This window comes from Melopsittacus undulatus, chromosome 3 (assembly GCF_012275295.1).
Source record: "Melopsittacus undulatus isolate bMelUnd1 chromosome 3, bMelUnd1.mat.Z, whole genome shotgun sequence".
Classification (NCBI taxonomy): Eukaryota; Metazoa; Chordata; class Aves; order Psittaciformes; family Psittaculidae; genus Melopsittacus; species Melopsittacus undulatus.
The window spans coordinates 81439677-81669081 of record NC_047529.1 but is presented as its reverse complement, the minus strand read 5'-3'; the positions used below and the strand labels follow the sequence as shown (position 1 = coordinate 81669081).

Here is a 229405-nt window from a genome sequence, read left to right as displayed (position 1 = left end):
GTCTTTTCCTTTTTTTCTCAACAAAGTATTATTTTATAAAAAGGTATATTTTCATTAGCTTCAGTTTATTTCTCTGGGCAATAAGAACAGAATACAAAAACATTGCAAAAATATTCTCCTAGGATGCTTATGGACCTGTAGAAGTTCCTAATAGATACAATAGTCCTGGGTCTGCAGCGCAGATGGAAAGTGATATATGATTAAGATGTCATAAGATATAAATAATAATACTACAATGTTTTGTGTAGAGATATCAGCAAACCAAGCCATGCTTATCTTCTGGCTTGATAAGCATCTTGCTTATGGCTTATCAGAAATTGCAACAGCTCTGGCTCCTGCCCAGAGCATAAGTGGATGTATTTCTGTCAAGGCCCCAGGAACACCACCAGTCCTGCCTGTCCCTGCCTGTCCACCCCTGAGGTTCTACCTTCTCAGCTCCCAGCTGGGGTGGTGGGATGCACTCTGTTTGCCAGGCCCTGCCCCGACCGACCCCCCCATTTGGGATTCACTGCTGCCACTGGCCCCAGGGAGCCCTCCAATGTGTGTTCTACAAGGAGAGAAATGCAGATGCTCCTACCACAAGCCAGGGATGTTTTTTCCTTTCTCCTGTACTTGGAAACATCATTTATCAGGAAGCTTTCCAGAAAAGATTAACCTGGTGGGAAATACTCGTGATACCCAGTTTTAACCCAACTGAAGAGAAGTGTGGCAGTGCTGTGTTCAACTGATGGTGAGGTCCCACAAAGAGAGAAGGGTCAGGTGAGCTTTCTGCACTTGCTGCTGCTTCTGAGGCACGTCCAGCTCCTGGAGCAAGTCAGTGTGCTGCTAATGAGTGTGGTGTCAGGAGACCTCAAGGCAGACATTGCTGGTAACACAAGAAAGGCTAGGTTATTTTCAGAGAACTGTCCACTTAATGTTATTTATAAGTTACCCACTGAAAGTGATATAACCCTGAATGCCAAATTTTGTTTTGCTTTGCTGCCCTGGTAACTCCAGAAGAATCATTTGTAGCTTCCAGTATTGTTGCAAAATTTTGTTCCTTGTTCTTAAGCCAAAAAAACCACCATCATTTGAGAAGGGAGGAAAAAGAAAAAAGGTAGCATCCACACCATTCAAACCCTCACAGTCTTTTTGTCCCAGCTTCTTGAGACCTGAGAGCTTTCTGAGGAGGGTCCTGCACAGGCAGTTGCATTTTCCAGTTCTGCCTGACTTGGCACAGCCAAAATTGCTCAGGGTAGGACCTGGTTAGCATAATGAGAACTTGGTGTGGTTTGACTTTTTGAAGCAATATGTGCTTTCCACATCTGCTTCTGCACAAGCTGATTCTTCAGCCAAGCTGATTCTTCCCTGTTTATGCCTTGTATTTCCAAGGGGTTTTGGTGAAGTTAGTGTTGTCTGGAGCAACATAACTTCAATTTGAGCAATCATTAAGGTATGTGTAATGTAACATACAGTACAATCTGCTCTAAAGTGGCCTTTGTTTATTTTTAAATGCAGACACTTACCTATCTCAGATAGGCCTAAAGTATTATATGCTAAACAAATGGCAGTCTCCTGAATAGCCATCTTCTGAAACACAATCACCATAATTACTGTAGGCGTTACATGCTTCTGTCCCCAGAGTAAGAACTGCATCTGATCGAAATTATGCCATAAACTATATAAAGATGTGATACTCTCTAGCAGCACAGAATGCAGATTGCCTTCAAAGAAAAGGTTTCTGAATATATTATCTACACTATAAGATTAAAAATAGCATCAAACTGAATAACATCTTCCTCTCACCCACATTTCAAATATGCAACCAAGACAGTTAAAATGGGCAAAGAGATCGAACAATTTAATCTCAGCCTTCTAAAAAGTACAGTTTACAACTGTGAAATGTTAAGAGACTCTTTTCTAACACCCCTTAGAACTCTTCCACGCTCTCATATATACCCTGCAACCTCAAGGAATCAATGTGAACTCTGGTCTTGCAGTATTATCAATCAGTTCTTCCTTGCAACAGCAGATAGCCTAGGATGTCTCTCTCTTCATCTGTGGGGGTCTTGAACTATAAAGTGTGTACATGGATGGAAAACATAGCAATTATTCATGGAAAACACGTATGTGGTACTCCCTTCGTAGAATAGTAGTTCCTCTGAATGTTTACTGGGCAGAACTTTTTATTTATTTATTTATTTATTTATTCATGAGGCCTTTACTATATTAGAAATTAATAAACAAAAAGAACTAGACAACTGAAGCTGAGTTCAGTTTTCTCACCACATATCCCTGAATTCCTCTCCCTACCCTCCTCCATTTCTAAAAAGAAAACTGAGGGCACAAACTTAAAAGCTGTGCTGAATTGGAGTCAAGTTGAGCATATGTCCAAATACGCTTTTGGATTAGGTTCTACAAGTGTGTCATCAGTCTATTTACATGTAGCCACAAAAAATGAAAGCAAATGGGGAAGACTTAATGCAGATTTAGGCTGAAAATTCAAATTCTAGGATGATTTAGAAAACAGGTTGAAAATATTATATAAATTATTTGAGTGGCACATACTGTATTGCCTAGTAAAGGAGAGTAAGAAGAAAGAAAGATCTGCAGATTTACTGCCTCTGCTGATAGTGGCTGGAATTTAGAGAAAAATAAAAGCCAGCTACAACATAAGGTGTTCAATTCGGCTGAGAGATCTAACAATAGGTTTGAAAAAGCAAGTTTCCTGAAATTTGAACATGAGGCAAAGAAGATAAATTAAGTGCAGGTACTATTTAGAAATAAACACAACAGGAATTAAGATGTTTATATGCAACACTAGCAACTGTCTGTTGAATTTAAATGAAGACATGGAAAACAATAGCTGCCTATTACTATAATGACAGCAGCTGTCAAATTAGTTGAGATGTTTTGGGGTAATTTATTGGGGACTTATGCTTTGCAGCTAAAGAAGAAGTGCAATGATGATGAAAAAGCCTTCTTAGAAGCTCTTGCCAAGAAAAAGGAAAACAAAACCACAACAAGCATATGCTATAAAATCAAGCACGTGATACAGTCATCAAGAAACTGTACTCTGGAATAAAAATAAAAGGCTATGCCATGAAATTAATATGTGCTTACACAACATAACTTGAAAACCATGAGGACACTTTGTTTTAGACTTCTCATTGTGAATATGCTGATATTCTCTAAACAGTATAATTAACTGCCATTTAGAAATTTTCCTTGAAGTGAGCTCTTTCAATTTAGTGCAGTGTTGTTTGCCTATGTGCTTTATATTCACTATAACAGCGCAGCACTTCAGCCAAGTATTCTTCCATTCCTTCATCTATTTGTTATTAATCAAGTTGCAGGAATCACCTTGTGAGTTACAATTCATCATCTATACACACGATTCACATATATGAGGATATTAGTGGTTCCATGAGGAACCAGAGACACCCTGTTCTGCAGCTGGCTCAGGGCTGAGCTAGCTGGGCACCTGGTTTTCTGCTGCTGGTTATGTCACCTGCATGTCCGCCAGTGTGGGTATTTAGGTAGGTCTACTACTCAACTACTGACCTTCAAAAACTTTAACAAATGTATTTAATTTGAGACTTTTTCAGATTTCTTGCTTTTTTTCACCAGTTGGACACTGGTGTTCCTTTCATTGTTTCTGGTATTTTGTTGGCGGGGGAGGGGAGAGGAGGGCTATGGAGGCAGTAGGCTCAGTAAACACACCGGCTTTATTTCCTTAAACAACAAAGATGAAAGTGTTCTTTAATTAAGACTGTGTGAGATTCTTCTCTTTGGGTTTTGTCCTGCTTCTGGCCTTCCTTTTGGATAATTTTCAGTTCAGCATCATGGCTACAGACAGTAAGTAATATTTTTAAAAGAAACTAATGGGTTTAGGTGCATCCTTTGTCTTAATATCCCATTCAAAGCAATGAGAGGGTCTGCTATTTCAGAACGTTTTTACTCCAATGTTTATAGAAAATCAGGATCTGTTAGTGTCTTATAACTATGTTTTGCTCAGCAAGAGACAAAAATATTACAAGAACATATGAGGAAGATATGCAGGACTGCAAGCATCTAAGTATGATATTTGAAGCTCTGTGATCTAATGCATGAACCAAACATGAGCAGTTAATGATAAGTGGACTGTAGATGTAAATGAAGTACTGCCTCGTTAGATAATGGGTGGCAAAAGAAAAAGAGCTGGTGGAAGTGTAAGATAGAAAGCATTTAAACATACTGACTGAGGACCAGCATTCACAGGCAATGAATTCAACCTTCTGGATCAGCTGGATCTCAACCATTTCATCACCAGTGGTGGTGTTATGATTGGTGTTTGTTTTCCTGCCTCAATAAAGGCATCTGTCTGTGTGTGTTATACTCAGTGTCAAGTCAAGTAGAACTGCATAGCTGGACAAGAGTAAGAAAGCCTGATTCTGGATTATTTGAAACACCCAAAAGACCAGCCAGGTATAGATAGTGGCTGAGGAGCTAGACACCCCAGGTGAGAATGAAGGTCTTGGCACCCCTGAAATGGCAGTGGGCCAGTGAGAGAGTGCAGCCATGTCACCAGAAGGAAATCAGAGAGAAAAAGCAATTAATGTATCACCAAAACCGCAGCAGGATAAGATCATGGAATTGAGAAGAAAGAGAAGTATAGCAATGATTCTGATAGATCCTGAAGTAATGAAATGCTTCCATAGATGCTTTGCCTGGACAGAAAGTCAAAATGACAAAGTCTGTGTGCAAATTCAGTTATCAAGGCAATTCCTCATGATGACTATAAATAAAAAAAGTGCTTAAAAGTAACATATATACTCCAATACTCAATTTTATTATAATACAGATGTCAGAATATGTGTAAACACCTAGTGAGAACTAATTCAAACACTTTGAACTAGCCTCTCATTTCGTAGGTATGGTGGTTTTGTGGTGGTAAGTTTTTGAACAAATACAGTAAGCCATTTGTAAATAGAGGAGTTAAGTTTGCACTCCATATCTTCATGTCATTTTTGAGTATCAGATTCTTGTTCTGTATACTTTGCTTTAAGAAGTAGCTATGTATTAAAAATAAATACAGTATTACCTAGTATTTTATGTCATGTTTCCTTGACTGAACCATTAGGTTCAGGCCAAAGTTTGAAAAGTGTGAGCACAGATATAAATATGTAAGCAGTGTTACAAAAATACTTATCTGCTCCCTTTCCCTTTTCAGTATAGAATGGGTTTCTGTGTCTATTAAAGTAGGCAGAACATTGCCAATACCTCTTTATCTCCCATTCAGCATAATATGAATCTAGACAAGGTTTTCTTTTGTCTGTGTTAACTCACTTTGCTAACTCTGTAGTGCTTGTACACTATGTAACCCAAGCAAGGCCAATGCAATCCAAAAGAGGTCAAAGCCATGGCACCTCAACCCCTTTGAAATCACTTATACACATCTTTAGAGCTCAATGTATTTCAAACCACAGATCCTCTTTGAGATGTATCTTTTCTTCTAAACCCTTTTAAAACATGTGACTGTCATGGTTTAGCCCCAGCCAGGACCTAAGTCCCATACATCTCCTCACTCACTCCCCATGCAGTGGGATGGGAGAGAGAATTGGGAAAAAAGTAGGAAAACTCATAAGTTGAGAGAAAGATAGTTTAATAGGTAAAGAAAAAGCAGTACACGTAAGCAAAGCAAAACAAGGAATTCATTCCCCACTTCCCAATGGGCAGGTAGGTGTTCAGCCATCTCCAGGACAGCAGACTCCATCACACATAACAACTAATTGGGAAGATGAATACCATCACTCTGAACATTCCACCTTTCTTCCTTCCTTTCTTCTTCCCCGGCTTTATATGCTGCACGTGATGGCCTATGGTGTGGGATATCCCTTGGTCAGTTGGGGTCAGCTGTTCTGGCTGTGCCCCCTCCAACTTCTTGTCCAACCCCAGCCTGCTTGCTGGTGGCATGTATGAGAGGTAGAAAAGGCATTGGCTCTGTGTAAGTGGTGCTGTAGCCATCAGTTCCCTGTATTATGAACAGTTTCCAGCACAAATCCAAAACATCAGCCTATGCTAGCTACTATGAAGAAGATTAGTTGTATCCTAGCCAAAACCAGCAGACTTCTATTATTTTATTAACTGTGCAATGTTGTGCTGTTTTGTCAATTATGTACATTTAAAAAAATAATAAAAATAATGATTGTGCAACTAGAACAACAGACCTGAAGCTCCCCTAGTTGACACCTCTGAGTTCATTTACACCCAGCTGTAGTGAGAGCAAAGTGAATAAAAGCCAACCAGTTTGATGGCAGTGATTTTATAGGCCTCCTTTCCATCCATCCCGAACAAATGTAAATGCATAAAGAAGGTGCAGGGTAGAAAATTAGACCATTTCAGTTAAAGGTCAGCACAAAATCCTAGTAATCTTTAAGGTATTCCATTCTCCCATTCTTTATTTGCTATTGCAGACTTTAAAAAGAGATATTTATGGAAGCTGATAAAGCATCTTGTGTACAGTGTTACACATAAACAGCAATAGACTGTAAATGGGGAAAATAATGTTCTGGAGCATTCAGCATAAGTTACACTTTTGATACACAAATTTTATCATTGGAAAGATTCTTAAAAATGTGTCAGATATTTGATACACATGTTTTGATTGTTAAACTGATACTTGCAAAACCTCCTTTGATTCGTTAGTAATGCTTAAAATATTCACATTTTAAAAAGACTGCTAGCCTTTTCCAACCCTGACATTCAGTTTTCAATGTGACTTTTTCCTTTTCTCCTTTTATAGCAGGCAGTAAATACAGAGCTGTTTTCTTCAGTGCTACCTGTAGTTGTTGGGGAAATTTCAGAAATTACTGGGTACTTGCAGGTTTCCCTCTGAGCTGAGTAAAGATGTGCAGTGCTGTTTCATAGTGCAGCCTGGGAGTAAACTTTCCATCTTCCCAATTTACTTGTCCCTTTTGTTACTAAAATTTGCAGTGTAAGGGCTTACTGACCCGCAGCCCCAGCCTGAAAGCTGAGATGGTGGGAGGGAGCAAGAACATCTTTCCCTCATCTACACAGCAAGGACTTTCTCTCCAATGTAGGTGTTAGCAGTTTTCTGTGATACCAGACTGGATTCCTGCAGATGGCTTTACACAGAGCTGTCCTTGAAAATCAGTAGAAAATTCCGGCTAGCCATATTTCCCACAAACAGAGTGGGAAGCAAATCTTTCTTTATACAGCAGACTAATAGTTAAATTCCTTGTCCTGTTTGTTAGATGCAATCTAATGAAGTAGACCTATTCAGCTAATCCATATGAAGACGCATATATCCAAGATATAGTCTCTCTTCACACTTACCTAAAGTCCCTGTCTGGCAAGTTCAGCCAGAGTGATTCAGACCAACATTCCCAAATTAAATTAGAAGTCTGTGGATTTTAAATGGATAGTCTGAAGCTCAGGAACTGTGGGCCTTTGACTTTAAAATGTACTTTTCTCTTTGGCCTGATGTAGCATAAGCTTGTTGGTATGCAAGTCCCGGCACAGATTTATCTATTTACTCAAGTTGTTTCTTAGGGGATGATTTCAGGGAAATCAGAGGATTTCATAGCAAGAGAATTTTATCGATATTAATTGAGCTGGATACAATTGGTGTGTGTAAGGACACAGATATTTTGTAGCATTTTGTCCTAGAGGGCACCCTAAGTACATTTTTTTGCAGTTAAGAAATGAGTAATGGTTATTTATCCAGGACCACATAGTCATGTTGTTTATCAAAGGAGATACTCAGTTGACTTTTTGTTCATTCTTTGGGAGCATCTCTATAGCCATCAGAGCCTCAAAATTCATTATTAGTTTCACAAGAGTTAGTACCCAGGAACTCTTCACTCTGAGGTATGTGCCTTTTCTTTAATGAAGGGAAAACTGCTGCTTTTGGCTACTGTGTCATTGCATGGACAGCATGGGTCTATGGCAAAGAAATCATTTGTGAGATGAGCTCCCCTGAGGAGAGCCTAGACACTTTCTCTTCTGGAGCATGCTTTTCCAGTCTCTCTCCTTAACAAATGGCACAAAGCACTTCAGCTGAAAGTTTTATAAAAGCAATCAGTTACTTACTTAAAAATGTAGAAAGAATTAATCTTAGCTTATTAACAGCTCTGCTAGCCAGAGATGAAAAGTGCTGAATGTCTGAAGAAATTGAGTCTATTCATCACTTCATGGAGTCTATAATCCTTAGAGTGTAAAAAACTTACAAGACATCCCTGAATGCTGAATTTTTCATTGATTTGGATCTCACACTTATTTGAGAGACATTCGAAATCATAACCAGGCAGACACTTCTCTCCTGACTAAATGTCTGAAGAGAAATTATGGTTATTTGAAAAGGATGTGAAATCTCCTAAGCCTGTAAAATATGTTCAAGATAACTGTGACTTGAGAAAAGGAATAAGATAGTGTTTGAGGACTAGTAGTGGAAGCTTTCAAATTTCTAGGGCTCCTTGGGGTCAAGGGGTATCTATGCTGGTCAGAAAGGAGCAGGGGAGAGTAACCCCATTATAATCATAGGTTTGTGTAGAAGGTATTGCTAGTTTCTAACTATCATAGAATCCTAAATTTCATGGGTTAGTCCTGTTTAATTTTGATGGATTTACTAGTGCAAGGAACAGCTGATCAATCAGACCTTTATGAAGCGCCATATATACTGACATTGATCCATTAATGTTCATTTCCTAGCAGTTGCAGTAAGGGTAAGTAATCAAAAATGTTAAAATGCTGTTGCTTTGCTTCTGAACAGATAGAGTGACTTAAGAACTTAAATATAAGAAAGAGGGTGAAAATTATGTTGTAGATGGCACATGTTTTAAATTAAAACCTAGGAGAAATGTTTGCTTTGCTAAGAGAAAAGGAGAAAGTGTATTGAATATATTAGGAAGATTAAAATCCCTGTTTTGACTGAACAAGCCTGCTAGATGATGACTCCAAATCCTTGTTTGTGAGCAAACAATTCAATATCTACTACAGAGGGCTACCTATGCATGTTTGGCATGCACACTGTTTATATATAGTAGGTGGCTTCTGTAAATCTTCAAAAGAAAGCATCTGCGTGAGCAGAATAGAAAAGACTATAGGCAATTTGTCAAATAGGTGGTTCATATTTTAGCTGACTTCAGACAGAAACACATGAGCTTTCTGCTTGTTTCCAAGGCAGAATAAAATTGTATAATTTTAGTGGCATTGATCCTTGCAGAACAGCTTTAAATCTCCCCAATAACTTAACTGGAGAGTCTGCACAACTAGACAGTAATTTGATTTTTCTCTCTTGGTAGGAAAAAGAAGAGAGAGGAGCCGTGTTTGAGAAAACAAAACTGGGGTCTTAGCAAATCAGGTCTCCAAGCTTCACTCTTTGCTACCCCAAACAACCCTCATTTCAAACCATTTTCTACAATACATTGGCCTTTCTCATTACAGCTGACCAGAACTTTTCTGGTAGAAATTTTTCTGCTGAAAGAGGTCATTTTGATGAAATAGATATATTTCACGGGAGTATGTCTGTTGTGGAGAAAAAACCACAACAAACCATGAGTTCTAAAGAAATACTGGAACAGAACTTCCATTTTAAGCTGATTGATTTAATCTGAAGTAAAAATAATGATACACTGTCCTACACTGTATAAAATGTTTAAAAGGAAAACAGAACAAAACACTTTTGATGCCATCAAAATATTTCAATCAACTGCCAAGTGATTTTTAGGTTGTTGCATGGGAGACTGAAAATTGTTCACTTTTCCTCCATTTCAGGAAGGAAAAATATTCAACATCAGGTAATTTCCCATGGAAAGTAAACATTGTGTACAAGCCAGCACCAGCTCCTGTGCTGTTCTTGCCCTGATCCTCTTCCTATCATATGGCAATTCATATCTCTACAAAAAAATGCAGTCCTGTGTAGTGCCCCAAGGATGGGGCTACCAGGTGATAAAGGAACTGTATGTTAAGAAACTTGGGAAGGCAGCAGGGCTGAGGGCATGAGCTGTTCCTGAAGGCAGAAGTATTGAATCTGTGGGCTGGGGCAGGATTGGGATATATATAGGAGAGAGACCAGAGCCATGCTGCTGCCTTCTTCCCCCTGATCTGGGGAATATCAAAAGCCCTGAAGTCCCAGTGCCCTCTTTTCCTAATATAAAGCCTCATGACACCCCAGGTGTCTTCTCATGAACCCCAGACCTCTACCAGTTCCTACCTACTTGTACCTCATGCTGCAGGGATTGGAGAGGCAGCAGTTAAGGCTGTGGCTGGGCATCAGGACCTGGTGACCCACTCTTCAGTCTCAGCAAAGCTTAGACTGTCACAGGAGGGAGAACAACTCTGTATGACAGACATGCATGAGCCTCAGCAGAAAGACCTGCTGTCCTAGTGAGTGCCAGGTTGGAGGGGAAGAAGGCTACAGGGTGTTAAATGTTGGGAAGGACCAATACGAGCATTTGCAAATGCATCCCCTGTGACAGCCAGTGGAGAAAACCTTTCACTTAACCACTGGAACCACTTGCTGGCATGCTTCAGATTCATTGTGTCGAAGGCAGAGACTAGAGTTTAATTATTAAAGTGTGGATGATGAAGAATTTGTTCCCCCTCTACATGCACATCTGGAAGCCCCTCTAGGCCCAGTCTTGGGTGAGCCTCATACCCAGAGGCAGAGGACAGGCAGCCCCTCTGGCCCTGGCTCCCTCACTGGGAAACATGACCTGCAGGGAAAGTGGGCACCAGCAAATCTCTGGCCAGGGTCTTCCTTAACGAACATGCCTCATGAATAAACCCACAGCACAGGCAAATAGCTAGCTGTGTGACAGTAAAACAAGCTCAAATATTGACAGAGGGAGAAGACACCCCTGAGGCAGTGCTCACTGCAAACTCTTCTCTGAATGAGCAATAGTTAAATGTTTGTCCTTGCCTCTTCTTTCAAAAGTAGGGCAAATATCTATAGAGTTCCCAGTGGGAAGGTAATCTAACTTTAACTTTTCTACAGTCAAGTAAAACACCCGAGACCTGTGTTAGGGATGCAAGCAGGTCGTCTGAATTATGATTTTCAATCTGGTATTATTTTAATCTGACATGCCTCTCACGTGCTTCATTTAGATTCATCTTGACCTGAAAACTGTAATCTTAATGCCTTTATCCTTACAGGTGATTTATCTTCTTGCAGTATTTTCTTCTCCTTCAGTATAAACATTTATTTTAATAGCGAAACCCTACCCATGTAGCAGACCGGCACATTTCACTGTCTCGGATCTCCCGAGCCTGGGTCTGGGTCCCCTTTGAGCAGCAGCAATCTCTTGCTTTTGCTCTCCTTATTGTTAATTGTGGTGAGAAGATACCGAATTAAGAGCCGCGGGAGGTGAGAGGAAACACCTCTCCTGCAGCCGCAGCCTGCTCCGGAGGCTTCCTTACTCGCTTATCAGACAATAGCCGAAGAAATTAAGGAGAGGGGGGAAAAATGACTGATCCTACCGTATGAGATAATGGACGAGCCCGGGATGACCTGTTTTTTTCCTTGCGGTGGAGCGGTGCTGAAGACAGAGGGCACCAGCGCCCAGCCCACAGCTCTCGCCCCGCCGCCAGCGCGCCAGCTCGGGGCGGCCGGAGAGCCGCCGGTGCCCGCTGCTCCGGGCGGGCACGGAGCCACAGCCTTGCCCGGCCAGGTACGGCCCCAGGGGGACCTTCCAAATAGGCCACGGGGCTCAGCGGTGGGGCTGCCTCTGGGGCGGGCGAGCAGGCTGAAGGCGCTCGGGAGAGGGGCTTCGGGGCTGCCCGGGGAGCAGACTTCAGGCGGCTGTGCCTGCATGCCTATGTGCACAAGCAGCCAGGACGGCGGCTCTCTTCGGAGCATCGCCTTCCCCGTGACCGTCTCCAGCCCTCCGCGCCGCTCGCTGGGCAACACCCCCGCGGCCCCGGCTCCAGCCAGCCTGCCCGCCACAGGGTCGGGGAGCGTCGGCTAGCCCGGGATTTTGCGTGCCGTGGACGGGGTCCGTGTGTCAGGGTGCGTGTGTGTGCGAGTGTGTGTGTGCATGCGGTGGGACCACGGCCGCAGCGCCGAGAGGAGGGCAGAAGTTTGGGGGAAGCGCCCAGCGGTGCTGGCGGGCTGCCGAGCCGGCGGTGGCGGGGCCGGGGCAGGGACACGGGGGCACCGAGACAGCGGGGTGCCGGGACAGCAGGACAGGGGCTAGAGGGACAGGAGGCATCAGGGTAAAAACCGGCGGGGCTGAGGCGGGCTTCAGGGCGCTGTCCCGGGTGCTGACGGCCCCGTGGTGCAACAGGGACCCGGCGCAGCCACGCTACCGGCTCCCCGGGCGGCGGCACCGGCGGTGGTAGAGGCAGCGGCGGCCGCACCGCCCACCCAGCTTCCACCGCGGCATTTCAAGCCTCCAAGCCCAGCCACCGGGGTGGCCGCCGGTGACCGCCCGGAGCCTGCCTGCGAAAGGCAGGCGTGCCGGTGAGGCACATCAGGACTCTGCCCGCCGTTGCCTTAGTAACTAGTATGTATTTAAGCCCGCTTGCATGTGTGTGTGCCTGGCGGAATTACAGTTTTGCCCCCTACACGCGGAAAAGTTAATCTAAACTGTAAAGTAATTCCTTTCTTCCTCCCTGCGCTGACCTTTAAATGACATTTCCCGTCGCCGGCTGGGCAGATTGCTCGCTCTGTCTTTTCACCCCTTTCTTTACCGGGCAAGGAAATCCCTGAGCTGAGAAAGATGCCTTCAGGTAGTCGGAACGTGAGAAGAGAAGCACTTGTCACCCCATTTCCCGGGCAGGGGCCGCCGGGGCCGGGTTAGGACGCTTGTCCGATGAGCGAAGTCCCTCGGGAAACTTTCACACATTCCCGGGAGGGAGGGGGTACGTGTGTGCCGGCGGAAGGTGCGGGGAACACCCGCCTCGGCTTGAAAGGCGTGATCAGATAATCTTAACATATGCGAGTATGTCAAGGCAAATACAGACATATGTTAAACCTTCTTGAAACTTCATTTCGAGAGGCTTACCCCTCAAATTGTCCTGGGTGTTTGCGAAAGCAGTCATACCGAACTGTATGGGGTTGCTTTATCGAGCTCTGGTTTTACATGGCTTTCCCAATAGCCTGCTTTAAACCCCCGTTTCTATGCCAGCAGGTTAGAAGTCAGTAGGATGACGGCTGCCTTGGCACCTTCGAGAGCGATGCTGTAAGACTTCGCTGTGATGTTATTTGGAGCAACTTGGGCGCTGGTGGGGGGAAGCGCATGCCATTTCCTACATGTCCTTAAAGCATGTGCAGGCAAGAAGAGCCCGTGAAATTCATAACCTGGGTCTGGATGACATCGTGCAACACCATGATTGGCGTGCTGCTGGTCTTTTTCCCTGCTCTGTTCCTGGAGATGGACGTGCTGCCCAGGAGCGTCGAGAGGAAGGTGCTTCTCTCTGCAGCCTCCTCGCAGCGGTCAGTAGCTCGGATGGACGGCGATGTCATCATCGGGGCCCTCTTCTCCGTCCATCACCAGCCGCCGGCTGAGAAAGTGCCCGAGAGGAAGTGCGGGGAAATCCGGGAGCAGTACGGCATCCAGAGAGTCGAAGCCATGTTTCACACTTTGGATAAAATTAACGCTGACCCCGTCCTGCTGCCTAACATCACCCTGGGCAGCGAGATCCGAGACTCCTGCTGGCACTCCTCGGTGGCCCTGGAGCAGAGCATCGAGTTTATACGGGACTCCCTCATCTCCATCAGGGACGATCGGGACGGAGGCACTCGCTGCGTTTCCGACTCGCAGCCTCAGCCCCAGGGCAGAGTGAAAAAGCCCATCGCGGGGGTCATCGGCCCCGGCTCCAGCTCGGTCGCTATACAAGTCCAAAACCTGCTCCAGCTCTTCGACATCCCTCAGATCGCTTACTCGGCCACCAGCATCGACCTGAGCGACAAAACTCTGTATAAATACTTCCTCAGGGTGGTCCCGTCCGACACGCTGCAAGCCAGGGCCATGCTCGACATCGTCAAGCGTTACAACTGGACCTACGTCTCCGCCGTCCATACGGAAGGTAGGTACGGGGTAGCCCGCACCTTTCCCCGAGAGCCCTCCCGCGGCCGGTCCTGGGGCGCTGCGCCCCCCGCGGGGGATCGAAGGTCACCGCCGGGAGACTGGGAGAGCCCGGGTGCTGCCACCCGAGGGGACATTAAGGTAAAAGGGGAGAAGTGCTGAGCGGACGGGGCGGACTGACACGCTTTTCTCCGTGGCGGAGGCGTGCCCTGGCTCCGGGCACCACGGTTGCGGGCAGCGGTGGTGGTGGGTCAACAGCGCAGGAAAGTCTGCAAGAACTCAGGCGTCTGCCGGGCGTCTCGTCCCCGTCCTCATTCAGACATGGAGCGGTTCGTGCATGTCTCAAGAAAAGTTAAGGGAGGGCAGCTGGCAGCGGCTCGGCTGAGCCGCTGCCGCCGCGGGAAGTTGGGCAAAGCGGAGTTAGGGCTCGGCAGGGACTCCGGATTAGCTGCGGACTGGGCGGCGTGTGAACAGGCTTTCTGGGACTGCGAGAGCAGGGAAAGAAAACGGAGAATCCCCCTGAAGTCCACGTAGCCCCTGCGAAGCCAGGTCACGCGGGGAGGAAAAGGCAGTGGTCCAATTTAGCAGAGGGTCCGGCCAAGCAGGCTCTTACGCATCTTGAGTAACAGTGAAAAACACTGCTCTGTACGCTCTGCTCGTAGTCAACAGGTTTTATTGATTTTAAATATCAAAAGACAAATATCACTAGTAAGGGTATTTTTAAAAAGGAAATGCTCGTTTATAGCCAGGCTAGGTGGACCAGCATAAATGACAGAAATAATTGCATTTGATAGGAAGCAAAGTCTTGCGATGTGTTATTGTGGCATTCCTATGATCCAGTTACGGTCCTCAAAATGGGATTTTTAAGTACAAAATTGCAAACCCGACCACATTATTGCTATAGTTTTGCAGCTGTTCTGTTCATCTGACCGTGTCTCTTACAAGGATTTGATTTATGATTCCCTCTGATTCCTGAGCTGACTCCATACCTTTCATTCTCACGGAAATGACTAAGTAAAAAGAGTGAAGAACATATATATTGATGAATAAATAAAAGAATCTCCAGGAAAAGTTGCATACGCATCATTCAAAGATGAATTGGATTAAACTGGACACCTAAAACAGAAGTGCTGCTATTTGGGGTGGGGACTAGGGGAGAGTAAGAGCAGGCAGCAATGAGCTGACATTTGCAGCTCATTTATGCCCTATTCAGATGAGAAAACAAACTGCTAGCAAGATTTGAACACGAGCTATTAAAATTCTCTATTGCTGATAGATAGATTTAGATCTTGTGGAAGGCCAGGGTGAAAAACATACATGAAAGGGGCTAATTCTTTGTTGATGTAAATTGCCATCTCTCCCTTTGAGGCACTTCGGGAAGCTCTGCTATCTCTCAGTGCCTGAGGAGCTGCCTTCGGGGACTTGCACCCTCTGTCTCTCCCTCTGTAGATGTAAATTATCAGGATTTATTTCTTTTGGAAGAGACAGCACTTTATGACGGTTATTTATTCATTCATTTTAAAAAGATCATTATAACTTGTAATTCCAGTCATTGATTGTGAGAAATTTTGATTAAATATCAATTTTTATGAGTACTTTACTGGCTGATAAAAAATGCTTTTTGTAAGATATTTTTATAGACTTCGAGGTGATACTTTTGAAAACAGTGTATCAATTTTACCCTACAAGGCAACACTCTCCTTTTAGGAAACAACACAAGGATTTTGCAGATGGTCCACTCGAGATTCATATTTGCTTTTCAAAATTATTATTAATCCGTATCTGCCATGCCTTTATTGTTAAATTCAAGCTACAGATTCCACTCTGTGTATGAAGCTTCAACTTCTGTGTTTCTTTCCAGAAAGACAAGTTGTTAACCCCATTCTTATTGCTATTGGGTGCATTCAAGACCTTTTATTATTTTTTTCTTTTTCTGTTCGTATTCATGAAAACTCTTAAATTTCTGTTTTTTTTTTTTTTGTGGGTGTTTTTTTTGTTTTTGTTTTTCCAAATCACATGCATTCACTGTGAGAGATCTGCTTGCTGGTTTCCTAAATGTGGGATCATTTTTCGGAGACAATACAAAGCCACTCTGAATAATAAGTTGTCGTGAGCGGGAGCTGCTCCATCCATGCTATGTTTGGAAATACGGGGATACAGTGTAGTTAGAAACATTCCTCCTCCGCACTTACTCATCGGCCTTTACTCTGTCTTTATGGTGGGCTGCAAAGTGCTCTCGAAGGAATTCTAGGGTTGGAAAATCATTTCAGCAAGGACAGCGAGAAAGGGACATGTTTCTAGGAAAGGCACAGGTCGACAGTGAGAGGAAGTTAATTGTGTCACTTTCTGAGTACTCCAGATCCAGCCTGGCCACCTCTTGAGAGCAGGAAAGGTGTTTAGTTCCTCCCCAACCTTTCGTTCTCATGGGTGTGGACAATTCTCAGCTCCCGCAGTCACCCAGCCACAAGGGGATGCAACGAGACCACTGAGCTGATTGGACTCCTGTGCATCAAGTGTGCTCCTCAGGTGGAGCAGGTATGCTCCTCGGTGTACACTGACCCAGGGCAGAGGCACAGAAAGAGCCTAGTAGGGATGAGCCCTTTCTCAGACAGCCTGAACCATCCAGCTCCACTGTTTACCCTTCCTCTCCTCCTATACCTCTAGCTGGAGTTATCTGAATACCCCAAACTATACCAGTCTTACATACTTAATTATACCTTTAATGAAAATCAGAAATAAATACTACAGAATCCAGTGCCCATGTTTCTTAGCATGAAGTTTACATATGCTGTAAGAATGAAGATAATAGTTCCTCATGTAGCATGGTGTCTTTAAGTAGTCCCCAATATCCTGCTTTGCATTTGATGTGGAAGTTTATTCTTCATGCGTTAGTATTGGTGTTAATTAGTGGTGACAACACTTGACTATATACAATCTCATATATACAATCTACAAACTAGTACATGAAGTTGCATGTAGGTATGCCATAACTGCACATTTGCACAGTTGTTTATAAAGAAGTATAAACATTACACTTGAGTAGAAACTTCTCAGCTAGTAAGATCTGTTTCCAAAGGCCCACATAGCACATTTCTCCTTTTAGGTTAAAATTGACACATAAAGCCCCTCATTAAAGAAAAAAGAAAGGCGGGTTACTATGTTTGGTTATTTCATTCTTTATCTCAGTTAGGCATAGTTGCACATCACAAGAGTGCATTTTTCTTCCAGAGTGGGCAGCAGTCATTAAATGATGTGAGAAATCTGTGCATCTGCCAGTGGAAGGCTGTGGGACTGTATAGTAGCTTCAAGGCATTTCCAGGGGTATTGTTTTTTTAAGGATTCTTCAAAGGTAGTTCAGAGTTGAAGTTCATGGTGTGTGTATATCTCAGCTCTTAGGTTTGGAAGTCATTCTTACCTGGAAACACACATATGCAGTTGCCTAACTCTGAGCCAAGGCTTCCTATGGAAATCATATGCATCAAAAGCTCATGTGTGAAGTTGGGCACACTCCTGAATGTGATAAGGGCAGAAGGAGTTATGCTTACTAAAGTTTACTCTCCAAGTGACATAGTCTGGTCTTCAGTGAGATAACCTCAGAGTCAAGTATTATTCTCAACTTACCAGGTAGACAATGATTATTTGGTAAAACTGGGAAGAATTAGAGGGGACACTTTATTCCTTGCCTGGAGAAGAGCCCCTGGGCTGCCTCAGGACAAGGCAAGAGGTGGCAGACATGACCTCTGCTGTTTTGATGCTGAGGGCACAGAAGGTGATCAGATCATCTCCAGAAAATGCAGTGGTTGTGGGATTGCTGTTGGTTACACCAACTTCGAAAACTCACAAAACGCTGACACCCTGGCTAGTGATCACCACTGAGTCTGCAAATCCCTCTTTTAGCTATTCCTCCTATAAATGAAGCAGGAGGGATGATGGTGTAAGAAGCCTTTTTATCACTTCATCTCCCAAATATATGTTCTGAATAAGAAAATATAAATACTTAATGCTTGTGCCTGGCTTTTAATTAAAATTGTTGCATATGTGTTAACCTTATGAAATGTATGTGAGATTTTTTTGATTCTGTGAAACCAAAATCTGAATGTGCAGAACAGATCCACTTGATTACTGTTTGCAATTTATGGACCATTCTTATGCATTAGTGTACACATACCCCTTTATAAACAGATTTCCATTCCAACAGATTAACATGCAGACTCTGTAGAAGCAACTTTGGAAATGGAATGATTAAGTTAATTGCACCAAATTTTGATTCTTTATGGATTAATTTTAAAGAGCACTAAGATGTTTCTGGTTTTGAACAATTTTGTCAGATTTGTATTGCCAGGCTGTTTCTTATTCTTGAATACAAGGCTTAAAATTAACTGTGATGAAGCAGATGGCACAGCTCTAAAGACTTCCAGATCAAAGTAAATAGGTAGATTATCTTCACAGTGATTTTTGATAACGTGCTCTACACCCTCCACTCTAGTAACATACAGAAAACTCATAAGCATGGTTATATATGTTGGAAGGAGAATGGAAGTGAGTGGATCTTGCACTTTATTGCAGATTTCACAGGAAATAAATACTTTCAGTAGAACTCACTAAAATAGCTTTATAGAAGATAATACTTCTGTTCAAAGATAAATGGGGCAATATCCATCAAATAGCTCAAAGGAATAATTTTCATACAATTGTGTTTAATTTCTCACGAGGTGTTCCTACAGCTGTTTCTAACAATGTTATATTATTAATTCCACAGTGTCATTTGATGATTGATATTTTCTGATAATATTATGGTCAGGCAACAGGGAACAGCAAGACCGGTTCATGTGTTTGCCATTTCAGAGGTTACAAATATTTCTTTTCTGTAGGTACCAATAGCTACAGAAATTCTCTTAAAGGTTAACCTCATGAAGTGTTGCAGACTGTGCCTGAGTTGTATGTTCACAAATGCAAATTCCAATATATTTTTCCCTCTATTTAACTAGTTTCACTAGCATCCTTTTTCCATCCTTTGTGGTAGGGAAAAAAAGGAGAGAGATATGTCCCATAGATGACAGAAAGTAATTTGAAAATAGGTAGGGACTAGAACACTCCCTTCACTGGATGCATTAATTACATTTATTATAAAGTGCTGGGAGAATCATTTATAGCAATTGATGTTGACAAAATTACTGTGGGTGAGAAACGCCAGAGAGGTCAAGAGAAATTCCTCAAAATATATTGCCTTGCAGTACCCCTAACTTAAAAATTAATATAGCTTTTCAACTGCACAACTGGCAGCTGCATAAGTTAAATCAGCTCAAAGGACTCATAGAAATTCTGTGCCTGCCCTCTCAGCAATATTGCTAGAGTTCATATTTATCAGTCAGCACCATAAGTTCATTTGTGCTTCTATTTTTTATTGCATTATGCCCTTGTGTTCAGAGTTTTGTGTCCCACAGTCCTTGTGAACTTGTGCAGGATTCTTGTCTCACTGAAGGCTGAATTTAAAAATATTAAATGGTCTTGGCTTTCTCAAAGCTTTGTGAAAATGCCTCTAAAATATTCCTTTGAGCATATAGTTCATAATACAAACATACTTGTCCTTAGGTTTTGCAGACAGAAACCAAAAGCTATGTGAAGTGAAATCATATAACTAGAAGTAGTGTCACCCATTGAGAAACATCCTTCAGGGGTCTGGTGCATCAGTGAGCTGGTAACCGTGGTGGAAAACCAGAAACATTGCACCTGCCCCATGAAACCCAGAAAAATACCAAAGTCATTCCTAACTGGTGCTCACTGACCTATGTGAAACAAAGTGAGGTTTCAGTGTATTTGCTGGATGGCAGGTGTTCACAGCATAAGCCACCATCCCAGATGGCAGTAATTAACACCTGTGCTGGCAGTCTGAATGGGAGAGCCAGAAACTGACTGGACATGAACTACAATAGCGTATCACCTAAAGAAACTGTCCCTTTGCCTATGGTTATCTAATGGATGCTTAAGGGATGTCACCAGAAGTGGGTAGAGAGAGGTATGCAGCGAATGAATGTCATCCAGTGGGTAACCAGCTAGGTTTTGCTGGCTGTTTTTTCAGACTGGAGCTTTTCCTAAGCATTATCATTATTATTGTTGTTATTATTATTATTATTATTCAGATTGGAGTTTTTCCCAAGCATCATTATTATTATTGTTGTTATTATTATTATTTTTTCTTCTTCTTTTTTATATTCTTCTTTATCTTCTTCTTTCTTCTTCTTCTTCTTCTTACTACTACTACTACTACTATTAATGTAAGGCTTAAAGAACAATTTCTAGATGTAGTTTGCTTACCAATGCAGTGCAAAGTTGGCTGTTGAGAGAGGTGGCAGGAGTCTTGTGATCTTTGAAGCAATCATAGCTGTTGCTGCCTCTTGTTCAAAATTAAAGAAATATTAAAACTGCTGTACTAGTCCTTCAGCAGTGGGTTGAATATTAAAAGAAGCAAGAGCAGGGCATATACAGAGCATACCTTCACCACTCCAGTACTTTAGTAAGTGGGGCTACCAGCTACCAATGAACCTTTCCTTTATGAATTTGTCTAACCCCTTTTTGTGCCTATTTATATTTCAGTCTCTATAGTATCATAACAATGAAGTACAGCAGGAAGGCCAGGAGACCTCCTTGGATGGATAAGGAGCTGCTGAGGAAACATCGAGGGAAAAAAGAGGCTTATGAAAGGTGGAAGCAAGGACAAGTGACCTGGGAAGAATACAGGGTCAGGTTAGGAAAGATAAGTTCCAACTAGAATTAAACTTGGTTAGGGATGTTAGGGATAACAGGAAGGGATTCTATAGGTATATTGCAAATAAAAGACAGATTAGGGACATTGTAGGCCCCCTCCGGAAGCTATCAGGAGAACTGGCTGCCCTGGATTTGGAGAAGGCTGAGGTTTTTAATGACTTACTTGCTTCAGTCTTCACTGGTAAGTGCTCTGACCACACCACCCAAGTCTTGGAAGGGAGATGCAGGGACTGTGAGAATGAAGACCCTAGGACCATTGTAGGAGAGGATCTGGTTTGAGACCATCTTAAGAACCTGAACATGCACAAGCCCATGTGGCCTGATGAAATCCATCCGTGTGTCCTGAAAGAGCTGGAGAATGAAGTTGCAAAGCCACTGGCCATCATATTTGAAAAATCATGGCAGACAGGTGAAGTTCCTGACGACTGGAAAAAGGGAAATATAACCCCCATTTTCAAGAAGGGGAAAATGGATGACCCAGGGAATTATAGACCAGTCAGTCTCACCTCTGTGCCTGGCAAAATCTGGGAGCAGATTCTCCTGGAAGGCATGCTAGGGCACATGAAAACCAACAAGGTGCTTGGTGACAGCCAGCATGGCTTTACTAGGGGAAAATCCTGCCTGACCAATTTGGTGGCCTTCTATGATGGGGCTACGTAACTGATGGCCAGGGGTGGAGCAGTTGACGTCATCTACCTGGACTTGTGCAAAGCGTTCGACACTGTCCCCCATGACATCCTTGTCTCTAAATTGGAGTGTCATCAATTTGATAGGTGGACCACTCAGTGGATAAAGAACTGGCTGGATGGTCACACGCAAAGAGTTGTGGTCAATGGCTCAGTGTCCGGCTGGAGACCAGTAATGAGTGGTGTCCCTCAGGGACTGGTGTTGGGACTGGTCTTGTTCAGCATCTTTGTCGATGACATCGACAGTAGGATTGACACCAAGCTGTGTGGTTCTGTTGATATGCTGGAGGAAAGGAATGCCATCCAGAGGGACCTTGACTTGCTTGTGAGGAGGACTGATGACAACCTCATGAAGTTTAACCATGCCAAGTGCAAGATCCTACACCTGGGTAGGAGCAATCCCAGACACAGCTACAGGTTGAGCAGAGAAGAGATTCAGAGCAGTCCTGCAGAGAAGGACTTGGGGGTGTTGGTTGATGAGAAAATGACCATGAGCCGGCTTCAGTGTGCACTCACAGCCCAGAAAGCCAACCGTATCCTGGGCTGCATCAAAAGAAGTGTGACCAGAAGGTCAAAGGAGGTGTTCCTGCCCCTCTACTCTGCTCTCGTGAGACCTCACTTGGAGTATTGTGTGCAGTTCTGGTGTCCTCAACATAAAAAGGACATGGAACTGTTGGAACAAGTCCAGAGGAGGGCCACGAGGATGATCAGGGGACTGGAGCACCGTTTGTGTGAAGAGAGGCTGAGAAAGTTGGGGCTGTTCAGCCTGGAGAAGAGAAGGCTGCGTGGAGACCTCATAGCAGCCTTCCAGTATCTGAAGGGGGGTTATAAGGATGCTGGAGAGGGACTCTCCATTAGGGACTGTAGTGATAAGACAAGAGATAAGGGATTGAAACTTAAACAGGGGAAGTTTAGCTTGGATATAAGGAAGAAATTCTTTACTGTGAGGGTGGTGAGGCACTGGAATGGGTTGCCCAGGGAGGTAGTGAATGCTCCATCCCTGAAGGTGTCCAAGGCCAGGATGGACAGGGCCTTGGGTGACACAGTTTGGTGTGAGGTGCCCCTGCCCATGGCAGGTGGGTTTGAACTTGATGATCTTAAGGTCCCTTCCAACTCTAACTATTCTACGATTCTATGAATTCTATAATTGTATGTTATGTGAACAAGTGTTTCCTATTATTTGCTTAAAGCTATTCCTTGATGACTGTATTACCTTCACACATTCATACAAAACTTCTCATTGGTTGTTAGTCCTGATTATTAATTTGTGCTTCTAAGTCCAATATGAAATGTGGGGAAACAGAGCTATATTCAGTATTCAGAGAGGGGGTACACCATGGTTAAACTCACTTGTGAAGTAACAAGTTCAGTATTGCTCTCAGACCTTTCCCCAGAAACATCCAGTATTCTTTTAGCCTTTAGCTGCCACCATGAACTGAGGGGATGCTATCAGAAAATACTTTTAAAATTACAACAAAACCTTTTTCTTAAATGGTAAAGCTTACTTCAGAGGCTGTTACACATGGGGTTTTCCTCATGTGCATTGAAAGTAGTGTATTATTCCTGCACTTTTCCTGTAGGAAATTTATTTCCTGCACTTTGTGTCCCATTTATTAGTGAATTATTAATCCATGACCTTCTGTTTTACACCATATTATCTGTATTTCTGTTGTAGCCTTTAATAAGAAACCTCATCAAAAGGTTTCTTAAATTTCAAGTACTCTAGTGATTGTGTCATTCATATGGTTCTGTGCTTCAACAAAGATGTCTAATAAATTTCTGAGGTATGTATTTTCTCTGCAAAAGCTGTGTTCATTATTCCCTAATATGACATGGTTATTTGTGCATTAATACTGGTTTTGTTAAGGTTCCTACCAATTGCTTTGTGCAGAAATATCTGAAGTTTGAAAAAATACCATGTCTTTTGTTCACTGGTTTACCCTCTATGCCTCTGTGCTGCCTCTTAAGTTCTTTTAAAAAATGACAACTAGTATATTAAAATATAAAATTACCCAACTTTACTGCTTCCATCTGTTTTGGTACTTAGGCCAGTTTAACTGTTAGTAACATACCACAGCAGAAATTTAGCTGGTATTGGGCAATTTGTAAAAGTCTATCTTACAGATTTGTTCTAAAGTACATTCTATTGACACCCTGGGACTACAGTTCAGTCTTATCCTACATAAGGAATGACCTTCGTACGAGAACCATTCTATCCACCTTCACAGCAAGTGCAGACTGAGAGAATGAATTTGACTTTTCTGTTATGGTTTTGTCTTCTCTATATGACCTTTTTATGTAACAGGTTGTCACTGAATAGCAGGCAAGTTTCCCGTTTCTGGAATATTTGAAGACTGGTGGGCTATTAGATTTTATGCCTTTATGTCTCAAAATTGTTCCATCTTGTTTTATTGTGGTTTTATATTTCATTTATCAAGGTATACTCTGTTCTCTTTTCCTCATTAGGATACAATTTAGACTTTTTAAAGTGTTTGCTTTATTTTTTATTTATTTTATTTGTTTCATTTTAATAGCGTTAGGAAAATTTACTTTTCTGCTTTATCATGCTGTCTTTTCTCATCCTTTTGGAGCTTTGGCTTTCAGCCTCTCACATATTTCTGAGTAGTGTTCATGTAATTTGTTAGCATTTCACTTTTTTGGCTGTTCATTTTAATGTCCTTGAGCTTAGCTTTCTCATAGTTATATTATTTATTTTGTTTTAAATTAAATATTAGTGTACTGTTTTTTTGGTTGGTTTTTTTTTTAAGTTAACATGCAGCTTCTTTTTTTCTATGTAAATATGATTAATGTACAGGTACAATTACAGACTATTTTTTGCATAGTTAGGTCTTACTAAGGTCTTGTAGCACATAAGATTAGATTAATAGTTGTACATCAAAATTAGATCAAGAGTTGCTACTTTTGTGAGTTCAATGAGCAGATGAGTAACATACATGGAAAAGAAATCAGTACACAGTACGTGAGATTTACCTTCATTTTCCATTATCTATCCTACAGTCTGGCAGTACTACACACAGAACCAGGGTGTGTTAATAGCGTTTTGTGACACATGGGGTGCTTTTTAATGAAAAGCACCATGCATTATGAGCTGTCCTTTCCTCTTGTGACATGCCACTGCCTAGATGGCTTGTACCAACCAGTGTGACAGATATTTTTCTGAAAAGTCATGCTGTTTGTTGCAAAATGCCGTGGTTCTCCATTTGAATGATTTCCATTTGTATTCTTTCTTGAATATTTATAAACAAATGAATTTGTTAAAGTATGTTTGAATTATATTAACAGCCAGTGATGACTTGTAAATCCCTTTGAAATTTGATAGGACTGTGGTAAGGATAGGCATTTGGCAGTTCTGGTAGACAAAGAAAAGAGCGTCATGTCTCACACTGGTGCAGAGAGCAAGTGTAGCTGTAAGCATCTTGATCCAATGCTGACTGAAGTTAGTTGGTGGTCCTCTGTTGAGTCCAATGGATCCTGGATAGGGATCAGCATGGTTGTCAGATGTTATCTTTTAGGTTGTGGGGCTGACATTCCTCAGAAAGCATTAAAAATGCTTGTGAATCCCACAGCTAGAAGAATCTCATAGTCAATTGAAAGTAGTGTAAAACGGTGTGAAGGCAAACTGTATTTGTTGGATTTGCATGGATATTAGAGGATATTCATACACATAATTGTTTCTTTCCAACTAGAAGAAGGCGAAATCTAGTTCACTTCTTCCCATGCAAATTCCCCAATGAATTTAACTCTTGTTTCTCGTTGGAAATAATTTGAGGAGCAAACTTCTTAAATTCAGTCACAATTTGCAATTTTTTGACCAGCAACTTTCATCCTTGTTCATCTGTGGATACAGATGGATTTATACAAGCTTGTAATTTCCCAAACATTTCAAACAAAACTCATCCTGGCAAAGAGCAATAAGAACCAGGCATGAATATTGCTGAAGTGACAGCTATTTGAAATCTGAATAAGTGTTCATAAATACTTTCTTAAAATGTCTGGCCAGGCTCCATTGAACACTGAATGTCTCCTTCTCTGTGGAGTAAAATATAAAAGATAAATTTGTAATTAATTGTCAGGAAGTGAGAAAACCTTTCATGCTTATTTATATAAGCCTTTCTAACCCACATGGTGCTGTGGAGAGGCTTTAGCAAATGGAAATTTGGCATCTAGATCATCATGCTGGGTATTGAAAGATGGTGATCCTCCTAGAGAGAATGTATTTCTCTGAATGCAAGCTCTGCATGTGTAAATCTCAGTCTTTTGCCTGGGCAGCAAATATGCAGAAGAGTATATTGACAGTACTATAAAGGAATGTTATTTTATTAGCATTGCTAAAACTGGTAGGATGATTTGAGAGACTGGAAAGTTAAAATTCACTCCTACTGAACTGTTCAGAATGGATTCAAGAAGTGGGCTGACAGCATTCTCTCAGAGGATATCCTTATTTGCCAGGACATATTTCCTTGGAAGGATAAACTCATGTTTAGGATCAGATTAAAAACTCTACAGCTATATGAAGCAAAATTCTGAGCTGGGGCCATAGCTTTGCTGGAACAAAAATTGAGATGGGGGGAATGAACTAGGCAGCAGCCCTGGCAACCTGGGTGTCACTTAATCCATTCTTGCTCCTTTCCCCCTCAAGACATGACAGCTGTGGTCCTCAGGGATCACTGCATTCCCTTGTAAATAGGCTTAACCTTCCTCTAATACCTGCCTGACTCAAACCACTGTCAAGTTCGACCAGGACTCTGACACTAGACAGATCAGGCTGTGCATCCGAAGTGACACAGTGCCAGTGCCGGTCACTCAGAGCCTGAATTCCTCCTTCTTCCCACAGACTGCCATCAGTAGGTGAAATTATGAGAATGGCAGGAAGATTCTGTAGGAGCTCCTTCTGGATTTATCACTGACCTTAGAAAGAAATGGCCAACATTCTGTTAAGTACATGCCCTTATCAATGCCTATAATGGTGTCCCCCATTATTGGCATCCTGCAAAAGGGTAGGATAAAGATGTAGTAAAGGTACAAGTCTGCAGCATGAGAACAATAAAGTGCAAACCCAATGTTATGAAGTTGAGTGAATCAATGAATATTGATTTCAGTGTATTATGGAACAATCAAAAATGGACAGTGTTGAGATATGCCAAAAATCCAAAGGCAAAAGACAAATGAGCTATGCTACCAAGACAGCAATCGCCAGAAGAGTAATAAGGTGATGCTTCAGGATTCAACTGAAAAAAATGGAAATTAAATTAAAACCAATCAGTGTGACTCTATGGAAAATGGGTCTTCCCAAAGAAACTTGATTTTATTCCTTGATAAAAGTGCAAACTTGTTAGCTGCAGATAACAGTGTGGATGAAATATCTTGGATTTCTGCGAGGCACTGAAATACTATTACAGCATATTTTTATTAAAAATCACTGTGCAATGTTAGAAAAGCAGATGTCTCATCACACTGATCTCAGCAAATAGAAAGTGACCATCCAATGAGATTACATCAATGATATAAAAGGCATAACTGCTGACAAGATATGCAGGTTTGTGAAATGGCAATAAATGAAGAGAAAAGGCAAGAATTCAATGTCTTAGGAAGCTAGGCCTAATCTAAGAAAATGCATGTTAATACAGTTATATGTTAACCACAAATACAAAAACAAAGCACATGTTTAAACTTATATAGGAGAATTTTGTCCCTAAAAGAAGTCCTAAATATACTGTATGGCTATAGGGAAGCTGCATCAAAAAAAAAAAAAACCAAAACAACCCAAAATACAAAATGCTAATGTCATCCTCAAAAGAGTGGAAATTTTACCTCAGTCTAAGGTTTATTAGTATTAATTTTGCTATTCTTTCTTCAGTTCTGTTGTTAAAATTAAAAAAGAAAAGTTAAAATATTGAAAAGAGGGATGAAGCTCTAAATTATTTGAGGGCTGAAAAGAATGCCTTATAGTAGGATTCTAAACCATCTTAGTTTATCTGGTTTGTCAAAGAGATACAGCTTGATTTATCAAAAAATGTTTCATTTCCTCCAAGTAAACAAAAGCAGTAGGAGCTGCAGGGCTCTGTATCCTAATGGTTAAATGCATAACAAGCACCAATTGTTGGTAAGCCAACAAATTCCAATTAGAAAAAAGACACGTATTTTTACTTGTGATAGTGATTAACCAGTGGGACAAATGAGCTTTCATACATTTGACGTTGCCTAATCAAAATTGGCTGCAGATGTTCGAGAACAGTTTCACTCAAAATGCAAGCCACTGGACACAGCACAGTGGAATCTGGAGTGAATGTATGGACTGGCATAAATAGGTGGTCAGATGTGAAGGGCTGATGGTTCTTTCTGACGTTAAGTCTTACTGATTTATGGATAGTTTTGATTATGTGAGGAGACAGGACAAAAAGTTTAATTTAAAGAGTAGCTTAATGTTCATTTGTTAACCCATCTGCACAGCTGCTTCAGAAAATTCAAAGTATCCTGTGTTGATACTGATTGTAGAGGAAGAGAAACTCAGTGCAAAGTAATTCCCTCAGTCACATTCAGTCCACTGTTGCAGTTTACATATATAATTTTAAGTCAGTATTTGTTCCCTTACCACCAGTTAGTGCTTGTTATGCATTTTATCATTATGTTACAGAGCCCCTTAATTCCTATTTTGGTTTGCCTGAGGGAAATTTTCAGTTTCATGTGGATTTTATACTACACTTATTTGCTTACTTGTGACATAAATGTCAGCCCCTGTGACTGAAGAAAAGCGCAAGTTTTCCAGAAGGATGCAGTGACATTTTTCTATGGTCTCATTAATTAGAATGCTACTTTGTACATAAAATGATATAATTCATCTGACAGTCCATGCAAAATAAATAATAAAAATGCCACTATAGAGCAAACAAGAAGTTGATAGCTTGGGTAATCAACATTTTTACTCAGCAGCTTTTCTAGAAGGGAATTAAGTGGTGAATTTTGTGAATATTTGTTTTGATTTTAACAGAGAAATATGGGCAGCGATATTTTCTGGTTGACTGAGAAACAATCAGTATGTTATAGATGCTCTCCCTTCATGCAATGAACCTCTTAATGTCCTTTTACAAGAAAACTTAGATTATTGCCATGTTTGAAAACTCATTGTCCTTGTCACACCTACTTGTGCCTTTTCTATGGAGCCCAAAAACATGTGAAATAATGTATTCCACTTTTATCACAGCTGTAGTGTTGCCTGTGAGGTGTGAAGCAGAAATGTGCTGGTACCACAAATAAGCAAAGTCATATCACTGTTTTTTATAGTTCATATCCTGAGAACATATGAGTAAGATACATATTCTTTATATATAACATTCTCTTTAAAATTCTGGAAATACATCTGTATTTACATTCAGAACCATGATGTGGCTTTAATGAAGTCAATGGGACTGAAATTTAGCCACACATATGACTCTACGGAAAGATCCGTTAAGGTGTATAATACTCTTGCTTGATCCCAAGAGGCACGTGGACGCTAGTATAAGTAAATAACTTTAAGCACTTGAATTGTAGAGAGCAAGAATTAATTGCACAGTTACAGGACAGTTTCTGGAGACTGCACAGATCACAGTACTGTCCAGCGCCTTACAAGACTAAGCACAATGTGCTTATCTGATCTTAAAAAAAAAGCATTCTACCAATAAAACTAACATTTGTAAGTCTTATAAAGGTTGGTGTAGTGCAAAAAGGTAGAGGAAAACCAAACAGCCTTTGAACTGTGCATATCAGAGGATTATGAAAACTGGTGGGTGGATTAACTAAAGAAAGGCTGCAGCATGATGGAGAAAAAGGACAGGATTTTGGATGTGCTCCTTTGAAGAGACAGGTAAAAGTTAATTGCCTCTTTGTGTCCTAATTTAAACTGGGGTTCTGAAATAACTGATTAGACTGGCTATCTTCTAAAATTTAGTGACTAGAACATCAAGGGAAGTAGGCAGTTGACAGTGTTTTGAAAATTCATTGTATTTGCCCATATAATAATTAGGATGTACTTTTAGGTATTTAATTTGTTTTGCTTTTATTATTAATTCGCTACAAACTGGACTACACTAGGGTTAATGTCACCTGGATTATTTTCCTCTCTCTTTTTCAATGAACACTTTTAGAGTGCTGATTTGTATGTGCTTAAATTCACAAGCTCAGACAATTCTTTTATCATAATCCATGCAGGAAAATAATACACAAAGCAGAAAAAGGAGCTACTTCTGTGTCTCCATCACACAAAGACCTCTCATTTAAAAGGCTGCTGCCTTTTTGGTGCTGCCAACCTCCTTATACTAGTACAATCTTTAACTTCCAAGGAAGCTATCTTAAATGATCTAACCTCTAACAAATACTAGCTTAAATTTCAGAATACGCTATATCTTGAGAAACAGAAATTTAAAGAAACCCTATGAATTACAGCTCATATTCAGAATAACTGACATGTATGCTTCATTGCTCTGCAGGCAGGTTTCATTGTGCAGCCAGGAGAACACAGAAGGTGACAGGGGGGTTCCATGAAACAGCACTGGGCTGCCTTGATTGATGGTGAAATTTGTTGGAATGAAAAGATTCTTGTGGAATAATTTGGGTTTTGCTGAATCAGCACCTTCCAAAGGGAGAAACATCTTATAGGAATGTTCTGACTGGCTCTGCTTCTAACTCTGGGTCTTTGTAGTCATTACAATCAGATCACAATTAGCCTTTTATTATTGCAAGTTATTTTAAACTAAAAATAAAGTTAACTTTCAACCTCATTCCATTGATGTCAATGGAAGATTTGTCACTGATTTTTGTAGGAAGAAGTTTTGGGTATAACTATTAAACAATTTCAATGCAAATGTACATGCATAGGAGGAAAATGTACATATATATGAAGAAAGGGGCTTATAAAACAGGGGAGCTGAGGGAAAGCCTGTACATCCTACTAATAGAAAAAATATTTCTTCAGTTTGCCTAATTTTTTATGTGCAAAGGTTTCAGAAGTTCATTCTGAAAATGTAAATCTTTATAAAGAATTGCTTCATGTAATGTGCATTTGAATTTCAGTCTCAGAGAAACTTGGCTTTATGCTGCTACTAATTATCTTTGTGGTGACAAAGAGCATTGCTATTTAGAATAAAGGAAAAAGGATGTTTCCATACATTTTAATGAACAAGGCGGTGGTGATGATGCACACCTTCAAGCACAGATGTTTTACCTTTAATTTCTGCAACTTTGACGTTATTCAGAGAATTTAAATTCCACATGAATCAAGGAGTTGTATTTCACTGCTAATTAGAAATAGACCCAGTAGACAAAAGGGATCCAAATACGTTTCAAAGTTATACGCAGAAGATGAACAAAAAAAATGGGGATGTTTTACTTTAATTCTTTTTCACCTCAAAATGGTGATTGACTACAGCTCAGCTGTAAAGATAAGTAATTCATTCATTTATTTATTATGGAAAAAAGTGCTTTGGACAACTGAAAATAAATTATTTCAACATTAAAAAATACTTTATTGTGGGGCACTCTTAGTAAGATCTAAGGAGGGAAACATGATGGTGGTTCCTATTTTACGTCTCATCTCACTAATCACAGTGACTGGAAGAGATTCTGGATTGACTTTTCCTCTGAGAAGATGGGAATAATATTTTGTGAAGTATTGGTCTGAAACATTCCAGTTGTATTTTGCAAGGACTTTTTGTGCTCATTGTTCCAGGTGGTGGGTTGACCCTGCCCGGAGCAACCACCCACACAGGCACTCTCTCCCTACTCCCCATTCCATAACAATGGGACAAGAAGTGAAAGTAGGAAGAGAAAGAGCAAGAAAACTTTTGTGCTGAGATAAAGACAGCTTAATAGATCAGGGAGAGGAGGGAAACAAAATAAAACAACAGAAACTTTTCACCTCATCTGTCAGGCAGACCTATTCCGAGTCAGAATCCAAACAATCATCTCTTGGAAGCCTAGACTCCAATTCTACCTCAGTTTTTATTGCCGGGGCTTTATCATATTGTATGAAGTAAACCCTGTGCCGGTTTGGGTCAGCTGTCCTGGTTGCATCTGCATCCAGTTTCCTGCCTGTCCGCAGCCTAATGACTGTGAAGAAAGGAAGGGATTGAGTGGAAAAAAGAGAAAGCTTTGATACTGTGTGAACACTGTACAGCAATAGCCAAAACACTGGTGTATTATCAATGCTGTTTTAGCTACAAATCCAAAGCATAGCCCCATACAGTCTGTTGTGAATTAAGTTAACTCCGTTGCAGCTGGATCCAGTAGGGCCCAGCGCAAGAAACTCCGTATTTCAGTGATTAAGTCACTCTTCCGTGTAAAAGATTTAATTTCTTATCCTCTTATTTGAAATCGAACCTGCATTGCCCACTTCTCTGATGAGTGCTCTAAATGCTGAACTGCTTGACTTGAACTTTTATGTCTGCGGAAGCCTTGTGGAGTTTGTAATGTCAACATATTGGAGGTTTCACAACCAACACAGTAGAGATAATAGCATTAGCATTTCAAACTGTAGCTAGCTAGTCAAGTATTTAGAAGTTTAATACTATTTAACCTAGACTTACAGCCCAGCACACTCTAATGGGCAGTTTCCAGGTTGGATGGTTCATGCTCATGTAGTTCGGGTATCTGTGTGACCAACCATGCTGACAAGTTGTACGGACATGTTACAAATAAATGTTACATTTGCTACACTTAAATTTGAAAGTTTCTGTATTTTTAAACCTCTTTCCAAGTGTTCTAGAAGCTGTGATTTTATAAGAACTTCAGCTGCTTTGAAATAGGAAGCATATATTAGGAATGCAGAATAGAAGCAGCTTTGGCGCCATTTGAGCAGAAGTTTCCCAAGATACAGTCCAACTCAAAATCATGATTATTCAAGCATCTTCTTTATGGACTCTGCACATTGTAATTGCATGTGTACACTTAAGGCATTTTAAAATCCGGCCTGGTAAGTTCCTCAATACCAGTAGTTCTCTTGGAATGTTGTTCTAGAATTTCATTCATTCTACAGTTAAAAGCTGCTTAATGCTTTGCTTTTGGTTGTTGCTTTGGAGATTTGGTTTGTTTTTTTTTTTTATCCAAAAAGGAGATTTGAGAGACTTAAGCTCACTTTAAGTTGTATCTTCCTGTCTTTCATGGTCTTGATGGCTATTTGAAACTTCACTGTTTTTTCAATATCTTGTAGTACTGGATATTACTGCAGAAGCAGTCATAATCTGAGAAATAGCATTAAGGTAGTATGATCTTCTGTTGATATAGTATCACACTTATTTACATAGCTATGAAACAATTGACTGCTTTTTTTTTTTTTTCAGCCACAGCATAACCTTCAGTATTTATCTATTATAATCCCCAAGCCAGTAATTGCGTCCCATGATTGAGTCCATGGGATGCAGTCCCATGGGCTGTATCTCAAGGTCCCGTATGTGTAGCATTTTTAGTTACTCAGTTTACATTTACGTGTATATTTAACTGCATATTTCTTTGTCTATGCCCAGTTTACTGAATCACCTAGATCATGCTGCATTAGCAGCTTGTTTCCTGGTATTTCTGTCATTTGCAAATACTATTGGTAATGTTTTTGTATTTTTTTTTTCAGGTCACTGATTAATTTTAACTAGTAAAATCTAAGAACAGAGCCTTATGGGACATAATAAAGAGGCACCCATTCAATGAGTATTCCTGCACTGCAAGTATATATTGAAACCTACCAACCAGATTTTAACTTATTTCATATATGCAATACTGATTCTTATCATTCTAGGTTTATAGCCAAAATGTAATGCAAAATGAAGGTAGATGTCCTGTGGAAATCTGACTGTATTGCACTGACATTATTATTTTTAAATAACAAAGCATGTTCACTGAGAACAGACATTTTGGATAACTGAATTTAAAAGATCTGGTTTCCACATACACATAACCATTGTCACCTGTTATATTGCCTCACTCCCTTAATTTTTTTCCTTCCCTATGTCATCTCTTGAGTTATTTTGTCCAAAATGGATTTCAGGCTGACAGACCTGCAACTACTCAGGTTAACTTGTGTATCCTTTTGAAGTATTACACCACACTGCCTTTGTTGCAGTCAGTCCTCTGGCACTTTACAACTTCCGACCGCTATTAAGAATAATTTCCAGTAGTTCAGAGAGTTCGTCAGCAGCTTCTGTCCAAAGTTATCTGAACACATTCATTTTAAAATGCCTGCCTTTTGGAGCTTCCTCTTGGTTTCCTTCTGAGTTGGAAGGGAAATCATCATTCATCATCACCATCAACACCATCATAATCTTCTGGTATGTATACATTGTCTGTCTCTTTCTCAAAACACAGAAGATAAAAACTTATTAAATGCTTCTTCCTCTTCTGCAGAATCCCTTCTGGCACTGACTTATCATTATTATTTCTTATTAGTATCTTTTTCTTTCTTTCTTTTCTTTTCTGAAGTTCCCAGTTTCCCATGTTTCTCTGTTACCTTTTGGAATCTCATACCACTTACTGTAGCCAAATGGTGTTAATTACTTTTTTTCCAAGACATTAAGGTCAGTTCAGATCTAAGCAAAGAACATGGCTGGCAGGACTTACTGGGAAATGCAGAGGAAGGCACAGCTCTGCTACCCACTTTGTGCTTAGACTGGCAGGCAGGTCTGGTTGGTGTCATTATGGACAACAGATGACTGATGAGAGAGTAGCTGCTGCTTCTGCTCTGGGAGTGACGGCTCCCAGGAGTAGTGGCCAGGGCTTCCCACTTCCATCTCAGGAACTGCCAGAAGCGACCATCCTGCTGCTCTGGAGCTTTCACCCAGTCCTACATCCCAGGGCTCCTCCTCCCTCTGCTCATGCTTTTGACAGACTTTGAGTCAGCTCCAGTAACAGGGCTCCTGTGTAGCAGATGGCTCTTACTGTGTGTGTTCAGAAGATGGCAAATCTCTGATGGTGTTGCTCAGAAAGTTTGCCCAGTCAACATTTGGGCCACATGAGTCATTGTTGTGCCTTTAGCTGTGCCTGCAGTTGCATTCTGCATTGAAGAAAGCCATATTATGTTTCTCAAGGATAGTAAGTATAGCAGATATCTCAGGGGAAGTGTCTATTCTCAGTGTAGCCTTATGACAGATCTCAACTCTATGAGAAAAGAAAGAAAACCAGTGATTTATGATTCAATAATTTTTTTTCACAGCACCTCATAGGTAAGAGACAAAATAGTTCACCCCCCTATTGTTGTATACACATACATGAGCATACGGAAGTGCTCTAGATATTTTTCATTGACATGTTGTTTTGTGTTCATTAATCTCTGCTAATACAGAAATCCACTCAAAATAAAATATTATTTAGCAGGAGAGAACAAAACAACTGATCCACTGAAATTAAGTTGTCAAGACAAAAATAGCTTGAAGAGATCTCAAAAAATGTTAAGAAAAACAGAAAGCTTTCTGCCTTTGCCTTTCTTTAGATTTGTTAGATTGGAGTGCAGGCATTGTGTCAGGAGAGTGGCAGTGCTTGTGAGAGAGCATTTATCAAGCACTAACAAGAGGGTGAGGGGAAATTGAAATGCCATTCATTAAAAGTGAAGTTCTAAAATTTCCACTAATTCATTTTGACAGAAGATATTCTGACAGATTTGACATCTATGACAAAAAGTGAATAAAGTGGATGCAATTCAGGAAGTGATGTCCATCTCTCACCCCTCTCCCCCCCCCACTATGATGTCAGTGTAATAGATAATTCAGATTTGTTTTTTATTTTTTCTTAAATCTGTTTATTCCTGATCGTAAATACTTTTTGTTGTAAGCAGATATCTACCTACAAAAATAGAAAAGACATTAACTTCTTAGATTGTAAGCAAAATGAAGCAATTACTCTGATTAATACTACCAAGAAAAACTGTAGTGCCTAACTTCTTTTCCCAGGCTATGTGTGATGTGATCTTTTAAAACATCACTTTGTTAGCAGCCTTTGTTGTCTCAGTTGGATTTTTTCCACTGCAAATGCAAGCATTATTTTATATTAAGTGTTGATGAGATTTAACAGAAGATGGAGTGCCTTGGAGGGAACACTTGCAAGTTACTGCCTCGTAAAACCTTAGTTACAGCTGTCTTTGGGATGTAGGCTTGAAAGCAAGGCTGGCAGACATGTTCTAATAAGATCTTGCAGAGGTACTTCAGCAATGTATTTCAGACATAATTATTAGTCATTGTTTGTCTGCTGATTATTAAACTATAATCTGTGTTTGAGAAGTGCCAAGTGAAACTCATCACAGCAAAATTTAGGTCCCAGTGAAAGTCCTACTATTCCTGACCTTTTTTTCAGATGTTTACTATGAGGCTTGTGGCGCACTGGAATAAGTTGATCAGAGAAGTTGTGGTTGCCCGATCCCTGGCAGTGTTCAAGGCCAGGCTGGATGGGGCTTTGAGTAACCTGGTCTAGTGGAAGGTGTTCCTATTCATGGCAGGGGGTTTGGAACTAGATGATCTTTAAGGTCTCTTCCAGTGCAAACCATCCTATGATTCTATGATCTGTTATGCTACATTATGATGCTCCTCTATGCTTCTGTAACACACACTGAATGAAAATGATTCCAAGGAAAGCATCAGCCACAACCGCTTTTAGCAAGCAATAAAAGGCACAAAGCTGCAAAACCACTGTGCTAGTTAAGAGGCCAATGCACTGTTCCATGAAGAGAGGTGATTCTCCCTGGACAGGTGCATTAGTATTATGTCACCAAACTTGGTCCCAGTGACACTGAGGTCCTAGCTACTCAGTTGTCTTTCTGAGTGCATTTTTTTGCCCACAAATGATGATGAGAGGACAAAAAGAATCATTAGATACTATTCCTTTGGCTGCAGACTGCTATGCAATAAATTATTTTAGAAGGTTCCCATATATTAATTCAGTAAATAAACAGTTCACCTGTTTTATCTTCTTTAATAATTGCAGTAAGGTTTCATATGATGTTTTAAGAATACTATCTTTAAATAAGAAGTTGCATTTACCTCCAGCAGAGTCTAGAGATTTACATTTTTTATTAGGTCCCATTTTGTTTGCTTTCTAATCTTTTCATTTTGTTTTAGCAAGTCATATGGGTTTGATATGCCCTCTTTGTAAGCTAAGAAAAATGCAAGAAGACGGTTTGGAAATATTGCCATTCTAAACTGTAAGAATTCTCAGAGGCATTGTATAAAACCCGCAACCCTAGGTTTTTCAGCAAGCATTAGCCCAAGCCTCTGTTTTTTAAAAATAAAATCAATAGATATTCAGCCCAGTTAATTTCAGTTTTTTTTTTTTTTTTTTTTTTTTTTTTTTTTTTTTTAAATGGGACACAATTTCAAAGGTTTTTTTAAAATTAATAAGAACTTGGAATTTCTCAAAAAGTACTGACTTAAGATAAGGGCAGGCAAACTACTTAGCTAAAAATGGAAATCTATGCAAAAATACTATACCAATAGTCCCCAGCCAAAATACAGCCTTTTCAGGGGGCAGAAAAAAGAATGCAGCTATATACCTTTCACTTCAACTGACCTTTAGCAGACTTCAAAAGCTTCTTGCAGGGCCATTTGTCTGTTTTGATTGCTTGGTAATCTTGCCTTGGCTGTTTCACTCACTAACAAGATGCATTTGATGGTCCTCCAGAGTTCAGTAACAATTTCTGCGTTTTTTCTTAGATTTTCCCACTCTGTACACTAAGGGTTTTTAAAATTAGTTTACCTTAGAAGAGAGAATCAGTTTATCTCCTAGGTTCCCAAAAGCCTATGGACATACTTGATCAACTACGCGTTTTTACTTTTAAGCATGGTCCTTCTGAAGGTCTGTAACTATCCTGGCAACACTGTCCCCTTGCCTCTCTATAGATATCAAGCATACAAAGAATATATATAGGAATGCTGGAACCAAGAAAGGCAAAAGTTAGAAGATATTCTGCTGATATTTATTAAAATCTGAAACTTACACATCTTTCATTCCTTGGCAATTCTCTGCATCAAGTTGCAAAAGCATTAAAAAAAAATACAAAATATTAGCCTGAAGTGCCTGGTTTTACACTTGTGTATGTGTCCTGGGTTCAGCAGTAGCAGTCATTTTCCTCCTTCTTAATAGGTGGTGCAGTTCTGTGGTTTTGACTTTCAGCCTGGGAACAGCAGTGACAACACCGATGTTTTCAGTTGCTGCTCAGTAATATTTACTCTGACCAAGGACTTTCTGAGTCTCATGCTCTGACTGGGAGGAGGGGAGGCTGGGAGGAAGCTGAGACAGGACACCTGACCCAAACTAGCCAAAGAGGTATTCCATACCACAGCACGTCATGCCCAGTATATAAACTGAGGGCAGTTACCCAATAGCATTAGATCACTGCCAGGGTCGGGCTGGGTATTGGTTGGTGGGTGTTGAGCTGTTGTATTCTCTTCCCTTGTTATTTCCCTTACCATTATTATTATTGGTGGTAGCAGCAGTGATTTGTGTTATACCTTAGTTACTGGACTGTTCTCATCTCAGCCCGTGGGAGTTACATTCTTTCAATTCTCCTCCTCATCCCTCCGGGAGCAGGAGGAGGAAGGGAGGGCAGTGAGCAAGCAGCTGCATGGCTCTGGGTTGCCGGCTGGGCTTAAACCACAACAGTATGCCTGTAAATCTTGATTCAATCAGTGAAATCTGTATCTTCAAAACAGAGTAGATTTTGGCCCTCACTGTGTCATTTAGTGAGCTTTACAACAGCATAAAAATAGTCAAGTTATCAAAGGTGAAAACTGAAGTCTCCCTAGCATGTCTCCTTGTCTCCTTCCCATAGTATGTTAATATGCTTAACCATATGCTTTTCTGATATATTAAAACCTGGACAGATGTATAAGACTGCAGTTCCTTTGAAAATACCATAGCCATGTGGGATATGTTTTTAAGGATATAACTAATCTTAGACACAAAATCTCATACACATAAAATATAAAACTTAATTGCTGTTGAGAAGGAGGCAGACCCATAGAAAAGTCTAACAAATGTAGTATATGTTCATACAAAATCTTTCTATGATTTTGAGATTCTTTGTTGCAAAAGATTTTGCAGGAATGAGCTTGCTCACAGTTGTGCCAGTAATTCCTGTCATCAGTCTGACATTTCAAAAGCAGCCTTCTGCATTTGTATTCTCCCTCTAAAACACATCAAAATCACCACCCTTTGCCTTATGTGGGGCTGCAGTGATGGTGGAAGAGAGGCCATCACATCAACAGAATAAAGTCAGGGCCAGACAGCCCTTGATGAACACCTTTTACTCTCTGTTCATATGGGAAAGTAACAGCTTGAAAAGAGTTGCTTTGCATTGCCCATGGAAGTTGTGCATATTGCTTACATGAGGGACCTTCTTACCTCCTTACTCCTCTGGGTAAGCACCCTGGAGGGATTTGAGCTGAATCCATAACAGCAGTATGCTGAAATCAATGACAACAGTTTGTGTATGATTTTATTTATCACTAGCAGTCTTTTCTCACTCCCTTCCCCACTGATATTTTGTCTGTGCAAGCAGGAAGTCTTGAGCTGATGGCACCCAAAGAAATGAGCAGTGGCTAATTTCAATATTACCTTCTGAAGCTCCAAACATTTTCAAAGGAGATACAGAAAAATTTGCATTCAGACCATATTTTAAAAACCAAAACTCTTTGCTGTTTATTGAACACATAGATGGTGAAAAACACAGCAGTGTTTTAGAAACAGAGAAATCCTGCTGATAATGAAACAGCCAAACACTTTCTGCACCGTCTAATTCCCTAGCATATAACTGGGATTTGCCCAGTCCCTGAGCACCTCTGCTCTCATGCACAGCTGCAGACGCATTTTTCCTGGCTCCCACATGTGTGAGATCAGAGCCAGGCATGTCAATGCCACCCTTCAGCTGCTTTTGAGGCCAAAAGCCTTGCTTCTGTGCTGACAGCAAAGTGCCAAAGCTGAGGCGGGTAGGCCACCCAAGTGTTCCACACAGCCTGCCATCTCACAGCTTGCTTTGACAGCAGTTAATTACAGTGTTCCTGGGGAGCTCATACACAGCAAACTGTATAAGCATAGCAGTCTTGTCCTTAGTAGCTGCTGTATCTGGATGTGCTCAATATAGGGAGGTGGGAGCAAGCAGGGCTGTGCTCATCTTCCCTGGTGCTTGCAGGAGGCTGTGGGTATTTCATTACCCTTCAACAGAAGCCAGTTCCCTTCCCCCAGCACATCTTTCCAAGAGTGTTTATTTGAGGACTGAGCAGCTGAAACCAAGCTGGGATGACAAGCTTGGGTTTGGATTGTTTCTAGCTGGGAACAGGGGACTGCTGGGACCTTCTGGATGACTGTACAACTTGTGAGCACCCAGATGTCATTTCTCAGTAAGCCACAGGGCTGTGGGCATGGAGAAAGTGAATTGCAATGTATGAGAAAAAAAAAACCAATTTTTTTATTCTTTCTCTATGAAGTATTCTGTTTCTTAACTCACCAAAGGGTCCTTCTCTTCTCCCTCCAACAAACTGTTTTACAGGTTTGGATGTGCTCAATATAGCAGCATTGCACAGATCTCCCCAGGGATGCACGATGCATGAAGAGCCGCATCAGGAGTGCTGCAAAGGTCTCTCCCTTGTAAGGCCTCCCCCTTTCAGTTCAGAGAGTGCAGGAGGTGATCTGCAAACTCTCCGGGGTGCAGGTGTGGGTGTGGGATGACTTTTTTTAGTTTTCCTAGTAGGTGCAGCCTGGCAAAACTCTACAGATGCAAACTGCTACACTTCCTGGTCAGTGTGCAGCACACTGATGGATGGAGTAGGTCAGTCCTGGCTCGTGAGGTCAAATAACACCTACTAACTGTTTTGTAAGACAGTTTTGTTCTTTGCAGGCTTGGCTAACTCTATAATGCTTATGCTCAGTCCAAGTCTGTGCTTCTGCAGCTTATATGGCAACTCAGGGAAGATGAATTCTTAAGTGTTTTACAGTATCTCATGTTTCCAGGCTTATCACTGTGTCCTACCTGCATTTAGCCTTTTTTTTTTTTCTTACAAGTCGGCCCTTCTGAAGCTCAGTCTTTTATATTACCTCTGTGGGAGCCACACAAAGTAAATTAATAGTTTGTTCTTTGCTTGTGGTGGTCCAGCTTTTACATTAATTGCCTATATTAGCCCCACCTGGATTCTCAGCTTTAAGATACCTTTCCATCTGCAGAAATGTAGCCTTTTCATCTGCAGAAAAGTAGCCTGTGGGGAAAGGTATTTCAAATGTTTCAGCAACCAGCATCGGATGCGCCTTTTAACATTGTGTAATTCAAACATTAATATTGTGTTAATACTTGAGGTTATGAGCTCAATTGGAAATGCTGGCATGAATATCTCAACTTTATTGTTGAGAGGGCAATTCAAAATTAGGATCTTTTTGTTTGTTTTATTTTGAATTTATTTCTATGAGTCTCAAATCCTACAAAAACTTGTGCTGTGTGTTTAACTTTTTTGCTCTAAGTCTTTTAAAGCATCACTGTGCGTAGTCAAGTCACCATCTGTGACAGTGTTTGCAGAACTGGGACTTCAGCTTAGGGGTGATGGGAAATATTTTGACTAAATGCTTCTTGGAGGGGGGCTGTTACTGAAAAAATATTTATAAAGCTAAATTCAATATTTTTTAAAACGTGGATTCTGTAAAAACAAAACATTTCTATTTAGATAAGCTTTATTTTTGCTTATGCATTCCAGCTCTCTTTCCCCAGGCCTTGTTCTTAAGTTGTTAAAAGTGTGGGTTTGCTTCTTATCTATAGATTTCAGATTCAGCATCTAAACATTTGTTGCTTTTTTTCTTCTTGTATGAATCCAAGAGGCAGGATTGTTTCATATGCTATTCTGCGTTTCTTCCAGCTGTGATGATATAATTGATTGCAAATGATTGGTCATAATAGTAAAAATCAAAAGTAGACAGTGAGGGTAGACAGTTCAGATAAATACTATGAAATTATACTTATTCTCATCAAAATGTAGGCGAACAAGCCACTGTCTTTCTTAAGCAGATTTAAATTGAAAGACAATTCTTTCTAAAATCACACAATTTTCTTCTGAATAGTAAGATTGTGAAGTCCAGGAACATTGATAAAGCATACATCAAGAAATCTATTTTCTCATTTGCAACAAACCCCACAGGTTTATTCTATTTAGATGGACAGTTTCTCTGGTGATGGATAAGTTATGATTAGGTGTAGTGTTTTAGAAAGAAGACGAAGATTTATTACTTAGATATTATTCCAAACTTGATACAATTTACATCTAGAGCTATGGCTCAATAAACAGAAAGTATTGGTGTCTAAAAATCATATACAAGCCAAAATTGCCTTGAGGACTATGAAGATTTAGCTCTGGTGTTATAGTTCAGGTCAGCAGCTTTTCTGGATATTTGTTTCAGTGATGTGTATTAACAGAGTAAGGAATAAAATGTAATAGTTGATTTAGCCCCTTTAAAAATTAGTCACTGATATCAAGTGCTTCAGTGGGAAAAGGTCTGAGCACTACTTTCTCTTTAATGAGAAAATGAGTAGAAAATACACTTTAAAAAGCAATCTAATTTCTAATATACATTACATGTTCTTCCTAAAGCCCTTAATAATGTAGGTTATTGAGAAGTATTCATAGTCTAGCTGACTCTTTATGGAGTATTGCATGATACTTTGTCCTGTAAATCCCAGTTTGTGAAAACATTGTTTATAAGTACCTTAGTTCACAGAAAATAGTCATTTTAAACTCTCAAAATCATAGGGAAAAGTTAGAAATTGATTGTGATGTGCCCTTAGGTTCAGAAACCAGACAACCAGTAGAAATAGGTTTTCAAATTTCCATCCATTCCATTGTGTTCAAACCTTCATTCATAGTTCAGTAACTGAGCCAGCCATGCTGGCTGTCACCAAGCACCTTGTTGGTTTTCATGTGCCCTAGCATGCCTTCCAGGAGAATCTGCTCCCAGATTTTGCCAGGCACAGAGGTGAGACTGACTGGTCTGTGATTCCCCCGGTCATCCATTTTCCCCTTCTTGAAAATGGGGGTTATATTTCCCTTTTTTCAGTCATTGGGAACTTCACCTGGCTGCCACGATTTTTCAAATGTGGTAGACAGTGGCTTAGCAACTTCATTCTCCAGCTCTTTCAGGACACACGGATGGATTTCATCAGGTCCCATGGGCTTGTGCATGTTCAGGTTCTTAAGATGGTCTCGAACCAGATCCTCTCCTACATTGGGCCTAGGGTCTTCATTCTCACAGTCCCTGTGTCTACCTTCCAAGAGTGGTGTGGTCAGAGCATTTGCCAGTGAAGACTGAGGCAAAGAAGTCAACAGAACCCCAGCCTACTCCACATCCAGGGCAGCCAGTTCTGATATCTTCTGGAGGGGGCCTACAATGTCCCTAATCTGTCTTTTATTCGCAATCTACTTATAGAATCCCTTCCTGTTATCCTTAACATCCCTAGCTGAGATTAATTCTTAACTGGGCCTTAGCTTTCCTAACTTTGTCCCAAGCTTCCTGGATAACATCCCTATGTTCTTCCCAGGTTACCTGTCCTTGCTTCTGCCTTTTATAAGCCTCTTTTTCCCTTCAAAGTTTCCTCAGCAGCTCCTTATCCATCCAAGGGGGTCTCCTGGCCCTCCTGCTGCACTTCCTCCTGGCTGGGATTCAACACTCCTGAGCTTGTAGCAGGTGATCCTTGAATATTAAGCAAGAGTCCTTGGCCCCCCTGCCTTCTAAGGCTATATCCCATGGAACCCTGCTAAGCATGTTCCCAAAGAGGCCAAAGTCTGCTCTCTTGCAGTCCAAGGCAGTGAGCTTACTGCACGCTCTTCTCACTGTCCTGAGGATCTCGAATTCAACCATCTCATGATTGCTGCATCCAAGGCTTGCCTGGAGAGTCACATTTCCAACCAGCCCTTCCTTGTTGGTGAGAACGAGGTCAAGCACAGCACCTCTCCTTGTCAGGTCCTCTATTGCTTGCAGAAGGAAATTGTCTTCCACACAATCGAGAAACCTCCTGGATTGCTTGTGCTGGGCCGTACTGTTGCCCCAACAGATGTCAGGGTGGTTGAAGTCCCCCATGAGAACAACGGCCTGCGAGTGTGAGGCTGTTCCTATTTGTCTGTAGAGTTCTTCATCCACAGGTTCCTCTTGATCAGGCAGTCTGTAACATATCCTCACAGTAATGTGTCCCATTACTGATTTCCCCTTAACCCTGACCCACAAACTCTCTGTTGACTACTCACCTGTCCCCAGACAGAGTTCCATAGTCTCCAGCCTATCCCTAACATAAAGGGCAACTCCCCCTCCCCTCCTACTGGGCCTGTCTTTTCTAAAAAGCCTATAACCTTCCATTCCAACACTCCAGTCAAAGGAGCCATCCCACCATGTTTCGGTGATGCCTATTATATCATAGCCCTGTAGATGTGCCTACATCTCTACTTCCTCTTGTTTGTTCCCCATGCTATGGGCATTTGTATAGAGGCATCTGATCCAAGCTCCAAATGAAGCTGGCTCAGTGGCTGGAGCGGCTAGAATATCGCTACATCGCTCCGAGTATTTATTATAGGTGCTGGCAACTGACTGGGTGTGTTGGGATGGAATGATGCTCCCCTCCCCCAACACAACTATTTTAAAGCATCCTTGACAAGTCTGGCAAGCCTCCCAACAAAGCCACTCTTCCCTTTCTTTATCAGAGCAGCTCCAGCAGACCCCTATAGGCCTGGCCTACAAATTTGAGCCCCATGTTCAAGACACCCAAACCCTTGACTATGACACCACCCTTTTAACCATTTATTAACCTGTCCAATCCTCCTTGCCTTTGGAAGGTCCTCCCCTTTATCCGGGAGAATTGTCAAAAAGACTATCTGAGCTCCAGGGCCTCTAACCACCTCTCCCAGAGCTCTGTAGTCCTTCTTTATATTCCCCAGGCTACTACTATCTATATTCCTAGCACCCACATGTATCACTAGAAGCGGATAATAGTCTTTGGGACTTACTAGAGCAGGCAACCTCTCCACAACATCCCTGATCTGTGCCCCCAGTAGGCAACACACCCCCCTTGTGACTGGGTCAGGCCGACAGATGAGCGCTTTTGTCCCTTTCAAGGCAGAGTCCCCTACTACTACAACCCACCACTTTTTGCTGGTGGCACCAGTAGAGATCTTCAGTACCAGTACCCTAGCCGGCTGTTTCTGGTGCAAGCGCATTTCCTCATCAGCCCCCTGCAGGACAGCAAAGCGGTTCTGGGTGGGTACAGCAGATTTAGGAGGAAGCCCCTTACTTTTAATTGTCCTTTTCCTCCTTTTGTTGTTTTCTTTGTTACTAATTCCCAGCTTTCCAGGTTAATAGCCTCCTTCTTTCCTCCATCAGTTATAGGGGAACCTTAAGGCCCCTGCACTACTTGGTCCTGGAGCAAGCATTCCTGCTTCTTCTCAGCTCCACTGACATCTTGCAGCTTACTGACAGCTCAGCCACCTGCTGGAGGAGGACCTTCATCAGGGAGCACTGACTGCAGCCCTGCCCATTCTGCACTTTTCCCTCGTAAGACCAGTGCAGGCACTCTCTACACTCCAAGCTCTGCACCGCAACCTCCCCTCTTACTGGCTCTGTCTGGGTGCCTACACTGGTCACCATCAGGACAGTCAAAACAGAACTCCCAGACCAGATCCTGGTCAAGAAGAGAGTGCTGACCACCACACTCACCTACCTACACAGACAACCTCGACCCACACTGTTGGTTGTGCTCCCTGGGCAGGTTTTTAACCACTCACAGTTGGTGCCACGCGTCCTGTCTCCGCCCCCGGTGAGTCAGCTCCTCACGGGACCTGAGCTGCCGGCTCTTGGGCAAGTCCTGTTGAGGACTTGAGGCTCCCTCCTCAGTGGCTCTTGTTGCTCTGATGTGAGGCTCCTGGATGCTGATCTCCCCCTGCTCCGCTCTGGTGTTGCAGGCATTCTCTCTCACGCTATTCACCTCAGCAACTCAATTATGTTTAGACATATAATAAATAAGCACTGGGTGTAGTCTTTGAATACATTTAGGAAAACAACTTGGCATAAACCCCACATTTTGACATTTCATCAGGGAAGTGTCATTTAGCACTAATTCTCTCATTACTTCAGGACTGACTTCACCTGTGCTTGTAGTTCTGAGAAGAATATCAATTAGTGATTCAAGATGATGCACCTGCCTCAATCAGGATGAAGGCTTAAATATAACCGTTTTAGTCAGGAGCAATTTTTTACTTTTGTTTGTGTCTTCTTTACTGAGGCAATACATCGCTATGGTGAGTTAACAACATACGCATACTTTGCAGTTACTGGCAAAAAGTAAGCTAGTTTTTAATAAAATAATATAGATTTTCTTATTTAAAATATAATTTAATTTCTCTGGAAAGCTGGATTATGGTAGGAATAGTGTATTGTTTACTGGCTATAACAATCACCTAAATTCATCCTTTAATTTTCTGTTCTCATTTTTACCTTGTACTCAGGTTTACTCAATTCAGAAAATAAAAGACTAGCCTGGTCTCAACAGTATGCTTTCTGCATTTCTAGAAGGGCTTTAAGTTCTGAAGAAAATAGGCTGTAAGCACAGATGGCAGAGGTCTGTCATGTGTACTAAGAATGACTTAATTGATTCATTTAACACATTCCTTTGGTGTTCATAAGGCTAGAGTGCAGTTGCTTGGAAATCTCTGGAGAACACAGAAAAATTAGCTTTAAAAGAAAAATCTTAAAAGAAGGCAGTGTTTACAGTGCTATTTTACTTTCTAATAGTGAGTTGTGATCTTCATAATTAAAGGACAGTGAGGCCTCCAATCAATGCAAAGTCTTTCCAGCAAGGGAAATGCTTGCACAGAGCCATGAGCTTTCCTGGGAGACATGCAGGTGTGGTGAGGAAGTCTGTGATGACCTACAAGTAATTAAAAACAGCAGGCTAAAAGCAGCTTTAGAATTGAGTTATTGGGTGGCTGATCTTGATGTTAGTGGTTGGGAGCAGAGAACAATCTAGCTGGCTTCCAGGAGAGGAATACTGGTTGTGAGTACTTTTGATGTTTAACCTGTATTAGATTGTCCTTAGGGATCAATGTTGGCAAGATTTGTTTCTCTCTTCTTTACAGCTATTATACATACGGAAACTGAAATGACTACTTCAGCATTCTGTGTAAAGGTTTTTCCTTTTGCTCATTTGTCTGCAGACTACTTACATTAAAATAAGAGGTAGAGTTTTCATTTTAAGATCTACAGTTAGACTGAGAAAACTGAAGGTTTTTTTTTGGTTTTTTTTTTCTGTTTTGTCCTGACTGATAATGGAAATAGAATCCATGTCTGTGTAGTATTCTTATTGTGCAGTGGTCAGTCCTTTAGAGCTTGTGAAGGCCCTTGTAGCCTAACTTGTCTGATTTGAAGTTGTGCCTTAAAAATATCAGAGGTGATATATACTGAGTGAAAAATAAAATTATGTTGAGAAAGCTAGCTCTGAAAAGAAGGTATGTAGTAAAGGGCTTTAGGTGGCAAAGTCAACATAAAGTGAAGAGGCTTCCTTGAAAAAGGAAACAAATTCTCTTTGGAATAATTGGTAAAATGTTCCTGATACCAGTGTAACTTCAGTCTTGAGAGAGATATACTAGGGAAATATGGAAGTTTTTGATCTTTTCCTTTTGCCCACTGATATAAAAGTCTGGAGGAGGAGGAATGGTGGCAGTTTAAGGGTCCTGGAAGCTGTGTGCCAACACAGCTGCTTTTTATGAGTATAATGTTTGTGCTTGGGATATATCAAAGTAACACATATGGGCAGATGCATTTCTACAGTCTCTAATTTTTTTTTTTTTGACAGGGTGCTGCATTTGGGGAATAAATATGGACTTTGGCTTTCATTTTTGCTCTCACAATCAAATGTGTGGTGGACCAATGCATGTAAATGGTGAAATTACTAAAATTGAGACAGTGACTGCTTATAATCTGAGATGCATTAGCTGATTTTGTATGTGCTCCTAATCTACTATTACCATATCAGTTTAAATGTGATGGGTGAACTTTTTAAGTTTTAGTTTGCAATGGACTAAAGTTATGCATGTGATATATATGGTTTATCTATTAAAACATACATTAAAATGTGGTAATAATTTCTTATTAGTTGTCCCTATATGAAGATGCCCTTGTGGCAAAGGGAAAAGTAGGATATTATAGGAAAAAAAACTGACATTCTTTCTTGCTTTTTTTCTTTCTTTTTATAATTTTTTCTTCTGCTTCATGGTCCAAAACCATCCAGTCTTCCCAGACTTGTATTTGATAACTGTAGAGTTATTGTCATATTTAACATTATTGCTAGTTTTTACAAATTAATTATTGAAACATGCCAGGAAGTAACTTAATAGTTGGATCATGTCTTTGCTCTGCCTTTCCCAAATAATATGCCTTTGCAGTTAAGAAGCTTTTGAGTAGTTACTCCTTGTTGTTATGTCATGTGGTCCTCCTGTTTGCCTCTATTTTTTTTACACCAAAAAGCATTTAAGTAGCTAAGGAAGAGATGTGAATCAATAGCGAACACTGAAACAAATTTTGTACCTCCAGCAACATATCTATAAGCTTGGGAGAGGTGACTAAACAGGTCATAATGTTGAGAGAGGAAAGAACACTGAATAGTTTCTCACTTTTTATTTGTGAAAAGGGGAACCTTACTGCAGTAAGACTTGCCTCTATAGTACACTGCAGTTAAGACAGGTTTTGTGGTTGTCTTACTGGTGCGACTCCTTTGCTGTATGTTTGCATGGTATATTTTTTTTGTGTTCACCTTTCACTTAGGTTGGGGTTAGTGCTGTTATTTAGAAGAATAAATGCATCAAATAAGCCCCTAATGGCAAAGAATAGGTGACCTCACCGGAAGTTATCGCTTATGGAAAAAGTTAGGTGAATTATCTCTTGCTCCCTGTCTTTTAATGTGTAAGAACATTCTCCCAGGCACAACCCTCTGTTGTGGGTTGTAGTTGGCTTTGTGTGTGTGTCTTTAAAGGGATTTATCAAGAGCTAGTTGATATCTTCTACTGACACTGGAAGCAGAGTGAAAGAGACCACTCTTTCTTCTTTATAATTTTCTTGTTCCTCAAGGTTTTTTTTTTTTTTTAACAGGTGCTAGCCTATAATTTAAGGGAATGTTCTCTGCAGCACAGATTTGAACAATTCGTATTTCCTCATGCTGCTCCACTCATCCATCTTCGAATGAAATCAGACACTAATTTGTGTGCGGCATGCTCTTTTGGTTATAACAGTACATTCTGTCATGTGATTTGAGGAGACCCACACTCTGTGCATCCATTAAGATGACAGTCTCCAGGATTCTCATAAATACCTCATTGCTGAGGTTACATTTCTGCTTCATTTCATAAGAGAAAAATAAATGGTTCTCACGATGAAGCGAATGGAGGCAAATTTGTAAAACAGCTATAATGCTAAGAAAAGTATAAACTTTCTAGATAGAGCTCATGGGTTCTGCTCTCCATGCTGCTCAAGAGTTAATGCAAGCAGATAGCGTTACTGCCTGTGTAGCTGTGGCATAAATGTAATGCTTACTGTCTCACAGGAGCAATTTATGAAGCTAAAGTTGGGATAATTTCTTTTTTGTCTGTCCTCTGTTGATCAAGATAACATATTTGATTTTTACTACAGTGTCCTGATGTTTTCGTTAAGATATTTAATGCATAGAATGCAATGAGTGAGAATAATTCTTGCAGTATGTAGCTCTCACCAGTGTCTTTAGATATGTGAATCCCTTTCAGGAATGGCCTTCTCTAGGACTTTCACAGTGGTGAAGTAGAGCTGTCTTTGTCTCAAAGAGCAGTGTCATAAAAATCCTCTTAGTAAAATTACAGCCATGACAATGGTTAAAGTTAACCTTTATACTGCTGTACAGACTGTGCTTGAAGTATGTGAAGAAAATGTCTGGTTCTCTGAATACAGTGCAAATTGAACAGAGCTAGTTAAAAAATATCATTACAAATTAGCACAGTATTGTGGGGCTTAAAGTATTTTAATGGTCATAACAAAAATCAGTTATTAATAGCTTCACAATAACAAATACTCCTGCTTTTCACAGGTGATTCTTGTAACAAAAAATGGTCACAGCTGAGATTTGATCTTGTCTTCAATGGTTATTTCAAAGGAAAAGTGGGTCTCAGCCCATGGCCCTGTTGTAGCTCTTCACTGACTACCACTTTGTGTAGATTTCTTTCATTACACACTTCCCCTCTCAGCTATTGCATGCATATGGATTGAAATGGATGTACCCACCAAGCTGGTACAGATGGATATGTTCTTGGCTGTTGCACAGAATTAATTAGTGTTTCCTATTCTATATATGCTGCTACATTGTACACGCCCCGGTAGCTGTGTGTGTTGAACAATATATCTGTCATATGTTTGTTTTCTCCCTTAACATTTCCCCTGCAGGGAGGAAGGTGTATAGTGTCCTGTCCCACTTTGGGAGTGTGGCAAATAAATGGACTTCTAGAGGGCCTCCTGGCTTGTCAAGTTTTGTCTCTCTCTGTCAGACATCTATGTTACATAATGCCCCTGTGAGATGAGCAAGCTCCAGCCAGACATCAGATCTCTTTTTTTTTTTCTGTGCTTCTATTGGAAATCTGTTCTACTACTTTCATAAAAGGGTTAGAAAGCTTTCATTTTCAGCTTCAGATTGTTTCTGCCTTTTTTGTTTAGCTCATGTTGATCTTGATCTTAATTAGCTTCTTTCCTTCTAGGCTCTTTATCACACAATCTATAGAAAATATTTTTTTCTCATATGTTTTGGTAGGCTGTTGTACTGTTAGTATAGGTGTGACTATGTTTGAGATAAATTCACTTGGAAAGATTTTTCTCAGCTTTAATTTTGATGGAATAAGTTTTTATTTCTTGACCTCATGTACTTGACTTACAGTAGAGTTAGTGCTGTACCGATGTATGAGAGAACCCCATCCTAACTTAGTATTTTGGTAGGAGCCCTACAACATTCGTTTTCTAATATGCATTGCCTGAACATCTAACAAGATGCTGTTTAGTTCCCTTGGCTCGTGTTAGGTAAGACTTTAAGAATAATCCTACTGTTTTCAGATAAGTCTGTGTTGAAAAATGTTCCCCATAAAATTGGGAAATAAATCCTAATCTCCTTCCAAAGTGTAAGATGCTTGGTAAGGGCAAGTCAGCAATGAAGCTGTCTTGCCTAAATCTAGGACCTAAGTCATAAAAGCAGTACAGCTCAAAATGTCCAGCTTTGGTCCTGGCGTAAATCCCGTTGTGACTGTAGGTTGTGGCCTATAAATATATGGAAATGTCTCCATCTGCATTCCTCTCAGCATATGAGAAGCCCCATACGAGGCCACATTGTTTACCCAAGGTACAAGGTCATGAATGGAACTGCAGTTCTGAACCCACAGAGAGGGCTGGTGGATGGTGCGTTCGCACTAGGCACAGCTCTTCCTCTCTTTTCCCCTCCATGAAGCCGTATGGGTCTATGGCATTGCTCCCAGTCTGGCATATGTCTGACTCAGACAAAAAAGCAGACTGACCTGCTTGCTGTATCTGGTGTTGAGTCACAGGCTGGAAAAGAGGCTGTTTTGCTGTGCTGTAAGTTTGTGAGAAACTAGGGCAGTTCAGTGCAAAAGGCTGAGGAACTTGAGTTTTGTGTTTGACACTACAGCAGGAAGGTTTGGCTGCATTCTATTATAACTATGGCTGTCATAGTTTGATCTGTGGCAAACAATGCACATACCTGGAAAACTGCCCTTATTTCTACTGGATTTACAATGAATGCCCGAGTTGTCTGTTGCTGAATTTTCTCTCTGGTGGCTGAAGCCTTTGAGGAATTGGATTTTTTTTTTTAGGTTTTTTTTTTTTTTTTTTTTTTTAGGAATTTAGGGTGATTCAGAAGTCTTACTCTTTGCAATCTGCTATTTCAAACTATCTCTGCAGAGGGGAAGATAGACCTCTTCAGTAACCCCTTGCTTGCAAAGATCTGAGTCTAGAAGTGATCAGCATATCTGATGTTATTCCTTCAATAAATTAGGCAAATGTTACAGGTGTGAATAGCATAAAATGAACCATTTCTTGTTGCTTTTAATAGATGCTTACTTGTAATCCATCTGCTCCTCTTGCCTGATTGATGCTCATCATCAATCCTGTGCTCATGGCAGGCATAAAATATTAAAAAAACCCTGGAGACTTCACCTGTCTCCATAGTTGAAGTCAGTTTGATTTCTTTCTTTTTTTTTGTAAAGCTGTTGATTTACCTTCCTGAATGTAAGCATGGAAAGGAATTTGAGAATGAGCTTTGGTATGGTTTGAGCCATGAAGTTCAAATATTTTTTATTAGGAAGAGTTATTTCTGAAGTTCTTACAGATAGAGTATTTTATTCTGAGAGAATCGTGAAGCCTGAATTGTTAACTGTCATGAATGCTGGTTAGTCAAATTAGTGTAAGTGGCTTTCAAAATGGTACCAGATCAGTGTATGTTAAATTTACATCCATTTTTGTTTCTTTTTTAGGAGCAGAGGCTGCATGTGGTACAGGACTGCTTGGAGTGAAAGCCTTTTTTTCTCTTAACTGTGACTAGCTGTTTTCCTGTACTAGCTCAACTATGATTTTTGCCATAGGAATGTTAGTAAGACTTAATTCTCACTGTCTGAGCTGTCCTTGTCCCCTTTTCTACCTATCCATCCCTTGTTTGCTTTTAATACCTAGTGGTAAATCAATGTAACTTGCAGTCTCCAGGTCTACCGAGACCTCCTGATACATGGCTATCTTGTTGCTCCACTGAACTCAGTATGTTTACTTTGGTGGGTCTCCTTTGCTCTTCCTTCTGTGAACGCCCCCCTTAACTGGATAAATGTGTGATTATAATACAAGTTTGTTTTTTTTAAATAGGAAATTATGGGGAAAGTGGAATGGAAGCCTTCAAAGAGCTGGCTGCCCAAGAGGGTCTCTGCATTGCTCACTCTGACAAGATCTACAGCAATGCTGGAGAAAAGAGCTTTGATCGCCTGCTCCGCAAGCTGCGTGAAAGGTTACCCAAGGCTAGAGTGGTGGTTTGCTTCTGCGAGGGAATGACAGTGAGGGGGATCCTCATTGCCATGAGGCGCCTTGGAGTTCTTGGGGAGTTCCTGCTGATTGGAAGGTAAAGCTCTGAGTATGACTTCTCTGCCTGCCCTCTTATCTTGCAGGTAGTCCTTTCATTTCAGAACCATGCCACTCAAGCTGCCTGTAATTTCCATGTTCACTTGCCTAATGAATGAAAAGAAGTGGAAAGGTGGTACAGCAGCTCTTGGGAAAGGGATGTGAAGATGTGTGTCAACTTAATCAGTGGTGTTAACTTTCGCTGGAGTAAATGTTAATTGCTAACACTTTTATATGGATGTATGGCATTAGGGTTTTTTTTTTTTTTGCACACTCTAGGGAAATGCTTCATACACAGATTTTACAACCAAAGTAGGGATTGAAGAATTCTGGTTTCAGAATGTGATCTGGAAGTGTGATGTGTGAGACAATTTCATGTAGACTCTTAGGAATTTGAAACTCTGAATTATTGAATGATTTGGTTTACTTGAACTTGTGATTGCAACTTGGCATTTTCAGTTGTACAATTTGTTCTGGTCTAGGTTGTTGAAGGCCAAAGCTTCAATGTTATGCAGACTTGTTTGTTTTTTAAAACATCAGGCTTGCTGATAGCCAAGTCAGTATGTATGTGTGTTTTTACATTACCAGAATAACAGTGTAGATGTATATTTGACAGTCAAAGACTGTCTTTATGAGAATGGTGGTTTTTTAGTTCTAGAGTTTATTTTTGTAGCTATTCACTGAAATATGGTAATATTAATTCTATCACATGTAGTATATCCACATTTCCATTTTTGTGATGGTTCATATTTTGAGGCTTTTTTGACGTTCACCTTAATTTTTGCAATGTCTTTATGTCTGTATTTTTGATTAATATTGTTCAAATGACATTTTGTCTTCTCTGCTAGACTATCTTTTTTTAATCCTTCTATTTATTTTTATTTCTTAAACACAATTCCTTCAAAGCCATTGACTGTTGTCTCCCTGCATACTTAGCTTCTGTTGCCTTTTAATTCTGTTGCCATTCTGATCTATTTGACTTCTTTTTGTCCTTTCTTTTTTTCTCCCTAAAGTGTTTATGTCTGACATTGTCATCACTGGGATGCTCTCCTTTTGCTTGGTGCTATAATATTGGTCTTTCCCTGATTGTATTACTCCTCAAACTCCACAATTATGATTTTTAGCAGTCAGATAGTTAATCTGTCTTAAGTAATTATTTGAAAGCAATCAATAATTTTTCTTTCATCATTTGTTTTTGTCCCAGTTTTAGATTGCAATCTATTTAGAACAGAAGCTGTATCTCTAGAAGGCTGTGTAGATAAGTTATAGCACATATGAAAAACCATCAGCATTAAAATAAAAACAGTAAGGCAATATTGAGAATTGTATGTTCTAGACTTATGCATGTGCGTCTGTATCATTCAATACACATAGTTTGAAATGGATAATGGAATGTTTCAGGAATGACATGTACTAAGCTTGTTTTTTCAGTGAACAGAAGAAACGAGCTATAAAAAAATTGGTCTGGGTAAAAGCGTCCATGGTCATTTTGTGAATCTCTTGTAGCTTTCAGCAATGCTGTGCCACCTTCTTGTACTGTCACTCTGTAGTGGTGTTTATTGTTCACCTGATTTTTGGTGCTCAGTCTTGTCACTGTCTGTATATAGAGCCAAAGGAAAACCATCTCCTACATTAAACACAAAACCTAGGTACCTTGGTGGTGAAAACCTTAGTGTCCTATTAGGCCATTTACTTGATCCCATACTCCATGATGTGTGGAACATTTCAGCTTGAAAGTTTGAATACAATTCCTTATCAAGCATTATGCTATTCTATTTAGTTCAGTTGTTTGAGAAGGCTCTCAGAATCTGTCCATCAGCATTGCTCTGAAATTTCTGTCAGAAATTTGCACCTATTAAATGCTAATAATGGTATTTCTATGGAAATCACAATGCATTTTTCAGATAGGTTTTCACATACCCTTGTTTTGTGCTGGCAATTGAATATGGAAGACTCCTTTTAGGGCTGGGTGGGATGTTCTGATTGTAAAACAGGCTGGCTATTGCTTTGTATTGTCTGGATTGTGCCTAGCAGCTGATTGAAATAAAAAGTATTATAGGGCTTGAACATGTTTTATATATGTTTGCAGAACTAGAAGATATTTAAATTGCCCTAATTGATTTTTAAAAAGTGGCAAATCTAGCCAACTTATTCATAAGTTGCAGTGAAACTGTGGTGCTATGAATTTGGTCATTGGTATACAGTAGGAACCAAGGCAAGCATTAACAGTGCTCTGACATGCTGTTTAGTCTTTTCTTGTACAAGTAGTCAGCTAAACAAAAAAAATTAAAGCCTTTTAAGAGCAGTCTCACATGGAGGAAAGTGAGAGTGAATGTGAAATCAAGGTGGGGTTTTTTTTGTTTGTTTTTTTTATATAATAGCTAAACAAAGCCTTTAATTTACTGACAGGCTTATTATCAGCCACACTGTATTAACACCATACTCTGCTCTGACTCTCTGTGAAGAGGAAGCCTTTACAAAGGGAGACCTGGCTTAAATAGCTCTTTTCCTACTCTATCTTCAATGTTGCTATTGATCAAAGCAGACAGAAAAAGTTTAATTAACTAAATTCAAGATATTAGAAAGAGAGCTGGGAAATTTGAGTTCTGTTTAATCTGGGAATGGTATACTGGGAATTACAAGGAATTCCATTGAGCCAGGACTGGATCATCAGACACTGGGGACTTTCTGGGGTGGTCTGACTCTTCTCAGGCATAGAGTTAAGATGCTGTTTGTGCTGTATCTAAGCAAGTATTCCCAAATTTGTATTGGAGGTCTGACTAGAAGTTCAGTCTCCTTACTACTTGAAGTCTAAATCTTTTGTATTAGTGAGAAGAAAAGGAATTTCTGAATCTGGAGTAAAGATGGGATTAAGACAGGACAGGTTACAATCCCATCTAAGGGAGAATGGCGTATGTTTAGAAATCCATAGTGTCCAAATGTAGTGGTGAATTCAGTGGGAAAAATTATTAAGCTATGAAAGTAAGGATGATGAAGCTTTAAAAAGTGCCTGATAATCAAAGGAAAAGAAGGCAAGAATTGATCATGGCTTTGTATTAAAACAGTGACTGGAATAATATTGGAGTAATGAAAGACAAAAAATTATGCTAAGAAAATAAACTGCACACTTTAGGGAAATGATGGGATAGCTCCTTTAGCAGAAATTGGTTTTGATGTGAAGAGATTAGGAAGAAAGATGCTCAACATCATGTGTCTAATCATGTTTATGCAGGCCACTGGGTTTTATATTACTTAATAAGCATCAATTAAGTTTTGTCAGAATCTTGCAAGATGGATGAATCTTGTCTCTGTCCCTTGGGATGGTACATCAGGACAAGGCATGTAACTGACTTTCCAGCATCTGTGTGGGTAATAGAAAGCAAATGAAACAAGCAAATTAAACCGCCAGTTTACTCTGAGATCACTGGAGAGGAAAAATGTTAGATGGCTGGAAATGGAAATGGTCTTTTGTAGCTTGACAGTTTATCAAACTCTTACATACAATGGTTTGTATGAGGAGCTTTAAAAAGAAAGGGTATATTGGTGCATGTGTTGTTTTTCAATAAAACACTTGGTAATGGAGTATGTATTTTAATTACTAAAGAGTATTTATATCTTTACTTCCATAGGCTTTCCAATATTTAATAGACTCCATTAACATTGCTCTAGGGGCTGTTGTAGAACTGTGAATTTTAAGTGTTGGTTGGGTCACTTCTCCTGAAAGTTTGGACTCTTGGCAGTGAAGATACAGTTAGGTTCTTTGCTGTGAACCCAGTGTACAGGGTCAGGTTTTTTTTCTTATATCTAATAAAACCCTTTCTGCATTGGGTGACAGAGCTTTCAGAATGCATAGTGTAATGGAATTTTTCCTAACTGCCTTCCTTTCCCAAGTCAATATTAATAATGGTGGTTTTGGCATTTAATTTCACCTTTTCTAAAATATTGACAAGGCATTGTCAGTATAAGGTGTTCATTCTTGTCTGATATTGTTGGAGGTGTGGAACCTGATTTCACTCAGGTGTAAGGTTAAACAGCTTGTTGGTGAGTTGAGAGAGAAACATGCCCTGATGTGATATATCCCTGGGTGGCAGGGTGTGTTGGGAGGATTTGGGAAGGTTCCAAGGGCAGTTATCACCTTCCAAAACCTGGGATTCTCTGCCTGAACAGGTATGTAGTACCATTAAATTTGTGCACTACTTAACAGAAAAATTGCCTACCTGAATAAGACCCATCAGATCCTAGCACTGTGACTACTGGGCTCCTGTTCAGTTTCATTAATGCAGAGGAAGGAGGGCCTCTACATCTGAGGACAGGGACCCAAATAATTATCTACAGTAATGACCCTAGTAGTCAAAAAAGAAAAACTGGAAGCAGAAATTGACAGGTCCATGGCATTGATTAGTGAGGGAGGAGAAAGAGTCTGATCAGGAAGCTGTTCCTTCAGCAAGGAAACAGGTGAAGGAGGTGACAGAAGTCACTCTAGGCAGAAATCATCAGGTCCCTGAGTGAACTTTGAGATATGTGGAAAGATGTCTGCCAGCCAGGTGAATGAATTGCTGCCTGGTTGATCAGATTCTGGGATGCTGAGGCTGACAAGTCAGGAACTGGAAGGTAAAAAAGCCCAGAAACTGTGATATGTAGTGGGAGACCAGGGAACAGACAAAGAAATTGGAAGAAGTGCAACAACACAAAACCTCTGTAGGTGACTCCTGTTGAGTGTGAAGGCAATGTATCTCCTCAGGGATAATCTTATAAATTTCTGAGGGAAGTAGACTGCTGTGGAGAAAGGTGTCAGTTTAATTTGTCTTTGTTTCTCACTGTCCAAATCTACTTTAATGGGCAATAAATTGAATTAATTTGCCTCAGGTTTATCTTCTTTTGGCTGTGATAGTAACAGCTAAGCAGTCTCCCTGTTGTTATTTTGACCCATGAGATTTTTCATTCTTTTTTCAACCCCTGTCCTGTTGAGTAGGGGTATTGGGCAAGTGGCTGGGTGGACGTTTGGCTGGTCCCAGTGGCTCATGTGTTACCTACAAACTGACTGAGAGTATTCTGCTGCTAGATTGGGATATTTTCCATAAAGACGGTGAAAGTCAAAGGATGCTATGGCTCTAAGTAAGACAACTGAAAGAAAGATGCTGTACTCTGTCCAGTGCACGGTGTCTTCATTCACCACAGAGGCCCCCTGTTTATGAAAAATCGGTGAGAAATGCCCACATTCTCCCAGAAGAGATAAAGTGCTTTGCAGGACCAAACTCAGCTTCCAAACGATACGATTAGCTATTCTTAAGTACGTAAGACTACAAAAAAACCCCAGCAAAAGCCAACAGTATACTGTCAATGGGGAAAATCCCCATGCCTTCTGCTTGCTTAGACTACCTAAGGTAGGTTTGGGTCTTGCAAACTTGACAAAAATAGTAGATATTCCACAGTATTGCTCATTACAGTGTTTTATGCCAACTTGCTATGAGTGGAAATGTGGTGTTAAGACAACTGGTAGTAATGTAGCACTGCCAAATGGATATGATTGATAGAATTAAAACCACCAGCATGCTACGTGGTGATTTTTTTGGGGGGAGGGTAGTCTGAGTGATAAAACTTAGACTGTTTTGAAAGCCTGAAATAAAGGTGGCCACACAAGCAACATGCTGACAAATAGTCATTTATGCAGCAAAAGGTTTGCTTTTTTTTATGCTGTTTACAGCAAGAAGAGGATTATTTTATCTGTCTGCTACCTCTGTGGCCAAAGATGCTCAGAATGACTTACTAATAACTCTGTTGCAATTGATGCTCCAAACTAGTGTAAGACTCTGTGTTTAAATACATATTTAGAAATAATTGGAGGTTTAGGTGACTTTGGATTCAAATTGCTGTATTAAAATTCAGGTAGATTCCATGAAATGCTGCAATAATTCCTGATCAATTCTCATATTCTTTTGAAGTCTGACTGAAATTGCCAGTGAATCAAAATGTTGTCAATGAAGATAGTCCCACCTGGGAACATGAGCTCATTTCCTGAAAATTATCAAGGATGGTAATAGGATCCATTGCTAATTTTAAAGTCTGGAACCTCAGCACATGTCTGTCTCTACAAATTTGTATTCCTTATTCATGGTTAAACTTGTAGTTACAGTCTAGCACCTGTTAACTATGGTGAGAATTTATAATGACCGTGGATGAAGATAGCATTATAAAATCATAAAATAGGGTTGGAAAGGACCTTAAGATCATCTTGTTCCAGCCCCCCGCCATGGACAGGGACAACTCGCACTAAACCATATCACCCAAGGCTTTGTCCAGCCTTTCTTTGAACACTGCTAGGGATGCAGAATTCGCAACTTCCTTGGGCAATCCATTCCAGTGCCTCACCACCCTTACAGTAAAGAACTTCCTCCTTATATCCAAGTTAAACTTACCCTGTTTCAGTTTCAACCCATTACTCCTTGTTCTAACACTGCAGTCCCTAATGAAGAGTCTCTCACCAGCATCCTTATAACCCCCTTCAGATACTGGAAGGCTGCTCTGAGGTCTCCACACAGCCTTCTCCAGGCTGAACAGCCCCAACTTTCTCAGCCTGTCATGCTCCTCTTGATGCAGCCCAGGATACAGTTGGCTTTCTGGGCTGCAAGCACACACTGAAGCTGATTCATGTTCATTTTCTCATCGACCAACACTCCCAAGTCCTTCTCCACAGGGCTGCTCTGAATCTCTTCTCTGCCCAACCTGTATCTGTGTCTGGGATAGCTCCGACCCAGGTGGAGGACCTTGCACTTGGCATGGGTAAACTTCATGAGGCTGGCATCAGCCCACCTCACAAGCATGTCAAGGTCCCTCTGGGTGGCATTCCTTTCCTCCAGTGTATCAACCAAACCACACAGCTTGGTGTCATTGGCAAACTTGCTGAGGGTGCACTCAATCCTACTGTCCGTGTCGCTGACAAAGATGTTGAACAAGACCGGTCCCGTCACCAGTCCCTGAGGGACACCACTCATTACTGGACATTGAGCCATTGAGTGGACATTTAGCCATTGACCACAACTCTCTGCATGTGACCACCCAGGCAGTTCTTTATCCACAGAGTGGTCCACCTATCAAATTGATGTCTCTCCAATTTAGAGACAAGGATGTTGTGTGGGGCAGTGTCAAACCCTTCGCATAAGTCCAGGTAGATGACATCAACTGTTCTACCTCTGTCCCTGTCATAGAAGGCCACCAAATTGGCCAGGCAGGATTTCCCCTTAGTAAAGCCATGCTGGCTGTTACCAAGCACCTTGTTGTTTTTCATGTGCCCTAGCATGCCTTCCAGGAGAATCTGCTCCCAGATTTTGCCAGGCACAGATGTGAGACTGGTCTGTAATTCCCTGGGTCATCCATTTTCCCCTTCTTGAAAATGGGGGTTATATTTCCCTTTTTCCAGTCATCAGGAACTTCACCTGACTGCCATGATTTTTCAAATATGATAGACAGTGGCTTAGCAACTTCATTCTCCAGCTCCTTCAGGACACACGGATGGATTTCATCAGGTCCCATGGGCTTGTGCATGTTCAGGGTCTTAAGATGGTCTCAAACCAGACCCTCTCCTACATTGGGCCTAGTGTCTTAATTCTCACAGTGCTGTGTCTACCTTCCAAGAGAGGTGTGGTCGGAGCATTTGCCAGTGAAGACTGAGGCAAAGAAGTCAACAAGAACCCCAGCCTACTCCAAATCCAGGGCAGCCAGTTCTCCTGATATCTTCTGGAGGGGGCCTACAATGTCCCTAATCTCTCTTTTATTCGCAATCTACTTATAGAATCCCTTCCTGTTATCCTTAACATCCCTAGCTGAGATTAATTCTTAACTGGGCCTTAGCTTTCCTAACTTTGTCCCAAGCTTCCTGGACAACATCCCTGTGTTCTTCCCAGGCTGCCTGTCCTTGCTTCTGCCTTTTATAAGCCTCTTTTTCCCTTCAGAGTTTCCTCAGCAGCTCTTTATCCATCCAAGGGGGTCTCCTGGCCCTCCTGCTGCACTTCCTTCTAGTTGAGATGCAACACTCCTGAGCTTGTAGCAGGTGATCCTTGAATATTAAGCAAGAGTCCTTGGGCTCCCCTGCCTTCTAAGGCTATATCCCATGGAACCTTGCTAAGCAGGTTCCTGAAGAGGCCAAAGTCTGCTCTCTTGCAGTCCAGGGCAGTGAGCTTACTGCACGCTCTTCTCACTGTCCTGAGGATCTTGAATTCGACCATCTCATGATTGCTGCATCCAAGGCTTGCCTGGAGAGTCACATTTCCAATGAGCCCTTCCCTGTTGGTCAACATGAGGTCAAGCACAGCACCTCTCCTTGTCAGGTCCTTTATTGCTTGCAGAAGGAAATTGTCTTTTACGCAATCAAGGAATCTCCTGGATTGCTTGTGCTGGGCTGTACTGTCCCTCCAACAGATATCAGGGTTGTTGAAGTCCCCCATGAGAACAAGGGCCTGCTAGTGTGAGGCTGTTCCTATTTGTCTGTAGAGTTCTTCATCCACAGGTTCCTCTTGATCAGGCGGTCTGTAACAGATCCTCACAGTAATGTCTCCCATCACTGTTTTCCCTTTAACCCTGACCCACAAACTCTCTGTTGACTAAGTTGTGAATGTCGCATCCCATTGGTGTTCAAAGCCAGGTTGGATAGAGCCTTGGGTGGCATGGTTTAGTGTGAGGTATGTCTGCCCATGGCAGGGGAGTTGGAACAAGATGATATTAAGGTCCTTTCCAACCCTAACTATTCTATGATTTTATGTTTTATCGTATCTCCATAGGAGCCCGTAGTTGAATGGCTGCGGCTCACCTGGAAGAATATGCTGTGAATTTTATGTGAATTAATCATATTGAATAATGCTACTGAAGGGTCTTTGCATAATTCACTTAGGGGCATACTTTTCCAGGTGTGTGTGTGTGAGACCTTGATACTTTATAAATGATTAGGAAACCACACAGTTTCTTATTTTAACTGTGTTAGTAGAAATATAACCTAATAATTGTGAATGTTGGAATTTCTGCAGTTTATTTCTGGTACTTTTCAGTGCTCAGATAGAAATGTAGCTTAATGCAGTTCTAGTAAATACATGAGCAACAGCCTCCCTCAAAGTATAAAGCTCCTTTTTTAATTTTTTTAAGTTTATTTTTTTAATTATAAGCAGCAGAATAATCACCTATTTTATTTTTCAAGAAAAACTGAAATTAAAAATGAACATTTCCTGGAATGTTTTACTCATTATTGTTATTTAAAAATAATTATAATTGCTATAAAACATTGCCATTAAGCGTAAGCTATTTACTGAAGGAAATCATAATTGCCTTAGCTGTGTTCATACAAACAACATACTTTGACAGGGGAAGCACATCAATGAAAAAGTTGTTGCAATTTGAACACCTTTCTGTGGGATCCTGGACAGCGGTCACTGAAAAGCTTTGGAGCTCTTGTGAATAATCAGCTGGCTGTATTTTCATTGCACCAATTTACAGCTTGTTTAAGCCTTTGGCTCACTGACCAGAGAAAGTAAAATAAAGAGGAGTGTACAGTGCTGTGGAGAAAGGTCCTATATTTCCATATACTATTTGGTTTTCATTCATTGCCCCCTTTTGTTTCATAAATGCCCTCAACCTAATGGCCTTGCTGGAGAATCTCTGATACCTTTCCAAGGCTGGAAAATGCACCCAGCATTTGGCAGTCTCATGAGCTGAATTAATCTGAACAGAGGCTAGCCCTGAAGCATCTGTATGAATGCACGGTGTGAAGTTTTAGGTCATGCAAAGGTTGTAATTTGACAGCCAAATACGTAATGTTTCTAAAGCTGAATTTAAACTGGAATCAAGGCAACTGGCCTATGGTGGTAGATCCTTAGACTAATGCTTTCTTGCTGAAATTTTCAGCCAAAACAAACCTTTTCCATTTGAGGCACAACAGTGCTTTAGGACCTGATGTGATGTCAAGAACTTGTTTCACAAAACCAGAGCTAGCACTTTCATGTTACTGTTGCCTCTTCAGGTTCACTAGTCTGGTTTGATGTAGGAAGGAAAGACTGCGGAACTGGCCAGCTCTTGCCCCCTTTTCAGTTCTGTCACTATCTGCATTTTAGTTCAGTTATCTGTACCTCTGAGAGGGAGAATCAAAAAAAAGAATTTTACTTTGAAGCCTTGCAAATTCACTGCTGCCTGATAACTGACCTGGCACTTATTTTAACTGACTTTAAACTGTATACATTATTCACTATGAGCTATTTGTGGGAAAGCTTTGGTACCTAGGGCTCATAACTGTTATTTTCCATGCCAGTGATTTGGCTGTATTTATATATTCTATGGGGAGTAAGTTTATGTTTTTTCTTTTCCTGACCCTCTTTTCCTCAAAGACTGGAGGGAGGCAATGCAAGTTAGAGTTAGGAAGAAAAATATACTACTGTTGTTTAGTTTATTAGAAATGGAATGTGTTATTTTTCTGCTTGACAGAATAAACTGAGTTCCATGTTTTCAATTCAAAGAAGGCATTGCTAAGAAGAGGCTCAGTATCAGCACTTGCACGTTAACATGAGGATGAGGAAAGCTGCATAATAGGTCAGATTTAAGCAATTCTGTGTTCAGAAATGACAACTTGAATGTAATTCCAGTTATGGTTTCTGTTGATTTCTCACAGTGGGTCAAAAATCATTGTAAGCAGCTATTTCTAATAGGAAATCTCTACATTTTCTCCACTCTTCCCCTGCTATATTTCTGAATATGCCTTTATATGCCTCTTTATTGTTATACATTATTTGCATTCTTTAGTTATTCCTTGCATGTTGCATCTAGCTCCTTGCATCTTCATCCATGCTTTCTTGGTCTCCTTGTCCCTAGATTTTCTTGCCAATTAGCTTACTGGATTCTTCAGCATCTGCTTACTATTATGGGCTTTTATTTTTTTGTAGTAAAAAGTCCACACTGTCAGCATAGTTTCCTTTCTGTGCAGTGAGCAAGAGTTGTAGTATTTTCTTAATCAAAAATGGAGATAAGCAAAGTGTGTTCTTGAAAATCCTTCTTGTATGATGGAGATACTTGAGGAACAGATTAATTTCGCAGATCTTCTGCCTTATCAGTTTGCTCATATTATGCTAGGCAGATTGCTTTTTTTGGAAATTTCACCTAAAGCCATAGTTAAATAAACCTAACAATTTAGGAATTATGTGTGCTTTTCTTGTTTGTGGATGTGCAGTAACAGTCAAAAAAAGAGGACCCTATTCCCCCACCTCAGAAGTAGCTATACAAAACTAATCATGAAAGACTGTCTCTTTCATTATTTTCAGCTGTTCTTGATGGGACTCTGCATTACTATTGCAATTGAAAAACACAGTATGATGTATTTGTTATTGTATTAACCACTGTTGCCTTCAAAGTCCTGAAATACTGTAAAGATAATTGACTCCAATCTGGTCAGTTTTAAAACTGAATTCTGAGGATAGGCAATGGTATAAAAACTAGGCAGCTGTTCTGACTTTGAAGGCTGGCAGTTGATGATTTTCAGAGTTACAAACTAAGAAAATGTGAAGATTCACTAAGAGATAACATAATGTATAGCAAGCGAACCAGATGCTGAACTCTATTGAAAATACTACTTCTAAGGCCAGTGCCCAGACTGATTTTACAGAAAAACACCTAGATAACAAAATTAGATGTGCTAATCTTCATGCATTTCAAAAGAATTTGTCTCAGCAGTGTGATTACAGTGTGTGTTAAATGAACCCAGAATGGGAATAAAGAGTTTTAAGTCTTCACAAGAAGCTTTCCACCTTCTCCAGTAAGCATAAGAATAGAAGCAGAGGATAATAGAGTGCAATAATGTCTGTTAAGAGAGCTGTTGTCCAAGTATGACTGATTTCTTTTTTTCTGTTTGCCATTATATTTGTGGGAAAACTTCTTAGATGGAAAGATTTTAAGTAATTGTACAAACTGCTATTCCAGCAGGATTCCAGCCATTGTAGAGGGGTTAATTTGGAATTAAGAATTAAGGCAGGCAGAATTAAGAAGTGGGAAATGTTAAAGGCTAAGAAAGGAGAAGTGCTAAAATGTAAGAAAAGGATACATTGTAGGAAGAAGGCAAATAGAATGGGGAAGTGGGGAAGTGGGAGAGAATTAATTTTAAGAGTTTGTACATAAGAGTGATAGTTTGGTTTCAGGCTATGATTATTTTTTCTGATCCACACTTAGGTGTGTTAAGAAACAGCCAGAGTCTCTGTAAATTTCACAAATGGAATGAAAGCAGAATCATTACTCCAAGCTGGAAAAAGTGGTGGACTACTAGCCCATCAGGATTAATTGCATGAATGCTTCTGTTGATACTAACCCCTCCAGTAAAATAAGAAGAGTTGAATTCTGTTTTCATGGTGCTGTGAATCATGAATAACCCTCTGGACAACAGTACTGTTAGAGGGAGTGTGAAATAACTTTCTTATATAAAGTGCTTAACTGCTAAAACAGAAAACTGTCTGTGTGTTCTAGGATTGTGTTTGTCAGTGATGAGCATTCAGTGCTTATGATTCAAATGAAGATCTTTTACTCACATATTTTTTTTGCTCCTGCATGAAGAAGTGTATCTACTGGGAGTATCTGCTGACTAGCAGATTTGTTTCAGGCCAGGTGATTGACATTACTTGTAATTTTCATTCTTGGTATGGAAATTACAGATGTTGTGCCTGTTTATCAATGTCTGATTCTTGTTTGAAGCTTCCTAAGCTATTTACTTCCACAAAAACTCAGCAGTATCTGTGAGTTCCATACATTAGTCTGAATATAAGAGGATGTCTTCTGTGTACTTTACATTTGCTGGCTTTTAATTTAATCAAGCCTTCCTAATGGAAAAGGGAACAGGAGTTTACCTGGAATAATTTTCATAATTTACATTAGACATAACATCATGTTTGATTGCATGTCTTTTTCTGAGCATGCAGACTTTGAAGGTTCTGCAGACTACAGATGTTTTGGGAACAGAAAATCTTTCAGGTCTATGCATACATAGAGTGGAGACCTTGGCTTATAGCTGAGTTTGCTGGATGCAAATGATAATAATATTTTTAAGTTGAACAAAAAATTACTTAGGAAAGAATGTACAGGCAAGATGAAACACCAAGAAGGGGATTTTTTTTTCTTGTTTTAAAAAGAGACTTGCTGAGGTGTTAGGATAAGCTGTATGTATTTATGGAGGCCCCTTTTGAAATTCTTGGGGGTCATGATGTCACTCCTTAAATGGAGGTGTTCAGGATCAGCATGAGCAACTGTGCCACTTGTCCTGATGACAGTGTAAAGAGGTTGGCTAGGAGCCTGAAAGAAAAAGTGCCTGCATCAAAGTGCTGTTATTCTTTCAGACTGTATGGGCACACTGAGTAAAGCTTGTTTCTCTGACAGAATGACAAAACCAGATTCTGTAAAGTGATGGAAAACTACCTCAGGTTGTGCTTCTCTTTTTCCTGTCTTGGGCCAATGAAAGTTGTAGTACAGAATCTATCCCTTCATTCTTTAAAAACAGAAGTTTACCTTAAGCCAGAGTACTTGGATTAAAGAAAACTATTTTTGTGAGCCATGTGTAATATTCAGAGTCTCATGTAGTCTATGACTTTCAGATTACAGTTCCAACTGCAGACCTAGGCTTTACAGCCTAAAAGCTGGTATTTCATTGCCAGGTATTTTACCAGATCACTTAGCCTCAAATCACGTTCCGTATCCCTATGCATGGCAACCTTCATATACCTGCCCCTTACTTAACCAGATTCTTCACGTATCTGCTCCTGGCATCCTCTAAAATAAAGCTGGTGCATTGTTACTGCCTGAGTCTGTGGCATAGAGAAAGCTGAACTAGTGGAGACATTGTAAGAATAAATTGAATTTAACATCAAAATAAGACGTCAACTGTTACATTGATTGCATTATTCCATATTATAGGTAACCTAATATAAAGCTCTGTGATCGATTTAAACAAAACTGCCACAGAATTTCAGACTGAGAAGTAGAAGTCTCTTTGCTGTGTAACTAAAATCCCCCCACAAGGTAGGTAGTAATTTATATCCCTCCTGAAGGAGGTAGGGTCTTTGTAAAGTGTGCATCTCCAGTTGCTTTTTCCCCCCCCCTTTTTTTTTTTCCCCAAAGAGCTCTAGGAATGATGCATTTTGTCATCTTTTTGAAAGTTTAGTGGCTGAATTAAACACTTTGGAGGTAATGTTCACACTGAGCCAAAACAACTTTTAATTATTTTAATAGTTTGTTTTCTCAGTAGGAAGAAACATTTTATTCTTTGCCAACCTGAAACATTTTTGTTAAATCCAGAGCAATGTTGTATCAATTTCAAAACAAATATGCTATTTCAAAATAGAATATCAAAATGTTCCTATTTTGAAAATATTGAAACTCTTTCTTCTAGAGAATGTCAAAACAAATTTTCATAATATTTAACCCTCCATGCTTTCCAAATTGGTGAATAATTTTGATCTCCCCACAAATGTAGTTTCCAGCAATGTATTATTCATCAATTTCTTTGTAGTTTTAGTAATGCCTTTGAAATCCCTGCTGACTCTACGAATCAAAATCTCACCTTTTTCAGTAGTCTGGGACTCCATCCTTTTCCCATGGATAATGATAGTAATACAAACCTTTTTATTTCTTAACTGTACTCCACAAACACAATATAATAATTATATAGGCTCAAGCCCTTAGGAGCATGAAACACTGTAATGCACTTTCTCAGCTGCATGGTATACCCTGAACACATGAAATCCATCACTGTTTGCATTGGCTCCCTAAAAACCTTACTCAAGCTTTCCATTTATCCTTAAGGAACTTCATCTTTGGCAAAGCTATTTACAAGACATCTGGGGTCTTTGGGGTCAGGGCTTTGACTAGGTCAAAATGGCCAAAAGGAGTTTTCTGGAAGAGTGTGAAGCAGTTCTGTGCAAAATGTCAGTTCTGTCTGAGAATGTAGAGTATAAGGTATGTGACTGATGTAGTGGTTTCTCTCGTCAATGTTCATAAAAAATATACAGATGAAGAGAACGCAGAATGAACATTCCTTAAACAAACAACTTCCTACCAGGCAGCTGCAAACATGCATTACAACAGAAAAGCATATACAATCCTCTATCAGCTAGCAGGAGAGAGAGCCAAAGACGAACAGAGAATCAGCCTGTGCTCAGGCTCACAGTCCTGTTAGAGATAAGGCTCTTTCCACAGTACCTGAGCAAGGAGGAGGAGTTGCCTCTGAACTCCCTGCAGATGGCTGAATTGCTCTTTGAAGGCACCTCACTGCCTCTCCATCCCTTTGTCTCCCTGCTCAACTGGCTACAGGTGTAACACATATTCAAATCATGCAATAGAAACTCAGGCCTCTAATTCCAGCATCAGGCATGGAAGTTAGCAAATGTTTATAAAGAAAGAAAGAAACAGGTTTTCTGTGAAACACTTCTGCCTTTGAGGGCAGAAAAGGATCCTGTGCTGACATCACTGTTCTGTTGCTGAGAAAGGAAGGAATTTTGTCAATAAAGTGGCAGCAACCTCATTTCTCTTCCCACCCTAGTAACAGAGGGGTCCCTGGTAGAGTAGATGAGAACTGGAGGTCACCTTTTGGTGCAGTTTTGTTTATACTTGTTCCTGTCTGTCTTCTGGGAAATGTGATGGTTCCTCCTACATTAGCTTCCTACTTCTGTCCTTGTACTTATCAGGGTTGTATGCTCCGGGGCAGGGACAATATTCTTGTCTGCATAGATTTATATAAAAAAGGCAGCAAAGAGTAAGAAGTCATATTAGGAGTTCACGTACTGACATGCTGATACTTCACAAAACAAGTTTAATGGTAGGAAAGGTGCTCTTGTGTAATTTACATACCTCCTTTGTTAGAAGTATCACACAAGCTCTTTACTGGTACATAAACAAAAGGTAGATTTGTGATATTGAGACATTTTTGTTCTGGGTAACTTCAAATTTAGTTGTGAGATGGGAAGATTTTGTTTCTAAAGACGAAAAATTTTCTAGATGACGTAATTGTAATTGTACTTGATAATTCCTGACAAAAGATGAAGATGTGACTCATAGGGAAAGCAAAGCTTGAAAGAGTTTCCACAGAGTTTCTTTCTGAAACCTCACCCCACCCCACTGTTGGAGAGGGGACTACTGACCCAAGGGTGGCAATTCAGGAAGCTACGGTTCATAGCGGGGGCCAACAGTGTTGGAGGCTTTTTTGTCCTCACAGAAGCTCAAGAAGGGGATCTCTTGAGAGCTCGGTGTATTTCTGGGGCTTTGGACAACTGCTTTGATACCCCTGGACACCTTTTTGGTTTGTGGTTTCTGTTGGGTAGCACAGAACAACTGCATTATGTTAAAAGCTAGAGAGCTCCTGAAGCTTGCAAGTGTGCAAAGATGGAACCTGTTGCTCATGTGTTACATTAAATTTTCCTTCAATTTTGTTTGCTTGAAAACTGTTAGGCATTTTATACTGTCTTCTAAAATTTAACATTTAAAGCTTCTCAGAGAGAATAAATGTCAGAAGTAATCTTGCGATATTTTAGAGAGACAACAGTGCCCAGATTTATGATTAGGTTTTTAACTATATCAAAGTTAAGAACTAGTTTTTATATTTGTGGTAATAGAAAAGTAATCTGGCTTCAGATTGGCAATAGCTGTGGCAAATTATTAAGCAGAACAGTGTCCTAACTTTTAAACTGAAAATTACTAATTTTCTGAATCTATTTTTTGTATTAGAAAACTAGATTCTGTTTTTTTCATTTACACCAGCACACAGACTATGCATACTTGATACAATTAATATAGTTAGATGAAAGAAAGATATCTTTTGATATGAAGGCAGATGTGAATCAGTCATTTTCTGTCATAAAAGTACATAAGTAATCTTCTGCTCTGACCTGCAGGAGAAACAGAACCTTGGCTTCAACAAACATGTAAATAGCAGCCCTGCGTTTTGAGGAGCCACGGGTGATATTTACAGCAAAGACAGCATATTATCAGTGTCATCATCTCTGTAGCTAGGAGCAGCTGTTTCTGAAGGGTCTCCCAATGTTACAATTTCACCAATCAAAATTTACAAAACACTGAACCATACGCTCTTGATTTATTTATTTTTATAGAAATATTCTCTTAGTGTACAGTTGCAAATTTTGGGCTGCCATTGGCAAAAAATGTGCTGATGCCATTTTAAATATCAGTGACTTAGGTGGTTGGCCAGGTACAATCTGCTCAGTTCCCACATGCCCCAGGCAAGGTCTCCTTGTCCTTTTGTTGGGATTCTCTGCAGGGCACAATGCCCTTTGTACTGCTAGAGCCAAAAGATACATTTGTTAGGAACATATGGCTGACTCACAAATACTTCTGAATAATTCTCTTCTACCTTGAGAAACAAGCTATCACTTCTCCTTCCTTGTCTTTCCATTTAACCAGTGTTATGCTGGTTGGGATTTTAGCTGTGCAGGAGAGATTTCAAAAGTTATCACCCTTAGGGGTATGTTTTTCTCCATGTGCTTAACACAGGGCTTCTGATCTACAGCCAGCAATAACTTCCTTTCTTCCATCTTCCTTCTTTGTCTCTTGCAAGATACCTTCCATCTATGCTGTAATTCAATGCAAATAAGAAAATCTTGCTAAGCACTTTCTTGATTACTGGCTGAAACTCTCAGTAGTTACATCAAAATGAAAAACTCTGTTCATCAATGTATCATGACTTTTATATTTGATGCAAGATTCTTACCAGCTGACAATTTCACATGGCTATGAGTTTAGTGTTTATTTTTTTCAAGTGTTATGAAGTTAGTCAAACTGAAAATAGTCAAACAATGCTCCCCCATTGTGTATGTGCTAATTTATAAGGTGAATTAACACTAATTTTCAACTTTATTTTTTCTCTCTGCCAAGAAGAATAGTGGAGAGAAACTCAGAGAGCATGTGCTAATTAACATGTTCTAAGAATGGAGTAAGCCTGTCAAAGTCTCAGGCGTAGAGGTTTAGATAACTATCAGTTTCTTCTGCAGCTGTGATTATTCCACATCAGTTGTTCCCTAACCTTCCCTTTTTACCAGACCATCATGTTAGAAGCAGGACCTTGTTCAGCATGGAGAACTGAGGGCTTGGCAAGACCTTATAAGAATCTTCCAATACCTAGAGGGAGCCTGCAAGAAATCTGCAGAGGGACTTCTTTAGATGAGATATAAGGAAAAAATTCTTCACTATAAGGGTGGTGAGGTGCTGGCACAGGTTGCCCAGAGAAGCTGTGGCTGCCGCATCCCTGGCAGTGTTCAAGGCCAGGCTGGACAGGGCCTTTTTAGCAACCTGATCTAGTGAAAGATATTACTGCCTGTGGCAGAGGGGTTGGAACTAGATGAATTTTATGGTTATTGCCAACCCAAACCATTCTATGACCTGATGCAATGACTGCTGAACCCAGAGAATGTATTTAGTGTGTCAGTGTATGTGATGAGCAGAGGTATTGCAGAAGCAGAGTTGGTAGGTGTTGTCAAGGTACCTTGCTGTGCTAACCATGATTCAGGAACAACTGCTGGTGCTGATCAAGCCTGGCTAAATGTGTATTTGCTTTGCATAAGAGAATCCTTATACCTTGCAGTTAGGCAAGTGTTTCATTTATGGCATTGTAGACTGCTTAGATATGTAATGGACAGCACATGCAAATAAATGACTCTTTTTAACATTTTAATGCATCAGAATTAAACATACTTTAAACACTGGGTTTTTTTGGGGGTATGTTCACACTCTGTGGGTTCTACTTGCTTAAAAGGCTAGAAGATTGTGGCAAACAAGATTTCTACAATTTCAGATAAGACTTAGTCCAGAGACAAACTGTCTGAATGCTGATTTCTGTGTTTGTGATTAGCTGCTACTGCATTAATACAGAACGGTTTTTTTAATCACTGCTTGATGTTTTTAGCACAGCTGCCTTCCAGGATGTTTAGGGTTATTAAGATTGGACATCAAAAACCACAGAGTAATGGTTACTAAGAGAATAGAAACAAGTGCTTATTCTCATTAGCACAAAAATCTGGTTTTTGTTTTTGTTTTTTTTTCTTTTTCAAGGAACTTTTGAAGCAATAACCTTCAGTGACTGTTGCCAGATCAGGCTATGAGCTACAGTACAGTGGTCTATTTTTCCTCCAAGGTTTTAGGATTGTATTGCTACTTTTTGTTGTCTAATTTTTCTGAGTGCAGGCTGTGGAGCTGTTTTCAACTCTAGAGAAGGGAGATGGTCATCTTTAGCTAAAGCCTGGTAGGAAGGAAATACTTGTTTGTCATTATTTCTACTTTTTGTTCCTGAGCCAAACCACTCCTGCAAATGCCTGGTCTTTTTGCAGTCTGTGAAGTGGGCATAGCAGTACTTCCTTGTCTTTGTCTGCAAGGACAGTCTGCAGGACTGTTGTGAGAATTAGTATGTTAATGCTTTGTTGTTTTTATAGATTAGAAGATCTGTGTATTCAGGTGTTATCTAGGAGTACTGATTGTGGCTCTATATTTCCCTCTAGAAGTGAAAACATGCTGAAAGTAAATGATGCTTTGTTATATAAGGAAGATCACAGGCAATAAATGTGTGCTCTCTAAGTGGAATATATTAATCTGGTTTTAAATTATTTTTGGGAAAAAATGAAGTTACTTTTCACATAGCATACTAGAGGGAAAATAGAAATCTGCATCCTTTATGGACTGAACAGATATAATGCAACACCAACAATATAATGTTCCCAATGAAAGAGGACAACAGACTTTGGCCTTCTCAATAGTGATACTAAATTATGTTAACTATATTAGAGTTCCAATGGCACTGCTTTTGTTTCACACAGAACTGGATTCACGTCAATAAGCATTCAATAAAAAGACATACCTCAAGTGGCGATCTGATCAGTAGGTTTCTACTTTCAGGAGTATGGCTTGACCTGAATACTGATAGAAGTCTTCACATCTCATCAACAGTTCTATAAGCTATCCAGTTCTCATGAATACTGATTTTTTGTTTTGTTTTTTTTTTATTTTGTTTTATTTTAAAGAAATTATATGGGACTACTCAGATTACTTTATTTCTTCCTTCAATGTTTGAGTTTCCCAGTCATTGTATGTTTCTTTTTAATTAAAAAGCCCTCTTTGCCATCAAAGAAAAAAGTTGAGAAGGAGGACAAAATATAGGTACACAACCTGATTCTGAATTGAAATGTCTGCTATTGGCAAGAAATGTCAGTCAGTCAGTAATAAAAAATACTACCTAAAATAATTCTGTAAAAGACTACAATTCAGGCTAATGTTGAGAAGTGCAAATGGAAAAGTAGACATTTAGCATCCATTTGTCCTTAAAAATGAAAAAGAAGAAAAAGAATTAAAAGAGCAGTTGACTGTTGTCGTGGTTTAAACCAAGTCCCCCAACTCCCGGAGAGTTAGGAAGGAGAATCCAAAGAATGTAGCCCCCACGGATTGAGATAAGAACGGTTTAATTGCTAAGGCATAACACAAAACCCCTACTGCCATTTACTACTACAAATAATAATGATACAGCAAACAGCAAGTGAAAAGAATACAACACCCCACCAGCCACCGACCCATAACTCACTCCACCCTGCCCGGCCGAGCACCATGTGCTCCCTCCTCCATTTTCCTCCAGAGCTCTCCCCTCCAGCCTTCTCTTTCCCCGTATGCATCCCGGGCATCACGTGCTATGGTATGGAATACCTCATTGACTAGCCTGGGTCAGGTGTCCTGTCTCTCCTTCCTCCCGGACTCCCCTCCCACCTGGCTGGAAAAAAAAAAACCTTGAACAAAAAACACCCTCAAAACATGCTCAAACCATGACATTATCCACCCCTTATTCCATACCATTCACGTCATGCCCAGATCCCACATTTTCAATACACCATCACTCTTAAGTCCACCCCTCGATCATGAGACATCTCTAAGTTGCATCTCTGGACTGATAGCCTGAAGTATCTGGGCCCACCAAAATCATTCACCGTCTCCTTCAGCAGTTCTACAGCTTGCTGCTGGGGACTCCATACAGCTGCCTTCCACTTCCAATGCTTCCAAAGCACTGGAGGGGCCCAGTGGATCAGATACCCGGCTATACTGTCCCACATGCCCTGCCACTCATGACTGTCCAGCCTTGGGAACAGTCTACTGGTGCTCCTATGTACTTGTCTAAACTTAGACAAGACCCAGACCTGACTCTGCTTAACTTTTGGGATCAGACAAAATGGTTGTGGATGGAACACACTCTGTGTGTGTGCCACCATGCCGAAAACCATCACAATCAGCAGGCAGGTCCCAAGGGCACCCAAAAGCCATTCATAACCGTCAGAACTCTCAAATGATGCTGCTGCACTTGTCACTGGGGCTGATGTAGCTGCCCTGCTTGCCAGCTCTCCCACTATCAGCTTCTCTTCTCCCGAGTCCGGATCTTCCTCCTCTGCCTTGCTGGGAAGTGCTGCCTGGTCTCCTGTATCCTGCTGGGGCTCGGCAGGTGACTTCCGGGGAATATTCTCGGCCGCTGCGGGGTTCGGAACGGCGGCGGGACTCGGTTCCTCCTCTGCCTTGCTGGGAAGTGCTGCGTAGTCTCCTGCATCCTGCTGGGGGTCGGCGGGCGACTTCCGGGGGACACTCTCGGCCGTCGGAGGGTCGGGAACGGCCGCAGGACTCACCCTCCCCACAGCCTGATCCCACTGCTCAGCTACCGCCCTGCTCCGCTCCTCCCCCGCCTGCTCCCGCTGCTCTGCCACAGCCGTTTGGCTCCCCGTGCCGCTCTCCCTGGCAGCCTCAGCTGCCGGCAGCTCCCGGGGCCGCTCCTTCCTGGCTTCACGCAGCTCCACACAGACGACGAGGAGGATAAGGACAAGGACGGCGAAGAGCAGCGGGACGGCCTGGTACAAGTTCAAGTCCACGGCCACGTCCATCCCCCCCTGCTGCCGGAGCCCCACCGTATTACAAGCCTCTGACACAAACACATCCAATCCATACACCAAGTACCCGGTAAAATCCCGAAACAGCGAGATCCAAAGAAAAACCTCTAAGAGCCAATAAATCAGCATTGTGACAAGAGACCATAAATCCGCTCAGATCTGTTCTTATCTCAATCCCTCGGGCCCCACGTTGGGCGCCAAAAACTGTCGTGGTTTAAACCAAGTCCCCCAACTCCCGGAGAGTTAGGAAGGAGAATCCAAAGAATGTAGCCCCCACGGATTGAGATAAGAACGGTTTAATTGCTAAGGCATAACACAAAACCCCTACTGCCATTTACTACTACAAATAATAATGATACAGCAAACAGCAAGTGAAAAGAATACAACACCCCACCAGCCACCGACCCATAACTCACTCCACCCTGCCCGGCCGAGCACCATGTGCTCCCTCCTCCATTTTCCTCCAGAGCTCTCCCCTCCAGCCTTCTCTTTCCCCGTATGCATCCCGGGCATCACGTGCTATGGTATGGAATACCTCATTGACTAGCCTGGGTCAGGTGTCCTGTCTCTCCTTCCTCCCGGACTCCCCTCCCACCTGGCTGGAAAAAAAAAACCTTGAACAAAAAACACCCTCAAAACATGCTCAAACCATGACAACTGTCTCTTGGGGAAGCTTAAGAATCAGGAACATTTCATTAGCAAGAATGATTGCATTTATAAGCTTGCTGAAGTTCTTATTTCACAGTCTTACTGGAATGCCAATGCTTCACACACAGCTCTCCTTACGAAGAAGAAAAAGAAAGAAAGGCAAAAAAACTTGTAAGTGCATTTTTTAATAATGTAATATAACTTACATTACGGACATTCACGCTTTCTAGTGGCAAATCTAGATCTGGAAGAGATGAGCATCTGAATAATTAGCTATTAAAATTTTAGTTCTAAAAATGAATGAGAAAGGGAAATGTATTCAGCTGAAATTCACTCTTGCTTGTCCTAATCTACAGGAAAAAAACCACTCTATATGATCAGGCCATCTGCTTGGCTATCAGGCAGTCTAGAATATGTATTGAGCCTCTTGGCCAATTTTGAAGAGATTTGGCAGACAAGTAAAGTTCTTCAGGATTAGATTTCCTATCAGTATTCCCACTATCAGTACCTGTGCAGAAGGGATTCCCCAAAGCAGTGTCCTAAGCTCTGTGAGAGCTAAAGTTACCTCTTTTGCCACTTGCTTGCCAAGCATGACCTCATGCTGGCCAGGCAGTCAGCATGGATGGGGCCCCAGGTAGTTCTATTGAGCCTGGGGTCAAAGAAAGGACGGAGCTAGAGGAGGGTCTGTGGTTATTCACTGGGGGGCTATGTAGAAATGCAGAAATCAACTAGTTAGGAAATCACTGCTTTGTTAGTTGTGGTGCTTCTGAAATTAATTTGCTACTGAAATAAGTTAGTGTAAATTACTTAGTATTGAATACCCATTAGGAAAAGGTTTCCTTATTGCATGATCTGAAAAGTGCAGTGAATTCCACTATAATAAGCATGTTAGAAAAGATAAAAGTGATATTCTTTAATGTAGAAAATTAGGATTGCCAATGGAGTTCACCATTCCTTCAGCTTTCCAGCACTGTATTTGCACTTAAAAAGAAGTAGATACTGATCTTGGTTGGAAATGCTTTTAAAATGGTGATGTCTTTCTTTTTACAGTTAGTAAAGACCTTAGCAAGGCCTGTTAAATTTGAAGGAGATTCATTGCTAGACATGCAGAATGACATGAAATGAAGTCAAATACAGTAATAGCGTTGGCCAAAATGAGGTGACGGATGATTTGGTTCAAAATAGGAAACATGATGGGGCCCCAATAAAGGAGATTCACAGACTACTCAGAAGTTATATCTACCCGCTATGGCATAAGGTTAAAACATAAATAATCAAGAAAGCAAGAGGTCTTGTACTCCCCCCACACTCCACCCCAGCCCTGCTATACTGAACCTATACAGGAACTGGAATTAAATTCCTTTGAGCTAATGAGTTCTGAAAGTGATGAAATGCCTGTTGATTTGTTTGTTTTCGCTCAAGATGTGTCGTCTTCCCATACTGTGTTATCTTGCCAAGTACCACAAACTACATCTTTTGCCAGTTTTCTTGGAGTGTTTCCATTACCAGAGTAGACTAGAAAGCAAATTCACATTGACTGCTTGATCTAATGTGCTTTAGTAACATAGCGGTGAAGACATCCTTGAACAAAAATGAGCTGAATAGTGAATGCTGATGTGTGATTGACATGATGTTACCTTTCATGGCACTGATAATGCTTTCAGTAAGAGTAGTTTTAAGCATATGTTAACAGCAACACCAGGGTGTTTAGTTGCTTCTGTAAAGAGGGTAGATGACAGTTTTGAGATGCCTTTTACCAGCACTTAAGAACACAATATATGCACCTTGCTCTCTCCCAATAGAACTCAGAAGCTGGATATTGTATTTCATGCTTACAGTAGCCTTTTGGACTGAGAAGAAAAGGTAGTGACCCAGATGACACCAGCCTTTGGACTATCCCTAAAAATGGCACAGTATAGTTTCAGCCAAGCAGAGTGCTGGATGCCCTCTGCTCAAGACTGCTGATGTGTGTTGTTGGCTAAGATTGTCATATGAAGTGCTGCAGAGAGATGTACCTTTTTGCATGGTGAAAATGAACATGACTTCCTAAGCATTTGTTGGTTTGTGCTCTTGGTACAGTTCTAAGCAGTAAAATGCTCAGTGTTGTTCGATGTGAGAAGACTAAATGATACCTTGATGACATTTTTGACATCTTATAGTTCAGCATGTTCAGGACATGAATTATCTAGATAGATGAATGGAATCTGAAGGAGATGACTCCCTTGTGCGTCATATACCTCTGAGAACATCTAGGTAAGCCTTTTTCTTTATCATATCAAAAGATTTTGTATGTCAGGCTATAACTGATTCTGTGAGGTCTGGTATTCATAAATACTCTTCTGCTTGATACTTAAAATTATGTATATTCACCTAAAAGGTATCTGTGTTAGAATTGATAAATTCTTTACTTCAATGTCAGAATTCCCTGGAGTGACATTTTAGAAACTGGGTCAAATAGAGAACCAACAACTATATACAAATTCTGTTCACAAATGAGCAACTTAAATTATGTGGGACTGGCCAGAACACTGTTTCTTATTGCTTTTGGGGGAATGGTAATAATTTACAATTGTTTCTTAGAAGAATTTTATTGGATCTGTTTGGGTTGGAGCATCTGCCTTTAAAACTAATCAAATAACAGAGGCTTCAAATTATATTTTTGAATGTGAATACATACACATGTGTGAATACACATAATTGTGTGACTACACAATATATCCCGCATTGTCACTTCTATCTTTAAACTATGAATATTTTTTGTTGCCATACCAACCATTTGTTTGAAAGTTCAAATATGCTAGACATGACTGTCTTGGATATGAAGGACTTTTCATTTCAGTATTTTTGGCTTCCTATTCAGTTTTCATCCTTTAGCAAAAATCCTGTATTAGAGAGGACAATACTACAGTGTGAAGATGAACATATATTCTTTCATACAGTATGAATAGAATAAGGAAAAAATTGATATAATAAATTGGAATCTCTGGCAGTGTATACTCTCCCTTTTTTACTTTTTCTTTTTATATATGTATATATATATTTCCAAACCAGGCTTCCCCTGCATTTAAACAGAAAACTTTTATGTAACTTAGAATAAGTTATTCTTACCTGACAACCTACGGGTTTCCATTCTATAGAGATAGCATCTTCCCTAAAGCTTTCCTGCAGCTGTGCAGCCTGTAATGGAAAAGATGCTTCTTTGCTTAGCGACCTGGTGGATATATAAATCACAGCTTCCCTTTTTGGTTCCCATGGCACCTATGCAACTTTCATAAATATTTAAATCACAGACTTAGCATACTATAAGCTTCTTTTAAGATTTTATATGTACACAATGAAAATAGAGATGGACATTGATGGAAGGTGATGCAAGAAGCTGAAAGTACTATTTGTATATGATAGAAGTCAAATGATGGTGTTAAGCAACATAGAACCATCAAGATAATAAAAGCCATGAGTGAAAAATTGTAGATCTTACCTGTTGCATTGTAGAATGAAAAACATTAGATCATGAAAGTGGCATCTTGCAGTGAAATTAAGTGGAATGGGTTTGTGGTAATTATGTAGGACCAAATAGAAGATTAGAAGAGCAAGCACACTTAGCTGCAAGTGTGTATTTCTGTCAGCTTTATCTCATGTATGGTTTTCAAGGTAGATTCCAGATCTACTTTCTACTAGAAACATGTTGCTGAATTTTTTTCTATCCTAGAAATCAACAGCTAGGTTTATATTTGTCCTTTCAGATGACTTATGTATCCCTGTAGCTCAATAAATTGGTGGTGTTATTGCTTGTAACTGGTCACAGGCTTTCTGCAAGGCTTTGTCTTCATGTTTCTGAAGACTTACAGCAGCACCGATTACTTTATGACCAAGTGACTGTTACCTACATTTTTAGCTTTTGTTTAGCTCTCTATGATTGTGTGGTTGTGATGCTTACAGTTATTTCTTCAACTAGTAGGTTAAAAAGTGCTTATTGTGTGTGGATTGAACTACTTGTGAGTCTAGAATAAACTGCAGTGCAGACCAGTAGAGGCATGGGGTGATAGCAGAGGCATAGGTTAATACTAGAGGCTCCAGGACCATAAGCACCTCCCTAATGGCCAGCAAAGGAATGCAGCCTTGTGAGCTTGGTAAAACCTGCTTCAGGGATAGCAAAGAGAGCAAACAACAGTAAAAAAAAAACAAAAACCAACCAAAAACAAACAAAAAAACCCCAAACAACCCAAAACCATAATATATAGTGAATTTACTTGCAATGTGGGCTTGCAGATCAATGAAGAAAAAACCAAGGTGGAGGTGCAGCAAATATAAAAATTACTCTGAGTGAGGAGGAAGAAAATATCATCATCATCATTCTCCTGGAAAAGTTCTCTGGATGCTGAAGATTCCCCATATTTTCCCCCCTCCACTGTGGCATTCCTCACCACTGAGTTTTTGCCCTTAAGAAGGTGGAAAAAACATCACGCTTAGGCATGAAAGTTTGGATATATAAACTGTGGATAATTATACATACATAATACATTATACTACATTTTATACTATATTATGTATTTATTAAAATATTAGTGTTATTTTGACTAGATTAAAAATAATGGATCAACCTGTTAAAATTAAACTGACAATAAATTCTTGGGTTTGCATATAAGGTGTGTTCCTTTTGCCCATAGCAAAGTTTTTAGTGTTAACAATGGGAATTAACAACACTAATTTGAAAACAACAGATGGGCAACACGCATCTACAATCAGCATGGTATAACTCATGGCACCCTCTGCAGCTGAACCCTCTTTTAAAAGGACAAGCTAAATGCTATGATTAAGGTCACAGCTCAAAGATCCATTGCATTAAGATGGGATCTAGGAGACTTCAGTTGAGCTTTCTATGGACAGAGGTGATCTTATGTGCAGTTCACTGGTGGTTCACTTAAAAAAACTTTGTTATAAATAAATTACCTGCACAGCCTGCATAAATAAAACATTTCAGTATTAAATAAATAATGTAAACAAATAAAAAAAAAAGGAAATACTGGGCTTTGGGTGGTTTTAATTAAACCGGAGAGGAAACATGTTTTGCAAAAGGATTTTGAAGGGAGAATAAATTATTTCTCACCTTGTTCTGCTAAGCCATTCTGTGCTATTCATTTTGTGAGGTTGCATTGCCTAAATGCCATAGTAAAAGCATGGATGCACAGGAATGGTGTCACTGCAATCACATATGAGTTGACGTTTTCTCTAAATCTTTCTTTGGTAGGCATTCAGACTTTCCAAAATTGAAGACATTTCTCACCTTTGGTGTGTAACCAAAATGGCTTATATTGTTAATTTTCATCATAGGAAAGTCTGATCGAATATTAGCCAACAGGCTTTACTTGTATTAATGTGTGTCCTGGGTTCAGCAGTAGCAGTCATTTTTCTCCTTCTTAGTGGCTGGTGCAGTGCTGTGGTTTTGACTTTCAGCTTGGGAACAGCACTGATAACACCGATGCTTTTAGTTGCTGCTCAGTAATGTTTAGTCTGACCAAAGACTTTTCTGAGTCTCATGCTCTGCCAGGGAGAAGGGGAAGCCGGGAGGAAGCAGAGACAGGACACCTGATCCAAACTAACCAAAGAGGTATTCCATACCACAGCACATCATGCCCAGTGTATAAACTGGGGGCAGTTACCTGGAAGGACTAGATAATTCCCAGGGTCGGGCTGGGTATTGGTTGGTGGGTGTTGAGCTGTTGTATTCTCTTTCCTTGTTATTTCTCTTATCATCATTATTGTTATTGGCGGTAGCAGTAGTGGTTTTGTGTTATACCTTAGTTACTGGACTGTTCTTATCTCAGCCCGTGGGAGTTACTTTATTTTGATTCTCCTCCCCATCCCTGCGGGAACTGGGAAGAGAGGAAGTGGAGGGAAGGGTGAGTGAGCTCATGGTTATTTGGTTTCCGGGTGACAGGCTGGGCTTAAACCAGGACAATGTAAAACAAAGAAAATTGCATTGCATGGTCTTATCTTTTACTCATTTATTTGAACACTTCATTATTGAAATTGGCATGATGACTGCAGTAGAAACATTCATGTAATTATTCACCAGTGTAAGAATAACACGTTATAACCAGTAGAATATAGGATATCTTTCTTTGCAATTATTTGAATAAAATCTCAAGTATAATCTGCTTAAACAAGCAAATAATTACCTGATTCATTTTGCAGAATGGCTTAAAGCTTGGTAGTCCTTAATAAACCATTAAGGACTACTATGCATGCATGCAAATTATACTGTAATGCATTTTTTTTTTCCATTAGAAAATACTAATAAGCTGCTTTCTAGTAGTTCAGTGATTAAAGGAATGCGATGCTGCTTGTTCAGCCTTAAGCACAAGTGTTTAAACTTGGCAATACAAAAAGAAATGTGGGCTTTCCCCTTGACATTTCTGAACTAAATAACAATAGTGCAGATGTGCTAGGTTGGTTGTTGTTTATAATTACTGAATGTTTCCTGTGGGTTTAGCATCCATTTCTGGAACAGACAAAAGCCAGTGTCTTCACTAGAAATGTATTTGTTTCTCAGAAAACAAGTACGCACTTGGCAAGCCTATTTAACAGTCAGTCTAGGAAGACGGTGGTTGGAGTATTGTCATGGCATCAAAGCTTGAAATGTATAATGCTTGATTTTCTAATGTTTATTTTTAAACTGAACTGAGCTGTGGAGGTAAATGAATATACTTGAGGTTGAGCTAAGCTGGTCAGAGCTGTTAGCAGTGAGTATAAGGACAGGAAAACTCTTCAGCTGATCATTCATTGCATGACAAAATTTGCTTTAAGAGCACAGTTGAGTTAGGCACTTTGCCCAGTAAAGCCAGCCCTGATATTAAGTTCACTCCTTTGTAAGAGGCAATGCTAAGACCATTCTTTAACACACTTTTGTGTATGAGCACTCACCTGGAGTTTCATTTGCTCAAACTCAAGGTTTGCTTTTCGGATGAAAATATAATGCATTGCTGTGTAAGGGAGTAATAGTACCCAAGCATAGCGCCTGTGTTTGCTCCTACTACCTTTACAAGTGTCCCCTTTGCTATGTTATTTTCATAGGGAATGATTAAACCCCATTCTGCAGGTATATGGTTGAGATGTATCTGCAGGTGAAGATATCTAAACCAAAGTGTTTTGGTCGGGAAGTATGCATGCGGTTGATAACATCTGAATGTAAATGTGATAGAGAGGTATAAAGCCCATGACTTTCTTATTTAAGCCAGTGTGAGGATCACCTGGTTACTATCATGATCTGTTTGTATGGGTTGAACTGCAGGAACTAAAATTTAGTGATCTTATCAACTCATAAGATATAGATAAGTGACTCTTCAATACTTCTATTCTCTGGAAGGTAAAAGGTATTAGGACTTCACACTCTTTCTGACAAGCAGTTTATGAAAACTAGAAACAAGCAGATCTCTAAAGCTTTTCAGTTGCCTGGCCTGTGAAAAATCAAGTTGTGTTTCTATAGCAACTACAACGGGCCAGTAAGGAAGTCATCACTCAATAACTAGCTAAAATATGTATCACCTTATCACTAATACTAGATGCAAATAAACATTGAATCATCTAATTGCTAATATGAATAATGTTTCCATCTTCTTTAACAATTTACTACGAAGAAGAGAAGGACTCATACCTGACTGGTCAAAATAGTAACCACAAGCAATAATTTGAAAGAGGGGGGAATGTTTTTGTTGCCAAACTCTGTTCTTTTCAAACATGACAATGTAGATAATTACTGAAAATATTTTTGTGCTTGCAGTCAACTTGAAAAAAATTCTTTGGTGCTAGATGTAAATTCTGGGAGACATTTGTATTTCTTTTGCTGCAAATAATTACTCAAACTGAGTCATTGGCTCACCAGCAGCTGGCTGGCTCTGTAGAGTGGAGCTCCTAGAATGATGTGCAAACCCAGCAATGGATACAACAGTTGCTGCTTGATATTCATCTCTGCTGGCTACCCTTGAAAGTATGGGCTTGGTTTATCTCCAAATTTTTGAAGAGCTGTTTTCTTAAACGAGGTGGAACTATCATTTTCCTTTAATTATTCTCTAGAAATCAACAGATAAGTGAAAAGACCAGTCAAAGTTTAAGAGATTTTTTTTATCATGTCTTCTGAATTTATTATCAATATGATTGAATATTTTTCTGCTGACTTTGTAGAGAAGAGCTGCATAACACTTCTGGTAGGAATATTTTCCTCTCCCCCAAAATTTTGGGTTTCAATGTTAATTGTATCTTGCTGTCTGGTATGATTTAACACTGGGCTGGATATTTTCAGGCCCCCATTTCCAAGCTGAGATGAAAAAGTTTCAGTCCTTCTGATAGGAGTTGTTCACTATTGTATTCCTATACTTGTCCTGTGTCTGAAAAATTGCTATCTTTTTCTCAGCTATTTCCATGTGTCTATTAAGAAAAATCTTGGTGGTTGTGATCAAAGTCTGCTTGAGTCTTTCAGGTTTGCCCTTTGTATATTAATTTCTAAAAAAATAAATTTGCTAATTAATCAGTAGTACTCTAAGCCTGTTTGGTGATTGTATTGAGAGGTATGTGTCTCCTATTTGGACATGCTTTCTGTCTCTATTGTTCAAAGGACTCTGTGCTATTTTTCATGATGGGGAAGGAGAAATGTGAACTCTTTGCTTGTCTTTTTTTGCATCTGTTTACTCTTCCAGAGGAGAAGATTTGGACAAGCTGTGATTCAAGGTGGTACATAAGTTTTCTTCTGACTACTGCAATGTGCCTGCCCTGTATTCCTTCTTACTTGCTTCAAATTTTGGCCTTAACTTCCTGATCTTACTTTTTCTTTATTCCTGCTCTCAGTCTCTGCTTTGCAGTTGCCTGATGTCCGCAGCTTTTTGTTTAGGTTCTAGTCCTAGGTGCGAGTCAGCAGTTTTCTCCAGCTTGGCTCTTCAGTATCTTTCTAGCCCTGCCTTGGCAACCAGGTTGACTTAGCTAGTCCTGCCTTGATTTCTTTCTCTTAATGTTGAATGTAGCAACTACTGCTCTCTGTAGCCTAGCACTGTGATTCAGAACACCCCCCCCTTTTTTTTTTGTTCTTTCTTTTATTTTTTTAATGGCTCAGCATTCCCATTATTGCATTAGTCTGGGGAAAAAAAAATACAAGCAGGAATGGCAAAGTGCAAATATAATGCTATGATCTTTGATGTAAGAGACTTAATAAAAAAGAAAAAAAAAGTATCATAATATAGAAGGTATCCAGAAGAATGGAGATGACACAAAGAGAAGATGTTATAAAATTACAGTTTGCTTATCAAAGTTATAGCATAGTGAGAGATCTGTCTCTTTTCTCCTGTATCCTGATAATGATATAATTAGTTCTGCAAAGTTCTCTAGCTGTAGATGGGCATTTGAGAACACACAAGTGGTGAAGATAGAATACTTGCAGAAAGATAGGTAGAATGATTGTGGGGAGAAAAGCAGAGGATAGGCTGTGGGAAAGCAGGGTACCAAGGCTGTTGGAGGGGAAGGAGCTCACTAATATGACAAGGGACACTGGGAAAAAGTTGGTTGCAATTCGAAGGACCCGGTAGAGCAACTGGATCTAACATGATTAAGTCAACTGATTAAGGTCATGTGTTCTAACTGATTAAGTCAACCAACTAGTAAGGTTGTTGTACAGTTTTGATAGAGCAAAGCAAAGGAAACGTTAAGTAGCAGCTGGATCAGGACTTGAGCTCTGTGAGCAGATGTGAAGGGATGCTGTGTGAGCAACAAAATAAAGGGGAGAGTTGAGAATGAACATAGATCAGGAACTGATGTAGCAAAGAAGTATTGAAGTACTAGACACCTTGTGTCTTAAATCTAAATGGTAACCTTGTTTTAGTCTTTCGAAGTCACAAAAAATTGCTGCTTACAGCATGTCCCTGACGAAACCTTTGAAAGGGAATTTCATTAGTGTTTAATCTATTACAGTACATCTTGTGTCTTCTGCCTTCTTTTACATCGTTTTTATTTGAAACTGGGTGTTCTCCCTAGATGGAATCCATTATACTTGCTCTTACCTTAAGCTGAAAATAGGTAAAAGGCATATTATCCTAGTACTGATATTTGAATTTGGTCTTCATAATTGCTTCAGCAAGTTAAACACACATTTCTGTGGCTAAGCATCTGAGGCCAGCTGTTAGAAGTGAACTTCAGGATGGAGCCTATCATGTCTTCAGTATTAGTTAACGAAAGCATAAATTTTTTATTGGTTTTACACTTTCAGCTAAAGCTATTGTCTATCTTTTAGCAAATGCTTTATGCATCAAGGCAACTCAGCACAGGGACTGCCTCCTTCCGTTAAGGAATGTAGTAGAAATGCAGAAATGTACTCAAGAGTAAATTTCATTGCACCTTGTAGCAGGTTTATCTTAGAGTTCCAGAAGCTAGTCTTTCCTTGACATCAACTCTTCTTGTTTCCTTTTGTTAAAATTGTGGTTAGCATTGATTAATCCTTTACTGAAGTCAGAGGCCAGAAAGATGCTGTGTCTTTCATTTTTTTTCCTCCTTTTTGCTGTTTAAATAATGGTCTTAATCTGCATGCAAATGGCCCTGTATAATCTTTTTTGTTCGTTTTTTGTTTAAATTTGAGTTTTATCCCTTCATACCTGCACTGCTTTTTATATTTCTGTATTTGACATATGCCATTGATCTACAGCTTCTGCTCAATATTTCTTGTTATTAAAGAGTCGTACACTTTTTACCATTTTCCACAGCACCAGAAGTTCATGCATTTACCACTGTCTTTCTCAGTAAATGGCACCTTTCACACTCTTTTATACATTACATTATCTTACAAATATATCTGTTCCCTGAGTTGATTGAGGCTCATTCGATGAGGGCAGCAGCTCTCATTCAATCCTTTGTCTTCTGATAGTGCTCCGTATCAATTCATGAATGCTTGGGCACAAATTTGTATCTCTGCAATCTCAAGCAATTCTTTATTTTTAGCTGGAAACATCTTCAAAATGTCATTTGCTGAGTGACTTCATCCACCTTCCAAAGGAAAAATTACTATCAGCATCTGTGCCTCCAGTCTCCGTAAGTGTCCTGGCCATCCCCTTTGAATCAGATGGTTTCTAGTTGGTAGACTGTATGTCTATTGTTCCAGTTCCTTTTATGTCCAAGCAAAACATTTGAGAAATCTTCCTCTCACTACTTCTTGAGTTTTACATACCATTTACACAAATAGGAATTATCTGTTTCTATGAGATTTGCAGCTTGTTCCTGTGTATTTTACAGGTTGGAGATTCAGCCATACAACATCTTGACTGTAACTCATAAAAAATAATAAAAAAATATATATTTTTGTTAGTAGTCAATCCATTATTTTTATTTTACCACATTATAATGCCTGTATGCATAGGTGTGTGTGTTTACTGGAGACAGCAACACAGAGTGAGAAATATGCTGCAATATGTATTCCTTTTTCTCAAACTTGTTTCCATTAGAAATGTCAGATGGGACAAAACTGATTAGAAGTTACCTGTCATAACAGTTTGAATGATAATTTCCCTTTACAATATAAAAACAAAACAAAAAATCCCTAATTTTAACAGACCATTATAATATTTTTAAATAGTTTTCAGTAAATATTCAAACTTCTTAGTGCAAAAGCCTTAGTAGCATGTTATGTTCCTGTATGTCTATGACATCTATTCTAATCTAACCTAATTTGATAGTTGCATGAGCCTCAACACAGTGTCACTCAGTGCCTGTTCTGTATTCTCATGTAAATGCTCCTGTCAACAGCAGTAATCCTTGAGAAGTAGAAGCAAGATGCTTTGGAATAACTCATCCTGAAAAGTTAAAAAATACAGTTAAGAAAAGCTAATACAGCCCTTTCGCTATATCACCTAACAGCATTTCCAGCAATTAGCTTTATAATGGTGGTCTGAAAGAGAGGAAGTTCTGGTTTTCTGAGCACTTCAGTAAGCCTTTATTCCAGGTAAGAGCAGAAAACTAGCAGCAACTGTTTTCTGTGAAAGATGCTTCAGGCTGATCAAAGTCCTGTGCTTTGCCAAGTATTTAATTTTGATTTTAAGCTTTCACTTAATCAAAATGTTGCCCTCTTTACTATGGGAAGGTTGGAGATGGTTTATGTAGCTTGTTTCATGCTAGAAAACTGGTGAAAATTTTTGACCTGGAAAGGGTGACTGCTGGGAAGAGCAGACATCCACAAATGAGATAGCAATGAGTGAAACATTCCTTTCAGGTATGTTACCCAGACTGGTCCAGTGGTTAGAAGTCCCTCCCATTTTGGAAGCACTGCTGCCACAGTAGTGTCCTTCCGTGGTCTGATGACACACTAACCTGGGAGTCTGGAAACAGCTTCTTTTGTCTTACATTTTGAAGATAAACACAAGGGGAATGGCTCCATTTCATAGTGTTTGATCAGCTCAGGCTTCAGTCAGCTTTCTTTCCTCCTTTATTGCTCAAATCAAATGATTCTGATATCGGCAGAAAACGATTGTCAGTATTTGAAATTGTACTACTTCAGATCATAATTCATGCATTATGTTGACTCAAGCATCTTTTTTTGGAACACTTATTTTTCAATTATCAGCAGATAACACTAGTTATCACCTTTTACTTAAGCTGAAATACAAATCTATGTTCAGTATAGGCTGTTACTGGAAAGATAACAAATTCAACTGCCAGCTTACAGTCAGGGATGGTACTTCACTAAAAAAAATCTGATTTAAAGTTATCTAAATGTAAAACCAGTATCAAAACACAAGTTCTATATTTAAGCCTCAGAGGGAATTGCTGAATTAATGCAGAACACATTTACTAGTAGGTGTGCCTCTGATTGCAGGAAGGTTAGGATAGCTGCAGGTAATTAATAGTTTTATGAAAGTGTTAATGTTTTGGAGCTGGCATAGTGCATATTCAGCTCATTTGAGAGGCAATTGCAGATTTTAAGCAGGCATAGAATCATAAAATGGTTTGGGTTGGAAGGGACCCTAAAGATCACCTGGTTCCAACCCCCTGCCATGGCAGGGGTACCTCATACTAGACCAGGTTGCTCAAAGGCTAAACCAACATATAAAGCACTGTTCAACAAGAATGAAAAAAAAAAACAAAACAACAAAAAAAGTTTACACTTTTTAAAGAAGTGCCTACCTTTTTTTTATTGTTGAATTGGTTCTGAGACAAAAAAAACACAAAAACACTGCAAAAACCTTACATCGAGACCCATTTTCCATCTCCTAAAAATATTCCTGAAATCTCATGGTAAAGGGAGTGCCTGCTTTAGTGAACATGCAATGGAAAAGTTCAGTCCTGAATAGTTTGAATTAAGAACTTCCTGGCTTGTTTCGTTCTTCATTAAAAAGAAAAACCTAACCCAAAACCAACCAAAAAAAAAAAGACAACAACAACCAACCAACCAAACCAAAAAACCCAACAAACCCCATGTGAAATGCATAAACAATGCAGAAAACAGCAAGTGAAAATTAAGTCTTTTTTCTCCTCAGCTTGTAGCCTAATTGGAGGCTACAGAAATGGACTGCATTGCATGCTCTTGTTCTTAGCTCCTTTTCCACACTTTGGCCTGCCTGAGGCAACTGAAATTGAGAATACCTATTGGCTTCACCCATGGCTTAATACACGCTTGCCAAAGAATACGGGCTTTTCAAATCTCATAGAACATGAACCCAGGTTTTTGTCATTGCCTGATTGAACAGCTTGATCAGCAGCTTAGGTGTGCAAAGGCGGATAATGCCCCTACTTAATCATATTCTGCCATCCAAGTGCCTCCTGCTTGCCTGGAGAGGCCTTAAACTGGTACCATGTGAGAAGACCAGGTTGCTCATATCCAGTTCATTCTACTGGCTCAGAACTCACCTTCAACTGCCCAACAGAGATGTCTACACCTCTCTTGACTACATATAGTAACTAACTTTAGAACTTAAATTACACTGATGTTTTCTTTCCTTCCTTCTTTTTCCTCTTCAGCAGAGAATTTGAATGACCACTATCAGCGCTCTGAATCTGGCCCTAGAAAGCACACATGCACTATAAAGAGCTGATTAGTCTAAAAGGATGCATATTTACACTAATTCCAGCTCTGGGAAAAATCTCTTAACTTGTTCAGGCAGGTTCTGGGAATAATTACAATCTGAAATATAAATTGCTTTCTGAAAAAGAAAGTACAGCACATGCTACACTTCTTAATGTTACAGTTTTCATGAGGAGAAAAAAACCCTGGGGTCTAAGGTGCCTGATACCTGACTGACACTAGGGCCACACTGATGAAGCATTGTCGGGTTTATCAGAGTCAGTTGTCACTTGCACAGAAGGAGCAGCAGTTCATTACTTCTCAACACAGTCCCTTGTGCACCTCCCTTGCATATTGCTTTAGTTTAAGACAAAATTGAATTGAGACGCTCTTGCAACTTTACCACTGCTGTGTTCAGAGGCCTGGCAGCCAGCCACCTACTCAGTTGCCCATCTGATGCATATGCACCACTACATTTTCCTAATGTCTGGTACATTCATTAACTTCTTGCAACACACCAACAAATTAAAAGTTGGCTGCACTGATTACAGATTCTGCACTAACAGTGGCTATAATAAGCTTTTCTAGTGATATTGCTGCTCCTGTCGGCAGGGTGATGACAAAATTGCATAGGATTACAGCTATATAACTCTACGCATTTACCTTTGCTATTATCTGTTGTAGTCACATGGAACATAGTTAAGTAGAGAGTTATAGAAAATAATTTCCGAAGGACAAGCAAAAAAAAAAAATCCTCCTCATCTGGAATAAAATTACATGTTTCTCCTTAGTAGTCCTGTTGGGCATTCTTTCTGTTTTTCATACAAAATGTGAAGGCAAATCTCCAGGGCCATTCATTTAAGAGCTGTTTTTAATGTGTACCAGAAAATGCTTCTCCTTATATTGTTGGAACCAGATCAGGAAAGACATTTCACAGAATATATTTTCTGAGGTGAGTGCATCTTGGCTCCTCTCAGTAAATTTTAACCTCAAATATAATCTCAAAATGTGATCCAGAAATACAATATATGGGTATCAGGAACTGCAAAATGTTTAAAGCATTATAGTTAGAATTGCATTCTTACACGGAAAATTTGAAAAGTTAAATCCACATGCATTCAAAGTGACCTATGCTGCAGTGGCTCAGCTTTGGATGTGAAAGAGATTCAGGACCATCACTTGAATGCAGATTTTCTCTGCTGCAACACTAGCGGTATACTTGACGTAAAATACTCAGGCCTAATTGATGAGTCTTGTCCTCTGTATTGAGTTATACCTACTTTTTTTTTTCTTTTTTCTTTTTTTCTTGCTAGGCAGCAGATATTAAAATTCACTGTGCCCAAAGCTTTCCAGGTAGATTAAATCAAAACTGCTAACTCTAGTCATACAGTGCTTTCAAGTGACTTAATCTTTCAGAAGACTAGCTGAGCTAGTTGTTGTGCTTTGACTTGGGAACCTTTACTGTTTGCAGGGCAGACAGAAATCTGATTACTATTAACCTCTAGTCATCTGTCAGTATTAGAAAAATAGAATCATAGAATAGTTAGGATTGGAAAGGACCTTAAGATCATCTAGTTCCAACCTCCCTGCCATGGGCAGGGACACCTCACACTAAACCATATCACCCAAGGCTTCATCCAACCTGGTCTTGAACACTGCCAGGGATGGAGCATTCACTACCTCCCTGGGCAACCCATTCTAGTGCCTCACCACCCTAACAGTAAAGAATTTCTTCCTTATATCCAATCTAAACCCCTGCTGTTTAGGTTTCAACCCGTTACCCCTTGTCCTATCACTACAGTCCCTAATGAATAGTCCCTCCCCAGCATCCCTGTAGGCCCCCTTCAGATACTGGAAGGCTGCTATGAGGTCTCCATGCAGCCTTCTCTTCTCCAGGCTGAACAGCCCCAGTGTTGCATATTCCATCTTCTTGCTAGAATATTTAAGAGCTGTAGCCTGCGATTTTAAACTTTGTATTTACTCAAACATACAAATTTATTTTTATAGCAGTTCTCCTTCTTTCTATTTGTTCAGCAGATACTCAGCTGACTCTTACTTGTTCAGACTAGACATAATCAATATACATGTATGTGCTTGAGGACATGTCTGTACCTTAGGAGCTTTCATTTTAAAAGTTAGCCTCTGTAGCCTGAATTGGACGCCTGCCCTGCATAAGTTTTCCTCCAAGGGAAGGAGGTCATGCCAAGTTGCATCCCCAAAAATTTTTCAAATATGTACTTGAATCACCTTACTGTCCCTTCAGTGTGCTTGTTTCTGCAAGCAATCTCTTTGCAGAGTGAAGTAATAGCTGATGTTAGTACTGCTATGGTGCTGCAACATAATGGTCATTGTCTGACCAAAGCCATACCATGCAGAATTCAGATTAGGGAGTTTAAAGATGTTATTTGTTTGCTAAGGAGGAAAATGGAGACAGGTGGAAATAGTGGGACCTATGGACATGTGATGTCTTTGTCTTGAGCAATCATTGGTATTTTGTTTTTCTGGGCTTCAGTTTCAGGTGACATTTTGTTGGGCATAATCCAAGCACAAGGGATTGGACACAGGTTCAGGTTTCAGAAGTTCTCCAGCAATGGTGAAAGTATGATGCAATAGCAGGGTCTTTTCGAATCGAGTAGTGTGCCATAATGCTTTTGCCACCAAGAAAGAGGTTCAATATCCACAAACCAAGTAGGACATTTGGGTTCCTACTAAATGATTGAGAAGGTGCAGTTGCAACAGTAGTACTAACAACAGTGACACTAGTGAGTTAAAATTCATTTTTCGACTGTTTAAATAGTGATGAATTTAGGCCTGGTACAAACCATAAACGTTAGACATGTACTGCTACCAGCCTCCTCTAGGGTTCAGTAGTTTATGAGCAGTGAATAAATAATGCACAGTAAAGTTCAGTTTCAGTTAACCCCAAATTAATTTTGGTTTAAGTTTGGTGAGCTAAATTTGATTGAGGCTTTTGGGTTGAATGAAGTGCTTGGGGTGTTAGATACCATTCATAAAGCTAGGATGAACTGCTAACACTGCTTATAATCCAGTTGTTAGGTCAGTCATCTAGGGTTAACCAAACTGCTTCTGCATGTGTTACAGTTGGAGGAAGGATGTGAACTGAAGATCCCCACTGTTCTACTGAGGCATTTTGCTTTTGTTGGAGATGATGTTGGCAGTATAAAAATCTGGATGTTTGCCCTACAGGCAATGGAATGGCCCAGCCTCTCATCATCTCCTGCTGATATTGTTTCACTTGTATAAAGACCTAAAAGAATAATAATTAGAAGGGAGCCTAAAGTCCTGCAATGATTACCAGGCTTTAGAGCAAATCTCATTTACTCATTGAGCATTTACTTCACATGTTCAGCTGAACATTATGAACACTGTAAGTTAAAAAAAAATTCCAAACAGCTAGCACAATAATGAAATTTGTTTCTGTAAAAGGCAGCATCCTAAATGCCAGTTCAGATGCCTACTCTGAATTGGGAAGGTTGATGTTCTGAACATGTCTTTTTATGGCTAGCTTCCTAATCATATGTAGGCATATTTGTAATCTTAACTAAGTCCTCTTCTGCATCCAACATTTTTCTTTTAGTAAGAAGATCCAGAAGCAAGTCAAGTTTTACTAAGAAAAAAAACAAACCCAAATCTGAAGGTTTACTATATTCCTGAAAAGATTTCTTCTTTTGCTTTAGAATTTTTCTTCTCGGTGTTGAGTACAATTAGGACATATGCTTGTCAGTTATTGCTCACTAAAGTAAGAAGCTATGCAGCCTCCAAGGAATTACATTTATAGAAAGGCCAAAGATAACTAAAAATGAAAAGAGATGAAAGATCATTTTAATAGAAGTATTTTAAAGTATGCTTGCATTTTAGTACCTTTCCTCTATTTCTAGAATGCCAGATATGCTAAACTCCATGTACAATCTTCTGTGTTTTTTTTAATGAGAAGCCACGAATCAGTTATCCATCTACTATGCTTTAATCAAGCCAGGAACTGCTACTGCTGTTGTCAGGCTGTGGCTTGAGGCAGACAACATAGGCAGATACAGGGATTTGATGCACAACTGGTCACTTCTGCTTCCTTAAATGCTATTTGTCTGTGCTGTGGTAGGATTAGGGCCATCTCCACAGCGATGCTTGGAGGAGGGAAGGAGAAAAGATGATTTGTACTCTGCTTACACTTGGGATATTTTTATTGTGTAGAAGCAGATGTGTAAATAAGGGGTGGGTACAAAGGATGTGTGAGAATGTGTGGAAGCTTTCTAGATAAGTGGTGCCTTCCTCAGGGAGCCCAGTGTCTCTTGAAATGATGCTGTAGAGAGCCCAGTGCTAGGCCTGCAGGTGTCCCACGGGAGCTGGAGGGGCGCTGGGGATCATGATGGCTTATTTCTACCATGCGGCTGCACTGTGAGCAATCTGGGCTGGGCATTGGAACAGTGCTGAGCACACCACCTCTTTACAGTCTTTTCCAAGTTCGGCATTAAAAGCTGGGTGGGGGTACAAATTCCAGCTTTTCCCAAAGCAGCTGCTGGCAAGCACTTTCAGAGAAGGAAAATTGTGAGCTATTTTGACCTTGGTCTCTAACAGCTGGGGGTTTTCTCCTGTGGGATACATTGTCTTCCATGTAATTTATTTTTCTGGGTTGGTATGACATGTCAGTTCCACTTGACTACATTTATAGTAGAAAACAACTTCTTTGCTGCAGGTTCTCTGTCAGAAATCATACAGTGGTAACCAGGAAGACCTTGCACATCACCACTGTGTGTGTATAACGGAGACATTTACACTATTAGCTGGTGAAGTAATTACCTTTTTATTTTTTCCTTAGATCTGTTTTTTGTTTGTTTTTTAATGTTTTTGTTTTAAAATGTGAAAAATAACAGCTTGTCTCTTTGTGAGCAAGTAGCACTCTTTGAAAGCAGTTGCCAAGCAGCCTACATTTGCAGTTTTGGTGAGCTGCTGCATTTGCACTAAGCTCTGAACAGCACTGAACCCTCCCCTTCCAGCCCCTAAGGTAAAATAAATAAAGTTGAAATAACAGATATACAGAAGACCAGCCATTCTAGTACTCAACATATTTTTGGTGCCACAGAGTGTCTATTTCACAGGGATATTTGGAGTAGAACAACCTGTCAGTGTTCTGGTACAGCATATTCAGGTCAATGAAAGAGGATTATTTTTTCTTCCTAAATTCACTTGTTTATCACAAGTTTGAGAGTGGAAGCAGCAAAACTGCTGATTTTTTTCCAAACAAATGCATAGAAGATGAAAACTGTATACCAGTCCCCAAGAAATGCTGTGAATCATGACTCCTTCTGGGAGTTGTAAGTGCTTGTAACTCCAAGCAGCCCTCAGTGTTTGCGTTTGTATTTCTGGGTCACACATTTTTACCCCAACATCCAATCTAAGCATCTTGCATGCTGGGAGACACCTGTGGTAGGGAATGCTTCTCCCACTGTTTTACATGTTTTTTTTTTTTTTTTTGGCATGTGAAATATTATAGCAGAGTTCTAAATGGAAATATGAGTAGATGAGACATGAATAATATGAGAAAAGTGTCTGACTACGGCATTGCCAGTGAACCAGTGCACTCCAGCACAGAAGTTGTCAAGGTAGATGTGCACATACACATAAAATTGTCTTACCTGATCTTGTAATTATAGTGATTCAACTCTGTGCATCACAGAGACATCAGAATAGGAGCAGCAAATGTTAGTATGTGTGGCTTTGCTTTTCTGAGGGGCAGAGCAGAAGCAGTAAGGACTATGGATAGCTGTTAAGGTCTATCCTAGGCCTTGTCACCACTACAGAACCAGAAACAAGCAGGACATTGACTGAGTCCTGGAGCCTGAAGATGCTCCAGGATCTTGGAGCTCAGGTGGAGCTTCAAGTGTTCCAGATTTATGCGCTGATCTAGCATTTCTCTGCTTTTCCATGCAGAGTGGAACACAGCCCATAAAGTCTTCTTTGAAACCTCTCTGTGAATCATGACATTTTGTAAAACTGTCATGTGCCTTTAGAATTTTGTCATTGAATGTAATATTCCTTCTTTGTTTCAGCTTTTAAACTGCTGTGTAGAGTGCTTTTGTGTATGACTAAAGCAGTCTTGTAGCATCTTGGAAATACATTTCATTTGGGATGGAGTCCAGTACAATTCCTTGCAAGTTCCTAATCTTTCTGGGCTGACTTAGCAGTGAGCTTTTCAAAGTTGATGTCTTTCCATGCCTTGAGTCTTCAGACTACCAGAAAAAAAGACAATCATATATAAAAAATTGTAGTGGACTTAACAGGTCTTATTTCCTTTGGCTGTTGAGTGCTCTCTGTTGATGTCAGCATTATTCTTGGTTGAACATGTCCTATCTTAATTTCATTCTAATAGAAGTCTACTCTGTTCTCTTTTCAATAAGAAGGAGGCATCCAGAACTGCACATATTTTAGTTCTTTGTTAAATTGCTTTTGTCACATGGCACAGAGTTGAAGCTGGGAGGCTTGTGGTCTCTTATTTGGCATATTTTAAGACTAACAATACCTTAGGCCAGAAGGACCTTGGTCAACCTTATATAGCACAACTCGGTGGTGAAAAGGACAATTGTGTGATTAATTTATTAAAAACCACTGAATGGCACCTTTAGCAACTATGCAGTCTTGCTAATGCAAAGGTTTGGAACTATGGACAGAATTTTTTCTGTCAATTGTTTAGTTTTTTCTTATATGTTCAACACTTAAAAAAAGGTCTTCTGAGAAGTTAAGTCACATAATAATAGCAAATAAACTAATTAGTTTTTTAAAAACATATTTTCTCTGTGTCTGTAGCACTGTGTTCTATAATGATGCACTCACAGAAAGCTCAAAGTAAATGTAGTGTTTTGTTGACATTTAGACTTTCAACATTGCCAGTTTTATATTAAAAATAATCTCTTGAAATGGAGCTTTGTCTGTCTTTTTGAGGGTTAAATCAAATATTATTATCTAATTTTTCAACCACTGACACTGATTTTATCTCAGTTAGGTTTCCTACAATTCTGGGAAGGCTGCTATAAGCACTGAAGTATTCCTGTTGCCCTCAGTGGTGCAACTTTAAAAAACAGAACCTGAACTTTGAACTGTTTTGCTTTTGCTATTAACATTATTTAAGGTAAGCTGAGGTGTTCTCCTCTGCTGTGAGTATAAAATTGGCTAGAAAATCTGGTCTCTTAATGACTTTTCAGCTATACCTGCAGACTACAAAGCTGATAATTAACTTTGTTCAAGCTTGCAGGGGTAAGAAAGTAATCATAGGGGCTGTGCTCTTTGCAGCCTGCATACTGTTGCTTGTTTTGCAAACATTGAAACCTGCTGTCCTAATGTATAAATGCAATCTACTAACCTAAAAAAAAAAAAAAGGATGTTTTTGTCAGCATTGCAACAGTATTTTGTACATTTTTTGCACAAAGCTACCTGTCTGTTCAGTGGAAAGGGAAACAATTATTGCAGATTATCACATAGCAATATATAATGAGATGTTGGTGGGGTTTCCTTCTGGCTGCTGGAAGGTGCGTTTTGTACAGACCCCTTATGTCTCACTTAGATGTGACTGTCATACCATTTTGTTACACCACAAGCAGGAGACACAAGAAGATGGAAACCTTCAATCCACTTTAAGTAGTTATGATCCTTGGCTGTTTAAAAATTTATTTTTTTCCAGCTTTTTCAACTATTCCAAATGCTATGTTAGGGTGCTGTGGCAGTATCAAGCAACCTGTAGTTCTGTGTTACTTACTACTGCAACTACTTCTGCAACTGACATAGTATCAAAACACAACCAAAATGCTAACAATTCTAAATGAAGTGTTATAGAACTAAGAGACATTGAAATTCTGACACAGATTTTAGGAGTCAGACAACTGTTTTAGTGTAGCATGTTTAGTGTGAAAAGAGATTAAACTGGCCTTTGGTTTGTGCTATGTGTGATAGCACTGATTTTTGCACAGACTTCATTTATCTGATTGCAAAAAGAAGAGTAAAAGCTTTTGACACTTATTCTGAACAAAGGACAGTTGTTTTACTTTGCACTGCAGTTATATGCAATTTATGAAAGAATCATATTAAACTCAGACTCCTTCATTTTTAATAGTTTGTAGAGTATTTGTTTTTAGAAGTTCTTGTATTTTTTATCTGGCTTTCCAAAGGTCTTTCTATTTTGCAAACTGATGCAGCATCCTCATCCTCTGGCTGCAAGCTAATTACATTAAAAAATATATAAACCATGAAATAAATTTTGAGGTATTTTATGTATCTTCCACTTTCCTTACCAATGGAAATAATGATGTCTTCTTTCAGACTCTAGATTTGAAGCCGCATATCTTACTTCAAAGACATTCTGCATGTAACGTTTTTTCTAGCAACATTTTTAAGCAATCAAAATGGGAGTTTTCACCTTTTTGGTTTTTGGTTGGGTTTATTTATTTATTTATATATTAATTCAGTATTTAGCTAGTCATCGGAAATGTTTTCAAATTAACAGTCCAAACTGTACTCTATTATTCTCAGAACATTTTCTCTAATTTAAAACCAGAGTAAGCTACTATTGAATTAGCTTTGAGAAACCTCATTTAAATTTATTAATTTTCTAAATTATTTCCATGTGCATTTGTCTGAATCAAGTTTGAGATCTGGTGTTCCTTTTAAGGTGGACAGTGCAAATAGGTGGGTCATCTTTTCATTTGTTTCTAACAAATTTGTCCAACACAGAAAAGCAATAGTAAACTGTCATACTGATATCCTGTGAAAATCAGAAATGCTGTATTAGATTTATGTTTCCAACAAACTTTTTGGAAGGTGAAAATATAATTGTATTAGACCAATATAATCTGTCAAATTTTTAACCAATTCTCTTAACTTAGTAGTAATACGAGTCACAATAAATATTCCATACTCTTAGCTGCAGAAGAAAAATGAAAATGTGCTGGCATATACAGCCAGTGTCCTAACTGAAATACCTACCCATAGTCTGTAAAACGTTTGTCATATTGATTCTGGATGGGCTTGAGTACATGCCTAAAGTTGAGTGCTCTGATGAGTAAGTATGGATTTAAGTGTGCTCTTAAATATTCTGCTGAGCACAGACCTGAACTTGTAATATAATAGTGATCTATTGAATAGGTCAGTAGGAAAACCACTGAAATCAGCAAATCTCTGCAGGGCCATAAAGGTCTATGTAGAGGGTTTTTTGCAGGATTAGACCAATATCAGAAGTAACATTGAAATTCACCAATTAAATGCAAAGATGTCTTGATATTCATAGTTGGAAATGTGTTTAAAATTTTCTGTAGTACTGAATAACTAGAAGAAAATTCTGCCACAGAAATCCTCAGAAATATACACATAAGCTAATATTTTCTTAGTCTTAAATTTGTTGGAGTAGTGTACCAGTCGCGGCTGTGATTTACCGTCACTCAGCAGAGGTCTCTTTCTGGTTTTAGTATTCAGCTTTTTTTTTGCATTCAACAGTTGTTAAAAGAGGGAACATATGATATAAATACATCTAGTTTTTAAACTTTAGTTTTTGGTAGATGATGATTATTTTTTTTTTTTACCTTCGTTTCCAACTTTCTCTGGTGTTGATTTCTTTTTACTTAATTCCATGTGCTTTACCAGCAGCTGTGTAATCTGAATGTCCCTTTCTGTTCACTAGTCCTAAATTGCTTCTGGTTTCTCAGGCTGATCCAGTGCTTTCTCAAATCAATAGATAAAGTCATAATTGAATTTCTCAAAGTCTAGGTATGGAACTTTGAATCCAGTCCCATACTTTCATATTCTTTAGCATTTGCTCTGTTTAGATGGTATTGTCCAGTTAAGATTTCCTCAGATATGGGTTGTTGATTGTTAATTTTAAAAATTTGTGACTTGTATAATTTTGGGAGGAAAATCTGTCTAAAAGAGATGTCTGATTTTCTCTCCATGAGAAAAGTCTAGAAAATGGGTATTTAAGCCGCATACTTTGTAGATTCTAACATTTCTATGTTTAATGTGTTACAAAAGCTAATAGAAAGACTAAGTTCTTTGTGGGGCAGGCAGACTGGACATAATAATTCTCTTTCTATTGCAGAACTTCACTCATATGCATTGTTTATTTTTTTGTATATAGCACTTTCAAACCTTGTGCAAGGTGTATTCTGTAGGTGCTCTCGAGCTTCATTATTACTCAATAGTATATATTCATCATGCATTATAGTATTTGCCGACATAAACAATGAGATTATTCCAAGGGAGAAGCAATGTCCTTACAACTGTAGGACTGTATCAGTCTTCAGTATGTTCAAATCCAACCAGAAGCAGATGCTGCGGGCTTCTCTCTCATGCACAAAAAGTAATTTCTAGTTTTATACATAGCAAAAGTTCACAAGGGTAAGTCCTTGGAAACTACTCTGTAATGGTTCCTGGGACTTCATTTTCAATTTATTCTTTCCCCAGATAAAGAAATGAATAACTAGCAATAAATATCTCTCTGTACTGGTATTATCCAGAAATCATTTTCATCAGCTAGAGAATTCTGTACATATCCCGTTTGATAAATTGATTCTGGCTCACAAAGACCACTGCAGAGAGCATAAGTGCTACATGTTTTAGTCATTTGATTGCTGAGTGGCAAGGGCAGCTCACAGAGGAAGGAGTTCGTATACCAGGGATCGTCCTGAAAGCTAATTCTGTGGGATGTCTATTGCATTGGATGATCTCTGATTTTACCCATTGTAATTTAGTGTTGCGAGAGCTCATGCTGTTTCGATAACCTTGAAAACCAGATCCTTTGCCAGATACCTGTACTGCCCAGTCGGTCAGTTCTCACGATGACATTTGCAAAGCAGTGTCCAAGGTATTAGCTCTTTGAATCCTGCTGATTTTAGCGGAAGCACAATAGCTTAATTTCTCGTTACTTTCCATGTGTTATTTTGAAAATCCCTCCTACAGACTGAATGATAAACATAGGAGGAACTCTGTTTGCTAGACAATAGGCTATTTAAATTACTGGATTTTGTTACTGTTGTAAGCTAGAGTGGGTTTGTGCCCATTATCATAAGAAAAAGAAGAGATCAGTGTGCAAGAAAAAAAAAATCTTAAGGTCTGTTCTGAGAGGTATGTAAGCATTTCAACCTGATAGACAGATCCTTTCCCTAACTTTTATCTTCAAATAAAGCTTCAAATGTTTCTTAAAATAATAGTTAAAAAAATGCATTTTGTCACAGTTAGATGTACTAAATACACTGTCAGTGTCAATATTTTTACTTATGAAAAAGTTAAAGACATTGTGAAGCTGATTGCCATGTCTGGAAACTGACATAGTCACCATTTAGCATGCAGAAAGTGCTTGGAGCTTTTAACTTTAGTTGATAACACACAAAAAAGGCAATAATTTTTGTGGATTTTTAACAATTTCATTTACACATCTCACCTGAGAATCAGTTTCTTTATCATAGCCATAAGCAGTATGTTGAAGGTGTTTATCAGCTGTAATTTCCTGTTAGATCCCTTCCTTAAATATCCTTGTATTGATGAAAGCAGCTGGAATTTGATTTTCTTCCCATAATATTACTATAAGTCAAGACTAGCAGCTTTAAATTTGTGGTGAGAAGGTGGAAGTACACAAAGTCATGCAAACAGCCTGTAGCAGTCAGTACACAGAGAAAGATATTTAGGGACATTGTTACTTAATAGTTGTTTGGTATGAATATGCAAAATTCTCATGCACATTTATCAGCCTAATCATAATACCTATTTTGTAGTCATTTACTAAAGCAAACAATTCACTCTTTCATAAGAAGGATAAAATTACTCATTAAGGGCAAATAAAGTTGCAGAAAATGGTGGTAAGGCATCAGAAGCTGCAGTATAGAAAAATCTGAAAGCAAACTTCCTAATCTCAGGGACTATTCCAATGCATACCTCCTATTAAAAAGAATATGCTTGTTACCATCAGTGGTAGTCAGATTTGATCTGAATGTGCTACGTCCCTATCGCGTTATCAACTCTAATTTGATGGAAAAAAATGTAACCTACATAAAGGATTGGAATACTGTTTCTTCTTTTCTCCCTTACTATACTTTGAAGAAAATCATTGTTTAATTTTTCTAATGATAATCAAAAGTCAATAATGGAAAGGAAGTCAAAAGAAGAGAGCAAATAAAACCCAACACCCAAACCCCACATTTTTTCCGTAAATGCTACAGCCTAAGCAATACTATCTTTCTTCTGTTTTTCTCACATGGGTAAGTAGAACCAATATTTTCCTAAATGGAGTAGATTTTTAGGACAAAAAAAAATTATGCTTCCTTGAGAATTTTGTTTTCTAACTCAGAACATGAAACTAAGCATTCCAAACTTAAGGCCTGCATTTTACTTTCACATAGCATTGTTTTCCCATTTAATTTCACTTTTATTTCCCAAGTTTACTCTTTCTTGTCTTCATGGCAGTCAGTCTACAGTGTAGTGCTGCGAGTTTTGGAGTAGTCTTATGGTATGAGCAAAGAAATAAAAAAGATTACTTGAGCTAAGTATGGTAAACGCCCTTAGATAACATGGAGCAATAAGCATTCACCTCATAATGGCATAGGGGATTTTATTTCAGTGACGTGAAGCATAGAGGGCATTACCAGCCAGTGAGTGAACATGCAATTAGGTAGGACCTGTGTTCTTATAGGGAACATATGGCTGTAGGCAGTGTATTCAGGGTTAGAAGCCTTAGGAGGCAATATATGACAATGTTGCGTAAGACCGAATTAATGTACTTGCTCATTAATACTTACTTAATAATGCTAGTATGGCACTACCTGTCTGTCCAGTGAAGAATAAAACCAAAGCATAACCAAGTCCAACAGCTGTTCCTTGCTCGCCAGCAGGCAGATGCTATCCATCAAAGTAGGGATTAACTGCCACCTACATCTTCCTTCAAGCATATCAGTATCTGTCAGCACCTCTGGACCATTTAATTCATGCAAAACTTTAAGCAAACAACAGAGGTTATTATTTTATCCTGATCACAGAATCACGGAATCCCAAGATGATAGACCTTTTCATAGTACAGGGGCTTTCCATTTTAATTTTCTGAGCTGTCAAAACTCAGGTTGTTCACCCAATGGTTATATCTACACATCAAATGGATTCCCCATGGAATATGGGACAAAATCTACATATTCAATATCATATACTTATTTATGCTGGCCTGCATATACTTAGCCTGATTTCTTGTTGTGTGGATCCTTACTAGTGTAAAAATAATGAAACCCTGAAAAGGATCTGGAACGTGACTGTACAAGAATAGAAAGATGCATGAATCATCAAAGCTGTATTAAAATCCTTAATTTATTTCTTGCCCGATATGGTTTCACAAGAAGGGATATAACACAGCTCATTAGATTCTATTAAAAAGGGTTGCTGGGAAATACTTTCTTAAAAAGAGCAGAAATAACTGGAAGAAAAGGACATCCATGATACGCGCATGCACACGCACATAAATGTACACACAGAGAACTATTTCAAGAGTTTATTCCTGAAGCTATGAAGTAAATCACTTGGAAGTTAAGAATGCAGTGGAGCACTATTTAATTACTTAACCACAGGGTTCTTTCTTCATAAGAAACAACCTTATTTAGCACATGCTGTAAACCTCCTCTGAGTGTGAGCAGGGCTGTGTCAGCAGGCAAATGCCATTAGGAATAACTCTGCCTCAGGGAATACTGAAATATCATAGACGTAGTAAAGAAAGCAGAGGACAATAGGAGAAGAAGGGCAAGCCTGTTACTTAAGGCAGTTCAATGCCACCATTATGATAAAGTTTTTTTAAAAATCCCTCTCTGCCACAGCATTGCACTTACATCACATTTCTGTGATGCTGAGCAAGTAATTTAGTATTAGATTTCAGCAGGTGGACAGGCTTTGAAGCCTTGGAGTGTGATTTGCACAAGTGCTGAATGCATTCAGTTGTAATAAAAATCAATGGAAAACACATATAGAACAGGTAAAAAAAAAAAAACCAAACAACCCTAGGTAGTCTGAAAGATTTTGTCCCAGTTGTCCCTTTTGGGCATCTAAATTATTATGTACTGACTGTCTTACCCTCTGATGTCTCAGTTCATCTTAAGAAGAGAAATAACTCATACCCCACCCCCTCCCCCCATTTTGCAAGGGTGTTATGAAGGTAAATTGATTACACTTCATATTATGTAACTATGTAAATGGAAAAGACACGTGAGTAGTGTTGGAAGGTGGTTTTCTTAATTTTTAATACTGAAGCTGGCATTTTGGGGGAACAAAAAATGCATAGAAAATGGTGAAGGTTTGAAATACGCCATTAGGTAACATTTGCTTAGAGGATATGAAAACAAATATTTTTAATTTTTTCAACAGAAACGTGTTCTCTATGAAATACTGAACTACTCTAATTCAAGATTATTCTAAATGAATCTTCTATCTTTAGTATCTGAGAGGAATTTGTTTTTAAAAATTGGTCTGAGTTAAAAGGAAGAAAAAGATTAATAAAAATGTTAACCTTAAACTGAAACAAAACATTTTGATTTGAACAGCAATTTTAAGTTGACTTCACATAAGAATTTCTGTCTTTCAGTATTCTGCAAAGTATAAGAACTGGGAGGTGGGGTGTCTTTTTAAGGTTTAGAGATGACTGTAAAGTTAATTTTGTTGCCTAAGCCTAACTATTGCAAAAGTGACTATTTTATCTTCAGAGTGGGATTTGAATCGTGCATCCTGAAAGGAGCAGAGATGTGTTTAGGAACTTGTAATCTAATTAATGGCTTGATTTTGCTGTTGGTTTAGGAATTTTTTTCCTTGGAGACGGGGGTGTAATTCTTAGATGTTTGTGCCAGCAAATCCTAGAAACAGAGAAACCATCTTAGGTGAATAACAGTGAATGTTAGGATTAAGGAGTCTTTTAAGCTGCCAAAGAGGTCTCCTTTTGATCTCCTGACTCTAACCCTAATTCCAGCACTTGGCCTCAGCCTGGTCTGATGACAGAGCTGACTGTTTCAAGCAGGGGTTTGGACAAGCCTTCTGTGGTCCTTGCCTACTTGAAAGACTTCATAAGCATCAACTACAGGCAGATTTTCAGACAACTGTCTAGTAAAAATTTTGTACGCCCTCACAAATTTCAAGATAGAGCTGGCAAACAGAAGATCATCAGAGAATTTCTACAAAGGGGAGCCTATCTTCTGCAGCTGTTATAGTAGAAATTACAGAACTGATCTGGATGATATTTAAAAACATGAAAAAAGAGCTGGAGGTAAACAGCAGGCAATGAGAATTTTCATCCACACAGGTATTTTTCCAAGTTACAAATTCTTGTAGGCAAAATCTTATCCTAGGAGAAGTTACAGGAAATTTTAGTGATAAACAGAGATGTCAGCCCAAGTTTTAGTAAGTGTTTGGCATGTACTATCTGAGTGAAAGGATTTGCTGGAAGCTGTTACCAGTGGGATTAGAAAGTATGAGATATCTCAAAAAATCTGTATTCTTCAATGATGGCCAATTTAGTAGGTGTTTTTCATGTTAAGTCTGGATGGTTTGGTTGGTTTATTTGTTAATTTTTGTTCAATTTCCATATCCAGACAATTTGCCAGGTTTTTCATTTCAGGCTGCTCAAAATGAGACCTTGTTGACTGGGAAGATTACTGGCATCTGTTTCAGAGAGAAAATGAACTTGGCCTTTAGGAGAGAAATGTCAGAAATGGTCCTGAATAAAAAGCAAAGGGTTAAGTCAAACTTGGCTCCTAATCCTAATACTGATGCACATGTGATCTGGTGAAACTCTTTGGAGATGCAGACAGGAAGCCCTTTAAAGTGTGTAATCACAAGAACTTCACTGTGATTCCAGCTTGACAAATTCAGCAGAAGTCATTATACTTTTATATTCTGCTAGTTAGCTGTGATCATACGTAGTGTTATCTATACACACACCACATTGCATGAAATCCCTAGGCACACATACCCAGGCAAGCATGCTAAACAGGGAAGACACTTTTCATAAACCCTTGTTGAAATGACCATCAAAGGCAAAAAAGAGCATCAAAGGATGGGTTGGTTTCTTTCTGTTTTTCAGTAAATTGGAAATACATGTTTTTGTTTGGATTCTGCTTTCTCTCAGTACTTAATGTGATGGAAAATTACTTGTTTTCCACTACTTGTAGGTGGCATTTTTTTGATATGGCTGTAGACTATTATTTTTATAGTCAAATGTTATTATGGTTTATTTGCATCCTTTGTGTTTCATGGGCTTGAAATAAGTTGGATGCATCTCAGGTTCTGAGATCCCTGCTTTACTTTGCAGCTTGCCAGGAAAGTTGTGTTTTGGTATATCCTTCTTTGCTTCTGTATGTTATCAGATTCAGCTATACAGCATTGAAAATAACAATAATGTCACAATTTCTGTAGTGTTGTCACATCAAGATTTTATTATGATGCATTTGTATGGTGAGCTTTCATTGTTAAGCTGTGGACATTCTGAATTTTTATAAAATTAAAACAGAAATAACATTACTCACATCTTAAATATATGTGAGTCTTTTGCTCTACCGTTTCCTTCTATGCATGATTTCCTCTTCACATATAATTAGTTCAAGCATATTTTGCTAACTTTGGATCTACCAGTTCTGGTTTACTATGCTCTGTGATAAGAACAGCTGCAAATGAGTTCCCTGGTGGTTAAAAATTACACTCTGAGTCAGCTAACACCTCTGGGTTTTTTAAAGGTCAAATCCAGGCAGTTTTGTCTTTATGGGGTCTTTATGATCATGTTATTCACAAAACCCTGATTAGACCAAGTGATAGTATCTGAAAATCTTGACTGTCTTAACACATTAGCAGTGTTTAAAAAAATTTTTACCTTGGCTTCATATGAAACCTCATATTGACCTTAAAAGCTTATTAATACTAGAAACAGGCCTTTAATAGTTGTGCCTCATGGCTGACTGGATTTTGTCAGCTTAGACCTGTGGATGTTTGCTCTATGTTGTTTTTGGGGTTTTTTTTGTTTGTTTGGTTGGCTTTCTTTTTTGTTTGTTTTTTTTTCCCCCTGAAATAACTTCTTTTTCTCTAAGCCAGCAATTACGAGATATATTTACTATTGATTTTTGAGTAGGGGTTGGTAAAATAGTTCAGCTTAAATGTCTGTTACACATTTTTGTCCTTTTCAAGTTGGAAATGTAAATTTTAACTGATGCTTTATTTGCATGTCTGCAATTCTGTTTATAATCTGGACATGCCTGAGAAGAGCACTTACTTTGCTGTACTTGCAATCAAACTTGTAGGAATAGGTTGTTGAAAGATAGTTTCCTCTGATAAAACTTTGAGACCCAGATGACAATTTTTACATAATTTTCTATATTATATTACACATTATGGAAGATTTTAATCTAAATAAATACTTGTACAACGGAATCTTCAAATTCAGCTGGTTTTATTTTTCACAGTAGTTGGGTTTTTTTATTATATAGGTACCAGAAATTTTGGTGAACTGCTACATATCAAAAGAAGCGTGACCAGCAGGTCAAAGGAGGTGATCCTGCCCCTCTACTCTGCTCTCATGAGACCTCGCTTGGAGTATTGTGTGCAGTTCTGGTGTCCTCAACATAAAAAGGTCATGGAACTGTTGGAACAAGTCCAGAGGAGGGCCACGAGGATGATCAGGGGACTGGAGCACCTCCCATATGAAGACAGGCTGAGAAAGTTGGGGCTGTTCAGCCTGGAGAAGACAAGGCTGCGTGGAGACCTCATAGCAGCCTTCCAGTATCTGAAGGGGGGTTATAAGGATGCTGGGGAGGGACTATTCATTAGGGACTATAGTGACAGGACAAGGGGTAACGGGTTGAAACTTAAACAGGGGAAGTTTAGACTGGATATAAGGAAGAAATTCTTTACTGTGAGGGTGGTGAGGTACTGGAATGGGCAGACCAGGGAAGTTGTGAATGCTCCATCCCTGGCAGTGTTCAAGGCCAGTTTGGATGAAGACTTGGGTGATATGGTTTAGTGTGAGGTGTCCCTGGCCATGGCAAAGGGATTGGAACTAGATGATCTTAAAGTCCTTTCCAACCCTAACTATTCTATTCTATGATTCTATATATCAGCTATGCTCTGCTTGGTCCTTGGGGCTGTCAGACTAGGCTTTATCCTTGACTATGGATTAGTACAGTCTTGACACTCATAGTGATTCCCTTCGTCACTCAGTGAAGTGGTTACTACAGCTTTTCAGAAAAGGGTCTGGTGTGAGAGTGTATCCTGGAATAAAGGAAGGGAGGGGGGGTGGAAGGAACACTAAGGCTGTCTCTAGCACCATTTCACACATTTGCTTTCTGGGAATTTAGTTCCATTTAATAAAGAAGAATAAATGAATAATCATATGGTGTCCCAGCATCTTGGAAAAAACTTGTGTGGGTGCTCTATCGGTTTTAAATTCATTTAGCTCAGCATACATAAATGGTAACATGCACACATTCAGTACTTATTCCAGACTGTTTTAATGTTTGTCAGGAAGCCTTTCTTCCCAAGCATGCTTTTTATTCAATTTCACATTTCAGATTGAGTACATACATATGCAGTACTGCATAACCTAGTGTAACGCTTTCTAGGTCTGGGCAGGGCACAGTAGATCATTACACATAGTAATACGCTTCATGTTCCTTCCCTTAGAATTTCTGCTGAGAAGACATAATATAACTGTGGTTTAAATTCCTTAATTCCAGATTTAGTCATCAGTTGGTTATAATCTGTTGTCTTCAGGTAAAAAGTGTGAGGCTCTGCTTCCTTAACACAATACTTAGGAATTTTCTGAGTCTTTCCAAACTCTTGCCAGCCTCCAGGAAACTGTTTTGGTTTTATGATAGGAACATAAACACCTCTGAGACAGTGAAAAGCAGCAGAAGTGGATTAGGCAAGATCTTTCAGGTACAAACTCCACAGGCTTTGGAAGTTTCATCTGAAGGAGGAAATGGGGCTGAGTATTAAGCTGACTAGGTCACCTCACTCTAGAGGAGAATAAAAAACTAGGAGAAGAAAAAATATGCATATCTGTGCTTTTACAATTACTGTATGTCTTGAAATACAGCTATGAAATTATTCTATCAATTTATGAAATGAAAAAATTTGGTTTTAATGTACTAACAGGCTTTTCATTTTATGTTTATTATCTGTTCCCTTTTACATATGGCTACAACTTTTATAAAGATTTTAGGATCTTTTCAAGTGGGCCAAACTGTCTTTGAATTCTATGTCATAAGGGAACAAAAATCCTGGCAGAGAGTTACTATCTCTTAATTTGCTATGTTTATGTCATCTATCTTTACATACAGTGTCACGTTATAGGCATCTACCTGTTGCTGGTGTCCTTTCACATCTAAAGCTTATTAAATGGATTAGAACTTATTCTGTGACTTTCCTCAGTCATATATTTTAAGTTCCTTAGTCCAGTACATACTCACTTATAGCTACATGCTGTCTTTCTAATCTTCAGATTTCTATGCTAAGATTTTGTAATTCATCCTATAGGTCACATTCAGAAAAGTGGGACACTTATTCCTGTAAGGTTATTCTGGTATTTTCAGCCTTCACGAGGTGATATTTTTATCACTGATCTCTTATGAAGACTGTGTGTTTTTTTGACATTTAATCACCCTGACACTGCCCGGTACAGCTTTCCACTCTTTTTGGACACCTGCCTGGTATTTTTCATGATGCCACAAGTAACACTGATCTGTATTCTTCACTTGGTTTCTTAAGATTACATATACTTCCATATTCTCATGTCTTATTGATTTTGTCATCTCAGCTTTTCTCTTTTCAATTTCAAGAACTAAGACCACTCTCCATGCATGGTAACAATTTAGTGTATATTTTGAGTTGACAAGGATAAGAGCTGAGCAGGATATTAAAATCTGCAGCTTCAGTTGTGGCATGTTGTATATTGAAGAAACACTGCCACAAGTAATGTCCAGCAGTTCCTCTTCCCATCGCCCATCCAAGAGCAAATCTATTTGAACAGAGGGGAGGCATGGCGGTATGTATACTGGCACTCATTGGACTTTTCCTGCCAAGTTTGGGGCAAGTGCTGAGGGAGCTAACAGGAGCAGAGCTGGGGTGAGCAGTGAGATCTCCATGTAGCTGGGGAGCACAGGGGCTCTTCTGAAAGAAATTACTGCACTAAATATGTAACCAGTTTTCTTTTTTGATAGATACAGATGCATAGAAATACAGACTGAAACATATAAAAATATGTAGAAATAACAACAAAAAATTGCTAATTCCTCTCAAAACCAAGGAGGTATTTACAAACTTATTTAACTTAAAGCATGCAATGCTCCTACAATTACTGTATGTTCAGGATTCCCATCCCCTCGAGTATTAAGAAATATATATATATGTCTGAAGATTAATCAAATATGTATTAGAGGCACTAATTCTGATTTTCATTATTTCAAATTAAATACTGAAATTCCAAAGGGAAGTTTGTTTTTGGTTTTGTTTTGTTTTTTTTTTTTTTTTAATCTCCTGGGAGCTTGCAGTATAAATTACAAGAGCAATTATTTCAGAATATATATAAGAAATGTATATCAATAAGGTGCTGTGCATAATGAAGAGTATGTGTTGTTCAGCTGGCTATTTGAACGTTCTTGTTTTCTGCCAAGTGAAAGGATATGACAGTAAGCCAAGCAAGAACAATGTGCAAAGAAAGGAAATTACAGCACACATAGGAGAGAGCTGGTGTGTTAAGAGAAATCGAAAAGGCTTATACAATTACAATGAGAAAAAATAAATAGCAGGAAGGAAGTAAACTCATGAATAAAGATAGAGAATAACAAGTGTAAAATGACTAAACTAGCTGCTGTTTAAATGTCTCAACAGAAATGAAGATGAGATGCACAGACATCTAGAAAGCATTGAAGGACATTGCAAATATAGCTGCTGATACAGGAGAAAGAAATCAAATGCAGAAATGAACAAATAGACAAATAATGTCAAGGATGTAAAATGCTAGGGAGCAAAAAGAAAGATTCAAATTTGTTTTGCATGTAAATAAATTACAATATAAAAATATGCTGAGGGAGATTATTAAGAGGAGTATAAGCTTCTGACAAGCCCACATAAAGAGGGGGAAATTAGAAGAATTCTGGCTGTATTTCTATGTAAATGTGAAGTTTGAAATGAACAACAATTTTTCGGCATAAACTTTCCATTATGCAGTAGTGAGTCCCAGTATTTCGAAGAGAAAAACCAATCACTAATACTATTTCCACCTTGTTTTATTGTTCTCCATAATTTTAGGATGTTGGAGCTCAGGTGCGCTTTAGGTTCCAAAATCCTTTTTTTTTAAACAGAAAAAAAAATATTTCTTTTTCTTTTCAGCTTGGGAAAATAAATTAGGTTACTCTTTATCAGAGACATTCTTGCAATGCTGGAAACTGCTGTCTTTCTGTAATGCTGGGACAGTAGTGCCTGTTTCAGATGCATGCCCCAAAAGAATTGCCACTAAAAAGCTGAATTATTGGGGTTTCAGTAACACCTGCTAAGTAGAACCTGGTGTCCTGTCTTTCTGGGATGCAAAACTGTGGTGAGTCTGTAGGACCAGTCTGAGAATTCAAGTCACTTTGTACTGTGAAGATACAAAGCTAAGGTGGATTTTGAATGACTTCATGTTGTTACTGAAGTACAGAGCAGTAAATTTATCTTGCATGAACATTTTCTGTTATTCTGAATAGGTTTTCTGGGAATTTAAATTGCACAAACTGTGGAAACACTTGCTCACCACCTGCTGACTGATACCCAGCCTGACCTGAGCAGCGATCTGGGCCTTCTGGGACACTCCCCCAGTTTATATACAGCGCATGATGTGCTGTGGTATGGAATACACCTTTGGCTAGTTTGGGTCAGGTGTCCTGTCTCTGCTTCCTCCCGGCTGCTTGTGCCCCTTCTCACTGGCACAGCATGAAATACTGGAAGGTTCTTGATCAGAGTAAGCATTACTTAGCAACAGCTAAAACATTGGCGTGTTATCAGCATTGTCTCAAACTAAAGTCGAAAACACAGCACTGCACTAGCTAGTAAGAAGGAGAAAAAGAACTGTTACAGCTGAATCCAAGCCAAGGGACTTGTCAATTTCTTCATGACTTAGAATTTCCTTTTCTTTTTGTTTATCAGGAAATGGCAATTGGACCAGTTTGTTGTCAGAAGGGTTGTTCTCTCTTCTGCATTCATATGTATTACATGTTTGTGGTGACTATAGTAATTGTATTTGTGAAACAGAAACATTAAGAAAACATCACTTCCTGTCTCTATTTAAGAGATCTTAAAAATCACTCAAAAAAGCTGAAAACAGGAGTGCTTCTGCTGTGACTTAAGTCAGCTCTTCAAGCTGGAAGATGTTGAACTAAGTTTGGTTTAGACAAGGAGCTGATTGTACTTAGAGGGTTTTTTTTTTCATACCTGTGTGGCTGCATGGATGAACTTTTATAACTTCAAGACAGCATTAAGTGCAGAAATGTAAATTAATAATACCTATATGTATTTTTAAGATTGTCTATATTTGTTTCTGTAGGTCAAGTACAATATTATTACCTGAAGAAAGTGGATTATTAAAATATTCTAGGCATGACATTTTAATTTTCAGTAACTGTCAAAAGATTGCTTAATTTTCAGGTGATTCCATTATTCAGTTTATTCATTGGCTTCTTGTTTTGCAAGTGGTTCATTAACTGTTCATTACAGACACAATGCAATGCTGTGTTATTAGATTACTGAAGTCTAATCATAGAATCATAGAATCATAGAATAGTTAGGATTGGAAAGGACCTCAAGATCATCTAGTTCCAACCCCCCTGCCATGGGCAGGGACACCTCACACTAAACCATATCACTCAAGGCTTCATCCAACCTGGTCTTGAACACCACCAGGGATGGAGCATTCACTACCTCCCTGGGCAACCCATTCCAGTACCTCACCACTCTCACAGTAAAGAATTTCTTCCTTATATCCAGTCTAAACCCCTGCTGTTTAAGTTTCAACCTGTTACCCCTTGTCCTATCACTACAGTCCCTAATGAATAGTCCCTCCCCAGCATCCCTGTAGGCCCCCTTCAGATACTGGAAGGCTGCTATGAGGTCTCCATGCAGCCTTCTCCAGGTTGAACAGCCCCAACTTTCTCAGCCTGTCTTCATATGGGAGGTGCTCCAGTCCCCTGATCATCCTCGTGGCCCTCCTCTGGACTTGTTCTAACAGTACCATGTCCTTTTTATGTTGAGGACACCAGAACTGCACACAGTACTCCAAGTGATTTAGCTTTACTTATTCTATGAAAGTCTTAAAAGTATAACTTGATTCTCTCACTGGAAAAGTTTAGGTGCTTGGGTGACTCACTTAGCATAGTATGAATTGGATATTTTCCGTATCAATACATAATTAAAAATGTGAAAAAAACCCAAAAGAATATTTGAGTGAAAATTATCGTATTCATAAAAATTCATAGCAATCTGAATGTTCAATTAACACAGAAAGTGAAAAAGAAAGAATGGCAGATATGGCCAAATTTAAAATTGCTTTGGTAGAAACAAAACCGGCTGCTTATGGAAATATTCTTCTACTATATGTTAACTTTGATTAATAGCTTCACAGGATTTGTTATTTTATCATGAGTTTAATCATGTTTCACCTTTTTTATCCATTTTATTTGATCTGATGTTTTGAAACCCATATTAGTATGCTTTGATACAGAATGGATAGCTCTTACCTATGGCTACTAGTTCCTGTGCAAACATGGTTTCATTGAAGGGTTATCAAAACAAAAATAAGCATTTCCTACATACATATGTGTGTGAAAGTTCAGTTTTCAATCATAAACATGGAAACGGAATTCCAGAAACCTTGTACAGGTGTGGAAATAGGATATATACTAACCAGTAATAGCAACCTGTTGTAAGATTTAGGACATCCTCATTAGATCCACATACTTGAAATATGATTTCCCTTGAGAAAAGGCCCATAAATTCTGTGTATATTTCTCGTAAGCATTATCATGACTCGATATGGAGCCATTCCATATCAAGGAATGGCTTGAGGGAATTGCAGAAGAATATAAGCCACTGAAGGAAAATTGTGGACTATTCTATGAAAGACAGCATCTTGGAGAAATCTAAAGGCTTGAATCCAAGTGTTTTTGAGCTCAGCACACTGATTATATGGAAATGTGATTCTAAGGTATTTCTCTCTTTTCCTGTTCCTCAGCACCACAACAAACAAAGCAAGGAGAGGAGAAAGGAAATGTGCTGTCTCTTTTTCTACTTGTGGTTAAGGAAGACATCTATAAATTAATCTTTCAGGAAGTGCAACAAATTCAAATCCAAGCATCCAGCAAGTTCTGCTAGAGTGGCATGGAGCAGAGAGGGACATGTATTTACCTGTTCTCTTTCCTATTATTTATACCTGTACCTTTCCACCTATTTCCAGCCTGTTTCCTCTCTACATGGTATCTTTCCAGTCCTTCAGGTACAACCCCAAGACTCGAGTAGTTTGCTGTTGGCTGGGGTAGAGGTAGGAAGCTCTTTATTCCCCTTTATGCCTTTGTCTGGCTCCACAGAGAAGAGCTCAGTGAAACTATCATGCAAAATAGAAGTCTTAACAAGAATATTTCTTTCTAACTATCCTCTCTGAAAAGGGACTGCAGTTGAGTTCTCCATGGCAGGAATTGCCTCTTACTATATGTGTTCATTCTTCAGTAGAGTCTTCTTGCACTTATTTTGCAGCACAGAAGCAGCAAGGGATAAAAAAGTCCCCAGGAACTCACACAGAGAAGCAAAGATAAACCTTTCTATTTTCAGATATGGGTGTATTAATAAGATGTCAAAAATCTTGGATTTGGCTACACATACTGGAGCCCAGGATCACCTTAAATGAAGCACAATGATAAGATTAAGGCTTCCTATTTGTTAGTGTTTGTTTAAAATCAGATGCTCTCCTTGTCCCTACACATGTGGTTTCATTTGGAAAAGATACTGAGCTTTCATGATGTCTCACGTGAATTTCAAATATGCGGAACAAGGATTCAATCCACTTGTTATTCCTGGGTGAAAGCATGTGTACAACCTTTGAAAAATCAGCTGCTGCTTTAGGGAATATATGTATGGTTGCTGATTATCCAAGATATGCACCATTGTGCACCCTTGAGAATGGTAAAACCTTTCCTGCATAAAAGCGGCAACTGCATTGACAAAAAGCTGCACATGCCAAATGTGTCAAGAATCTTCACAGTAAAGACTCCCCAAGATAACGCCTGTATGATAGGCAGTTAAATTACATTACGTAAATTGCATGCAAATATATGCACCACATACGATAATTAAAACCTTTCTAAATACATATTTGCAAAATACAATCCATCATGGTCTGTGAGGTTATAATCTACATTTTTTAAATGAATGGTGCAAAAAGTCTGAAAATTCACACAAAAGTGAATGATAATCATTTAAAACATAATGACCTATCATTTGTCAACTTAGGTTCTTCACAATGTCACTCATTCAAAAAAAATCCACTGATTCACTAAATAAAATTTGGAAGCCCTCAGCAACTATTTGTGCTTGTGTAAAATGTAAGAACTAATGTACTACTGTGACTGTGTTCCTTCAGTAGTCATGGATGGGAAGCAAAAAATTGCATATGCACAGTTATGAAAGAGAATCTGTCAAGAACAGAACATTTACAAAGGGATATGACAAAGTGCTTGTAGAAAGTGGCCTTAGGAATTATTTTAAACTTGATCTTCCAATTTGTCCCAGAAAATAACACCTCCTGTAGGACCTTAGAGTTGAAAATGTGATGGGTACATGTAGCTGTCTCAAAGGGAGCTGGGTTGGCTGATAAATCATACTGTCTCTTCCTGAATCACACTGATGCTCTCTAGTGATGTCAAGCCCAAGCCCTGACCAGGGTTGACATGCTTTTCAATCCAATGGCAGGATTATAACCCACAGTGGCATAGTAGCACTGTGTGATTTGTAAGTCTAAAATCAGTAACTGCACAGTCTGGCACCAAATGCTTCTCTTATTCCTTCTCTTGTGTGTGTGGGAGATTGTTAAGGCAGCAATCTTCTGTCTTTTACTTTCCATTCCCTCCATTCCCCCCCCCCCCCCCCCCCCCCCCCCCCACCCCCCCCCCCGAAGGAGCTTTAGTGATTTTCTCCTCCTGTTTCCAGTGTACAGAGCTGATATTCCCATGCTGCTCTCAGCTGATTTGTCAGGACTGACCTATGAAAGCATACAACTAGGACAAATCTAGAGGCCGGAACTCAACGGCCCAGCTCAGTCTTGTGTGGAAATGGAACAGGTAAAAGTCCCACAGTACTTTGTGGTGCCTGCTGCAAAAGACAGACAGCTCGAGAAGGTGATGACTCCTGCCTACCTCCATCCATGTCCACAGAAGCAAACTACTGGGCCCTCATTTTTTCTTTCAGCTAAGAAAATCTAGTGAATTTGATTCTTCTGGTTTTAAGGAGGTTGGTCAGTGCACAGCAAGTCTCAGGTTATATCATGACAGTGTAAATCCTTTCAGCCTGGTCTTGCTAGCAGTGAGATACAGGCTTATCTGTAGCCATGGGACTTGTCTTAAGATACAGCAGAAAATGTCTTATCATAAATGCAAGCTTATTAAGAAAACATGTAAAAGTAAAGCTGTGCTTTTTAGGAATTCATGGCAAAACTCTCCTGCCCGTCAATGCAAACATGTAGTACTGGTGAACTAGCTAAGTGTGAAAATGGCTTTTTGTTTCACATATTTGAAATAATGATCAATAACAGTAATGACTGGCACCTTGCAGCTGACACTAGTGACTGTTGTGATTGACTGATAATGCACAGGTCTAAACATGAAAGTCACTTTGCCATGTGCTGACTTGTGGATACTGGACAGTTTCAATCTTCTTTACATGGTATCTGTTGCTTGAGACATGTATTATACAGACGCTGAATGTTTTTGGTAGAGCTTCTTGTTGCCAGAGAATAGGTCCATCCTCCTTTACAACAAGCTAGCTATGTGGTTTTATTTCCAGTATGCCAAGCTGATAAAGTAGTTGTTTTAAAAGTGTACTCCCAGAAGAGAGCAGCTGAGCAGCCAGCTACAGTACTGTTGTGTATTACTCCAGGCCTGGTTCTGCCACATGTGCTCTTATGAAGTATCAACACTGATTTTTTTTGGTGGAGCTGCCTATGAAATTATTTTGCCTGTCACAGTGATACTTTCTGGGTTGGCCTTATGGTGAGCTCTGGGTTTCTGTCCATTCTGCCAGAAGAGCAGGCAGGGGACCATCACAGTCATGCAACTCCTGCTCGCAGGCAGGAGAGACTGTGCTGGATATTCCAGTGGGGTGCTGTCAGAAAAGACTTGTATAAAAAGAGAAAACATTGCAGGCTTCCAGGTCTGACCAGCTCTGGAAATCCACAGCACTGCCATTTATCAGAAACAAATAATAAATATTTAAACCGCATTTATCACTATTTAGGGTTTTGTAACATTTAGAAATGCCTCTAAATAACCAGTGTCTGAGCTTCTAAATAAGCAGTGGCTGAGCACCATGCAGCAAGATGGTTTTGCACAAAGTACTTTCCAACTAAAGTGTCCAACCCTTTATTTATATAATCCAGCATATAATAATTGCCATTAAAAGTAGAGGTATTGACATATATAACAAAATGGCATAGCACATTATTGAATTTTGAATTCTTTGAGTTGTGCTGTCCTCATATTTAAGTCTAACAGAAATTTAGCATAACAGCAGGCCAGCTGGCAGCCTTGAGAGCAATGGTAAAGCAGCATTCAGTATGGCTATATGTAACTCTTTTCAAAGTGGAAAAAAATACCTACTAGCACAGGAACAGAACCTATCCAAAAAAAAGAAACAGATGGAAATTATTTTAATATGATTGATCTATTTGGTTTTACAATGACAAGAGTATCTGCTATAGGCAGAAGAGTTATTGCATAGAATATATATACATTATTGCATAGAATATATAGGATTTATAAAGGGCTTTTTGATCTTAATTTCTTTTCTATATTTCATTACTTTGCCAATACAGCAGAAAATGTCTTATCATGAATGCAAGCTTATTAAGAAAACATTACCTCACTTAATGCAAAGCGATGTGACAATGCTGCCAATGATGCAGCCCTCCACACAGAGGAGTGTGTGATCAGATCAAACCTTACGGGGTGCAGGGACCAAATCGCCAGTGTCCATGACTGACAAACATGTTTCATTTATTTTACTTGTGGAAGGATGCTACCTCCCACAGTAATCACAGGGCAAGTAGTCCTCATGAACAATACCATGTGTACTTTTTAATGTTTGTTTACCTATTTTGAAAAAGCATTTGGAATGTTAATTCTCTGTATGCTGTACTGGGAAACAGAGCAGAGCTCCTGTTGCACAGTTTAAGAGTTAAGACCTGAGCAGATGAAAATAGAAAGCCTGATTCCTGGTTGTCTCATCAGCTGTTGTGAAAAGCAGCTGACAGTGTTCATGTTTGGAAAAGAGGAAATTTGAGATCTTTTACATTTCTCCTGGTGTTTCCGGTCACAAGAACATATGTGACTGTGGGTCAGGAAACATAGGGAGGCTACGATATGTGAGCCACAATTCAGAGGTGTCCATTGTCACACTTTAACAGAATAGTGAACTGGTTAAGGAAAAAGTATGTTGGCTGGTTTGGTTTTTTCTTCCAACTTTGCCTATGTAATGGGCAATAGGAGTTCTGACGCTCAATGGGGTAGCTCTGGGCTTTCTCTTTTTCTGCCTGATTTTTGTTTGTGATTGAATGCTGAAATTTGGATTTGGCATCATGAATGTCAGCCACCAGACTGGGACTTGTACTGAGAGTAGCTTGCGGAATATCATTGACCGTTTTGATTGTGACAAACACTACAGAAGCATAACAAAAGCAGTTATTTCTCTCCTAAGCGCGAACAGAGTGGTTGTTGGTTTGACACCCACATGCTTTTCCCTCCCTCACTGTTGCTGTCTTCATACTTTAAGCCCCCTCACAGAGCTTCAGATCAGCTGCTGCACAAGATACCTGGCACGTTTCAAGGCCAGTCACACAAAACCTACAGCAGACACTCATCAGGGAGGGCATATTGGGTGATAATTTTCAGCCACCTCCTGAAATCTGCAGGAAAGGCACTCCGAAAGGCAGTTTTGCAAGAAATGCTACATGTAGTGCTATTGCAAATCTGCAGAATAAAACAAGGAAAGTAGGTGGAAAGTACTCAGTTCTGACAACAAAAGAATATTATGCACTGCCTTCTTAAAATGAGTTTTAATTTTTTCCATTTAAGAAGCTATCGGTCTTGTGATTCTGTTACTGACATGCACACTGTCATCTGGACTGCAGTACTGTGCTGTTGCCCTGCATTAAAAATGTGACTTTTTTTTTTATAACATTGTCTTCTGAAACGCTATCCATTTATCCGTATGGCACTAAGGATGTACAGCTCACAGACATCCCTTCTTTCGTATATAAACAGGAAAAAGGAATATAGGCAGAGATTATAACAAGAATTTAGGTCCAGCTTTCAGTACAGCCACCCTGCAGCTGCCAAGGTGGCAGGTTTCCCCTATGAGACCAGAGGATTCCTGTTTGCTTCCTTGACTTTACTGAAAGTGAAGCTCCCATATGAACTTCAACACATATGAACTTTTTCTCTGATTCCAGTGCCTTTTCTTTGCATTTCTATGTAGTCAAAACAGATTTCATGTATCAGATATATTTAACAATTTGAAGAAGTTGAAGAGAGAACAAAAAGCATTTGGTGCCAGAAAGGGACAAAGAAACATTAGGTGAGAATCTGTGTTCCAATTTAAGGGAACTTTTCTATCAGCTGCTCTCAGAGAACTTGAAATATACTTTCCCTTGCCTTTGCAGACCTGCTGTGCTTTGCCTTCAGAGTTGAATGTGGCAATTTTCCAAGCCAAGCTTACAGAGGGTGGGAAATAATTCACTCAAATATTTGGCTGGTAGGAATTTAAGTGGTAAAGAAACTAGTGCCTTTCTAGAAAGTCTTGCAAAAAGTGGCCTGATCTACTTATTTTTTTAACTCACTAATATTTCTGCTTGAGTATACAGTTTGTAAGCCATAAACATTATGACAAATAATGAAGTAATCATGCAATTAAGACTCAATTACTTACGCTGTTAGAATGACCTCTTGCTCAGTTTTTCCCAAATAAGAAGAAATAAATATGATGTCTTTTTCTCTTATGCTAGTTTATGGCTTGAATTATGTGAAAACCAGAAATTTTATTCTCATGGTTTTACTTTTGTATGGTTGTCTAGTGTATGGTCTGTCATGAGGCAGTCAGGGTTCACAGAACATCTTACTAGTATGTGGGCAACTGATGAGTGGGAGGATGCAGAGAGGATGAGCTGTGGCTTTTTTCTCTCTCCAAAACTCAAGTCTGTTGGGGCAGGGAGCAGGGATGGACAAGTTGTACCTTTGAATTCTGTGCACGCGTGTTGCAGTTCAAGTGCATCTGTTGTGCTGAGGCTACGTGGTTATCATCTGGGCTATACAGGTACAAAAGCAGGAGCTGGGTAAGCCTCCATTGACATCTGTAGGAAGAAGTAACTCAGCAGATACAGCCTCATGGAGTGAGTCAGTTTGGAATACCACATCATGGCCACCCCTGTTCCACAATGGGACTCCGGCCATCATTGCCTCCCTCCTTTTGACCTACCCTCTGTGCCAAGCCCTGCTCTCTGCTGTCATGCCACCTGTGAGATGCAACATGCATACATGTGTATCTTGTGCTGCTTGGTTATATGAAGATACTGGTTAGTGATTTGTAAGCCTATAAATTCTGGGCAGTTCTACTGCAAGGCCTTGGCAACGGTGAAAACAAAGAAGAAATCCTGTCTCAAAGGTTCCATGTAATGCCACTCTGAAGTATAGCTTTGTTAGTCCCTGGGCCCAGGTTGAAAGGGATCTGCTGATGTCTCATGTCTTAGATAACTTCCTGTAATAGAGGCCTGGGTTATGAGTCTCATATGGAAAACACTCAGTACATAGGATTTCCATGGAGACCTGCTGTTTTCTTCTAGGTGCCTACAGCACAGATTCAACAGTTTATATAACTGTCAGCTAAATCATGCAACTGTTCAGTCTGGTGGCTAGGGACCAAAGACTCACATGTGCCCAATGCATAGTCACACCTATTTGACTAGGACTTGCTACTTCCAAGACAGAGCTTGCTACTTCAATCTTGTCTGTTTTCCATGTGGAGTCCCAGGCACCTGCTGAGTGTCTCACAAATGCCTTCAGCTGCTATGTCCTACACCCCACTACTCTTCTGTGTAAGAGGCTTTTTTTAGTCTGTCTGAAATTCAGAATGCAAACCTCTTTTGGGTGAATCAGAGATTTCTCTCTTAGTGCTCTGTCACATTTTTCTCCTTGAGCTCTTTGCCGCTACAACTGCTTTATCTGTCTGCTTTTCACTGCAGCAGTACCACTGATGTGATTCTGAGTGGATGGAGCTAGATCTGAAGTGCCAGAATAATCTATTTCTCCCATGACATGTCTAGCATGTTAAAATTAAGCAATAGCCAACTTCTATTTGCACTTAAATTAGCAGTGCTCTTGGGGGACGCTAATAAGAACTGGAGACTGACACTAAATCAATGGACTTTTTGTTAAAAATACTAAACTAAAATTCAGATGCTAAGCCAAATGCACTTTGAACTTGTTAAAATAGGATTTCTACAAACTAATGTTGTCATGAAAGAGTTTTACCTTCAGGTTTTTAAAAGTATCTCTTAGATGACGAAAAAGAATTAGAAAAGCATTATTTGTTAAAAAAAATAGAAAAAAGACCTGTGTGTGTTAACACGCTTCCTATGCCGTGTGTGAATAACGTGGTTTTCTTTTCAGTTTAGTCAACCTTATTGCGTATCCCTATTCCATTCTCTCCCAACACAGTGTATTTCTCACTTTATGTTTGATCTGAATTACTCTTCTAGCAGTATGATCCATGCATGCTGATATCTCTTCTGCAAAACATTCAGGATCCTGGCTCATTCCATAATTTCCTTTCCATTAATATTAATTCTTTCCATTTCCACTCCTTACAAGACAGCCTAAATAAGGCAGAATCCTTTCAGTCACAAAGACAACACAACAGAAGCTATGCCCAAAACCCTTTTCCAGAGAGAAAAGGATAAGTCCTCATCATTCTGGATGATTTAATGAGGATTGTGTATAAAATCAGTCAGACTGGTCATTACAGGTCTTCATTACTGCGCTTTCTTCTTTCCCTCTCTGCCTGACTTTTAGATATACCTTTAGATTTCCTCTAAATTACTTGCTTCTGAGGGTGTTGGCCTGCCTTTGGCTGGTTGCATTTTCAAAACAAGCTTCCTGTCTTTGTGTAATAATTGTTTTTTTGCCTCTTTTCAGTGACGGTTGGGCAGACAGAGATGAAGTCATTGAAGGTTATGAACCTGAAGCAAATGGAGGCATCACTATCAAACTGCAGTCTCCAGAGGTCTTGTCATTTGACGACTACTATCTGAAGCTGCGCCTGGACACCAACACCCGCAACCCCTGGTTTCCTGAGTTCTGGCAGCACAGATTTCAGTGCCGCATCCCAGGGCACCCACTGGAGAATCCCAACTTCCAGAAGAACTGCACTGGTAACTTGTCAACTGTTTCCTCTTTGAATCTCTGTTCTGGCAAAAAGTTGTTGTTTGTTTTGCTACAAGTTTTTTTTTTTTTTTATTGGTGGGTTTGTTTTGGGTTGTTTTTTCTTTTCTTTTTTTTTTTTTTAATATATAAATCACCAGTGAAAAGTGCCAACCCCAAATTCTACAGATATAAATCCCAGCTCTGGCAGGAGGATGTCTGGCTCTGGTTTCACAGCCTTTTCTCAGTTTAGTTCCGCTCTGTGACAGAGTGACTTGTTCCCTTTTCATGTTTTAGGCCTATGCTGAGGCTGACAAGAGTGTCCGGTTTTGTAATATGGCTTTAAAAACATAAGAAACCATTAAATTGTAACAAAAGTTAGAAGCAAATTTAAGCTATTTTTTTCTGAAGTCAGCTTTTCTGAATAGCTGAATAATAAGCCTATAGTATATTTCCACTATATAGCATTAACCTAAAAACCATGCTGTCTTACAGATAGAAGTAGATCTCACCTTATAGCAAAAGAAGTGTAACTGTGCATAGACAAGTTTTCTTCCATTGTAGAATCTGAGAAAATAAACTAAAATATTTCAGTAATTTATTAGTAAATTGGGTGAGATTTTTGTAAAACACTTGCTGAATAATTTTTTCATATATTTTATTTGTAGTTTGCAAATGTTTCTAGTCAAAAAGGTGCACTCTGATAGTAAGGAAGTTACTGCATTAGAAAGAAAACTAACAAAGCCTGGCTTCCCCTGGCTTTCTGTCCTATTCTTTACATCTCCACCGCTTCTGTCCAATAGCAATAATCTCAGTTGGTTTTCATGTGCACCTGAGCTGAACTTTAATAGTGTTTCTAACTCTTGTTTTCTCCATTAGCAACATTTAACAACAGCTTACACACTACCTTTTGTTTTCCCCCAGTTATCTTATTAACAGGTGAGACACAGTCACTGACTCAAAACTCGCTTGATGTGCTGATGGACAGACAGGCTGGCCCATGTGGGTGCTGTGTGGCTAACAGCAAGACAGATGGGCAAAATCAATGTTGAGGTTATACTGATATTTTTTACTAAAAGGAGTCATTACCTTTGGACTCTGTCAAAATATTGATTTATGGTGTATAGATTTAATTGGCTTTGAGACTGCTTCAGCTTAGACAAAGGAGTTAATATAAGCAATCAAGGACAAAGATTACTAAGGAGAGGTTGAATGACTGATGCACAGTGCAAATGCATAGCCTGCTTTCTTAAGAAAAGAAACTTTAAATTACATTGCTTTGTTCATTCCATTTACATAAATTTCATACTGATACTCTCTAAAAAGGTCTCCTTCAGAGGACTCTGCAGCTGTTGTAAACTCTGCTAGTTTGTTACACAGCCTCTGTTCAGTTATGAAACTAAAAACTTTAGTCTGAATGAGCATAGTCATTCTTCATCTGCTGCATCAAAGGAAATACCAGCTGGCAAGTCCAAAATGGTCAAGATGGAGCACTTCTGCACTGAGTGTGTGTATGAGTTTTCAGATAGTGTTTGCTGTAGACTCTAAAATTGTACTTGAGCCAAAAAACAGTTAAACAAATTCATGGAAGAAAATTAGTGAGGGCCATTTTATGGAGAAAAGCAAGCAAGCATACCATACTAAACCAAAACCCCAGAGTGATTCAGGGCATCCCAGGGTTGAAGCCACTGGACACTGGAAAGGGTGCTGCAGAGGTACTATTACATTCCTGCCATGATGTTCTGTGCTTCTTACAGTTTCAGGTATTAGAGACAGGAACTACTACATTCTGATAATACTAGTGGAATACAAGCCCTTTTGTCTACATTGGTAGACTCTGATAGTAAATGGTCACAATTCAATCACCCAGATGTCTTTTCTTCCCCTAAAAAGCTGTAAGTTTTTGCATGAAGCCTCAAAATGTGCAATACTTCTTAGGCTTTGCTGAGAACCAATCAGCTCTTAAATTTGGTAGTGAATCACTGATAACCCTCAGGCTTATGACACACAATGAAGAAGTTCATAAACATCTCAAACCACCAAACAGAAGCACCAGAAAGTATCTATTCCCAGTAATGGTGTATCTACAGAATCAAGAGACCTAGATGTCCCCAGCAAGTCTGGGGGCAAGAAAATACTGTATTAATTTTTCTTTACCTGCACAAAACTGACTGGTGACTGTCTGGCATCACCAGAAGTTTCTGCACATGTTTTTATCTGACCTTTCTGCAAGGTTAAGAATGTAATTTCAAATGCTAACAGCTTCAAGGCTTGCTGGTGGAGCCTTTCTCTCCAAGAAGTTAAAGTAGACAGTGCCAAGAAACCGCTGCCTTTACCTCTCACAAGTTTGGAAGCAGACCTTTTTATAAACTCTCCGCAAAAAGGAGTCTGAATTACCTCTTCCCTCTTTTACAAAGTTATCTCCATGCACAAACTTGAAGGAAAGAATCCATGCTGCTCAATAAATAATAAGCACTAATATTTGAAATCCATTAAAAGTGCCAGTAGACAAAGTTCTGACTTCTTTGCAGTACTACAGATTTAAGTACTTCTCCTACTACTGCATCACCCCAGGAAAATTATCTGTATTCAATACTGGTATCAAGCACCTTATATCTAAGAGCTTTCACTCTTACCTCACAGTATTCCATCAATATTCCTGTAACAAGGTACACAGGGTCCTGCATTATGGAAAAAGCTGAGTCCTCTGTGGTCTCAGGAATTCATGCACTTTATTAGCATGTGCAGTCACCATCTCTGGGGCCTGATCTGTTCTGTATTCCAGAAGTGCACTGGTAGTCCTTAGTGAGAACAAAGCAGACCCATAATTTTCAAAGTCAGCAGACTGCTCAACTTCATCTTCCATGTCTTTAGAGTCAGCATCTCAGGAAACTATCTAATGAAAAGAAAACACAAGGACAAAAATAGTTGTGATATTTGAAGGAGCATTGTGTGTTTGTATTTACTCAGCAGTAGTTGCCTAGGAGCATCCAGAAACAAAAGAAAAGGAAGTGTTGTTCTCCAACTACCTCAATTTTAAAAGATTCAGAATACTTTGGCTTATCCATTTTGAAAAGGAGTTTAATCACAAAGTCTGTATTTGAGAATCTTCAATTGCTGTCTGCCCAGTATAATTTGCTCATATACAGCATAATCGCTTTATTGAGTGATTTATTCAGAATTGCCACTGGAATGTAAAGTTCAATTTTTAGCATTCATGGATAGGCAAGGATTTCTCCTCAAGAAATTATAGCTGCTGCATTTGCAATTTCTCACACCTTGTTCCTGTTGAGTCAGCACTAGCTTGGGATTGCAGACTCTCTATGAAGCAAGGGAAAGCCTGTTCCTAGAAATCTCCCTTCTCTGATAACAAGAACTACTGCTTCAATTTCCTTATGAATAAGGATTCCTTATGAATAATTTCCTGAGAAGACTGATGTTGTCCTTCAGGAATGTTCATGTTCTGCTGAGCTCTGAATGTACATGTGTATTTTGCAGGGGGAAAAGATTCTATCCGAATTAAGTACTACTGGAAGGATGCAAGTCCAAAAGCATTCTACTTTGTGAAGTCTGGGGGATGTCTAACAATTTTCCATGTTTTCAGAGTAGTTTATCTGGATGACCCATATCTATGTGGTAGTAGCACAAATTCTTGGGAAAAGAAGATAGTCATCAAGAGCAGCAGTAACTGCTCTGTTGGATTATCCCTGCTTGTAAAAATTAAAACTTACCTTTCACACTTGGGTGGCAGCCAAATGAGCTGGGAGCTGGTTTTGACTAATCCCTTGCTAATGTTGTAGCCAAAGCCTCTAATTTAGAACCTTTCTTGTATGTAGATGTACTGAATCTGGCTGGGATGGAGTTAACTTTCTCTATAGCAGTTCTCATAGTGCTGTGCTTTGCATTTACAGCTAGAAAGGTGTTGATAACACACCAGTGTTTTGGCCACAGCTGATCAGTGCTTGTACATGATGGAGGCTCTTTCTACTTCTTATTCCCCTTCTCCCCTGTCAAAGGCCAGTAGGTTGGGAGTGGGCAAGAGGCTGTGAGGGGTCATAGCTAGCACAGCTCACCCAAACTGACCAGAGTTCCCATACCATTTAACGTCATGCTGTACCAGGAAAGCTAAGAGACAGGACGGGGCCAGAAGGGAGCATTGATTATTAGGGCATTTGTCTTCCAAAGAAACTACCACATACTGATCCCCAACTTCCCAGGAAGGATCTGGACATCACCTGCTGATGGAGGCAGAGAAACTTTTTGTCTTCTTTTTTTTCCATGCATGGACTTTGCTTTTCTTTATTAGATCCCCCTTTATCTTGACCCATGAGGTTTTAAGTTTATTTTTTCTGCCTTGTCCTTCTGAGGAGGGGGAATGAGAGAATAGCTCAGTGGCCACCTGCCAGCCAGCCAAGGTCAACACACCACAGGAGAAAAGAGATGCTGGTCCATGATCATTCACCTGTAGTTTCCTTGATATCTAGCAGGCCCAGACCATTTCCAGTGCAGTTCATAAACTGTCCATGCCGCTATGGTACTTTCAGTGTTTTCCATATAGAAGCTACATTCTTTAGAAAACTAAGCATGTCCTGCAACTCTGCATGGACCCCTGACTCATTGTGATTTCACACCATTCTTTATGCCCTTCGGATGGAAAGTCAGGGCAGATCAGACTGTTTTAGCATGAACAGCAGAAAAAAAAAAAAAGCTGTTTCTGAACTGGAGATACTAAGAAGCTACCTAAATCAGGGTGGATCTGGCAATAAGTTCCCTTAGCACACAGCCCAAGCAATAGTCACAGCTTGTTTCTGTTCATCAGACAATTCAGCCTTTCCCGCATTTTAGAAATTGTATGGAGATTGTACCCTGACAGCAAGTGGCAGACTGGTGATAGACTGCATGTCAGGCATACACAGTTCAGATACCCTTCCAATAGTTCTGTAAGATGTTTTCTCTTTCCTGATCAAACAGAAATAGCCTGAATGGAAGTGATTTTCTCCCCACAAAACTACAGTGACAAATATTTCTCCACTGGACTTGCTGAGCCCACACAGGCCAGAATTAAATGCCAGTCTCGCTCTTGCAGAAATGGTATAGAATTCAGAGTAAACACTTGTCTAACTACTGTTTTACAGAATGCCTTATTCACCTTGTGGCAGATAATACAATGGTTGTCGTTTGTGTAAATGACATTTGATGAGCGCTTCTCTGCACCACGAGAGACAATTATGGAATTGGTTATGGAACTGATGCAAACATCAGATTATGGTCACAGCAGTTCATCTGCTGGGACAACAAAATACATTGGCAGGCAATCAGCCCAGACATTTTTCAGCAGAGCAAAGTGAAGAAAACAGGGCAATTCATGATTCAAGCATTGATTCAGTTGATCTTTGAGGAGGATTATTTATCAGTGAATGTATTTGTGTTGGACAACAAGAAATGTAGTTGTTTGGGTTTTTTCCAGAGTAGGTCCAAGTTCCCTGTAGGTTGCTTACTCATGCCTTGGTCATGCCATAATGATTGGTTTATCTGCTAATTCCTGTCTTGATTTAAAAGAACTACAAATGATCAGTCTGAGTGCAGCCAGTGTCCCAGAATCACTCAGTCAGAAGGGAGCTCAGAGAGACTGCAGCCCAAACCCCTGCTCAGAGCAGGGTAAGCTGTGAGTTCAGACCAGGTTGCTCAGGGATTTATTCACTGCGGCCTTGAAAACCTCTGAGAACAAAGATGGTACATCTTCTCTGGGCAGCCTGCTCCACTGCTTGAATGTGAAAAAGTTTTGCCCCGTATCCAGTTTGAACCTCTCTTTTTTCAAGTTATGCCTGTTGTCTCTTATACTCCCACCATGCTTCATCATGAAGAACCTGTCTCTCTTTTCTCAATAACCACCCCACAGGTATGAGGGACTGTTGTAAGGTTCCCTTGCATCCATCTCTTCTCCGGGTTGAATAAGCCCCAGTCCTTCAACCTGTCCCCAAAGGGCAAAGACTACAGCTCTGCATCATTTTTATGGCCCTCTGATGAATATGCTCTAGCTTATTAGTGTCTTTCTGCAATAGTCTAGATGCAGCCTGATGAGTGCAAAGTAAATGGTGGTGGTAGCAGGGAGGTAATTACATGCCCCAGTCACTGGCTATGCTACCAATACAAACCAGGATGCTGCTTGTCTTCATTCCTGCCAAGGATCTGTATGGCCACCATATTCTTGTGTCAAATTTGGTTCTAAGAAGTTGTATATTTTCCCATCTTCTTCCTGGATCAGCAAACTTGCTTAGACATAAGCTTTCATTGCACCCTGGATCTCCAGCATATATCTTCACAGCTTGTCAAATCATGGGTAGAACATAGTAATGGTAGCAGAAAAGAGCTTGTGAGGAAGACTAAACATTACAGAAAAGGCATTTATGCTTTGGTATGCATAATTCAGTGTCATACCTCTTGAGACAAAAAATGCAGGGAATATAGATTGTATTGTCACTGTAAAGACCTTTAATTATTCACTTTGCTTCGTATAGTCATAATTTGAAAGAGATGAGCATGGTGAAGCAGTGTTTTAGGTATCAGAGACCCACACAGCAGCACATACAAAGAGCAGTGCAGTGTTACAAGAATGCCAGTTCAAGTACAGGAGTAGTACAGTTATGCTGGTGGGACATTATAGCCAAGTTACTAAATCAAATCATTTCAACAAATGTTTCTGGAGCCAGCTTGACCCTTTTGCCTCTAGTTACTCTTTCTCTGAAAAGCACCCTTAAGTGGTTGTCACCATTGCCATCTACTCATAAAAAAGTAACAGGTTTTATCTCATCCAGATGTAGAGTCCTTACAGTCTTGGTGAGGTTGGTTTTTTTTTTTCTGGGATAATAATGGGATAATAATATCTTTTTAGAAGATCTACAGAGTGTCTTCTCATGCCTCTCATGATGTTTGTTTTCCTGTGTTTGTATGTGAAGTTCTCCTTGACCGTACTTTTTAGGATGACAGAGGTTTGATGAGTGGCCTGTCCCCACCCTTAGACAGTTTTGTACTTGGATAATACATCTTTCAGACCACATCCAGTCCATCAGTAATGCAGTTCAGAGTTTCACTTACTCAAGGTTGTTTTTTTTTCTCAAGACCTATCTTAATTTTGTTGATGGGTTTGTATCAGATAACATGCGTCCCTCATTTTCTCATCAGTGGACAAAGCACTCCAGGATGTGACCTTGGTTTTTTTCCTACACTTTGTTGAAAGGGTGAATGTGTTTCTAGTGAGAGTTGATCTGAGTGGTTATCAGAAAGTTTCAGGTTATGTGCAAGTTGGACAAATTACATCCAGCAGACATTATTAAGGCTCATTCTGCAGTATTAGAACTGCTCATAGGTGCTTTTCTAAGAGCATTACTTTAATCTCAACACCTGCAAGGCTCCCCTTGGACCACCTGTCCCATGAGGCTTTGCATCAGTAAACACACGTATGACAGGAGCTATTTTTGCTACAATAGGTCAAAATAAGACAATAGCCTGAGTGTACACTCTGTCAGATCAGTCACTGTTGGTAAATCACTTGTGCAGTATATAGGGAGACACATTCATAAGATTTTGAAGAAGGAAGCAAGCTATTGACATGCCATAACTTCTTCAAGATATCACGGCATGTCAGTAGCTTGTACCTTATGTATCCTGCAACTTACCCTCCCTAACTCCCTTTGAATTATATACTTTATATGTATACTTACCTCCCTGGAGTAGAGGAGCTGAGTCCTGTGTCACTGTCTTTGTTCTTGGTATGAGGCAGGAGATCCTAGGAGCCATCCCACAGTAGTGATTAAAAATTATCTCAAATTTCATGGGCACTTAGAATGAAGCCTATTAGAGGCAACTTGTCTGAAAGAACTCTAGTTGCTACACTTTTTAGTCAAGGCTTTTTTTACAGCAGATAAAACAGGAGAGCTGTAGTCTCATTTTATTTCCCAGACAAGGTGACAGACAGCTTTTAAGGCTTAAAGAAGAAGAAGATTAATAATGTGTTTATCTGTGATAAATCATATGAATTATTCAGAGAAGATGGCCAGATTTTGTTCATTTGCTTCTAAGCTCCCAAAGTGTTTGGGAGACAGCAGCTACACTTATATAAAATTTGATGTTCCCAGAGATACTTCTAAACCAAGCTGTCAATCAAAATACAATAACAATAAATATTTTTCTCCTTTTAGGATCCATCTAAAAATGAGATCATCATGAAATGAAGGAAAGAAGTGATATACATACATACCTTTGTAAATAGCATAGAAGACAGTTTGCAGAACACATACATGTTACAGCAGAATATGACAAAACTTTCTGAATCTAGTATTTGCACCTACATTTTTCACTGTGTCTTTTAACAATCAAAGTTTCCATTTCTGGGATTAAGTAATTTCTTAGGTAGGCTTGAAACATTCAGTCTTCTCCATTACATTAGTAAAATGATGGTGCTGCAAAGGAACAGGACACATGAATCATTCTCCCTTGTGCCTCACTGGAGCTCCTATCTCTGGTGCCTGGAGAGCAACTGGGCACTCCTGACTGCTCGGAAAGCCACAGGTGCTTTGAACTTGTATCAGGAGCATGATGAGGATGAAAGCATACAACTAAATTACTTGACTTATTCCTTGAAATCAACTGCTTGTGCAGGTCACACATCAGAGCAATTAGCCTATGCATAAGCATTTAACAAGGTCAGTATGTAAACCAGAGGAAATAACAGGTAACTGACCTGCAAACAATGCCAACTGCCTTCCATCTGCACTTCCTGGTCTTTTGTTAGATCCTATCTTCTCTTTCCTTACCTATCTGTAGGTGGAAATTTTAAAACTCGGGTTCTAGTCTTATGGCAACATTACCCCATAAATGCAGGTACAAAGGAGGTACAGTAGAGGCTAACATATAGGCACAAACCCACAAGATGATTCTTTCACTCACACAGTCTAGCTGCAGCCTAGAGATACCCTTTGTGCACAAGGATATGTTCTGAAAAATAGACAATAGAGGTCTTAAAATAAATGGGGGGGAGGGTGTGTCTTAATAGGACTTGGGCAAGCAGTGGCATAGAACAATAAATAGTGAGAATGAGTAGCAAAACTTGAACCATACAAACCACAAACTTTACTACTCAGAATAAGCTGTATTGGTACACACAGGGAGAATAACCTGGTGGAAGATGTGTGCTCCAAAGAGTAGCACCACCAGAATGAAGTTTTGTTTTTCCACTCATACCGGGAGGTCTGGGGAAGCACAGGAGTCTGCTAGTGTGGAGGGGACTACTTAAAAATAGTGAAAGCAGCTACTGCAGGTAGGCTGGGCTGCTGGCTGTGCCAGAGAGGGCCACTGCAACACAGCAAGGTGTGAGAAGTCAATTTCCAAAGATTTCCTTGAGCTCAGATTTTTGAGATTCATATAATAGAAAGCAGCTTTGGAGGAATCTGCAAGTTTGAACTTTTAATTTAGCTCTACACTCGGGCTCAGCTGTATAACAATGGAAAATCAGGGCTGTTCTCATCAAAGCACTCTACACATCATGCTATGCAGTGTACTGTCTACTTTCTGCAAAGACCAGTTCACTTTGCCTGTTTTTCCAGGTTTATTTTGTCTAAAAATTCACATGACAGGGTCCCATTTTCTTGTGAGATCTCAAGTGCTCTCAAGTACTTGAATAATTTGGGTTTGGCTGTGCTAAGAGCCCTTTTTTTCCAGCATTGTCACATTTAGCTATACCCACAAAAAAAGGAGCTATACTAAAATTAATACCTTGAAAATTCTTTCAGATTTAAAAGTATACTGCTTCTGTTTTTTCTATTGAATTTGATGTATGAATAAAGATTAGGGACACTTATTTTATCTTCTGATTTGCTTTGCTCTAGTTTGCTGCTAATCAGAGATGCATTGTCCTCGTGCATTCGTCATTCAGAAGCTTCTAATCTTAGCTTAGCTTTAAAATTAATCTTTTCTGTGATAATGTACTTGAACACAGCTCTAGGCGTATGTCCAGTTAAGGGAAACATAAAATAGATTGTGATCTGTATATTTGCAATTAATGTATTGCGTACTGCAATGGTTACAAGCAAATATTTGGATCCTCCTAATAATAATTTCAAAACTATGCTTAATTTAACCAAAATCTGTGAGTGTGCTTAGCTAAATTATAACATGGTTCAAATAGGCACTACTTAGGGTGACAGAGGCCACTTTACCAGAGCACCTTCAGCATCTGCTTTAGGTCATGGGAAGCAAAGGGAGTCCCTGAGAGCAATTATGTGGCTGCAGGGCTGCTGTGTAGTCTGGATGTACAACAGTTACTCATATTGCATGTGTGAAATCCACCCTATTAGCATGCAGACATGTGGTTCCAGGAAACTAGCCTTCAAACAGAAGGCTCCTTATGCAAGGATATGGTCTATCAAAACAAAACAAACAAACAAAAAAATCCCACAATGCAAAACCAGCAGTAAACTTGGCAAAGGATTAATTTGGAGGGAGCTATACTTCTGCAGAGGTGAGACACATTGGCTTTCATATTGTTTTGTGCTTGGGCAGCCAATGCTGGTATTCTTAATGCCACTTTAACATTGAAAACGGAGGTGAATAAAAAATGGTTTGTTCTTTTAGAATAATAAAAGAAAAAGAAAAACAATAGTACTGGCTGGTGGGTGGTACACCATCATGCAAGAATTCTGAAACCCATCTTTAATCAATAGTATTTTAAAGTGTGATAAATATTAGATATCTTTCCTGACTATTCCTCAGACTTGTACAGAACCACTGGAATCTGAAATAGGAAAAGACCATTTAGGCCAGCTAGCTTGTGTCAGCCAGCCATGGTCTGGTATCCTACCATGAGGGGAGCACTTGGTCTGTTGTTAACATGAGATCCTGACTCGTATCTTTGAAGCTCTTAGGATCTCATGCGCATATACAGACAACCATGAGTTAGTACTTAGATGTTTACAGGTCTAAATCAATGGCCAGAAAAGACTGTATGTGATTTCTTAATTTTGCTCTCTTTATGGTAGATAGGAACATAGATCTCCAGAGAGCATGATTTAATGAACATGTATATTATTATTTTCACCATTTTTTTTCTCTCTGATCTAAGGACCCTGACTAATAATTTTGGGTGCTGTCCTGGTGCTGAATTTTTAATATATATCAAAACTAGATTTCTACTGATTTCTTTGCCCCATTCAGAGGTAATGATATAGTTAACATGAAGGTTGTTGGGTGTCGTGGTTTAAACCAAGTCCCCCAACTCCCGGAGAGTTAGGAAGGAAAATCCAAAGAATGTAGCCCCCACGGATTGAGATAAGAACGGTTTAATTGCTAAGGCACAACACAAATCACTACTGCCATTACCAACAAATCAATGTTAGAGGAAATAAACAGGGAGAGAGAATACGATACCACCCGCAGCCACGAGCCCAGCCCGGAGGAGTGTTAACCCCTTCCCTTCCAACCAGCTTCCAGTCCCCTCCCTGAGCAGGACGTGCTGTGGTATGGAATACCTACCTGACTAGCCCAGACCAGGTGCCCTATCTCTCCCTCTTCCCTGGCAGAGCATGAGCTGAACCCATGACATTGGGGTTTTTTTCAACTCTGAACCAGCATTTTCTGATGAAGATATCCAAAATTAAGCTCCTGAAGTGCATGCTCTGAGACCTAGATAAATTGACCTGATTTTTAAGGGTACTGTTCTCCTATAATTCCCATAGAAGTCAACAGCAGCTAGTTCAGGTATTAATCAAGTCAGTTAATTAGGTGCCTGAATATGTATTCAGGTTCCTAATTTAAGTATCTAAGGTGGTTTATGTTCTGAAAGCTGCAGCACAATTACTGAGTTTTGTCTTTTTCAGATCAAGTCTTGGGCTTCATATGAAAAGCATAATGCTTGGAATTTAATCAGTCCTATTTCCTGTGCTTTTCATTTTTTCATTGTGTGTTATAACAGGATCTCTTTAAGGGTATCTGACTCAACTTTTTTTTGTTTGCTGTGGGTTTTTTTAGGAGTGAAAGCATGATTAAAGCTAGCCAAATAACATTAAAATCTGCAAACATTTCTTTACATTTGTAAATAAATTAGATGGCAAGGATGTTCATTCCCATCTCATGTAAGAGTAGCGCAACTCATTATCTGCTAGACTTGTTCCAAATAACAGATCTGTTAAGAATAGGAGTTCTAAATATGTCTTTAATGGAGTGTGTGAATAAGGCAGCAAGGTTGTATAGCTACTTGAGGGAGAGGGGAAGACTGAAGGTTGGGTTTTCTTTCTCTTTAATAGTTTTTCCACAGGACTTAAGGTCATGTATTAAATGGTCTCTGTGGAATCCTGGCCTGAGAGAGACTGGGTCAGGATTCAGGATGGATGGCACTGGAGGAATTCTGTAAAGAAAGCAAGAGAATCAGGCAGATCCAAGGTCTCTGTGATAATAAGGTATTATAAGGTGCCTGAGGCTTTGGGAGCATGGGCACTTATGGGACCCTACAGAGTCTGAGAAAGAGGCTCAGAGAAGGTTTATTTTTGGACTGAGGGTGACAGAAGAAGCTATGGAATACACAGTAAGTGTAACAAATTAAATTCCCTGTTGTCATATTCCCAGGAAAGGGGACAGAAGAAAAGAAGATAAAATAATTTAAAAAAGAAAGAATTGAAGTCAAAGAATAAATTGGGACTGGGGGATCATGACACCAGATGAGAGTGTGACTTCTGCCCAGGATCAGGCAGGGCAAAAGTCCTCCTTTCCATTCCCCTGGTTTGTGAATTTTCCATTAGAATAACTGTGCTATTACCTATGTTTTTTCAATGCAAAAGTTGAGCTTGACCATTCAAATGCTTTTGTCAGCAGTAAACTTTAGTCAGCTAATGAAACAATGAGATAGATTTCAAATGCTATATTGGGATTTGAAATCAGTGTCTGCTGATTACATGTGCAAGCCATTCAATCAAGGAACAAAAAACAAAAAATCAGCTGGCATATTTTATTCTTTATAAGATGAAATATTCATTTCTAATTAAAATAGGAGCATAAAAATAATGTCTTCCTGCAGAAGTTAAATAATAATTTGAAATAAATAATAGAACATGTTGTGGTCATTTTGCGGGCGGTTTGTACACAGTCCAGCTTTTAAGAAAAACAAATTAGTCATAATAATTATTTGTCAAGCTCTCATAATAATTACCCTCTGTCTCTAAGAAAGTCACTGGAATCACTTCAGATTATCCTTTATGTTGCCTTTTTCTACAATGAACACATCATTGAATATTATGTCCTATCTGAATTAGAGTAGATTTTTTAAAAGCATAAACTGCTTTTGACATGATGGGTCCCCCAAGTCCAGAATTAGATGCAGAATTTTATTGATTTATAGTTTTAGGCCTTGAATACTACCTAAGAAGGTACAAAGAAGCTACTGTCATTCCATGTTGGATTCCTGGTCAGTTCTTCCAGTAGGTGATCACAGTATTTTATTTGGGGATGAATTTCCAGAAACTAGAAAGGCCAAATGTTGATCACATTAAGCTATGATCATAAAATAGCTTAAATATCTTTACAACATACATACTTCACTTTGCAAATAATTCCAAACATTTTCATTAGAGTGTGTATAATAATGAATGTTTATAATTTTATGTGAATTATGGCAGTTGTAACTACAGTCCCAGTCTAGCACGTGTATTCAGCCATGAAAGGGATGGCACAAATACATGCAAAGTCATGTTTCTTTTCAGACCATTTGAACTGATACTGAGAGTCCAAGGTACAGAAATTGATTTGTCTCAAACAGGGACAGTTATTTTTCTCTATTGTTTTCCAGTCTATTAATTCCAAAGAACTGAAATTAAGATAATAGCCAAAATGAAGTAATCAATAACCTTAAAACTTAACCTTCTTGTCAATTTTTGGTTCTGTTGTTTCACTGTTGGACATTCTGTGAATTGTGTTTCTCCAGCTGGTCTCATTGCAGCAACACATACGAATATCACAGGTATAGATCTTTTTGATTTGAAGAGGGCTGGGGTTTTTTACACTGCATTGAGATATACTCTGTACATCTTTCAGTTTCTGTTTTATTAAACACAGTCTTCACTGCAGAGCTATTTCATCATGATCATTCCACTAAAAACTAGCAACAAAGAGAAGGAATGTTAAAACTTCCTGCCAAGCTTTTCGCAGCTTATAGAAGTGGATATGTACAGAAAAGATTTCAAATGCCAGCTTGCAGCTTGTTTAGAGGAGAAAGAATCTCAGCAAATCACCCTCATAGGACCATAAACCCTTGGCTTTTTCTTAAGTAAAATTCCTTATGAAGAGTTTTAGCCCAGTGGGAAGAAACACAAAGGCTTCATCCCATACAGAAGCTCTATTAGGCCGGTAAGCTTCCGTCAAGCCATCTGCTCTAAGTGGATCTCTCCAGACCTGCATCTAACAGCATGTGCTTATATATATTAATTTGTAAGGAAGTTCTCTGCTTATTATCCAGTTTCCCACTCTTTTTCCTGTTGCTATAAATACTTTTTATGGACACATATATTCTTGCAACTTTTTTACTCTGATTGATTTCTTTCAGTTCTCACAGATAATAAATGCAAGGGGACTTTCTGTGTAGATTGCAAACCTGTGTTGATACAGAGCTGTGTTGCCAAGGGTAGCCTAGTGAAGGAAGAGACAGCCCTCTCCTGGGGGGGTGGACATCCATTATTAGTATGGCCCTTAGGTGCTGCATTGTATTTCCCTTTGAGTCCTTTCTTTTACTGCTAGCCAACACAAGAGACAGAGCAGACAATGCAGATTTATGGAAAAGGGGAGAATGAACCTTTTCTCCACCATAAGCCAGTCTTGCTCTCACCTGCCTCCCCTTCCAGTGATGCAGTGCTTGCAAAGCTACACTGCCAGCTGATGCAAAGGTCTCCAGCTTTGCTCTAGCCTCTTCCAAAACTAGAGAGAGGACTGCAGCATTGCACATCAGCTAGGAGTGTTTGTGAATACGTAATACCTCACCCAGACATGCTCTGACAGCTCAACTCAGCACTGCCACCTACAGAGATCAGGCAGATCCAGTCTTTACATTCCCTTGACGCTGCAGCCAGCCTTTGGAAAATGGCAGTCTTATCTCCTGCTTAGCTCCTTTGGGTCACTAGAAAGGAGATGTAAACCGAAAGCTGTTTCTGCTCCCTTGGGCACAGGCACATTCAAACACAGCTTTGTCATCTCCCACAGTGTGAGCATGAGTTGCGTGCATTGCCACTTGGTGTTTACATGTTAAATCTGCTTTTCTTGCAGTTCTATAGTTGTATGAGAGTCTGAATGTCCATGGAGAGAAGCAGAAAGGGTAGGGAGAGGAAGTGAGCTTCAGACTCTTGTATCTGCTAAGCAAACAGTTGAAATACAGGAGTGGTTAGAGATCAGTTTCTTTTTGTTTTGCTCTCAAGGGGCTGGATCACCATGTTCAGGCTTGGCATAGAGCTGCTCAGGCCCCTTTCTCCTGCTCAATGCCTAGCGACTGAGTCCCCCTGCATCTGATTAATGAGTGAGTCAGCAGCTTGTGCAGTCATTTCTCCTCATAATATTTCTGCTTTGCTGTGGCACTGTTGTATTTGTGTATGCCAGCCTCATTCCGGAGTCTTTGACACTAAGCTCTTAAAACCATAATGTGCTTACATAACATGATACGGAGAATCAAGAAAGTAAATTTAATTAAAACCTTTCCCTACTGCTTCTGACACACCAGGAGAGGCAAAAGGAAGACACTTATTTTCAAACACTGAAGAGTAATATGGCATCCTCACAAAAACAGACAAGTAAACTGAAGATACTGTTCATGCCTAGTATGTCTAAAAAGGGGAGTAATCTTCTAAAGTTTAGGTGTTAGACTTCTGAAATGAAGGAGAACATGTGCCTTGACAGCTGAATTAATGCTGTGGTTTCCCTTAGCTATTGAGTTGACACCTGTGAAATATGTTGATAAAAGTAAGTAAAACTCCCCAAAACCCGTGTAAGTTTAATATCAACTTTATTTCAGGAGAAGGTTCATTAGTTATTTAACTAACATTGCTAGCAAAAATAAATAACCCACTGCATATAAATATTGCTGCAATCAGCATCCTGTTAATGCCTTAGAGAATTCTAGTGCAAATATTTGAGGAGCTTCTGTTGAATACTCAGCTTTTAATAGCTTTCACTTCTTTCTGTAGTTTAATACAAGAATAGAAGTACACTAACCCAGTTAAAAGACAACATTCTCCAGATGTAACAAAGCAGTAGTGTCTGAGAGACCCATGTATTTCCACATGCTCAGAAAGAAAATAGCCGTGTATCTCAACAGGCAACTGTAACTATATCCTAGCTTTTCAGGGAAAAATAAATGTAATTGCATGAATTGAATCTCTTTGCTTGGGGAAATAAAAATGATTTGAAGAATGGAAGCAAAACCTTTCTGGTTTAATGACATCTGAAAATGAAGTCTGTAACCCCATGCACTCCATTTATTGCTTCATGAGTACTGTAAGATGCCAAATATTTATCAGCATGTTCTGAATCTGGTGAAGAACCTTCATATTTTAAGATATTCCTTCCTTTTAGCTGTCCCAGTGAAAGCTCTGCTTCCCCTCTTCTTGCCAAAGGGCAGAGCAACTTGCAAGTCTACAGAGAGCGGTATTATTTCCTATAGGGTGACAAGATGTTCAAGAGGCAGTTAAGGAAAGATGCCTTTTCTTAAATGATGCAGCCTTCTTCACACTTACCTGAGAAGTAGTGGAGCTTCATCCAGTCAGATAGTTCACATACAATGAGAACTGAGTTACCTGTTTTATGTCTTTTTTTGATAGCTCTTCTACATCCTCCCTCTATGTCCTATCTCTCCTGTCTTCTACTGTATTCAGCAGCCTCTTGAACTTGCCTCCCTGCTGCAAAGATCAGACATCAAAGTAGGAAGTGAAGGGGTAACCATTCCCCACATGGTCCTCTTTTGTTGGAATACAGTGTAATAACTGGTTTCCTGGGAGCAGAAGGCATACAGAAACAATAATTTACCACAATGGGATTATTTGTTGAATGTTGAATGAAGCATCTATTATGGTCTGTGAAAATTTTTTTTAGCCTATCATTCTGTCGCATGAGAATTACAAATAATTTTTTGATTGAGATTGAGACAAAGCCTGTTTTTCTCTGACCCTCCTTTGGCTTGGTAAAGCACACATGCACACTTTTTCCCACAAATGGTTTGTGGTGACATTAGCTTGCACATAGAGACAGCAAGGTTACTGAGACAGTCCACAAGTGAAGCCTGCAGCCCTGCTTGTTCTGGTGACCAGGTAGCATTTCCTTGTCTTTCCCTCATAGGCAGTCAGCTACATCTGGAATTGCCTGGAAAACAGCCGTTTACTTCTGAAACAGAACTTTAGAAATTCTTCTAGCTCTACAGTTGATTGTGGGATGGAAAAGATGGGTGTTTGGATGTTTCCATACAGAAAACTTTTACTCATCTGACTTGCTGCCTGTGACTTACCTTTGGACAGCTTGGATGGGGCTTGGAGCAACCTGGTCTAGTGGAAGGTGTCCCTCTGGCAGGGGGGTTGGAATCAGGTGATCTTTAAGGTCCTTTCAAATGCAACCCATTCTGTGATTCTATGATTCTATGGTAATGAGTGCAGTGGCATAGACAAGTCCTCTTTATACCATCAGGACGTGAGGATTTTATTCAGCCACACAATATTAATGAACAGAACATACTTGTTATTAAGAAGGTGACATGAAGTGAAAAAGACAGTGCACAGGTTTTGAACACATTGTTATACTAATTACTTTATAATCTGTTATTCATTTTGCAGTGCCTTAAAGTGAAAATTGTTAAATAATTTTATTATCTTTGTTGTTAGATAATGAAAGAGATGTTATAAATAGAATGTAAGAGGGAGTGAACTGGCAATATTTGTAAAATATTTGAACCAATAATGGCAAAAGAGTTTAAACAAATGAAACCCCTTTCAAAAAATATTTCATAGAATATTAGTCTGGCATGGTTATTCAGAGGATTAGCCACTATTGACAATGTGCCAAAACACAAGCCACCAGGGAAGACCAGCCTGGTTGAACAGAAGGCTTTGGCTGAAACTCAGGAAAAAAAGGAAAACGTATGACCTTTTGAGGAAAGGGGAGGCAACTCAGGAGGACTACAAAGATGTCATGAGGTTATGCAGGGAGAAAACTACAAGGGCCAAAGCCTGACTAGAAATTGACCTGACTACTGCAGTGTATACAATTTTTAAGATTTTCTGACCTCTGTAAGTACCACCAGAAAAGATGATAGCTCTCATAATACTTTCTAACTGGATGTGAGTTTGAATATTCAGCAGATAACAGCTAGTAATAAACCATAAATCTGCCTATTCCAGATGAAACATCATTTATAATAATTTTTTTAAACAGATTTTGCCATTTATTCTAATCAGGAGTCGTCTGTGAACAGACTGTGTTCTTCATCAAATGTGTATTTGTTCAAAATTTACCAACTGGCTAGGTGTTGATCAGAGCCCCCAATCAAAATGTTTTTATATTTCTTTCCATCCCAAATTCCTTCCTACCCATGTCATTCTGAGAACTGCAAATTAATAATCTTTTGTGCTTAATTTCTTACAGAATATTAACATAGACTTTTCCTATCCTAATACATGCAAGTTAAATACATTCTAGCCATAATTCTGATAGTATAATTTTTCTTCAGTTTGTTGAGTAGAATTTGCACAAGTACCCACTATGCTCTTGAGAACCCTGTTAGCTCCACAGTGACTCTACAACAGAGGCACTAGACTAAATTCATGGTTGCTTTACATTCAGATCCTTCAAAGGACCTAGCTGAAGCTGATGTTAGATGTGAGGCACAATATGGTAAAAGGAAAGACTCACAGTGAGTTTCATGAAAGTTTGATCTCTCTTCCTTCTGCCTCTGCTTAGGTATTACTTTTAGCAGCATTGGGAACATTTTGCAGTTGTGTGTAGCCGTGGCATGGTATTTGGGTTTGTGGGGTTTCGTTTGGTTTCGTTTGGTTTGTTTTAGTAGTGTAGGTATGTATATACCCCCTCGTTTTTCAGCTTTAAGATTGACTGACAAAAACAAAGACTAAAACCAAAACTAAGATAAGAAAAAGATGAGACTATTGAGCAACTGTTAAAAGGAAATCATTAGAGGAAGATTTCTATTGCATCCAATACAAAAACAAGTAAGTACGAAATTTAGGACACCTGAATTCTTCAAGGTCATTCAAAAAAGTGACGGCCTAATTTGAGTGACTTCAATTAATCCAGTACTCACATGGCTCAAAATTTTCCTTCTCTTAGTGGAAGCAAAGGTTCCTTAAAAAAAAAACCCAACCAAAACCTAACAGAGTACTTTTCTATTTTTAATGTTAATAAACCCTAGTGTTCAAATTAGTCTTTGTAGATCAATGGTAATTTTTCCAAAAGATTAAAGAAGAAGGAAAAATAAAAGATTCACAGTCCAGAGTTCTGCTTTGCCCTTTGTTGTATTTCAAAGACCTACAGAGGATAAGCATAACTTTACACAGAAGCCTCACAGCAAACATATTATAGTTCTTGCAGCTATTGAAGTGTTGTCCTATGAAAACTTAATTTAGCATTGATTGCCTCTGTTTTGTCTCCGGATGAACACAATTTACATTACTTCATTTGCTTTAAAATATACACACATTTCTTACTGATTGTCCTAAGTAAATTTTTACAAGCTCAAATACAGAAGTATATCAATAATTTCTATAATTATTGCTAATAATATAATTGCTAATAATGAAAATGAGATAAAAGCGATTTTGACTGCAGGAAGTTAAGTTTAGATAAAGTATGACTTTTCAAACTGGATTTACTGGAAAATATCTTATTTGCATACAAAGATGTTTATATTACTAGTCTGTAGAAAATTCGTTACCATATACTTTACGTGTTGTTTTCCACCACATCACAATTATTTACAGGTGACCTTAGGCAGTCACCTCTGCAGTGGGACTATATGCATGGGGCCTTAATGTAAACTACATGTTCACTCCTAATTAGTCCAAAGTGAATTCTCCCACCATCAAATTATTTTTTTTGGAGGTATGCATGTTGTGTTGAAATATCAGAAATCAAATGCATGCTTTGCTGAGTTAATACATGCTTGAGGGAAATGGCCTCTTTTTAAATGCTAGAAAGCTCTGTTATATGTAGTTTTCTACCTCAAGCAGCCACATGAATGCTTACCTCAGGAAACACGTGTGGAAGCTATCATCATGTCCTGCAAGTGTCACATTCCTTTTTTTTTTCTTAATTAATTGAGAAATCAATGAAATATCTGAGATAAACTTTCAGGTAGAAAACAGTTAACAGTGAGTACTGTGCATTATCACTCATGTTATCTCTTCTGCAACTTGCTGCGTGGAAGCTTCATGAAAGAGGATGGGCATACCAAGAACAAGGGCTTTCCATCTGTCTTTCACATAGGGATGGGTAACATATTAATTTTCTATCTGCAACAAAGCAGAATCAGTGATAAATTAACAATGTATCAATCCTAAGGGAGCTAACCAGCAGATAAAACACACCTAGAGATTGTATATTCAGATAGCACATTAACATATTCAGGTGACAAATATCTAGACTATGTCATACATACTATATACGGTACCTAGGTAAAGGTAAATGCACTAGCATACTCTGCTTCCTATTGTATAAATATTCTGGCATCTTACATATAAGGTTTCTATTCTTGCTGTGTTTCTGAACATGGATCTGAATAGTATTGGTTTCTCACAGTTTGTATGGGAACAATGAACCTTTTCCTGCAAAGAAGGTAACAGATACGTTGCCTCTAGGGAACACTTCAGCCACTCCTTGCATGGTGCTGCTAGTGGTGAACGTATGGCACAGAGAGGAGCACATGAGCCCATTCTGTCAGATTATGCTGTTTGCACAAGGATTTTTTAATTACAGCTGTTTGCAGCATTCAGCTTATCTGGAAAATAGTAATTTGAAGCAAGATTTTCTTGCCCACTTGCAATCACTGTCCTGTATGAGAGACACCCAGAGAAAGCAAGCTAGAAATCCCTGCCTTTGGGATCTTTGCTATCATAATGAGTCCCCAGCTGATACAGGGCAATCAAGCCAAGAAGACTTACCAAATCAGAGCCTTTTCCAAGGATAAATGTAAGGAGAGACTTCATGATTTGATTTGAAAGCTGTATTGTATCTACATTAGGGGAAGGAACTATTTTTTTAACTTGAAAGTTTCAGTGAACTTGAAGATTTCCCCCTCTTCTTCTTATTAAAATGACATCTTCTCCAACCTGAATTTGAAAAGTGTCAGTTAACACCTAGTCTCTCACACATCCTACTTTCCTAGTGTAGACAAGGTGTTACTTAGACAAAGTAACAGAGACTGGATTGCAAATGCCTGTTAAACACTGAGTAACGTAGGAGGTCTACAAATAAAAGCATCTTGCAGTTTGGAGCATATTGTGATAGCATGACTCAGGGGGAAGGAAACATGTTCTTACTTCCAGCTCCTTCAGGACCCCTGCAGCACAGGTCTGCTGTGACTTGGGGCTAGCACTGACAGTGTTCAGCAGCTCATGTCGGAAAAGTGGGAAGGGCCCAGGACCCAGAGGGATCCGATGTGAAATGCAGTCACAAATGGCACCCTCGGGCAGTGCTTGCACATCAGCCCATCAGAGCTAAAACCTATGTCTGGGGAAAACCTTCACTGTCACATCGTTTCTGATCAACAGACAGAGACTTCAGTGTCTGCTCATGCTGCAGTTACATAAAAAGTGTTTCAGCCTTACAAACTTCCTTTTACTTTCTGTAGCAATTCCAAATTGGCATAGCTACTATTACTTCTAGCTAAAATGACTGTTTCTGATAACCTGAGAAGTGACGCTGATTTAGGTTGTTTGCTCATTAACACTGAAAGGGACATGGCTCTTTTGGCCCTCTAAAGTGTGAGATTTGAAAAAAATGAAAGTCTTCATATGTGACAAAAAGTCAAATTTATATGCAAATTGTTTTTAAAAGTTGTTCTAGCTGAAATGTGTCATTCTGATGCTGGGCTGTTTAAACCTTCTTAGCAGAAAGAGCACTGTGGAATGACAGAAAAAAAATCGAAAAGAACAAATTAAAGCCGACAATTTGCTTAAACTGGTGCTTTCTCATGGGGCATTTCTCTTTCAATGAGTTAAAGATTTCTGGGTGAAAAAGAAGCAGTAGGGTTTTTTTCATTTAATTAAAATCCTTGGCTAGCACATGGTTTATGCCGCTAAAGATTTATAAGAGAAATAAGAAAAACTCTTTATTTCACTGCTTTTTTTTATTTTCATGTTATTTTATCTCTGCTTATAACAATACTTTTTTCTTACTATTGTAGGCAATGAGAGCCTAGAAGAAAACTATGTGCAGGACAGTAAAATGGGATTTGTCATCAATGCTATATATGCTATGGCTCACGGGCTACAAAATATGCATCATTCCCTTTGCCCTGGACATGTTGGGCTCTGTGATGCTATGAAGCCAATTGATGGCAGCAAGCTTTTGGAGTTCCTCCTCAAATCCTCATTCATCGGTGTTTCTGGAGAAGAAGTTTGGTTTGATGAAAAGGGAGATGCCCCTGGAAGGTAAGGAGATGTTTCACCTCAACTAGTTAAACCGGATATTGGGAAGGGGGACTGTTGCTGGGTTTGGTGATGGAGATTTCTGAAGTGGTTCTGCTTGCTGAACTCATGCATGCTCTCCTTGTTTCAGTCCAAATAAGATTGGCTGTCCCAGAGTTTAAAGATAGGTCTGAACAGAGCAGGAAAATAGTTGTGTTTCGGTTTTTTATTTGCCAGAATGTGCTGTGGTTCACTCATTTGAGGTCTGGCAAATTCCAGCTATAGTAGCTGCTACTGTCTACCCTTCACTTGCAAACACACTGTGTACATGAGTGATGGGTGAAGCAGCAACCCTGGGGACTTGGATGTCACCTTTGTTTCTTATACAGGAGCCAGCTGACAGAAATCTTTTCATTTAGTTCTGTGGGCTATTTTAAGTGTGACACCTCCCAGATGGACTTTTTTTTTTAAATTTATAAATAAATTTAATTTAGCTGCTGAGGTACACAATCTGTTATTAGCTGAATAGGGTTACTTCATTGGAGTTAGTTTTCCTACTCAGTTATTAAAGTGTTATTAAAGACTCTCTCACTCCATCTTTGGGCTTACTGCATAAATGCATCTGAGCACCAGCACTGCACAAAGAGAGAACTCTGGAACAAACAAAAGTTTGCAGTCCAGCCTGTGCCTTCAAAGTGTATTCATAAAACATAGTAGCCTTCAAAGAACTCTTTATTTGCAGAACTGATCAACATTTTTGCCATTTGCTATTTGCATTGCTTGTTATATTTAAACAGTACATACATTTAAATAGGTTTTTACGTTTAAATAGTAATAAAAAGCTGGTCGATCTCCTTGTTGAGTATTGTATACCTCAGATTTTTTTAGTCAAAGATGTAGATGAGATAGGTCAGACTTTGAAAGCAGAAGCAAGCAGTTCCCTTGCAGTCAAGCACATACTTACTGACACAACTGCTTAAATCAAGTCTGCACAAGAATTTAAATAATACAGGAAAATAACTGCTTAGTGTACTTTGAGTTTATTATACACTATTTATCTCCATAAAAGCATTACTCCAGCCTTGCATATGCTGCATTGTCTGCCTGTTAGTTTTTTGGTTTCGTACTTTCTGGTGTAACTTCCCAATTTTAAACCAAATCTTATTTACTATCTTGTCACCTGGGCAGTTCTCATCAGTACCAAGCATAGAATTAAAATGAACAGTTCTTGAGTTCAAAATATTGGGGAGTTTACGTCAGGATATTTCTCTGAGTAGGTCAGAATTTCAGAATTTATTCCATCCATCATTTTGGCCTCTAGCAAGGTTCATTTCTCTTTTTCCCTGGCCTATTTAGAACTTGATGTGTTATTGCAGGTAGGGTGGGTTTTTTTGTTCTTCATCTTTTAGATTTTCACAGCTGGAGTTAGCAAGTTTGGACAAGAAAGTTCAATTAACCTTCTTGTTGTTTAGGCTACAATCCTCAGGTCAGTCTGTGGCATTTATGTCTTGGGTAATATCATATCATAGAATGGCAATGTGTATATGAAATGTAATCTGTACAGTCTGTCAGATCCTTGTATGCCAGCAGTAGATGCTGCCCATACAGATTTTATTTAGCTCCAGATAAGCCCTAGTGTTCCCACAGCTCCACATGGCAAAGCTCTTTGTGGATGAGTGAACTGACTATAGCACTGTTTCAATACCCAAAAGAATTTTTGTGCTTCAGCAAAATGGAAGGATAAACACCACGTACAACACATAAATACAGCACAGAGCTGAAATTTACTTTTTTTTTTTTTTCTTAGCTTTTCTATGCCAGTGCAGGAATGTGTAAAAAGTTTTTTGGTATAATTTTACCATATAATGTGAGCAAAGCATCTTCACAAGATGGAGTAAATCCGTCCTCCTTAGAAGGCAGCAAACTTCCTCATACCATATTTTCAAAATCTGTGAGGTTCTTTGAGCAATTGACACTCACAAGCTCCCAGTTACAATCATGGGTAGAGCAGAGATGTCTGTAGTTACATTTGCCTGACACTCATGTAATTTCCTGATTTGAACCCCTTATAGCTTTTTCAAACCTTAATAATTTGTTTAAATGTAACTTTTTCTGTCTCAGGCTCAATTCATGATTTACAGCTTTTATCAAGATGAGATTAGAAAACATGAAGCATATTTTCAAAGGCTTATTTCTTCTGTGCAGAATCTTTTATTTTAAGAGTTTTTATGCAGAAATGTGAAGCAGACCTTTATCAGAAAGGCACAAATTCAGTCATTTAACTGACTGCACTGCCTTCGGGAAAAATGATATGAATGTAACACTGGAAAATCAATAGTATGTGCTCACTATACTGTCATTAAGAACATGGTGGTAAAATTGCTGACATTTTAACTTTCATTGAATATCTCCCATTTGCTTTTTCAGTAGTAATCATATCACTCAGATTCCCACAAATGGCTTGAGAAGGTGTGAGAGATGCAGTAGTCAACACCACATCCTTCTTTTGTCCTACACAAGGGGCAAGGGACAGATACATTTTGAGCTCTTATCAATGACTGCCTGCTTTCAGCTTATGGCAGGTGTGAAGAAACTTACCTCTATAGGACAAACAATTTGCATAGGTCTCTGACCATAAAACATTATGCAACAATGAGCAGGAGAACTTTCAATCCCTACAATGGACCTCCAGTGTGTGGAGAAACGCTGAGGTTCACATGCTAACAGAAATGTTGGTGTTTGTTTTACCACAACTAGACTTGGACGTAGACCCATTTAAGCCTAGTTCAAAATTTACAATAGCTGTTCTGACTTCAGATGTGGCAACTCTATCAACTCCAGTGCTTTGACTACATTATCTAATGAATAATGCAAAGACTTCAAACTTGCATATAGAGGATCTTTTTTTATAAAGTATACTTGATTGTTTTGAAGTTTGTTTTCATGAGTGGTTGTTTTGCCCAGTTACAGCACAGCATTGGTCATCATTGCTGGTTTCCATTCTGCGTTCCAGGGTAGCAAACCTCAATGGCAGTTTAGTATTATGGCTATGGAAAAAGGTAACTTCAGCTAGCTCAGACTAACCAGAGTAGGATTGTGCCTGTGACGAACTGGCTAATATTCTGGCTCACCTCACAAGTAACTTGCTCATATGATACCACCTACTTGGTCCCATCATTTCCCAGTATGACAGAGAGCTTGTTCTCATATCAAACAAAGGGCTCATTTTCAAATGAAGCTTCATAATTATTGTCAAACACACTTCTTCTGGGATAATAATTTTTAGCTCGGGCTAAGTAGCCCCGAACTATTAAATCTATACATATGCGACCAAGGGCATGGGAGGAAGTATTCCAGCACTGAACTTGTCCTTACTCAAAGCAGAAATTTTTCATTAAGAAGGAAAGGATAAAGAACTTAAGCATGTCTCTGTACACCAAGTGTGTGTTAGACCACATTTTCCTCACTTAAAATTCAAGCTGCATATCAAAGTTGCAGACATTGTGCTACAACTTGTCATATGCAAGACTGTGTAAGAGCTTTTAGTCTGCATACTTCATTCTATGACAGACAACTGATAGAGAAGGGAACAGTATGATAAGAAAACATAAGAATGGCTTTCAGCCTAAAACCATGTCCCTGAAATTGCCAATCTCGATTGATATTGCATTAATGCCACTCTGTGTCTTGTGATATATCTTTGCAAAAATGAAAACAATCTGTGCAGGCTTAAAAATTCCATGAAGGGAATGTGAGGGTTTTTGTAATCTTTTATTTCCCTTCCTGAATTAGTTTGCCAGCCCAGAGTAACTGATTTTGTATTAGTCTAATACAAGGTTACACTGAAATCCAAGTAGGTTCTTCTTGCTAGGAAGAGGCATGTACATTCCTGCTCAGTTTTACTTCTGTCTGTTGAGTCTTCTTTAAAAAGTGCCTGGCTTTCATTGCTTCTTGCTATCCTGGTTCTTCACAATCCTGAAACAAGTATTCTTTTTTATGTTCTTTCTTTTCAAGAACTGGGATATGAGAAGGAAGTTTTTCCTAGTGAATTTGAAATTTACCCCTTTTCTAAGCAACTGCTCAAGTAGTGGCTGATTGCCAATCAATGGAACTGCCTTCTGCTTGGATCCTCATGGAATTCAGTGACAAGAGCCCCTTTACCCGTGTGATTCAGTGGAGCTCTGCATTGGCACTGACAGTGTCCAAGTATGCAAGACTGAGGTCTGATGACAGCTGTAAATATGCACTTCTTTAAATTGTCTTTAACTAGAGAAATCCCAAAGACTCATTTAAGAAAAGCAGATATATAGAGATTAATTCTAGCACCTCTTTCCTCTGAGAAGTGCAGAGGCAGTTTAAATTCTGCATATTTGAAACACAGAAGGGAAAAGAAACAAGTATGTCTCTCTTTGTCCACAACCAAGCATCCCAGTTTTATTTATGCCTCATACTTTGCTTACCTTTCATTCCTAAAGCACGTACAAGTTAGCAACATTCATAACAAACAAAAGACTTTTCCCCCAGAGATTCAGACAATCCAGTAGAGAAAAACAAGGCAGTAACTCTCAGGCTTGAGAAACAGAAAATGCTTTATGATTTTTGGTTCCAGCGCTGGTTTTTGGTTCTCAGCCCTGCTTCTCTTATCCTTTTTTAAATGAAGCTCTCCCCCTGCTCCTCTTAAGAGGCCAGGCTGTAGGTCCAGCCTCTTTTGTGGTTCTTTGTCTTTGTGCACTCTCCAATATTCTTTCTCCTATTCTTGCTTATTTTCTATTAAGAAATCACCACAGTTAATCACTGTTTTGCACAAGTCACATCTGTGGGTTAAAGAACGAGCAATTTGCAGTAAGATCACATCAGGTCCAACACATGGAAGGGAGCGATGGGGGCAGGGAAGCTGAATTTTTATTGTAACAGTGTTTTATCCTTCCTTTACATTAACCTTTTGAAGTGCTCTCCAACTTGCCTAGCGTGAAGGAGTAAACTTTGTGCCTTAGTTGCTCACTTTTCCTGACAGAGTCACTGGTCTGGGTAATATAAGTAGTTGAACTAGTGCTTACAGTTAACTTATGACATACCAGTTCAGTTAGTTAGAGTATTTCTACTGATTATGTAGTATGATACTGCTGAGGCTACAGCAGTGGCTATGTTGCAGTCAGCCTGTATGTAGGCACCAAGTGAATGTTAAAGACATCTTGAAAAATGGCTGAAAACCACACCAGACAGCACCTACAATTGGTAATTGTGTGGCAATCGGAGCAGTCATTTCCTGTGATTCTGCTGCAAATCCTACAGTATCTGGTGTTTCTGTGAAACTGTACTCCCTGGTGTTAAGGGATGACATGAATATTTAAGGATGCAGAAGGAGAATGGCAAGGTAGCTTTTTATCCTTGGTGCTGCAGGACAGTGACTCATTTTCTTTTTTTCCCTTGCAGGTATGACATCATGAACCTGCAATACATAGAGCCCAATCGTTATGACTATGTCCTTATTGGGACCTGGCATGAGGGTGTGCTCAACATTGATGACTACAGGATTCAGATGAATAAGAGTGGAATGGTCAGATCGGTGTGCAGTGAGCCTTGCTTGAAGGGCCAGATTAAGGTGTGACACAGACACTTATTTTCTTCTATAAAAATGTGAATAAGCAGTAAGGGTTTTTTTCCCTAAACCCAAGCAAGATTCTTTCAAGCAAAATTCTTTCTTCCTTTCCTTTAGGAAAGTCAAAAGCATAGAAAGACCCCTAGTTTAACATCATAATCTCACAATCCCATATACAGGCCCATGTTTTCTGAAATTGCCCTTTGTAATGATGCAGAATCTTGTAGTGTGACAGGAATTGAAATTCACAAGATTTTCACTTAGTCATTGCCCACAACAGTCAGTGGCTGTGATTCACTTGGGGGCTGATCCTGAAAATAACATGACCCATGGGAATCCAGTATTTTGTTTCAGCAATAACACCTACAAGAAAAAACGGGGGGTGGGGGGGGAGGCCTATTTGTATCCCATGTTCACAACAGGAAGTATGAGAACACAAATGAAATCACTCTGTGTTTACCAAACAGTACCACTTGTATCAGGCAACAAATAATTTGCCACCTGCAATGTTTGGATGACATAAAGACATGTTGCACCACTGTCAAAATGGTACGGATGCAGTAAGTTTAAAATGGCAGAAAGTCGATTTGGGAAAATCACCTTAGAGCAGACCTTCCTTTCTAAATTCATTTAATACATGCATTCATGGCATTTTAATTTTATATTGCTACTCTAACCAATAAGTGATTGATGATTTGGCAAAGGCATAGTGACATACTCAACAAATATCAGTATTTACTACACTCCAAAACATCTTTTCTGTGTTTTTGTGATTGTGCAGTTTGTGTATGTGTGTATATGTAAACACCATGCATACAAAATGTCAGTTTCGGCTCCCATTGAAGTCTATTGGATTCTCTCCACAGACTGCAGGAGGAAATGTTAATAAAAAAAGCACACAAAGCCAGCATTCAATAAAACAAACATTTTGTATCTCAGTAATACACTTAGCTCTGCATATAGATGGATAGGAAGATGCTACAGAGATGGCTAGATTCCTCCTTTCTGTCAAACAGAGCCAGTGTTCGTTGCTCTAAGAGCTCAATATATCCTTAATCTTTCTTGCAGCCTCAGCATAATGAAACTAGGAGTCAAGACAAGGAAACCATCTTTTCAACATTGCACTCACCAGCTTTCACAGCAGAGAATAATACAGCTTTCAGGGACATTTGTCTCCAAAAGAGCTGTTCCAAGCATGCTCTTGGTCACCACGTACTTTTATTTTCTAGTAGGACCCATTGGTCCTTTTACCAGTATATATTTTAATTTGACCTTTTTTGAATTTCTATTTACACTAATGTAATGTGTCCCACAACGAATTCCATATAAATTGGAGTTTACGTGCTTGTGCATATGCTTGTGTATATACACATATATGCATGAATCACTCTTTGTTCTAACCTTTGACTTTGTTTACTGCTTTTTACTATGCAATATATATTAAGTGTGGGCTGACCTACTTGTCCTAACCTGAACCATCTCTCAGATTAAGCCTTTTCTCAAGTTTGATTTAAAATATAACACTCACCATGACTCTTTACCAAAGGGAAAGTGGTTTTGTACTTTCAGCTCAGCGCTGTGCCCCCAAAACAAAATAGAATTGTCCCTAGAGATTATTCTTGAACTCCTAAGCACAAATTTTAATATGCAGGAGTAGATACAGAATCAAGCTTTGTGTTTTCTTGTTGTTTGAAATGTGCTGTACACAGGAATCCTGTCATATTTCAAACAGTGCAAGTTGTATCTGTTTGCTGGGGTGGGAGGGGGCTTCTCTGTTGTCTTATGAATGATTGTAGCTGAGGATGGATTTTCCATTACAGGTGATCAGGAAAGGAGAAGTGAGCTGCTGCTGGATTTGCACTGCTTGCAAGGAGAATGAATTTGTTCAGGATGAATTCACATGTAAAGCCTGTGAGCTTGGCTGGTGGCCGAATGCTGACCTGACAGGTAGGGATGTGCACTCCCATTTTGTAGGGCACAAGGAGAATTGTGTGGGGTGGAGAGTAAAGTAGCAGCATACAGAGATATTAAAGGCACGTGCTTGAACACACACCCCAATGATTATTAGCATGTATAAAATGTGTTATATCTTTTTGCTTAGTTCAACAAGAGTGACAATAGAGATGATAAAATTTCTACTAATAAGAAATGACATTATCTGTCTGTTCCTCCTCTTCATTTAGCATAAGCGCTGATAAAGCTGTTAAGAGTACTAATGAATTCAGCAGCATTTGGTGCAATTTTATCAGTGATTAGCACAAGAGCTCAGTATACCCTTGTAAGCTTGACTTGATGCTCTTTCTGATTTTCCTACCTTGCAATTAGTAATACTTTCTCTGGAATTTCAGGCCGTTTAGTAACTGACTACCAGACTTTGTTTGGTATAAAGGTCACTCTCACTGATTCTACCAGCAATAATACTGTCAACAGAATCCTAAGAAAGGCTGGCAGAAGAAGGAGAAAAGGCTAGAATTGGTCTCTCCCGTGTATATGCTTTGGATGAATTGTATGTCATAGCATCTTCCTGTTATTTTGTATCAAGGTCAACCTCCACACCTGCTTTGCAGTAACCATTAGCCCAAGAAAATAGAATTAATGCACTAAGCACCACCTTGACCTAGGGTTTGCTTTTTTATTGTGAAAGATCTCTGGCATCTCTGCCCCATATTGCGTCTACAAATCTGGCTGACAGTATTCAGCAGAACGTCATTCTAGTTGGAGAAACAATCTGACCAAATATCTGAAGACCAAATTTGCAACTTATCATGTCTTTGTCCTTTAACATGACTGGCTGGCATCTAGATGTTGCTGCAGCATTTAACATATAAAGGAAGTACTCAAATCTTGATCAAATAGTTCCAAGAGATATTGTTAAACTAGTCACTGAAGCCAAGTGGGCTTTTAGAGGATTTATTTTGAGGTGGAAAACTCGACATTTTCCAGATAAAAATAGAGCATTAATCACAATAAACTGGGAAACTTGATCCATTGTCTATTTTGGGTTTTTATGGAAAACAAGGTGTGGTCATGTCCCAGATGTGTGTTTATCTGTCTGTGTCCCATGCTTCTCACTGCAACCCGGACCCTCCTTTTCTTCATGGTGTGAAACTGAACCTACTTCAAACAGATTTGTCAAGATACAGAAACCTCAGTGATCATTCCGTCCCTTCAAGTTTTGTGTAAGTGGGTTGTAAGAAGAGGAGTTCTTGAAAAATACCTTCTGTAAGGGCCCCAGTTGTGGAAAAATGTCTTAATAGACACCAGAAAATCCCTGGCACCCTTCATAAATGCCCTTACAACTGGGAAAACTTATATTCAATTCTCACCTCCTAGCACACCAGTGTCTGCTAATTTTAAAGCAGATATCCCCAGACCACCAGATTCTGTTAGTCTTAGAGGTTCATGAAATTGTTTGTATCCACTATTCAGGGAAGAAAACTGGTACCTCTTCTTAATCAATAAAGCAGAACAAGAGCATAGTGAGAGAACAATGTGCACTTGAGCAAATATTGTTCACTGCTACCAGCTGCCCAAAATAGCTCAAATGGGGGCATGTCAAAATGACAGGTAATGCTGAAAAGAGTTGATGAAAGCATCAGTGCAAGAAAAAATCTCAGGGGCATGTTGCAATCTATTAACTTTTAATGAAATCAGTAGATGACCTGCTGATTTGTGTTTCTTCTCAGCAAGGAGACTGGACTACTGCTGTTCTAAAATCACAGTAGCATAGCCATCAACTGATTTCCTAGAGAACACCAAAATGGTAGTCTGCTCCTGCACAGCTTCTTCATTCTGTCTTATTGAGGAAAAACTTTTTTTAACCCCTGCAATTCATTTACCTGCAATGCAGTACAAAGTACAAATTTGTGAAAAGAATGTGATGCCATCCTAACCTTTAGAAAAGGGAGACTGAGCTAGATAAACTCCAGCTCTTGAACTTTGTGGGAGTCACCATCAGTTCCATTTAATTTGAAATTCTCTTTTCTTGCCAGGATTTCTCCCATCAAATGTGTTTTTTATAGCTTGCTTTTGTGTGTTGTTTTCATATCCTGCTAGTCACCATAGCATCTAGACACAGACGTTAACATCTCACATTTCAGATTGTTTTTCCCTTTGCCTTAAATCTCAAATGCTAAACATGTATGCAGTTTTATGCAGTCCCAATTTCCATCACAGATGGAGGCTTTAAAATCCTTAGTCCCTTTAAGACACGTAAAGCACATACTAACCCATTTCCCAAGACATGCTTGTCAAGGTGCTTGCTGTCTCCATTTGAAATCAGTCTCTGTTGCTCAGCATTCCTGACATTTAAATTTTATTTTTAAATGTACATTTTTTTTAGATTGCTTCCCCTAGATATTTGTTCAGTGAATTGGAGTCAGCAGGCACCAAGGATTTCTCACCACAGATGATAAAATCCTGACCTGACAAATAGTCACTAAAACCAGTACCTCAAGGCCTTGTGCCAAGAAGAAGAGCTATCTGTTATAGTACCAGAATCTAATGTAAGAAGAATGAATGTCAAATTAGGAAACCCAGTTTACATAAATCATCTTAAATAAGCAATAAAACAATATAAGACAGGAAGTTTTATAGTGTTATTATGAAATGAATCATAAAGTTTTGGGGTCATCAGTTACCTGGGATGGATTAACGACCTCAGAAAACACCCTGGATTGTCTTATTGGCCTTGCAGTATGAACATGATTTAAAAAAGTAATTAAAAAATTGATTAGCCTTCTGCTCTAGGAAATGATTTATGGTTAAAGTGCAGGGAAAATGGTAGGTGAAAGCTGCAAAACAGATTTTTACTAGAAACTTTTAAATGTAAAGCTTTTGCCGCTAGTTCTCTGATTTTTTTCAGGTTTGAGTTAGTTGTTGTGGTGTTTGGGGGAGGGAATTTTTGTGGGTTTTGCTGATTGTTGTTGTTTAAAAACCTGCAAGAACACCATTACCTGGATATCCTCCCTCAGTTTCAGCAAGGTTCCCCAGCTCACTTTCTACTAGCTGGGAAATGACCCACCTTCACAGGTGCTGACAACCAACAACTGTTTGCCGATACAAGCAGTAGGCAGCTTTTTGCAGTGTTTGTAGCATATCTGGCTTATGGGGCTTCCTGGTGTACAAGAATGACACTGATTTCATGAAACAGATTACTGAGACCTTACACAGGATAAGTTTAAAGCAGTCAATAGGCCTAATTACCATGCTGAATCAGGAGTAAGGCTCTGAAAATCTCATTTAAAATGCAATAATATGAGTGTGGCTTGATGTTGCTAAGCTTAAATCCCACATTTAAACTTAACCCTTCCAGCAACCACAGACTGGTTTCTTGTTTAAGAAGAGTTTTGCATGTATTAATCAATGAACAGAAGTTTCTGATCCTTAGTCTTTTATTAAATCAAAGAAAAAGCCAACTTCTACTCAGGGCTGCTCTGGCCAATGACCAGAGCTTCCCAATTCTAATAAAAAGCTTTTCCTTCATACTTCACCATAAAAATAATGGTTGGAAGAACAAGTGTTCTCACCTATCTGAGTCTTGAATAAACCACTTTGAGCAAAATAGAATTGATATTTTTTTATAAAATAAAACCTCTAGTTACACATACTATCATTTCTAATTTTTTTTGATATTTCAGGTAACTGTAACATCGTTACCTGTAGCTAAATTGGTCCAGTACTCTTAGAGACAAAAGGTACAGAATTAAAAGACATTTTTTCAGCTCATACGGCATTGGCAGACATTACATGTTCAAGCAGAATCTTTCCATGTCATGACTTTGCCTCAGGCTGGCTTTTTTTTTTTTTTTAATTTAAACACAAAACATTTTTTTTCTTCTATTTCTCAAAATGAGTTTACAGTAAAATTGTTCAACTCTGATCCATGCCTCTGCTTACTTCTCTGTCATTTGGAAGGAAGGACTTTACATTTTGGTTGAGATATCAGATGGTAATTTCATGTCACCCTGTGGAAGACTCATGTACATTGAGCAAAACTGTGGCCTTGGAAGCTGTTAGTTCACAGAGGTTGGTTACTGCAGATGTACTCCATACTGATGAGGAAGAGGCTGAGCATGACTTATCACAATATCAGGGCCCTTGTTAAGATTTAGCAGCAAAACGGAGGAGGAAAAAATGCCTCCCTTACAAGCTCACTGACACCACTGCTTTTTCTCTGCTCTTCTCAGCCATGTCCAAAAACCCAGACAGGAAGAAGTGATGAGCAACTGGTCCAGGATATGCAAAGCTGGACTGGCAATATTAATAGTGTAGACATGGGTGGAGAGGTGACTGTCTAGGAAGAAACTGGAAGGGGACCTGGGATGAGGATGGTGAGGGACTAGAGGGAAAGACTTGAGAGGTGGAGGAAAGGCACAGTAGGTGAGCTGGATCCAAGAGAAACTGGAGTAGGACTGAAACAAAAAGTAATAAAGGCCATCTGGATACTTATCTTGGGATACAGAAACATGTTAAAAGCATTTTTACACTTTTAAGTCAAGAACAGAAATTAGTAAATGCCAGAAGTGAGGTTTTCTGTTTCACAACCATAATATTAACACAGAGGATTTTATTTTCTCTGTAATGTTTATTGCTGTTATTAACATCTTCAGCACATTGAGGAAGGTAGGCAGAGACTTCTTTAACTCAAGTGTGAGAGAGAGCAGTTAAGTACCATATTAGCAGATACATGTTTGCACATCTGCACTAGGCATAAAAGATAGCCTTTTCAGTATTTTTGAAGGCATGCATATCTCTAATTAATTCTATTATTTATAAAATCACCTTCACAAAAATGTAGTGAGTCAAGTTACAGTAATTATGATTAAAAAAAGTAAGATTAAAATAAGTTAGTCTGAGGAGGTCAAAAAGCTACCCATTCTGATTTGTAACAATCCTTTCTCTCTGAAATGAAGGGATGGTGTTGAGTTTGTCTGGGTTCTATTCCCAGCTCTGCCCTTCACAAAATGTAGTGAGTCAAGTTACAGTAATTTTGATTAAAAAAAGTAAGATTAAAATAAGTTAGTCTGAGGAGGTCAAAAAGCTACCCATTCTGATTTGTAACAATCCTTTCTCTCTGAAATGAAGGGATGGTGTTGAGTTTGTCTGGGTTCTATTCCCAGCTCTGCCCTTGATGTGCAGGACTTGTCAATTTTCTCTAGAAAAATGATAAAAAATTATTCCCAGTCTTATTTCCATTTGTAGGACAATAAGCAAACATTTGGGACACCCAAACCTGATGGCTGTTTTTTTAATATATTTCATCCAAACCTCTCCATGCTGCAGTTCACTCCGTTGTAAAATGGTTTTAATAATCCATGGCACATAGGCATAAGCTATTGGGAGCCAGGAAAAAAAGAAGAGTTAGTTCTTCAAACAGCTACCTTTCTAACACTCTGTTTCTTTTCTGTACACTGCAGGCTGTGAACCCATCCCTGTAAAGTACCTCCAGTGGAGCAATATAGAGTCAATTGTGGCTGTGGTCTTTTCCTGCCTGGGGATCCTGGTCACCATGTTTGTCACCCTTATCTTTGTGCTCTACAGGGACACCCCTGTTGTCAAATCCTCCAGCAGGGAGCTCTGCTACATTATCCTTGCTGGCATTTTTTTGGGTTACGTCTGCCCTTTCACCCTTATAGCTAAACCCACCACAACATCCTGCTACCTCCAGCGACTTCTGGTGGGTCTCTCCTCTGCCATGTGCTATTCTGCCCTTGTGACCAAAACCAACCGCATCGCACGCATCCTGGCAGGCAGCAAAAAGAAGATCTGTACTCGCAAACCACGTTTCATGAGCGCATGGGCCCAAGTGGTCATTGCCTCCATTCTGATCAGTGTGCAGCTGACACTGGTGATCACGCTGATCATCCTGGAGCCCCCAATGCCCATCCTCTCCTACCCCAGCATTAAGGAAGTTTACCTTATCTGCAACACCAGCAACCTAGGTGTCGTGGCTCCTGTGGGCTACAATGGACTCCTCATCATGAGTTGCACGTACTATGCCTTCAAGACTCGCAATGTGCCTGCCAATTTCAACGAGGCAAAGTACATTGCATTCACCATGTACACCACTTGTATCATCTGGCTGGCCTTTGTGCCTATCTATTTTGGGAGTAACTACAAGATCATTACCACCTGTTTTGCAGTGAGCCTGAGTGTGACAGTGGCACTGGGGTGCATGTTCACTCCTAAGATGTACATCATCATAGCCAAGCCTGAGAGGAATGTCCGCAGTGCCTTCACCACCTCAGATGTGGTGCGTATGCATGTCGGGGATGGCAAGGCACCTTGCAAGTCCAACACTTTCCTCAACATATTCCGGAGAAAGAAGCCAGGGACTGGAAACCCAAAGTAAGTGATTGACTGCAGGTACACATCTATCAATATACGTCACTCTCTTTGCCATCCTCTCTTGGTTTACTGTAGTCTACTGAATAGTAAGGTATGTAACAGGTTTTCCTCTCACATGTAGCAGAAAAGGTGAAAATGATCCTTTAGATTTAAGCCTCAGATGGATATTAACATGTTGCTTCTTATTTTCTCTTCTGCTCTAAAGGCAGATTTGCACCCAACTCCCTCTACTTCTGGGGCAGGTCAGGCAGCAGCAGAGTAGCAAGCTCCATTTGCAACTTCTTCCATCTCTCTGTGCATATGATGGGGATCTCATGCCCCTAAGTGCAGTTACTCTCTCTTTGTTAAAACTGAGGTGCTCTTGTAGCCTTTTGGAAAAGGGGACCAGAAATCTGTCTGAGTGGTTGTAAATCACATGTCCTTGTCTAAGGCCACTGGGGTGTGTGCAAAAGCTGGGGATTGAATGTCAATTTTTAAAGTAGTGTTTTGTGATAGTCCTCATGATTGTGATCCAAAAGCACCCCTCATACCATCCCTATGCTTTATTTAATATTCAGAATTACAGCAGTAATCAACATTAGTGTAAACTTCTCCATATTCTCAAATGCAGTGTTGATGTGAAAGTTGCAGAATTCAACTGATGGTGAAAATGAACTTGCACGCACATTTACTGAACCTGTTATTTTCCTTGCTAATAATTAAAAGCAGCCCATCTGCAGCAGAGAGGGAGAGAGAATTGTTACTTCAAACAGCATCTCTCCATGAGCAGCTGTCTGAACATTTGTATTCTTTATTATCTCATTGCTTTTTAATCTTTAAAGAAGCACCATAGGGCTAGATGTGAGCTTAGATTATTTTTGTCTCTATTAAAAAGTTATCAAAATAACAAAAAAACAGTGAAGTCCACATTTCTGAGCTTCTTAATATTATTAGATTTCAGTTAATCTCCAGCTCTTTGGGATCTGTAGCTTTCTGTGAGTCACCTGAGTTAGTTTTGATTCAGTTTGCTTAAGAACTGTTTTTGTATGTCCTGAAGATGGAAGGGATGAGGATGGAGGTGATACCATAGAAAACCCATGCTGTGATCAATTTAATCTTTATGCTACTTCAGTATTTTTTTTTTGTTGCCAGGCAGGGGGGTGGAAGAGAAGTGAATGGAGATATAAGTAACCCAAATGTACAGCTCAGTATGCGCAGAAGCTATGATAAGACTGCCAGCTCCTGAGCTAGACAGAAAGGGAGCTGCCAGTGGCAGGCACCCCTGGAAGCCCCCCATGCAGGGAGATGGCCAAAAATCTCTGCAGCTCAAGAGCTTGTATTCCATGCAAACAGAAAGAGGGAGCCTGATCCACCTTCCTCTGACTATGGAAGTTGAATGGGGTCTTAGACAGCTGTAAGAAACTAGTGTGGTGTCTGCAGTGTAGTCACTGGCTAATGCTGATGGTGTCTTTAAGGTGATGTCTGACAAAAAAAAGGGACTATCAAGTATTTTAGATTATAAGGACCTTAGTAACTAGTTCTTTGCTATGCATAGTGTTCTTCTACTTTCACCAGAAAATATTGTACTTCCAATGATCCAAATGCAATTTATTTATAGTTCATGAGAAAATATTTTATCCTGTTCAAAAACTGAGCATCCCTCTCATCAGTGTTGTCTTAAAAAAAAAACAAAAAAAAAACAAGGCATACTTGAGCTTTTTAGCCATTTCTTTATTGCATAATTTTAGTAAGAATTTCTTGATCTCTCTGTTGAGCCTGTGTGAGTGGTAAGGAGCAAAAAAGCCCTACATAGTTTTAAACTGCTCTTCTAAACTAAAAGCTCATCACCTAGTTAATATATTTTTCTTTTGTCTGAGGTCAAGCCTCTAGATCTTTTGCACAGCAAAATCCCAGCCTCTGACCGAAACCTCTTATGAAGTTACCACTATGTTCTTCACCTAAACCAGCACAGATACAGAGGCATGCTAGACTTACTGATGGAGGACAGCATAGCTCTCTGTACCTGGGCATGAAGAACCAAAAGTAGTGTAGTATACAACCATGCAGCTTTGGAGATAAAGTTACAAGAGAGCACAAAGTAATTCTAGGGCTTTGGAGGGTATTTTAGTTCCTAGCAGAGTCCATTGAAAAGCTTGTGAAAAAATTTTACTGACATAGATAAAGAGCTGTGATTCTCTGAGAAAACCAGGAAGGAAAAAGTGGAATTTGCTGGAGCCTTTGAAGCGCCTAGATAACTCAAATGTGTAGTCAGGTACTTCCTGAAACAGGACTTGAAACTACTGGAACATGCTAAAGGCACATAGGAATAGTCTCCAGGCTGATTTTTAACTTTTTTTTTTCCTACCAAAATCTGGGATTTATTTGACAGTTTTTCAGCAATTCACATCCCTGGGTATGTTGCTTTACTTCTTAATTCTGTAACTGTCTCTTCCTATGGTCACATTTTTCTGTCTGTGAGTGGCCAGCAGTGTTTTACTCAAAGGATTTCTAGCTGTCTTGCAACAACTTTCCACCCAGTTTATTGTTACCTCTCCTCTCTCTTACCATCTTATTTTTCTTTTCCTACTTTTCAGTCTTCATTTCTTTTTCTGTCTGTGTCAAAGCTCACCTCTGCTAATTCAGTGGATTCAATTCCTAAACAGAAAAGTGGCATATATCTAAATTAAATTGGTGTGCAGATACAGAGTTAAATTGAGTTAGTTTAAAAAAATGGAAGCTACTTTACATTTACAAGGGGAAGTCAAACTCATATAAGCCTTGATAAAGTGCTCACATGCAGTGCTGTGGTGTTAGTTTAACTAGTGTTGCTTGGGGACTAGAGAAAGCCAAGCTACTCTTCTTTTCTCCTTCCTAAAATAGAGCAAAAAAATTGACCAAGGAAGACTGTGAATATGGGATCTATTAGTCAATTCAAAATCTTCAGCTACATCTGGTGCTGATACAGAAAGTCCTCTTGAAAAACACATTTTCAACAGAGTTTCAATGAAAATAAATTGTTTAGTAATGCTGGTCTTCACTTGAACGAAAAAGAATTTATTTGTTGAACTCTGAAGATGTTATGTACAATCATGAGGATTCGAATTGTGTCTTGGTTGAATTAAAGTATGAGAAATTAGAGGCAGTACTGTTTTAAATGGAGGTGGTTGGAAACTTTCCAGTAGAATATTTTCCATCAAAAAAATCTAACCCCTCAAAATGTTTCAGATTATTTGCTTCAGATGCCAGGGGTCCTTTCTGGGCCAGGGTGACTTTCTTTTTTTCCCATGGAAGGATGAAGGCATTGGGAAAGTTTGAGGAAACTTTACTCCAACAGCCATTAGGTAAGGCACTCAGGTTAAAAGCATCTCCTTCACTTCCCAGGTGAATGCTCTATAAGTTAACTATGCAATGTCTCAGAGCAAGTCTTATCCTTTCTCTCTTTTCCTTGACCAGCAATGTGTCCTGGAACAGATTAAAAAATTCTGATGCAAACCCTAGAGAAATACTTTGTATTATTCCGTGAGAGAACTTGAATCTGGGTCTGAGAGATCCCTTGCGACTATCCTCAGTACTGAGCTACTGTCAGTCTCTCCCTCTTGTCAAATGAATATTTAAATATGTATAAAAAATGGAACAGCTCCATCAGGAGAGATGGAGAGAGAGTGATAGCTGCCTTTATTAAGGCTTTGTGGGGACATTTATTGTTAGTTTGCTGCTTGATGATATGAGACCCTGGATGTTAAAAGAATTATGACATAGCAATGGTGTTTTGAGAGCCTTTTTAATATTTTTTTTTGTTATCTTCTCATCTGTGAGATTTTAACTTTTGGATATGGATCCTGCTGTGATCATTAGTCTTTTTCTTGGCCACAAATATTATTTTGGTCTATGAGGGTCTGTCTGTACAGAGCCTGTACAACTGCTTCCCTAAGGAAGCAGACCAATTTCTGTACCACGTACATGTCATTGATGGAGTGACACACTTCAATTGTCAGACAGAAATATCAATATGTTTATTGATATAAAACAGTAATTTACAAAATTTGCTAGTAAATGTGACAGTGGTTTAACAAGACTCAATGGCAAGGTACACTTAATTAGTTACTGCATAGAGGACAGGATAAGACAAAACAGTCAGGGAGACCCTCCCATTGAGTCATGAAATTGTAAAATTGCATTCTCAGCACCTCAGAGGGGAGTTTAAGTGCAGCTGGATGCAGACTTAGGTTAACAGTTTATGTGTAAAGGATTGTATGTGTATACAACCAACACTTTATATCACTTAGCTAAGATTTCAAAGTTTCAGTGCACTTATTCCCAGTTGACTTACCAAATACCTGATGTGATAAGGACTCTCTCAACCTCAAGAAGTAACCTTGAGAAGTGTTCCTACTAAAGGAGAGATCCTGGCATGCAGCCTGCTGCTGTGCAGGAGAGCTCAGCAGGCCCTGGATGTCTGCTATTTATGGAGTAAGTTAATTGACTCATAATCATTTCATACTGACTGCAGTACATACTGACTTGAGTCAGACCTTGACCAGTACTGTGGTTAGGTGGGTAGATGCTCAAATTAGCCTTTGGCTATTGTGCTGGTTTTTGTCTCACCACATTCACTCTGAGTTAGATGCAGCATCACAACTAGATTCCTCCCTTAAAACCACCACTGGTGGTTATCTCTTGATCAGGGTTATAGAAATAAAGGGGAAGGGGACAAATGGGTGCACACTATAACAGTGCAGTAAAACTAGCCAATGACATTAAAGATGCTGATCTTGAGGTTTCAGGAAACACTTCAAGCCACTGCCTCAAATGAACTGCACTCAATGTGCAGGAGGCTGAAGCCAGGCCTGTAGCCTGCAGTCTGCTATTTTGCTTTTCTGTAGTCCAGGTACACCTCAAATAGAGTTTGAGCCACCCATCAAAGCTCAGCTCTTGTCCTATGCTTCTTGTGGGCTGCATTGGCATGAGAAGGATCAGTGCTGCAGAGGGGACCAGAGGGAAAAAGTTCACTGTACAATTTTGGTAATTAGCTCCATGTTTGGTAGTGATAGTTAGCTGCTGCTTTAGTCTTTACATATAAGTGATTTTAAGTTTAGCGTTCAGACCCCAAGTCTGGACACCATTTTAATGGATTTTGAATCAGAATAAGTAAGGATTTACTTGTGAACATGAGTTGTGTAGCAAAACTTGGGTTGATAGGAAGGCCAGCTAGCAAGACTCACTAACTGGCCAGGACTCTGCATTAATGTGTAAAACACCTTCTTCCCCCCTTGTAATTTTTATTTATTTGCATCCACTTAGTTTTCCTCCAGCTGCCTGCCCTCAGAATGAATGGCTGTTTTTAAATATTTCTAAATATGCACTTTTTATTTATACTTTTAACATGTTTTGGCAGTCCACGACTCTAGCCTGCTCTCACAGCTACCCACTCTAAGCAGTGACCCCACAGTCACCTGGGCCAAGAATCTCTCAAAATGTCTTTAATGGAAAGCATCAGGCAACCCAACATAGAAACGTAGAATCATAGAATCACAGAAAAGTTAGAACTGGAAAGGACCTTAAGATCACCAAGTTCCAACCTCCCTGCCATGGGCAGGGACAACTCACACTAAACCACCCAAGGCTCTATTCAACCCAGACTTGAACTCCACCAGGGATGGAGTGTTCACAGCTTCCCTGGGCAACCCATTCCAGTGCCTCACCACCCTAACAGTAAAGAACTTCTTCCTTATATATAACTTGAACTTCCCCTGTTAAAGTTTGAACCCATTACCCTTTGTCTTATCACTACAGTCCCTAATGAAAAGTCCCTCACCAGCACCCTTATAGCCCTCCTTCAGATACTGGAAGGCTGCTATGAGGTCTCCACGCAGCCTTCTCTTCTCCAGGCTGAACAGTCCCAACTTTCTCAGCCTTGTCTCATATGGGTGGTGCTCCAGTCCCGTGATCATCCTCGTGGCCCTCCTCTGGACTTGTTCCAACAGTTCCATGTCCTTTTTATGTTGAGGACACCAGAACTGCACACAATACTCCAAGTGAGGTCTCACGAGAGCAGAGTAGAGGGGCAGAATCACCTCCTTTGACCTGCTGCTCACACTTCTTTTGATGCAGCCCAGGATACAGTTGACTTTCTGGGCTGCAAGCACACACTGAAGCCAGCTCTTGTTCAGTTTCTCATCAACCAACATCCCCAAGTCCTTCTCTACAGGGCTGCTCTGAATCTCTTCTTCTGCCCAACCTGAAGCCATGCCTGGGATTGCTCTGACCCAGGTGTAGGACCTTGCACTTGGCATGGTTAAACTTCATGAGGTTGGCATCAGCCCACCTAACAAGTGTGTCAAGGTCTCTCTGAATGGCATTCCTTCCCTCTAGCGTATCAACAGAACCACACAGCTTGGTGTCATCAGCAAACTTGCTGAGGGTGCACTCAATCCCACTGTCCATGTCACTGACAAAGATGTTGTACAAGACCGGCCCCAACACCGATCCCTGAGGGACACCACTCGTTACTGGTCTCCAGCCGGAGATTGAACTGTTGACCACAACTCTTTGCATGTGGCCATCCGGCCAGTTCTTTATCCACCAAGTGGTCCACCTATCAAATTGATGTCTCTTCAATTTAGAGACAAGGATGTCATGTGGGACAGTGTCGAAAGCTTTGCACAAGTCCAGGTAGATGACATCAACTGCTCCACCCCTGTCCATCAGTTCTGTAGCCCCATCACAGAAGGCCACCAAATTGGTCAGGCAGGATTTCCCCTTAGTGAAGCCATGTTGGCTGTCACCAAGCACCTTGTTGTTTTACATCAGGAGAATCTGCTCCCAGATTTTGCCAGGCACAGAGGTGAGACTGACTGGTCTGTAATTCCCCCGGTCATCCATTTTCCCCTTCTTGAAAATGGGGGTTATAATTCCCTTTTTCCAGTTGTTGGGAACTTCCCCTGACTGCCATGATTTTTCAAATATGATGGCCAGTGGCTTTGCAACTTCATTCTCCAGCTCCTTCAGGACCCACAGATGGATTTCATCAGGTCCCATGGGCTTGTGCACTTTTGCAGCATCCCTTAGTACCTTTTCCCTGCTTCCTCTACAGGATCCTGTTCCTGTTCTTCATCCTCTCTCCCTCTGTACTGGGTTCCTACATATAGTTTTTTTAACTGAGAATCAGGTTTCTCAGTTACCTGTAGAAACACGTGTCTTTTTGCTTACCAAGGCTTAGGGAACCATCTGCTTTTTTGTCTTGTTGGTTGTAAAATTATCACCAGGTATTATTAAGTTACTCTTTCTCTTTAAACTGACTTGCTGAGTTGCCATTTCATCTTGAGCAAGCTGTGCTGACATGATGTTTTTTTCTGGGACTCATTTAACTTGGCAGCGTGCAGTCCACAAAGGCTTTTGGGCTCCTCAGCTCCTTCATTTTCAAAGCCTCCCACAAACATGCATAGAGGGGAATCTTAGCATAAGTAGATCCAGAAGGCAGGACATTTTGTTTCACTGTTTTCTTGTGGTGGTGGGAGGACACAAATGCACAGCGCAGCATGGCAAGAGCTAGAGCTTCCAGAAACAGAGAGTAAATGTTCAGCATTTTAAGCTGCAGTCATACAAACAGATCTTTTACTTGATCTGACCTGATTGCCTTGTCATAGGAAGAGATGCTAAGAGTATTCTGTCTTTTTGCTCTCAAGTTATTACTCCATGTAGTCAGTAGGCTATCTTTAAGTGGGGAAATATGGAGACAAGGGGAGAATAGAGAGAAATGAGAACAGAAGACACAAAACCAATTTTAATATAAGTAAAACAGTGGGTTTTGCCCTGAGTTCTGCACATTAAAGTATGTGAAATCGAATAAAACCAATCCAAACCTGGCACAGCTGCATAAGAAACATTTCACTCTGTAGGGCCAAAATGCATCAAGAGATCTGAAACAAGAAGATTTAGTGGAAAGTGCAAGGAGCATTAATAATAGCTGGTCATCATTGTACCTTCTTGTATAAAAGCGAATATATTGCTAAACTCCTGGACTTCAGGGCACAAGCTCTATCTGAGAAGTCTACGATATATTTAACTATTTTTTTTCATCCTAAATTGTGTCACCTAGCCTGCAGCATATAAGAATTATCTTTAAATGCTTGTACAGATTACTGTCTAGTGTAGTTTTATCTTCTTACAACATTGCCAAAACAGTATAGAGAAAATTGCTGAATCTAAAAAGAAATGGTAGACTAGCTTGTTTTGCAAATTAGAAGACTGATGCAGTAAGTGAGCTTCTCATGTCTGGTAGTAGTATTGCATACACAATAAGACAGCCCTTTATTTTTACTGCTACAGACCTTGCGAAATACCAAATTCCAAGGCACTTTCAAGAAGGCCCTTAAATCTGCTGGGCCTGCACAGCCATCCTACTAATATTTTCCCCAGAGTGGAAAGGCATATTATGGAAGAGAGTTTTGAAAGAAATGTTTTAAGCTCCTGCGATTGAGAAATAATGCAACAATTAAAAAGAAAAAGAAGATGGAGAGAAAAATTATAAAGGACAGGTTGTTTATTTAAACAATCTGTCATTAGATATGTGATCTCTCCATTAACCTAGCAATGAAATGTTGATGTCCAGGCCCTGGTTTTGATGCTGACTCCGTAGAGCAGCGACACAAAGGGGAGCAAGGCGCAGTTCTGGTGCATGGCTTTGTGACTGCCAGGTCCCCAGCAGGGCAAAGGGCTCCAAAATCAGAGCACTTGGATTGCCCTTACATCCCACCCATGGCATATCATGAATTCTGCTTCCTTCACAGTGTGAAGATGTGGCAGCGTTGGTGTGGCTCCCTGGTGTCACAGCTGTCACAGGGAAGGCGGGTGTCACCCCGCTCTGGCCCAACTCATCTCCCCATTGCAGCCCTGCCTGATGTTTGCCTAGCTTCGCTGGACAGTGTAGAACTTCACCCTTTCCTGAGGTTGCAATGCATTTTTGGGAAAGCATCTTGTATGCTCACAAGGACAGTTGAAGGTTTTAACGACAAACATCTCTCACAGCAGTTGGTATATTTGCTGGCTCTGCTGGCCTATTTAATGGGCTCAAGCCATTAATGATTTTGTGAACACATAACACTGTGACAGGTAATAGCTCTTACCCAGTTCTCTCATGTATGTGATGTGAATTTCAAATAAGAAAACTCAGCACTCAGTCAAGCTGTTCAGTCCTTGTCAGTATATTGATTTAAGCGAATATTTAAAACTCCCAGAAGACAGTTACATGTTTCCAAAGGGACGCTTGCACTGATGTTGAAGAATTGGAAAGAAACACAAAATAAGGGAGTGTGAAACTCAGTAATACAATAGCAATCTCTTCTTGGTTGTTCATACAATTTGAACTACATAATTCTATCTAATGTTGTCCTCTGTAGCCTTAAATTTGCATTTGCTTTAATAGATATGATGTAGTTCTGTCCCATGCACCAAAAAAAAAGCACAGAATAAGTGATAAATAACTCTGTATCACTTTCACTCTCACATTCTTTCTAGTTGTTTAAATGAATACTAAAAATCATATTTATTTAAAAACCATGTGTGGCAAATGTGTATACCAATTTGTGTATCTGTGTATATATGTGCAAGATAACCAGTCTGGATGTAGAGAATTTACTTTTTTCCTTTTAATGAGAAATAAGGGGCAAGACTGCATAATGCTTTGTAAGTTTTCCTTGCAAATTATTCCAGCTTAAGGGAGTCCCAGCACATGCATAACCAATCACATGTCATTCCTAACGCAAGCTAAGGAGAAGAAGTTGGGACAGATGTGACTGGGACAATCGTCATAAAGTACAAGCCAAGAGGTCTGGCAGTTTAGGCTTATCCATCTGGGTTTACTTCTGTGACCAAACAGAGGCTGCTTAAGACTATATTTAAAAGAAAGAAATTAGAAAAACAATGAGGTTCTGCAGTGGCCTCCCAGTAAGAGCAATGCGAACAACCCCCCGCACCCCCAGACAAAACCCAGGTGATACTGAATTAGTTTACAGGGCACAGTACCTGAACCCTAGGCACCCATCCAAATGCCTTCTTCTTTGTCACCATTCAGAGCCACATTTTACTTTGATGGTCCCTTTAGATGAAAGGGCTGTTGTGTAAGATTCATGTAATTTCCTCCCTTTCTCAGAAGTCCTCAATTTTGCCACTCTCCTTTCATGGATATTCACAACTCTGTTTTCCATGGGGATTTTGACAGAACATAAACCCAAGGAATGGTTTCTGAGTGCAGCTTCATTCTTACCAAACGACTTCTGGAGAACTGTGCTTTACAGCTTCCTCTCTTGTTTTGCTGTTCTCAAGATGCTGAATCACAAAATGTTGTTTTACTTTGGAGCACTGCTGTAGCACCAGGCAGCCTTGTATGAGTCTCAATACTTAAACACAATGACACATAGATACACAATCCCATCAGAGGGGAGCTTTACAGTTTTGTACCACAATCTGTGCTTCCTGACTGCAGGGAAAAAAAGGCAGAACTACAGAAATCCTGGGGAAGGCTTGTATCTTTCTTGGCATAAAACACAGAAATAAGGACACCACTTTAATTTAATTTCTTGCTTGACTGGATCACTTATTACATTTCCTTGTATTTTTGTATTTGTATATATTATTTATGTCATTTTTATTCTGAAACATAGTTATAGTATTTCAGTTAGGATGAAAGAAAAGTACACCAACTAGACAGTGAATGATACAAACAGTTGCATTCACATGTAGGTATAAGCAAGAGATGTTTATCTGCTTAGTGCCAAATTTCTCATTGTTTTTGTTAGCATTCTCTCTGTGAGAAAAATAAGGAAGAAATCTTCTCCTTTTAAGAGTGTCAGGCAAATGAATAGGTGTTGAAGATTGCATCCAGATAAGTGTCTAAAAACCTATATATTTCCCTGATTACCCACAGAAGTCAGACTCCAAATCTCATAAGCACATACTTTAAAACAATACCTCTAATCCATGGTTGGGTGGGTGTCAAAAATATAATTTTTAAATAGAACAAGTAACTGAAATACAATTCTCCTAGAGACTACTTAAAGCTTTCTTTAAATCAATAATTCATTTTACCATCTATTTGTCCTCAAAGGTGTGATGTTTCAGCCCTGTGCCTCAATTATTCACCTCCTCTCAGCAGAAGCAAAGAGAGCTGTGGCATTTCACAAACACACAGTAATTCATGTACAAATACTTGCTAGAATAAACACAAAGGATATTTTGCAAGTGTTTATTCTGCAGGGATCTCTGAGCCATCTTGTGATTTCATACACCTTTGAGCTAATTTGGAGGTAACAAAAATTTGGGCACTGATGGATATCAGGTGGTGCTCATATTTTCTACATAATGATAAAGCTAGAAAACAGCACAAGCACTATACACATTTATATATAGTTAATACAGGGGTTTGTTTTTTTCCTTAAATTAAGATGCAGTCTTAAAAATACTCTTGATTCATCTGAGCAATTCAGTGCAGTTACTAATGTGAAATGCAGAACTACTGCTAATTTATTTAATCCTTTTTCATGTTTAGGGACACACAATCACATAAGAGCCCAAGAAGAGGACAGCACTCTTGGGTATCACCTCTTGCACTGATGTGAAAGGCATCGCCCATTCTGGCTTGTTCACTGAGTTTATCCCTGCCAGTGATGCACACTCCCAGAAATGTTCCACAAAACAAAACACTGCAAGACAAACTGCAGATGCTGCAAGCACATGACAGAGTACCTGATTCTTAGCAAGACTGTATTTCATAGGCAAATCACACCCCCAGAGAGAGATAATGGTCCATCTCTGGTAAGGAACTGTAGGCATGTATGTTTTTCCATCCTGTTAGAAATTAAATTGTCTGAGCAGGGTTTTGTTGTGATTAAACAGTGTTAGTTTCAGTCCAGTATTGCAATGGAGCAACTTTCTCTATTTTTCTCTGTAGTGATTTAAGAGTTTGTTAAGAGAAGAGAAAGAAATTCCAAAATCTCCATCATTGCTTCCTGATTGACTTAATTTTATTTTTTGGCTAGTATGCTTTGATGCTTTTTTCTCCTGTTTTCCGATACTGTTTTCCATCTGCCCCAAGCATATTGAGAACCATATATACGCAGAGCAGAGATCTGACCACGTTCTTCTCTGGTCTCTCAGTTCTTAGCTCTCTGCTCCAATGACCCTGAATGGATCTGCCAATCAGCAGTGCCAGACGTTTGTTTGGGGTTTCCAGATCCATACCTGGAAGTCTGCAAAACAGACTACAACAGATTTTATGTCCATACAGAAGCCATCACCTGTCACATTGTCACTAAATAATCATGGCCAACAACAGAAATTATGTTCTCTGCTATGCCAAAGGACTCTAAGAAATCACTTTAAGTGTGGGTTGAAAAGGAAAGTATATTGTATCAATAGAGCATCTGCCTCCACGTTAAAGTTGTTAAAGACTATTTAATTTCGAAATAACAAGTCAGCTAATTCTTTAGAGCATATATGAGCTCTGGCATTCAGCCTCCCACACCTGACAAGCAAAAGTTAGAAGCCATTATCACTGTAAACAGCAAAATGTGCAGGCTAGAAGTAATCACACAATTTGTCACTTTAAAGCCCACTTGAAAAGCTCCATGTTTCTTATTACTACATTATAAACAGTTTACCATTTCTAGCTTACCGCTTCAGTTATCTCACTTAAGCTGTTTCCCCTTCTCTGCTCTGTGGTTCTTCTTTTGTGGAGTGCAGGATGTGTTCTTCCACCCTGTAAAATTAACCTTATCAGAGAGAAAAAAGTGAATTGTTGTCTGCTTGATTGTCTTTGAGCCAGATCTCAAGGTCACACAAACACTAATGTCAGCACCAGAGGTGTCCCTGCTGCCCCTGGTTTGAGGAACAGGGGTGAAAGGTGTCCATTTCAGCAGCAAATCATTAGATTAGATTAGCTCAGCCGTATTGCAGTGACACAGCTGGAGATATCAAAGCTGATCTTTCACAAAAAAGTGCCCCCTGATATGAATCTAGCAGGTTCTCACTCATAGATGGTTGATGGCATCTGCAGTTTCAGTCTGATCAGTCCCAGAGAATCATAGGTTCAGTTTAAAGGCCCATCTGCAAGCCACATTCTACCAAGTATATCCTCCTTCTTTTTACCCAGTGCTATTAATCTTTCCTTAGCGTATCAAAGCCAGGACTGTCTACTTCTGTAGCTTTCTTACTTAAAGCTGTTGTTAGTCTTTCTCTCTACTTCCATGGAAAATGTCCTATTATGTTCTCTTCTGGCCATTTGTTTTCCTAACACAAGCCAGGTAATTTCCGATAGTTCAGTTCAACTTCCTTTGGCTGCCTTGCAAGACTTTCATTCCCTGATCAAGGATTGTCTGGAAGTTGGTACTTACTCCATAATATTAATTTTTTTTCATCACAAAGCCCTCCAAAACTACAAACTAACCAGACAGCCAGCAGCAAAATACCCAAGAAGGGAACCAGTCAAAGACAGAAAGGCAAATCCCAGAGTCTGTGTAAGCACTCATGGAGGGATTGTCTACTTTGAGCAGATGGAAAAGGACTGACAAAGGGCTATGCTTGAAAACATAGCACAGCAGCTCAGATGACAACAGAAAGTGCTCAGTGAGCAGATTAGGCCCATGGGTGGTGTTAACACTGCTGAGCTGCACCATGGGCTGGGCCAGCTGTCACTAACCCACAGTGCCATGAGCACCTAGGGCAGCCCAGTAGCTCCACAAGGAGCTCAGATGTGCAGTGTGGGCTCATGGGACTGTAGTGGGAGCTGACATGTTTGGGCAGTGGGAGCTTGCTTGTCTGGGCAGTTCAAAGGCATGTGGTGACAGGACAAGGAGGAATGGCTTTAAGCCAGGGGAGAGATTTAGACTAGACATTAGGGAAAAATTCTTCATTGTGAGGGTGGTGAGGCCCTGGCACAGGTTGCCCAGAGAAGCTGTGGCTGCCCCATTCCTGGAAGTGTTCAAAGCCAAGTTGGACAGGGCTTTGAGCAACCTGATCTAGTGGAAGGTGTCCCTGCCAGTGGCAGGGGGTTAGAACTAGGTGGAACTTTAAGGCCCCTTCCAAAGCAAACCATTATATGATTCTCTGATACAGACTCGCAGGGTATGAAGTGTGGCCCTGAGCATCTTTGTTGTTCGCAGTCAGTGAGTAGTCCTTCCTCCTTTACTGTCTCATATCCTCTGAAACATAAAGCTATATGCATTTCTTCATCCTTAGGGTTATGTACGTTATCTCAAAAAATCTCTCCCCCCACCACCCTGGGCATCCAAGATATTTACCTGTGGCTACTTTGGGCTATCATAGCCTGTAAATTCACAAAAGCTCTAAGCTGCCCTAAGCCAGAATTGACACACAAAGCCTTCCTTTACCCCATGCTGTCACTTCACTTAGGCAGGGACAAGAGCCTAGACATCCATGCTGTGAACTGGAACAGGGAACTGATAGTATTTTTTTTATTCCCTTTCTTTGTCTGGTCTGGCAGTAGCCCAGATTAGCCACATCTGACATTCCCTATCAGCTGATTGATCAATTACACCAAGGTTTGTGCTGTCACGGAGGGGCAGGCAGAACAGCAGGAGCGAGCAGCCGGGGAGGCTGGAGTGCTCCTCTGGATGCACAGCTGGCTCCCGATAGCCTGCGGTGACCTGAAATGTGACCTTAGCTGCACTGTCCTGACCGTGCAGCTCCAAGCTGGGTCTCTCTGAGCATCCTACTGGGACTATACTCTCCTTTGTGACTGTGACCCTTCAGTAGATGCTTACAACTCGACACAAAGAGTGTGCTGTGAAATCCCTCCTGTTCCTCAGTCATCCACTGATGATAATTACCTGTATGTCTCACTCTTCCTGGCAAGCATGAATGATTCTATATCCTCCTACATCCAGTACTCTTTGCTCCACAGCTCTTAATGATTTCTTCATCTCCAAATACAGCCACTGCACCACTGATTAGCATAATTACGTTAAAACTCAGAGCAATTATTTCCAACTATCACTTAGTCTGGAATACAGGACTTGTGTTTTAAAAATAAATTTGTACCGAAAACCTATGCATCTTCCCAAGTTCATCTACTGGCTTAGTGAAATATATATTGCAGAAATCTTTTGTCACATAGGTCCTGGCTCATACAAAAGGTATTGAAAATTCAGCTCCTCTTCCTACAGGAAGAGGGCATGGTCTTGCTTCTTTTTATGTAGATATCTTTTGATCCAGCCATGACAACCGTACATAAAACCTCACCTTTCAAGGACACAAACATCAGAAGATGAACATGCTTCTGCCTAGGAAGGTGCTGGATCTAAAGGAGTAAGAGGATTTGGGTTGATTTGAGTTGAGCACTTTAGAATGGTGCATCAGAACCAGTTGACCTGGTTCTACATACAAAGTGCGCTTACCTCCCCAGTCACCTTCCAGACTGCCAGGGGACTGAAGAGGTGAAAAGCAGGCAAGAAATTTTGTGGTGTTGCTGAGCTGTTCCTTGGGAGTGCAGAGGACAGCCAGTGTGAATGCTGGAGCAGGAGCTACTCTAGGAAGTGATGGCAGTGTGCCACAGAGTACATGGCACAAGGATCCTCCTTTCCTGTGTTAGAGCTAGGTGTTACATGTAAGTTCTTAAAAACTAGGGGATAATTAAGGGCTATCACTCTTAAGTTTCAGCATTATGCCATCATCACTTCTCTTGAATTTTCTCCTCACCTTGCTTTCTTCTAAATGTAATTGATGGTCAGTTATTTCAGATTGGATTGCATAAAATCTGGGGCTGTGCTCTTCTATATGTTTTTGACTGTGTGGAATGGGAAAGCTTTTCTTACAGCTTGGACAATGTCTAGTTTAGAAGATCTTTGACTGTGGCTTCAAATGATAGTAACACAGGGTTGTGTGTTTCAGTCATCTTAGACACCAGACAGATTCATTCAGTTTGTGTCAGTCTGGGGAGTCTGGTTGAACAGGGAGAGTAGTTCCAGAGCAGAAGGTGAACATTTCTAGTTTCACAACTGTTCAGATATAAATCACTACAGATACCAATTTACACTTTCCTACAATCCTGACACAGCTGTTTGCCTTGTGGAATGATTCATTTACACTTAAGAGAAAAAATAGTGGCAAGAGTGACTATTCCCTCAGATCGTTTATAATCCCCACTGCAGATTTCAACAGGGCTGTTACCTACCCTGTTCTGAAGGACTGACTAGAAACATTTTTTTGCTTCAAAGAACATGAAGTAAAGCAATTAAACCACTTCTTTCAGGAACTCTCTGCAATGCCACCCTGCTTCCTCTGCCAGACTCCCTGTTACTTCACCCAGGGGCTCATTAGAAAGCAGTTCAGACACTTTCATGATGGTATGCCAACTCCTTGTTCAAATGCACAGAAGATCTATCCTGCCTCTGGGCTTAAGATACGAATAACCACTCAGCAGGAATTACCCTTGAGAAGTGTGCCCTCAAAATGACCCCTTAATACTCATATTGTAAAGATGGGCAGGCTACATGATTTTTTGGTAACCAGAGAAATATATGTGAAGTGCCATCACTGCCTGCAAATCTGGGAGGAAAAAGCATCACAATTGTCACAATTAAAAACAAAAGAAAATAAAGAGAGGTACAGAGATCTGGGCACTAATTCTGAATTAAGGGCTCTGCAGTATTAGCACAGACTACTAGTAAGACAAAGCAAATCTACAGGGATACTTCAAAAGGAATGCTTCAAAAACATTTGTTATTATTTATTATTATTTATGCAACTGACAATGATTTGACAGTTGCAAAATAATTCACTGCATAATCAGCACATGCACTACATTTCCCATAACACTATAAATCTAAATTTCACTATTCTACTGAAGTATGAACCTTGAGGTTTGGAGCTGATTTCTGTAGTGTATATGCTGTATATCATCACATGGGAATTGCTCTTGACCTTGACCAAAAGTCAGATCGCTGCTTTGATGGAGCTTGGCAGGGTTTTAACAACAGCCTCCCACAGCATGCAAACCAGCAAGGCATTTGGAGGATGCATACTCTATTATGTGTAGTATCTGTGTTTGATTTTGGCTGAGGAGCACAACTGCAGCCCACAGTAAGAAAAGAGTTTACTGTATTTTGAACACGTTAGGAAGCATTTTGGACTGCCTGAGGAAGCAGGCTTTTTTCTTTCTTCCATATAGGAAGATTTCATAACAAGACCTACAGATGCTCAAAGCTTGGAGAGGAAAATGCTCTGAACTCACTCAAGGAGTATATCTGAGTAAGAAGAAAAACAAGGGGGGCAGCAAGTGATGCAACTAAGTAAGCCAAAAGAGACAGCAAACCACAGTAGCTGGTGGATGATAGCTGGCAAAACTGGTTGACTCAGAAAAATCCAGGTCTCAAGCAGTGCTCTGAAATGTCCACATTTTCAAGGTCCCTGAGTGAAGCTCTTCATGGCTGTGTGCCTTCTGTTGTGCATACAGCACTGCGTGTGTGCGTAATACATTTCAAACTGGATATTTTCTCGCTGATAATCAGCTGCATGTTGCTACTTGTTTTGTAAAATTAGCTCCTGTGGACTGAATAAGCTACTAATTTATTACTTTTAAAAATGCAAGAACATGAAATAGAAAGCTCTTATTCTGTCAATAGATGAAGAAAACAGGAAGCCTATAGAAGTGTTGGATATTCTGTATAATCAAAAGCTTAATAACCTCTGTAACTTTAATAGGGTGTGCATGGTAGCTAAGTTCCTAATTATGATTGCCTCTAAATTGTCAAACCTCAGAGATCTCATTACACCTGGTAAAGAATTCTAGAAACTTCAAAGTGAGTAGATTTACAAAATTGCTCAGCAGTGTCTTATTTGTGTTTTATTCATAATAGTTCAGAAGTCATCTCAAGGCATCTACCTCTCCAAAATGGGTATGCATGTATTCTGTGTACATCATGCTGTGCTCCTGTGCTTTAGTGTGTGGTGAGAAGAATGGCTTGTTTGGCTCATAAGCAGCTGTACTGAGTATGTAGTACCTGCACATACCATCCATGAATCTGTTGTTTTGAGATAAACAGAAGTCTGGCAAGCATGCACTATGATTGTTTAATGGGGAGAAATGCTGAATTTTGATTTGCATTTTATTTGCAATATAATGACAATTTTGTTTTGCAGAAACTCATTGATACATTCCATGTGCAAAATTACCTGAGATTCTTGTCAAAGCACGCGTGTGTGTGTTTATATTTTTATTGATTTTGAGAAAGGCAAATGATAGTTTGCATCGACTTGATAGGGTAAGGAAAAGGAGAAAAATAAAGTGGAATTTGTCTTACATTAATGGCCAAAACCACAATTTGCAATCTCTTTTTGAATTACCCCTGCAGATAAAGCATCAAGGAGACTATTCATTCTGCATCCACCTCAATAAAGCCAATGTTTCCTTGAAAAAAAAAGCAAATGTAGTGAAATTACATATAATGAAAGCTAGTGACTATTCAGCTGCAGCTCAAAAGTAAGAGAAAGAAAATATTCAGGAAAGCAGGAAGCACAAACTTCATAACAAAACCTTTTTGCAATACTACTGTAAATAAGATGAGAAAGGCAGATGTGCCTTTTTCATCATTTCACCCTCCATTGGGAATACCAGGGGAGAAGTCCCTTTGACAGCTAGATGCACATCTGCCCTTGCAATCTGGTATGTAAAGTGCATCAAGGCTCAGCAAGGAAGCAGGAATGAATGCCATGAACCTATTTTAAAGAGTACTATGCTAGAATCAAGGAGAAATCTATGGAGAAGTTGAGGTAGCAGGAGGAGAAAAGATGGGAAAGTCCGCAGTGGCCCTTAGGGATAGGTCAGGGACAGGCACCCTATTGAGTGGTATAGCCACCATGTGTGCACATGTGTATAACCACTCACTGGGTGTCTTTTTCTTTTCAATCTTCAGGAAGAGGCAGCCAGAGTTCTCGCCCACCAGCCAGTGTCCGTCGGCACATGTGCAGCTTTGAAAAATCCCACACTGCAGTGAATGTGTAAGAGAAGCTGCATGACAAAGAGTGGTTTTACCCCTTGCTTTCTCTTTCTCATTGGTTTATCATGTCTAACAATGGGACAAATGTGTTGCATGTCATTAAAAATGGGAAATTTGCTTATGTCCCCTGTTTTGCACAATGCCTTAATCTGATTGTCAGGATGTGATGAAGACGACACTGAATATATTTTTTTCAGCCTTTTTTTAAAGACTTTAATTTTATTTGTAAATTCCTACCTCTTTGCAAATACATCCTTTTTTTTGTACTGATTTTACCTTCTTTTTCCATTTAGCCATTTTTTCTTTTTTTTACAGTTTTTCATGGAGATGACATTATCCTGCATGCTTTAAACAATCTAGTGGCTGTCTCACTGCAAGACACCTTTGCTATGCACAGCTCTTGCTAACTGTGCTTGTTAGTGAACTGCTGCTGCAGAGCCAGCAGAGGGAACACAGAAAACACTGGTTTGGTGGGATTTGCAGAACAGGGAAATTGCAAGCAGGCACATGTAAATAAAACCAGTAGAATGTGGCCTAGGAACAGTCACCCTAAAGTATCTTTAAGCAGTAGCAGAGAAATTTTTCCTGATATAATTACTGAAAGATGTTCACATTCTGCATTTTCCTTGTTCAGTGAACAGCAAAATTCAGCTTTTCAGAAATAAGAAGTGCAAATACTGCCCTCTCTGAGCACAAACCCTGTGGATTAAACATGCTAGCTGTTGCAGAAACAGAAAGGCCTTGCCTCATTTCTTCCAGGAGGGATTTATGTTTGTTTCCGTCTGATAAACTGCAGATGTGAAACAGTCCTGCTCCCTGCCCCAGGGAAGGTTGTACAGTGATGAGGAGGAAAGCTGCCTGGGATCCACTATCACAGCATTTTGAGCAGCAAGGTTTCTCTACAGCTAGAGATGCTGTGTAGCTCCTCTAATCAGCGACAAAGCATTCCAGCTCTGTATATGTCTCTGACAGTCTATGCTATTTGTGGAGAGGTAGCGATGATCCTAATTCAATCAAATATGCCACTCTGATTAACAGATCAGAAAAAATGTGCACAATGCATCATGTATTTGTAGAAGTAGTGTTTTTTTACAGTCTGTGCAGCAACCATTTGCTACCCTGAAAGGCAAACTTTACAAAGGCAGTGTAAAGAGCAGTATAAAAATTTTGTTATTAGCCTCCAACCTGACAACAATATTGCCCTTCTTTTCTGACCTGGAGCAAGTGCTGCAGATCCTAGGGTATAGATAATCAGTTGTCTGTCTGGAAAGACCAATGATCAAATGGGAGTCCAACACAGGTTACACCTTTAGGAGACAAAGGTGAATGCAACAACAGCTTGGGCTGTCAAAAAGCATGGGCACAAGCTGTAAAACTCCTGAGCAGTGAGAAGGCTGAGCTTACTGCTTTCTGCATGATAACACTTGGGATTTTTTTTTCAGTTCGGAAAAAAAATCCTTATCCACATGAGCTCCTGAGAAACACCTCCGGTGGGATCCAACCAGTCAATGGGTTTCAAATGCTTGTGGCAGCTGCAGATAAGAAAAGCAGCAGAGGTCTTCAGAGCTGCTGAGCATGAAGTTTGCTTGCATCCCTGCCCCACATGCTTCCTTCTCCCTCTGGATAGGTCTGATGGTTTCAGAGGCCTGGCAGCACTGCACTGTGGCCAAGGGAAGGGAACATCCTGCGTCAGCAATCGTCTGCCCAGGCTCCCTATGGCAGCCCTGCCCAGGCTGAGCAGTAGGCATGTGTCTGTCATATCACCAACTGCCCATCACCACTGCCTGGCCTCATGTCTGAGTGTCAGTCTCCAGAACCGCAACAGTTCGTGAGTCTGAATTTTTCCTGAGGAAAATCCAGATGTTGTCTCCATTCTCTGTATGATCCTGGAGATGTTCAGAAATGAACAAACATGAAAATATAGAATCATAAATATTTATTATCATATTAAAAAACCCAGAAACATCAGCTTTGTGTTTCAGGGCTCTTTTCTTCTGAAGCTGCACATTTGTTACCATGGAAACATTGAGATACACCCAGAAAACACACAGGCTTTACTAGCTGCTTTATCTTCTGCAGCATATTAGGGAGAGCTGTACATTACAGATGAGGAACCTCATGACTAAGCTTCCTGTGGCAACCGGGTTAAGCTTGCATTCAAAATGCTGGCATGTTAAGGAATTTCTGATGGCTCTTCAAGCACTGTTTAAATAGTTGGGAGTTTGTTTCATTCCCAAGTATATGAGAGAATCTGACAAGTTAGAGTGGGAGAAAGGTCTCATTGACCACTGCCTCTGCAAGAGCTGCACACTTTTTGGCAGCAAATATGCAGAGCAACAGACTTTTACCAGTTCATTAATAATTTATTGCTGCTCTGATACTGCTACTGACTAGGAAATATTCTGGATTTTCAGTATAATTTGTCCTTTTGTAGTTTCCTCTAGGGCTCTCACTTGTGCATCTATATGCTATGCAAAACACCTTCCAGACTCAGTGCTAGCATCTTGCAGATGTTTGAAATCAAGCAATATATTCAGCTATTTTGGCTTTCTCTCACACACTCTCTTCTCTGTCTTGGATGTTGGTTTTGGTTTTTGTTGCCGTTCTGTATACAGCTTCCAGTTTGTCAGCATCTTTCTGGTAAAAAAGTGATGCCCCAAATCGTTTTCCATCAGAATCACAGAGGATTACAGAAAGCAAGGAAAAACCTCCAACCATCTTGATTACTATTAAACTGTAATCATAGGAAAGACCTTATAATCTCTGTACAATTGTGTGGTGCTTTTGAGCAGAGAACACAGAATTCATGGGCTATTTTTATGGTTTTATTTTATTCAAAGCTCAATAATTAGCTTTTCTTATTCAACAGCAGCTCTAGATCTTTTTCCATGGCATTTCTTTTGCTACAATGTGTTTTGAAGGTTGTTGATCTTCACAGCCTTCCAGTCCTACAGACTATTTTGTCTTAGTTTCACCCACCTACACTTTCCCTAAATTAATTTCATTCTATCATTTTCTTCCTGTGTTCATAAGCTTTTCAGGTCCCTTTGCTCAAAATACTTTAATTTTCAGTTTTTACATTCTATTTGCTGTGCTCCTTTTTGATCCCATCTGAATAAATGCTTTAGCTCAAGTGCTGTCATTAGCTACACTGTCATATATATTGATTCAAATGTGCAGCATGAGACACATCCTCAGATAACACATATGTGCTTCTCCATTGAAAACAGAGCATCTATGGTGATTTGCACCATGCTTTTTCTGTGCACTAACTTTAAGATCCTTTAAAAAAAATCACAAAGGCGATCCAGTAGGGTGTATTCATTCTGAATAATCGGTGGGGTTTACTTAATAACAGATTCAAAAATTATTCACTAGTGAGAGTGTTTTCTAATTTCACTTTGATTTGCAGGTTTCTGATCTTCATTACTTGAACACTGAAAGAATTTGCTTGCTATTTGTGACTGTTTATTATCCTGAACTTCATACTATCTATTGGAATAAGTTGTTTTCTCTAAGCAACACAATAGTAGCTATTTAATTATTTTTCCAAAATACTTGAAGACCAGAGTGGTGAATCAAAGATTCTTTGCTAGTAATTGGATGGATGACTGAAATGTGCCATGCCTCCTATATTTCACATACTAAAATTTTATAGTAGCAATTATAATGCTTTTATAACGCTGCCCTTTATACACATTGTCAGTATAATATTCTTTGTTGAGCTAGGCAAGTAAGATCTATGGTACATGATAAAGATGTAGGACTTCAAATATGTTGAGGCATTACATTTAATGCCCAAGTGGCCTTACTGAAATGGAGACAATAATAGAAGAGACCTTATGGATACCAGTGAAGCACCCACAACACACTGCGGTGCAGGTGCTAGTATTAAATTTGGTTAGCTTGGGTCCTAGGAACAGGTGAGGCTGCAGCAGGGCAGAGTTTTTCTCAGGCTCATTACTGCTTCTTATGTGACTGCAGGGATGGAGAAAACTTGTGGATGGCCAACTGCACTACTGTGGGCAAGGCAGAAATTCCTCTGCTGGATTCCCTAGAATGGCATCCATCAGCAATTGCTGTTTGGGCTGGGATAGGTTTTGACCAGTGCACAGGGGCTTTGGATGGTGGCTTTTGTTTGCTTCCTTTGTTTTAACCTCATCAAGACACATACCACTGTTTAACCATTTCATGTGGTATCAATTAGAGATTGTTATGCATAAAATGTTCAAGACAAAAAAGACAAGGGTTCAAGCACACAGGACTGAGAGTTCATCTAATTCTCCATGACCAGGCATGTCCTATAGCTGTGCGGGGGTATTTTGGACCACAGTCACAGACCTGGGTACATCAGTTCTTTTAAAGATTTTGTGCAAGTAACTACTCAGGACTGAAGCTGTTTTTCAGCTTGCTTAGTGTCTATGATCATAAGCTAAAAGTATCTGAAAATGACTGCTTCAGAGTCATGCAGAGGGTATGTTGTAAAGATCAATGCATGTATTAAAAACAACACTTTGAATTACAAAAAATAACAACAGATCTATTCATGGAACTAATAAAATTCACACAAGAACAATTATGCTTATTTCCCCAAAATACGAAAACCCTAGACAAAACTGTGGTGAAAATTGAGAAACAGCATTTACATTTGAGGAATGTCATTGCCTATAGAGAAAAAGTAAATCTCTCTTACGTAGGAAATCCAAGAACCTGTCTGAACATTTAGACTAGATGGGAAGATTTGAATAAATAGTACTTGAAGTGCTACACTGGGTATACACAGCTACAAACCTTAAGATCCCTTGAGGCTCCAAGGAGTTCACTTCTAGGCAGTAAGTGTGAAGTCTATGAGAAATCACATAAAGAAGAGAGAAAGCTAGGAAAGGCAGGTAAATATGTGATGAACATGAAATAGTCCCACCTGGTCATGTGCAATTGAACATCACATTTTCAGCACCTCAGCTGTGATCAGGTTTGGTGCTCTCTCCTGCCTTCGTATGAAAAAATCATCCCTTCTCCCATTATATCAGGCAGATTATTTGGATCTTCACCTTCTCCCATGGATGCTTCCTTCAAAAAAAGAAGACGACAATCACTTAGCAAATGGTGACCATGCATCCCACATGCAGTCAGGTTTGTCGTCATCACTTGCACAAGTGAGCTGACTCCTGTCTCACTGAGACATAGTTCAGGTCTGATCTTTTCCAGCCCCATCTTCACTTTTTGTCTAAATGTCCATTAATGTCATTCAAGATGACTGGTGTTTGTTCCAGCATAACAAGCCTTTTTCTTGAATGTTAATTCTGCCCAAATGTGTCAGTGTCATTGTGGCTACATATCAGCTGCCCAGCAAGACAGAGCACAGGTATTTCTAAGACGATCTTGTCACTCTGTCTCAAACATGATATATTTACTAATGGACACAGCACATTGAGGGAAAGAGCTGGAATGAGATTAAGGAGAACAGTAACAGAAAAGAGAGATCCTTAGCGGAAATTGCCAGACTGACCCTACAGAGAGCCACTGTGGCTCAAAAGCTGTTTGTCACAAGCCATCAGAGTCATGAGGAGTAAGGTCTGTCTGGCAAGGGGAACCAAGGTGCTTTGGCAGCATCAGCCTTCCCCAGTAACAGGCAAATCCTGATTAAGTGGTTTGTTCATGTTTGGATATTACAGTCCCAGCACAGTTTAAGTATGGTCATTGACTTGGGCTTGCTTAAGTACATCATGGAGTGTGCTACAACATAAAGAAGTCAGAAGAGCAGACTTTCATCGTGAGGTGGAGGAAAATTAATTGAATAGGAGGAAGAGCTGAAGACAGAGGTAGTGAGTTCCTTAAAATAGCAGTGCTTGCCTTTGATGTAAAATACAAAATCTTGGGAACAAAATGAGATAGAGACTAAACAGATGGTGTGAAGAGAGATTCAAAAGTGAGATGATGCACTGAAGCTAGATGTAAAGAAGTAAATGATGCAGAAGTGGACTTAGCATAAGAGACAAGAGATAATGGTTATGGTTTGGTTTTTGGTTTTTTTTTTTATTTTTTTTTCCCCAGAAAAGCCCTTTGCAGTATTTGTATGCTCTAGCATCAACAACATACAATATAAGACCACTTGACTTATTTTCCTCTCTACAAAAAAAGACTTGTTTTGAAGTTAAAGCAGACAAATGTGTTCCTGTGTGAAGAGTTTGTAGATGTTGATATGTTAAAATATTACTGTAAAAATCTTTCACACCCAACAGTTGCATTCATTTGCTTATCTCTATAGCACTTCAAAAAAACTGTCATACCACAGCTCATTTTGATCAAAATAGGAATGCTTTTAAACTTTCATTCTTCTATTTTAATTGATCAGTATAATATAGAAATTTCATTCTTCAACTGGGAACTTGACGTTTTTCCCTGTAGATTAAAGATCTAGATCCAAATTGCTCCAGGTCCTACCAATTACATGCTTTGGGGGGTTATGAATTTTTTAGATGAGCCCTTTCTTGTGAGCCATTTCCCACAGAAGTGGTGAGTCACAGGTCCAGTGTCTGGAATCTGGAGTTGGAGATGAACTTCCCAGCTTGGATCCATTTCAGATTCTTTTTTTTTTTCCAGGAATATTTACTGTGCAGCTGGAAAATGCCACATTGTCATGTACATTTCTTTTTCGTTTTGCCAGATTGCATTATCTGTGTTGTATCAGTTTCTTCTAGCTCTGAAAGAGTCTTTTGATATTTTTATTTTTTCTTTTACAAAATTCAACTGGTAATTATTTACTCCCTGAAAAAGAGAAGCACAGGAGTCTGAGCAAGGAAAAACAGAATACTTAGAACAATACTGCAGGCTGTATGCAAGGGGAGCAGTCACCCTTGATGTGTGCAGTAGCAGGAGGCAACGCAGCTGTGCCAGCCTCCCATCCAGATTGCCTCCCACCTGCACTGAAATCACAGGGTCTGAAATTTAATCCTTTGTTTACTTCTGCCTATTGAGGGATGAAACCCTGAGATAAGGCTGCTTCACATAAATCATCTCAGAACTTCTCTCTCTCTCAGGCTTCCACCCAGGTATATTTATGTGTGTTATAATTTGTGAATGTTTTCTACTGCTCGACCTGCAATTAAATAATTGTTTGGTCTTCTTAAGTACTGCTCAGCTTCCTGTCCCACCAAGCTGCTAATGAGGTATCACTGCTTCAAGTGCTGCTCCCTGCAAAGTTACAGGGAAATGCAAAAGAACTACAGCTACTCAGGGGCAGACCTGGCCCTCAGGTCCTCACTCAGCCAAACAGCCCAGCATTTTGATGGGATCCAGCCAGCACGCAGAGTCGAAGAGTTCGACTCACCACGATTGTGTCGTTGCTTGTTCCTCCACCCACACAGACCAACTGTTCTCAGTCCCAGCATTTTATCCTGGTTTGTAAATATTAGTTGCTCAGGAAGCAATGTGTTTGCCTCCTACCTGATGGAGGCCCTGGGAGTCCTTAATTCCTGTAATAGCTAATCTGTTCTGAAGTTCAAAGCAGGGACAGGGAATAAAAGGGAAAGGAGGGGTTAGCAGCAATTCCTCTCTCTACCCAGAGTTCCAAAGGCTATAGCTGTGTGTTGTTTTTCTTCTAACAGTATGGAAATGTTTCTTATAAGCTGTAAATGAGGCTTTGTCCTGGATTCTTAATGAACCCACTGCTTTCTTAATGAAAGCACTTCCAGTGACTTTTTCCCCATTTTTTTCTTCCCCCTGCAAAGTAGGGTTAGCAAACCTAGATAGAGCTGGCCCTCCCAGAGTCCTTTCCACACACTAGGCTTCCCAGGCTGGCTATAGGGTGGGTAACCAGCATGGAGTAATTGCCTTTGGATGTAAATCACAGTAATTGCTGCTGTTAAAAGGCAGTATTGTTTCTGGGAGGAGATAAAGAACTGGAGGGGGGAGGCTTATTAATGAGGCAAAGCAATTAGTATTTTTGCAAGCTTGTTTGTTATACTGCTCATGTCTGGGTAATGTAAATGAAAATAAATCCATCTTTATTTTATTCATAGTTCTAATGGAAAGTCTGTGTCATGGTCTGAACCAGGTGGAAGACAAGCTCTTCAAGGAGAACACACTTGGCACAGACTCTCAGTGCATGTGAAGAACCAGGAGACAGGGTGCAATCAGACAGCAGTAATCAAACCCCTCACTAAAAGCTACCATGGCCAAAGCAAGAGCCTGACTTTTACTGACATCAGCAGTAAGACTCTGTACAATGTGGAGGAAGAAAACAGAGAGCCCGTTCGCCTCAACCAGCCCAGCAGCCCCTCCATGGTGGTGCACAGGCGGGTGGCAACGACCCCCCCACTGCAGGACACAGCAGAGGAGACCCACCTCTTCCTGCCCGAGCAGTCCCCCAAGACCCTGCCTCTGCAGCCACGGTCTCTCATGGACCAGCTGCAAGGAGTGGTCAACAAGATTACCACCGGCATTCCCGACTTCAATGCTGTCCTCCCCACTACTGGCTCTGGGAATGGTGTGCGGCCCCCATACCAGCCCCCTCCAACGCAGCAGCCATCCCTGTCCCCTTTCCCTGTGGCTGCCTTCAGTGAGGAGCCCCTGTCTCCCCCAGCTGAGGAAGCGGAGAGCGAGAGGCTGAAGCTCATTCAGGAATATGTCTACGAGAAGAACCCAGAGAAGGAGGACAAGGAGCTGGCAACCAGCAAACTGACTCTGGAAGACTCTCCAGCACTGACACCCCCATCCCCATTCCGGGATTCGGTGGTTTCAGGCAGCTCTGTGCCCAGCTCCCCGGTCTCGGAGTCAGTGCTCTGCACACCCCCAGATGTGACCTATGCCTCTGTCATCCTGAGGGATTATAAGCAAAGCTCATCCACCCTGTAAACACTGCAAGAGACAAGATGAGAAAGACTTTGGCAGCTGCCAGTTGGGAGGTCCTGAAGAGACAAGTCTCCAAGGGCTGGAGAAAGAATGGGCAGAGAACAGTCACATATGATAGGGCAAAAATTTCATCCTGCACTTAAATAATTAAAAGGACATAAAAAGAAAAAATTCTTTCTGAGGGCTCAACATTCTCTAGCTGTTAAAACTGAAAATATTGTACTTTGAGAAAAAGATAGGAAACAATAACAAAGCACAAACCCAAGAGACAACTTCTATAGCAAAAAAAGAATAAACACACAGGAAAAAAAAATCACACTTAGACACACCTTCTCTTGGCAATGCTTGAAAAGGACTCTGGGAAGTGTGACCTGGAAAGGTCATTAGCACATCTCATGACTGCTGCCAGTCTGCTACAGAAGCGACCCACCCAGGAGCTGAAAGGGCAGAGTGTGATGAGGAGGAGCGAAGCTACTTGTATATGAGACATACAGGCATACGTATTTTTTCCTCATTTCTGTAGGTGGTATAACTGCATGATGTGTTTGGGGGAGAGGACCTGAGATAATGTGAAAGCACATGGCTCTTACTGACTTTTGTCTGAAGAATTTGTTCTTCATACTAGGCTGCTTTTTGGGGGATCTGGGCTTTTTTAACTATGATTGTGAACAGAGCGATAACTATGATCAAGTTAAGACTCAAGAGGTTTCTGAAGAAAGCCTTTGCTCTAATATGATAAGGACTTAGAAAAACTGCCCTTTTGTATAAGATTGCAAACCATGTGGCTAAACTGTTACACAACATTTCCTGTAGCAGAACAATATTTATTGACTAACTTTTCATAATGCAACATATTTGCCCTGTGATTACATCTTTTTTTTGTGTTACTTTGCAATCAAATACATTTGAACTAGCTGTATATTTAGGGCAACAACTATTACTCTGAAAGAAAGGCAATTCCATACCAGGGTTAGTCAGTCTTGAAGCAAGAGAGTGAGAGTACGTTTGTGTTTCTGTATGCGTGTGTATGGTATGTGTGAAATGTAATGTCCAGTAACTACCACTGGAAGATTGTCTTATATACTATAAATATTTTTATGTTTAAATCATGTTTTATATCACATTGTTACAAATATTCAATAGAACTTTGGAGGTTTGTATGTTGTGCTAACAATTTTTTTTTCATATACAAGCTGAAACATTTGCTACCCTTAAAATAGGGTGCTTTGTTTTGCAGGTATTTTATGAAGTAGACATATGGTATTAATAACCAGTGCATTGAGAACTTGTTATTTTACATGTTTGCAGCAAGTGTGGTTAATGAAAACAATTAAAAAGAGAAAACAAAAAATGAAAAAATCTGATTTAGAAATCTTGCACATACCTGTATAAAGGCGAGACAGGAAGAGTAATTCAACTATTCTGTTGCTTCAGATAATTTAAAATAAAATTATGTCCAGACAAGAAAATTTATCAGTGCTTAATGTGGGCATAAATTCCAAGGGTTTTTTTATAGACAATTCTTTTAATCTCCTTATGATGTTTAGTTGCATGTTCTTTCCATATGCTTTCCCATCTTCTATTTAATATACAATATTGTATCTGAAAGGTCACTTCTAGGCAGCTGTAGTTCTGTCATTCATTCCTCCTCCTCTACTCTTATGTGTTTCCTAGAGATGGGCCTAATCCAAAGCTCCCTAGTAGCCAGCATGTTCAAAGTCCAGGCCTAATTGCTATGGCTTGAACTTAATTATACTTATCATTACCCTATTTATAAATGTATATATTATACATATGCAGGACAGGATTTTAGCTGCTATGAACTTTGATTGTGCTGTTCAATTTAGACAAGGATATGTCCTTCAGTTCTACACTTTATTTCCAAAGATACTTTTAAGGAATCTCTTCGTGTTAATCTAGTTGCCAAACCTGATTTTAGCCATGCTTCTTGTGAGTGTTCTATCAGGGTTTTCTGAATTCAGCCTATTTCTACCAATTTTCTTTCTTTCCACATGAATTTTAAGAAATTCTGTTGTCAGTCATCAATTCCTCCCAAGATCCAAATCTCTTTTTTTTCTTTTAATTATACAGTAGTGGTATTCAAAGGCCTGGCTGGTGCTCAAAACCAGATAGAATCTATTTTCCTCATCTTCTTTTTGAGATGTTGGCTCCTTTCAATATGACTAGTGGCCAGTGGAAAGCATGTGGAAAGCATGAAATTATTTTCCCCAAAGATACGGTCTTTGCCAGTAGATTGATGTCTTTATAATGAACTAAAGACTATTGAGAGTCAGTTGCTTGATTTTTGTCTGCTGAGCCTTTCATAGGGATATTTTTTGTTGTTGTTTCTGTTTAAGAATTTAAAAATGCTGATTACCCATTAAAGCAATGAGAAAAATCTTATTTTCTTTGCCAATCACCACACTGGCAATTATTCTATCTTCTTATAATCTGAGTATAAGATTTGTTGTGCTGATTCCAAAACTATACACTGTTAGTAAGCACAGAACTGGTACAGGAAGCTGGTCTTTGAAGAAATTAGGTAGATAAGAAAAAGAAACATAATAGATTTGTATACATGGGGAGACAGCAATGTGGCAAGGTACTATATTGTTTTCATATGCGTCTGTTTTGAACATATTAAGCACTGATTTTATTACTGCAATGTAATTATATCATGAGTAGTTTACTTGAAATTCAGTATATTAGCTTTTAGTTTGTAAGTGTTAAAACTAGAAACATACACATACGTAAATATATCTAAAGAGCAAGAACTCACCTGCTGTATGTAGTTGTATGAGCTATGAAGCTTCCTGTAAAAGTTCTTTCTTTTGGTCTGTCAGATGCTTGATGAAAACTGCCTTTTTGTCAAAATGATCTTGAAAATGCTGTAAAATAAATATTTTCTATTTATTATTTAAAAATAGAATGCCAAGATTGATAATTTTTGCTTCCTGAGTAGAAAAATAGTCATGTCTAGTAATTAATTGTTCCAGGGCTTTTCAGCATCATGTATGAGAGATGTTGGGATGCTCAAATTGAGGTAGGTATTGATTAGATTGTGGCATATGGGTGAGACAGTGGAGGGTTGGAAGATTTTTGTTTAGAAAACAAATCCCAGCTTTTTGGCTTCCTAATAAAAATCAGGAGCACTGTAGTTATGCATTCAGGCAGACATGTTGTAGAAGAGAATTTGGTGGGAAATGACAAGAGATTTTGCTTCCCAAGGACATGGGTAACACCAGCCCTTGGCTGGAAATACTTCATGTGTTTTTGAGATGTCAGCTTCTTTCATCATGGAAACTCAAATATGCTTTTTGGCAGCTATGAGTAATAGGCATTGATCCATCCCAGGCATCTTTTGCCTCCTTCCTTTACTGTCTCTGTATAAAGTAAAGTACTGAGATTCTTGCCTCCATTTCTGCAACTCACAAACACTGTGGCTTTTTGGCAACTCCTGAACCGCTGTGTGCTTCAGCTTGGGGCTCAGTAAGATGAGAGTATAATTCTTTTTCTGGCGCACTGCTGAGATTTTCAGACCCAAGTGGCACTAAAGATAGAAAATCTAGCTCTTTTTCTCTTGTGAATAGGCTTGATTCTAGGGGCTCCTTGGTTTGGGTTTGGCCCACGTCTGAAGAGCCAGTTGGCCTACAAATACTGCACTGGTGGAGCACAGACAATGACCTTACGTTCAGCAGTAAGTACCAAAGATTCAAAAGTTTGGTCTTGTTTCTTGTAGAGATGTTTTTAGTTTGGTTTTAGGGTGGGTTGTTTTTTTGGCTGTTTGTTTGTTTGGGGTTTTTTGGTATTTTTGAGGAGGTTGTGGTTTTTATTTTGGCAGGTTGGTTGTTATTGGTTTGGTGGGGTTTTTTTCAATTAAAAGTCTAGTCTGTCTATGTCTTCGTAAAGATTTCACTGATCAAGTGGACTTAATTACAAGGAGTAACACAGCAGCTACTCACCTCAGAGCACCCAGTGCAGTATTTCACAACTGCTAAAAAAGCCCAACTAAAATAGCTTTGCAGTGGGTAAACGGATGGCTGGTCCAGGACCATAGAGCAGCAAAGAAGCTTACCATACTTGAGCTGTAGTTTACAGCCTCCTGCCAAGGAGGGTGTTGGCAACTCCACCAGCCTGATCCATGCATATCTGCCCGAAATCTGCTTAGTAAGATAGATCTCAGGACCCAGGCTAGTGTGTCACACCTACTTTGCATGGAGTAGGTGGCTACAAGAAGCAAAAGGTAATGGAGATTGGGCCCCTGGAGTTGTGTTCATCACTCTTTAGGGAAAAACAGAGAGGCAGGTTGCAAATAGCTGTTCTACACAAGGTCTGAGTGGCTGTTAAAAATGTTTCTTACATGGGAGTGGGAAAAGCGTGGTTTTGCAGATTGTATTGTTGTGGTCGTCTTTTTTCCCAAATAAATGAGTCACTAGACACTTGGCAAGTACCTGTCTGCAAATCACTGGGAAGGAGAAGCAGACACTGTAGTGAATATCGAGGCTTATTTTTATCTACATGAGTCTCAACAGGCATATTAGCAAAAAGGGAGGTAAGGAATGTCATCCAGCCAAGTGTGTGGTGCTACCACAGGCCCCATATCTGGCCAGCCATACATTTTGGTGAACTCTGCAAGCTCCCAGAGATGATAGATGAGAGAACAAGTTACTGGTTATCATTTCCGTTTGCATATATCCAGCTCAAAAAAATAAGCAAGGTATTCTTTGCCTTTGCTAATTTGACTTGTGTTTCTCAATAAATAACACAAAAGGTGACTGCTCTCCACCTGAGAGAAGAGGTCACTCTTTGGTACCAGGAGAGCATGTGTTATCTACTGGGTTTCAAAGGTGGGTGTAAGCAGTATATCTCTACAGAAGTAAAATATCATAGTGAGTTTTGGGTTTCCATAACCAAAAGGCCTCTAGGTAGGTGGAGAAGCATCTGGCACAGATATGAATGCAGACAGATAAGAGTTTAGGAGTGGTATGTATCTATGACATTCAATCCACCCACTTATTTATTGCACAGCATGCAATATGTAGGTGGTATGAGATCCATTCCCCCACCTACACCACGGTATGGTGTATGGGGCTCCTACTTCCATGTGCTGCTGCTCTCAGTCTGCACTCGGAACAGGTATCTGTGAGATCTCCTTGCTGGAAAGGTGATGTACTTGCGGGTGATCTACTTGCGGGTAGATGAGTCTGTGATTGGCTCCTTCCAACTCCCTGTTTTCCTTTACACAGGGTGTCTTTGAAATGTACCAGGAAGGTATTTTCCTTGCAAGCAGCACCTAGAGATGTGGGATTTGAGTGCTGCGGAAGGGCTCTAAAGAAGTTAATAGTTTAACAAGAGCCGTTTCCCCAGCTCCCCTCCGACTGATTGCATAAAGGCTGAGGTGAGACCAGGCCCCCACTACAGCTAAGCAGACCTGTCAATCCTATGCCCCTACTTTGGAGGGTGATGAGCCACTGCTTTCCTGAATGCCCAGCCACAAGTGCTGGAAAATGTCTGTGGTGGGTGTACACTCCCTGAGCTTATGCTCAGTGGAAAAATCACACCTGCAGCTCAAACATAGAATCATAGAATCATGGAATGGTTTGGTTTGGAAAGGACCTTAAGATCATCTAGTTCAAACCCCCCTGCTGTGGTTAGGGACACCTCACACTAAACCATATCACGCAAGGCTCTGTCCAGCCTGGCCTTGAAGACCTCCAGGGATGGAGCAGACACAACCTCCCTGGGCAACCCATTCCAGTACCTCACCACCCTAACAGGAAAGAATTTCTTCCTTATATCCAATCTAAAATTCCCCTGTTTAAGTTTTAACCCGTTACTCCTTGTCCTGTTACTACAGTCCCTAATGAATAGTCCCTCCCCAGCATCCTTATAACCCCCCTTCAGATACTGGAAGGCTGCTATGAGGTCTCCACGCAGCCTTCTCTTCTCCAGGCTGAACAGCCCCAACTTTCTCAACCTGTCTTCATATGGGAGGTTCTCCAGTCCCCTGATCATCCTCGTGGCCTCCTCTGGACTTGTTCCAACAGTTCCATGTCCTTTTTATGTTGAGGACACCAGAACTGTACACAGTACTCCAGGTGGGGTCTCATGAGACAGTACTGCTTCCGAGATGCTGGTGCTGGGAAGTCTGAGCACCTGACCTCCACTGTCCTTAAAGACACAGGGAAAAGAAAGAGCAAAGGAGAGAACAACTTGCCTTTATCTCCCTTACAAGAAGGGCAGTCAGGGCTGTGCTCTGGAGCCAGCAGTGTAGACTTAAAGACTTAAGCTAGAGCCCCTCTTTTGGCAAAATTCCAACAGACCTGAAGAGCTGGCCCTTCACTCTTTTAGCCACTCCTGTTAGTTAACTCTGAAATAGACAAACTGTGAAGTTATCAAGGTGAAATTCTTAAATACCACCATTGGGATTCATGGCTTCAAGAAAGCTGAATCTGAGCAATGTTTTCAGAAACTTACAGTAAAGGAGGTTTTTAATATGCTTTTTAGACTTTAAAATGCACTGATAAATAGATGTCTTTTTATTTGGGAACAAGACAAAAATGAGTGTGCTTTAAGCAAAACAATTTAAGTATATTTTAATAATTTGGCAGGTATAATGACAGTCGTTTTGTTTTGCTTTGCTTTTGGGGGGAAGGGGGAGGGAGTGTTGGTTTGAGGTTTTTTTTTTTCTGCTTAAACATAATGCCAGGAGTACCTAGAACATTATTAACTGTGCCAGAATTTTCATGTGCATCTGTGCAATGCTAATTTAGAAACTGAAGCCTTTAAGTGCTGACATCCTCAGTGTGTATGAATCAGTGCTCAGTCCTAGATTATGTCGTTTTCCTTGAAAAGCTGGTCCAGAACCTGTGCTATTAACTTTTGAGTTTCCTAAAGATTCATTTCCCACTCCAAGCTCCATTTTGCAGTTTTGAGGATCTTTGGCTTATCTCTGGTATTGCTGCTGCTGCTTGTTACTGTTATCATTTAGTGTGGTGTGTTTGCACCAGCCTTGGCCCAGCTGCAGGGTGGAAGTGCCTCTCAAGCTGTAATTCCCCAGCAGTGTTGAGAGATTTTCCTTCTGAGCTATATTTCCCTTCTTGAGAGGAGGCTATGCTGCATGACTTGTCCTCCATTCTGCTGTTTGTGCTTGGGTAATATGGTTGTTCATTTGAAAAAATCATACAATAAGAAAGTTTTGCCCTCTTGCTGTCCCTGAAAGCAAAGTTTGCACAGCTCCATAGGCCCAGTGCCAGGGTAGACTGGCAGGAATCATGCTGTTGGGGACAAACTTGTTTCGTCATAGTCCAGCTCTGAAATCTGTTTCCAGTTCAGCTCTTGATTCATTTAGCGACTAAATTATCTATTGTCAGTGACACTAGATAACAGTCTGTGATGAAACACACAAAAATAGAACAGTTCTGTTTGGCATGGGTTGTAGGAACATAACCTTGAAAACAGGGGAGTTAACACCACTGTTAGCAAAAGGGAGTGTTATACCAGTTGCAAGACACATGAGGTAATGGTCCATCTTGGCTCCTCCCCAGAAATTCCCTAAAAGTCCCACAGTCCACTTTGGAAATCCCTGAACAGAGACCTTTTCTTAATAACTGCGCAGTCATAGCAAATAGCCATAACTGGCCACTCCTTCTGATGTAGGCTGGCCCCCTATGTCAGAATGAGTGCACACTTTCACTAGCATAAAAGCCTGAGCCTCATGCGATGCAGGGGAGGCAGAACCTCATGCCACCCAGGTCAATGTTGCCTCTGCAGGGGTGCCCACTGCAGTTGAGCCTGACACCTTGCACTGTTGTGATGTCTCTCGGAGCTGGTTTCCTGATCATCTTCACATGGTCCTTGGGGTTGGTAAGATAAACACTCACCAAAAATATCTGTCACTACTTCTTTTACCCTTTGCTGGCTCTTCGTCCCTATCTTTTCCTATGTTAATAAACTAGTTGTTTTTTTTTTATCCGTTGTGTCTTGCTTCTCTCTCTCAACCTGGAATCCTCAAACTCTGGAACATAGTTGGCAATGAGGATGGGATTCTGGGTCTGAGAGACTGTACGAAACATTTCGGGATAACATGAGTGGGGCCCTGTAGTGGAGTGCACAGCTACCGGGTTGTGCCATGCCTTAGTTGTTCTTTGTGATAAGGTTGTGTAATCACGTTCAAAAAGAAGCTGCGCTCCGATTCAGCTCCTGGTGCCCTGCCAGTGGAATGACCAGGATGGTCACCTGAGCTGCAGAGTATGTTGTGGGATAGGTGAGAAAACCTCTACTCATGTGGGGCTGGAGCCATGGAGTGAAAAATGTCCCCTCGATCTATTGAAGTATTGGGGGCAGTTTGTGGAAGTCCCACAGACAAACCCCAAAGAGCTCCTGCAACCTGCTGGGCACATGAGAGAAGACCTACTTAGCATGTTTAAAGTAACATGGGGGTGACTCCAAGAGCTGGAGGAGCAGGTAGACCAGTTGAAAAAAAAAAGAGTTGATAACTGAAAAAGCTAGGGGTGTAATACAACAACAGTCATAGCCACCACCCAAGCAGCATCAGGGTGGCGGGAAAACCTAGAGAAATTTGACACATCATACGCCATGTGGACTGCACAGTGACAGTGAAGACGCCCAAAGTCCAGCACGGATACGGGATTGTGGATACAGGCAGTAGTAACCCACCCAGACTGGGATCCTGAAACATGGGATGGAGATATCTGGATGTCAGGGTTTGAGCAGTAGCAGTCATTTTTTCTCCTTCTTGTAGCTGGTGCAGTGCTGTGTTTTGACTTCTGGGCTGGGAACAGTTGCTTGATAGCGAGCATGTTTTAAGGGTGTTTTTGTTCAAGGCCGTTTCTGAGCACGTGCTCCAGCCAGGTGGAGGAGGGGAGGCCGGGAGGAAGGAGAGACAGGACACCTGACCCAGGCTAGCCAATGAGGTATTCCATACCATAGCACGTGATGCCCAGGATGCAACTGGGGGAGAGAGCTGGAGGGGTGGAGCTCTGGAGGGAAATGGAGGAGGGAGCACGCGGCGCTCAGCCGGGCAGGGTGGAGTGAGTTATGGGTCTGTGGCTGGTGGGGTGTTGTATTCTTTTCGCTTGTTATTGGCTTTATCATTATTATTTGTAGTAGTAATGGCAGTAGTGATTTGTGTTGTGCCTTAGCAATTAAACCGTTCTTATCTCAATCCGTGGGGGCTACATTCCTTGGATTCTCCTTCCTAACTCTCCGGGAGTTGGGGGAGCAAGGGGGGGGAGTGAGTGAGAGTACTGTGAGGATTTGGTTTAAACCACGACACTGGAGTACATCGGATAGTGAGGAGGATGGAAAGAAATTGGAGGAAGATATGGAAAGAGGCTCAAGCCATGGCTCCTCCTGTGAAGTGGCGAGGGTGGACGCAGGAACCGTGGAGCATGTTGTGGGATAAAATAGAGACTTGCACTAATGTAGGACCTGAGCCATGGGTAGCTAAGGACTCCATGGGAGTGTTAAAGTATTGGGGTGAGTTTGTAGATACCCACCATATCCACTCGAAGAAGTGACCAAGTCATGCTGGACACAGGACAGGCTGCTTGCTGCTTGCCTACAAAAGGATGGTAGATAAGAACACAGAGTTGGAGCAGCGAGTAGCGGATTTACCTTTCGAGCTAGAAAGGGTTAAAACAGAAGTGCTGTTACAGAGGCAGGCATTTGTAGCCACTGCAGAGCAGGGTGAGAAACTCAGGAGAAAAAAAAAAGAGCAATAAAAAGGATACAAGGATAATGAGGGCAGTGGGGCTACTGGTCCATGTGTTTGTGTCTGATCCTGACTAGGACCCAGAGACATAGAATGGAGATATTTGGGGTACCAGTGAGTCAGAATCAAATACTGAAGCTGAGGCAGATGTGAAAAAGGAAGGAGTACACGCAGCTCCTATGTTTAAAAGTAAGATGATTACCGAGGCAAATGGACAAGTAACAACAGACCAATTGACAGACTATAGTCCCGAGGAGATTAAGAATTTATTGGATAAATTGAAGTAGAGGCCAGGGGAGAAATCCCAGAACTGGTTCGTTTGCTTCATGGAGGAAGGAGCAGATGCTGTATTGCTAGACAGGGTGGATGGGAAAAAGCCCATACTACTATCAGAACAAGGAAACCCCATTGAACAAGTGATTGACAAGCTAAGCCAATTAGGGGATTTACTGAGCCTGGGCTTGGACAAAGCTGCTCATGATAAGGGGAGAGTAGGATAGGAAGAGATAAATACATAAAAAAAAAAAACTGCAAGCCATCCTATTCTGGCCATATGGATAATTAAAGAATAAGAAGAATTGCTGATAGTGCACCTGGGTCTGGAGCAGGCCAGGGAGTACTTGTGTGCATGGGTGTAAGGTCGGGCTGGAAACAGCCTAAGGAGTGATTGTTTATAGAATGGAATTTATAGTGACTGAAGACAGTCACTGTGATTGATGTGTTTTCTGTTTGTCTTGATAGCTCAGATCTAAACCCTCTGGTATTCCAGCGGGCACTCATGTGACTGTTTGGGCCTGGAGGTGTGTGCCTGGATCGAGAGGGAGGAGACTACTTCTTTCCCCGGTGTTCACAGGGGGTGTCTCAGGAATCCTGTGTGTCTTTTACAGACGGATTGGACAATGTTATGCAAATAACTACAGTGCTGTCTCTCAACCTAGAATCCTCGAACTCTGAAACAGCTCTGGGGACATTGGTCTACCCAGGGGTATTTCAAAACTGTATAAGGGAGCTGGGTGCCAGTTTACAATCGACAGAAGTAAAAAACTGGGCATGGATATCCTTTAGATACCCTTGAAAACTCAGCCTGTCTTTCTCTCCATTTCAGGTCTGGACACAAGAAAGAAGTGTATAAAGACATGAGAATTTCCACAGCCCTTTTATTCTCTTTCCCAACACCATTGCAATGCAAATTCATTCTTGATCATTCTTTTCCAGCCTCTTTCTACAGCATGTATGGCACAGCTGTGGAAATTTCACCATTTAGTTTTACAGTTTTGGCTGAGATCCCTCATTTTTTTTGTTTCCACTTACCTCATGATCAGTTTTAAAGGAAGATTTTGGAGGTCTGTGAAAGCTTGTGGAATAAGAAGACCACACAAAGAGAAGACACAACACACACATCAGCTGGGGTAGCTCAGGTGCTGCAGCCATATAAATCATCAAATAAGGCCACAGTCCCCAGTACAGTTAACCCCCAAGAGGACAGAAATGCCAGCAGGTGTAAGGAGAACTATTTTTCCCAGCAAGATCCAGACTCTGAGTCCCAGCTCCAGCATAATGTAGTGTTGTCTGTATCACCAGACAGCACTGCAGTGCCACCATTCACGAAACACTCAGAGCTTTTTCCTTCTTATTGCTGGGGGTTTTTGCAGGGGAAAGGTATCACTGTCTTCAATATCCACTGTGCACAGACCTTTCTCCACTTCTTGTTACCCACACTTACAAAATATTCAAAGCCTTTTTCTTCTTCTTGCTGCTTTTCAAGATGGGTGTCATCATCTTCAGTGCAAGGCACACCCTGTCCATAGCAGAGAGGGCAGTGCACAGTGCCAGAGCAAGATCAGGACTCGGGGAGTGAATGAGCTTCCTTGCACAGCACACTGCTTTGAGACATTTGTATTGTGCTTTCCTTGTGCATTCAGAGCTCTCTAAGCAGTGCTGGCTGCAGGAGCCTCAGCACCTCTGCTCACAGCAGCATGAACAACAAGCACTGGTAAAAAACACCACAGCAAGCAGTATTTACATTTCAACCTCAATTCCTCAGCTCAATTAGCAGTACTTTCCCTTCCTGTCACAAACAACTTTCCACCTGCGACACAAAGAAGCAAGCCTGAATGAACTAAAAAAGACACTTTTCCATGCAAAGACTTCTTGGTGTTAAAGGCAGGTAGCCCTGGAACAGTATTTTACAAAGGCCAGGAACATCCCTCAGGAGGACATCTCCCATGTGCACAGGAGACAAGATCCCCACACTGGCAGACAGTCTGGGGATATCAGATGGGACAGATGGAGCCCTCACAGGCCCTTCAAGATAGCCAGTTTCACAGGTATTGTTCACCAATGAAACCAAGACACAGGTGAGGGCAGTTTAAGACAAAGCTTTGAAAAAGGCAAGCATGGGCAGTTCCCTCCATGTCACCCTCCTTCAGGGGACTCAGGAGCTGTGTGAGAATAAGACTTGCTGCCATGTCAGAACAGTCTGCAGCTCACGTAGCCTCATTACCTTTTTGCCTCCAGGCCCTTCTGAGTTCCAGCCCTGTCTCTTCCCCGTGGTTTCTCTCCTTCTGTGGGAAAAGATGCCTGTAGGGGTTTGTGGCACTCTGCTTATTCTGTTTGCTTGCTCTTGCAGTCTCTGCTGATGCATTTTCATCTGGACTCTAAGCAAAATGCAAACTGAAATCTGAGCCAATGCTTGCTCCTTTCAGTGGTTCACTGTCACTGTCCCGTTTGGGAAGGGAGAGCAGCAGTGCCAACATCCAAGGTGTGGGTGTTGTACATACAGCACACAGTAACAGAAACAAAGGAAGAGAGGCTGCATGAATGGCCCCTGTGAGTTGTTTCACTCTGTCATCTATGAAATCCTGGTGAAATCACAAAAATCCAGTGGTGTGACTGGGCTGGATGGGAGAAGTAGTGCACTCTGTCCATCAGACCTTTTTGTCTTGTCCCTGATGGGGCAAGCTCTGATATCCCTGTCAGTTGTGGATTTTCTTGAGTTTGTACCCACTGTCACAGTGGATCACACTGGAAAAGACAACAGAAGCAAAACACAGAAAAGAAGACACCCTATCAGGCAACAAGTGCATCTGTCAGCATGAGGAGCTAATTCTTAAGAGACATATTGCTTACCAAACTTAATAACTAAGATATTACAAGCTATTTCAGGATTCTCCTGCTAATGCTGTAGGCTCAGTCCAATCAAAGGGTAAGAGTAAAGCTTAGCAGGGTATCATAGTGTTGTTGTAATAACACTATGCCAAGGATTTCTCCATCTTCTGCTACTTGAGGAAATCTGAACTATTTTGAAATTTTTAATTGATGCCCAAACACCCAAATTTCACAAGGGTGATTAATTACAAGTGACCAGGACAGAGGAATCAAGGTCCAGCTTGTAATACATGATTCTAGGATATAGTGGCAGAAGGTCTTTTTCTTCTTTAATCCACATTTGAAAGTATCACTGCATCTGTAGAATTCTTCAAAGGAAACTTTCATCACTCCCTACAAGGAAAGGTCCACTCAGGCAGCAGAATACTTATTTAGTTTACTATAATGCAAAAAATAAGCCTCCTGCAGACTGTGAGCTATATGTAGAAATTATATCACAGCTCTTAGATCAGCTATTGCGCGTGTTATATACCGCTTGACCTAAAGAAGAAAAGGGAGAGGATTCTCCAATTATAAGCACTTTCCTAAGGCCTTTCACCATGTTTTCTTCTCTACTAAAGCAACTGCATTAAAAGATGCAATATGTAGGCTTTCCCATTGCCTAACTAGGGCTGAACACCTGATGTAGTGAGCTAATGGCTGACTCTAATCATTCAGTCAGGCCAGTTTTGCTAACTTTTCCAAAAGGTAGCTCTCTCCTGGGCAACTCATATCTGCCATGAGAGGCTAGTATGTGTTTAGCCAGGTTTAGACAAAGGAAAATAATCTTTAACAGGAGGCAATGGAAAATAATCTTTAAGAGGAGACTAGGTATTATTTGTTTATTTTGAGAGGAATTCCCTTCATAAACTCATTTAGAAGGTACACCTGCTATTGTATCTTTTCCTAGAAATACATAATTCCATGTTTTTCAGCAAAAGATCAAAGCATATTTGCCTTACAGAAATAAATAGTCTAAAGCTTATTCTCTATGGAGAAAAGAGATTTTTTTCCCCTAGACAGAAAACCTGATATTTGTAAGACAGTATCTTGTCATTACTGATTATGTGGTTAGTCTTTATTGACAATCACGTCAAGACATGCAAAAAACTAGTCACTGGTCTTTATCTTATAACTAAGAGATGTGAGTCAATCTTCTAATTGCCAGTAAGCATCACTTTCACTGGGAAATTTATGATGGAGTAAAGAAACTTACTTTCTCACCTTTCTGAAACACTGAGGTTACTCAAGACAGATTTAAGCCTCGTGAATATCTGCATTCTCTCTCACAAGTGCCTCTGAGATTTTTTTTAATTCCTGAGATGGCATCTCACAAAATACTGTATTGACATATAAACAGCTTTGTCCCAGGTCTTTTTTGCTTCTGAGATTTATATCAGCCTGGTACAAGACATTTGGACTCTTCAAAGCCTGGCTTCTGGGAGGCTGTGAGCACTCAGTCTGTCTGTAATGTAGTATGTTTGTGTGGGATGTAGCACTGTCCTCCCCATTTGGCAGGTGAGGAGGCTGACGCATAGTATACTAACACCAACATTTGCAAATATTTTCCTAAAGCTAAGCACTAAGTTCTTATTTTGACATTTAAAGAAAAAATAATATATAGCCTGTTTCAGTTCTCATCTTTTTCTGAAGTTAATGGCAGCTACAGTTATTAAGCATTTATATAAAGTTTACATTGTTGATCTAAATTCTAATGGGTTTAGATGTCTTTCTGAAGAGATATTTCAAACTACTTCTCCCAGGGAAGGATCCTGTAGCATGAATGGGGACCTGCATTGCTGAGCAAAAAGAGAAGTGATTCTCTTCTTTCTACCCTGTGATTGTTCATCAGTACTCATCTTGAACATTAAGGTCACTTGGTACCATCTAGCCCCAAACCTAGCATTCTAAAACTAGGTCATGCCCAAAGTAAGTCTGCTTATCCACCTGTGGTTCTGATTTCTTTTTAGATATTCCTTGGGACAAAGCCTTTAATTATTTCATCACATAAGAATTTGCCTTTTACAGGAGCTCTCCCTCTCTTTTAAGTGGAGGGATGGAATGTGCTCAGGTAGCTGCTTCTCAATATTTTTTTATTCATCACCTGATGAGAAAGTGAGCAAGTTTTCTTTACTAAGAGTAATTCAAATGAATATATTTTATTTTATTTAAATTAAATTAAATTTTATTTGATTTCACTTTATATTTTATTTTAACTCAGACATGAGGACACTGTTAGTCACACAAAGCTATATATAAAACTAAGAGAAAGAAGGGTTAAACCATTAGCTGTGGGTCCTCAGTTTGGCCAAGCTACTTTAATTTACATAACATTATAATATTATATAGAAGTCATACATAAAATCACAGCTTTATTACTTCAGTACCACATATGACTGCCCAAACCTGGAAAATGAGTCTAATGCTTTAAGTTGATGAAAGGCAGTCTTCTACCCTCTCTCAATCATCCTCTCTTTACTAAACGATTTTCATTTACCACATGAGCCTGATTCATTCCTAAAACAAGTTCAGCCTGTTTCTGAATAGAAAAGTAGCCCATGGGAAAAATGTTTACTACCATCTTTAAAAGCTGTCTTTACATGTACAAAGGGAACAAAACAATGTTATGCTTTTTAAGAGTTTAAGTTTGCAGATGGTGCATATTAAGGTTGTTCCTGTTGGCAGAATTTAACACCTTTTTCAAGCTGAAACACAGCCTGGGGTTTGTGCTGGACAGCTGTTCAGGGCTCTGTTGATTCATTGCCTAGTCTTTGCAGTACTGGTGTACTCACCTTCTCAATAGCCCAGTGCTACTGGTGGTGGGACACTTTGCCAGTGAGTTTACAGCATGTTTTGGAGCTAGTGTCTCACTCTGGAAGAAGTGATCACTGTGTCAGATGTGTCTGCTTCCCTAAGCTCCCTGCTCAGGAAAGAAGGTCCCAGCCTCCAGACCCAGTACCTCAATACTCATATCGCCTTCCCTGGCAGACACACTTCAGGCCTGACCCCCCTAGTAAATTCAGACTGAATTTCAGTTCTGGTTAAACAAGCTGTTGGATGGTATGGGGTTTTATTTAACTGATAAGATGAAAACTTTTATTTTACCTTTTAAAACTAGAGACTGGCTGACCTGTTGGAAAAACACAACCCCAAACACTTAACAAAATTTCAAGCAGCTGCAAGCAAAGTCTTACAGAAGGAGATGCTGTAAAATTTTAAAGCAATGCCAAGGTCCTCAGCAACACATGTTGGGAGTAACTGTCAGCCAAATTCAGAACAGGAAAGGAACTTTGCTGTTCATATTCTTGTTCAGTAGGGTAATTCTTGCAGTTCTAAGCCACTGTAAACTAGTCTGGTTGAAAATCTAGATGCATCCATTATCCCCTGACATTTATTGTGACTGTATGCTATTTAGATGAAACAAAACTTATTCATCTGGAGATCACCTGACAATATAAATGGTGTTATTTTGGGCTCTTGTTGCCACTACAATTAATCAAATAAGAAGCAATCACATTTTTTTGCTTATCATGGAATCACAGAATCATAGAATAGTTAGGGTTGGAAAGGACCTTAAGATCATCTAGTTCCAAAGCCCGGCCATGTGCAGGGACACCTCACACTAGACCTAAGGTCCAACCTGGCCTTGAACACTGCTGGGAATGGAGCATCTATCAATTCTTTGGCAATCTGTTCCATTGCCTCACCTCCCTCATGGTAAAGAACTCCTTCCTTATATCTAACCTAAACTTCCCCTGTTTAAGTTTGAACCCGTTACCTTCTCCAGGCTGAACAACTCCAACTTTCTCAGCCTGTCTTCATATGGGAAGTGCTCCAGTTCCCTGATCATCCTCGTGGCCTCCTCTGGACTTGTTCCAACAGTTCCATGTCCTTTTTATGTTGAGGACACCAGAACTGCACACAATACTCCAAGTGAGGTCTCACGAGAGCAGAGTAGAGGGGCAGGATCACCTCCTTTGACCTGCTGGTCAAGCTCCTTTTGATGCAGCCCAGGATACAGTTGGCTTTCTGGGCTGCAAGCGCATGCTGCCAGCTCATGTTAAGTTTCTCATTGACCAACACCCCCAAGTCTTTCTCCTCAGAGTTGCTCTGAATCTCTTCTGTGCCCAACCTGTAGTTGTGCCTGAGATTGCTCTGACCCAGGTGTAGGACCTTGCACTTTGCATTGTTGAACTTCATGAGGCTGGCATTGGCTCACCTCTCAAGTGTGCAAAGGCCCCTCCAGATGGCATAGTTCATCTAAGAAATCTGGCAAATTCCTTTGCTAGTCTGTGCTACTTTTGATATTCTGTCCCATTATAAGGCCAGTTTTCATCCATTTAGCAAAGAGGATTTGGCAGTAGCTTTTAATAGTGTCATGTGCACAGTCATTATATGCAAGACACAAACCAACATAAAATATGCAGCAAAGACTCAGAAGGCTCATTCTTCCCCATAGCTCCTCACTTATATACAGCGCTGTTCCACCTGATGGCATGTCCATTTCTCTTTAGTTTAACAACATGCATGTGCAGTGCAGCCCTGATGTTTCATAAGCCTATGGAAGTGAGTGTAAGCTGCAGTGGGGAATGTGGTAAGAAGGAGACACAGAGGTTGTCAGTGTGGTGTCTCTGCTTGTATGAAATAAAAGACTGATTTATAAGGTCACCAAAAGGCTCTAATATTTTAACTCGTAATTCACATTATTTGTGAGGATGCGCTACTTACCTAATGCAGGTAGATGCAACAATACAATAGTGCCTAATAAATCATTTATGAATTACAAAGAAGTGGTGTTGCCAACTTGTTCTCGTCCTCACATCTAAAATAAAATTCAGCAAACTTCTCCATGGTAGACAAAAACCCTTTCCCATCTGTAATCTGAAAAGAAATAAAATCTGAATATTCTTATGGTTCAAAAATGGGATAAATTATATCCTTTACTTGTTAACACAGACAAGCATCTCACTGAAGAAAAACAGGGAGAAAAAAAGGAAAATGCTGTAAAATCTCATGATCTTAGGCCATTTCTTCATAGCTTTAGCAGCCTGTCTGAAATAAGGGACAAAAATGTCAGGATTTTTAAATATCTTAATAAAACCTTTCATCAGCTTAGAAATAGCCCAGTTCCCCCCTCTTTTACACATCTGAACTTAAAATAAATAAATAAATAAATAAACCAATAGGAAAAAAAATTTAGAAAAGGCATTTTATGTCATTAACAAGAGCACAGCAAGTGATACTGAGATTAATCAGGAAGAAACAGAATGTGTGCTTGTATCCTTTGCTTAGATGCTGCTTCATTTCTTTTCTTCTTCCTGAAAGAAAAGCTTTTATCCTATATGCAGGGCATATATTCCTGCACAAATAGGTGAGCTTTCTGTTATCAGAAGACAGAAAGAAAATAATGCCTTGTACGAATCCATTTTCACTGGTCCATCTAATCACCTTTGGATCTAGAGTCACTGGGAGATACAGGTAAATCACCCACATCCAGTACTCTGTAAAAAGGTCATTTATCAGATGCTGTGGTCTCATATCACCACTAAGTAGTTAGTCTTCTATTATTCCACAGTGATGCACAGAGACCACAGTCATCTGTAAGAAGTGTTTGAGCACATCCTCTCCATAGGATGCCAATATGCACAGACAGTTGTACGCCAGACCTCTTTTCATCAGAGTTTGTTCACAAAGCATGCTTGGTGTTATATAATGCAGGGCTAGCAAAACTGGCAGTATTCTTTTCTGTAGGGGAAAAAGAAAAAAGAAATAAAGAAAAAGATGGTCTGAGGTGAAAAAAAAGAAAGGAAATATTTTCACAGTTCAAAGAAGAACTTCAAAAAGATTTCAGAAAGTAATATCTTGGCTGCACTCCAAAGCACTTCTGAATTGACTGCCAAAGGATTAAGTCTCCAGTAAGACAAAATTATCTGTGTATACACACACAAATGAACACAAACTCATTCAATATGTGCCTAAAACCCAATTCAAAAAACAATAAATTATTTAAATAGGCACAGCTATGAAGACTACAGACAAGATGGCAATCCTTCAATAGCTGTTGCTTTGCCTTTGTGTCTGAGATTCCTATTTTTCCAATACCATAAATATCTGGCAACAGGATACTGTCTAAAGGCACAGATGGTTCTTCTCTTCTTCTTCTTTAGCCTCATGAAGCTAAATAGCAAGTGTAACTGTAACTTGGTAACTACTAAAATCAGTCTTTGGCCATAACATGAAATTACCTAGCAGCTTGGCAAAGTTGTCGGGTCACCCACTAACTTCACACTGTCTTATTGTTTATTAAATGGCTGCCTTCTGCACCTTTTAATGAGGATCTGGAACCAGCAAACCAGTATCATTTCCTCATGACTAAATACTTCATCAAAAGCTCTGTGCCATTCAGTCACTTGTAAATTGTGATGAGACAGAGAGGAAGTCTGTGTTAAATATCTGAATGTGTCATGTGGAATGACCAAGAATGAATAAGGATTTAATTTCAGCATGTGATATTTAAGATTAATATGAGAATAACTCTTCCTGCAGTTGAACATTATCAGTAGTCAACAATATTCTGAATATCCGGTGACTATCTAACAAATACTCAGTTCAGCGTTCTGAATTGAGCCTCAAGGTTTGAGCTTGCCTCTGCAGTTAAGCACGGACACTAATGTGATAGAGGTTGCGGGTAAAACTAGCACAGCTAAATCAATGCATTGGCAGGCACATTTTGGTTGAAGACAGTGGACACTTTGCAAGCTGCATGAAGGAAATAGGTGATTTTCTAAGGATTTTAAGCTGTTTTTTTTTTTTTTTGCCAATTACTCATTTTTTTTTCCAAATACTTAAGTGGTGTAGATTTTCTATGGAAAGCATCACAGGAAGATTACTGGAGGAATTCTGTCAGAGTCAGCCAAGTGACTGAAGACAAAAACTGAAATGTAAGCTTAGCATGGCTCACAGGGTTTCTTTTGGTGAAGGTTGTATCAAGGTCTGTGATTGAAATACATAGAATCAGAAGATGAGGCTTCCTGTTTTGGGTTTTTGTAACTTTGGGTGGTGAAAAATGCATTCAAGGGAAGCTTGAGAGCAGTCTGTGAAATGACAACACTTGTAATCACTGTGATATTTTACCACTTTGTTATAACATAGGGCACATCACAACCTAAAAAGTAAATGAAAGGATAAGCAAGCAAGAGAATGTTCCATGTCTCCAGGCCAAGTAGACACTGACTGCTCCATTAAAATATTTTATCATAAAACTTGATATGTTATCCAGAATGTGAATGCGCATAGGGGAGTATCTCTGGGCAAAGCTGCTCAGAGCTGTGCCTCTTGATTAATTTGAGGAAAATTAATTTTCAGCACAATTAAAATTATCCACATGGAATATTCCTCAGTACTGAGAAGTTATCACTTTCCATGAATAACCTATATAAGTGTTTTGCTTTAGAGTGGTTTTGTTATTAATCTGAATCTGTCTCTGCCTGATGAAATCTGTAGTTTGGATGCTTTGAGTTTACTGTATCCTCTGCAGGCAAAGACTTGTAGCTAGACCTGTGTGTTCCGTCTATGCCATGGTTTCCTTTCTTCCATTTTCTGTAGAATAAAGGAGGGATCTGATGTGCCCCACTCACCATTTGCAGCAGCAGGTTGGAAAGTACATTATTGCAATGCTGGTGCTGAGGTCAGGGGGCTTTGTGGATTTAGCAGAAGGTAAAATTCTGATAAAATCTATGAGACATAAGAAAATGTGAGATGTTTATGATCTTTGTGTAAGCATTTGGAAATTGGGATTTTTCATAGCACTATCGACAGTGTATTAGCTAGAACACCTGCTGAGAACAAGATAAATGACCAGTCCAAACTGAACATGAGGCTATTGCAAATATGATGGATGGTCTCACTGCTTTTGGAGATTAGCTTAGAACTGTTGGAACCTCCAGCTATGGCTTGTTGTACTTCCAAATTGCCACATGATGCTAATGATGAGATACTGAGGCATGTATTACATGACCTGTCTACCGAGTGCATCATTAGTAGAGAGAAATACATTTTACATTCTCTTTTTAGTCTAAAAAATGAACTTTCAAAACATTGATGTCATTTAGATTAAGTAATTCAAAGCTTCTTTATTAAAATTCTACATTTTAAGGCTAGACTCATTGAAGGTGAGTGTGCTTTAATTATGTGCTGTGATTTAGACCACAATTCAAGCATTCAATTTTTAATTCAGCCACTCCACTCTTTTGGTGTTTAGATAGAAAAATAAAAATAAGAAATCAGCTTCTGCTAGCTGAAACACAATTTCGCAGGAGGATTGAAAAAGGCACAGATGTCATTGGATTGTTAATAAAACACAGTATCACTTGCATGTAAGCTGAACAAAATCAACTGTCAAAAGCTTTTGTCCTTCTGATGTCAGTTCAACAGATTGCAATATTAAATTTGCAAATGTCACAGATCAAAGTACATAATTAACAGTGACATTTGTGCTACCATTTTTATTAGTGGTATCAGTATTTTTTGGAAGTCAATTCCGAACAGAAGCACAGGAATAATGTAAAACATGATTAAAGAGCATAGGGTGGTAAATAACAAAAAAAAAATAGAAAAAAGGCTATTAACTTTTGCTCACAAACTGCTTTCATAAGCCTCCTAGAGGAACACACAGTCACAGTTTGCTCATGCTAATGTTCTTAATGATTTTTATTTCATCCATGTTTCCCTAGACAACAATATATTCTTGAATTTGGAAGGTGAGTTTTCAGATTTGCACCAAAGTTTGGGTAAGGATAAAGTATGTCGCAGGTGGCTCAGCACTATGAAGGTCTTCTCAGTGACAAGCTTCTCTGACAGGAATGTTGAGTAGATGATGTGGGTGAGATCTTGCTTCTTCCCACATGCCTGATTTTGACCGATTCCAGGGAATTTGCTTTCAGGATACTGTCTGACTTTTCAAATTCACTTCACAGTCAACGTAGTCATCATGTGGAGCAGGCCAGCAGTGTTCCGAGTATGGTGTCTGGAGTCAAACTGTCTGAAACCTGCAGCATATGTGACAAGTATAGCTGTTAGGTCTAAATGTCAGGCAGTAGCATGCAGCCTTCCACACAGCAGGAAGGGGCGCAGGCTTCTGCACCTGCCAGCTCAACATTTGCAACTGTCTGCTGCAGCCCCAGTGGCTACAGGGATGCTAAGCAAAATAAGTCAGAGCTGACTGATCCCTGGCCCTGAAGCATACTGGCATGCCTCAGCTTGAATCCCTACAGCTAAAATCCCTTACGCTCCAATACAAAGTAGTCTTTACTTGCATTGCTTTTGGGGATGGCTCCCAGCCCATGCTGGCCCTTGACCAACACTCAGGAATTGCTTGGGAGACTCTTCATAGGTATGTGCCAAAAATCATGCCAAGAAAGGACTGAGCAGACAATTTAATTGTACAAACTGTATTTGGTCTGTTTAGTTTTGTAGGGTAGATAATGGCAATCACCCATGCTCAGGCAGTGAAGGAGGGCAGCATGACCTCTGCCATCCCAGATAGTCTCATCCATCTGCCACGACCTGGTTCTCCCTCACCTGCTCTGACCTGGGGATGCCCCCAACTTTTCCCTTTCTAAGCCCCTCCCTCCCTTTCCTCTCTAGGTAGAAGGGTCTCACCAGTTTTTGTCCTTAATGCCCCTTATGCCCCTCAAGCATAGGCAGCATTGAAGGAAGCTTAACAAAGTGCACAAACACAGCCCTAGTCAGATCCTGTGGAAATCAGTTTCCTGGGAAAGAAAAAAAAAGCTGTTGAAGGATTAGCTGCTGCTCAGTAATGTCAAGAAATAATTCAGACACACGATGTTGGCTCCCTGTTTCAAAAATGCCAGGCAAGCCACAGCAGCTAGTATTTAAAGCTGTACAGGGTAAAATACATTGCAGATTACTTTCAAAAACTCTCACAGTAGATTGAGCAAATTGTAGTATTGCCAGATCCCGCAAGACAGAAAATCTGAGCTAGTTGAAAACTGCTTTGCAGAGGAAAAGAAGAAAAGCAATGTGAAAATATTTCATTTACAGTGTCCAGTGTTTGAAAAAGATTATTTTCTAAAAATTTCTAGTTCTCATATTAAACATTGTTGAGACGGCATCTTCCTTAATGTCTTCTTCATAAGAAAAAATCTGACCAGACCAGCTGATTGAATTCCTTATTCCTTGAAACTGGTTGGCTTGAGATTGGCAAGCTAAAGAAATTGGAAAGCTTCTATGTTAGACTGAGTACAGGACTGTACTTGAACAGTGGTGGGAACATGATGATCTCGTGTTTGCTGTGTATTTTAGTGCCATGCACAAAACCAAAATTTAGTTCTGTTCTGGCCTCTTTTAGAGGAGACATGACAATAGGTATCAGCTGCAGTTAAAAATTCAATGAAAGCTTGCTGGAAACCACAGCAGATAGCATCACCAATCCATAGATTAGCATTTCAGTGTTATTGTTCTTCAGGCTGTGCAGATGGTGATTTGCTTAGTGCCTGCTCTTTTCAGGCACTGGCCCTAGTTTCAGGCACTATCTATGCCTTATCTCATTTGCATCATTTTCATCCAAGACAATAGTCTTCAAATTTCAAAACATTTTCTAAATCAAGGGTGCCAGAATGACCTAGATAATGCCAGACATCTGGAGAAAAAAGACAGACAGCTGGAAGTGCTGTAGATTATGCTTAAACTCTGAGTTTTCCAGTCCTCTCTGGTTTAAAAATTGCTTCTCTCCTTAGTAGAGGTATATACGCCAGTGTTTTTCCACACTTCTGAAACAAGTGATGCCAAGAGCAAAGCAGATTACTTTCCGAATTGCTCAAATTGGTTCTGGGCTCACTACTGAATGGGTGTTACAGTTTCAGGACCAGACTAGTTGATAGGATAATCTCTACTGTCCTAAAAGAGTGTAAATCTTTTAATTTATGAAGGCTGTTCTGTTGATTCGTTTTTGTGGACACTAAAAGATTCCAAAGCTTGCTAAGAGATTGATGTCTTAAAAAAAATTGTTGGCAGCTTGATACAAAGACTCAGGAGACATTGTAGATAAAAGGGGGAGGCAGGTGCAGGGAACAAAACCTGGTTTAAGTGACAGATTATCCATCATATATGGCAGGGACAGGAGATGGCACAGCCAAGAGAGCAGCAGTATGCAGCAGCAGTGGATAGGCTATGCATGGGCCTGGTGTGATCACAGTTGCCAGCCTGCATCAACCTGCTGTTGAAGAAAACAAGCTTTCAGATCCTCTTGCTTCTCCTTATGCTTGGACGAAATGCTCACCATGATCCTCATCAGTGATTCTGCAGAAAACAATTCCTCTCTGTTTTTACCCTGCCCTTTACCTCAGTGCAGCTCTTTTCAGCATGATGTAGCGTTCAACCCAAACACTAAATTGCGGTCAGCTTCTGTGCCAGAAATACTCTCCTGATTTTGAACAGAAAAGCTACAGTAGGCTCAACTGTTTTCCCATGAACGTTTCATCAAAACTGACATAATTCATTGATTCCTTACAGTTTCAACTAATTAGTTTCCAATTAAAACTCTTTTCTTAAATATTTCCTCAATCAGTGCTATCTAAAAATAATATTATCAAGTAGCAGGTACTACATATAAAAGCCTTAGAATTTGCTGAAAGACCAAGCCTTGGAATGTGGGGTCAGCATGGCACTGGTGCCAAATTTAGATCCTAGATCTGAAGTTTACCTCCTATTCACAAATAAACATACCTTTTCTACAAAAAATACTTGATTTGGGTACATATCCATGTTATAAACACATGTAGTTTAAATAATTTGCTATTTGGTCCAAGGAGAAAAAAAGAAAAGAGCAAGCAGACATAATTAGAAGAAAAAAAACACCAGCCCAAAACATTTTATTTTGCCTCTTTCAAGAAGCTCTTAATTCTGTGTTAGCATTTTTCTTAACATTATAATAGTTCAGTGGCTCAGATTCCTGATTTAATGGTATTTTACCTAAATTTTCTTCTACTTAAACTTCTAAATGTTTAGAATACTCAAAATGTTTGGTTTTGTTTGGTTTGGCTTTTAATCTTGTTTATATTGTTATTTTTTCAGGGGGGGAAAAAAATCAGTTTATCGAGCCTGCAAGTGAATTGAAATCCAGTTTACCACTGTTTGCTCTTGTCGTGGTTTAAACTAAATCTGCACAGTTCCCACGGATTGAGATAAGAACAGTTTAATTGCTAAGGCATAACACAAATCACTACTGCCACTACTACTACAAATAATAATGATAAAGCCAGTAACAAGCAAAAAGAATACAACACCCCACCAGCCACCAACCCATAACTCACTCCACCCTGCCCGGCTGAGCACCGTGTGCTACCTCCTCCATTTTCCTCCCGAGCTCCACCCCTCCAGCTCTCTCTCCCGGTTACATCCTGGGTATGACGTGCTATGGTATGGAACACCTCATTGGCTAGCCTGGGTCAGGTGTCCTGTCTCTCCTTCCTCCCGGCCTCCCCTCCTCCCCGGCAGAGCACGTGCTCAGAAAAGGCCTTGAACAAAAACACCCTTAAAACATGCTCACTGTCAAGCAACTGTTCCCAGCCCAGAAGTCAAAACACAGCACTGCACCAGCTACAAGAAGGAGAAAAAATGACTGCTACTGCTGAACCCATGACAGCTCTGCTGATACCTGGCTTTCTGCAAGTAACATCATCTGCCATTCACTTTGCCTTCTACCAGATGAGAAAAACTATCCTTCGTAATCCTTCGTCTCTGGTGGAGAGAGGGTTCCCCTCACTGTTTCAGGGCTGGCACTTGGCACAGTGAAATGCCCATCCTCCAAGTGCTGCTGGACTTAATATAATAATAGATTTAGCATCACTAAAGTGCAACCAAACAGCCTTTCTCTTGTGTAATAATTACATGAATGATGAGAAACTGGAACTTGATCTCCAGATTAAGTATTTTCAGAGATCTTCTCTCTGTGTTTAAAACTGAGTAAAGCATTCACTTTAGTCTTGTGAGGCAGCCGTTCCAGATTAAAACTACTTTATCTTGACCTTAGTTTCATAATGAAGTCAAGATTTTGTCTTACTGGTTTTCATTAAACTGCACAGTCTTCACTTTATTAAACTGTGATTCACTTCGGTTAAGAGATAGAGGTCTCACATCAGCATGTGAATATTTCCATGTTGAACTTACTTCTGCATGCTCAGAGCAGTATTTCAGTTTTTAATAATTTTAAGATTCTTTGCAGTGATAAGAAATCCAGTTTCTTACTGTAACTCTTGCCTACAAGCAAGCCTACAAAGATAAGAACATTAAAAAGCATCAGAAGGCATATACACAATACTCACCTAAAGATACATGAATGCTGCCTGACCTTGAATACTCTTGTGATCATCCAGTGGTTACAATACAGGGCTGTGTTCTGGTTCTAAGGTTTTTTTGGTCCTTCTCTGTAATCCTTGCTACATCACCATAGCTTCCCTAACACTAACATATTCATATGTGAAAGGATAAGACTGATAACACCCCAGCTGTGAAGTGCTGCATTTCTTGACTGTATCTGAGATCCAGTTCTTGAAGGTGCCCATTGCATTTTCCTGAGCATTTGTAGACTAAAATGGATGTTGTGAATTCTCAGTAATATATGCACAATATGCTGCAGAATAAACTCCAGAAATTGAGAGGACATTCACTAAGTGAGTGAATTAAAATACCTTTGTAAAAACTTTTGATGAGGGTGACGTCTCTCTGGGCCTAAGCCAAAGCTTATTTAGCTCAGTGCCTGTTGCAAAGACTGAATACATAGGTTTTAGATTATACTCTGCATCTCTGTTGAATGCTTTCAATCACTCCCTTCTTTCAGACAATCTCAACTTCGTTTATCTGGTACTTGTTTCTTGTCGTGTCTTAGTTCCCCCTTTTGCTTTGAAGTGTCTGTGGCATTTTGTCTCCTTACTCTTCACAAAATACTTCTGTTGTGTTCTCTGAGTCCAGGAGAAATTTAAAATTAAAAAGGTTGTAATATTCATTTTCACAGTGAGCTGTATGCAATTTTATTCACAGAGTTAAATAATAGAGCAAAGAATAAAAGCAATGACCTGAACTGAACTACTGATTCTCATCTTTGTGTGGCTCAGCCCCACCTGAGAAATGCCTTACTGAGGCTCAGAGTAGCATACCACAGTGAGCTCAGCTCCTGTCTCATATCCACAGGCTACCTAAGAGGTACTGCCTTGGCTCCTCAAAGCTCCCCTCCAGATGTGCAGGGCAGAAGCAGCTGAGCTAGTCTTGAACACCCCTTATCACTTGGGAGTAGTGCAGCAAGGATCTCATGCTTACAATACAGAGATTATACTGCTGTAACTAATTTACATTGTGGGAAGTCACATCACAACAAGTGGATGTCAGCATGCTAGAGAGAACTTGGGTAATATTATAAATAACAATAATCAAAACCTTGTCTTGCTTTGAATTGACATATAGGCGGAAAAAGCTTATCAGAACAGATGGCTTGATGTATACAAACAGTAGTTTATGAATATGTGATTAGACACGACAGTCCTTATTGTTTCACAGACGCAGATTCTGATGGGAAAAGCAATATTAAATTTTTTAATTGTGAATACGTCTTTTTCTGCAAAACCCCTGAGTGGGAACTTAGCATATACGAATAGCTTCCCTGCTGGTCTGGTTACATCAGCTACACAATTACAGTTACATCTGCCAAGGGAGCCTGCTTCCACTATGTAATCCAGTAAGGTGACATAACTGTGCAGCACCAGCTGACACTGCTACACAGTGCATCTCACACTAGACGTACTGTCCAAAAAGAGCAGCCTTCACTCTGGACACGTCCAGAGGATTCAGATCCATCTCTAATCTTGGTAGTTCACAGTAAAACAGGTGCTGTAAAAAACAGCAACCATCATTCATTAGTCATTCTCAGAATAATTGTCAAGAATTTGACCTGACTGCTGTAAATCTAGAGCTTATCCCATTAAGAAGTCAAATGCTTTGTTCTAAACCAAGAGCTGTTTAGGACAGCCACAGCTGGACTCACATCAACAGATCTTTGTCCAATTTTAGCTAATAGCAAGGAATGTAGGGAGGTCAGGGAGGCAGAATAACACTTCAGAAGAGATTTTTATTAAACAGAAATTTTGTCATCCTCCATCTCTCCAAAACCAACACTGCTGTACAAATAAAGTCATAGAATCATAGAATAGTTAGGGTTGGAAAGGACCTCAAGATCATCTAGTTCCAACCCCCCTGCCATGGGCAGGGACACCTCACACTAAACCATATCACCCAAGGCTTCATCCAACCTGGTCTTGAACACTGCCAGGGATGGAGCATTCACTACCTCCCTGGGCAACCCATTCCAGTGCCTCACCACCCTAACAGTAAAGAATTTCTTCCTTATATCCAATCTAAACCTCTGCTGTTTAAGTTTCAACCCATTACCCCTTGTCCTATCACTACAGTCCCTAATCAAGAGTCCCTCACCAGCATCCTTATAGGCTCCCTTCAGATACTGGAAGGCTGCTATGAGGTCTCCACGCAGCCTTCTCTTCTCCAGGCTTAACAGTCCCAACTTTCTCAGCCTGTCTTCATACGGGAGGTGCTCCAGTTCCCTGATCATCCTTGTGGCCCTCCTCTGGACTTGTTCCAACAATTCCATGTCCTTTTTATGTTGAGGACACCAGAACTGCACACAATACTCCAAGCGAGGTCTCATGAGAGCAGAGTAGAGGGGCAGGATCACCACCTTTAACCTGCTTGTCAGGCTTCTTTTGATGCAGCCCAGGATATGGTTGGCTTTCTGGGCTGCAAGCACACACTGAAGCTGGCTCATGTTCAGTTTCTCATCAACCAACATCCCCAAGTCCTTCTCTGCAGGGCTGCTCTGAATCTCTTCTTCTGCCCAACCTGAAGCCATGCCTGGGATTGCTCCGACCCAGGTGTAGGACCTTGCACTTGGCATGGTTAAACTTCATGAGGTTGGAATCAGCCCACCTCACAAGCATGTCATGGTCCCTCTGAATGGCATTCCTTCCCTCTAGCGTATCAACAGAACCACACAGCTTGGTGTCATAAGCAAACTTGCTGAGGGCACACTCAATCCCACTGTCCATGTCACCAACAAAGATGTTAAACAAGACTGGTCCCAACACTGATCCCTGAGGGACACCACTCATTACTGATCTCCAGCTGGATATTGAACCGTTGACCATAACTCTTTAAGTGCAACCATCCAGGCAGTTCTTTATCCACCGAGCGGTCAACCTATCAAATTGATGTCTCTCCAATTTAGAGACAAGGATGTTGTGTGGGACAGTGTCGAACGCTTTGCACAAGTCAAGGTAGATGACATCAACTGCTCCACCCCTGTCCATCACTTTTGTAGTCCCATCATAGAAGGCCACCAAATTGGTCAGGCAGGATTTCCCCTAGTAAAGCCATGCTGGCTGTCACCAAGCACCTTGTTGTTTTTCATGTGCCTTAGCATGCCTTCCAGGAGAATCTGCTCCCAGATTTTGCTAGGCACAGAGGTGAGACTGACTGGTCTGTAATTCCCCAGGTCATCCATTTTCCCCTTCTTGAAAATGGGGGTTATATTTCCCTTTTTCCAGTCATCAGGAACTTCACCTGACTGCCATGATTTTTCAAATATGATGGCCAGTGGCTCTGCAACTTCATTCCCCAGCTCCTTCAGGACCTACGGATGGATTTCTTCAGGTCCCATGGACTTGTGTACGTTCAGGTTCTGAAGATGGTCTAGAACCAGATCCTCTCGTACAGTGGGCCCAAGGTCTAGATTTTCACAGTCCCTGTGTCCGCCTTCCAAGACTTGGGTGGTGTGGTCAGAGCCTTTGCCAGTGAAGACTGAGGCAAAGAAGCTATTCAGAACCTCAGCCTTCTCCAAATCCTCTGTAGCCAGTTCTCCTGAAAGTTTCCGGAGGGGGCCTACATTGTCCTTAGTCTGTTTTCTAGCCACTACCTACCTATAAAATCCCTTCCTCTTGTCTTTAACATCCCTAGCCAAGTTTAACTCTAACTGGGCCTCAGCTTTCCTAACCTGTTCCCTAGCTTCCCAAACAACATCCCTGTATTCATCCCAGGCCACCTGTCCTTGCTTCCACCTTTTATAAGCCTCTTTTTTCCTTTGAATTTTTCTCAGCAGCTCCTTATCCATACAAGGGGGTCTCCTAGCCCTCCTGCTGCACTTCCTTCTGGTTGGGATGCAGCACTCCTGAGTTTGTGGCAGGTGATCCTTGATCATAAAAACGATGGTGAAAAGACAAAGGACAAGGAACACTTTTTGTGTGACATATGCAATGGAAGTTATAAATATGTTGGTTTTGCTACAGCTAAGCATAAAAGCAAAACCTTCCTCATGTCTGAATATCTTGTGACCTTTTTTTTATGTGTGTGGGGATACTTCTTTGTGTACATTGTCAGCATGTAGGGAAAAGAATCTGAACTCTGGAATCAAAGTGTCTCAAAATAGCTAAAAATATAACAGTTGTCATTCTGCTTTCAGGAGAAAAGATAGGAAAGACGGGAGAAAACTGGTGTGTGTTTACTGTTACAGTAGCTTTTTGCATGGACATCATTTTGCCTGTGGTGGGTGGGGAAAGATCACACAAATGGGAGGTACGTAAGTGTTGTTGGAATGAAAATACATTCATAGTACATTGGCACAAGTTTGCTTTCACCAGTTTGAAAAAATATCATTGCTTGACAATAACACGGAAAATAATTAACAGTACTATGGCTTTCCTCTTGACTACAATGCAACACTTGGATGTGTGCACATAAACTTTGAATACAGGTAATGAAATGACAATATGCTACAATAACATGATAATTAGATATGTCATTGGCACTTCAGTCTTCTGTAAGTCAGGTCATAGTGAGCTGTCACATTACTGAGAAAAATTGCAATACTGTGAATGAAAGATTACCATAACCTGATGTTGCAGTGAACTTCAAAAAGTGTGAAAAAAAAATATCCTGTGAGAACAGGGCCCTGAGCCACATAAGTAATGATTTCTGTCTCTGCAATTAGACATTGTATCCTTACTGTTCCATGCTGTTTGGTGGAAATCATAGTGTAAGCAGTTTTGAATTAAGAACATTCATTATTATCACTCTTTAAAACTGAGGGAGTAATTGACTCATTCAAATAACTACACCTTCTAACAAGTAAAATTAGGAAATGTGATTGGTTTACAGAGAAGAGCTGAAATGTAAGAAAGATTTACACTCTCTATAGACTTCTTATACTTTGTGAGGCTCATTTTACTGAGATCATTATTAAATAGAAATAGGTCCCTGCAGGCTTGTTTTTAATTTAAGGGTGGCAAAGCTGAGAAACATGGTATACAAGAAAAAACTTGCAGAGTAGAAATGAATGATTACGTAAAGAAATAGATCCTTTGGTGTGAAGTTCCATATCTGCACAGTCTGCTCATTTCATTTCACACCAGGCCTACAATTCAAGAAACTCATTGTCAAGCAGTGATAATACATCATATAAGGCTTGTAACTCAACAAAAGAATTCATTCCTAGTCCAGCTAGTCTTTCCTAGCAGAAAGGAGAAGTGAAAAGAAAGGACAACCATGTCTTGTGCATTAGCTGTAGAATGGATTTGTTTTACTGCAAACAGGGAGAGCTGGCAAGGAATAACAACCTAGAAGCATGTCATGCTGTGTGGAAATGTTTCTAAATTCTTCCATGCTATTGTATAATTTCTCTCCAAATAATATGCTCCCTTAATTCTTTGAGAACATTTCCTCTTTAGAACTCCCTTTTTAATATTACATTCATAATCCCAATTCACTTTAGGGAGTGAGGTTTTATTTATTTGTGAAATACAAAACAAAGCAACATAAATCAATAGACAATGTGCTTTGTGTTAGAATCATAATATAATTCTTCTCAATTTGTCCATTAACCTTGTTTAGATAGTGAAATTCGTTATCTAGGAGAAGTGCCTTCCTTGTTGTCTTCTCTATGTGCAATGTAAACTGCAAGTTCTCAGCAGTTACAATGGCAGGAATATCCCCTTCTAACTGCCAATATTCCCACCACTATGAGTTGCTTCTCCACTGAGAGTTCTGTGGGTGTCATTAAATAAGTTTAATTATATGCCACACATATGCTACAGTCTGCAGCTGAAGCCTCTGTACACAGGCTGCATGAACTTAAAACCCAGTGATTAAAGTATTTCATTTTGGGGGTGTTTAAAATACTGTCCCAGATACCAAAAGCCTTCAAATGACCATTCTCTCAGTTCTTCAGAGTTCTCATGAAATTAGGATGGAAAATGGATAACACAGGTGTAGTACAGTGATATCTTAAGGCAGACAGAGATGGTGGGCTCTCATCCAAACTTTGAGCACTATCTAATGGCACAAGAAGCACTGAAAGTTAGAACCCAATTCTATGAAAATTCAGTGGCATGTTTTGATCATTGAGAACTATTTGGAAGAACAGAAAGCATTACATGAGATAGACAGCAAATGCATCTGCGGTCAACAATGAACTAGGGTAAGGTCGAGATGACTTCACTGTCTGTTATGTCTTTCACATAGACTTACTCTAGTGTGTTGCCAATCGTCACTAAAGGCCAGAGTTTTCTTGTGTTCAATCATTATAGTCACTCAAAATCACAGCACATATGATCTAGCTGTAAATTTTAAAGTCTCATCTGAAAAATCTCTGGGGCATATACTACATCAAACCCAAAACCAAACCCATCTGTTTCCAAAAAGATGAAGGGTTTGCTAATTATCTGTCTAGGCTGTTATTCCATGAATGTGTACATTCTAGAAAAGCATAGAATTGGTTCTCTTTTCTAAAATTTGAACAATATGCACTTCAGACATACTGAGGAAGGCAAAAAGAAAATGAACAATCAACATGCATTTATCATATGGAGATTATCATTGGACATTTTATCTTTATTCTTTAAGAAGTTTAAGCAAACTAAATTATATTAACCAGCAGGTATATTGCATGAAACGATCTAAAGAACCTTTATGACACCAGGCACTGGTATTTAAGTGCAGAGCTTTTAGTTTTAGGATTTAAAAAAAAAAAAACAACAATTAATGTATATTTTTGTGTCTGAAAAACATTAGCACACTATTGTCTTGTTTAACAACATGAAAACTGAAAGAAAACTCTATTTTCATTTACCTACCCAAAGATTTTATACTGCCATTATCCCTGAAAATATCTGAGCAGACTTCATGTAAAGGTGGCTGAAAGAGAAAAACTTCTTTATGTAACTGAAGCTGGTTTTTTGCTTTTGCAGAGCTAGAAACCTCTTAGAGGATTTTTTTTTTAGGAAATGGATATTGCTCCTAATTTGTCAAAGAAAGACAGAGCATGTGCTTACACTGTCTCCATGTTCATTTGTCCATGAGTCCTTGCTATACTAGATGTTGAGCAAGCTGTCTCATTTCAGTCATACCTAACAAGGCTTACAGTGTTAAGTAAGTTGTGGTAAGATTCAAAAAAGTCAGGAACTAGACTTATAATACGTGCCCAAATCCCATCACAGAGAAGCAGGTGAAATTTGTCCATCCCACATTCTGTTGGCCAACAGTGTGCCAGTCCGTCAGCAGTCACACCAGTTCTGGCCTGACAGTCAGCCCAAGCATAGCTCCATGCCATCCTTGGCACAAGTGATATCTCCTCCAGAGTTATGCTGTAGGAGTCACAAGGAAGAAAGGTGTTTTTGTGAAGTGAGAAAGAGGAAGTGAAAATTGGGACAGCAAAAATAGGCAACTTCATTCGGTTTCATCATTTCATTGGAAAACTTGTTTAATTTTCATATTTGGTTTTGTTGCTTCAGGGGCAGAACTTCTGTGCCTGTCTTAGCTTTTATTTGCTGGCTGAGCTTTTTAAGATTATCAGTGCTGTGAGTGTGAACACAGAGTGTGAACAAGCATGATGAGTGCTCGAAACTGCAAAGTTGATGAGAGCTGAGGCTGCTCTGCAGTGCCCAGAGGAAAGCGGTTTGATACAGAAGAATGAGCACTGGATTGGGTCCCATATTCCACTTCCAGTTCTCCCACTGATTTCCCACATGGCCTCCAGAGAGACATTTTGCTCCACATCCACGGATGGTAGATACAGAATAACAAGATATATTTACTCTCATAGCAGCAATATAATAATTAAAGTTTATGATAAATTTGGGCACTGTTGTGAGGAATGCTCCAGAAAGGATCATGAGGAAAGGAATAGTTTTACATTTATTCCATGGTATAACCACTAGTTAAGTAACAAGGATAAAAATAGTGAACATATGTTGGATTTCCTAAGCATACCCCTCTATACCAAATGAAGCTGGGAACAGGGAATAATATGGAAGATTGGCACATATACAGTGCCAAATTAAAGTTGAATGGACAGCCTCATTTCTGTCATTTCATAACTTGGAATATTTGGCTTTTCAAGTGGAACACTATTTCCTAATTAAATAAAAATTTAGCTTCAGTCACTTGCACTGTGCAAAAATTGTCTACTAAAAGTACCTGCCAGAGTGGTTAGAATTTGCTCTATGTAGAAGGGGCAGCAGCTGGTGGTGTTTTAAACAAAGAGATTATAGATTACTGGACAATGGGTTCTTCGATCCAGCAGATGTGTGGCATGGGAGAAACTTCCACTGCATCATGTGGCCAATCTGGAGACTCTGGTCTCTCAGCAGTCATTTAATAAAGCATTTAAAAATGTTAGTTTTGAGGCATGAGTCTCAAGTATCATCTCAGCTTTGCTACACCAACTCACATATCTGACAGTAAGTATCCTAAGTACTGTGTTGGACTAAGACTAGTTTTCTTGTCAGCCTTGTAGCTTTCAAAAAGTGCTAAATTTGCTCCAGCCTTCACCCCTTTATAAATAGATCTTCACAGCAGTTGAAAAGCTAAAGAATAATTGAAACTAGAATCAGGAGTCTTGAAATACATTATTACTTTCAAAAATCAAAATTGCTATTAGATCAAAATCAAATGTCAAACATACTGGATAATTTTCTGGATGGAAGAAGCAGAATAGTAGGTCAAATGGGACAAAAAAGACTTGAGAAGACTTCTTTGAAGTAGTTCATAAGAGGCTACCAGAATAAATGTTTTCATTTAGGGCAAAAAGAAGGAAACAAAAAAAGCCTTCGGTTTGTAACTATGACATGTCATGTGACAAGCTGCTATTTGAAAAGGCTGTTTATGGCTGTTAAAACTTCATGCATATCTGAAAACCAGTTTTGGCAGAAAAACTCTCTGATCTGCAGCACATACACCATCACATGTAAGAAAGAGCGTTTGCTAAGGACGTAATGTTGACTATAGCTTTGGGTCATTTTAAATAAATGCCTTCAGTTCTAAATGAAAGTTCTGTATTTGCAACCTGTAACCCTTTCTGTTCTTCAAGTGAGTTTCCTTCTCCCAAGAACTGGATTCTTTAGTGTTTTTCATCTATTGCAGCAAGAAATTCCAAAAGTAGCTCATTAAAGCTGATATCTGAGCTCTATGATGAGCCAGGTTGCTGTTAGGAAGAAAATGTCCATCATCTGCAGTCTATGTGTGAGGACCTTAGTATTTCCATCACCAAGACAAATCACAGACACAGAGCTACAAGAGCATGGAAAGGAGTGGGCTTGCACTTTTTGGTCTGCAATACTTTAGACCACTGAATTTGCTCTGTGAATGTTTGAAACCAGGTTAACATTTCAGAATTATTTCTGTGACAAAAGCTATTAGACACCTTTGAAATTGTTGAGGTTGTTACCAGCAATCAGAGAATTAAACAAACACAGGAACAAACCACAGACTTCAGTGTTTCTCAAGTAAGCAGGAGTTTTTTGGCTCCTATAAATTAAATTTGTGACCTGTAAACTTAACAGAGAATCTTAAAAGGATATTTAGAAAAGTTAATTTTCTTTAGTAGAATATTTTACCAGAAGAAAATGAAAGAAAATACAAAGAGGAATTGAAAGAGAAAATGAGGACACAGGGCCACACAAACATTGAAGTCCAGAGTGTCACAAAATTCTTGTTGCCTTCCTACTTTCATTGTGAACTTGCTACAATTGTCTGTGTCTCTTTTGTGGTTTTGCCTAGTATGAGTTTTGTGTTTTGGGGCTCTCTTCATGACATGATGACTTTCTGAAACTCAAGGTTCTGAAATTAAGCGCAAATGTGCACATTGTCTTCTCTTTCCTCCTCTTTTGCTACTCTTTCTTCTCCTTCATTTCTTGAAAATTGGCAGAAATTGAATATATCCCATTTCTTCCAGATTTCCTTGCAGCATTCCTTGGTCCAATTTTAGGAATTCACCACACTCGCCATCTTTTAAATTTTCAATGACATCTCTAAGCTGCCCCAGGAAAATCAATTATGCTGAGCTGAAGCACTCTGGGATGAAAGCTTCTTTCCTCACCCAAAGAACCCCAGGAAAACACTTGCCATCTTCCAGATAACTAAACTAGAAGGCAATTGCTGTTTCCTAATCAAGATGATTAGTCACCTCTAGTAAGCTTAGAGGCAAATGTCGGAAATCCTATAGCAAATCAAAGCTTGTTTCATAGGCTGCCAGGGAACCATCATGACTGGACTGTGAGATGTCTGTGCTGAATTAACTGCTTGTGAATTATGTAAAGTTTAAAGCTCCCAAATGCTACGTCTGACGTAAACAGGCAGTGCTCACAAAACAAAGTATTTGGAAGCAGAGAGTTTGCCGTACAACTCGTTACTGTGGTGAGATAGAAAGTGAGATGAAGCTTATAATTGCAGTCCAAGTTGTCTAGTTGGACAAACAATCCTAAAACCTAAATATGTAATCCAGTGGCAGTTTTATATACTCTCTTGGCAGTAGTTTGAAAGCTAACAAGTTTGAAAGCTAACAAGTAATAATCAGTCATTAATACTCTCCAGCATAAGTCATTAGTAGACAATAAGCCAGATGCCCTTTTCCCTGATCATTGCTGCTTATGGAATTAGTAACATTTACGACCTAATGTTCAGTTTGATTGTTACTCAGATAGCAAAAAAATTCCTGAGATCCTGATCTGATATGGATAGGGCTTATTAATTTGTTTAATTAGTTCATCTCTCTCACTAGCTGTGGAACATAACAAATAAGCCAAACAAGCAAAAACTGGTGAACTGGGCTTTTGAAACATTAGATATGTGTAAGTGTGCTATGATTTTTTGGGAAAAAATTATAATCCTGCAAGCTATCTTTCAGAAAAGTGTATTATAAGCATTAACGCAGATATTCAGTTGCCAGGACTTCTGCCTAGCTTGAGGTCTTTATTTTCTTCTGTGTTCAGACAGCTTGGAGATGTGTAGGCAATGAGTTCTCCACAGAATAGAGGTCAAAGGAATAATGCTGCAGCTTAGGCAGACTGAACTGACAGTAGCTTATGTTTAGTGTTTTGCTAACAATGCAGAAAATAGGCTGCAGTGTTTTAGATGATTACCACAAATGCAAGTAAAATTATGGCAAAATATGATAAATATCTATAGTGAAAAGGAGAAAAATATACACAGGCCAGCAGCACTACAGTGATGCAACCTGGCACTGACCCAAGAGTCATGCCAGTCTGAAGGACAAGAATGTCTTGGGAGCTGACCAGAGCAACATAGATAAGCTATTGTCTTTGTCCCTCAGCTGATCAGCCAGTGGCCAAAAGCACTCAGGCCCCATTTCTGGGCTGTCAGATCTCCACTAACTGAGTGGTCCTGCTGCTCAGGAAGGATCTGGCACACAAGGCACATACAGCCAGAGGCAGGTCAAAAAGTGCAGCACTGTGATGAAGCAAACACTCAGGAAAGAGGATGAAATGGCTTCAAGGGCACTCTAATCCTGTTTTTCTCAGTGAATGATGAACCTGAAGACTGTTTTGTCTGCAAATACAGGTAGAGCTATTAGGCTTCATTCTCACACAGTCACAATAGTCATGAATTGTATCAGTCTTCCAGATACATTATTTCTATGTTTCCTTCAAAGACAGCTGAGTGGAAAAAAAGAAAAAAGCTAATATGATTAGCAAAATAAAGTTTTCTAAGGTAGATCCATCTAGCCTGCATCTCCCAGACATTGTACTGACTCATCAACATGAACATAATTGGGTATTTCTAGTGCTTTCCTGTACTTCAGTTTCAGAACTGGTTTAAAACAAATGAAAAGCATTTGCCTAGGGCAACTCATGTCTAGTTGTTGCCCCCTGTAGATTTCTCCCTTGCCCAACTGGAGATGCTCCCAGTTGCTAAATCCTCTCACCTCACCCAGACTAAATCCCCTCACCTCACCCAGACTAAACCCCTTCACCTCACCCCAGCCTTCAGGGGCTCACAGCCTTGATATTCAGCTGTAGGTGCCATTAGTTAATCACCCTCAAATAGGCCATTATTTAGTCTTCAGTGCTGTCCAGAGATCAAAATGACTATGACTTTGTGAAAGAGGTCTGGTGGAGGCACTGTAGATGGAAAGTAAGGGCCTTGAATGGAAGAACTTGTGTTCCCTTCCTAGCACAGGGGGTGGGAGTACTGAAGACAATGGGGGGACAACTAGTGAATGCTGGAAAAGGTGGTGGGGGCATTTGTGGAAATAAGGTCCCCATGCAAACTGGAGTGGACAGCTAGTAAGGGAAGGGAGAGTTTACAATTATAATTATCTCAGTGCTTCACAAACTATTCTGTCTTGCTTATCTGAATCCCAGTCAACTGCTGTCCTCCCTCCCACCCTTCAGTCTTCAGACCTGCAATGATGCTCTACAACAACTCTATTTTACCACAGATCTACCTGCCAATAACACTCCTGGGGATCACTGCACTGGTTCAATACTAGACTATTGAACCATTATCTTCTTTAGAGTTCTTATAATGAAGGCAAAGGATTTACCATTCCCATATGCAGAAGAAAAAAACATATTTGCAGTGGAGACAATTCAAAAGCTGTTTCTCTCATCCTGTTGTCTACTTAGATAGAGGTTTACCAAAAGAAGTCAAGGAAGAGTTAATCAGATCTGTAGCACTTCCACTACTGTTTGCCTCACAACATGTGTTGCAGTCACAGCCTGAGATAAGAGAGTCTCTTGGTTCTGTTTCTAGCCCCAGCAGTATTGTATGCATTCACCTCCCAACAACCAAAAAGGTACAAAAAAAAAATTTAAAAGAACAGAATTAACAGTAAAACAAATATAGTCCAGAATTTGGTTAACAGGAAGCCTGCAAATGGGAAACAAGTAATCTTGACTCCAGGTAAAGACAGCAGTCCAAGCTTCACACCCTTTATTTGCACAGGTTGCAGATGAGTTAGTCTGAAGGAGACTATCCTATCCTCTGTGCAAGACCACCAGGCTTGTGAGAGAGGCCTCTCTTTTTGACCATCAGGGCTCTCCCCAGATGCTAGCCAAAGACTGGGAAATGTCACTTTTTGAAGTGATTTCCTCATGGATGGTTTTTCTTCTTCTTCCAGACAAAAACATGCACTTATTACTTTATTATATAGATCATTATTGTATAGGTTTTAATAAAATCTTTATATCTATTTTTCTATATTTTCCAATATATATTTATGACTGTGTAATAGTTTTTCATGCAGGCATCCAAGATACATTTTACAACTGACATAAGGACAGCATCTGTATTTCTGCAACCACATCTTTCAAGTGTCAGTAAATTGTCTTATATACAGGCTGTGTGTACATTACAAGTTTAAGCCCACATAATGCAGTTAAATTCATGGTCAGGAGACAACAGTGTATCATATTGCCTCATAGGAAGTGAAGCCCCAGACAGGGTAATACTAACATATAATCTTAGCTTTCTGTTCATGGATGGTTTTATGCAACTGGTGGAGAATATTTTCAGTGGGCAAAACCCAATCATGCATTCGTAGACCATAAAGTAAGTTCCATGTCACATTAACTCAGTCTTCATGTGTATATGCTTTGTTGCCAGGTGTTTTACTTGACCATAGCAGTATTTTTTCACAGACTCCCAGCCCTGCTTTCTTCCCTTGATCTCTACTGTCTGTATGTTACTATCACTAAAAGCAGTAGCCTGGGACATGTCCCTAGAAAACCACTGTTAAAAGAAAGCATTCATTCACCTACACTGCCGCTCCAGGCAGTACAATCTGTTATAACACTACTCCTTTACAAGACAGATTTTTTTTTCCCCTTGACTTTTGGGAAATGCTATGCAGAACAGAGGAAATGTTCTATGCAACCTCCACTTGATCAGAGAAGCACAGGGATAATACAGTATGCAAATCTGCTCAGTCAGAGTGTCCAAGCAGCTGTGCTTCCTTGTATTTACACAGAAAAATCTTCCATGTGTCATATTTATTCCACTTTCCCAGCTACTCACACTATCCCTTCAGCTATGAATTTCACTTCTAATGCAACTATAGGGAAGAGTAAACAAAATTCATCCCTCTGCTTCAGGCAATAATGTGCCTCCTGCAGCTTTCCTGGCCTGACTAACCAGCTGAACCTGCTGTTGTCCTTTCCTCACCACAGGCTGACAAGAAGAAACATGAAGTATCCCTCATTCACTTTAGAGAAGACAAAGCTCAGAATGGGAAAGTGAGTATAAAAGGGAGAAATCATGAAAAAAATATATTCAAAAACAAAAGACCTAAACTGAGGTCAGGTGGAGAAAAACATTTGAGGGAAAGGGAAATAAAAATGGAAAACAAGCAAACAAACAAAAAAAGAGACAGAAGGGGAAAATGTTAACGAATCACAGCTGGTATGATGAAAATAGAAGGGAGATAGGCAAAATGGTGTAGAGGAAGTGGAGGAGAGACTAACATGGGAAAGATTAGAAGAAGTAGTCTCGAAGGAAGAGAGATACAAAAAGACACTAAGGATCATGAAAAAAAGAAGCTACAGTGTCATCTTACAAGCAAAGCTATTTCACCAGTCCTTTGGTATTCATTGTGTAACGATTGTTAGGCTATTCAAAATTCTGAAGCATTTTCAGTTAGCACCCAGTTCCTCGAACCCAGCTGCTGTTAGAAGCCAATATTCTGACCTGGATAAACTGATGGCTTAGTAGAAGACCCCAGTGGATGCACAGTCTAACACCAGCAAACACCAACTGTAAAAAGAATAGCTAGTTTTTATTCAGACCAACCTTCAGCCTTCAGATTGAGAGGATACCAAAAGCCTGTTTTATAAGATTTACATTTTCTGTTCCTCAATCCTGATATCTCTGGTGCAGGGAAAGAAAAAACAAATAGGTTTTATAATTGCTATTTGAAATATGAGGCATCGCATTTAAAGGTAACCAACCAGATAAGCTAGTTAAAATGGCATAATAATCCTTTCCTGGTCTCTCACTGTAGGCAACAGAACATAAAATATAATACTGTAATCTCCATTACCATACCATGATGCCAACAACCCTTCTTTAATAGAGGGGTTTTGCTGACATTCAGCTGGTAAAGGGGAGTCAGTTAAGAAGTAGAATCATATGCAGAAGACCAAGTGACATCAAAAATTATCTCACAGTATGAAGATTACCTACCCTGCACTAGGCAGGTGGTGATTATACTCTGTACTATAACCTTGTACATGGTTGATTATACTGCACCACAGAGAGACAGAACAGTAATAACAGGACAGCAAATGACTGAATTTTTCCAAGCTGTTCCTCACAGATATAAGCCAGCTTGAATAAAATGAATAATAATGAAATTAAGGCAAATTATTAGTTCGGGCAAGATCAACTGCTATATGTTTGGCATGCTGTAATATAATATGTACTGATCAAACTATTAATCAAGAAAACTGTCAGTCAGATTTTGCCCCTGTATCTGTTAGTGATTCTTCTGTGAACAGATCATGATTATAGACTTCTTTGATATTGATGTTGGTTCTAACTGCTCAAAATCAGTATGTGAGAGAAAAATTAACCTGCTTCTTTAGTACTGTTGATACCAAAGTACAAGTACCCTGAAGTACTTGTATACAGTTTACTAACAATAGTACAGTGCTCACTTAGTTGTCTGATATGATAACTCTATCCCAGCCAAAACTAGCACATCTATGTTCCCTTATTTTTACAAAATGAGGAGGAGGAATGAAGAAAGTAATGGGAGTAATAAATTTCTATGGCATGTAGGAGAAAGGGTAGGAGGCAGGCCTAACAAATGGTAGAAAATGCCTAAAATTTCTACCCCATTTATGCAAGGAAAAACGATTTCTCTAATGTTATGAGAAGCCTGCAATCAGAAGAGGCAAGCATTACAGTGCTTGCCATATAATGGCAGACTGTGGCTAGTCATCAATTAACACAGCTCTTCTGTAAGTTGGGAAAGTACTATAGTCATTGTCTGACAGGGAATGAAGACACAAAGACTGCATCTGAGCCTGAGGAACTAGGCTTCTGCATGCGTATTAGACCACAGCCATATCCTTATGTGAGCATGTGACAATTCATTTCCATCCTACCTTTTTTTTTGCACGAAGAGGGAAACTTCGGCACCTATATCGGGAGAGATCTTCAGAGCATGCCAGCCAAATCCCCAGGCTGAATGGACCATAGCTGTGCACACAGACAGATATTAGTCTAGATACAATTAGAAAGGTTTACCAGAACCCATACGGTTAAAGTACGTGTATCTGTTATAAGGTTGTCTCGCATCCATTTTCAACTTCCCAGATAATGAGAATGTTGCTTGTTTATCTCACCTCTTGCCAGAGAACCTGTGCTGCACTGTGCCACCCTCTATCCCCCCAAAAAATCTGATTTTTGAGTAGGTGTTCCCCTAGTTTATATTCTGATGTTATTGCTGCTGGAAAGTAAATACTAATTAGAGCAATTGTCCTGAAGTTCCTACAGCATGACAATTTAAATTAACAAATTTAAACCAAAATCTCTAAACACATGTTTTTTCCAAGAACCCTAGGTTTTGTTTTTTTTTTTTTGCCTCATTTTGCCAAACATCTATTCTCTTCACCTGCTGCCCTTCACATTGCATGCACCATCTTTCTGAGACATGGAAGTAAGCACACTCCAAGCTAGCTGAGGAAGTCTGGGTTGAAACCACTAATACAGAGCATAACAAAGGTGTTAGTACATGCAGTAAACTATTATAAAATCAGGAGCAACTGATGGTTGATAATTGATCAGTTACCAGATATTTTGACCACTA

General features: G+C 39.9%; 1 protein-coding gene across 3 annotated transcripts; it reads left to right on the top strand.

Moving 5' to 3' along the window:
• The first annotated feature begins 13247 nt into the window (after nucleotides 1–13247).
• On the top strand, nucleotides 13248–186344 carry GRM1 (glutamate metabotropic receptor 1). 3 transcript variants are annotated; one of them, XM_005150098.3, is made up of 9 exons: nucleotides 13311–14010; nucleotides 52367–52616; nucleotides 121681–121916; nucleotides 144329–144575; nucleotides 149985–150153; nucleotides 151971–152097; nucleotides 157569–158499; nucleotides 176349–176387; nucleotides 177405–177606. In XM_005150098.3, exons 1-9 carry the CDS (start codon nucleotides 13311–13313, stop codon nucleotides 177463–177465), a joined length of 2760 nt encoding a protein of 919 aa, XP_005150155.1. In that variant the 3' UTR covers nucleotides 177466–177606. The 3 variants fall into 3 exon arrangements, with proteins under 3 accessions (XP_005150153.2, XP_005150155.1, XP_005150156.1); XM_005150096.4 differs by lacking the exons at nucleotides 176349–176387; nucleotides 177405–177606 and adding an exon at nucleotides 185510–186344 and having other exon boundaries at nucleotides 13248–14010; XM_005150099.2 differs by lacking the exon at nucleotides 176349–176387 and having other exon boundaries at nucleotides 177405–177465.
• The last annotated feature ends 43061 nt before the right edge of the window (nucleotides 186345–229405 follow it).

What these genes read in the sequence shown, in the direction of transcription:
- GRM1 (XM_005150096.4), top strand. Translation starts at nt 13,248, where the DNA reads ATGTGCAGGCAAGAAGAGCCCGTGAAATTCATAACCTGGGTCTGGATG. An exon ending in CTTCCAGAAGAACTGCACTG is followed by an intron (nt 121,917 to 144,328) that starts GTAACTTGTCAA and finishes TTACTATTGTAG; the next exon opens with GCAATGAGAGCCTAGAAGAA. An exon ending in GCCGAATGCTGACCTGACAG is followed by an intron (nt 152,098 to 157,568) that starts GTAGGGATGTGC and finishes TGTACACTGCAG; the next exon opens with GCTGTGAACCCATCCCTGTA.